At 40.5% G+C, this 275,367-nt stretch overlaps 3 protein-coding genes across 9 annotated transcripts; 1 reads left to right on the top strand and 2 right to left on the bottom strand.

Moving 5' to 3' along the window:
- Nucleotides 1-9,558: 9,558 nt before the first annotated feature.
- On the bottom strand, nt 9,559-126,351 carry NIN (ninein). 7 transcript variants are annotated; one of them, XM_064292458.1, is made up of 31 exons: nt 126,257-126,332; nt 125,678-125,731; nt 113,783-113,986; nt 91,893-91,974; nt 79,499-79,668; nt 63,586-63,625; nt 61,853-62,043; nt 56,714-56,860; nt 56,037-56,204; nt 55,387-55,523; nt 54,909-55,049; nt 54,459-54,633; nt 51,369-51,479; nt 50,964-51,053; nt 49,539-49,677; nt 47,332-47,453; nt 45,643-46,148; nt 42,520-44,658; nt 41,128-41,253; nt 40,950-41,019; nt 39,120-39,335; nt 35,165-35,278; nt 31,753-31,875; nt 30,967-31,080; nt 30,039-30,185; nt 27,932-28,111; nt 26,352-26,498; nt 23,307-23,408; nt 18,610-18,810; nt 14,890-15,003; nt 9,559-12,532 (listed from the first exon to the last, which is right to left on the bottom strand). In XM_064292458.1, the coding sequence occupies exons 3-31, from the start codon at nt 113,963-113,965 to the stop codon at nt 12,323-12,325; spliced, it is 6,405 nt and encodes a 2,134-aa protein (XP_064148528.1). In that variant the 5' UTR covers nt 113,966-113,986; nt 125,678-125,731; nt 126,257-126,332; the 3' UTR covers nt 9,559-12,322. The 7 variants fall into 7 exon arrangements, with proteins under 7 accessions (XP_064148528.1, XP_064148530.1, XP_064148529.1 ...); XM_064292460.1 differs by lacking the exon at nt 125,678-125,731 and having other exon boundaries at nt 126,257-126,351; XM_064292459.1 differs by lacking the exon at nt 126,257-126,332 and having other exon boundaries at nt 125,678-125,888.
- Nucleotides 126,352-179,206: 52,855 nt separating this feature from the next.
- On the top strand, nt 179,207-214,466 carry ABHD12B (abhydrolase domain containing 12B). The gene is made up of 13 exons (XM_064291853.1): nt 179,207-179,220; nt 179,387-179,972; nt 186,080-186,281; nt 187,345-187,447; nt 189,264-189,383; nt 194,120-194,150; nt 198,641-198,686; nt 198,786-198,915; nt 199,362-199,399; nt 202,344-202,423; nt 212,206-212,288; nt 213,465-213,543; nt 214,344-214,466. Exons 1-13 carry the CDS (start codon nt 179,207-179,209, stop codon nt 214,464-214,466), a joined length of 1,635 nt encoding a protein of 544 aa, XP_064147923.1.
- PYGL (glycogen phosphorylase L) lies at nt 203,152-265,944 on the bottom strand. Its single transcript, XM_010588631.3, has 20 exons — nt 265,590-265,944; nt 259,540-259,641; nt 255,736-255,814; nt 252,629-252,732; nt 235,536-235,667; nt 230,996-231,107; nt 230,624-230,706; nt 225,605-225,748; nt 225,287-225,379; nt 224,022-224,168; nt 223,524-223,687; nt 222,952-223,066; nt 222,253-222,354; nt 221,977-222,124; nt 221,791-221,849; nt 221,545-221,686; nt 219,570-219,777; nt 218,488-218,622; nt 217,984-218,050; nt 203,152-215,464 (listed from the first exon to the last, which is right to left on the bottom strand). Exons 1-20 carry the CDS (start codon nt 265,830-265,832, stop codon nt 215,288-215,290), a joined length of 2,556 nt encoding a protein of 851 aa, XP_010586933.3. The 5' UTR covers nt 265,833-265,944; the 3' UTR covers nt 203,152-215,287.
- Nucleotides 265,945-275,367: the final 9,423 nt, after the last annotated feature.

A 275,367-nucleotide genomic window follows, 5' to 3' on the forward strand; every position in this document is an offset into this window, starting at 1 on the left:
AGACAGTGCTGGAGCCAACCCATGGAGCGAGAGAGCTGAGTGCCTTCTGGCTGAAGTTTACCAGCAGAGTGAGGTGCCTCCAGGCACTTATTAGTGGAGTCACAGAGGTTTGAAACACTTGCCCCAGCAGGGCAGACACAGGCAGTGAGGCCCAAGGGGCTGAGAGGGAAAGGAACCAGGAAGCAGAAGCTGAAAAGACAAGAAAGACAGGGAGCAGAGCTGCCTCAGTCTCAGAGGATAGAGCCATGGCCTCTGGGGTTTCAAGGGTGAGGCCACAGTCTCCTAGGTTTCAAAAAGTCAGGTCTTCACCAGCTCGGTTCAGGAGTGTGGGGCTGCCCTTCATGAGTGCCAGTGGGATGGGGCCCGGACCCACCGGCCAAAGCTGAGAGGGTAGAGGTGCCATGCCCAAGGGGCAGAAGAACAGGGCCTGCTGGGGCAAAGGGGGTAGGGTCGCTACTCAGATAGACTAGGAGCATGAGGCTGCCCAAATGTGAGGGAGCAGAGTTGCTGTTCCAGTGGGCCTGGAAGGCAGAGCAGAAGCCCAGGGCAAGGGACCTCCACCCAGAATCCTGAGTGTGTGGTCTACCCAGAGTCTGGAGGGCAGGGCCATTGTCTGAATGGTCTCAGAGAACAGAGGATTGTTTCCAAGCCTTGAGAGCTAATGTAATTAATATGTTCTGCTGACCTGCTTGGTACCTGCTATCCCTTCTTTCCCTCCAGTTTCTCCCATTTGTAATGGAAAAGCCTATCTTGTACCTGTTCTGCCATTGTACTTTGGAAGCAGATAACTTGTATTCTGGATTTCACAGACGAAGAGGAATTTTTGAATTTTGGACTTGCAGTTGATTTAAGACTTTTGTTATGATATAATGGGGTGAGTATGTTTTATATGTGGCAAGGACATGAATTTTGGGAGGCCAAAGGGTGGAATGTATGAATTGTGTCCCCCCAAAATATGTGTCAACTTGGCTAGACCATGATTCCCAGCATTGTGTGATTGTCCACCATTTTGTCATCTGATGTGATTTTTCTATGTGTTGTAAATCCTACCTCTATGATATTAATGAGGCAGGATAGGAGGCAGTTATGTTAATGAAGCAGGACTTAACCTACAAGATTAGATTGTGTTTTTAAATCAGCCTCTTTTGAAATGTAAAAGAGAGAAATGATCAGAGAGACATAGGAACCTCATATCACCAAGAAACAAGAGCCAGAAGAATAGCGTGTCCTTTGGACTGGAGGCCTCTGCCCTGAGAAGCTGTCAACCAGGGAAGATTGATGATAAGGACCTTCTTCCAGAGCTGACAGAAAAAGCCTTACCCTGGAGCCAGCACCGTGAATTCAGACTTCTGGCCTTCCAGACTGTGAGAGAATAAAACTCTGTTTGTTAAAGCCATCCACTTGTGGTATTTCTGTTATAGCAGCAAGTAAGACATCAGTTCTGGCAATAAAGATAATTTTCTTAATTATAGTATTAGCCATTTTCCCAGTGACAACTTTGATGATAATTCTGATTTGGGATTACAATGTCTAAGAATGTGGAAAATAAAGGAATTTCTGCCTACTTTTTTTTACATTGTCTCTTTCATTTTGTAAACATACACATTATCCCTCACATAAATTTGCTGCCAACCAAATCCCAAACTTTATTGGGTTCTAATAATAATATTAATAACTAGTGTTTTTTTCTTAATAGATTTTATTAATGCCAGTTGACCTAGATGTCCCCTGAAACCATGGTCCCCAAATCCCCACCTCTGCTACGCTGGCCTTTGAAGTGTTCGGTTTATTCAGGAAACTTCTTTGCTTTTGGTTTAGTCCAGTTCTCCTGACCTCTCCTGTATTGTGTGAATAACTAGTGTTTTAACTGCTGACACTCTACTAAGTGTATTATGAGAATATATGACTAGAACAACCCAGATAAAGGATAAGCACTGTAGCTTTTCTCATGGATATTGGAGAATTTCCTTCTTCCAGGGTCAACTCAGTGATTGGTCCCTCATGTGTATATCCTGATAGTTGAATCCCTGTGTACCTTTCCTTTGGATTAAATTCTTAAAAGCAGAATCTCTGGGTCCAAAAGTGTGGTAGGCTAAGTAACTATCAAACTTTGGTATGACGCAGAAGTATTTTATGTGTACTTTTTACTTCATTGCATAGAATGAGAGTTCGGCTGCTCACCGGAAGGTTGGCAGTTCAAATCCACCACTCCCTCCTTGGAAACCCCGTGGGACAGTTCTACTCTGTCCTATAGGGTGACTCTGTGGCAATGGGTTTGGTTTATATTAACCATTTATTGTACCAGCTACTATGCTTTACATAAAGTATATCTCAATTCGACCTCATGAATCCCATTAGTATTATTATCCCTATTTTACAAATAAGATCATTAAGTAACTTTTTCAAATCTACACAGCTAATAGGTAACACAGTCAGAATTTGAACTCAGGTTTTTCACTTTTTTTGACTCTAAGCTCCAGTCCTAACCATTATGCTACAGCTAATTGTATCTGTACATCCTTTCATACTAAAAAGCTGAATTCCTGACAAATCCTTGACTTGATCCTTACCAAGGTGAAACTTCCTGGTGCTTTTATTCTCAGCACTCTGTTCCTCTTTCCACTGTACCCTTCCTCTCTCCCTTGTGCTCCTCATTTGTTCCAATGATCAAAGTTGTAGTAGACAACTATTTTTTTCGGTTAGCGTGAATTCTTCTGATGAAAAATAAATGCCAATATTCCTCTGGGGACCACCCATCTTCCACTCAGTACATTTGGTTCTGGTGAAGCTATCTTCTACCAACTGTCTGCCTCTCTCAGAGTATTGAAAACTCATTGAAACAAGGAAATTTGTCTTGTTCATCTGGGTATTTCTGGCTTCAAGATTGATGAATTGTACATAATACCCCATGATCAAACAAATAATGAGTGAATATTATATTACTTGTCAGGTCATTTAATTTCTTTCAGTATGTATTCATCTGAAAAGTATAAAAATAAACATCATTCTCTGAAAATTAAAATAATATAGTGACACTGATAATATAGTGACACTGATTTTGATCATCCATGTTGGATGATCAAAATAAATGTTCACTAAGTGTTAGTTCATTTATTGATTATCTTGTTGATACTTTTATCTCCCAAAGACAGAAGCAACAACTAGGTGAATTGGTAGTCTGGATTAATCACTGTGCTGGGAACTTGGGAAAACTGACCCATGTTAGAGTTAGAGATCTAATAGGGAAAGGAAAAATGAACAGGTTCAAATATATTGCCAAGTCTTTAAGGAATATAATTCACAAAATTCAAAGAAAAAACAGGATTATATGGCATGAGAGCTTGGAGGGAAAGATGATTCAAAAGGAATTGAAAACTCAATATCTGAAAGTACAAATATAAATGCTCTCTAAGGAAGTAAGAGGAATTACTAAAATCCTGTGTGATTGAACAGGAGCTCAGACATTAAAAGAAATTGTACAAAAGATGAAGAGAGAGGGATATAATTGAGGAAGAATATATGAATGTGGCAATAACCTATATTAGTGCCAAGAAGAAGAATGCCAAAAATGAGCTCAGACTTGTAAAAAGGTTAAGGACAGCTAAATGACTTTTAAAAGTTTATGATGTGGAAAAATTGGGTACCTGAAGGGGAGAAATAGATCCCCTGGAAACGATGATATCATATTTACAGATGAGAAAGAACTTCTCTACTCCTATTTTGCTTCTATCTTCTTGGTCTTCTGCTGAAAAAAGGGTAGAATTGAATGAAATCTTATAAGAAGATATTCTAAGAGTTAGCTGTTTCCCTCCTGTCCAACACAAAATAAATTTCAGAGCGCTAGAATTTGTGAATGAAATTTCTCAAATTCTGGTAGAGGTATTGATGGAACAATAGAGAAAGGATATCTGGTAATGTAAGAGAGAGAAGGAATAAGTGCAGGAAGAAAAATCCTTGAGAAGGCAAGTGGGGAAAGGATCCAGTTCAGAAAGGTGTTGGCTTAGGGAGCAGGGACAGTTTATTCATTATCAATTATTGGTGGAGATGCAGGAGGGTCGGTAGAGTTGGTAGTGGGTAAATAAGGCAGTTCTCTCATGATTTCTTCTGGTTGCTCAGAGAACGAAGTTACTGGCTGAGAGTAACAAAGACAAATGGGGGTACTGGAGATTTGAGTAGAGAGGAGAATGTGTGAAACTGTTATTTGGATAATGAAAAAATCAGATTTTCTGGGGAAAAGCAATACTGAAGGCCCACATGAAAATGGTGTTCATAAATTTAAAGTGATGACAGTTACCACAGCTGTTTGTTTTTCTCTAGCCATTTTAAACTACTCTGGTGCAAGCAGAATAGAGAGAGAGTTGGGTTTAATCAGGGTTCAAATTGTCCCAAGCAAGTATAATGGAGATATGCATAAGCAGACTGATCATGTTTTCAAAGGGAGTGTTTATGGTGATGGATCAAGGAATATGAGCTAGGTAAAGAGGTTTATGAGGAGATGAGGTTGGTATGGGGATTAGTGATGGACAGTGGAAAAAGTGGTAGGATCAATGGATGGAGGAAAGGAATTTTAGAAGTGGAGGATAGTAGAGCTAATTGAGCTGCAAAGATAGGAGATGTTCAAAGAGTTAGATGCTTGAAATAAAGATGGTGAAATTATTAGTGATGACAAGGTGGGGCGAAGGAAAAGATGAGGCCAGTGGCTTTGGATATATCAACTATGGAATACTGAAAGCACTAAGAATGGTGATATTAGTAGAGAGAGGAAGGCAGTGACACAGTCCTGAAGTTGTCAACAAGGGAGATGGCTAGGAAATAGGTAGATAACTGTAACAAGAAGTGACTAGCCAGTTTTAATTATAGCCTCCTGCTTGGATTGGTCTCTTGGGCAGTTAATAGTGGTGAGCCTGAGGTCTGTGGTGTCATGGCCAGGAGAGGAGTAGCCTCAGCAAACACACACAGAGCGCTGTTGGCTCATATGTAGATTTCAGTGAACAATTTCTCAGCCTATGAAGTGGCCATTCTGGGAGGTGAGGGAGGAAGATGTTGAAGTGGGGGAGGGGAGTAGAATGAAAACCCACTAGTTATTTTTGATAGACTTTGTGCTCTTAGAAAGTATGAAGAAGCTTAAGTAATCTCTTCAATGGAAATCATCAAAGATGCTCTCTAATGTAGTCTACCACTTGTTTGGGGTTCCTCTTGGTTACAGGTTCCACTGTGAATGACTGCTCTTCGGTAGGTGAGAAAAAATATAGAAAACTGCCCGATGCCTGTGTCTTGATTATACCTTTGGTAAAAATCTCGTGGCTTTTCTTCTAAAGACCCTACTTTCGAGCCCCCACCGCAATTCTTAGGAGCAATAGTGTCAGCAGGTCATGTCTCCAATACAGCATGCCTGCTTTATCCAGTTTTTTTTATTATTCTAGTGAGAGCAAGACCAGTCTTATTTCAAGGTCAAAGTGCAGCTAATATAATACTATTTAGAAGTGGAATCCTGGGGCTGTCACATCCGATGCCAGTGTAAAAACAAAACTGCGGCATTTAATTAGTTCCAACACTGCAGCTTGCCGCTGCTTTTTCTTTCCCTCTCTGGATTCCACCCCTTTTGTCTTTTCCCAGGTGGATATATTACCTTTAATTTAAAAGTTGCACCGTTCCACCAAGAACTCAAGAAGAGACCATATAATTAGAGATAGAGGGAGAGGCAGAGAGAGAAAAATAGGGATAGAGAGAAATCCTTGTTTTAATTCCTCATGAAGCCTGTCTATATTCCTGCCCTTTGGCTCCATGAAAGAAATCTGATGCCTTATAGTAAATCCCCATTTACTTAAATTAGCCAGAGAGGGTTTCTTTTTTTTTTTTTTAGCCAAATTTTCCCCAAGGGAGCAGGAGAAAAAAAGTGTCTGTGGATGTAGATGAAGTTTCTTTTACTTCAGGAAAATTTCTACTTGTGTGTTATCAAATCTAGAGATAAACAGAGGACGTAAATGTACTACTTATTAGAAATATCCTGAGCCCTCACTGGACATTTTTGTGTTGCTTCACGACTCTGTAATTTTTGTGTGTGTAATTCATTACTGGCCCCTCCTGTACCATATGGACCCTCTTGATGTTTCCTTTTGGCCTTCACCTCTTCTGCTAACTGCCTCAATCTCCCCCATGTTTTCCCATTTTCCAAATTCCCAGGGAAATATGAGAAAAATGTACTGTATTTGGAAATAATTTCAAACTTAGAGAAAGTTTACAAGAATGAAAATACAAATACTTGCAAACCTTTTATGTGGAGTCACCTGTTAATCTGTTGTTCACCACTTTTTCATTTATTCTCCCTCAGCGTGTGTAATTTTGTTTCTGAGAATAAGCTGCATACCTCATGACTCTTTACCCCTAAATACTTAAGTATATATTTCCTCAGAATGCAGTATACAGAATGCAGTATTTTATGACACTTAAAAAATTTTTTTCTTGGTGAAAATATACACAGCAAAAGATACACCATTTCAAAAATTTCTACAACTCAGTGCCATTGATTACATTCTTCAAGTTGTGCAACCATTCTCACTACCCTTTTCCAAATTATTCCACCACCATTAGCATAAACTCACAGGGCCCTAAGCTTCTCTTCTAACCTTTTGAGTTGCTGTTGCCATTTGATCTCAGATACAGAATTCTTTAAAAAAGCACACTGCTCAAGGCAGGCATACTTCACTAATTAAGCTAAATTATTGTTTGGTTCAGGAGCCCTGATGGTGCAGTGGTTAAGCACTCGGCTGCTAACTGAAAGGTCAGCAGTTGGAACCCACCAGCCGCTTCAAGGGAGAAAGATGTGGTGGTCTGCTTCTGTAAGGATTAGTCTTGGAAACCCTACGGGGCAGTTCTACAGTGTCCTATAGGGTTGCTATCAGTTGGAATAAATTTGACGGCAATTGGTTTGGTTTTTGGTTTATTGCTTAATTCAAAGACGACTTCAGGGGAGAGTGTTTGTTTGAAGTTTAAGGTTTAAAGATTATCTCAGGGCAATAGTTTTGCTGGTTCATCCAGCCTCAATGGCTCCAGAAAATCAGATTCCACTGAGAATTTGAAATTCTGTTCCACATTCCCTCCTTTTGATCAGGATTCTGCTATAGAATCTTTGATCAAAATGTTCAGTAATGGTAGCCATGCACCATCCAGTCTTCTGGTCTCATGACATAGGAGGAAGTTTTTCATGGAGGCAGTTAGGCACATGTTCAATTTCCTCCTCTGATTCCTGCTTCTCCTCCTTCCTTTACTAATCCAGGTGGATGGAGACCAATTGTTGTAGCTCAGAAGGTGACACTGACACTTTTGAAAAATAGTCCCTTTTATTGTTTGTAGCATTTTAATACTGGACACAACATTCTCCTCAGTGAAGTGCAGAATTACATTTAATGCTAGGTTAAGAGCCTTACCCATTTTATGCATTAAAATACCCTAAGACATTAATCTCTCCTCATCTCAGTACCCACAGCACTATCAACAAAACTTGATTATTGTCTGTATGGATGTATATCTGTAAAATTTTTTTGTGTATAAGGCTTACCACTCCACCCCAGACTGTAAAAACAGGAATGTTTCATATTTCTCTTTAGAGTGCAGTGTACGTGGTAGCTATTCAATCAACACTGATTAAATGTTTTGTCAGGAGGAGGAACTGATGCAAATTTGCTACAGACAAACCTGGACCTTGATTCCTGACTCCCCTACTTACCTGGCTGTGTGACCCTGAATAAGTCACAACTTTGCTAAGCTTCAGTATTCTCATCTGTACAATGGGATAATACTTCCTGTCTGATAAAGGCAGTGTGAGGTTGGTATAAAAACTTTGAAAATAGGGCTTATAAGATAGGACTAGATTGGCCCAACTTTTCCACATTTTGGTATTCAGCATATTAACCTAATGTGCTTTTGTGTGAACTTTTTGTGTCCTCTAATTGCATGTATTTCATCACTCATGAGCAACCCAATTAAGCAAGTCTGAGCCACCAATTAAGATGGTAAAGTAAAACACAGGTACCTCTGAAGCACCCAAAATCTCAAGCAAGACCTTGCCTGAGGTTAGGTCAGGATTTTAGAGCTAAAAACTGTCTGGTGTGAAAGGCATTAATTCTTTGTAAGGAATGGAGTTCCAGTGGTTTAAATCATAACAAATCACTTGGGGATCTTTTTAAAATGCAGATTCCAGTTAAATAGGTCTGGAGTGGGGGCTGAGATTCTGTATCTGTAGAATGTGTTTAATGCAATATTTTGATGCTTTCACTCTAAAGACCAACGATAAACACATTGAAATTGTTTAGAAAAGTTCAGGATATATAGAAAACAAGAGCCATGCTTACAAAATTATTTATTTATTTACATTTTAAGCTGATGTTAAAATATTTCTAAGATAGAAGAGCTGAGATGAAATATACAAAGCCAATATAAATACATAAACACTAATCTTTATCTGAACAGAATTCTATAGATAGCTTTAGATGAACTCAGGCTCTCTCCACCTCCGGTTTTCCTTCAATGTTCCTTTAAATCATGCTGTGATAATGTCTCCCTGATAAGAATAAATTTAATTTGTATCATCCAAAGAAGCTGAAAAGCAAAAAGCCAGCTTTGATAATTTGTTATGGAACAACTATCCACATGCCATAGAACCAAAATTACTTTACAGTGCTGAAATGGTCAGTTAGGTCCAAATATGATATAAAAGATAAGTTTTAAATATGGAACGACATGGTTTAATACGCATTGACTTGGTTTTTGTCATTACTTTTATATTATTCCCATAAGTCATTACAGGTAATCAAATCAAAACAGGGCTTGTTTAATACTCTTACAAAGCTCTTGGCCTTGCCTTGATTGAGAGTATCTTTAAGATGCTGGCAATACAATACCTTTCCCTTTCTCCACTCAGCAAAAAAGAGGAGTCAATCACAAGAATCACAAAAATAAAAAATTCATTTTTTACCTTTAAAAACCAAAGTCCCCCATAAAGCTATATTCATCTTTAAAAAAATAGTTCCTCAAAACAATACCTGCCCTGGGTATTGATGCATTATTGAAATACTAAACCTGTAAGATCTCCTCCCATACTTTGCAAGTCTATGACTTTGTGATCTACTTATGTAAAATATGCTGAAGAGTAAATATACAAGCAATACATTTGAAGCTTCTGGGAAGGAGTCACATTTACGAGTTTTTAAAATCTGGGTTTAGAAGAGTTTCAGAAAAATAAGTACAACAAAATACTTTGATTGGTTCTATCTTTCCTCTTCTATTTCCCTCCCTTCACAAATTTGAGCTTAAGAGTTCAGGCTTCTAAAAAGCAGAAGAAAGCAAAATAGAATAATGTATGTTTTACTACCTACATTTTCCTCTTCTTAGTGTGAAGTATTATCATGACAAAAGCAAGCTTGATTCCCTTTCCTTGAAAAGAAGATCCTGTCTTCTAACTGTTCTTAAGAAGTTAAAATAAAGTTTTAAAAAATCCAGTGCTTTTAATAAACAAGCAGCTAAATGCCTATAACACATAACTTGCAATTTTGAAGAGTGCTATTTCAAGTCTGAAAGCAAATATTAAACACTTAATTTTAACAGTTTGAACGTAATCTCTTTAAAAGGTCTTTTAAAAGCTGTAAGCTATCTTATAAATTGCAGTTAAATTCCCACTCTAGTCTACAAAAATAAACTGCTGCACAAATGCATAAATTTAACATATCTATCTTTTTTTTATATGATACTTTTCACATTGATTTTTTTCCCCAATCTTTTAGGTGGATTAAAGCAAGAAATTAAGCACCTACATTTTGGTTAAATTAACTGTCACTTGAGCAGCATTTGATTTTGGATAAAGGGATTTTAAATGTAGTCTAAAACTTTCCAGAAAGTCGTATTTACAATCATTTTACAGCATTTTATATACATATAAATACAAATTTGTAGGAAGTAAACAAATTATACTTTTCATAATAAAAAAACCGCAACAAATGTGATCACATGCTAAGCCAGCTATTTTGAGAAATATGCTTGGTGCTCAGTTGCAATGGCAATAACCTTGAGTAACTTGAAGCATATTACATAAATACACCATAGATACTTAGTTTTATTTTTGACCATAGTCTATGTCTAGCCACACTTTTAAGTGAAAAAAATTCCCTGTTAAAGTGAATGCCATACAAATAGTTGAGTTTACTAGGAATGGTTACATTGGACAAGAAAGATTTAGGGAAGATATGATAACCACCAGCCAGAAGATATGATAGCAGATGTCAAATATTTTGAAGTGTAATTATAAGAAAGGATTGAGATTATTTTTCTAAGAAGAAACCAGGACTTTTTGATAAGAGCTGTCCAAAAATTAAAAGGTCGGTTTCACCAGTGGGAATTCCCAGTCCTATAAACCACCATGCCTTATCAGGACTCTGGTGGCACAGACTCCTGGGTTGGCAGGTGGGACTAGAGGATGGTTAGGCCCCAAGGAACCCTGAGGTTCCTTGATGGAAATTATTTAGAGACTGAGTGTCTGACATTATATGACTAAGTAGGCAGTTTGCCTTATCATATGTTCCTTTTCATAAAAAAAAAAAATAAAGTGGTGTCTAATTCTGCTATTATATCTCTTGTAAGCTGATGGGAATGGCCTTCCTGGAATACACCAAAGTGAATTTTTCTCATCTAATTCCTCTCCCACAAAAACAAGCAGGTGGCTTTGATGAGTTTTTTTAGTGTCTTGACATATAGCAAGTCCTCCACCAACTTCTGGGTGAAGTAGCCTAGAAGCAGAGATAGTACAATGAAACCTGTGAGAGCCAGAAACTGACACGACTGCCTTGTTTTTTCAGGTCTTGTGAGTTTTCCACCTTTGACAAGGGTGCAGTCTTACCACTTTTCTGTCACTTGTTTAGTGGAAAATATCTGAGTTTTCCTTCTCTGACAAGTTTCCGCCTTGCACAGGTTCAGACTTTCGTGGGTTTTACTGTACTTGGAAAAAAATGTTACTCAATCTAAAATGTCTGCTGTGTGATAAAGTCCTGGTCTTGAGCCTGAATGGAAAGTCCTATTTGGCAGTCCTTTACTGTACGTGGCATGCCAATGCTTACCACAGTAAGAAATTCTTATGATCAGATTCTCGATATAGAGGAGTAAGAAGTGTGCAAATTTTGACCTATATTAACACAAACAAAAAAGCTTCTTCCACAAATTAGAATAGGTTTTTTACTCTAAAATCAAGGCCCTTCCCCAGAAGATTAAATTCATTAAAAATGTAGAAATAAAAATTTTACTATGGCTGTAAATACATAAGATAAATAAATAAGGTCATGTGGTTTATACATTTCAAATGTTTAAAGAGGCCCTACATTAGTTCAGGAAGACAGTTTAAGGTATTATTCCCTGAGTTCTTGAGGTAACCCCAAATGTAAGTTCATGGACTCTAAGACTTTAGAATAGGAAAACCCACATGGTTTGCTTCTCTCTCTTCCAAGAGTAGCTTTTAACTCCAAAGTGGTTTCTTTCAGTGCTTTCCTTGTAGTTGAGATGTTTTAAGAATGTGGCTTTATAAAACATTTCTTGGAAGACAAGCTCCCAAATGAGGGGGGGAAAAAATGAAAAGGCTATTGAAAGAAAGTAAAGTATTAACATTAGTTAACAGTGCAGTTTAGTGAATCAGTTTTGTATCTGTAATACATCAAGAATGGTAATACTGTCATAGATGTTAGACTGTAGAGTTCTACGGACTCAAGCTTTTCGGATTTCTGTGGGCAAACGTGAGTCCAGTTTTCTTATCAAACAGAAAGTCTACCAATTAATTCAAAGACCCAAAACTATTAGAAACAGAATGACTTTTCAGTATTTATATGTGTAATCCCCAAACACCTAAATATTTGGTTTTAACATAAAGTTCAAAATAATTATTCTAATCAGATTTCAAATGTAAATATCTGCAATTTACATTTAGATTTGTACACAACAGTAATTTTTAAAACTTCTTCAAAACTTGGGTTTTAAGGTTCTTGAACTGTTTTCATATATTTGCCTTCTTGGTATTCGTAGAATATTAAAAAAAATAAATAAATAGAAAGTTTAAGAATAATATAAACAGTGAAATATGTGAATATTTGTTCGAAACTCCTGTAAGGATCTATTTAGAAAAACTAATTACAATGAATGGAGATGCCAATCCTTTGCTGGCAGTTTTAAGTTAGGCTTAATTTTAAGCTATTAAAGGTTAAAAAAGGGGGGTGGGGCGGGATGTTTTGAGAACCTACTGAAATGTTCCATCCATTTCAGTAAAGTGCAAAAATATTCTTTGGCTTGGCTATGACCTCAGAGGAGGTGTAGAAGTCAATGGCGCTGGTGTCAGATTCCTGACTATATTACTGAGGCTGGCAATCTTCTCTTCTAGGAGGTAATTCTTCTTCTCTGCCGTTTTCTGTCGCTGCTCAGTCACTTCCAGAGCTTTCAATAACTGGGCATTTTCAACATACAAATCCTTCACCATCTCATCTGCTTTAGTATTCTTGCAGAGCTAGAAATAGAATCAGAAACATCTTGACTCCATTTCGGTAATTCTGCTTTTAAGTTTAAGGTCTGACATAAAGACAGTTGTCTATAAAGGCAAATTATATTCTTTTATTTACAGTACAGTTCTAACATCAGACCTGGTATCAGGGGTACAAGTGGAGCAAACTTATTTTTTCCGAGGTGTTTCTTTGCACAACGTTTGTAGAAGTTACTGATAAAAAGAACAGATTGACAATCGAGGGGTCAAAACTGAGGTTTTTTTTTTTAATGAACTTCTTTATTCCAATGTTTGTTCTTTATTCATTCTCTAAAAATTTCAAAATACTCTTATAACCTAAGTTGCTGAAGTGCACAGTGTAGATTATGTTGAATCTGCTCTTAACATCAGATGCTTGAGCTTCCCATTTATAATAAAATCTACTGATTATTTTAAAATCTGGCTCATGTATTATAACAAAGAGATAATATTTGAGTAGTTACTTTTTCTTAGCTGTCCCTCTTTTATATAAAGCCTTACTCAGAAGGTATACTCTAGTATCAAACCAAAAAACCTCATGTTAGAATATATAGTCTGGGTTGGGGTAAGAAAACTTGTCAGAAGCCTTGGGATAATTTTATTATTGCTTCTGTGGTGAATAGCTTCCAATCCTCCCTTCCCTCGTACCTCCAACTCCTCATTTTACACCCAGGGCATCTAAAAGCAGGCAGGACATCTAAAAGTATAAAGGTTTAAGGGGATAAAGAGCAACCTGAAGAGTGGCTAATTAATTTATTAGCATTTCAGAGAGCAAGGATAAGGACCTAATACTCTGAAACCCAGAACCTAGATGACTGGCAGGCGTAACATACTAACACTTCAGAACCTACTGCTTTTCATACAACTTCTTTCCTTCCCCCCTCTCGTTCTCCCTCCCTTTTTTGCTTTCATTAAAAATCTTTTGATAGCTCTTCATCACCTACAGAATAAAATTCAAACTCCTTGGCTCAGTACGCAAGGCTCTCTGCTGCTCTGCTCCTGCCTTCCTCTCCCGCCTCTTCTCCTGCCCCTTCCAGGACAGGAATGGCTAACATGAAAGGGTCTGTAGATGTCCACATCCCATATGTTGTCACAACTGCATGATGCTCCCATAGCCTCAAATGTCCCTCCCACATTTCTGCACTTGTCCAAATCATATTCAACCCTGAAGACTCGGTTTAGGAGGCCTTCGGGAGGAGTTCTTTAAATTCCTGGGCTGGATCAATTATCTCTACTCTGTGTTCCTCTCTGTAGAAAATAGAGTCAACCCTATTTTCTGGATTTTTGAACCTAACGCCGGCCAAATGCTTGGCACCTTGAAGGTGTACTAGAATTTGCACTCCATATGGGTTTTTTTTTTATGGGTAGGGACTTTGTTTTGTCCACTGCTGTATCTCCAGTACCTAGAGCAGGACCTGGCACAGAGTAACTACGTGTTGAATGAATGATTAAAGGATTGAATGGATAAGTGTTTATTGAACAGGACTTTCTATTTCTCTCTTCTCTGTGTCTTAAAACATGGGGCAAAAGATGGATCCTGTCTGCCTGTGCATTCAGACTCTCTTGAGATTATTCTCCCTAGGTTTTACGTACATAGAAAACCAGGCTGGGCGATTTCTATCTCCCTTCCCACGAGTCCATCTCAATCTCAGTTTCCACAGAATTTATAAACCCTCCTGGAAGTAGCCTTCCCTCCATGTCTCTTCAGTGGATATACAACTAATGTCTAAACTCCGAGGCCACCCCTGCTACCAGGAAGTGAAAATGATCAGATTGCTTAGCGGTCTTAGAATTTGGAGTGCGGGCTGATTCTAGGCAAATTTTTTTTTGGAGTTTGGCTACAGCGGTAAGGTACTTTATGAGGTTGTCACAAGCTGTTGGTAACAAGAAAGCTAAAGTTCCATTTATTGCTAGTCTCCTTCCCTGTAATTTTTTACCATTATCATTTTTCTGTATATTTAGATAGGAACATTTCCTGGCTTGGGCAGGGAAAAAACAAAAACAAAAAAGCTGTAAATATTCAATCTGAGGCACTGACACCTCCTTAGGAATGCTTTAGGTCTATGTGAGTCACTGTCAGCCAATATACAATTTTTAATTGTGGAAAAATATATGCCTTAAAAGAGCTTTGGAAAAAATGATACAGAATAGAATAGAACACAGAATTTGTATTTTGTAGGGGAGGGGGGGAGAGATTTCTAAGTTCTTGTAGACATTTAAATAGTAGAATTTGCCTTTATTAGACAACAACAGAAGTTAACAAGTTAATGGCAATAAAGGAATGTACAGCTGGAGTTAAAACTGGAATGTGGAGTGGGTGGGCAGAGATGACCAGGGAGGCTCACTTGTTCTTTGAGCTGATTCACTTTCTCCTGGAGAAGCCTTTTCACCAGTTTTAGTTTCTGTTCAACTTCCATCATTCGTTCCTCCATGACAGTTACTAGTTGTTCCTGGTTTACCTGCAGGGAAGAAGGAAAGTGTATTATCATTTGAAAATCATGCCACACTGAAAAGAAAACACTAGTAGAGTATTTCCCCCCACAAGATGCCTGGAGAAAGGAGAACAAATGCTTTGTCTTTGAAACAGGAAGGATGGATTTCTGGTGAAATGGGAATTCTGGTTGCACATGTTAGAAAAGTAATCCTATCAGAGAAGGAATCAAAGACAAAAAACTAAAACAAAAAGAATCTTACCTGTGTTACCATCTTCCCCTGAGATAAAACAAAATTCTTAAAACCCGAACTGTCCCATAGGGTTTCCCAGGAGTGGCTGGTGGATTCAAACTGCTGACCTTTTGGTTAGCAGCTGAGCTCTTAAGCACTGCACCACCAGGGCTCTAATACCTAGTTGTACTTCTACAAAAATGAGCATCCAAAGTAAATAGAAAAGATGGTTTTCACTCATGCATCTGTGATTTGGGTCTGTGTAATACTGTGGGCCTCTCAACAGTGAAATAAAAACTGAGTTTTCAGAATTGCCTAATATGTCCAATGAGCTGAAAATATGTGTGTCTGTTTTTCCTTTGAAATGGCTGGTTACTATAAGAGTGTTAGTGTTTTTTCTTCATTACAATCAGCCTCTTCCTGCCAGTTATTCTAGTCATCTGTTTCCCAATTTGACTTGTCAATGTGAAGCAAACATCTGGTTTGAAGGATTGGTTTATCAACAGAACAGATTTAAAATTAAGGATCTTCTCCCTGCAAACAGTTTTAGATAAAACAATAGGGCAGGAAAAGAACCCCGGCCTTTCCTTCCTCCTCTCCTCACACAACAGTGATAAATTAAGGAGTACATGGTTCTCAGAGCAGACAGACCTAGAGAGCTTGGAGTGTAACTGACTGCCCTCCTTCTCCCCCACAAATCTACCAAAATGTCTACATAAGGAACTACAGATTTCAAAAGGTTCTTCAAATGTTTAAACAAAGCTCAGAAGTTAATGGCTGATGGCATAACTTGGCTATAAAACATTCTTTAAAACATATCCTTTAAAATGCAAGCAGAATGATCAAACATGAGTTGAAAGTCAACATATTTGGATATTAAATAGTAGCAGTTACACAATCATAAATGAAGCAACTAAATCATGTGACTAATTTGAATGCAAAAATTTTAGTAGGCAAGAGTCTAATGCAGAAAGTAAATTTCAAGAAACCAGGCCTTGAGAACACCTAGCTTTTAAAAAAGCCCTGTATTTTAAAAAATATAATAGCTCTTTAAAGTTCAAACTTTAATGGAAAGTACCCAATTTCCACTTGCTTAAAAAATAAAGCAAAGTAAAACAAAAAAAACAGCAAAGGAAAACAAAAAAAACCCCACATAATAACAATGAATTCAAGGAACATGGTGTATGGCAAAAGAGTGGGAGGAAGAGGAAGAACAAAAGGAGTCATATATTTAAAATTTATTTTATTGTTTCATCAAAACTTTCCTTTTTCCTGTCAAAAAGTATTATACATCTTATACAAAACAGTATAAATATTCCTGATTTTCTTCAAATTCCATATATAAAAGTAGTACCTTTTGTGAAAAATAGTTACAACATATGGAATGAGAAAATATATAGAATACATCCTTTCGAGAATTTCAAATCCACACTCTTTAAATAGTATAAATAAAATGATTTGTAACATGCTGAAATTTGTGAATTTGATTCACAAACGCTGTCATTTCTACGTAAATAAATAAGAGACATAATACTGCAGAGGCTTAACAATAACAGTAATAATAATAATAATTTAAAAGAGCACTTGATTCCAAAACATTTCTCAGCTTATGTCTCTGTGTCTGTGTGTTGGCTGTGTGTGTGTGGATGTGTGCATTAGAGTATCTGCTGCCATGGTAAGAAATGCCATCAATAGCAGCCCAGTTTTCACAGGTGCCCAATCCTTCTGTAGGAATCTGCATGCACTGCTCGCTGCTCCGGCGTCAAGGCCTAGAGAAAGAAGGCAAGTGGTACACTTCACCCTGGTGTCAAGATTATACTTTTGGGGAGGTCTAAATTCACACACTGATAATGCAAGCAGTCTTTAGATGCACATACATTAACACCGCATAAGCAAGCAAAGCAACACAAAGGCAGAAGAAATCACATCACTCCACACACACAGACAACGTGCAGGTTCTAACCGCATCCTGTAATCTTAAATTTTGGGTCAGCTCAGTCACGAAGCAGGAGAGCCTGCAGGTGGCATTTTAGAGAGCAATATACAGTCTATCTTGTCATCTGGCTGGATTTTTTTTTTTATTGTTAAACATTGGTGGGTGGGCTGGGAAGAGAATACTTTCAAAACAGTGTGCATGGGAAAGCAACAAGCAGAATCTTAGCTCAAGCATTTGGTTTGGGATATCCATTAATAACTGACATCAAGGTTTTATATTTCAATTATAAAATGAAGAGTGGAAGCATCCATCCAATGCCCCACTATCACAATTTTAATTTGAAAATTTAATTTTAATATATGGAAATTGAAGTAGTATGGGAAAGCTTCCAAAAACATGGATTTTAAAACACAGAAGACAAATTTGTTTAAAAAGTTTCATTAGACAGGTACCTCATGACAAAGCAGAGATACACAGTAGTAGGAGAGGAAAGCAGGAAAACAGAACTGCTCCATGTCTAATGACAATGTTAATGTGACTCTGCAAAGCCACTTTGTGGGGACATCAGAAAAAAAGAGGTGGGAAATTCTTTACCAAATGTTTACCGAGAGGCAAAGTATCTAACAACAGGAGAAGTGCATTCAAACCAGAAAGAATTTAGAATTTATGCAGAAATGAATTTCTTTAGAATTTAGAAAAATTAATTTAGCATTTCAAGAGAGTACTTTTTATTTCTTTATTCCCAATTCTGAATAAATTAAATGGGCAAGACCAAGGAGTTACAAGACTTCTGAAAAAGGATAATTACAAATGAAGTACTAATGAAATAACAATCTGAAAAACTAGGTAAGAAGACTGTGTCTGGTACTGAGCAGGGATAATGCTAATTCAAAGGAAAGGGAAAGAATATATTTTCTTAAAAACAGAGTTTTCAAACAAGATCATTTTTAAAAATTAAGTTAACTGTGCCACCAGGGCTCCATGCCAACTAAAAAATTTGTGAAAAGTCCCTACTTGTGAATTCCATGGAACTGAGTAGGCTCCACCCAGTAGCTACAGGAAAACTCAGGATGCTTTGTTGGTAGCTCATATCCTAGGAATACAGTTGAATTTTTAACAGTTTTGGGGTCAGACAATAACGCTATGCCAGTTGCACACCATGTTCAAGGGCTCCTGCTACTTTATTACACCTGTGTAAGGGAGCCCCAGGACACTTAATCATCCAGCTTAGAAGGTGAGAGCGCAAAAGTAACACAGCAAAAAAAAAAAATACAACGTAGTAGAGCTGCAGTTCCGTGAATTTGTAACACAGGTAAGGTGTAACTCTCTGACAGAAGATATTTGGGACCTTTATCCCTGCTTTTGAACTGGTATAACTTTTAAACAAACAGGTAAAAATTAGACAGGCAACCCATCAGATCTGAGTTTACTACTAAAGAAAAAAAAGAAAGAACTGCATTCATACCTGTGGTGTGTTAGTTTCGGAGGTCCTGTTTTCAAGTTCTTCCCGCAGGCGCCGGTTGATCCTTTCGGCCTGTAGCAGCTGATGTTGAAGCTGCAGAAATTGCTCCCTGGGCACCATCGGACAGGCTTGCTGCTGGAGCAGCTGCAGATCCCAAGCATGAGGGGGTGGGCTAAGCATCACAGTGGACCTCAGGTGCTGCATCTGAAGGACAAGGGCAAAGCCTGGTCAGCTGCATGCCTTTAATCACAGAGCTGCCCTTGAAGGCGTCAACCAGGGAGTAATGAAGCCTATGAATTCATTATTGGCCTCTACTACCCACTGATAGCTTGGAAATTGGACAGCACATGAGCCTGAGTCAGATGTAAATGGAAGAGTCATTTTGCTTAGGAGATAGTAGAATTAATCAATAAGCAGACCTTCTTAACAGTTTTAGATTTAAAAAATAGCATTTCCTCATGAGGTAAACAACATACACGTTGTTGTTAGAAGTCATCAAGTCAATTGCAACTCATAGCAACCCTACAGGACACAGCAGAACTGCCCCGTAGTTTTTCTAGGCTGTAATATTTACAGGAGCAGATCACCAGGTCTTTTCTTCCATGGAGCCACTGGGTGGGTTCAAACCACCAACCCTGTGGTTAGCCCCAAACGTTTAACTGTTGTGCTGTCAAGGTCCCTTCATAATATGCATAATACATCTTAATTCTACTTCATTTTTTCTTACACCAGGACAAAATTTAATTTAATTAGATTATCCCTATATATATATATATATATTTTTTTCAATGGGTTGAAGTAGGAAAATTAGGAGAGAAAGTGGTTATACTTTAGGGTTCTGCCACTTTACTTACCTTTCATAAAGATTCTTAAACGCAAATGTTCAATGCCTACATATTTTCCAACCCCAAGTCTGCAATTTTTTCAAAGAATCTTGCCTTACATCTAAAAATATTTTAACCTACCTTAGTTTATCAATGTGTAGTTATAACCTTAAATAGCACAATAAGACAGGCAATTCTGGCACATGAGGCAATATTCCAGAACACCTGGGAACTGTAATACATAGGAGTATTTGTTCAAGACAATGAGAAAATGGTATATGTATCAACATGCCAATCAAAGACAGGGTAAGGAGAATGCACTGCCTCTTGGCCAGCGAAAAGCATGCCACCCCATATCTGTCTACACGTTCAGCAGTCACACGGCTCAATGGAAAAAACAAACATGCAACAAACATGACCGAGCACTAAAGAGGAAGCATCCCCAGGCCTGTGAGAAGGGGCAAAAGGCCCTTACAACTAAATGTAAATGTTATCATGAAACTTCAGAGCCACTATCCATTTCCTTAAATCTGAATCTCTGAGGTGGACCATTACCCAGTTCCAAATACTTCTAGTTGTAGATGCAGAAAACCCACACTTTATTTTCAGGAATAGTGGATATGGAGAATTATATTCCCATCATTTTATATCAGAGAGATAATTTTCACATACAATGCTTTAAATACTGAGGAAAATCCTGGCATAAAAGTAAATGGAGCCATATTCCACAGTTAAATCAAAATGAAAATGAATACTGGCTCTTACCTTAAGTACTTATTGTTATAGTCAGTAGAAACGATTACATGAACAAGGAGTTTAATGAGATGTCTCCATGCTATGAAAGTTCATTGAAAAGAATGTTCTACCTTCACACACTATCTCAGGCAGAGAACTGCACCCTTCTCTGCTAGTTCCAACCACTGAGTTCTAGATACAGGTTAGCCACAGACAAGAAAAACAAACAAAAGAAAATTACAGGAGTTATAAAAAGAGGAAGAAAAGTATGAGTTATAAAAAGAAAAAGAACAGTACCAGTCAGGTATTACATACATGAGTACGTGTGCTTTCGTCAGTAAGTTTGTGAAGGACCAACATTTACATTTCTTTGCATATAAATTTTGCAGACAAAAATGTCTTATAGCTCTAATTCTGCAACTGCTCCCTCACCTACTGCAATTTGGTTGGTTTCTGAGTTTGCCACCGTTTCTTCCACCCATCCCAATATAATTATTTAGAAGATTCCAGGTCCAGTATGGAATGGATCTGATGTTAGAGAGGTATGGAATATAAGCTATAAGGCATTTTTGTTGATCACGTGCCTGAGCTGTTGTCTGTCACGGAGGTATGCAGCAGGCTTGAAAACTGCTGATATAGTCTATAATCCTCCCCCCCGCTGCCCCGAAGGTTCAAGTGAATTATTTATAGAACATTACCTCATATAGCTGAAAAAGCCCTGAGAGTCAAATTCTAACTCTAACTCTTCAATGTTCTAGTCCAATGATTTGGGATCTTTAGCTACACTCTGAGTATGTATTACATAAGGTCAATGACTTTTAAACTGGTATACAGGGATGAGGAGAGACCCCTCTCCTCAAGGGAGCACATACCTCAGACTAGAATCACCTGGAAAGCTTTTCTCAAATACCTCGATTCCCAAGATTCTGATGTAGGAACATCTCCCTGACTGCCCACTGTCCTTCACCCCAACCAAGTGAGAATCCCTGCCAGAGTGAGAGGAACAGACCTACCCCTCATGTGAGCTTGGACACAAAAGATGGTGTGAGAACCACTATAGAGCCCCCCAAATTGGCCTAATCTATAGATATCATAACATAAAATTAAAATCTAATTTGCATAAATCTACACAGAGTTAATGGCTAGTCTTATTTCCTACTGAAAGCTTCATTAAAGTAGATAGTGTATGATGTTCTTTTCAGTGTTCAAATGAACAGCCATGCTTCTTCCTTAGTTAAGCAGCTCCAGTGCCAAGAATACTCCATTTCCCTTGTCCATTAGCAAATGTTTACTACCAGATCAGGGAGAAAAGTTATGAACGGAAATTGCTTATAACAGCTGGCAATGCAGTGTGGGGCTGGAAAGAAGAGGGATTCTGAGACCAGCTACAGCAGGTCAGAGAAGAATTGGCCTGTTGTCGGAGCATTTGAAAAGGATCTAAGAGTGATTAAGTATACCCTGTTAGGGTGGGTTACACTTCAATTTGAACTAGACATTGTTGGGCTTGGCTTCAGATATCTTACTCATTAGAGTGTATAATTACTTCATCAGAAAAGCGTACCTATATCTAAATACAGCCCACAGCTCAAGGTTTTGAACACATTTATTAGATGCTGTCAGAAAAAGAAAAAAATGTTTGGATTACACTCTTTATAGCTTTACTAATCTCCCCATTAGTGGATAAATCAGAGAACATAAAATTGATAGAAACCTCTGTGGTCATTTAAATGTCAACACAGTATGTTCGCCCATATTTCATATTTAAAACCAAGCATCTATTTAAAGTTATCTTTGCATATGTCCAGCTTCTTAAGAAAAAATATAAATCTCTCTCTTCCTTCCTATAATTCTGGCTTACAAATGTACATATACATAGTATAATTTAAGAACACAAAAAGACATTTTATACCCATGCTTCTCTACTTTATATAAATTTCACAGTTCACTAAATGTTGGATCAATAATTGACCAATATTTTCATCTACCCAAAGCAAAGTATCTCAATGAAATTTATTTATTAATGATGATTTGTACATAACTTGTTTTATATCCTATAATTGTGCCCAGTTTTCATAAAGCAATCTGGTAGGCTATAAACCACATGTCCAAGGTGACAAGTTTTACATACCGGTTTTTTTTTTTTTGTGTACTTTATGAAGGCTTACAGAACAAATCAGCTTTTCATTAAACAGTTAGTACACGTATTGTTTTATGACATTGGTTATCAACCCCATGACATGTCAACACTCTCCCTTCTTGACTTTGGGTTCCCTATTACCAGCTTTCTTGTTCCCTCTTGCCTTCTTGTCCTTGCCCCTGGGCTGGCGTGCCCCTTGAGTCTCGTTTTGTTTTATGGGCCTGTCTAACCTTTGGCTGAAGGGTAAACCTCAGGAGTGACTTCATTACTAAGCTAAAAGGGTATCCAGGGGCCATATTCTCGGGGTTTTTCCACTCTCTGTCATGCCAGTAAGTCTGGTCTCTTTTTGTGAGTTAGAATTTTGTTCTACATTTTCCTCTAGCTCTGTCCGGGACCCTCTATTGTGATCCCTGTCAGAGTAGTCAGTGGTGGTAGCCAAGCACTATCTAGTTGTACTTACATGCTCATTTTTATGTTTATCAGATATGACTCTCAAAAGACAGTGCTGAGTTACAAATGTAGCAATGAACAATGGCAGCACTTTAAAATAAAACTTTTAAATACTAATACTTTCAAAATTCCCTGTCTGGACTTCCTAATGTAAGAGGTTGTTAGAGAGCAACGATTATCTCTAAAACCTTTCAACACAGGAGGTCTCAGGACACTGTTACAACCACAGCGCTGGCCACAGAGCCCTGGGCCCCTTGGCTGGTGTCACACTGAGTTCCTGCCATCTCAGATTGCTTGAGGTGACAGGCCTTTGCATCTTAGAATAATCATCATTCTTCCTTCCTCTGTAAATCAGTGTAGATTCCTTCCTATGACTGAGTAATTAAGGAAAAACATCCATCAAACTCGGCAAGACGGACCGAAGAATTCAGCCTGGCAGTATTCTTAGATTTTCACAACAGGAGTTCAATGCCATGTCTAGTCTCTCCCAACAAATGGCTCATTCGTGGATTAAAATATTCTTTACAGCTAAGGCCATTTGCTTAAAAACTTACCTCCGTTAGCTGCTCATCCAGTTTTACTTGCTTCTTTTTCAGGCCTTCATTTTCCAAGTGAATTGTTTCTAATTCTCGTTCAAGGGAATTCATCTGACTGACCTATTAGAAAACAAAAATAAGTTTTCTTAAAAAACAAAACAAAAGCAACTGAGTTGCTCTACTTTATATCAACAAATCTATGCTATCAGAAATCTTAACTCTTGGAGGAAAATCAAGTTAATTTGGTGACAGAAAACAAACAGCGACAGAATTTAGTGCATTGTTTACATTTAATTCCACCTTCACCTGTTGCAAGTGAGTTGATTCTGACTCAGTTGATCAAACCCACGTGTCTCAGAGTAGAACTGTGCTCCACAGGGAGCAGATCACCAGGCCTTTCTTCTGAGGTGCTTCTAGGTGGATTTGAACCACCAACCTTTCAGTTAGTAGCCCAGCACTTAACCATTTGTATCGCCCAAAAAAAAAAAAAAGGCAAACCCGTTGCCGTCGAGTCAATTCCGACTCATAGAGACCCCAAAGGACAAAGTAGACCCACCCCATAGGGTTTCCAAGGAGAGCCTAGTGGATTCAAACTGCCGACCTCCTGGTTAGCAGCCCTAGCCCTTAACCACTATGCCACCAGGGTTTCCCCAGGGACTCCTTACATTCAAGTAATCTAGTTTTAATCACCACTCCTCACATGATGGATTCCTTAAGGCAGATGGATTTCAAACTTTGATGCCACCCACTATAACATATGTTTTATATTGCAACCCAGTATATACACCTGTACCCATATGCACAGACATATGTATATTCACTTATAAGTTTTTATATTACTGAAAGAAAAATATTATGAAATAATACTTTACTATTTTTTTTTGTTACTCTATGCACTCTGATATTTCCTAGGATATCTGGTTAATTTAAAAAATGCTGGTTGTGCTTGACTAAATCGATTTCATGATATACTGCTATGAATCTGATATGGGAAAAATCTGTCTTAATGCAAAGTTAGAGGTTTAAAATTGAGAATTCATAAAACTTAATTTATATAATTCCTTCTCAGCTTTAAAGATGAAATTTGAAGATTTTATGAGTACCTATTTCTGGGATTGTCTTCCCTACAAGAAGTATAGAATGAAAAGAGGACAATGGAATTCAGAATATTGCTAACTGGAGACCATGACATTATTCTAGAATGTTGATATTTGCCTCTAATAAAGCAAGAACCCTGAGGAAAGTAGTAAAGAATTGTTGAACAGAAATGTAATCTTTCCAGGAACATTTTAAGTTCATGCTATTTTAAAACCTATGCTAGGACTTTTCCCTTGGTGAGCAGCTGGATGAAATCCACTCTCTTTCTGAAAAGTTCACTTGAATGTACCAGAAATTAAATGGCATTTCAGCATTGGAGTATAACCAGCCTTCTTTCTGCCTATGGCCACAATAATTTCCAAAATTTTTATTTTTTACATAATATTTATGAATTTTTAAATTACAAAAGTAATGTTCATCATTCTTCCCAGAAAAACAAACCACAAGTTTAATTGGCCAAATCTGTCCATCCTTGAAGCCTACCCTTCTGAATTTCAGAAGATCCTTTCTAGGTAAACACAATTCTAATCTGGTTGGGTCTAAAAAAGGACAAAGTAGGGAAGAGAGGGCTTCTGGCTCTTATACTTAACCAAACCTCTAGGACTCAATGGTGTGGTGTGGCTGCCAAGAAAAAGACACAGTCTGTCTAGGCATTTCCATTCTGACATTAGTATGACTTTTTAAGGATGAATGAGGTGACTGTCTCATCTACTCTGTATTAGACTTTTCATACCTGGACAGTCTCAGTGATACGTTTGAACTTTAGCTTAAAAAAATAGAAAGAAAGTAACAACAATAACCCCCAGAGTAACACTGGTCTAGGACTCTAATTTCATGGGGCAAAGTATGGAAAGCAAACTGAGCTGCATACAGAAATCTGACCATATGGTAGCCAACTTCCAAGGTGGCCCCCAATGATCCCCACCTCCTGCTGTTCATACCCTTGTGTAGTCCCTTCCCACATTATACCAGGGTTAGTCTGGGTGACCAAAAGTATAAAGCAGAAGTGATATGTCACGTCCAAGATAAGGTGATAAAAGGCACTACAGCTTCCCTCTTGGTCTTTTGGTCTTGGCTAGTCTCTCTCTCTCTCATTGCCCCCTCTAGGAGAAGCCAGCTGCCACATCCTGAGGAGAGGCCCAGGTAGTGAGGAACTCAGGCCACCAGCAATCAGCTACCAAAGAACAGAAACCTCCCGCCAACAGCTACATGAATGAGCTTGGAAGCGGATCTTCCAGCCCCAGTGAAGCCTTCAAATAACTGCAACCCCGGCTGACATCTGGACTGCAACTTCATGAGACTCTTGACTTAGAACCACCCAGCTAAGCTGCTTCTGAGTTCCAGACTCACAGTAACTGAGGTAATAAATGTTTGTTGTTTTAAGCCATTAAATTTTAGGTAATTTGTAAGTGGTAACTGATAACTAATATAGACCAAATTAAGACACTTTTAACATTAAGGCTATATATATATTTTACTATTTTATAAAGAAAGAGACCTGGTAGTGCAGTAGTTAAAGCACTTGACTACTGATTGAAAGGTCACAGATTTGAACCCACCAGCTGATCTGTGAGAGAAAGATGCTACAGTCTGCTTCTGTAAAGATTTATAGCCTTGGAAACCCCAGGGGGCAGTTCTACTTTGCCTTATAGGGTTGCTATAGGTCAGAATCAACTCAACAGCAATGAATTTTTTTTTTAGTATCTTATAATGGCTTGTCATACTAATGATTCAAAAACTCCATATTAAAACAAAAACAAAACTATCTTCCTTGTGAACCCATTACTCAATCAAAAAGAATGCTAATACAGTTTTAGTAAGATTGCAAATGCATAAAAAGGTTTAATAAAGAACCAAAATATGCCATTGTATCCACTTCCTTAGAAGCACATGTAGGAAGAAAAATACACTTAAGGACACTTTATAGCCAGAACATAGGAGGCCAGTAAACACTAAAAAACTCACCTTCCTGTTAGGAGATCGTTCTTTCTGAAACTGTTTACACTCTCTCTTTAAGCTTAACTTCTCTTGCTCTGTGGGTTTCACAGTACCTGATGGGTTTAGATGTTTTTGGTGCTTGGGAGGGAGAAGGCTGGATTCCAGTTGACGAACCTAAGAAGAACAAATAAGAGGAAGAAATGCTAATATAATCATCCAGGCAGGACAAACAAACAACAAACCTAAGAAAGGATTTTATTCAGCATTTGGGTTCTGTTGTATTCAAACCCCTTTTATTCCAGCTAAATTTGCCAATTCTCGAAGCCTACGCTTCTGGGTTTCAAAAGATCCTTCCTAGGTAAACACATTCTAATCTGTTTGGGTCCAAAAACTCAACACTAAATATAGTTAGAGTGGATACTAGGTACAGGGATGGTAAAATTTTCTATTTGTTCAAGTTAAAAAAAATCAAATAAAGCAGTTTATAGACTTAAATAACAAAACAAACAAGCAAAAAAACCTAATGCTAGAAGGACAAGACAGGGAAGAGAGGACTTCTGGCTCTTACACTTGACCAAACCTCTAGGACTCGGTAGTGTGATGTGCCTGCCAAGAAAGAGACACAGTCTGGATAGGCACTTTTTTTCTGACATGAGCATAACTTTTCGAGAGGGAATGAGGTGCCATTCTTACCTAGTCTGACTGGGCTATTCACACCTGAAATAATGCGTTTACACCCACTATGTTCCATGGGGACAGGGACCATGGCTGTCTTGTTCACCACTGCCACTTCAGCAACAGCAGACTTTCTGGCACAGAGTGTGTAGACTAAATGAATATTCATGACTCTTCAGGGTTAGAATTTCTCTCAAAAGAGGTGTTCTAGCATAGGTTAAACATAGTTGGTGAACTACTTGGCAGAGGTAAAGAGAATTTATGTATCAGTTTGGTGGCTGGAAAAGATGACCTTTAAAGACCATTCTAACCTTTAAATGTTAGTCTTCAAAAAGGGGCTCCTTTTTCTCCTACAGGGAGTCCCTGGGTGGTGCAAGCTGTTAACACATTCAGCTGCTAACTGACAGGGTAGAGGTTTGAACTTACCTGAAAGCACCTCAGAAGACAGGCCTGGTGATTTACTTCTGAAGAATTAGCATTTGAAAACCCTATGGAGCAGAATTCTGCTCTTGGTACACAAAGGGGTTGCTGTGAGTTGATGGTAACTGGTTTTCGTTATTTTTCATATAAGGAATTAGACCAGCAAGATTTGTGTACAGTGTTTCTATTTTGTATTACTAGTCTTGGCAGCTAGCCAATTTGAATGAGAGCTATATAATTAACATAATTTCCATCAGTCTACATTTTGAATATGACGATTAAAAGCAAAAACAGATTTTAATACAGAACTGCTTATACAAAATGAAAAATATAAACACATCAGGATAAAACTGTATGTACATAAATGATAAATTATATATTCTTAAGTAAGTCTGCCACAGCAGAATACTCAAATCCGTATGCTGGAACCATTTCAATCATATCAAACTTTCATTTTCATATCAAATGAACAATTTTCAAACATATACCACCATGTACAATTTTGAAGTCACCTTCTCCCGGGAGTGTGTGAGCTCCGCTTTGGTGGTCTGCACCACGGTTTGGAGTCTCTCATTCTCCTGCCAGAGCAGCTGTTGCTCCTCATTCATCAAATGATCCAACTTGTCCCAAGACAGCTTCTTCTGCTGGTTAAGGAACCCTGATGGATGTGTGGCTATTTCTGGGGCCCAGTTCTTAAAAGAGAATTATAAAGGTAAGTCTTAAAAGCAAACCAATGGGTCATTTCTGGTTTGAGAAAGGTGTCATATTTACCTAATGACAACAATTCTTAGCATCATTCAACCTTCTCCTTTCTCTTCTAATGGGAATGCGTGGATGTACATACACCAAAAAAACCAAAGTTGCTGCCACTGAGTTGATCATGACTCATAGCGACCCTATGGGATAGAGCAGAGCTGCTCCATAGGGTTTTCAAGGCTGTACATCTTTACAGAAGCAGACTGCCACATCTTTCTCCTGAGGAGTGGTGGTGGGTTCCAACAGCCGACCTTCTGGTTAGCAGTCGAATGCTTTAACCACTGCACCACCAGGGCTCCTTGTATGTATATATAGATGTAAACAAAACAATATACTTGGAGTTTGGTTAAAAAAGGCTTAGAAATTCTCCGTTTAAAATGGACTTTAGCAAAACAGTCTGGACAAATTCATTAGCAAAGATAATTGTAGAGCAAGTTCCAGGTCCATATGGGATCCAAGTGCATACAGATTGGTGGCATTAAAAATTGCCTCATTCTCATGAGGCTACGTTTTGAACCTAGAGAACTACTCTTATGGCTTCCAGAAGGCACAAGGGAACTCTGAAATGTGCTGTCCACTCGAAAGCTGTCACGAGTTAAACTCTACTTTCAGCCTCATATATACAATCGTGTCCTTTTTTAGAATCCAGAGAACACTGTCCATGTGACTGAGGCCTGAATTCAGGGATACACTTTTAAGTATATTCCTTCCAAAATGATTTTTTTGGATCCTGAAAATGCTTAAGAAAACAAAAAAGCTAACAACTATATAAGCCTCCCATCTTTTAAGTCAAAACATGGAAAGGAAAAAAGGTATAATTTCATTTTGAGAAAAATGTCAACCCAGCAGTAATCTGGAAAATGGAAACAACTATCTCAGTAAAAATAAACCACAGTTTTAAAAAATGTATCAAATAACAGAATTACTGACAATTTTTACTGTAGGACAAAATCTTAACATCAATCCCAAGGCTGATACCCATGACACTGTTATGAATTTGAGAAGAGATTAAGCAGGATTGTGATATACTAAAACAAGACATCCTTTCTGGAACATCACCATAACGTGTCAGTCAGCTAACGCTTTCACCATCTCTTCCTGGACTTTCTGGTGTCATTGCAATGAACAATCTGGTAACAGTACTATTGTTTTATGCCAATGCTTTCCTTTTCAGTAGAAGTTTTACTTTTTTGCAGTCTCTGTGTGTGCATGTTCCCAAATTGATTTCTTGCAATGTTTTCCTTGACTTCTAATTTGTATGAATGCTTTTATATTCTACTACTTAACTAAGAAAATGTTTTATTTTTATTACTACAGAACTCAACTCAGCATGGTCTTCTCTCTCAGTATAAAAATTACCTTGCCACCATGGTTCCATTTATATGCAATTTAGAAACAGGTAACCCTAACCTCTGGTTGCAGAGGATAGAAGCAGTTAAGTGGCTATAAGTTATATATATATATATATATACACATACATAGATATATACACACATACACACACAGAGCAAACCCACTGCTATCAAGTCGATTCTGACTCATAACGACCCTACAGGACAGAGCAGACAGAGCAGAACTGCCCCCACAGGGTTTCCAAGGCTGTAAATCTTTATGGGAGCAGACTGCCATATCTTCTGCAGAGTGGCTTGTGGGTTCTAACTGCAGACCTTCCGGTTAGCAGCTGAGCACTTAACCACTGCACCACCAGGGCTCCTCATATATATAGACGTATATATGCATTCACATATGTAAAAAGTCATATATTTATGTATGTTTACATATAGAAATGATCATGTTATACACTTATAATTTGTATACTCTTATTATTACATATAAGTTATACCTCAATAAAAAAGAAATTACCTTGTCACCAGCATTCTGAAGTTGCTTATGTAAAGACATCACTTCTTGTTTTAAAGTCTCCTTTTCCTGCTGAGTCACTCGTAGGTCAGATTTAACCCGGGACATCTGCATATTCACATTCTGTAGGGTATCTTCTAAACTTTGAACCTGCATCAGGAGAACAACCTTACACTCCTGTCCAAACCCTCACTGGTCTCACCTAGGCAATGTGTAGGAATGAATGAGGACATGAAAACTCCAAGGTCCCTTTTGTTTCTACCTACTACATCTAGTTTTTTCAGTAGCTCAGTGGAAACCTATGTTTAATAACCTATAGGATATTAAATTATAGTAAGGACAATGACAAATCATGCCTGGAGCAAGGTATTGCTGATATAGTTATCTGGTAGATTACCTAGTGACATCTTACAGAACCAACAAGGACCAACTGGCATCACAGAAGATGTCTTACTGAATTTTGTAGAAATGATGTTTTAGCCTGCGCCGGTGGTCTGTAAAGGAACACTTAGTTGAAAATAAAAATATATACTTGTAGAACCCTACATCATGCTAATACCTGGTATTTCATATCAACTTCAAATATTTCTTAAATTTTAAAAAGGAATGTTGATTGAAGATCTTTTAACTATAATAGGGCAACCTGCCTTAGAAAACCATGTTTCTAAATTAGGAACAGCCATTTTTATATAACTTTTCTCAAGCTTTCATAAATATCTAATCTCATAACTACTAAACTTTGAGGGAAATATCGTTCAAGTTATTTCACTATCCTGTAAACGTATGTCAAATGTTAGTCAAACTGAAAAAGCCATTATTCTAAGCACTCTTCTCTTAGGCCACTTCCACCTGGAACATTCTTTCAACTGGGGTTTCTGTTGGAAGGTAGAAAATGCTAACTGTAAAGATGAAACAAGACTTGTCCACATACCTTTCCCTGTGAAGCCACCAGCTGTGCCTTTAAGCTTTCACTCTGGTGCTCCCAAGACTTCTGTTCCTGCTTCATAGTAGCAATTTTGTGCTCTAAAAGACTTGATTTTGCCAACTGTTCTCAGGAAGAGAAAGAGGTAAGAGAGTATTTTTGCAAATGTATCTAGCCCCAATTTGTATGCCTCCACTTGTACTGACAAGATCAAGTGGCATCTAGTAAATGGGGGAGCAGGGCAAGGTAACAGAAAGGAGAGAAATTTTCCTGACTCCCTGTTCTACCTAATTTTCAGGAGTCTCTTTTCTTTTGGGATTTGCATTTTTCTTTCTCACCCCCTCATATTTCAAGGGTGGGTGGTAGTGGGCTGGAAGGCAATCAGAAATCTCAAGGGAGTACCTTAACAGTAGTACATGGAATGCTCATTAAGGCAGGTAGGAAAAAACAGTTTTTTAAATACAATAATATTTGTATTATTTATTACATGTAAGCAACATAGTAGTATATAAAAATAGCATTATATGTATATATTAAGTAGTTGTGTGATATATTAAAATTAGACATACTTTGTTATTGTATTTAATAATATGATTGTGAAACAACTAATTAGATTCCTGTCACAATCATGACTTCAGGAGATCTAGGCTCACAGAGCGCCAGCTGAAGCACTGTTCCAGGAGACTAAGGGAACAATTAGGCTAACGGGAGGCCCACGTGGCACTGGCCATAGAGAACAGCATATTATGATGCACTTTATACAACGATGATAAAAAGGCTTATTATTTGTACTACCTTATCAATACAGCTACTTAATTCTTCACTTAGAACTTCCTTTTCTTTCAGCAGTTTTTCATTGTAGCTTAGAACACTAGAAATTTTTTGCTGGAAGTCAGAGAGATCAGGGCATCTGTGCGGCTGTAAGAGATAAACAAGCCCTCCCATCACATCTGGTGGCTGTATTTATAAAGAAGTATTTATAAACAGGACAGTTTCATGTCTGCTGCTATTTCCCTATCTGCAGAAACTTTAGATGACATATAAACTCTAGGCGACTATAATTAACTCTAACAAAATGTTCCCTGCTGGCTTTTCCCAGCTCCCCAATTGAAGGCTGAAACATCTGCCCAGACAGATTCTACCAGACAGACATTGTCAAAAAAAACAAAAAAAAACGGTCCCAGATTTTTTTTTTTTTTACCAGTCCTAGATTTTTTTTTTTAACCTTTAGGGTAAAATAAATAACACACTGCCATGCTGTCATCAACTAAACCTGTGCACATACAGCATAAAACATCTTCCTCACGCTTTTCTAACTAGCAGAAAGTCATTTTCAAAATTCCCAGTCAAGAATATAAAATTGGTTTGAATCACATACTGGGCATTGACACAAGGGCACGCTAAAAGATGCAACAGTGTTTTTACATTGCTCCACGTTCACTTCCCTTTGGAAGATGCCTAAATTGACTTGCCAGTAAAATGCTCCTGGAGTAAACACACCGGCTTCCTCCTCCTCCCTTTACGGAATCAGGCAAAGCAAAGGCTGTCTTCATTCCTTTCCAGCATCATCCCTGGCCCTGCGGACGTACTGGGCTGCACAAGCCTTTGCTAGGAGGGCTGGGCTGTGCCTTGCAGGGTGCTCAGCACCATCCCTGGCTTTGCCCACTAGCCCCGGGAGCGTGTTGCTAGTTGCTGTGGAGTCAGCTCTGACTCACGGTGATCTTAGGCAGAACCGAACGGAACAGTGACTAGTCCTGTGCCACCTTCATGGTCACTGGTATGTTTGAGTTCATTGTTCTGGCTATTGTGTCAATCTATCTCATTGAGGGTTTCCCTCGTTTTCTCTGACTCCGTACTTTACCAAACATGATATCCTTTACTAGACATTAGTCTTTCCTGAAAATGTGTCCAAAGTAAGAGCGCTGAAGTCATTGGCTAGTAGAACCCATAGCAAAATCCTGCCTCTACCCTGCCCCAGTTGAGAACCACTGCTTTAAAGAGACTGATTGTTTCTTACACTTCTTAACCCTTTAGAGGTTATAAGCTATAGTTTATAAACTATTTTATTTTCCTCCATTTCACTTGCCTTTAAAATTTTTCAGTTCTTTATTATCATTTTGACTTTATGGCCATCTTTCCACTTCCTACCTTAAGTTCTTTTACACTTAGATTTTGGAATAGTATGACAAAATAGACCTTAAGGGCTGAATCTTGTCTTCCACTGGCAACAAATCCAGCACGTCTTACAAATCGGAACAAGTCAAAAGGGTACGAGAAAATGGATTTTAAAGTACCCGGGCACTGGTCTAATACAGAGCTTCTTTTTACCCACTATCCTGCAAAGCTTGATACTGTTTTGGGTGTCTATAGCCTGGCATGTGACTTCTCCTCATGGTATTTGTGTTTCTTTTCAGTGTAATAAATACGTAAAAATGCTTTGTGAACTATAAATCATTATGCCTTACAGAGTGGTACATGCTTTCCAGCTCCAAACTGTACGGCAGCAACAATGGGCTGACACTGCCCTACCCTTGTGATCCAGGTGTCCAGGCGCCTACTGAAACAAGCTCCTACCAAAGGCAGGAAGAGCCCACTGATTTTTCCCATCTCACTATACTAATGCTTCTGTAAAGGATGTGCAATAAAAATGTGAATGATGTTCTCATCATCTTTGTCTACTCCCAGCTCTGTCCCTTTCCTTCTGTTCGCTAGCTTTGCAAAGTCATGAAGCACACATTTCCCATGCCGTGGATTTAGAACCCATCATTATCCTCTTAAAGGCTGAACAATGGACAGACTTTCAAAAGGTAAAGGAAAAAAGTATGCCCAAGTCAATCAGGATAAACTCAATAATAAGAGCTTTGGAATATTTATACACCACAAAAGGATCCTATGAGTTTTAACGTCTCATGTTTATATGGAACAGGTACCTTCTCTAATTATGGCAGAGCAGATACACTTCGTACAACAGAATTTAACTTGAAAAGTTCCTTATAAAGCACCTGTTGGGTACCAGTACTGTACTAGGCATTACGGGAGACACATATACTCTGAGAATCTTAAAATCCTTTCAGGAAAGCAAAGTTTATACAATTAGATTTCAACATAAATATACCACTAGGTTGTACAGACTCTAAGTGTTTCAGCATTCAGGAAAGGGCACCTTTATGCTTATAGACTGAACAGATACAAGAAACAGAATTTATAGTCTAAGCCCAACCCAAGTCCGTTGCCGTTGAGATGATTCCTACTCATAGAGACCCTACAGGACAGAGTAGAACTGCCCGATAGGGTTTCCAAGGATCATCTGGTGGATTTGAACTGCCCACTTTTGGTTTAAAAAAAAAAAAAAAAATTTTTTTTTTTTTTTTTTTTTAGCAGCCTATAATCTAAGAGTGCCATAATAATTAAAGGAATTGTATGGTGAAGCCAATAAATCACATGAAACAACTAAATTCTCCTCCTATAAATCAGGACTGTTCAAATAAAGATACCTGTACTATTTGAAAACTAGCTAAGAGTAAAATAGGATGATTGTCAGGACATAATTTTAAGGTGAACGATCTTTTATACTTAAAATTAAACCTTTGCTGTGAAACTAATTTGCTGTGTGAACTTTCACAGAAAACACAAAAAGAATTATTTAAAAAATAAAAACTTTTGCTTGAAACTCTGAAATAGGATCCTTAAAGCCACATTCTAAGTGAGGCAGCACCCCTGATAATGCCCTAGAATTTACCCATACACCTAGGATAGATGCCTCATACTTGCTAGAAGAAAACGACTTAGAGAGAACAGCTTTACCCGTGCCTCACAAACACGAGTGAACACAGTTGTGAAAGGAAAGAGCAAGAAAGTCACTCTCATTTTAGACAAACTTCTATTACTTTGTCACCTGGCTGGGAGAAAGTAGAACAACAAATTTCTTAAATTGAAGTGGTTGTGATTCATTTCTAGCAATAGATTTAGATTCTAAAACATGTATGTTACAAGTTACACGATTACAACATCGAGAGAATTTACAATGGTAGCTATAACAAACAGATTTGTATTTCAAGTCTTCAGCCTTACTTAGCAAAAAAAAAAAAAACTAGTCATAAAAAAAAAGTCATAGGGCTCAGTAAAAAGAACATTTGGTGGCTAGAAAAATCAGACCATTGGGTACATATGGCTCTATGAACGCCCCCTAAACAGCACACAGCCTTACTTGTTTCATTTTTTCCAGTTCATCTTTGAGAAGGCGGTTTTCCTGTTCCACAATATGGGTCTGTAATTTAACTTCAGAAAGTTCTGCCTCCAGGGAAGAGACTAAAGTGGAAGACTAAGAGAAAAATAAAAGTCAGACAATGGACATATTCATCTAGACTCGGGAAAACTTCTCAGGTTCACAAAAGGCGACATTAAGGAAACACTAACGCAAATTCTATGACACACTGTCTTACGACCATTTGTTCTTATACTCAAGTGAACTAACCAAAGCTATCTTTTAAAAGGCTCTCCACTTAACTGGCATGAACATGATTTCTAAGGTAGCTTTTGCAGCTTTCTGCACTGACAAGTTACTATCTTTCTCTTTGTAGTTAATAAACACCTTGGGGGAGATACTTTAAGACTATGCAAAGCCTATTTCTCCTCCAACTTTTGCTCATTAATTTCAGTGTAATTCAGTGGATTTTGCTTACAACAGTCATTACTGTTTGTCTAATGATGATTTTCTATTTCCTTTTTTCTTTCTACATTTATTAGTTGAATTCTATTGTAAGAAAAAAACGTCGTTTCTCCTCCATTTTATTTAATCAATTTTTATATTGGTATGGACTCACAGATATTTTATTCTATATTTTAAATTTTATATTTGTCTTATTCTATACTAAAACTATTTATTTTATTGCTCAAATTGCTCCAGCTTTGACCACTGGGAGCTCCTTCAAGCTGGGGCCTGTGTCCTTTCAACATGCCCCCATGTTTTTCTTTCGAGCACTTTCTTACTTTCGGGCACCATGAGCTGTTCCAGGTTCATCTTGTATTTTCCCTGCCCCAGCTCTGCAATCAATCACATTTCCAAGAAGTCCTGGTTCCTTTTTTTTTTTTTAAATAACTTTTATTAAGCTTCAAGTGAACGTTTACAAATCCAATCAGTCTGTCACATATAAGTTTACATACATCTCACTCCCTACTCCCACTTGCTCTCCCCTTCTTGAGTCAGCCCTTTCAGTCTCTCCTTTCTTGACAATTTTGCCGGCTTCCCTCTCTCTCTATCCTCCCATCCCCCCTCCAGACAAGAGTTGCCAACACAATCTCAAGTGTCCACCTGATATAATTAGCTCACTCTTCATCAGCGTCTCTCTCCCACCCGCTGACCAGTCCCTTTCATTTCTGATGAGTTGTCTTCGGGGATGGTTCCTGTCCTGTGTCAACAGAAGGTCTGGGGAGCATGGCCGCCGGGATTCCTCCAGTCTCAGTCAGACCATTAAGTTTGGTCTTTTTATGAGAATTTGGGGTCTGTATCCCACTGATCTCCTGCTCCCTCAGGGGTCCTCTGCTGTGCTCCCTGTCAGGGCAGTCATCGATTGTGGCCGGGCACCAACTAGTTCTTCTGGTCTCAGGATGATGTAGGTCTCTGGTTCATGTGGCCCTTTCTGTCTCTTGGGCTCTTAGTTGTCGTGTGGCCTTGGTGTTCTTCATTTTCCTTTGCTCCAGGTGGGTTGAGACCAATTGCTGCATCTTAGATGGCCGCTTGTTAGCATTTAAGACCCCAGACGCCATATTTCAAAGTGGGATGCAGAATGATTTCATAATAGAATTATTTTGCCAATTGACTTAGAAGTCCCTGCAAACCATGTTCCCCAGACCCCCGCGCTTGCTCTGCTGACCTTTGAAGCATTCATTTTATCCCGGAAACTTCTTTGCTTTTGGTCCAGTCCAATTGAGCTGACCTTCCTTGTATTGAGTGTTGTCTTTCCCTTTACCTAAAGCAGTTCTTATATAGGAACTTTTATAGGAGTTCTTTTATAGGAGAATGATATTTAGAAACCAAGAACTGGGCGCTAGGTACCTTCATCACTGCTGCAGCGTCACTGCTTCTAGGCACTCTCAGCGGACAGAGTTGGGAAATACATGTGTACTAACCTAAGAGCATCCACGCATCTCATTTCTGTATCTACCTATCTGTATATCTATTAAAACCATGAATTTATACTGACACCTTGGATTCCAGTGCAACATCACAGGGTTCATTTGGGCCTTCCCTCTTTCCTCACTTGTAACTTCCTTCTCCAACAGTGAGAAATCCGATTCTTCTTGTCTACAATGTATTTATTTATCTGTTCAATTCTAGTAGTCACATAAAGTAGTTTCAGAGTTGCTAATGTACGTCCCCATCAGAAAGACATTTACTGACTAGGTTACAGCACACATGTACAGTTCTTTTTGTCTTTTATCCCTACAGTATCCAGTCAAAGTACTATTTTCTAAATGGCTTAGTTATTATCTTCTCCATCCCCTTAGTGTGGTTATAGTATCCATTTACGAGATAGATTCATAAGCTGGCATCCTCCCAAATCTTGGCTGGTTTTGATTGTTTATTTTAGGAGTCTGTGAAACATTACTATGGTCCTAAGAGTTAGAACTAAATGAAAGGATAGACTCAGGGAAGTGCCGCTCCCTTCCCCATTCCTTCTATCCCATTCCCCTATTTTTTTATTCCTTTCTCACCCATCCTCTATAGGCAACCAATCCCTTTAGTTTAGGTTTATCATTCCTATATTCCTTTGCTCAAATGAGCAGATACATGCATATTTTCTTATGTCCCCTTCTTTCTTCCATGGAGGGAAGCATAAATCCTATATTCCTTTGCTCAAATGAGCAGATACATGCATATTTTCTTATGTCCCCTTCTTTCTTCCATGGAGAGAAGCATACTACAGGCATATTATACTTTGCCTTTTTCCCTTAATAGTTTTATCTTGGAAATCACTATATGTCAGTTCATAAAGATCTTCCTCAGTCTTTTATTTTTTACAGATACATAGCACACCACTGTGTGGCTGTACCACAGTTTATCCAACCACTCTCCTATGTATGGGCATCTGGGTTGTTCCTGATATTTTGCAATTACAAACAATACTGCAATGAATAACCTTCAGCATAGACTTTTTCACATCGTCAGAGGTGTTATCTTCAGAGTAGATTTCAGAAGTGGGATCGTTGGGCTGGGATCTAAGTACATATGTAGTTTTCTTAGGTATTGCCAAATTTCCCTCCAGAAGGATGGACTGTGCCAGTCTGCATTCCCACCAGGGATGTATGAAAGTGACTGTTTTCCCACAGCCTCATTGACAAAATGTGTTGTCATATTTAAAAAATTTTCCAGTCTAACAGGTAAGAAATAGTATCTCAGTGTTGTTTAAATTTGCTTTTATCTAATTATGAGTGATGCTGAATGTCTGTATCACAGGTTTGAGGGCCATTTTAATATCTTTTTTTTTTTCCTTGAATTGTTCATGTGTTTTTCCCACTTTTTTTTTTTTTACAGGGTTTTTGGTCCTATGTCCCTCAATTTTAACAGTTTTTTATATGCCAGGGATAGTAGCCATTTGTAGCATATGTTGCAAATATTTTCTCTCAGTTTGTTAGTTGTCTTTAGACATTGTTATTTTGTCATGCAAATTTTATTTTTTAATGTTTATGTAGTAGAATTTATCAATCTTTTCTTTTATTGCCTCTGGTTCCTGAATCACAATTAGAAAGCTTTTGTGTACACTAAGTTAAAGGGAATTCATCAATGTTTCTTCTGGCACTTGTATTATTTTTTGTATTTAGATTCCTAATTCATTTGGAATTTATTCTTACATGTGGTATAAGACACAGGTTTAATTTCCCCCCTTTTTCAATGACTATCCAGTTGTCCTAGTACCATTTATTAAAAAGTCTGTCTTTACCCCAGTGATTTGAGAAGCTAGCTACCTTTGTTTTACTAAGTTTCCATATGTATTTGGGTCTAATTCTAGACTTTCTATTCCACTGATCTATTTGTTTATTTATGTGCCAGTACCACACTGTTTTAATTATTGAGGCTTTTTGTATAAGAAATTTAATACAAGCATTTCTTCTATTTCTTGGGATTTCCTCAAGGAAAACTATAGGGTGTCTACAGACCATACCTGCACTTTACAATGTTCCAGTTCTTCTGTCAGATTACACTTTTCTTGTTCCCATTCCTCAAATGTACCATGTCCTGGCTCTTTTTCTTTCTGGGATAGCATTTCTGCCAGACGTTGATTAAGTTTTTGCAATTCTTCCTGATTTTGAGAGTTCTTTTGGCTAAGTTCTGTATTTTCCAAATCCAACTGTTGGTTTTTGGCTTTTAATTCTGAAATCTAATTAAAATAAGTTTAAAAAACTGGTTATCCCACTTCTGCTAAGACACAGATTTAGAGACTGTTTTTTCCCCTCTCTATGTAGTTTTAATAACAAATTATACATGCTCATTATTACAAATTCAATCATTCTGGAAGTGTATGAAGAAGTGTTAACACTCAGTTCAATTCTACCCCATGGAGGTATCCACTGTTCACAGCTGGGCACGTATCCCTCCAGATAATTTTCTCTGCATATATAAAAACCTATATACACATATAGATTCTTCTTCTTTTTAACAAATATTTAGATAATTTCATGTTTTGGCAGTCTACTTTAATCACTTACAATGTCTTATAGACATTTTTCTTTCCAAGTCAGTACATTCAGAAAGCACTACCTGGTTTTTTAAAAAGTGGTCATACAGTAAGTATTCTACTGTATCAAGATGTTCCATGCATTTATCCATTTTGATAGACATACAGGTTTGTTATTTTTCTTTTAATTATGAATAAACAAAATAATAGTTTGGAAAATACCTCTATACATGGTAGCACTTTGTTTTTAGGATCATTTCTTAGAAGTGGGATTGCTGGGTTAGAAGGTATGCACATATATTACAATCTTGATAGATATTAACAAAATATCTTTCTCACAAGTCGTACCAATTTACAGTCCTATCGACAGTGTGTGAACACACTCTTCCTCACACCTTGCTAACACCAGATGATACCAATCTTTATTTTTCTGCCAATTTGATAGGTGAAAAATAGAAACTCATTTAACTTGCACTTCCCCAATCACTAATGTGACTCATCATGTTTTTATGTTGTATTCTTTTTTTCTGACTGGACTGTTCATGTTGATTGCCCATTTTTCAACCAGGTTTGCCATTTATTTTTAAGTACACAAAATATATTTTGGATGTTAATATCCTGTCCATATCAAGTATTTCAAATACCCTTTTTCCCAGTATGTCGTTGTCCTCTGACTTATTTCAGACAGATTCTTAAATGGTCTTCCCTTGCACAATTATACATTGTGAGATTATACAAATTGGGTGTTGAATGGCACAAGCTGCCAGAATAAATCATAATTCTGTGAACTGATATACTGATTAACCAGCATTCTACATCTGCGAAATTCTGTCCCTAACTTCTGCTTTCAATCACAGTGAGGAAAGGGGAAGGACTTAACATTCACTGAACAGTGACTCTCAGTCAAGCAGTGAGATGTGCCCTTGAGACATCTTATTTCTAAGACTGTGATCTTTCTACTCTTCCACCAAACTGCATGACGGATAGAGCTAACATTTCACAGGTATGGTTTTAGAGATATGTCCCTGCCCCCCAGTTATAAAGCCTATATTAAGCACTCAGGGTCTAGAAATAATATATATGAAATTTAATAGAAAACCAGTTTAGAGTCGGCATGAGATGAATTTCCATTTTCAAACTCAGGAAGAAATGTGGTAAGACACAGACTTAAATTTTCTTAAGAGATTTTGGAATACTCTCACCATCACATGCTATATGTTATCCTGGGAGCATATTCTGAAAATCTGTAAATTTCAAATAAAAAAAAAGTAAATTTTAGAATCCAGAAACAATGGGAAATTTTAAATACCTTCTTACCTGTTTCTTTAAATTTTCAACCATCTTCTGAACTGCATCTTTTTCCTTTTTTACAGTTTCTATTTTTTTCCTAAAGGGATGATGAAAATATGACTTAAGAGTTAGGCTTTAAAAACTGAAGTAAAACAGTTTTAGTCCTCACAAAATGCTCTTAAGAAAGTTTAAGTATATGTCTTACCATATTTCTTCCTGAGATCCATTTAATTTCCCTAATTTCAGGTTAGAAATGCTATCTTCTTCATTTAAACTAGTAATTTCGTCTCTCAAAATAGAATTTTCCTCTTGAAGTTTCTCAGATTCATATCTGAAGTACAGAGATTTAAAAAAAAAAAAGTTACAACAAGACAGTCATCTGGCATCTTTGGAAAATACTTTCTAGTGACTTCCAATAAAACAAGTACTCCACGCCAGTTAAAAAGAAAAATCTAAATTAGTAGTCTTTTAGTACTTGGAAATCAGGCTACGGCATATTGACTCATTTCATTTGGGATGTAAGAATTTTACTAAAATATGTTAGGTGAGTATGGCTGAGAAACTTGAACATGGAGACAGGAATGCCCACTCTGGTTGTTGATTTTCTCAATGGCAAGCATACTGCTTTGCACAAATGACTCAAGCCCTACCTATGGTGAACTGATATAAGCCATATTACTATACATTACAAAGATGTATTAGGTTTACATTTAGACCAGGGTACCTAGAAAGACATTTCACTGCATAAATCAAAGGCCATGCTGAAATATGTACACTAATAATGGCTTGTAATTTTTTTCATTTCATTATATTTTGAGTTTTTGATCTAAATATGGTCTGAAGCATGAGGAGGAAAAAACTACATTTAGAATTAAATTATTTTTGTTTTATATCATTAAGATATTTCAGACATGAGGTAATATTTTACACATCTTTTAAATATGAAATCTGCTAGAAGGGTACTGCAATTGTGTTTTATAAAGTCAAGTGATTCAGATTAGTTTCATTTTTTATTTATTCTTCAAGCACATTTATTAGAATCTGGTAGCACCTCAATAAAATTATATATTCTGAGATAAATCTCTACTGTAGGATATCAACATGTACTTCAAGTGATGTAAGCGAAAAATTATAAGCCACAAAACACAAAATTTTTCACGTATAAGAGTTCTTATCTACCAATTGAGTTAATAATACACAAAAGGCATTCATTCGCATATACCATGTTACATCAAAATGAGGAAAATAATGTTTAGCTAAAGGAAAAAAGTCATCTATTCATCCAAATGAAGTAAGTGCTAGAAAGGAGTTAAAGACATAACATGCATTGATGATGCATATGGTTAAACAGCAAACACTTGGCATTATGAGCTTTCACCTCCCATAGAATAACATTTATTTCCTACAGAGGAAGGGAATGCCTCCTAAGCAAGGTTATTCTATTTGTTAATGCGACACAGAAGCAGAAGGACGTCTACAGGACTGCTTTCTTCTTGAAGACTAACAGGTTAGTTCTCTAGGCTCAGCGAACAGTGGAAGTTAGATCTGGTGAGGTGCTCTGTGGGATTCCGTGAAGCTTAGAAGGTACATACGTTACCTTAGAAGTTCAACTTTTTGCTGCATCTCACTGCAGGTGCTTTGCAAGTCATGCATCATTGACTTCAGTTCTTCCTCCTTTTCTCCTTGAGAAGATACATCTTTTTGCTTAACTAAAGCAGTGACTCTCTCCCTCAACTTTCTAGTCAGCTCCTGTAGCTTTTTTTTCTCCAGCTCTAACTCTGCTATTGTGGCCTGACGCTGAAAGTGTTTGTCTTGAAGGCCTAGAAGGGCAGTATTTTCTTCTAGTATAACTTGGTTCTGTATTTTTGGCTTTTCTTGATGTGTCTGAATCATTCTTTGTAACCAAGCTACTTCATGTGCTTTTACCTTTTCCAGGAGTTGTGTATTCTCTGGCTCAAGGTATTGGTTTTCTTGTTTATGTTCTTCTATAAAATGGTGTACATTCATAACCTTTGGCGCACACTCTTCCAGGGTCTGATTTAGTTCAAGTATCTTTTCATCAGGTTCAACTTGCAGGTTATCTAAATGGGCTTCCCATAAGGAGAAGCAGTCACATTGTAGCACTGATCTTCCCTGCAGTTTCTCAATCTTTCCTTGAAGTCTCAAAACCAGGACATGCAGCTCCTCGTTTTCTCCTTTGACTTCATCATAACTCTTTTCTAGGCTAAGGAATGTCTCAGTCACTTGCTCAACTTTCTTGAGTTCTTCCTGCAACCTGAACACTTCTGAAGTAAGTTCTTTGTTATTTTCTAGTGCTTCATCGTACCGAGTCTCCATCACTCTCAGCTCTTCCTGAAGACAGTCATTTTCTCTACTAGCATCTTCATATAACAACTTATACTTGGGGGAAGCCTCAGGGATTCTTTCAAGCATCTTTAGTTTCTTTTTGAGCACTGAAACATCAAAAAGAAGGTCTTGTTTCTTTTCAGAAGCTCGGTCGCAGTCTGCACGTAAGACTGTTAGTTGTTCCTGAAGCTGACTTATCTTAATCTTTAGGTCCCAGGTTTCAGCTCTGGTCTCTTCACTATTTTCAAGCTCGGAAAAACTCTCTATTGATGCTTCAGACTCTATTTTGGCCTCCTGCCTCCGAACAGAGCTCGTTTCTGTACTTTCCAGATCTCGAGTCTCATCATCTTGCAAGTCACTTAGGACACACTTCTTGGGTACACTTTCTACTTGCTTCATTCTGTTTTGCAGTAAAAATGGCTCTATTTGTTCCAGAGAACTTGCCAAAAATTCAGTATTTGGTTCATCTAAACATGAAGATGTTACTGACCCTGGCTCTAATTTTTGCAGCCTTTGCTGCAGCCTAGAAATTTCAGTAGCCATTTTCACATTTTCCTTCACTGCTCGTTCGTGAGCTCTCTGCAGGCTTAAGAGGACATCTCCATTTTCTTCCAACAGCTGCTCCCCTTGCTGCAGCAGGGACATGGTGCCATTTCCTTCTGCCTCCCCCACTCCCATTGCCTGGCAGCCACTCTCAAGCCTGGAGAGAGGAGATGCCTGCTGCATTTCCTTTAATTTATTCTGCAGCCTGGAGATTTCTGTGCTCATCTCGGCCCTCTCTTGATCTGCTTTCTCACAGGCCTCTTTGTGAATGTTCTCCATGGCCAGAAGCTTGGACATCACTTCCTGCCTTTCCTGGTCACGTTCCATCTCTAGCTTCTTAAGCCGCTGGCTGGCCAGCTGCTCTGAGGCCCCTGCCTGGCACAGGACCTGCTCACAGTCCTTCAGTTCTCTTTCGTGATTGCTCTTCAGCTCAAGTATGTGGCTGGACAGTAGGCTTTGCTGACTTTCAGACACAGTTTTTAGATCCTCCAGGTCTTTGAGTAGTTTCTCTTTCTCAACAACCAAACTGTTCAAATGTTCTTTGTATGTTTTCTCTAGCATCTCTCTCTCCTGGGTCAGGACCAGAGAAGTTGCTTTCTCTCTTTGAAGGGTCTCTTTAAGTTGCTCCTGGGCTTCTGCACACTCCTGGATGAGCTCTTCCTTTTCAAATTCCCACTGGGATTTCTCCTCACGTTGCTGTTCTAGGAGGTCCTTCAGCTCTTGGCAATAGCGCTGCTCCAGGCTTTGCAGAGCGTCTTCATATCTCTCAGTGACTTTCTGGCAATCAGCCAGAAATTGGGCTTCTATCTGAGAGGTTCTTCTATTATACTCAGTTTCCATTTTTTCCCTACATGTGGTCAACATACAGCATTACTGAAACTGCTGCCAACTCCGGAAGCAAACAAAAAACATTTTACCATGCATAGAAAAGGCTGCCAAGTGAACAATTTAAAACACTTTCTAAAAACTGTCTTCACATATTCTTATGTGATTCATGTATCCTGGGAATGGGTCTCATTTCTGAGAGCTAAAACTGGCAGCCATAATTAACTTAGAAGACACAGTCACCTCTTTCTGCATTTAGAGGACAAATTTAGAAACCAAATTCTTTGGCATATTCCCAAACTTACATGTACTGGACTTTTAGCCTAGGGCTTAAATTCATATTTTATATTCAATGATCACATGCATATTAACCTAACCCCTAACTTGGGAAATATATAAAATTCTTTCATTTTAAATAAGTGATTAAGGTAATAACATCCTATCTTTAAATAAGATAGGATATTAGTTATATAAACCACACATATTAACAAATTCGTTTTGCTTTTGCTTCTTACTTAATAAAGTAGCATCGAGTTAACTGAGTGTGACGCACCAGTGCCCTCCAATGTACCTGGGGTTTTGTGTGAGAAAGGTAAGCACAAAGTGCTGGTTTCATAATTCTGGAAGGAAATGTAATTTTGCCCAGAATCCAGCTTATAAATAGCCTTTCTCAGAAAACAACAAGACTGAACTAGGAAGGAACCATGTTTGGGATAATCTTATCCTTATCTGGTGCCTTATAAGATACAATACGTCTTGACACAATAAATACTTTCCTCTTTTTTTTTTTTTTAAAGCAACAACAACAGAAACACACAGTTCCAATAACCCCAAGGTAGGCTTATGGCTAAGCAACGGCAAAGCATGCTGAAAAATTACAAAGGAATCTAGTCAATCAATGGACTATTATGCCTTCTGATTTTTCAAAGTCTCCTTAACTGACTAGAACTTCTGGTGTCCTGAGAGACGATGCCCCAGGCTGCTCCACTTCCCCTCATTTTCTTACCTCCCCTCTTGGAGTTCCCTGTGGTGTTTTTCCAAGAGCTCTTTCTGCAACTCCTCTTTTTCTAGGGTATGCTTCTCCACCAGGATTTTCAGCTGCTCCTGGTGAAACTGTTCTAGTTCCTGAGTTAAGTCTCTCACCTTCTCTTCTGCCCAGGCGCCTTTATGAATGAGTCCTTCCCTCTCGCGGTTAAAGCTTTCCTCTACCTGCTCCAGTCTAGCCTTGAGGTCTACTTCATGTTCCAGCCTTAGCTTTTCCTCCAAATGAGTCTGTTCTTCATCAAACTTCATTTGCAGTTGTTTTTTCTCCTCCTGGTGTCTGCAGGTAGTCTTGTGCTGTGTCTCCTTTAGCACCATGGCTTGCTCCTGAAGTTCTGCAATTTCATTTTTAAGGCCACTAATTTGCTTTTCCAAGGTGTGTATTTCATCCTCATACTTCTGCTTCATGCTCTCCTGCTCCTTTTCACAGGTGACCTTGGTCTCATCTAGCTGCTCTTCATAATGGCGCACCTAAAATCAAAAAGTGTAACCACGACAAGATTATTTCACCAAAGGCCGTGGAAAGGAGGGTGATGTGGGCAGCAAGTACTTTTTCCCCATAAGACATCCTCAGATTTCCCATTTTGTTTTATAAATTAACTTAATTCAAAAAACACTTTAAGCAAGATATATTTAAGTCAGGCATGGCTTGCCTTCCTTTTAGTGGGGCTGAATTTTATTAGTTTCTGAACAGCTCTGTTAAAAACTGAACAGACTTTCAAATGTACACCACTTGCCTTCCAGTGCATCCTTTGAAATGCATCCTCACAAACAGCAAATCTAGAGTCTTAAAATAATTAAATTCAAACATTTACTGAATACCTATTGGGCATGGGACCTCATGGGAACACAAAGTTGGTTAAGACATAATGCCTACCATGAAGGAGAAACCAGTATAGACATGGTTATGGTCAAGTAAAAACAAGTATAACACAAAGCAGAACATAAAACAAAACATATAGAAAAAAGAGCTGTGGCGTAAAATGGGGATGCAAATGAGGGAAAAATCAGATTTGGTTGAGGAAATTCAGGAACAGTTTCATGAGAGGGGCAGCACTGGATATAAACTCTGAAGGAGGAGTAGACTTTCAAGAAGCAGAGGATTAACAGTGTGAGCAAAGACATGGTGGCAAAAGAGGGCAGAGTTTGATGGAGAACAGTAAACTCCCCTGTTTGGCCGGAGGCTAAATTAACTCAAAAGGATAGTGAAAAAGAAGACTAGAAATGTAAGTTGAGGCACACGATAAAGGATTTTGGACTCCAAGGCTCAGAACTTGTATCTGATTTAGTAGCTAATGCTGTATCAAAGAACTTTTTTGGTATGAATCTAAAACATGTACTTAGATGCAGGTTTGAGTATTAAGAGGTATTTTTAACAGGTTGAAAATAATATTATGGTTTCTAAGCTTCAAGTTTCACATGACCAGAGCCGAAGATATTACATATTGGAGAAACTCTCTCCCAGGAGGGTAAGGCCTCACTTAGAGCCTATGAAACCAGCCTGAGGGAGTGGGTTCCTGGTAGCCACTAGACAAAATAGGAAATGCATAGAAAGTACTGCTCTATGAGAAATAAAGAACTGGGGATGCCCTACAGACATAAGCCTATTTGAACTCAAAGAAATTAGAGAACTGGATTGGCAAAAAAGACTTACTTTATCTTCAAGCTCCAGTCTTAGGCAACACAAGTCCCTGTGATGTTGTTCTTTCATCTGTTCGATGACCAGCTCCGCCTCAATGCTCATATTCAAAGGATTGCACACTTCAGAACCAAGCCCTGAAAACACATGGGACCCATTGACCTGGTGACAGGCTCTTCAAATAACACAATCTGGCATCTGAGGGGGGACATCCAGTTTAACTACGGAGAATGTTCAGCCTAAACTGCCCCAGATGTGATCTACTAGGAAACAAAAGAAGGCAAGAAAAGTCCCTTCTATTCTCAAGAAAAAAAATCTGTTGCTGTTGAGTTGTTTCCAACTCATGGTGCCCCCATGTCACAGAACAGAACTGCTCCATAGGGCTTTTTATTTTTTTTACTGAAATCTTTATGGAAGCAGATCACCAGGCCTTTCTTCTATGGTGCCAGTCGGTGGGTTTGAACCACTGCCAACCTTCAGATCAGTAGTCTAACGCAAGCCATTTGTGCTATCCAGGGACCCTCTCAAGCATTAGGGCAAACAGTAAGAAATGAAGGTAAACAGATCCTTCCACGTACAGGCAGTTCATCAAATCTTAACGGAATCCCTCTTTTTGAACAGTAGGTGGGGGTAGGTGTGGAAACTGCTGCTTGAAGGTGACCTCCAAGTGAAAATGCCGCAGGGTGAGGTAGTTTGGTCAAACCAACCAGCCATTTATCCATTCAACAAATACTGAGAGACAAATTAGCAGGGGGGCAGTGGGCCAGGGGAATGAATGGACAGCAGCACACTCGCTGCTATGCCTTGAGAAGTTAACTCCATGGGTCAAGATAGCCAACGCTTCACTCAATATTATAGCCAACTGGGTACTGTAATATGAATTTCCTGGGATACGGGTAGAGCTACATTTTAAATTATCAGCTAAAATTAAAAATAGGGCATAAGTTAGAGCCCTGAGTATAGGCAGTTTAGGGTAAAAATTCTTAGTTCATCCATATGAGTTCACCTCTGTAACCACCCACAATGATTAATGAGATAGATGTTGGTGGAAATGTGCAACGTAAGTTGGGGGCTGACCTAGTACACAGACAAAATGATTATGTGTAATGCTACGAAGAAACCATTAAGGTGGGGGGACCCAAAAGAGTTTTTGATGTGGGGGACATTTTCAGATGGGGGAAAGGGGCTCTTCTTTGGCTGGGTCCAACAGCTGGGGCTGGCATTCTTGCTTTGGCCTCTCTCTTCATATATGGTGGCATATCCCCAACTGAGAAGTGATATCTGGGCTGTGAGTACCCGAAGATGGTATAGCTTCATTTATCCACGTGAAGCACCCCAACACTTGGTCATTTATGGAAAATCCCAGAAAAAAGTGGCTGAGAAATATCATCAGTTGGGTTTCATCCTTAAGACTACAATAAGTGAGCCAAGAGTCAGAGAAAAGGTATTAAGGCTTCTTCCTCTCCCCTCCCCAATCACTTTTTTATTTAAGAGTTACTAGGTGAGGAGAGGAATAAACAACCCTTGCAAAAACCTGTACTCCTGCCCCAATGATTTGTAACAGAAAAATTAGTTAGGAGCCCTAATTAGGGTTTCTGAAATTGAAAGTCAACACACCTGAGGAAAGAGGCTACCGGGAGGGAGGAAAAGGGCTCATGATGGATGTGGATGGGAATCCCAAACAACTCTGCCTTCTGACCTCATCACTCAAAATCTTCCTCAAAGGCACAGGCAACCAGCCCTTACTTGTTTTGCGGAAGCAATGCAGACACTCAGCACAGCTAGCATAAGAAAACCAGCTATGGATTCTGTGGTTTCTGGCTGGCCTCCTCTCCAAAATCATCTTCATACCAGATAGATACTCTCTTAAAAAGGAAGGATTCAGCAATAGCTCATGCCTGCACTCTAACACTCCAAAGGCCTGGGTTCTCAGATTTGTGGCCAGTTTTCATTGTTTTCTTTTAAACATAGCAAACACCCTGTGGTTTTATTTTTCCATTCCTTTGTTGATGCATACCAAAATCAGATGGAAATATTCTCATAAAGACTTCAAGGACAAACTAAAAACCAGACCACAAGTGAAACAGCTCAAGAAAATAGTATTGCCAAAATCTTTTTTTTTTTTTACTTTCCAAAATTTTGCAATCGTACATTCAACCATGATTCTAAAAACAAAGGTCAAAGGCAGAGACTCTGGCAAGGTGGTGTCTGAGTATGTTTACCCTGGTCAGGCTCAATGCCACCGCTGTTACCATCAAGCTCTTCTGACAGGGAGTTCTTCAAGGGAAGTCTGAACACTTTGCCTTGTGCACGATACTCTTCCAGCTCAGACTGGAGTTCATCCACTTGGTCTTGTAATACCTGGGATTGAAAAACCAGCAAAGGTCTTAGATACGACATTAGAAGCACAAGCAACAGAAAATATTGGATATAATAAAAATTAAAAACTTTTTGTGCTGCAAAGGACAAAATGAAATGCCTAGAACGGGCAAATCTATAGAAACAGAAGTAGATTAGCGGTTGCCTAGCACCGGGGGACATGGGGAAGACTATTTATAGTTGTGGTAGAGGGGTCTTTTTTTTTGGTCATGAAAATGTTCTAAAATTGACTGTGGTGATGGTTGCATAACTCTGTGAATATAAGATATTGAATTGTACACTCTTAATGGCTGATTGTACAGTACGCAAAGCTGTGGAAAAAAGAAGTGGATAGATTTGGGGTGCTTTTTTTAGGTAAAGCTGACAGGTTTTACTGATAAATTCATTAAATTAAAGGACATTTAGAGAAAACACTTCTCCCTGATTAGAGCCAAAACTTGATGGTAAAAGCAACAGATACATTTAATTTCTTTTCTTAAAATGCATGCATGTATTTGCTGAAAAGGCAGGATGTGAGTAACCACATAAAAAGGTCACTGTTTTCCTCACCTCTGCATAATTACAATTTTCATCTAAAGCAGTTAGAATCCAGTTCTACTTACCTTGTTAAACAAGTGTTTGTGGTTTCAAGGAAAAAAAAAAACAAAAACCCAAATGCCTAAAGTTTGGGAAATTACTTTTAAAAATTAAAAGATTCTTGTTATTTACAAGGATGTTTTTGCCCCTACTGGTAGGTATTGGGATTCATTTACCACCTAAAGACTTGATGGGAGGTTTCTTTGCATTTTGTAAATAAAGTAAGGGATGGATTTGGAGAGGGTAGGGAGCACCCCAAGACAGAATAAGTCTAACTCTGGAATAAGGCCATCAACACGACCAGGAATTCTTCCACTTGAAATAAAACCCATTTTCCTGTAAGCACTCGCAATTTCTGACCTAGACTAAAAAATTAGACTAAGAAGACTTAAATGCAGTTTGCATGATTCCCTAGTAGTTCAGGATACTGAGTAACAACATTAATGGCTAATGTCTGTGTCGGTGCTTACTATGTCCCTGGCACTGTTGTAAGCACTTTACCTATATTTACTCGTTGAATCTTCCCAAGAACCCTATTCAGTGGGTACTCTTATTTTTGCCATTTTATAGATGAAGAATAGAGGCACACACAGATTAAGTGACTTGCATAAGGTCACAAAGCTGGTAAATGGTGGCAACAGGATTTGAACCTAGGCATTGTTCCATCTACCAAGTTCTCTCCAGCCACTTACCCTGCACTGCTGCTCATATTCATTTCTCATCTGCGCCAGCCTCTCTTCTTGCAGGAAGAATTCAGCACTGCTGGGATCAAGGTCACCAAACTAGAAAAAGAAAAGACAATGTTGTCATTTTTCCCAAATGTCCTTCTTTGACCTGTAACATGCCAAAAGCCCCAGTTTCTGGCATTCACTCAGCCTCCTGAGTATGAAAGGAATGTGACCCTTATGCAGAAACACCACCAACTGGAGAACATACTACAGTGACATGCTCAACCAAGACAGGGATCAGATGCCTGGCATTTCCCTGCAGAAATGACATCTTCCTTTAGCCACTTAACAAATTCCCTACTGGAAATTTCCCTGGTGCTCCTTTGAGTAAACTACACTTTGGGCTGTGTATCAGGAAATTAGATTTACCTTTTCTGCTAACACATGCTCCAAATTTCGCTGTAGTTTGTTTGTCAGATGCTCATATTCTGCCAATTTCTCTGCATTTTCCAGAAGCTCCTTTTCTAGACGACTGTTTTCCTGAAGAAATTTGGGGAGATGAAATGTGACACGGATTAAAAAATAGCTAAATGGTTGTATCATTTTATATGAAGCATAAATTAGTGCTCTAGATTGTGAAAATTTGCCTATCTGGAAGGGTTACAATGGAAAAGAGACAAAGGTAAATATAAAATCTGGCTCTATTTTATAACCCAAAAACCTGACTCCTTTTTTTTTTGATCCTGTCAAATTGTGCTCTTGTCCACTACGATAACCACTAGCAGCCACATGTGGCTATTGAGCACTTGAAATATATTTAGGACAAATTCAGATGTGCTGTAAACACAAAATATATACTAGATTTCAAAGAGTTAATACAAAAAATGTGTAATATCTCAGTAATTTCTGTATATTGATTACATGTCAAAATGATAGTATTTTGGAGATACTGGATTAGATAAGGAAATCCTAGTGGCATAGTGGCTAAGTGCTATAGCTGCTAACCAAAGGGTTGGCAGTTCGAATCCACCAGGCACTCCTTGGAAACTCTATGGGGCAGTTCTACTCCATCCTAGGGTCACTATGAGTTGGAATTGACTCGACGGCAATGGGTTTGGTTTTTCTTTTTCCGGTTTGGATTAGATAAAATGATTTGAAATTAATTTTACCTGGTTCTATGTACCTATTAAAGTGACCACTCACAAATCTGAGACTACGTATGTGGCTCATATTATATTTGTACGGAATAGCACTACAGTAGAATATTTAATGACACGAAAAACAGGCTCAATACACGGCCAAATAAAACTGGTTACAAAATACTTTGTTCAACTGACAGCAAAAGAGAACTCAGAAAAACTATAAAAAGTAGAATAACTCTACAGTCGGTTTTCATTTAATGATATTACAAAAAAAAAAAAATTTTTTTTTTATAATGATATTATAGTTTGGTTTATATTTAGTTTACAAATTTTTTTGGTTTTAAATATGTAAAAATGACACTGTAAGTTGTTCATCATTTGTATTTGCTTAAGTTATTATAATAACATATCTACTGAAAATCCACAAGTTTTTTTTTTTTTTCATTTAAAAGGGTCTGTATATATAGTACTTTTTAGTATGATTTCTACTCATTTGTTAAAAAAAAAATAAGTAAAACCATACAGACATGCCATTGCTTCGACATTATTTTCTATTCCAGTGTTAATGGCTGACAGGAAGAACATTATTTTCAAAGTGTATTTTGCCAAAAGAATATAAAGCCAGTACATTTTTAATGTACTCTAGTTCACACCCTCACATGGCAATATGTGAAAAAGATTGTACTTGAAACATTAAAGATAGAAAAATACTATCTTCCCCCAAATACCAATTCTATAACTCTAATAATTCAAAGTGTATCTAAATGTAGATGCTGAAACAATGGAAACGATCTCTGTGTGCTGGACACTGAGCTGGTACTCTGGAAACTGACACATCAGGTATCGTTACTGACCACAGGGAACACACGATCTGGACATGGTGAGACAGATACAGATACAACTCTATAACACAATAAGAAACGCACTATTAACTTGGCCTGCAGTATTAGAGAAAGCCGTGAAGGAGTATTATCGTGACCTATCCACTGTGGAGCTGACTGCTGATGGGAAGTTCACTGGGGTTGAGGTACATGGAGCTAGGAGTTGCTGGCAGGAGCTGAGGTTAGAAAGGAGTGATGATAAGCCCCCTTTCAGAGGCCTTCAGTGCTAACATGTTTTTACAATCATGATTATATTTGATTTTTAGTAAGACAACTCTGGTAGCCATGTTGTTGTTGTTTGTTACTGTTGAGTTGATTCCAACTCATGGCGACCCCATGTGTGTAGAGCAGAACTGCTCCATAGGGTTTTCAAGGCTGTGACCTTTTGGAAGCAGGTTGCCAAGCTGTCTTGCAAGGTACCTTTGGGTGGGTTTGAACCACCAACCTTTCAGCTAATCGTCAAGTGCTTACCCCTGGAACCCCTGGTAACCATATGGAGGCTGAAGAGATGGAAGATACAGATGGAGTAAAGCAGTGGTCAGGATGCTCATTAGTCAGTTGAGAAATTATGATGAATTCTGACCCTATTTCAGAGGCTGTGAAAACGGAGAGGAAGGGGATAAAACTGAGAGGCATCTCTCAGCGTCATGGGACTTAGAGACTGATTAGTGATGAGGAGTGAGGATGACTCTGACACACAGCACATGGCAATGGCATAGATCAGGAAAAAGTCAGTAGAGGAAGCAGTTTGGTAGTTACGGAGAGGTAATTAGCTCAGTTTTTAATGTGTGGTTTCAGGGACCTTTCATAATAGCAACAAGAGTATTTCATATGTATTTATTAGTTTCCAGACACTGTATATGTATCATCTCGTTTAATCTCCACATCAACCCCATGGGGTAGTCATTATTATGGTGCCCATTTTGTACATTACAAACAGGTCCAAGGTTTTACTTAAGTGGTGGTGTTCAGATTTGAAACAGGCAGTCTGGCTCCAGAGTGCTCACCTTTAATCTCTAGATTATACCATACCATATTATCCAATAACAAGAAGGACCACTCCCTCTACTGAGGCAGTGGGAAAGGAGGGGAGGATGTAATGGGGAAAAGACTCATTTGGAGGCAGAGAGAAGAAAAGCTGAAGGCTTCTGTGTAGCTGGAGGTGAAGTCGTCTGCTGAAAATAGGGGCCTGGGGGTGCTGGAACAGCAGCTGTGGGGAAAGGTGACAGTGTCACCAAGTACCAAACAGCCCTGAGGCCCCAGTGCAACTTCAGGGGAAAGAAGAACAAGATGTTCTCATCAATGCTGTTGGCAAACCAGAAGCCTGGACACCCCTAAAATCCATATCCTAGCAGGGGCCTTGTCTGGGTCATGGCCCAGCTAGGCAAACTTAAAGGAATCCTTGGACTGAACCTGTTCAGAACTGCCCTCTTACACAGCCTTGGTTTTCCACATAGTAGTCCAGCAGAGATACAGAATACTAATAGGACTATTACCTTTAAAGAGAGGGCGAGGCGGTCCCGGATGTAGTTTTCTTCTGTTTTTGCTTTTTCAATTTCCTGTTCAAGTTCCAAACGCTGCTTGCCCACCTGTTGCTGGATCTGTTCTCTCTCCTTCCGGAGTTCATTCTTTAAGGCTGCTACGCGCTCCTTGTACTCTTCATCCAGTTTCCTGTGGGAAGGAGAGACCGACAAACTGCCATCAGCTCCGTCAGAGGTCTATATGAGGCTGCATCAAAAATGGAAACAGAGAGATGGAAAGAATCTTTAAAAATTATTGAGCGTGTCCTGCTTTTCTTTAGGCTTGGCCAAACCTAAGACACTGCGGTCAGGTGTGGCTAAAGAGGCAGGCAGCGCCCCCTCTGCTCTGCTCTGGCACTGCAGCTACAGACACACTACCCTGGGCCAGGGTGTGGGAAAGGAAGGCTCTCGCCCTACCAGTCGCACCTGAGGTTGTACTCGTTTCGCCGCTCTATGGCTGCATGGTGATCGTCCACTTCTGAGGCCATTAGAGATTTGAGCTTCTCAGCCTTGTCCAGATCTGACCGTAGCTTTTCTCTTTCTCTGACCACTTGATCAACTCGCTCCCTAGAATCAGAAATAAACCGAGTTAAAGGAAGACTGTTTCTAAGCAACAAGTAGATCCAAAAAAGCTCTCACCTGATTTGCTTCAATTCAAGAACAAAACCAAGACAACCGAACAAAAAACAAAAAGGCATTCCACAGTTCCCTTCAAAAACCTACATGTAAATCTAAGCTCTACCTCATTTTCCTACAGTTTAAGGAAGGTTTATGAAGTAATTAGAGGATAGAAAATTAGCCACATTTGCATATAGGAACGGAGAATGTTTGCCACAGGCATCAGATTGAATTGCTGGACAAGTAGGAAAGGGAATGGAGCAGGCGAACCTTCTGCTCAACTCACAGTAAATGCCGGATCTCAGCCTTAAAGCTGGCCAGAGCTGCCTGGTGAACGCTGTTCTTGGTGACCAAAAGTTCATTTTCAAGAGCTAACGTCAATTCCGTCAAGTTGACATTTCCATCAAGGCTGAAATCCAAGGCCTAGAAATCAGAACCAGGCATAAGTTCAAGACAGTCACAAAGTCTATGCTCTGAAAGCAGAAAATGTGAAGGCCATACAAACTCAGGTAACGGAATTTATGGCCTAAAAGTGGATGACTGCATTTCTTTAGTGACTGCTTAGGAACAGTCTTCATTCTAGAACATAAGTAAGTTTTCTCTAAGGAAACCATAACATGCTTATGTGTATGTTTGTTAAAAATACTGTCTGGTGCTGTAAATAAACACAACGGTACAATTCTAATTTTTACCAGCCAGAGATCAAACCAGAGCCTTTCTCTTGTCAATAATTTGGGGTTTAATAACATGGAAAGCAATTTACAACAGACTCCTGGTTAAAGGGGGTAAGAAAAGCTGTCTTATCTCTAAAGACCTTGTGAAGATCTTCTGAAATCATTAAGGAGAAATCAAATCAAATCACAGAGTTTCAAAAGACACTGGGATTTTACGACTCTTTCCTGATTTGTCACTGTACTCCCATTTTAGATGTCACACCTTCAGGATCTCCTGGCTGTTCTCAATGCCCTCTTCCTGCCAGGTGTCAAGGATTCTCTCCACAGATGCATAGCCCATCCCATCATCCAGGCAGGAAAAGACTCGAAAGCCAATGGTACTTGTCTTTGCCGACAGGGTTGTAGTACGTCGTCCACTCTCATCAAAAGACTGCAAGAAGGAAGAGACTTGAGCAAGGTCAGCTTGACCCCAGGCATTTCAGCAAGATGTTGGTCAAAATTGGAATGGGTCAGTCCCAACCACAAGGAGCAAGAGGCATGTTTCTCTAATATACACTGCTAGAAAAAGGAGTCACGTAGCCCCTTTGATCTCTCCCAAATGAGCCAAGTATACAAAGCTTATCAAAAACAACTGGCCTTGTAGAGAGTCCTGTGACATAGATGAGATATGTCTCTGCTTAACACCAGGATTCTTCTGATCCAGAGGTGACACTAAGAGGCATAATTAGTGGCTTTCCCACTGTGCAATTTATGGTCATTTCTCAAACCCAACTTTTCCCTCCCAATGGTTTAGTCTCTTTTTTTTCCCCCCCCTTTATTCTTCTTTTTCTTCTCTCTTTTTCAGTACTTTTCTTTGGATGACAGATTAATTCATTAAAAAATTATTCAAATAGGTTCTAACCTCTACCCTCAAAGAAACCACTTCCTATTATCTCTTACCTGCATCGAGAGGTGTCTTTTCAACTGTCTATATGGTGTAGATGCTGATGGTGTAAGGGATTTTCCATTTTTGAACAGGCCATAGAAAAAATCTTCTACACTCATTGTACCATCAGGATCGAGATTATGGAAGACATCTTCAAGCATCTAGAAAAGGGTAACCACAGATCTTAAATACTTCACTCAAAATAACCCAAGACCCCAAGTACACATCTGGTCAACAGAAACCAGTGCCACTGTTGATGTCACGACTCCAGAAAACAAATTAGGTCCCTTCACTCTCATTGCATTGAATTTACTTCCCTTTCCAGTAATGATGTATCCTCCTTGCTCACACGATATAAGTCAGTTTTCAACATCTTCATAATCGTACACAATTTAGCAATTTTCAATTATGCTAAATTTAGCAATAAATTTATAAATTATGCGATTAATTATGTATAAATTTATAAATTAATTATGCAGTTTAGCAATTTTTTTTTAGCAATTTAGCAATTTTCTCTTTTACTCACACTCCCAGGTCAGGCAATTATTTAATGTTGTTACATGTTATTTTTACAAATGAAAAGATTACTTTAAAAATATAAGGATACAGCTTCCCAGTGTTGTCAGAACAGAAATTTGTCTTTTTATTATGTTGACTCTAAGTGATAATTGTGCTTATACTGGATTTTTGAAATTGGTATGTCAGCATTGGGTCTGGAACCCACGCCTTGTGGTTTAGAACCTTACTTGGAACAACACTGCACGCACACCATACATATGTCAGGACTATTTCGAGATTGCTATCATCTCATAACTGTTGATTTTATTCTTTATGTAAGTGCTTCAGGCATTTCTTTTTATCTCAAAAGCTTTTTTCCAATTTGCATCCAATAGAAAACATCTGTGTCTTTTCTTGCTTTTATACCACTTCCTCTGGAGACTTTAGGATACCCTGAGACAAGAAAACCATTGTAAAGAGTGAAAATCTTTGGAAAAAGCGAAAGTTCCTAATAGACAATCTTATGAACAAACCACAGGAATGGTATTTCGGCAAGACTCTGAGATCCCAAGATTCCTTAGCTTCTCTGTCTTGTTCTTATAAACCAAAAGAACACCTTAGAGGAAGAGACTTTCAGGACCATCAAACCGGAAATTATAGTAAAATCCAGATGTACTGATTGAAGTTAAAGTAATATTTGGGCTCTAATCTTAGATGCATGCTGCTACTGCTTGGCTATGTGACCTTGGTCAAATCAACCCATAGCATCCAGATTGCCTAAACACCAATCACCTGATCTATTCACAGTGCTGGAGCAGGTAAGTCCTATCATTTATTTCAGATGGAATAGTGGGCAAGTGGTGAATAAACGGATGTGGGTTCAGAAGAGGGTGGATAGGCAGGGTTTGGATGAAAAGAATGCAGGTTACATGACAACCGGGGCACCCACTACGGTCTATGCAAGGGCAGCATCTAGAACTGTGAAACAATTTTGCTTCCCATGATACACCAGCCAGGCCTTTGGATGGCTGGCTTTCCAATATATAAGTTGGGACATACTGCACTAGAATGCGGATCCCAAATACCCTGTTTGAGCTCCTGCTGAGAATCTGCATTTCTTTCTTTCTTTTTTGGAACATTTTGTCGTTTAGGTGAAAGTTTACAGAGCAAATTAGTTTCCCGTTCAACAATTTATATACAGCTCATTTCAACATTTGCAACATTGGTTGCAAATCCCCAACTGTGTCAGCACTCTCCCCCTTCCTCCCTGGGTTCCCTGTGTCCATTTTCCCAGCTTTCCTGCCCCTACTGTCCTTCTGAACTTTGCTTTTGAGGAGAATGTGCATGTCTAATAAATTCCCAGGTGATGCTAATGGTGCTGGTTAGGGACCAATTCTGAGAACCACTAGTATAGCAGTGGTTCTCAAAATCCATTACACGTAAGAATCACCTGGGGATCTTGTTAAAATGCAGATTCTGATTCAGTATGCAAATTCTCAGCGGGGGTGTGAATCAGGACAAACCGATTTGAAGCCCTGGGAGAAACCTTCGAATATAATGTTCAGAAATAATCTTTCAGCCATGAGCCAAAATTATCCCATGAAGCCATCATTAAACTAAGCAACAGTTTAGCTCAATTAATAATATTTGTCTTGAGTGTAGCACTTTTATAAAGAATTATCTATATGAGTTTGGAATTAGCTTGATGGTAATGGGTTAATATGAGTTTAAACTGACAACAGTTAATCTAAAGCACAGGTTAGAACTTTAAGGGGGCAGAGAACGTAGATTAATGGTGATGAGACAATATAGGTAGATAGTGAGAATGGTGACACAAGAGAAATACGCAGGGCTTCAAACTGGTTTGAACCAGTTCCAATTAGTTCAGTCATGACCGATGAAGCAAAATCGGAATAGACCCAAATTTTTAAATTTGGGTGATCCAGAATGATAACCAACATGGGAAAAATTACATGTCGAAGCCCTAGAATGGGAGACTTGGACGAGGCATAGTAAGCCCTTTCAGGAGCCTGATGCTTGGCATTGGATTATTGGCGGGACTATGGAGAACAGGGAAACACTGGTGGCATAGTGGTTAAGAGATACGACTGCTAACCAAAAGGTCGGCAGTTGGAATCCACCAAGTGCTCCTTGTAAACCCTATGGGGCAGCTCTACTCTGTCCTATAGGGTCGCTATGAGTTGGAATTGACTCGATTGCAATGGAGTTTTTTTGATACGGAGAGCGACAAACATTCAGAGTGGTGTGGCCCACTGCTGTCTTTAAGTGGGGAACCTCTATTTCCAACTCTGCTCAAAACCCTAAAGGCAAGAGATTTGGTTGCTATGCAATGAGTACACTGCCCTTGTTTTCTAAGAAGGAGATCAGATTTCTAGCAGGGCTTCTACCTGTAATTTTTCCCACTCCGGTTATCATTCCAGTTCACCTTTAAAAATTTGAGTCTGTTCCGGTTTTGCTTCCTTGGCCACGGCTGAACCAGGAAGAACTGTTTCAAAGCCCTGGAAATATGTAACCAATGTTATTGAACTGTTCATGTAGAAATTGAGAATAGATGTAAGGTTTGGTTGTGTATACTGCCACCAAAAATAAAATAAAATATTAAAAGAAAGGAGTGGAGAACTGAGCACATGAGTGCATGCTCTGTTCCAAAGAGCTAGCTGCTTCTCATTGCCAGCCAAAAGAAACCAAATCTTCTAATTTTTGGAAAAATATCCCAATTTTAAGAAGTACAGCGAAAAGTTCCATTTTTAAAACACTGAGTGGGCCAAATAAAATAGCCTTTGGTCTGGATTTGGCCTCTAGGGCACTAGTTTGCCATCCCTGCCTTACGGCTGTCCTCTCTTCTGGAAAGCAGAATACCAGTGGTAACCATAGGACAGTGAATCTAATTTCCCTTCATGAAGACAGCAACGAACAGCAGTGATCTCACTTTCCTCATCTGTAAAATGAGGGTTACTAAATCTAAAATTGCCTTCAGTCGGAAAACTCTGATTCCAAGTTGTATGTTGATGAGATCATCCTGAAAGTTCAGCTGTTCTGTGGCCTAGAGCTAGGAATACAAAGTACTATAGTACTTCATGATTTTTTTTTTTAGGAAGAAAAAAGCTAAGTATAAGCTAATATTCAATAAGCGATTCTTTAGTCATCCTCAGACCAGAGGAAAATAACTAAATGTGCTACTTTTTGTCCTGAGTTTTGGAAACTCCACCACAAGAAAATAGAACTTCCCCACAAAGGACTCCAGTTTATTACAAGAATTTTTTCTAGATAAATAATCCAAGTTTGGGCAATATTTCTTGGCAAAAGCAACCCAAGGCTCTGTATACTGCACTAGTTTATAATTTAGGAGGATGAATTTAATTTTATGAGTCAACAGCCAGCACTGGGAAAACAAAATATATTGCTGAGCCATTAAAAAAGCAATCAAAGGGTACATAATGGGTCACAAATACAAGAGAGAAGGAAGAAAACATTTCTGCAAGCCAGGCCACTTGGAAGCTTATGATGATAAATCTCTTTCTTGTTTGGGAAAATAATACCACTTATTCCCTGAGCAAGCAGACAGCATGGTTTCAAATAAATATCATTATAATCAAAGATTTCCAAAGCTACAACTCTAGCCCTAACCTCCAACTCTCTCCAATTCTTGTTTTCAAAGACTTGGAATAATATTCATATGTTTCTTAACTATTCGTGCACTGAGGCCTCCCAGTTGCCCCTCTTAATTTCTCAAGAAAATGTAAAGTTCAGAGTTTTACCAAGAAAGAGTTTTCCAGGGGCTTCTGTAAGCCTTTTCTTTGTATTTTCGAAAACCATCAACTGCCTCTTTTTTATTTTCTCATAATAGGAATATTATGATGGCTCCTGGTTGGCCTACCGAACCCAAGGTATCCCCACGTAAGTATGCCCTATAAAGGAGCTCAGATCATCCTCAGCAAGTAAGCTTTTCCTATATGTTGCTCAATCTGCTTCAGAACCCAGAGATGATACTGAGATCATCTCTCCAAAAACCTCAACTCAGCCTGACCTTCAAAATATTTCCTCAACTCAAATCTACTGAACTCTTTGTCTTCACACTTCCCCTACATTTTGCCCTGTGAATGCCACCTCCAAAAATACACCTGACATCACAGCTGCACTGAGCTAGTGTCTGATAGTTTCTCACAGGGTAGCATGCTTAGCACAATGAAGGCACATAGTATGGGCTCAGTAAGTGTCAACTACTGCCATTTTTTCTTTCCCACCACACAACACAAGCTCCTGAAAAGCAGAACTCTCATGACTGACTTCCTTGGAAAAAGAGAAAATAGATTCCTTTGGTTGTGCAAATGGTTATTGTACTTGGCTGCTGACTGAAAGGTTAGAGGTTTGAGTCCATCCAGAGGCACTTTGGAAGAAAGGCCTGGCAATCTACTTCTGAAAAACCAGCCATTAAAAACCCTATGGAGCACAGGTTTACTCTAACACAAATGGGGTGGTCTCCACGAATAGGAATTGACTCGATGGCAACTTTTTTTTTTTTTTTTTTAATATGCTGTAGGAAACCACAATATGACTGTTCCTAGCCACAATATGGCCAGCTTACCTATTATCATGATTATTATTCCTGAATAAAAAGACACTGGAAGGCTTACCTCTCCATCGACATTTTGTAAACCGTACTGCTCACAGATGGAGACCAGCTTCTTTCGGTTCAGGTGGCCATCCCGGGTGATTCCCAAATCTTCACAAACCTCCTGCAGTTTCTCTTCTATCCAGTCTTGGGGCGGGGAAGAGCCACTCTGTGAGGCATTCAAATCATCTGGGTTCCAAAATCTTAACTGGCCTGAAACAAAGGCAGGTACTGTGTTTGCCTCCAAAGGAATTGCAAAGAGAGAGAGAAGCCTGTTCTCAAAGGAAAATGTGCTTTTTGAACACAAGTATCATAAGAAAAAGACTGTAAGTGTTAATTCTATTTTGATTTGATCCTGAAGTTCAAATGAAATGGAGCCATTGGTTTTTATGCTACAACTAGAGCAAACAGATTCTTTTGATCATCTCTTATGCAATCCTGCACGAGATTATAGGCTTGTTTTATTCCAGCTGAAAAATATGCACAAACTTAGGCTTAGTGTGATCGTAAGAGATCCACTGAGAGCCGTTCCAAAGAGCTGTATAAACTCAGTCTCAACTATAGCTACCAGATCGTATTATCTCTACTTTCTTTCTAGAAAAGAGCTGCTTTTTCTCAGGAAATAATTTCATTAATAAAAATCTCAAGATTAGCCTGCTCCTGAATCTTTACACATACACTCTTTTTTCATTTTTTTCACATATAAATATTCTGATCTACAGAAAGCAAACAATCCAAATTGAAAGCATGATTGCAAGTTGCAAGCTCCAAATTACCTACATATTAAGGATAAGTTCTATTTGAAGACTTAAGGCTCAAACTGCTTATTTAAAAATCAAAACTGCTTATTTCTCCTCTATTAAAAGTTTCCACTTCTACTTAAATCTTCCACTTACATCTTTAAGATTCAGCAAAGTCATCACTCAAACATGAGATAATTATTGGCATAACTGGGATGCCTAGAAGAACCTGGTAGGACTGAGAAGAGCATTTAATGCTACCCCTGCCATTTACTGACAGAAATTAAGCCCATTACTACTGTGTTTTTTCAGGCTGGAAACCTAGAGAACACATTGCAATTATGCTTAAGTACAGTTACCCCAGGCAGACTGTGAAGCAGTCTGAGACTGTCAGCTGAACCCCATTGCCATCTGGTGGCCAGAAGATCAATGTGTTCTTATTCTGCTTAAATACATCCGAAACCTGTCAAGGGACACATTCTAATTAGGTCACTATCTAGTTTAGGGGAGTCACTGGATGGTGTAAACAGTTAATGTGCTGGCTGCTTACTAAAACGCTGGCAGTTCAAGTCTACCCAGAGGTGCCTTGCAAGAAAGGCCTGGCAATCTACTACCAAAAAATCAGCCATTGCAAACCTTTATGGAGCACAGATCTACTCTGACACACATGAAGTTACCACGAGTTGGAATCAACTCGACTGTAACTATTTAGGATTGTTCAAGAACTAAATAAAGAGTCTAAATAAGACAGCAATTAGCGCATGAGTGGAGTTCTGCATCTTAGTCATCACCTGTTAAGAAAAAATGTTAAATGCTAGGGTTTTAACATGAGGAGCTACAAATGGAAATTATTTTTGTTGTTGCTGCTGTTGCTCCTACCGTTGATTCCTAGCTGGCCTCCAGTATGCATGGCTCTAAGGAGCAAGGCTAAGAGGTACAGGAAGGCAGAGTGTGGGGAGGGCTTTGTGAATGGCAGCCCTTCCTTCCCAGCCTCCCCAACACACTAAGCTCTTACCTTCTGCTTCATATTCCTCGCTGCGTTGCGTCTTCCAGTGCTAGAGAAGGCAAGAGAAAAAGATGAGTGTGCTTAAAAACTTATACAGGAAGAACTATGCTAGATTCTCCAAGACCAGGTCACTCTTGGGCTCTGAAATCCTCCTCAGCAGCAGGGGTACATGATTTCACACACTCCAGTACTTTTATCCAGGTAGGTCCTCCTCAGTCAACCAGCCCATCAAGAGGAGATTCATAAGAAACACCATATAACCAAATACCAAGGATTTGCAAGATCACTTTTCCAAGAGTAAAACCTATCACAATAAATAAAACCATGCAAAATTTCAGAATCCATCAACCAACAAGGGTTTGTATGCATGCGTTTATGAATTTGTTCTTCATAAATGTTTACTGAGTGCTTGCTTTTGTGCCAGGCTCTGGGAATATGACTGTGAACAGGACAAACATACTTCCTGCCTCAAGAAGTCTGTATGCTGATGAAGAAAACAGGAAGTACGATATTGTAGTGTATTAAGTGCTAAAGCGCCCTGATGGTGCAGTGGTTAAGCACTCAGCTGCTAAACGAAAGGTTGGTGGTTTAAACCCACCAGCCACTCCACAGAAGAAAGACGTGGCAGTTTGCCTTGGAAACCCTATGGGGGCAATTCTGTTTTGTCCTACAGCATTGCTGTGAGTTGGAATCAACTCTACTGCAGTGGGTTTGGTTTTTCGGTTATTAAGTGCTATGATGGGGAAGTTCACGCTCTGAGGATCTTCAATGAAAAACTTTAGACTTGGTAGATCAGGGTAGGCTTCCCAGAAGAACAAATGTCTAAACTGAGATCTGAAGGATGAGCTGAAGACAGCTGTTATGGGTTGAATTAAGTCCTCCCAAAAAATAAGTTGAAGTTCTAATCTCTGTACGAGTGAGTGTGACTTTGTCTGGAGAAATGAGATTTTTCTTTGCAGATGTTAAGTCATACCGGAATAGGTTGGGTCCTATTCCTAACCTCTTCTGAGTGTCATTTTACAAAAGAGGACAGACATGGAAATAGAATCATACACAAAGGGAGGACACCATATGAGAATCCATCTACATGCCAAGAAATGCCCTAGACTGCCAGAAGCTGATAGAGATAAGATGCACGCTTCCCCTAGAGTAGACAGAGAGGAGAGCCCTGCCCATGCCCTCGATCTGCACTTCTAGCTTCCAAAACTGTGAGACAATAAATTTCTATTTCTTAAAGCCACGCACCGTGTGATATTTTGTTATGGCAGCCCTAGCAAACTAAAACAACAGCCAAGTGAAAAAAAAAAAAGAGCAGTTGTTATACACTGAAGTAAAGAGGCAAGAACGAGTCTGGTGTGTCTGTGGGAAAGCAAGATTGAGATGCAACCCAAAACAGGTAGACTAGAAAGCTCAAGTTAAAGAAACTATACATTACCAGTAAATTACCTTAAAAGTAGAGAAATTTGTCTGAGCTGAACCATTTTGTCCACCTATTATGCTATAGTACTATGGGGTCTTTCCCAAGGCCACACCATATGCTTGTAGCTTGTGTATAGAACATGAGCACCTAGCCAAGGGCACAAGTCAGAATCAAAACCCAGCCTTTGCTCCACTCACACCTATGGTATAGGTCTGCTTCCAACCAGAGGGAGCAAGTAGGTCAGCAGTAGCTTTGGCCCCTGCAGCAACTAACAATCACTCCTATGGGAGGGTCTACAACCATTGCAGGAAACTCTGTTAAGAAAAAGTGAATTCCACTTTCAAAACCGGGCTCCTGTCTTACCAAAGATCCAACTTTATGAATGAGCGTACCTTTGGTAGGTAACAAATAACCATCTTATTTCCTGTGATGGCTGAACAAGAAGTTTATAAAGAGATCATGGATATTTGAGGATCCTGTACAGGACTAGTTGACTTCTTAGCATCCTGAAATAAACTCAACAGGAAAAGGAGACTAATTGACTCCTGCCTCCAGATCTTGAATTCCTCATGCCATCTAAAATTCTTAGAGAGGTTATACATTATCTTTCAGTAGCTTTATATGAGTTGATGTTCTTGGTTCAGGCAACCTAAACACATCTGCTTTGTTCTTCTCTACACTCAGGAATGCTAGTTCTCTCCTCTTAAAATGAGGGATAGCTGTATAGCATGATTTCACAGTTCTATATTTTACTGAGGAAGATATTGAAGACAGCACCTACTTAGAGTTCACCAAATTTTTATTTATTGTGCTTTAAGTTTACAAATCAAGTCAGTCTCTGATACAAAAACTTATACACAACTTGCTACGTACTCCTAGCTGCTCTACCCCTGAGAGAGCATACTCCTCCTCTCCACCCTATATTCCCCGTGACCATTCAACCAGCTCCTGTCCCCTTCAGCCTTCTCCTCTCGCCTCCAGACAGGAGCCGCCCATATAGTCTCATGTCTACTTAAGCCGAGAAGCTCACTCCTCACCAGTATCATTTTCTTTCTTATGGTCCAGTCCAATCCCTGTTTGAAAAGTTAGCTTCAGGAATGTTTCCAGTCTTGGGCTAACAGAGAGTCCAGGGACCATGACCTCCAGGGTCCCTCTAGACTCAGTCAGACCATCAAGTCTGGTCTTTTTATAAGAATTCGAGGTCTGCATCCCACTGTTCTCCTGCTCCATCAGGAATTCTCTGTTGTGTTCCCTGTCAGAGCAGTCATCAGTGGTAGCTGGGCAGAGTTCACCAAATTTTGCCACACTAAACTGAAATCCCAAAATGGCAATGCTACAATGGATTCTTTTTGCCACATGGAAAACACTATAAGGCCATAACTAAAAATATGTTAAGTTTAATGTTCAAAGATAACTCATTCAGATTACAACTAAAAGTTATTAATATACATGGTATCTATGGAAACTGGATTAGGGTTTAGTGTGATTTTTGGATGGCTTGTTTGTGATTATAATTTTATCAGCTCACTCAGCCCCTATTTCTGCATAAAGGTGTATCTCCAAACTGGTGGAAATATGGGATGTGGTGGTGGTGATGGGGGAGACAGTGGTGGAGTAAGTAGTCCTCCAGGGTGGTTCCCTCCCCCCGCCCCACATTGTTGCTTTGGGGAAGAATTCAACTGTTTATTTAAATTTTTAAAGATCATTAAATGCTCACTAATAAAAGTATCCTGCTTGCCTGTCCCTCTATACTCACAGTGCAAATGATTTAAATGCTCACACTACTTTGGCATCCAAAATTGTAAACATTATTATTCAGTATGTAAGTGGGAACCACCCTCAAATTAAATCCATTAACTCCATGTAAAACAAAATTGGTTTTTATGATCTACTTAAGATCTAAGTTGGTCAAAATAAAGACTACTAAATCACAAGCAGGGGGTGATTTTTAATGCACAAACTGAGGGGAGAAATAGCTAGAGAATATGTACCATTGGACCCAAACACAAAAGAGAGCCCAGCTGGCACACACAGATATAAAAATATAACACACACATACAAACACAACTTCAAAAAGTCCTTGGTAACAGTTCCTAAAGCAAAAGGTGTATATCTTTCAGCAAAAAAAAAAAAAAAAAAAATTTATTGACTCAGTTCTCAATTCATCTTACAATAGTGAGCAATTAGTTCAGAGAAGTAAGACACTCCAAAATACTGTTTCCAGTGTCTTTTGAGTCTTATGGGACTGGCTACGTATTCCGGATTCACCCTCCAGGACAGTTTTTCCCAGCTGTCCTCTCTCCCTGATCATTACCCCTAACTAACATATTGAATGAAGAGATTAAGGCACAGCCCGCCTGGCTCCAAATCCTCGCTTACTTAACAGGCTGAGGTTGGGCACATTTCTTAACCTCTTTTGCCTCAATTTCTCTACCTATAAATTGGAAATAAAGTAGTATGTATTTTATAGAGTTGTCATAAAGTGCTTAGAATTGTGCCTGGCACACAAAAAGCACCATAAAAATGTGTGATTTTGTTTAACATGTGTTTATATAATATATATTAATTTTATATCTGCAGAATTTTGTCTTATTATCATGCTTAAATTTAAAACATTAATTTAGATGGGCCTGGGGAGGTATCACTCATATGAATTTGTAAGAAAAATATCAAGTCTCCAAACAGATATGCAAAGAACACAAACAGATAATTCATATAATAGACAACACTGACAAGTATCAGGGGGAGGTTCATCTCAACAGCCACCAAAAAAGTATAAATTAAAACCAAAGAATTATTTTATTCCTATTAAATAAGCAAAATATCTAAAATATAACTCCTTCTATTGTCAAAGGTGTGATTTAAAACAGGCCTGTTCATATATTATAAACTGGCAGCAATATGGAGCCCTGGTGGTGCAGTGATTAAGAGCTTGGGTGCTAAGCAAAAGGTTGGCAGTTCGAATCCACCAGCTACTCCTTAGAAACCCTATGGGGCAGTTCTACTCTGTCCTATAAGGTCACTATGACTCAGAATCAACTCGACAGCAATGGGTTTTGTTTTGTTTTGTTTTTGGTAGCAATATATGATCCTTTTAATAAAGAAAATGGCTTTATGTATCAAATGCCATAAAAATGTTCATACTCTTTGATCCAATCATCTCATTTGATTTTTGAAGGCAACAAAATCAAAGAAAGAAAAAAAGCTATATGCATAAATATGTGTGCATTGTAGCACTTTTTGAAACAGTCAATTATTGAAAACAATTTCAGTGTTCAACAATGGGGCATAAAGTATTATGATACCTCACAATGAGTCATTAAAAGTATAATTATAAAACCATGTAGGAACGTGGAAAAACATCTAATGAGTTGTTAAATGAAAGGCCATAACAAAAATGCTATCTACAATATGACTACCACTGCAAAAATATTTATATAATGAAACAAAGACTGGAAGGAAATAGAGATCATAAAGATAGGGGCATTTTGGCTGAGGGACTATGGGAGACAACTTTATTTCCTTTACTGTTATAAATGTTGTTTATGCAGTATAAATACATACAACTTTCAATATTGCTTTGTCCACCTACTCTCAAATTCTCACCAAATTAATGTCCCGTGACTTGGGGGTGTGGGGAGGGTAAGAAGTTCTCTCCCTTTGGTATGTACTACTCTGCACTCTCTGCAACGTCCTCCTGCTGAGGGCTGATGGAGAAAGCTTGGTGGAAAGCCCTGGTGCTGCTGTGGAGGGTGACCCCTGCCGATGCCAATGCCTCTGAGCTTGCTAGAGTGTAGGAAGACCAGGGACACCACCTGTCTTGGGAATCGAGGCCAACCTTAAGTGGCATTCTTGAGACAGCTCAATCAAGCCCAATACCACTGAGCCGATTCTGGCTCATGGCGACCCCATGTGTTACAGAATAGAACTGCTCCATAGGGTTTTCTTGGCTGTAATCTTAATAGAAAAAGATTACCAGGCCTTTCTTCCATGGTACTGCTGGGTGGTCTCTAACTATCAACCTTCAGGATAAAAAAACCAAAAACCAAACCCATTGCTGTTGAGTCGATCCCGACTCATGGTGACCCTATAGTATAGAGGAGAACTGTCCCATAGAGTTGCCAAGCAGTGCCTGGTGGATTCAAACTGCCAACCTTTTAGTTAGCAGCCATAGAAATTAACCACTATGCCATCAGGGTTTCCACCTTCAGGACAGTGGAGCACAAACCATTCATGCCACCAGGTATGGTACAGCCTTCTAAACCCCAGGCAGCACCCACAGCTTAAACAATTTCACACAAACTCTGAAGGCTAGTGGGGGTGGTGAGGTAAGGGATAACTTAACCACGTGTTAAAATCTCTGGGGTAACAGTTTTCAAGCATTTCTCCAGTGACAGTTTGTAAGCAACAAAGACCCAGCTGGAACAAGGCCTGCCAGGAAGTGAAGCAAACTAACACTAATGGCTGTATTTTCAAGACCACCTCAACTGGACATGGAGTTTACAGCCCAGGTATGTGTGATGCTTCTCCCCAGTCTCCACCAAGAGCCTGTTCCTTTAATAACAGGGATGTAAGCACATGGCAGTGGACCATTTGTTATGAAACTGCAATTTCAGGGGGGCTGGCGGGGGGAAGATTCAATTCATTCACAGCTCATTTATTTTCCTTCTGACTGCCTGGAGCCAGTAGTTCCAATTAAAAAGCAGAGAGAGAAGGAGGGGAAGGAAGGTTAGAAGGTTGGGGGGATTAGATCATTCGGCTGCAGTACTGGGACACCACCAATAAAAGGGGGATCATTCTGGAACAGGGTCATTTAATTGCTGCTGGTTTACGAAGCCCAGTGAAAGCCTGGCAGGCAGCCTCTAGACACATTATCAGCCCAGAACACTTAAAGAGAGATAATCAAGAAAATCTTTGGGAAAGCGGGGGTGGTGGGTGAGGGGAAGGGACAATTGCTGGGACTGGTTCTCAATACCTAATTCATGAGAAAGAATTTTTAATTTCTCCCCTTGAATTTTTATATAGCCTCTCACTGGAGGAAGAATACCAACACCAAAACCAAATCTGTTGCCATCGAGACAATTCCAACTCATATTGACCAACAGGACACAGCAGAACTGCCCCATAGGGTTTCCAAGGAGCAGCTGGTGGATTCGAACTGCCGACCTTTTGGTTAGCAGCCTGAGATCTTAACCACTGCGCCACCAGGGCTCTGGAGGAAGAATAAAAAACCAAAAACCCATTGCCGTCGAGTCGATTCCAACTCATAGCGACCCTATAGGACAGAATGGAACTGCCTAGTAGAGTTTCCAAGAAGCGCCTGGCGGATTCGAACTGCCGACCTTTTGGTTAACAGCTTTAGCACTTAACCACTACGCCACCAGGGTTTCCAAGGAGGAAGAACAGATACTAATAAATTTTTAAAATCAGTTCATTCTGTGGGACTTCAGCAACTCTGGAGGCAAAAATTGTAGAGCCGTTAAGCACAAGGGTTTGGCAGAGAGACTGTCTGGGTTAAGTCTGACTCTGCCACTTTCTGTGACCTCTCTGTACCTTATTTCATCTACTACATGGGGCTGATACTCCCACCTACTTTATGGGCATGGGGCCATATGCCTGGCACTTAGGAAATGCTCACTATTATTATTTTAGTCAGAACATGGGCACGTGGTTAAGAGTATGAACTCTGGAGCTGAACTCCTCTGAGTTCAATTTCAACTCCACCACCTATACGACCTTGGGGAAGTCACCTAACATCTGTGTGCCTCAGTTTCCTCATGGGTAAGTGGATAACAACAGTTCCTATTTCCCCGGCGTGGTTAATATCTATAAAGCACTTAGAGCAGTGCCCGCCACAGATTAAAAGCAAACAGTGTTAAACAGACACTACAGCTACTATTTCCACTACTTAGGTGTTCAAAACTAGTACAGGGCAGCAGAGGAAGCTCAGCAGGGAGACCAGTGTCAGTTTTAAGAACCTGGAAGAGACTTTCTTTAAAATCTACAGCTTTGGCAGCTGGTTATGAAGATGCAACCAACTTTTGATTCAACTTAGAAACCAGCCCTTTACCACATACCACCCCCCTACTGTGGGCTCATAGGGTCCCGTGGGCAACTGCAGCTGGCAGGAGCTTCCTGAGCTTCCTCATTACCATGCCACGTGTGCTGGTCAACAGCCCCACTGACAGCAAGAAGGGAGAGGGTCAGAGGTTGTCCAGCCCAAAATGGCTGCTACAGAAGGCAGCCCCCAGCCCCCTCAGGCAGACAAAGGAAGCCCTGCACCCACTCTGTGAGCTGTGCATCTCAATGTCACACTGGCCACTGTGGCCAGTGCTCAGGTCATCCCAGAGCTGGACAAGGTTGCCCCACACGTCAACCAATGTGCAGGCGGCATAGCTTTTGCAAATGCATTCTTTGGAGGGACACCTGCTTTGCTGGACTGCAGAGCAGATGGCTCGATCCTCTCTGACCTGGGCTTCCAGCCCCAAGGCCAGGCCAGCATCTGCAGCCCGTGGGCCTGGTGCGATCCCTGCCCACAATAGTGCAGCCGCTGCCCCCACACACCGTCTGCTCCGGCCCAGACCTTTGTGCCCCCAGAATGTACGGCTACTTAAAATTATTATGGGGGCACACATAGGGCTATTCTTTCCCAGCAGAGGTTGCTGAGCTGATGTCTGTGGCCTGAGAGTATGAAGAAGATTTTTGGTTTTTTTAAAAAAGGGAATGATTTGCAAGCTGGGAGAGAACAGGAAGGAAATTTAGTAGAATAGCAAAGCACCCCCCAAACAAATGTAGCCGTAGCATCCATTTTAAAAGAGTAATATGATCCTGTCGTGCACAGGATCCCCATTAGTTGGGCCAACTAGAAAGCAGCTACCACCACCACCTAGTTAGGGACAAGCTTTCTCTGAAGAAAACAGAAATCAGTTTAAGGAGAATGCTTATGATCAAAACTTTGTTACTGCTGTTAGGTGCCATAAAGTCATTTTTCAACTCATAGCGACCCCCTGTAACAGCAGAACTGCCCCATTGAGTTTTCTTGGTTGTAATCTTTAAGAAAGGAGATTGCCAGGTCTTTCTCCCGTGGAACTGCTGGGTAGGTTTGAACTGCCAACCTTTTGGTTAGTGGTCGAGTGCTTAACCATTTGTACCACCAGGGCTCCTTGATCAAAACTTTTGGATTTAAAAAACACCATCTCCATGGTGTATCTCACTAACAGTGCTAAGTATTTGTAAATCCCACACTCCAAGCAGAGTACTGGAGCTGTGCGTGCCCAACAGGGCTGGCTGTGTTTCTGCTGTGACACACTTTCCAGGACTGCAGTTCACTTCCTGCTCTCCTGCCTTTGAAGGCAACCCAAGCAATGGAGGGCCTGACAGGGCAGCTCCTGGGCTCTGTATTCCGAATCCAGGGACAAGCTGCTCAGTAGCAGGATAGTCACGACTAGAATGCAGATTCATTCCTTTATCTTTAAAAGCAGTTAAAGGCCACAAGTAAGTGTTGAGGATAACAAGCATTAATGTACGATTTTTAAATATACACACATTTAGATGCATCCTGCTACCTTTGTAAAAAGGCTTTACTACCGACAACATGAGGAAATGCTGAATTTAAAAAGAGCTTGAACCTTTAGCCTCTTTTCCTACCAATGGTTGGGAACTGGTTTTGATTCACTGGATTTAAAGTACAAAGTACTTAAGGAAAAAGTGTTTTTTTTTGGTTGTTGTTGTTGTTGTTAGATGCCAGTGAGTTGGTTCTGATTCATAGTGACCCTATGTACGACAGAACAAAACACTTGCCCGGTCCTGCACAATCCTTAAAAGCATTGCTATGTTTGAGTCCATTGTTGTAGACACTGTGTCAATCCATCTTATAGAAGATCTTCCTTTTTTTCGCTGACCCTCTACTTTACCAAGCATGATGTCCTTCTCCAAGGACTGGCCCCTACTGATAACATGTCCAAAGTACATGAGATGAAGTCTTGCCATCCTCGTTCTAAGGAGCATTCTGGCTGTACTTCTTCCAAGACAGATTTGATTGTTCTTCTGGCAGTCCACGGTATAGTCGATATTCTTCACCAATGCCATAAATTCAAAGGCATCAATTAAGTATGCACATAACGAAGCATTTGCCATTTGATATTTTTTACATGTACAATTCAGTAACATTAATTATACTCATCATGTTGTACAAGCATCACCACTATCTGTTTCCAGATTCTTCCGTCACCTGGAAAGGGATTTTTTAATACATCTGCTAATGGTATCCTGCTCATCAGGTTCCTTAAGAGGTATCCGCTGATTTGCTTATGAATTACTGAGTTTCTATTTAGAAAATATTTACTGGTCTAATTGAAAAATGTTACTCTCATCATTAAAATAAACTTTCTAATTTTTTGTTTGTTGTATGTTTTAGTTACTTCCTGACAATATTAGACATTGTGGATAGAGGTAGGGGTGAGGGCTGGCCACCAAGGGAATCTCCCTCTGACGGAGTTGGGAAGACTTCCAGGACACCAAAGCCTGAATGTCCGAAAATGTCTGTATTAAGACAAGAGACAATTTACTAACTTTGAAGGGGCTATTTTATATCACTTTCAAGCGCTCTACTACTGTATCTGGAATGAGTGCTGCATCTCTGGAAATAGCCAGATAATCTAATAAGATTTAAGAAATACAAAGGGGAACTCTAGAATTCCATTTTAAAAAATCTGTCCTGATGTCGTCACATCTTTTGGTGGAAATAATTGACAAATGGTATCAGTAAAGAACTTACTTTCTTTTTCATAGTCAAGGACTGTAACGGGGAGTAATAAGACCACAGGTCCGCTTCAACTACAAAAGATTGTAGCAGTACTACTCTCAGTTATTTAAAGACATTTGCTCCAGAATTAAATATTGACTCTATACAATGTAAATGAATAATTCATGAAGTTTAGCTGCAAAGCTATACATATATGAAAATGAACATAAGGGAAAGATAAGTCAGTTTCACACTTCTTGAGGAATTTTGATTTTATGTAGGGCAGTAAAAACAGTTTTTCGTTTTTTAACTTGTAAACCACCACCACCATGCATCGCCCTACCCCACAGTCCCAACACAAAGACTTGATTTTCTGGCTAATGTAGCGATAGGCTTTAACTGTTCTCTCAGATTCTCACTTAAACTGCAATGTGAAAACCTGAGGTTTTGGCTTACACTACTATTGTCTACTGTTGAAGAAATAATTGTTTAAAGCCCCCTGCTCTTGATAAGAATCTCACTAGACCCAATTCATTCCCTGTAGAGGAAAACAGTTAACAAGGTATCCCCTGTTTTCAACCAGGGCAAAAAGCAAAGTGGCCCTGCCCCAGTTGTATTAATTGTATGACCTTTACTCCCAGTTCTGAGTAATAAAGGGTAGAATTGAGAATTATTTTTCTCCTTCAACCTACCCTAAAAAGGAATCTGAGCATTAAATTCAAGGTCAGTTCAGCAGCCATTGCATATAAAATCTATTTTCTATAAAAGAAAAAACGAAACAAAACAAAAAACTCTTCTGAGCCTAAAAACTCACTTCTGTTTATTAACTAAGCAAACAAGAACAATAACAACCAAAACTTTCTCATTAATCACACCTTAGGTTGGAATCAAGAATGTGCCCTTTGTAGTCTGGATTAATTCAGAACGGAATGCCCAATGGAACTGCCCTGAGTGAAACTGATCCTGCAAAAAAAGAAAAGACCGCCACTTTTCTTTCAACACCACCCTAGAAGAAGGGTCAGATTCCCAAGGGAGCCATTTGTCAGATAAACACGCTAAATTGGATGCCAATGCACATTTCAGCCTGATGGCAGAACCTACCTGTCACTTGTGAATTAGTACATTCTGCTTCAGGATTTCCAAACAAAATTCTGAAATACACATTTTAGAACTGAAAATTTAATAAGATTATAGTGCCTTTCTCTATGGAACGGCTTTATTGCCTTGTAAACTAAAGATGGTAGGGGAGACATGCTTTTATGCTTAGTAGCTAGGCTAGATATTTTCTGTTTCAACAGGAAAGAAATTAATTGCTGGATAAAAGTACTGGGGTGAGGCTGGGATGGAGACTATTCAAATGCTTACAATTTATGTTAGGGCTTTAACATACATACCCACTGCCATCGAGTCGATTCTGACTCATAGCGACCCTACAGGACAGAATAGAACTGCCCCCATAGAGTTTCCAAGGAGCGCCTGGCGGATTTGAACTGCCGACTTCTTGGTTAGCGGCTGAAGAACTTAACCACTACGCCACCAGGGTTTCCTTAACATACATAAACTGAAACAAAAGATGAACATGATTTAAAAAAAGAAACAAAAACAACCCTACCTGATAAAAAAAAAATTTTTTTTTTTTGGTAGCAAGGTTTATTTTCATACATTCTATTCCAGGGGATAAGGCCAAGGCAGCGGACATCTGTTATCCCATAGAACAAGGTGGGCTCTCATCCACCGGGGCACATCACAGTGGTGTGCCCTGAACAGTCATGAGACAGGCTCCAATCACTCGCAACTAATGAAGTCTAAACTTCTTGTGAGATTTACATTGAAAATAAATTTAGTTGCTTCAAAGTGATCTCTATAATGGCATCACTCTCACTCCCCTGCATCTCAGTGTTTTCTTGATGGGGAAGGGTTACAGGTAGAGTGAGGAGCATTACAATTGCTGAAAATTGCCTCTCTTTTTGGCTCTGCTTATGGAAAGGGGCCTCTAAAATAAGGATGTAGGAAATAATGTTGTGGACCACCTATTCCAGGAGGCTAGGGATGAATTCCTGTCTACCTGTAGCAACCTCTTCCACTACGGAATAGCCCTAGAGAGAAAGGGGAAGATTTACTTATTCTGTATCTTTGGGTGACTGTTTGCTCACATACTGATCAGATCCTAGAAGGAAGGGAGCCACCCTGGAGACAGCTTTAACAGGTTCTTGTGATACCACTCCATTCCACTGCCCACCCCAAGTCTTCAAATAAATAAAATGATTACTTGATTTATCCTAGAGCTATAACTAGTCTCTAGCTTGTATAATAACAGCCAGGTTTCCTCTTTAACTTCCAACCACAGGTTCGGATTCTTTTATTGTCTTCATCAAAAAAACTCTTAGTTACTTTAAGAAAAATCAGCCATGTTGGTGAGGAGGAGAAACCGCTGTCCAACGGAAAGATAAGAATCCAACCTTCCCCTAAACCAGAATGTGGGAGTCAAAGGAAAACCTACAATTAAAACTAAGAAGGCCTGCCTCCAGCTCCACATCTGACTATTCCTTAGAAAATATTCACATCAGGGGAGACCTGGCCTTGCTGCTTCCTTTAGTCTTGTCTGGTGGCACTGAGGTGAACTGTGAGCCACCAACAACAAACAACACAACCAAGGAATAAATTATCAACACCCAAGGGCAGGAAACAAAAGGGCCTAAGGCAACCAAAGCAGAGGAGAAAAGAACAAAAAAGAAACCAACAGCACGATAAAGAATTCCTGACAGATTCTGAATGCCTTATACCATTAAGAATAAACAAACACCACAGTCATTGCATATTTTTTCCTTCCCATACTGCCCAGTTGGGGTCCACACTGCACTCCTCTACTCTAGAATGGGGCCGATTATGTGGCACCCCAGGAGATCTAGCCACTTCTGTAGAAGGGACAGAAATTTCTAGAGTGAGCCCATCCTGCCCAGCACATGAACTGCTGTTTGCCAACTGAGCGCCTTAAATTGCTGAAGCTACTATGGAAACTGGCAAGGAAACAGGAATGCTATCTTGACACAATAGCATACATGTTGATAAACCTGTACCGCCGGGCTATATCCATCGGTAAAGGCAGCAAGTGTCACCTATGACATGGTTACTGCACAAAGGTGGGATTTGCCCTTCTTACTGCCAATAGGAACATCAAAAACATCAAATAAGAAGTTATTAATCTTATAAAAAGGTGAATCAATTAAAAAACTGACAGGCTCGACTGAGCTTACAAAACATTTTGTTTTTAGGTAAGAAGGCAGTTGGATGAGGCTTGGCAATGTAAACAGAGTAAAAAAGAGTTGTCTGGTATTCTTATAGGCTTTCTGGTGTGGGGCATAGCAGACTATCAAAGTCGAGTCAGTAGGAGTCCTCAGGAGAACACAAATGGAGAGAGATTACCCTCTCCAGGCCTCTATCTGCAGCTCTTTGATGGTGAGTCGTTGAATACTCAGTCTTCTGTACATAGCATCAAGAGGTCATATCTAGAGATTCCTGGGAAGCTGTGGTACAACAGGGGTGAAATGGTTATCCCAATGTATCCTTTTAATAAGACATATGACAGCAAGACTTTGTCTACACTCAGGTCTCAAGTGTTACCTTATTTATACATGAAGCCAAAGTCTCACCTCTTAAACAGTAAGTCTTACTGAGAAGAGGCAAGAACAAGGATAAGAACAAGGATAGGAGAAATATGTTGCCAGCAATAAAATCAGCTCTGTCCAAGAACTTTCTGGGTATTCTCAGGTAATGACTAGAAACTATAGTATCAAAAAATAAGTAATCATTTAATTTCTTATCACCAAATAATGCCTCAAGTATTGAAAATGGTTGGGGAAATGAAATATTAGATTAAAAAGTGTTTTCCAGATAACAAAAGCTTACCCACTAAAGTGCTGAAATGTATCTTAACCATTTTTCATAGACAAGTGTCTCAGATGTACCACACACCACCCAGGGTTATGAAACAGACGTTGTGTAAGAAAATGATAGCCTGCCCTACAGGGGGACAAATATTACGAACACTGCACTAGCTGAAGTATGCAAATTGCTTGCCTCCTTAAACTCTTACATGTAAAATTTCTGTGCATGTGAGCATATGTGATTTTCAGGGGGAAATGTCTCTATGTAAATTCTCCAAGGGACCCAAAAACAGTGAGGGATCACTGAAATGGACTGCACCCACGATGGAGAAGCAGCCTCTGCCCCAGACTGACAGTCTGAGGTGTGTGATGTTGTAAGCAGCATTTTCCTTCTTGCTTGTCATGGGTGTTTCTGTTTCCTGCAGTCACTTCCCACCTACCCTGATATCATACTGCCTTTGTGGTTTCCATTTCTGCTCTCCTGCAGTGGCTTTTTTTCTTCCTCTCTTCTCGCTCACATATCCGCCACTATTCCTTTCCTCTCCTCTGGTGTGAGGACAGGTATCACTTGTTTAAAAGAATAGTCCAAACTCATTCTGACTGACAGACCAGTCATGTTCTTCTAATTTTCAGTACTTACTGCCAGTGTCATTTATGCTCAATACTTGTGATATTTCCAGTTATCTCCAGGTTTGTGGCTATTATGGAAAGTTGAGGATGCTAGATGTCTGATTGCTGGGGACATTACTGGGAGTAAGTGTCCTATACCCCACTGAAACCAAACCCATTGCTGTTGAGTTGATTCCAACCCTACAGGACAGAGAAGAACTGGTCCATAGAGTTTTCAAGGAGCAGTTGGTGGATTTGAACTGCTGACCTTTTGGTTAGCAGATGAGGTCTTAACCACTGCACCACCAGGGCTCCCAACTTCCCATAGGTTTTAATAAGCTGAATATGAAAGTTTGGCAGCAACCTCTCCTCTCTCTTTCTCACTCGCTCTCTCACATACACACACTCTGATCAACCTACAATCTAAGACAACTATAAGAAAGTTGAGGTGCTCTGTCTCTTTTCGAGTTGATATTAAAAGTATCTGAAATATTTTCAGCCACAGTCTGAGATGGAATTTGCAAGAAATATTTACAGCTTGCTCAGTATGGCACTTTCAATCGTGTTCTAAAAATGGGATGCTACTAAATGAGCCATAAGGAGAGAATAAAGAAAATGTTACTGCCTCTTCTTTACTGGTAGATTATGGCAGTGTACGAAATGAAAGGAAGGAAGACGAGGGAGACAGGAGAATCTCTGAATACGGGAGAACAAGACGTGCCTGACGTGACAGAACCTGGAAGAAGCATAGCAACTGTCTCGCACTGTGAAAATGCCCTTGCTCAGTATCTTCAGGAGCTAACCAAACTTTACAGCTGCTTTGTCCCACCACAAAAGACAAGATGCAGGCTCTCAAAATGCCCTAAAAAATGTTTTCATTTCTTACCTGGCATGGACACTGTTCTGTAGTGTGTGGGGAAGAGGGTAGTTGGTTAGCATTTTACATAACTAAAAACAACAGTGTCATGGAGGACAGAGACATTCCCAAAAAGAGCCAGAAGTAGCAGACCCTGGGTATCATGAAAATACTGAATTCAAAACATATAAACATAAAGCATACACAGAAATATCAGATCTCCAAAAACTGATACAGAGGTGAAAACATTCAAATAAAAAGATTAGCCATACATGTCCAAAAGGCAAGTAACATTAACACATGATTGGTCCATCTCATTCCATAAACCCCTCAGTTGTCCTGTGTCTGTACCACAATGACATGGATATCCACACTTGTGATAAGATGAACGTGCCTGTCCAATTTCTTACCTCACTGCAGTCGCTGGCTGTGATGTGTGAAGGCCGTGCTTCTTCATTTAGTGGCTCAATCACTGTCACCTCTGCAAACTCCTCCACGGATTCCTGAAACTCAGGTAGGGACCTTCGTCCATAACGCTTCCCACCTCTAACATATTTGGGCTGAGCTTCTGGTGAGCAGTCTGGGAAAGGAGACAAGAGTCGGGGCCACATTACATGGCAATCTCAGTTCTTAGCTGATACAGCTGCAGACACAGCCTTTTATACCTGCCCCAAAATAAACTACCACCATTTGTCAGTCTGTGGAAGTGGGCGTATAGGAGCCATTAGGTCAGATACAGAGCAGAGCTGCTAATTCTGAATGATTTACTGCACCTGGAGTATGTATCTGTATGGAATGGAAAAGATGCAATGGCGGCAGCGAGGGATCTGATTTAAAAAGTGCAGATTTAAGATCAGGAGAGGCCATATTTTCTCTTATGTTTATTAGGCTGGTGTTTTGTGCAGGGCAGGGGGAGGAAGGGAAGGGGAAGAAAGGGAAAAGGAGAGAGAAATATTGAGATCATACTAACAAAGAGACATCTTGGAGGAAGTCTTGGAAAATGATGATAAAACAAACACCATATCAGCACTGTGAAGTGAGTATCCACACCAATTAGTCTGAAACCCACCCTTCTCTTACCTGAATGACTCCTTTGTAAACCATCCTGCTTTCTGATCTACCAGACAAGCGGGATGACAGAGCAAAGAAACCAACACAGTGGATTCTAATCAGTTAATGACAGCTAGTCCCTTATATGAAACCTGGCATTAAGATCTCATTATAAAATTAAAAGCTGGAGAATAAAATAGCAAATAAGAAACAACATTAAGAAAAACGGTGCACTACGGTGTTTTGTTTTTCTCTTCATGAGCTTCAATATTGTACAAAATAAAAAGGAGGGTGCAGAAGGGAAAAGTCATCTCTTGACCTTAAAGGACGTCAGCTTTTTAACATAACATGTCTCAGGGTCAACATTCACCGCCACCACCACCGCCACCACCACCACCACCAAACTACAGACTAACCCTTCTCTACAATGGATAGCTTTAAAGCAATAAAATAAATACTTCACTCTATTCAAATGTCTTCTTAGAGATGTTTTAACATCTTGAGCAGTGTTAGGAGAAAAAAAAATTCCATTAAAATACAAAAGACTGACAATGCTTTCATTTTGGTTGTCTTATTGTCCACACAGACATACTGTCTCTTTGGAGAAAGCAATGTGTGTTCTGTTTGAACATAACAATCTTAACAAGATATGTCTGAACTCAAACATGTAGATTTTTAGATGAGGTACGTACACATATCATCAAAATGAGGGTGGCTGACTAGTTAAGAACTAAAGGAACAAAGCCCTTCCTTTTTCACCACTGAAACCATGGCAGAGGTTAGCCAATACTTTACAGTTTCCCTGGGAGGACTGGTGACCCTGTTTGACTAACCATCCCTTCCCCCAAATGCCCTTCCTTCCTCTGGTACGAGCTCAGGTTTCATTATATTCACAGATGTGATCAGAAGCATTCTGAAATGCTCTGCAAAGCTCAGAGTGAAGTATTTATGCTAGCTATATAATTTCTAGTGATATTTATATGCAGCCTTTTAGAAGTCCCAGCCAAGTCATTTTATTAGGTTGAGTGATTCTCTTATGGGAAGTGCTTGAGCATTCAAAATTTATATTGAAAATTGCATGCATATTTGAAGGTACCTTTTATCAGAAGAGAGTGTGTCAGCTTGTGAGTAGTCAGGAGCGGCCCAGACACCCGAGCTCCTTGCTGGCAGCTGACACCCACAGATGCTAGTCAGATAAGAGGCAATGCAGAACCATCCTTAATTTATTACATATTCTTATGTTTTAATGGCAGACAACAAGATACACCATCAGTGACTAAGAGAGCTCAGAAAAGACCGAAAGCAAAAGTTATAAACTCCAAAAATGGCCCATGGGTTTTCATAGCATGAGAACAGAATCATGGCCTGGGGTGGCCATAGCAAAGGAACTCATAACGTAGGCTGTACTTTCTCAGAGGAGAAAAAGTAGTATATGAAAAGCGCCTCTCTTAAAAAAATTCATTGTGATTTAATCCAAAGCCCACCTGTGAACAAAATGGTCACCTAGTTTTTTACCACTAAATACACCACATAGTATATATGGAGGAGTGATGGATTTGAAACAGTGCTTTGTCTAAGCAACAAGAAGGTAACAGATTGAGAACCATTAGGGACCCTGTGGATTTTTGGTTTATTTACTTGATTTATTTTTGCATTGCTGGGAACTTTTTTTGATATGTTTGTAATAAACAATTTTGAGCAAATATCTTTCACAGAACGTACATACATCACAAAGTTAATTTCTAGAGAAATCTATTAAACTGTTAAATCTTTCTGGGATAAAGATATTAGGATACAAAGGAAGCATAGGGTATTAAGCTTTCCTCATCACTGAATTTTCCAAACTACCTACGTGACCAAAAGGGAATTAGGCTAATCACACCATTAATAAATAGTCAGCTCTTAGACTTACACACTTACACATCCTTCCCCTATTAAAAGCATTCGCCTAAATGATAAGAGGGGAAGAAACACAGCAAAGGTACAAAGGTCCAGAGAGGACATTTGTGGTCAACAACCACTGTTTCTGTTAAGCATGTGAAAATTCTATCATTCCCATTATCAAGCTCAGTCAGGGCTTTAGAAGACAATAGCAGCAGCAGCCTATCAAAAGGGAGAGACAACACTGGGGATTTAAAGATGATCTTGTACACCCAAATTAAAGAATGCCTAACATCGTTCTTACCATGTCCGCTGGAAGAGTTGCAAAAATGCAGGCCCTGAGGCAAAGCTTATTTATCTTATGAGCACACCCAAATGTACCTTGCATATTTTAGGGTTTCATCCTGGAGCAATTTTACCCACGTCAGATAATATGAGGTTACCTGGTTTATTTAGAAATAACATTGTTTACATCACACAGCTGCCTTTAATATACGCCTAAGTTAACTGCTTCAATCATGAGCTCCAAGGAGGTAGTGAAATGCCAGTGAAACAATATATAAAGAACTGCCTTGCTTTAGGTGTCTTCTTTCCTTGAAAGCATATTTATGATTCTACCTGGATTGTCAAACTTCCAAGTCATTTTCCCTTCTTTCGCATTTTCCATTTCTTGTATTTGGCACCGCTACAGAAAAAAAAAAGGGGGTGGGGGCTTTGAAGGAAAGCAGATGAGTCCAGCCTGCCTAGAGGAGTCTCAGACACCATCCCTAGAGAGCTTATTATGAAAACACCAATTACTGCAACGTGGCTGTGAGGCAGCTCTACCTGACCAAGTGTAGATGGTCTAATGCTTTATTCCACAAACCAAACACTTGGCTTGAGTAGGGGACAATAGAGAAACCTTCATTCAATCCCCCTAAGACTGCTAGAGTAATGTGGAAGCAACTAACAGACAATTACAGAGCAGGTGGACCAAAAAGAAAAAAAATCTGTGATCAGGACATTCACAAGAGGAAAGAAGCATGCTATTCCTTCCTTCCCTAGCAATTAAGCTAAGCCTGGATGCTCAGATACCACATTCTTTACCTCTCATCTGTCCCAAGAAAAGACAATCCAGAGCTGTGATAATGTACCAGAATCAGGATGAACTACCATGCATATGTATGATTTTTAACAGGAAGGTTTCACTTAAAAAGAAAACTGAAAAGCAATGTCAGGCAGAACAGTCACTCGAAAAGACCAAACTGGATGGAAAAATAGCCACCTACGCCATACCTCTCCCAGTTAGCTCTCTTCCCAAAAGCAGTGGAAACACAGCTTCCCCAACTATAGACCAAGCAGCACAGGGCATGTTTTACTCTCTCTTAAAACTAACCACCAGCCACTGTGTGATGCAGATCACAACTTGCAACTCTCAGCTCTCCTAAACCCTCCACATGGACAGCCAAAGACCAAGCAATGAGGAATCAGGAGGAGGCTGAGATAGCTACCCAGAAGCCTAAATACTGTTATTCAGTCAAATGCTTTCTTTGAAAAAATCACAAACTTAGGATCTGGAGTGAAGTGGCATCCACATCACATACACAGGAAGGTAAAGGAGATTTTCAAAGATGCCCTTTAACTCATATTTATTAAACATTATCAAACACCTGCCATAGGCAAACATTATGTTGTACCTGTTGAGGAGAAGATAGACAGTTTGTCATTTATTGATTCACACTTCCGGTCCCCAAAATGACCTGAGGACACTTCCAAAAATGAAGAATAAAATCCTGTCCTCAGGGGGAGAATACCCTTATTTTAGAATTGCTCATACAGACCCTGGTTTTCTACTCCCCTCCTGACCCACTTAACTAGGCTGGTAAACCATTCCCAGAGATACCACCACCCTCCAAAGGACTGCAGCATACAGGTGACACCTGTCTGAGGCCATTTATACATTTCTGCCAAGTTCACAGTTTCTGAAATCCATCTGAAAATAGAAAGGGGTTAAAAATGATGTATATGCAAAACCCAAGACAAGCACCCCCAGGAAACTTTCTTGAGAACGGGCAGTCACGCAGCCAATGAGCATGCCCCCAGCTCCACTGGACATCCCCACCTCCTTGCTCATTCAGAATGCACCACTACACACGGAGAAATTCCAGTTATGGTGCAAAGTCATGCCTCATTCTAAATAAGAGAAAAATGGAGAGAAAGAATCAAAAGGGAAGATACAGTTGAGACCAAGAAAGACAAACATAGACACCGACAGAGACTAGAGAATGAGACAGAGAAACCGAGTGAGACAGAGAAAGAAAGAGATGAGACGAGACAGACAAGCTGAGAAGAAATGGATTGAGACCATGAGAAAGAGATGGGCAGACACTCAGAGGCTATGGAGGGAGAGGAGAGAGGTTGACGTCATGGAGGAGGGCCAAAGAGACAGATGGGGGGCCAAGAAGTGGAGAAGAGTGGAGGGGGAGACCAGTGAGGGAACAGAGGACATTGGTGAGGGTGTATGTGGAAAGAGGCCAGGGGTAGGGTGAAAGGAGGGTACAGAAAGGGGAAAAGGAGAAGAGAGGCCAAAAGAGAATGAACAACATAAAAAAGACATCAGAGGAAAGCCTTCTGCCATTATCCTCTATTCCTCTTCCTTCCCAGTGTGCTCCCTGCCTCCACAGGAGATCATGGGCAAGCAGCCTCATCATCCCATGCTTCAGTATGCACACAGCCCTTTACAAGGCAGCTGCTTCCAGGGGCCACTAGCGCCAAGCTCTGCAATGACTCCTCTCTCCTGGAATCTCCCCACAAGATCCAGGTGTTCAATTTGGACTTCCAAGTTCTCCTCTGACATCATCCAGTGACAGAATTTTAGGCGCAATCTTCACACCAGTTCTCACCAGTCCCTGAATGATGCTCCTTGTGGAACACAGGGGCTTCTGGACACAAAGGTAATGGGGTGGCTCCTGATTAGCTTTGACTCAGAGGGAGGCCTTGAGGGGAAGGTTAACACTCCTCTCCAAGGTGCCCAAGATGGTGTGACAGCCTCCAGGGCTGATTTGTCTGACAAAATGACATTAGCCAGGCTGTCATTTCAGGAACTGGAACTGCTCTGATCTCATTTTTGCCCCAATTTTCTCTTCCTTGCTAGTCTCCTTTCCCTTCAATGAGCTCACGTGAAGGGCATACCGATTCTCCAAGACGTCCTGCAGAAAACTATCACCTTCATGTCACTTGTTTGGAAACCTTATACACCCACTGGAGTTGAAATAAACTTAAAATGTCTGCACAATTCCCAAGTGAACATTTTCATTATCAAAATTCTCATCAGCCCTATTTAATTTTAAATAACCCCAGTATTTTTTCCACATATAATTTTTTTAAAGATTGGCTTTGTGCCAGTCTTTTCTTCTGTAGCACAATTTAATAGCTCCTTAGTCTTTGCACAGATACATCACAATTTGCAAAACCAATATACCATCAAATATTTACACTTGCTGTATATAATTTTTTTTCACTATTTTAAATGACTTATACACACATCATTGTGCACACTTGTAATTATTTGTAGCATAAAATCTGAGATCGGCATTGGTTGGGCAAAGGGATTTTTACAGTTTTTCAAACCTATTTAATTCTAGAAATGTTCTGTCATTTTACATGACCACCAGCGGGGTATGAGTTTTTCCAATTCCCCATGACTTTATAAACACCTCCTCACACCCTCTTTTGTTGTTATTGGTGGTTAGTGGTTTTGTTTTGTTTTAATTTTTGCAGAAAATTTCTGGTCCTCACTGTTAGCATCTCATAGATACCAAGGGAATAGGGGACTAAGTTCTTACCTTACTCAACTGAGAGGAAAACAAAACAAGCCTCTTGGGTCATCTGTGCATTATCAGTTGCCATGGAGTCAATCTCAACTCATGGCGACCCCATGTGTGTCAGAATAGAACTGTGTTCCATAGGGTTTTCTTTTTAATTATTTTATTTATTTTGTTGTTGTTACACAGCAAAACACACACCAATGCAACTGTTTGGTGTTATATATCATTTAGTGACAATGATTATAGTCTTCGAGTTGTGCAACCATTCTCACCCTCCTTTTCTGAGTTGTTCTTTCCCTAATGACATAAATTCACTACCCTTTAAGGTTCCTATCTAATCTTTCAAGATGCTGTTGTCAATTTGATCCCACATAGACAGTTCTTAAAAGAGTATAATGCTCAAGGCAGAGCTTTTTTTTTTACTAGTTAAGCTAAACAACTGTTTGGTTTTAAGAAGATTTCATGGGATATTTTTGGTTTAAGTTTTAAAGACTACCTCAGGGCAAGAGTTTCAAGGGTTCATCCAACCTTCACTGCTCTAGGAAGTCCGGAGTCCATTAGAATTTGAAATTCTATTCTGCACTTTCCCCCTTTTGATCAAGATTCTCCTACAGAATCTTTGATCAAGATGTTTGGTAATAGTAGCCGGGCACCATCCAGTTCTTCTGGTCTCATGGCAAAAGAGGCGGTTGTTCATGGAGGCAATGAGCCACGCATTCCATTTCCTCCTCCTATTCTGGACTCTCCTTCTTCCTCTGTTGCTCCAGGCAAATAGAGACCAATTACTGTGCCTGGGATGACCACTTGCAAACGTTTAAGACCCCAGACACTACACAACACACTAGGAGGTAGAACAGAAGCACTAAACATGTTATGAGGCCAATTAACTGGGATGTCCCACAAAACCATAACCCTAAGCCTCGAAACCAAGAAGCCAAATTCCATGAGGCTTCTGGTTGTACATAAGCAGACTCAGCAGCTACTCTTTTTTTTTTTTTTGGTAAATATATCTATCACACAACTTTTGCCAGTTCAACTTTTTACAGGTGTAAAATTTATAGACAGCAATTACAATAATCAGCTGTGCAACTTTACTCATAATCAATGCGATATTTCTATCACTGTTAATGCTCCATAGGATTTTCAATGGCTGAGTTTTGGGAAGTAGATCACCAGGCCTTTCTTCCAAGGTGCCTTTGGGTAGACTCAAACTGCCAACCTTTTGGTTTGCAGCTAAACGTGTTAACCATTTGCATCACCCAGGAACTCTGTGTATAATACTTCCTAAAAACTGGGCCCTCATCCAGACTTCAGCACCTGGTTCAAGGCCTCTGAACTTAAGTTTCAAACACAAATCTTCAATCACTGCAAGTCAAGATGTAGCCCAAGGCCTGGCCATAGGACCTGCTTCAATGCACATTCGCTAAATGAGTGAAAGGATATATTATATTTATTTTTTTCCAAAATATAAGGAAAAGAAAGTTAGGGCAGTTCCTGGAAACAAGAAGGTCTGTTACCAAAAATTACCAAAAAAATCACCTGCACTGAAACTATGCCTAGTCCTAGCTCTTTAATGAAGTGGCTTTTCTTTCCAAGCCTGTGCTTTCCCTCACCGATAAACAAAGGAGAGACATTTCATGTGAACCACACCAGGGAAAGAAAGGGCCTCCTGCATTATGCTAACATCTACAGAACAGAAATCTAATGCAAGATGCATCAAACGAGGACAAAATCTCTGGAGAGCAGATCCAGATGCCATGCAGCTCAGGGCCTATGCCAGCATTTCCATTACAAATTCCTATCATCCAAAGCCACAGCGAACTGAATAAATAATAATAAAGTTGTTATCTTTCTCCTATTCCAGGAAAATCATTTAAAAATTACACTGTAGATGTAAGGGCAGGATGCCACCGACAATGCTAATCAGTTTGGAATTTATAAGGGACTCCTTCTACCCTCAATCCATTTTTCTGTCCTTTTCTAAATTTCAGCATTTTTTATATTATTGTTTTCTTTTTAGGGGGAAAACTCTCCTGAGAGTCTTAGAATCATAAATACAAGACTTAAAAAGGATGCTGCAAATAATCACGTCCATACCCCCAATCTTAAAAAAATAAAATTTTACCCCAGAGAAGTTATAAAAGGTAGAGCCCAAGACTATGGAAATAATTCATTTAATTCCATCGCCTCTCAAATTCCATTAGAGCTTTGTGTTTGTGTTATTCATACATAAGTGCCTTTTTATTAGAGAAGTATGAAAATATGAAATATAGTGAGTATTTGTCCTTTAGGAAGCAAGATTTTATAGAGTCAATTTATGAAGATAAAATCTTCCAGAAACACAAAGCTAGCTTTTTTGGTGGATTTGGATAATGTCATTAGGTATTAACTGTCACCGGACAATGACAGTTCCTCTGTCCACTTGTCATTCAGATATCAGGAGACAAATAATCAAATTTTGGAGCTTAGAGAGATTTTAAATGTCTTCCAGTACAACTACTTTTATGTATGAGGTGACCAAAGATCACAGTGGTTATGTCCTTTTCTAAATTTCAGCATTTTTTATATTATTGTTTTCTTTTTAGGGGAAAAACTCTCCTGAGAGTCTTAGAATCACAAGGTCATCCATTTAGAGAGGCAGAGCCAGGATTGGAACTCAGGTTCCCTGACTCCTGGCTCAAGGGTCTTTCCACCATATCAAGCTGGCTTTTCTATATTACAGCATCTGATGTATTTAACTTATTAAAATCTTAAGTGTTATGAAATATCAGTGCACGACCCACTCAGTTCTAATGCTGTGCACTGCTGTTCTTCTAATTTGTCAGTCTCCTTCCATAGTTTAAGGGTAAGCTTTTCTCTCAAAAAGGAGACCTGGTGGTGTAGTGGTTAAGCACTCGGCTGCTAACCAAAAGGTCAGCGATCTGAATCTACTCCACAGGAGAAAAATGTGGCAGTCTGCTTCCATAAAGATTACAGCCTTGGAAACCCTGTGGGGCACTTCTACTCTATCCTATTGAGTCACTATGAGTTGGAATCAACTCGATGGCAACAGGTTAATGGGGTTCCTCTCAAAGTCTACCAGGTCCATTTACTTCAAAAGTCAAGACAAAAATACCACAGTCCCAGCCTCTTATGGTAGAAGATGAATTAAGTACTGAGCAGCCAAATAGCATTGAGGATATGGACACAGGCTTCCCTGTCCTAACGATCAGGTGAAACCCGCTCTTGCTCCTTCTTGCTGCCTCTGGCCACTTGTCAGAATCCTTTGGTCAGCATGTACTGACTAAGGACAGGGTGTGCCCCAGCTCATCCATTTGAAGGCTCACATCCTTAAACTAATGCCTCTTTAAATCACATCCCTTGATGATATTGTGCTAGTATCCTCTTCTGCCACTATCTGTGAGACTTCAATGAAGCTACTTCCCTCTTTGTTCTTCAATTTGCTCATCAATAAAATGACAGGGTCCTTTCTAGCCCTATAGTCTTAGTTATACAACCTGGTAAATGTAATTAATGTCACAGAATTTATATGCTTAAAAACTATTAAATTTTGCTATATACATTTTACCACAATAGAACTTTTCAAAATGTTATGGTCTATGATTTAAGTAATAATTGTTTTCATTAAGGGTAAGAGAGGAGTGAACTCAAGTGGCCTCTGATATATTGTATTTGAGTCCTGCCGCTTCTGTCTCTTGCCAGCCAAGCCAGACAACTAGCAGGGGCAGGGTCACATTTTAGAGTGGGTGAGGGAATGCTTGAGTGGAAAGAATTGCATGATCCCAAGAACAACTGCAGAGGCCCCGGAGAGATGGGTGAAAGACAGAAAAAGCGGGGAATGTGGGAGGAAGGGCTGACTCCCAGCCATATGTTAGATAAGGCTCTCTTCAGGCATAGGCTCAACCCAGTCCCAGCTTTTATGCTGCCAGGGCAAACGTTAGAGAAGCCACATAAATGCTGGGTGAAATGCCATCAATAATAAGTCCTTTGCTGCTTCATTACACTGATTGGGGCACCACAGTAACGAAGATTTGCTGCAGCCCCCCCAAAGGATGGAGCACACGGCCAAGCTAGACAAGTCCCTTCTGTATGTTGTTCTGGAAGACTTGTTCATGTAGTGGTCCCTGCCTGCACAGCAGTGAGGCACACGCATAACCCTGAAACCACGATCTGGAGCTGGAGTTATAAACTTTTGCTTTCTGGCTGTTACTAAGCTTAGCCAGCCATTGTCTGTCACATCCTACTGTTTAGCTCCCAACCCTGCACAACTCTAGGGGGCACTGTTCACATCTGTAGTCATCAAGAATCTGTATATTTATGATGACAATTTTTCTGGAAGGCGACAGTAAAGGGGTTGAAGAAAGGGCAGTAGAGGGCTCATGTGGACTAATGGCAGCAGGGCTGCCTGTTTTCAAATCCACATGAAAGCACATTATCAGCACGCACAAGAACACTGAATTTATGCCTGTGTGGCCTATGCTCATATTAACTAAAATGTCTGCCAGTACTAATGCCATCACTGCTTTATTCAGGGTTCCCAGATCTTTCATTATTATTATCCAGATGAGAGACAACCTTAAAAAAGTAAAAATATCAATAAAATGTAAGAACCTATAAGAACAAAAATCCATGTCTGGCAGTGATCACCTAATAAAATTGTACTGCTAATCTAAAAAATGTTGAGAATGCAATAACCTCCTTCAAGGGCTCACTGGGGGCTTCCAGAGAGCTCTGGAGAGTCTCAGAGTGAAAATTTCCCATGCTAGGAGTAACTGCCATTATCAAAAAGGGGGAGACTCAATTGAGAATCCAAAATATTGCTAAATACACTGTTCATACATAAGACACAAATTTGGAGCAACTGATAAGCTAGTATGAAGAATTAGATCAAGAGTAAGGATAAGAAATGAGTTCCCATCTGTGCCTCATCTAAATAGGTCACATTGAATGACTCCTTATAGTGACAATATGGAAATGATTTCTTCTCAGTCTCAGAACTGGACTATATTTTTTGATGTTCTCATTTTTAAAGTCGAGCTTATTGAGCCATCATTTACACAAAGTAAATTTTACCCTTTTAGTTCACAATTTTATGTGTTGGAAAAACTCATACTACAATGTAATCACACCACAAAAAAGATATAAAACAATTTCACACGCCCAAAATTCCCCTGTGTCACTTTATATCCCTAGCCCTCAACAGCCACTGACCTGATAAACCAGACTATGTTGTAATACAGATTTCCACATGGTTCAAACTTCCCCTTAAATATTTACCATATTTCATTTATTCTAAAACACTTTTCCCTCATCAGATGTGAACACTCTGAAATTAGGCTGTGCCTACTAATCAATGGCATTTTACCATTAAAATTGGCAATTTTTATACTTTAAAAATGAAGTATAAAATGAAGTATAAAAATAACAATCTCTTATAATTGACGGTACCTTAAAAATAAATAAAATACAACATTGAAGTCTTATTTCATAACACTCATTGAATACTTACTCTGTGTTAAGCATCTGACTAGGCCTTGGGAATACAAAAATGAACAATATCGTCTTTAAGGAACCACTTGTGAGAGGGGACAGATAAGCAATTATAATATCATGTGATAATGTCTATAACAGAGGGGTATCGACTCACTAGAACTAAATAAAATTAACTCTAGATTGTTCTTCTTTCACGCACTTCCTCAAAACTTGCATCTTTCCATGATGTTCTTGAATCTAATATCATTTACAGGAAATAAGGATGAAGGCAGTACCACCCAGCTTCACTCTACTAGTTCTAAGAATGAGTTATTGCCACATCATCTGCCATATTGCCTAGGAACAATCCAGTCATTTACTCCATAATACACTGCTGTAGTAGGGAAGTCTCATTTTAGTGTTCAACAGCTGCAAGGCTTTTATGATAAAATCAAACGAAGAGTCACTGAAAAAAACTATTCAATCTATGGAAGACGGATGCTCTGCATCTTTCATAGACATGCTTCAAGGTCGCCAAATTCTTCCCTAGAAAACTTTTAAAGGGAATATAGAGAAGAAAAGTTAGTGCCCTTACCTGGTTCTTGAAAGTGCTCTTCATTTGATAGCGTTCTAGACAAGATAAGTATTAACGCTTCTTTAAATTGGTCAAAATGCACCTAAAGATAAATAAAAATAAATTTAAAATAGTTTCCACAGCTTTAAGAATGCAAATCCATCTACAAGGTACCAGAACCATTTGTTCACATCCTAACAGCTTTGAAATGAGTCATAACCTGCTTTTGTTTTTTTTTTTTTTTTTTCTCAACAGTACAGAAGGGGGAAATGGGTAGGTAATTTGTTTTTGACATTTTGGTGTTATAAACACTAATATAAATATCAATATTTATTCAACCCCTGAGGGGAAACATTATATAGCAAAACTCTCTTTACAAACTCAAAAAAATATATGTTTTGAACTCTTAGCTCCTTTTATTTTTCTGAATAAGACCTGAAGAGAAAGAGGTTAGCTATTAGGGAAAACTTCCCAAGTAAATAAACTACTGGAACAGTGCATTAAGGATGCTTTCATCTCTTAAGATATTCTAGAAGGGAGCAAGCTAGTGTTTGAGGATGAACTGAATATAGTCTTGCCTGAGGCAGGTATATAATATTTATCTCCCAAGACCCCTTTAAACCCCAGTTCCATAAACAAGCAAAAATCAATAACAAACACGATAAAAGAACCTTGGGAAGCATTTTCCTGAATTCTTAAAAATAAAATTACCTTGACTGAGTCTTATTTAAGTAAATACTTGATCAGGAATGAGATTATTACTTTTGTTTAAATGGTAAAATGGTTTTCTTAATGGCCAACTGTATTTTTTATAAACTTATGTGATCTCATCATGGGACAGGAGGGGGAGATAATATTTTTTTTCCACATTAATTCTAGTTTGATAATGTTACCTATTTATACAGAACCCTGCCTGATAAAGTATCTAAATACAAAGTTGATAAATTTGTAAAATTTGCACTGTTATGAGTCTCCTGGAAAGTCATTACAAAATACTCCTAGAAGTTTAAATATAGGTGACAGATAAAAACCACTTCTAAATTAAATTTGGAAAAGCAACAAACCTCATAAGTTATTTAACCAATGGAAGGGAAAAAACCATATGTCTTCTCCATGCAAATCAAACAAAGAAGAGATAACCATTAAGATTCATGTCATAACTGATTCCAACACAACCAGATGGTGCCCAGCTACCACCACTGACTGTTCTGACAGGGACCACAATAGAGGGTCCCGGACAGAGCTGGAGAAAAATGTAGAACAAAATTCTAACTCACAAAAAAAGACCAGATTTACTGGCCTGACAGAGACTGGAGAAAATTCCAGAGTATGGCCCTCGGTCCCTCTTTTAGCTCAGTAATGAAGTCACACCTGAGGTTTACCCTTCATCCAAAGATTAGACAGGCCCATTAAACAAAGCAAGACTAAAGGGGCACACCAGTTCAGGGACAAGGACTAGAAGGCAAGAGGGGACAGGAAAGCTGGTAATAGGGAACCCAAGGTCCAGAAGGGAAGAGTGTTGACATGTCATGGGGTTGGTAACCAATGTCACAAAACAATATGTGTACTAATTGTTTAATGAGAAACTAGTTTGTTCTGTAAACCTTCATCTAAAGTACAATAACAAAAAATCAATTAAAAAAAAAGATTCTTGTCATAAAACTATATGCTTGCAATCTACCCTAAGTATATATGATTTCTCTACATTACCCAAAACCCAGTGCCGTCAAGTCGATTTCGACTCATAGCGACCCTATAGGACAGAGTAGAACTGCTCCGTAGAGTTTCCAAGGAGCACTCGGCAGATTCGAACTGCTGACCCTTTGGTTAGCAGCTGTAGCACTTAACCACTACACCACCAGGGTTTCCTTCTCTACATTAGTCTTGATTAATTGAGGTTATTTTGCAGAATCATATCTCAACAATCAACGGAGTCAGAGCAGAATCAGTTGAGGGAGGTAGGGTATCTGCTGAAGGGCCAGGGTGGTAAATCAATGAAAGGGTTAAAAGATTGTCTAAATTTAGGCAGTGGTAATTAGGCTTCACAGCTGACAATTTGCTAAGAGGCCTGAGGGAGAGTCAGAGATGGGCTTTAGCCACTGTGGCATCCCAGCTCCAGTTCACCTGGGCAAGGCCACCTTCCCAACCAGCCAGTTCACAACATCACGTACCCAACAGCCTCCCTCTCCCCTTCCCCAGAGGTTTAACAGACATCTACTAATTCCTGCCAGAATCATCCTTTTCTTCTCAGGAAAGGCAGTAGAAGGGCTAGGAGCTTAGGCTCTGGACCAGGTGGTTCTAGGCTCTAATCCTGACTCTGCCACTTACTTTTGCTGTGCTTTGGCTAAATCACTAAACTTCTCTGAGCTTTAGTTTGTTAATCTGTAAAAAATGGGATATCTAACAACTAATGTTTATTATTCATTTAACAAATATTTATTGAACACCTGCTTTGTGCCAGGTACAATCCTAGGCCATGATGATATAGCAGTGAACAAAACTGACAAAAACTCCTCCATGCCCCTGTGGCACTCATACTCTTGGGAAATGTTACAGTGAGCCAGGTACTGTGCTAACAGCATTCCATGTATTAGGTATTATTTATGGATTTCCTGGGTGGTACAAACAGCTAATGCATTTGGCTGCTCACTGAAAGGCTGGAGGCTCAAGTCCACCTAGAGGCACCTTGAAAGAAAGGCCTAGTAATCTACTTCTTAAAAATCAGCCATCGAAAACCCTACTGTTCTTCTCTGACACATATGGGGTCACCATGAGCCAGAATCAACTCAACAGCAACTGGTCAACTAGATATTTATAATACCACCCTCCTCACAGAGGCATTAAGAGGATGGAATGAGAATTATGTAGTGTCTAGGGTTTCCTGGAACTTAATAGGGACCTAGCAATTGGTAGTTATTAATAGTAACAGGTATAGTAATGGCCACCACTCATCTGGCAGTTCATGGTACTGTGGTAATATTGCTATGATGTTGGAAGCTATGCCACCAGTATCCCAAATACCAACAGGGTCACCCATGGTCAGGTTTCAGCATAGCTTCCAGACTAAGACAGACTAGGAAAAAGGCCTGGTGAGCTAAAATCTTCTGGATAACAACAGAACATTGTCCGATATAGTACAGGAAGATGAGCTTCTCAGGTTGGAAGGTACATGGATTGACACAGTGGCTGCAACAATGAGCTTAAACACAGCAATGATTGTAAGGATGGTATGGAACCAGGCAATGTTTCATTCCATTATACATAAGGTCACTGTGAGTCAGAGCCTACTTGATGGCACCTAACAACAATAACAATAGTAATGGGGGTGACCGTTTCCACAACTTTTACAGATGGCAAACTAGAAAACAGCACGTCTTCAAGCAAAGCAACTGGCAGTAGGGGTGACCAAAAGACCCAAGAGGGAGTGGGGTGGGGGGAGAAGGGAGGTCAGGGACTGCCTTCTCCCCCAGAACCTGCATAGTTGCCCAGCACTAGGGAAACTGATTCAGTCTGCTGTTTTTAGGGACCCCAACCCTGGGCTTCTCCTCTCTCTCTTGGGATATTAATGGATGGAACCTGAATGTCTCCCCTTGCCAGTTATAAGGTTAACAGAAAGAAGCTCCTGTTTCACAAGGGAGGCACTTGTCTAAAGAATTCCACATTTTCTATACTGGACCGTGAGTCTCTGCTGGGTCCTCTGAAGGTATACATTTTGATAGAGGTAACTGGAAAAAGCCCTTCTCCTGAATCTGGTCCCGACGTAGTTCAATTTAGTGAATTTTTAGCCATGAAGGTTACCCAGGTCTGTGTAACTCAATTTTACCTACCCCTCCTTGAAAATGACAAAGACACCTATAATCTAGAAATTATTTCTAATCACTTTACAAGATTTTCTATGAGGCCCTGGTATCCCTCTATTATGGTATAACAAACACACAAAATTGTGAGACAGTATATACTTCATTTCTGTGGAGACTGCTTATCTCACAACCTCAATTATCCAGAGCAGGGCAGACAACCTGGAAACAAATAGAAGTGGTGTCAAAAGCTGAGGTAGGTGTTGTAAAGCCCATGCATCCTTCTCATAGCAAAACGCCACAGAACTCAGAATCTACTTATCCTTACTCTGCCTGATTATTATAAGCTTCATTATTCTACTTCCCAACCCACTAAAGATTAGAAGCAGCAAATAAAAGACAGGGCACTCCAAGGTTAGTATAAGAAGTAACTGTTGATACTGGGATTGAAGGAAGACATTGACCATGCTCCGCAAAACAAAAATAAATAAAATTTTTATACTTAAAAAATATTAAACTATTTAAAAACTACATAAACTATTAAAAAAAAAAAGGCATATACACTCAAAAACTTAAACAGCTGGATGCCATTTAGTGTTGGGGCAAGGAGCCAACACCACTAAGTAAATCCTGAGGTTATCACTCTGTTGTAATACAGAAGAGTAGTGAATGGATCAAGAAGATCTTAAATGACCAAGAACAGCCTAAGTGCATTTAATATACTCTTTGACAAGACAAACACTTTTTTAAAAAGTTTCAATTGCCCATGGTTTACTTTTTTTTTTTTTTACACTTTGCCACTAAATAGGGTAAGAAATCCAGTTATTAAATTATTCCAACTCGTAGGGTCATGAATAATACTAAATGAATGAAAGTATTATTATAGGCTCATCCTTTCTTATGCATTTTGTCATTTGAATCTCTCAACATCCAAGTGAGACAGGCAAGGCAAGTATCCTCCCTTAGAATTGAGGGCAGAGAGGCCCAGGGAGGTATGCGTGTTGTCAAGACCACATGTCTTGGAAGTGATGGGGTTACCTGGAGAACTCAGGCCCTCTAAGTGGACTCATCAACGCAGCAACCCTGTCTACCCTAGACCTGTTTTACTCTTAGTCTGATGTCCAGGGAAGTCCCTCTGCACTTCCAAATCAAATCATCAACTTTATACAAAGCCTCTAGGTATAAAGCTCCCAGCAACTATAAGGCATGACACTGGGGCTTCAGGGGATACAAGGGCAAAAAGATAAACAACCTCTGCCCTCAAGGAGTTTATCAGCTACACTTTATATTCTAGACAGTAGAAAGGATGAATGAGGAAGAAAAGAGGAAAGTTTATTAGTAACTACAAGGCAGAATATGGGAAGTGACGTGAGACAGATAAAAACAGACTGGTAGGACGGGGCCGAGATAGCACGATAAACAGACGCTTCCAGTGAGCCCTCTTACAACAAAGACTCGAAAAACCAAGTGAAACAATTATTTTATGAAAAGCTAGGAGCCCTGAACATTAAAGGCAAAGTTAGAAAACGAACTGAGTGGCAGGGGGAGGAAGATACAGTTCAGAAGTGGAGAGGAGTTACCGGACCTGAATTGCCGGGAGCCCTCAGGCACTATTCCCAGGAGTGGCAGCAGCAGGCTGGTACTAGCATTTGGCTACAGTTTCCTCAGGGAGAAGCAGCCAGTCACACAGCCTACTGACATCTCTGGATCCAGAGAAGAACAGCGCTCTTGGCAAAAGTTAAGCACTTGCATATACTTTACCATGCCCTCCCATCCCCAAGCCGGCCTCAGTGGCTCTTGATTTCCCTGGGCCTGAGACAGAACCTGTTGAGCACCTACAGCCATCCTTCTGGCTTTGGAAAAGGAATAAATTCACAATTGGGGGAAAAGATAATTTGCCAGCTCCACTAAGCTGGGGAGCTCAGGACAGAAGCAGCTCCTATCTAGGCATAAATGGTCCATGGACTTTGAGTACCTTTCCCTCCTGCATGGACCTGTGTGGGCCTATTTCAGGAGAATAGGCCCTTGCTGGCAGACTGCAATGCTTTCAGCTGTGCGGTGGAGAGGTGGGTATTTGATGTTTGATACCACTCTGCCTATTAAACAGGGTCCTTACCTATATACACATCAGGGGCCTAAGGACTGGTGGCTCCACTCAGGTTACCCAGCCACCTGTGACAGGGGTCCAAGGATACCTGGTACCTCCCAGTCCTTGCAACCAAAAACTTTGGGTGCGCATGGTCCATCTGCAGAACTCACCCACCTGTACGCTCTAGGGAAGAGAGACACGCTTTCCTCAGAGACACCTGGGGGATGATTCTCAGCACCCTGCCTTGTTCAGAGCATGACCCCCTGCTGCAACCAAATACCAGTATCTACATCAATCACCCTTGCTCCTCTAAGACTGCAGGAAAGAGCCTGTACCACACACTTGATGAGCAGCTACCTGGACACCTGAGCTGAATTCATACAAGAAAAATGAATGGACTCCTAGACTGATATACCTGATAACAGCTCTAGCCATCTGGTGACAGGATGTCAGAGCTTCAAAGGTGAAAATAATCAGGCTAGCTCATTCAAGCAACCCATGTGGGCATATCAAAACAAAACCAAGCAAGAAGCTACGATACAGTAAGCAAACATAAACTAATACAATAACTTACAGATGGCCTGGAGACAAGAGTCAATATCAAATCACATAAAGAAACAGACCATGATCACTTCAACAACCTCTCAAAACAAAGACTCAAAGGATCTTCTAGATGAAAGCGCCTTCCTGGAATTACCAGATGCAGAATACAAAATATTAATATACAGAACTCTTCAAGACATCAGGAAGGACATCAGGCAATATGCAGAACAAGCCAAGGAACACACACATAAAGCAGTTGAAGAAATTAAAAAGGCTGTTCAGGAACACAATGAAAAATTTAACAAGCTGGAAAAATCCACAGACAGACAGCAATCAGAAACTCAGAGATTAACAATAAAATTACAGAATTAGAAAACTCAGCAGAAAGTCAGAGGAGCAGAACTGTGGAACTGGAAGGCAGAATTGGGGACCTTGAAGATAAAGCACTTGGCACCAATATATTTGAAGAAAAATCAGATAAATGCATTTTAAAAAATGAAGAAAAGTTAAGAATTATGTGGCACTCTATCAAGAGAAATAACCTACAAGTGATTGGAGTACCAGAACAGGGAGGAATAAAAGAAAATACAGAGAGAATAGTTGAAGATTTGTTGGCAGAAAACTTCCCTGATATCGTGAAAAACGAAAAGATATCTATCCAAGATGCTTATTGAACTCCACATAAGGTAGATTTTAAAATAAAGTCACCAAGACATACTATCATCAAACTTGCCAAAACCAAAGATAGAGAGAATTTTAAGAGCAGCCAGAGATAAACAAAAAGTCACCTACAAAGGAGAGTCAATAAGAATAAGCTCAGACTACTCAGGAGAAACCACGCAGGAAAGAAGGCAGTGGGACGACTTATATAAAGCATTGAAGGAAAAAAATTGCCAGCCAAGAATCATGTATCCAGCAAAACTGTCTTGAAAAAAAAAATTTTTTTTTTTGTCTTGCAAATATGAAGGTGAAATTAGGATATTTCCAGATAAAGAGAAGTTTATGGAATTTGTAAAAACCAAACCAAAACTATGAGAAATACTAAAGAGAGTTCTTTGGTTAGAAAATCAAAATAATATCAGGTATCAACCCAAGACTAGAACACTGGACAGAGCAATCGGATGTCAACCCAGACAGGGAAATCACAAAAATAAATCAAGATAAAAAAATGCTCAAAACAGGGAAACAGTTATGTTATTATATAAAAGAAGACAACATTAAAACAATAAAGAGGGACTAAGAAATATAGTCATAGATCTTTCATATGGAGAGGAAGACAGGGCAACATAAAGAAATAAAAGTTAGGTTTAAATTTAGAAAAACAGAGGTAAATATTAAGGTAACCACAAAGGAGACAAACTATCCTACACATCGAATAAAATACAAGAAAAAAATAGAGACTCAACAGAAACAAAATCAACAATGAATAAAAGGAAAAGACACTATATAAAGATAAACTACTCAGCACAAAAAAACTAAGTGGGAAAAGAAACTGTCAACAACACGCAAAAAAAAAAAATCAAAATGACAGCACTAAACTCATACCTATCCATAATTATGCTGAATGTTAATGGACTAAATGCACCGATAAAGAGACAGAGAGTAGCAGAATGGATTTTAAAAACATGATCCATCCATACGCTGCCTACAAGAGACACACCTTAGACTTAGAGACACAAACAAATCCAAACTCAAAGGATGAGAAAAATATATATCAAGCAAAAAACAATCAAGAAAGAGCAGGAGTGGCAATATTAATTTCTGACAAAAGACTTTAAATCTACCACAAAGGATAAGGAAGGACACTAAATTATGATTAAAGGGACAATATACCAGGAGGGTATAACCATATTAAATATTTATGCACCCAATGACAGGGCTGCAAGATACATGAAACAAACTCTAACAGCATTGAAAAGTGAGCTAGACAGCTCCACAATTGTAGTAGGAGGCTTCAACACACCACTTTTGGTGAAGGATAGGACATGCAGAAAGAAGCACAATAAAGACACGGAAGATCTAAATGCCACAATCAACCAACTTGACCTTATAGATATATACAGAACACTCCACCCAACAGTAGTGTCAAGTATACTTTCTTTTCTAGTGCACATGTCACATTCTCTAGAATAGGCCACATATTAGGTCATAAAGCAAGCCTTAGAATCCAAAACATCAAAATATTACAAACCATCTTTTCTGACAATAAGGCCATAAAAGTAGAAATCAATAACAGAAAAAGCAGGGAAAAGAAATTAAGCACTTGGAAACTGAACAATTCCCTGCTCAAAAAAGACTGGGTTATAGAAGACATTAAGGATGGAATAAAGAAATTCATAGAATCCAATGAGAATAGAAACACTTCCTATTAGAACCTTTTAGATACAGTGAATGCAGTGCTCAGAGGTCAATTTATATCAATAAATGCACACATACAAAAAGAATAAAGAGCCAAAATCAAAGAATTATCCCTACAACTTGATAAATAGAAAGAGAGCAACAAAAGAAACCCTCAGGCGCCAGAAGAAAGCAAATAATAAAAATTAGAGCAGAACTAAATGAAATAGAAAGCAGAAAAACAATTGAAAGAATTAACAAGACCAAAAGCTGGTTCTTTGAAAAAATCAACAAAATTGATAAACCATTGTCCAAACTGACAAAAGAAAAACAGGAGAGGAAGCAAATAACCCGAATAAGAAATGAGATGGGCGATATTACAACAGACCCAACTGAAATTAAAAGAATTATATCAGAGTACTATGAAAAATTGTACTCTAATAAATTTGAAACCCTAGAAGAAATGGATGAATTCCTAGAATCAAACTACCTACCTAAACTAACACAAACAGAGGCAGAACAACTAAATAGACCCATAACAAGAGATTGAGAACATAATAAAAAAAACTCCCAACAAAAAAGCCCTGGCCAGGATGGCTTCACTGGAGAGTTCTACCAAACATTCAGAGAAGAGTTAACACCACTACTACTAAAGGTATTTCAGAGCATAGAAAGGACAGAATACTCCCAAACTCATTTTATGAAGTCAGCATATCCCTGATACAAAAGCCAGGTAAAGATACCATAAAAAAAGAAAATTACAGACCTATATCCCTCATGAGCTTAGATGAAAAAATCCTCAGCAAAATTCTAGCCAATAGAATTCAACAACATATCAAAAAAAAAAAAAATTCCCCATGACCAAGTGAGATTCATACCAGGGATGATTCAACATTAGCAAAAAATGTAATCCATCATATAAATAAAACAAAAGACAAGAATCACAGGATTTTATCAATTGATGCAGAAAAGGCACTGGACAAAGTTCAACATCCATTCATGATTAAAAAACTCTCAGGAATATAGGACTAGAAGGAAAATTCCTCAACATAATAAAGGGCATTTATACTAAGCCAATAGCCAACATCATCCTAAATTGAGAGAGTCTGAAAGCATTTCCCTTGAATCGGGAACCAGACAAGGATGCCCTTTATCATCACTCTTATTCAACATTGTGCAGGAGGTCCTAGCCAGAGCAATTAGACTAGATAAAGAAATAAAGGACATTCACATTGGTAAGGAAGAAGTAAAACTATCTCTATTTGCAGATGCCATGATCTTATACACAGAAAACCCTAAAGAATCAAGAAAACTGAAACTAATAGAATTCAGCAGAGTATCAGGACACAAAATAAACATACAAGAATCAGGTGGATTCCTCCAAACCAGCAAAAAGAACATCAAAGAGGAAATCACCAAATCAATACCATTTACAGTAGCCCCCAAGAAGATAAAATACTTAGGAATAAATCTTACAAGAGATATAAAAGACTTATACAAGGAAAACCAGAAGATACTACTGCAAGAAACCAAAAGAGACCTACATAAGTGGAAAAACATACCCTGTTCATGGATAGGAAGACTTAACATTGTACAACTGCCTATTCTACCAAAAGTGATCTGTAGATACAATGCAATTCTGATCCAAATTCCAATAATATTTTTTAAATAATTTTTATTGTGCTTTAAGTCAAAGTTTACAAATCAAGTCAGTCTCTCACATATAAACTTATATACACCTTACTACATACTCCCATTCACTCTCCCCCTAATAAGTCAGCCCGCTCCCTCCTTTCAGTCTCTCCTTTCATGACCATTTTGCCAGTTTCGAACCCCCTCTACCCTCCTATCTCCCCTCTAGACAGGAGATGACAACACAGTCTCAAGTGTCCACCTGATACAAGTAGCTCACTCTTCATCAGCATTTCTCTCCAACCCATTATCCAGTCCAATCCATGTCTGATGAGTTGTCTTCTGGAATGGTTCCTGTCCTGGGCCAACAGAAGGTTTGGGGACCATGACGGTCCAGATTCTTCTAGTCTCAGTCAGACCGTTAAGTCTTGCCTTTTTACAAGAATTTGGGGTCTGCATCTCACTGTTCTCCTGCTTCCTCAGGGGTTCTCTGTTGTACTCCCTGTCAGGGCAGTCATCAGTTGTGGCCGGGCACCATCTAGTTCTTCTGGTCTCAGGATGATGTAAGTCTCTAGTTCATGTGGCCCTTTCTCTCTCTAGGGCTCATAATTATCTTGTGACCCTATGTTCTTCATTCTCCTTTGATCCAGGTGGGTTGAGACCAATTGATGCATCTTAGATGGCTGCTTGTTAGCATTTAAGACTCCAGATGCCACACTTCAAAATGGGATGCAGAATGTTTTCTTAATAGAATTTATTTTGCCAATTGACTTAGATGTCCCCTGAAGCCATAGTCCCCAAACCACCCCCCTTGCTCTGCTGACCTTTGAAGCATTCGGTTTATTCAGGAAACTTCTTTGCTTTTGGTCCAGTCCAGCCAACGATATTTTTAATGCAATGGAGAATCAAATCATCAATTTCATATGGAAGGGAAAGAGGCCCCAGATACGTAAAATATTACTGAAAAAGAAGAACAAAGTAGGGGGGCCTCACTCCACCTGATTTTAGAACCTATTATACTGCCACAGTAGTGAAAACCACCTGGTTCTGGTACAACAACAGATACATAGACCAATGGAACAGAATTGAAATTCCCAACATAAATCTATCCACATATGAGCAGTTGATATTTGACAAAGGCCTAAAGTCAATTAAATGGGGAAAAGGCAGTCTTTTAACAAATGGTGCTGACATAACTAGATATCCATCCGCAAAAAAATGAAACAAGACCCATACCTCACACCATGCACACAAAAAAAAAAAAAACTCAAAGTGGATCAAAGACCTAAATATGAAATCTAAAACAATAAAGATCATAGAAGAAAAAACAGGGACAATGTTAGGAGACCTAACACACACAGAAGAGAAACTAGATAACTGAGAGCTCCTAAAAATCAAACACGTATGCTCAACCGAAGTCTTCACCAAAAGAGTAAAATGATTACCTACAGACTGGGAAAAAGTTTTTAGCTATGACATTTCCGATCAGCGCCTGATCTCTAAAATCTACGTGATACTGCAAAAAATCAACTACAAAAAGACAAATAACCCAATTTAAAAATAGGCAAAAGATATGAACTGGCACTTCACTAAAGAAGACATTCAGGTAGCTAACACATACACAAGGAAATGCTTGTGATCATTAGCCATTAGAGAAATGCAAATCAAAACTACAATGAGATTCCATCTCACTCCAACAAGGCTGGCATTAACCCAAAAAACACAAAATAATAAATGTTGGAGAGGTTGTGGAGAGACTAGAACACTTATACACTGCTGGTGGGAATGTAAAACAGTACAATCACTTTGGAAATCAATTTAGCGCTTCCTTAAAAAGCTAGAAATAGAACTACCATACCATCCAGCAATCCTACTCCTTGGAATATATCCTAGAGAAATAAGAGCCTTTACACGAACAGATATATGCACACTCAGGTTCATTGCAGCACTGTTTACAATAGCAAAAAGATGGAAGCAACCAAGATGCCCAACAACGGATGAATGGACAAATAAATTGTGGTATATTCACACAATGGAATACTACGCATCGATAAAGAACAGTGATGAATTCGTAAAACATTTTATAACATGGAGGAATCTGGAAGGCATTACATTGAGTGAAATTAGTCAGTTGCAAAAGGACAAATATTGTACAGGACCACTAGTATAAGAACTTGAGAAATAGAGAAGAAAATATTCTTTGATGGTTACAAGAGTGGGGAGGGAGGAAAGGAGGGAAAGGGGTTTTCACTAATTACATAGCAGATAAGAACTATTTTAGGTGAAGGGAAAGACAACACACAGTACAGGGAGGTCAGCACAACTCGACTAAACCAAAAGCAAAGAAGTTTCCTGAATAAACTGAACGCTTCGAAGGCCAGCATAGCAGAGGCAGGGGTTTGGGGACCATGGTTTTAGGGGGCATCTAAGTCAACTCTAATAATAAACTCTATTAAAAAAACATTCTGTATCCCATTTTGGAGTGGCCTCTGGGGTCTTAAACGCTAGCAAGCACCCATCTAAGATTAATCAACTGGTCTCAACCCACCTGGAGCAAAGGAGAATGAAAAACACCAAAGACATGAGGTAATTATGAGCCAAGAGACAGAAAGGGCCACATAAACCAGAGACTACATCATCCTGAGAGCAGAAGAACTAGATGGTGCCTGGCTACAACTGATGACTGCCCTGACAGGGAACACAACAGAGAACCCCTGAGGGAGCAGGAGAGCAGTGGGATACAGACCCCAAATTCATGTAAAAAGACCAGGCTTAATGGTCTGACTAAGACTAGAGGGACCCTGGTGGTCATGGCCCTCTGACCTTCTGTGAGCCCAAGAGAGGAACCATTCCCCAAGCCAATTCTTCAGACAGGGATTGGACTGGACAATGAGTTGGAGAGGGATGCTGGTGAGGAGTGAGCTTCTTGGATCAAGTAGACACATGAGACTATGCTGGCACCTCCTGTCCGGAGGAGAGATGAGAGGGCAGAGGGGGTCAAAAGCTGGCCAAATGGACACGAAAAGAGCAAGCGGAATGAAGGCATATGCTGTCTCATTAAGGGGAGAGCAATTAGGAGTATATAGCAAGGTGTATATAAATTTTTATATACGAGACTGACTTGATTTGCAAACTTTCACTTAAAGCACAATAAAAAATTAAAAATACATATAAAAAAAGAAAAGAGGCTGGTAGGGGCCAATGGTAGGCAAGCATATCTCAGTTTCTCTCTCAGCTGGCAGGGAGGAAATCGGGACAGTTTTATGACATTTGACTGCTCCAAGATCCTCACAGGCAGAGGTTAAAGGTTTCCAAATGGATTATTCAGCCACATGTAGAAGAAAAAGGTTCTATAAAAGACTAAACATGATAATGGTGATAGCTGCACAATGTGATGAACAAAACCAGTGCCACTGAATTGTGCATGTAAACAATGTTCGCAAATATTTTGTTATATATATTTTTTCTACAATAAAACAATAAAGACTAACCATGATTATACTTAGAAGGTATGTGATCATTCTTCATAATCCAACAACATCTGTCTACTTAACCCAAACATGCGCCCACCAATAATAAATAAATAAAAACAGAAACCCAACAAGCTGATCGAAACAATTGGAGCAGCTTTAAGTCTTAAATTGATCCTTATTTTCCTCCTTGCAAGAGCACGTAGAGTCTGGACCCTCCTGCTTTAAATAGTAGTAAATTCTACATCTTTCAAGAAGACAGTTCTCTAATGGAGGCAGGTGACTGCTATTTTCCGTTAGTGCTCATGAATACTGAGGTGGTGGAGAAGCCCCTTAGCGCACAACCCAGAACCACAACGTTAATAAATGCCCCCTATTGTTAAGACATGCTCTTTGGCCGGCTCACTGAGTTCAGTAACTAGAATTTTTAAGTGCCATTTTTCTCCTCCAAGGGAGCTTTACTATTGTACCACGTTAAAACTTAGAAATCTTCACAAATACTGCAGTGCAATTAAATTTCACAAGGTAACAAGCTTCCAAGCTATGCATGCCCTGGTTGGTGCCTCCTTGTTCGAATAATAATTGCTGTCATTCATTTTACAAGTGTTCCTATACCTCATATGCCTCAGAGGGCAGTTTGCAGCACTGGGAAAATTACACGACTGACTAAAAACACACATAACATTTAAACTAAATTAGCAAAAGACTAGTCAAGTCTGATATTTTTTGTCATGTGTCACCATCGCTTAATAGAAATCTACCTCATCTCTCTTCCTCTCCACATTTCCTATGAATGCTTTTTTTAAAAACACAATTCAAATTTCTGAAAAAAGAATTTAAGTGCCACAGAAGAAACAAATGCTATTTCAAACCACAAAAAACTGCAACAGGAAGTAGACTAAGGAACCTAACGTTGCATAAAAGCACCTAGTACAATCAAGAGATCAATCACACACAGTTTCCGCATGCGTACGGGCAGTACTTCAACAGACATCAGGTGGGAGAACTCAAGCCAATGTTCAACGAGGTGAGCTTATTAAACAAGACAAAGGGCTATGTAACCGTCATCAAACTTAGTAGGTTTAATGACAGTTACATAAAGTTTACTGATAGCAGCTTTAATGACTATAGACATAAAGTTCCATCCTAGTAATACAAAGGGAAATAGATGGAAACACATTCAAAATACTAAGTGTTAGTTGAAATGGGTTTAGAAATACAGTCAATGTACAGGAAAGTAATGTTTATAGCATTATGCAAAAAGAAATGGCATTACACTAGCAAAGAGATATAGTTTCATAGTTAAAGACAGAGTTATGAAATGTTTTATTTGAAAAAAATTTTTTTGAATTACTGTATGTGGGTAGTCATTTACTATAGATGTGGAGAGAGGCAAAGACCATTTAAAAAAGCAGGCTTTTAAAACCTAAAGCTAGGATTTCAAGATATGAAGCTGTACTGAAAGGCTGCTCCAAGAACCCCTGCCTACAGATGAAAATGGATGCAAATAACAGCTATACAAGTTAGCTTCTAGCAAGTTTCTACTCTGCTTCAATGGATTTTCTCAGAAAATCATTACTGGGAAGTCAACACTTATTCAGGACCCACTCTGGGCATGTAAGGGATACAGGAAAGGAGCACACGGCAAGACAGAACACAGTAGTTAACTGCATGCCAGACACTAGCTAAGCCTTTGATAAACCTCATGATGAGGGTACAATTTTCCTGTTATACAAATGAAGAGACTGAGGCTCTGAGAATTTAAGATAACATACCCAAGGTCATACGGCTAAAAAGTAGCAAGAGTCATACTTGAATCCAGGTCTGTCTTCAAAAACTGTGCTCTACCAGTATACTGTCTCGAATGGGGGGAGTGGGCAAGTGGGGGAGTGGATGAGCTTGATTTTCATATATTCAGAATTTGAGGATGCTGTGGAGTCATACATTAAAACACAGGGGTTGGGAAGCCGCCTCAAGTGATTGTCTGAGCTTGAACAAGTCACTGTTCCTTTCTAGGTTCTCGGTTTCTCCCTCCAACAGAAGAGCCCCGAAATCTAAAATCTGTGATGGACACTGAAGAATTTTAATTCCCTCCATCAAGATAAGAAGCCACTCATAAAAGTATCTGTGGAATATTTGAGCAATTTAATGAGTATTCCTGACCACAGGTTCTCTAGCTAAGGACATGGTCATCATTGAGTGAAAGCAGGTAGAAGAGAATGGCCATTTAGACTTGTTCCTACTTCCTGTGAAGAATGCAACACTTCTCAATAGCTCCTCCCTCTGCCCTTGCTTCCTATCACACTAAATACCTCTAAGAGGCTTAAGGATTTACAATACACCAAACCAAAGTTAATTTTTACAGTGAGTTTGACAAGAAATTGTTAATATAGAATAGAAGCAAGTCTAGCAGCCTCTTAATCAGAAGGTCTTCTTGTCTACAAATGAGGAACCATAGATGCTTAGGAGTTCAAATCAATCCCAAATGAGATTGTTTTAAGCGAGTCACAAGGCCAACGTGGAGACAGAAAAATCACCATCACCACTTTGGATTAAACTATGGTGGTTAAACAGTAGGATGAAGGAAAGTTTCAGGCACTAGAAAGATGAAATGGGAAATGTTTCCACCATTCCCTTCAATACCTTCAGAAGGCCTGGGACCATTAATATGAAACAGGAGCACAATCATGGGGTAGTTATAAATAGGTATTATTTCAAGATGAAGTATAGTGTGGCACACAGAACAGGCCCAAATAATCGTTGCTAGAAAGTACTTCTCCATTTCGGATTTACTCTTCAAATGATTAAAATGCATATAAGAGAAAGAAACCTTTGACAGCATTTAATAATTTGGAAACAAACAAAAAAAAATCTACCATATGAAATTAACCATAGCATTTATAAAAGAAACCAAACACTTTAAAATGAGAAGTGGGAAAACTGGAGCTAAATTACATATTTGTACAACTATGTATTTTAACATTCAATATTTCAAAGTGCCCTTGATGTCCAAAGCCCACACAAACTATGGGACTTTTTGGAAGCCAAAAGTGAGTTCTGCTGTCAGGGGCTTGTTCTGACCCTAAAGAGTGAGAAGGATATGGGGCATTCCAGCAACCAAATTCATATTAAAGAGTACAACATAAAGAAATGCTTTAGAATTTCAAGAGGATGCTTGTCTCAATGTTGGTATATTCCAAAGGAAATGAAAATGTATTTTCAAAACTGTATATAACTAAAGGCCTCAACACAACTATGATAAATTATCTTTTTACGTCCTGATTTCTAATAAAAGAGAGAAAACAAAACAAAACAAAACAAAAAACCCCATTGCCATCAAGTTGATTCTGATTCATAGCAACCCCATAGGACAGAGTAGGACTGCCCCACAGGGCTTCCAAGAAGCACCTCGTGGATTTGAACTGCCGAGCTTTTGGTTAGCAGCCATAGCCATAGCTCTTAACCACTATGCCACTGGGGTTTCCAGTAAAAGACAGAGGCATGGGGAAATATTTAATTTAAAAAGCATAGAAAACAGGAAGCAGCTACAATTGGTATTGATTACTTGGATAAAAACTTGGTTCAATAAAAGGGCTAACACATTTTCCTTTCTTAAATTCTTATAGTATTTGGTGCCAGTCCTATTCACCTGCCAGGTACATTACCCATTCCCAAATAGACTATAAGCTTTTCAGTGTCTTAGGGAATCCTTTGTCTTGGGGTCTCATCTTCACTGGTGACAACTAAATTGACAAACTCTTCCAATAACCTAGTAAGAAACACATCAGCAATGTTCTCTTTCCTTCAAATGACAGATCTACAATCTCCAGGCATTTCAAGCATTAATAATAACCAACATGCTCAAGGGACTATGGCTTCAGGTTATAAAGGAAGGTCAGACAGATGAATTAAACATAATTTTGGGGGAAATCGCTTATTACCAAAATGCTGAAAATGGAAACTTGGTTTGAGTTACTTTTCTTCACAACAGTCAAAAGAAACACTAGGCTTTAAAAAAAAGAACAAGTTAGAGGCTGTGGAGAGACTGGAACACTTATACACTGCCGGTGGGAATGTCAAATGGTACAACCACTTTGGAAATCAATTTGGCGCTTCCTTAAAAAGCTAGAAATAGAACTGCCATACGATCCAGCAATCCCACTCCTTGGAATATATCCTAGAGAAATAACAGCCTTTACACGAACAGATACATGCACACCCATGTTTGTTGCAGCACTGTTTATAATAGCAAAAAGATGGAAGCAACCAAGGCGCCCGTCAACGGATTAATGGATAAATAAATTATGGTATATTCATACAATGGAATACTACGCATTGATAAAGAACAGTGAGGAATCTGTGAAACACTTCATAACATGGAGGAACGTGGAAGGCATTATGCTGAGTGAAATTAGTCAGTTGCAAAAGGATAAATACTGTATAAGACCACTATTATAAGAGCTTGAGAAATAGTTTAAACTGAGAAGAAAACATTCTTTCAAGGTTACGAGAGGGTGGAGGGAGGGAGGGTGGGAGAGTGGTATTCACTAATTAGATAGTAGATAAGAACTACTTTAGGTGAAGGGAAAGACAGCACACAATACAGGGGAGGTCAGCACAATTGGACTAAACCAAAAGCAAAGAAGTTTCCTGAATAAACTGAATGCTTCGAAGGCCAGCGTAGCAGGGGCAGGAGTCTGGGGACCATGGTTTCAGGGGACATCTAAATCAATTGACATAATAAAATCTATTAAGAAAACATTCTGCAACCCACTTTGAAGAGTGGTGTCTGGCGTCTTAAACGCTAGCAAGCAGCCATCTAAGATGCATCAATTGGTCTCAACCCACCTGGAGCAAAGGAGAATGAAGAACACCAAGGACACAAGGCCATTACGAGCCCAAGAGACAGAAAGGTCCACATGAACCAGAGACTACATCATCCTGAGACCAGAAGAACTAGATGGTGCCTGGCTACAACAGATGACTGCTCTGTCAGGGAGCACAACAGAGAACCCCTGAGGGAACAGGAGAGCAGTGGGATGCAGACTCCGAATTCTCATAAGACCAGACTTAATGGTCTGACTGAGACTAGAAGGACCCCAGTGGTCATGGTCCCCAGACCTTCTGTTGGCCCAGGACAGGAACCATTCCCGAACCCAACTCTTCAGACATGGATTGGACTGGACAATGGGTTGGACAGGGGTGCTGGTGAGGAGTGAACTTCTTGGATCAGGTGGACACTTGAGACTATGTTGGCATCTCCTGCCTGGAGAGGAGATGAGAGGGTGGAGGGGGTTAGAAGCTGGTGAAATGGAGACGAAAAGACAGAGTGGAGGGAGAGAGTGGGCTGTCTCATTAGGGGGAGAGTAATTGGGAGTGTGTAGCAAGGTGTATATGGGTTTTTGTGTGAGAGACTGACTTGATTTGAAAACTTTGACTTAAAGCACAATACAACTTTTTTAAAAAAACAAGTTATTGAAGATTGATTTTAACACAGGAAATAGACACTACTCATATTCTTGGTTGAGGGGGAATGATGTTTTTTCTCTACTTTTTTCACTTTCCAGGAAAAATGGTTAATTCAGTCCGATTTCAAAAGAGGTAAAACTTTAAAGCTTTGTTTTGTTTCAAAATTATACTCTTTAAGATTAAAAAAAAAAATTAAAGTCAAACACAAGATTTAAAAGATACAATCAAAACCATAAGAAGCACCCAGGAAGCTGATGGCTATTAATGCATCTAGAAGCCAACTTAACGCAAAACTTTAGTTTACAGTGAGACATAAGGTGCACTCATATGACAAGGCTAGCAGACTCCTTTTCACATTCAATTTGCTGAATTAAGGAATGGATGAATATATTTATATCGGCCATGCTACCTTTTTTTCCTCCTCTTTTATTAAACCAAACTGTTAACCCTTAAAACTTTTTCTATAAATACCTTCTAAAGAAAAGAAAGATGACTAGCATTAAAAACAATTTATCATTTTAAAGCTTAAGATTCTCTACTAAATACATTTAGAAGGTACGGGCATTTGGGTTGTTCTAGTGAATTCTAACGAATTTTTTCCTTATTAATTTTAAATGATAGCCCATATAGAGCATCATAACAGCATATGGCCACATCTATGCGATCGTCTAAGGAGAATAATTCAGTTTCATAAAAAATGCAAATTTAACTACTTAGCGCATTAATTCATGCCAACCCTGCTCTCAAGACAACCACCAGAGACCTCCCCCATGAAATCAATATGCGCACATCTATTTAACTTTTATCACTGGTTCACCAAGCAAATATCATGTTATAGGCCACTTAGGTATTCATTATTCACACGCAAACAGCAAACGTAAGAAGCAGGCTGGCAGTGTCAGGTCACTAATAAATCTATCGATTACTGTTTCCGTTTTAGGCTGTCAAACGAAAGCAAAGTTGTGCAATACCTGGAGAGCAAACTGTTAACCTGCTGCCAAGGTGGTCTGTTTACAGCAGAGGACTCCACATTTACGCTGATTCTAAGACAACCTCCCAAGGAAACCTTAAGTTGCATTACGTCTTCTCAGGCTTTAATAAGCACTGAAATAGATCCACCCCTTGATACTAACCCCTAGGCACCAAAAGGCCCGAGATCCCCAAGCACCATGCTGGGAAATACAACTCTTTTCTCTCCTCACAGCATCTAAGACTAAGGCAGAACTCAAAAACATGTGAGTGCCTTACATTATGAGGAACAAACTGTTTGATCCTCATAACTCCTTCTACTCCTTTCAAAGCAAAATTTTTAGAATTTTATAGGGACCAGGTATATTCTCAAATAGCTAACCCACTCAAAAGTCACCAAGTGTGTCCCTGTTTTTGCAAAGAATTCACTTTTTTTTTTTTTTTAATGTTAGCCCTGTTCAGCGTCATATTCATGGCACCAAGCCCCTAAGAATATCATCCTGAGGACATGAATTTCAGGACAATAGCTAGTCCAGTCTCAGGTTAGAGAGTCAATACATCATTCTGTATCTGAGGCCACTCACTAATTGTGTCAACTAAGAGATTGAAAATGAAATGAAGCAAGTTCAGTCACTGGAATAAACTTAAGCTTTATGACTGCTTCCTCGATTTTCACCACATGATAAAACCCACTGTCTACAAAGTGTCAGCGATAGTAACAACAGATCTCAAAAAGTACCCTCCATTTTTCCTCTCATCCATTTCAAAAACCAATAGCAAGAGACTCAAACCAAGGCTGTACAAATTATGCTATTAATTATAATTATGAGAACTGAAGGCAATCGCGGGGCATGACAGATAAACGTTCCTCCCACCATCAACCAAAGACAAAAAGACCCTTTCTTTAGGTTTTGATCTCTGGGGAGATCATGACTGTGACTTGATCTATGGGGAGAGGATGTCTGTTGTCCAACGTAGAGTTAACATTAGCACACGCGCATCCCTGCTGGAAGCAAGGTTGTGCTGGGTTTTAAATGAAACTGCAATGTGCTTACTTACCCTTCTGTCTTACTTTCTGGGTGAAGGCTTAATTAATACTTCACCCCAGAAACAATCTACACAAGAAATATCAGGAGTAAACGTCGTAACAGAAATCCACTCTTCCTGTGAATGGCAGTTTTCTTACACAGTTCCCTTCTCTTCAACAGGAATCTTACCCTCTCCTTCCCTCCAATGATGAATATGGAATCCATAAAATGACCCACAAAAAAACATGAGCGATTCTGCTACAGATTTAGGGCATCTCATCCCTCTAGGAAAAAGTTGGAAAGCATCCTCTTGTTATCCTCTTGTCTCTCTTCATATGATGCTCCGTGCACATTTCCATTCCAGAGCACACATTAAAGCAGGGTCCTTGTCACCTAGCAAACTGCACTGTTATTTCACGCCCATTACGTTCTTGTTTTTATCAGGCTACCAGCTAAGAGCACACACAGCCAGGATGTCAGAAACAGGTTGCAACACATGTGGTCTGCCCCACCCCTAGCACCCTGACAGAAACCATGCCCCACTTCCCACTCATTCTATGGTCTCCCCAGACCTTACCCTGCCCAAGAGGTTGTCCTGAAGCAGTGTCTGTTGCAGTGCTGGGGCCACCTCCTCCAAGCTCAACATATGGCAAAGGTCGGTGAGTTCCTCCTGTCCCAGGGACCCGGTGCCCGTTGTGTCAAAACTGTCAAACAGCTCCTTGAGTCGGGCCTCATGCTGGTCCTGCTCCACCTCATCCATCCCATAGCCCACAGCGCTCACCTGTGCAGGGTGGGAGACAAGGACAAGTTGTGGCAGGCCAATCCTGCTACAGCCACCTCTCGGCACACTCACCCCTTACCCCGTCCCCTGCCAGACCTTTGGGAGTGCTCTGTGTGCCCCAGTGGCCCTAGAACTGGTCGATCAGGACCTTCATAAGGGCCATCACAAAAGGTAACACTGTGCATCCCATAGCAAGTCCAACGTCTGTCCCTCCTGGACCCAGCCCTGGCCAGGGGAGCTCCCAACATGCACTCACTCATGCCAGGGGCACATCCACAAGGTCGAGTCACAAGGGGGGCAGGAGAGTTACCAGAATGAGGGGAGTCAATGAGACGCTCGTTCCTTGGAGGCAAAAAGACACCCTTCTGCTGCCTTGCCCTCAGGAGGCCAGACTTTAAAGTTCAGGTTTGAGGGTGGTTCTCTCCCACAGCTTATCTGGCCCAGGACTTAAAGAAGGGAAAGAGCTGTTTCTGACATCCAGGCCATTCAAATGAACTAACTGTAAGCGCCAATAGGCTGTGCTGCCAGAGCCTCCATTCAAGTCAGCAAGCTCCGGACAGCCTGCGCAGATGTTGCAATCTGCCTGCTTGGCAGAGGTGTTCATTCCACTTCCTTCAGCCTATACTAGGTGCCCCCCATAATAGTTACATGGGAGAGTCACAGCAAGAGGCACTAGATAAGTGCCTTTGATACAAAACCGCCTCCCTGTTTACACAAGACCAAACACCTTTTACATGAGTTCCTCAAAAAAGCAACTCAATTAGCTTCGTTGGTGCAATTACACGAGGTGTGACAGGAAGAGCATTCCCTGAAGCTCACTTTAGTCCCAGGGAGTCTTAGGTAATGTTTAGTTGCCTAGAGAAAAGGGAAAACACTACTCCAACCTTCCAGGCGGTGAGGCCAAAATGAGCCATAGATTGGCTCATATGAATTGCCTAGCATCACAGGGAACCTCCCCCATGCAGACCATCTCATCCCTTTACACCTAGTTAACCTGTCTTCCATCTCTCTGACCCACCCCAGCCCCAGGCCTTTCATTTTGCCAGCTTCCCTGGGATCAGTAACAATGCGGAGCTATCAATAACTCTCAGAATCATTTTTGCTAAAAGTATACATCACGAAATTCCAAGCACTTCACGCTTTATTTAAAAAACAAAGTCTGTTTTTCTCTTTGCATGATATCTCATTTTTAATGTGCTGGATCTTCCAGTGAAAGCCTGAAACTTCACATCTGGAGGTACCTTTCACCATGATGCAAGGGGTGCCAATCAGAATACATACCTTTGAGATATGACTCTGTCATCGGACACAAGGGTCTCAGAACCAGCCCCTTAACTTAAAAAAGGCAGCAACTTTGACTAAACCAAGCCCTGGGTCAGAAATTCTCCAACTTAGGAATGATGTTCCACTGAGCAGATCATGACAACGTGGAAACATGTAAGTTACAATGCTGAATATGGCCAGAACTGAAAATAAAAGAGCTTTCATAACAAAGCTGCTCTAGGTGACATTTTTCTTCCTGTAGACAACTGCTCAAAAACGTGACAAGCCGAAACAGAGCCACGACCTTACCAAGGGCTTCAACAAAACTAAGTGGATTCAGAAGATGAATCCCAACAGTTCTATCATGTAGCTCGATTTTTGCTGGGGCATTCACGAAAGGGAAGTGGTACAGTTTTGGTGCAGGCTGCTCGTCTTGGACAGGTCACCGGTCCTCCTAATAATCAGCTTTTTTATTACTAAGGTGCTGCTGCCTCTGGCTGCCTTCCCAGGGTTGGTTTGTTGGGTTAACTAATCACCATGTAAATGTTTTCAAAATTCGTTGAGAGTGCTATGTAAACATCGACGCACCAGAAAAGAAACACCAAGGTGTTAAGCAAGCCACACAGTTAGGAATTTAGACAAGGCCAAGGTTTGGCTAATGAAATTCACTCAGAGTCACCAGCTAATCATCAACTAGATCTGCTGTGACTCTCCAACATGTGCTGATGTTCAGTGTTGCCACCGTGCTCAGACTCGCTCACTCTCCACGACTTTTACAGTCCATTGGGCTGTATAATCTGACCAGTTTCATCAAAGCCAGTCTATTCTGCTTTTGCTTGACTTTGCATATATTTTTTTAAAAACTCAAAAGTGAAAGACTTCTAACACTTCCCCTTTTCTAAATTATTTTCAAGAGGCGAGGATTTTTCCATCTAAGCCAAGGAGAGAAGGTGATAAAATTCACAATGTACTGAGAAGTTCTGACCATATTCACTGCTCTGAATGTGATAAGCTATCACACCCCCTCTTTGGAAGGTCACTGGATTTTCATTAAATCAAACCTCTTTCATTTTATAGCAGCTTTCCTTTTTGATCTCTTTATTTCCTCTCCCTCCTTCCCAAGACACTGTGCTTAGGAAAACATTCTTTTGACTGGAGGGGAAAAAAAGCCCCACCTCTGTCAAACATGCTCATACTGAAACAGCCAGGAGATGTGACACATGGTGACAAGTTGTCAGTACTCATCTGGCACAGAATACATTTCTGGTGTTGTTGATATTAGTCTCCAAATGTTTATCAGTAATTTCATGTGCGAGAATTTTTTTTCTTCTTACTTGGTGGAAATTTCCTTAAGGACAAGGTCTGCATCTTCTATTTCTTTTAAATCTCCCTCAAAGTGCATAGTACAGTCTGCTCTTCACACCAGGTGCTCAGAAAACATCATGGAGCGACTCAGTGTGAGGATAGTCATTGAGATGAAACGTGCCCTGAACGACAGCTATAGAAATGAGTATACGAAGATTTTGAAATACCTATTTCTTCCACACACATCTCCTCTTCCCCCACCCAGCCCTGTTTCAAAGAGACATTTTCAGTCTCAGACAAAATCAAGCAGAAGTAGAAAGCCAACATTGACTGCCAAACTGTACGATGCAGAGCTATCTGAAGTTTAATTCAGTGAGTCAGTAATTAAGCCATTGGTTCACAAATTCCAGCTGAATTTTTGTTGTTGTTGTTGTTGCTATGGGATGTAGCTTTGGAGGAGAATCTGTACTAAAACACTTTCCCCAAGTCCTCTTGTTTATAGAATGAGAATAACAATGCCCATCTGGAAGGGTTCTTGTGCAGGTTGAATATGGTGACCAGGTGAGGATGGCTAATCCCAGAGAAAACTGACACAGGTGACAAATTGAGAAAACCACCAATTAAATATGAGAGACTTACAAAGAAGGGTAACTGAAGAGGGGTAATTTAAAAGCATCAGTCATCCATAGACCTACCTTAGAAACAAAGCAGATGTGGAATGCCAGTAAGAATGGGCAGGAGATATACTATGTATATAAAAAATATTATATTCTTAAGTAATAGTAGCAGCAATTAATGTTCAGTGCTTCCTAGATCTTTAAAGGAAAATTATCAATAAAGTTAATGTCGAACAAAATCTGAAAGACTGAAATGTTGTTGGGAGTTCAGAAAAAACCATCTTCTTTACATCTGAGTGTTTACTGTGAGTCTGGCCTATGCTAAGTACCTTACATACATCATTTACCTCCTCCCAATTCTTTGAAGTAGATATTATCATATTACCGTTTAAGATGTAGAAATTGGGACTTAGCAAAGTTAAGCAACTTATCCAAGCACATAGTTTTAATATAGGCTGCAGAGCTGAGATGTGAATTGTGGTCTGTCTGACTCTAAGTTATACTATTCCCAATACTTTGCAGGCACACAGAACACATGAATGTGACTACTGAATTACATCATCAGCAAATTACTTCTATCCACTCTTAGCTGGTTTAACAGTACGAAGTACCAGAAACCACCATAGAACACTTGATGGCCTCAATCTCCTCCAAACTGGAATGGGGAGAGCTAAAAGAAGGATCGTTTTCCTGTGTACCTTTCTTCCTTCCTCCCTAGATCCACTTACTGAGTAATTATCACCAAAAGGACACTGCTACCACTCATCTGTCAGTCTGTCATACTGTGGAGGCTTGTGTGTTGCTATGATGCTGGAAGCTATGCCACTCTTATTTCAAATACCAGCAGGGTCGCCCACAGTGGACAGGTTTCAGCACAGCCTTCAGACTAAGACATACTAGGAATAAGGATCTGGCAGTCTACTTCTGAAAAAACTGGCCAGTGAAAACCTTATGATAGCAGTGGAACATTGCTGGAAGATGAACCCCTCAGGTTAGAAGGCACTCAAAATACAACTGAGAAAGAGCTGACTCCTCAAAGTAGAGTAGACCTTAATGATGTGAAGGAGTAAAGCTTTCAGGACCTTCATTTGCTGATGTGGTATGACTCAAAATGAGAAGAAACAGCTGCAAATATCCATTAATAATCAGAATGCAGAACACACAAAGTATGAATCAAGAAAAACTGGAAGTTGTCAAAAGTGAAATGAAACACTTAGTGATTGATACCCTAGGCATTAGTAAGCTGAAATGGACTGCTACTGACCATTCTGAATCAGACAATCCTATGGTCTACTACGCCAAAACGACATACTGAAGGGGAACAGCATTGCATTCATCATCAAAAAGAACATTTCAAGATATATCCTGAAAAACAATACTGTCAGTGATAGGATAACATCCATATGCCTACAAGGAAGACCAGTTAATAAGACTATTATTCAAATTTATATACCAACCGCTAAGGCCAAAGATGAAGAAATTGAAGATTTTTAACAACTTCTGCAGTCTGAAGTTGATCAAACATGCAATAAAGATCATGGACAATTTCTGGTGATTGGAATGCAAAAGCTGGAAACAAAGAAGGACTGTGAGTTGAAAAATATGGCCTTGGTGATGGAAATGATGCCAGAAATCACATGACAGAATTTTGCAAAAAGAAAATTACTTCATTGCAAATGCCTTTTTTCAACAACAAAAACAGTGACTATACACGTGGACCTCACCGAATGGAAGGCATAGGATTCAAATTGACCACATCTGTGGAAAGAGCCGATGAGATGCTCAATATCATCAGTCAGATCACGGCCAGGGGCCAAATATGGAAACAGACCATCAATTGCTCATAGGCAAGCTCAAGTTAAAACTGAAGAAAATTAAAACAAGTCCACAAGAGCCAAAGTGCAACCTTGAGTATACCCAAAAAACCTTGAGTATATCCCACCTGAATTTAGCGATCATCTCAAGGACAGATTTGACGCACTGAACACTAACAACCAAAGACCAGACGAGTTATTGGATGACGTCAAGGACATCTTACATGAGGAAAGCAAGAGGTCATTAAAGACAGAAAAAAAAAAAAAAGACTAAAATGGATGTCTGAAGACACTCTGAAACTTGCTCTTGAATGTAGAGTAACTAAAGCAGACGGAAGAAATGAAGAAGTAAAAAGCTGAACACAAGATTTCAAAGGGCAGTTTGAGAATACCAAGTCAAGTATTATAATGAAACGTGCAAAGACCTGGAGTTAGAAAACCAAAAGGCAAGAACACGCTCTGCATTTCTCAAGCTGAAAGAACTGAAGAAAAAATTCAAGCCTTGAGTTGCAACTCTGAAGGATTCTATGGGCAAAATATTGTGATGCAGGAAGCATCAAAAGAAGATGGAAGGAACATACAGAGACAACGTGCCAAAAACAACTGGTCAACTTTCGACCATTTCAGGAGGTAGCATATGATCAAAACCAATGGCACTGAAGGAAGAACATGAGCTGCACTAAAGGCAATAGCAGAAACAAAGCTCAAGGAATTGAGATGTTTCAATAAATGTATGCAATGTTGGAAGTGCTCGCTCATCTATGCCAAGAAATTTGGAAGACAGCTACCTGGCCAACCAACTGGAAGAGACCCATATTTGCACCCATTCCAAAGAAAGGTGATACAACAGAATATGGAAACTATCGAACAATATCATTAATATCATATGCAAGTAAAATTATGCTGAAGAGAATTAAAAACTGGTACAGCACTACATTGACAGGGAACTGCCAGAAATTCAAGCCAGATTCAGAAGACATGGAACGAGGAACATCATTGCTGATGTCAGATGGATCTTGACTAAAAGCAGAGAATAACCAAAAGATGTTTACCTGTGTTCTACAGACTATGCAAAGGCATTCAACTGTGTGGATCATAACAAATTATGGATAACATTATGAAGAATGGGAATTTCAGAAAAATGTGCTCATGCGGAACCTGTACATAGACCAAGAGGCAGTTGTTCAAATAGAACAACAGGATACTACCTGGCAAAAATCTGAAAAGGTGTGCATCAGGGTTGTATCCATTCACCATACTTATTCAATCTGTATGCTGAGCAAAATAATTTGAGAAGCTGGACTCTATGAAGAAGAATACAGCATCAGGATTGGAGGAAGACTCATTAACACCCTGCGATATGCAGATGACAACCTTGCTTGCTGAAAGTGGAGTATTTGAAGCACTTACTGATGAAGATCAAAGACTACAGCCTTCAGTATGGATTACATCTTAACATCAAGAAAACAAAAATCCTCACAACTGGACCAATAAGTAACATCATGATAAATGGAGAAAAGACTGAAGTTGTCAAGGATTTCATTTTACTTGGATCCACAATCAACACCCATGGAAGCAGTCAAGAAATTGGATGTATTGCGTTGGGCGAAATCTGCTGCAAAAGGCCTCTTTAAAGTATTAAAAACCAAAGATGTCACCTTGAGGTCTAAGGTGCACCTGACCCAAGCCATGGTATTTTCAGTTGCTTCATATGCATGTGAAAGCTGGACAATGAACGAGGAAAACCAAAGAATTGATGCATTTGGATTATGGTGTTGGAGAAGAATATTGAATATACCACAGACTGCCAGAAGAATGAACAAATCTGTCTTGGAAGAAGTACAGCCAGAATGTTCCTTAGAAGCAAGAATGGTGAGACTTTGTCTTACATATTTTGGACATAGTATCAGTAGGGACCAGTCCCTGGAGAAGAACATCATGCTTGGTAGAGGATCAGCAAAAAAGGGGAAGCGACCCTCAATGAGATGGGTTGACACAGTGTCTGCAACAATGGTCTCAAACCTAGCAATGGTTGTGAAGATGGTACAGGACTGGGCAGTGTTTTATTTTGTTGTACACAGGGTTGCTATGAGTCAGAACTGACTCAACGGCACCTAACAACAACAACAACAGGACACTAAGGATATACAGGTAAAATAAATCCCAAATCAAACCTGTTGCCGTCGAGTTGATTTGGGTTAACAACAACAGGAAACTAAGGATACACAGGTAGAACAGGCATTCTCATTTTCTTTAAGGAGCACTTGGTTCTAGGGCATGGAAGAAATACATTTTTATATAAAAATGATCATGAAGAGTCCCATATCTTCATTAATGGGTATAGGCCAAGTACTGATCATTGTTAAATTAATTCCCCCAAAATAAATACTTAAGTATGTCCACTTTGTGCAGCTCCATGCTTTCCAGACTCAAAGCCTAACTAGCACCCACCAGAGGTAGAAATTTTACTCAGAGATTAAGAAAATTGGGTTTTTAGTGATGCTGTTTTGCCTTCTAGTCGATTCCAACTCCCAGCAACCCTATATGACAGAGTAGAACTGCCCCATAGGGTCTCCTAGACTGTAATCTTCATCGGAGCAGATTGCTAGGTCTTTTCTCCCATGGTACAGTTGGTGGGTTCAAACTGCCAGCCTTTTTTGTTAGCACCCAATTGCTTAACTGTTGGGCTACCTGGGCTCCTTTTGAGTGTTAAATCCTCCAAATTGCTAAGAACAATTCTAGTTTTATAAACCCTGACACAAACCCAGGCCTGTCCTCACTATCTACCTTCCTAATCAGGCTTTCAGGAGCCTTTATGACTCTTTTGGAATAAAAGGGCAATTTTATTGTGGGCAATATTTTGGATTTCTAACTAGGGGTGGTTAAATAGGAGGCAGATGCACAGAGCCATTAATCAAAACATTTACCACCCAATAACCACCCATAATGAGAACTATTCGGAGCATTTTCCTTCCAAATAACTCAAAACCAGCCTGCCAAAATACTGCAAACCCTGATGGGATGTCCATTACAGATCTGTTATTGCACTCCACTCGGCAACCCCCGGCTGATGAAATCACAGTGCCAACTGGGACTGGAAAAGAAACTGGTATAGGTGCAGCCGGAATAATGAAGTCACCAACATGAGGCCGGCATGAAGTGGGTATCTGAACTTGTGAACTTTCCAGCATCCCAGATATAGAAAGGAGCTTGTAAGAATGGCATCCTTAGCCAAAGGGGGACGTCTGCTCTGGGCTACAAGGAGTGAAAAGAGGACAAAGTCTGGCAAGGGAAAATCAAATAATAAATGAGCACAATGCCAGCGCCCCCAGCCCAGGCCTTTTATTCCCTCTCCAGATGGTCCAGCAGCTGAACAGCTACGCAGAATGTCTGGATGCCTCTCTCAGCTCAGCAGCTTTTCTTGCAAAGGCATCATAATAGATGCTTTCGAACCTGTGTTCAGACATAGCTGTTGGGGGTCCAGACCAGGCAGTGACCACCAAGTGACTAATTTAGTTATTTATAACTGAGGGGATGAAAATGAACAAACCCTGCTTTGGCAAAGCTTTTTATTCATGCCTTTAGCTTTCACAATTTGGCAAGTCACTGCCTAATAACACCAATGATCAAATAAAAATGCTTCTTTTTCTTCTCTATTCTGCAAACGTTAATCTGTTGCAAACATTTCCAGGCTTACCATTTTTGACTAATTTCAATAAAAAGGAGATAATGACAAGAACAAATTAAATTTTAGCAAAAGCTTAACAGAAAAACAATAGTTTTCATTCACATGTTTATATATGAGAATACTTGTGCCCGAAACACCTGTTTTTCATCCCACAACTGACTACGTCAAATAGCTTTCTCTTTGCTCAGACAGCACGTCACTTTTAAGTGGATACCAAAAGTACAACCGTATCACCATAAATAAAACCTTGGTATAAAAATATAACACAAAAGCACAAATACCACTGCACAGGGAAAAAGTTATATTAAAAAACTGGAAAGAAAATAACAACTTTGCTAACTACACTGTAAAACTTAACTAAGGGTCTCCTACTAGCATTTATTCTAAAGCACAAATAACCTTTAGTATTTTAATGCCCGGAAGGATGTAGCAAAGCCATGCTTTTGTTAAGCCTAATAACTAGGTGGATAAACCAATCAAATAGTTAACTCAGGGTAGTTGAAGGAATAACACCATTAGCCTAGCACAATCTAGACTCAATAACCTGTAATCAGCTACCAAGTAAAATCACAAAACAGAAAACAGTTGCATGTTTTGTTAGTTTTTCTAAAACAAAATGCTTATAACAACTTTCACTTCTAGAACCATATTTGCTCAAATTAATTTAGGGTGCCTCCAGCTACATTTCCCTGGGGTATGAGTGAAGATCTTCTCTACATATAAACAGTATTTTCCCAACTTTGTTAAATGAACATTAATGCATAGATGCTTTGTAATTCTTTTCCATCCACAAACTTGAATGAACGGTCAACTGCCATGTAAATTACAATAAAGAAGCACCTTAATTGCAAACAAAGATGCTCACTTGCATAATCCCATAATCTTTCTTAAAATTCTACTTTATTTGTAAATAGGATAAAAATATCTTTTGGCAAGCTGCGGTCTCTCCACAAGCCCCTGCCCAAGAGATGCAAGTTCAATAGCCAGAATTCAAACCACATAATTTATTGGCTTACAAATCAATTGGCATCTATAAAAATAAACCTTCTGAAAAGGCTTTAGGCTGTTTGAATCCCTCTAAAATACTCTGGCTAAATTTACCAACCCTTTATCAATGTAAGACTGATAAAATATATTCTCGCTATTAACATAAAATGGAAACATCAAGATTGGTGAAATGTTAGTTTTGAAAGTCATTTGCAGTGACATTTAAAACAATTTATTTGAAGAACACTGACTCACGATAAGAATAAAAATACTGCCTATTAAATTGAGATTGGCTGATTTAGAATGCACTGGAACCCTATCCTTCCCCTCTGTGTGAGTTAACACCTTTTAATATTAAGGGTCAATACATATCTAAAACGAAAAAAAGAAGAAGAAAGAAACCCATTCTGATCAAGTGTCTGATCCTTGACATTTTAATGCAGAGTGTGCTGTGATGGCTTCCTCAATGTTGCCTCCTCCTCTGAAGCCTTTTCCTGTGTTGGCAGTATCTTTACTGATGTCCAGCTCATTGTGGAATATCCGTAAGTCCTACCCGTTATCTACAGTGCTGTTCAGAATGCTTCCCTCTAAAGAATCACCAAGGAACAGGAGAAAATAAACAAACCTGCAAACCAACTCCCCAGCAGTTCACTTCACCTCCCTAAGGACATTGACAACAGCTGAAGCGACCACAACAAACTCGTTTTTCAGCCAGCCTGTAATGTTAGTCTTACGTGCAGTCTGGGAATTTTCACAGCTCCCTTCAATTCCAGAGTAAAACCTACCATATTTCAGGTCAGCCACCAATATGCTCTCCCTTAGAGAAGACTCAAGATAATATTAAGCTGACACAGAAAAAATATATTTCCTTGCAGATGTCAAGCATCAGGAAATATGTAAACAGCTATAATTTTATGTTAAAGAATTGAAGGGAACCCCATTGAAAAATCATTAATGGTCCCAGGAGTTTGACCCATGTGTCATGATGGACTTTATCAGGATTCTCATCCCAGAAAGCTAGCATGTCAGTCACAAAAGACAACCATGAAATGTTTCAATTTAATAAATTCAGGAGTTCAGCCCAGGAGTTAATGAATTCAGCCCATCTCAGGAATTCCAGGAGAGGATTTTTCACCGTTTGATGAAGAAAGCAGAAGATCGCATAACAGTAGCTAAATTGTCCAGAAACATGGTACACGGTAGGGCAATCTTTCCAGTTCCCATTTTATCTAAACCTTAACCGGGTTTGTTAAGGCGGAGGCCAGGATTAAGTCCTTTTTCTAGCTCTTGCTACTCCGCTCCCACCCACCCCCCCCCGCAATCCCCCCCCTCCCCCGTCTCTCAATTTCAATTTCTCCAAAGAGCGTTTAGCAGTTACCGTTTTCATCAGCTTTGTCCTTTTGTCGGGCCAGGTTAGAAGCCCAGAAGCCTATCAGTCTCTGGGACCCTGGCAGCTTCCTCCTGCGACTCACTCCACACTTCATTCCGCTGGTTTGGCGGTCCCAGCTTTTACGCAATAACCGGAAGTGTCATTTTTGTTCTTTCCCAGTAACCGCACTGGGAAAGTCTGTCTATATGCAACGATCTCACACGCCGCCTAAATTCTCCACTTTAAGGGCTCCAAACAGCTCTCAGCTACTCAGCCCAGGCTTGGGGTTTCCCAGACAGGTTTCTTTGCAGGAGCTTCTCACTCAAGGCTGTCTGGTTGGCATAAACCAACCGAACAAACACCCTTTCTGCTCGTTTCGGGACTCAAGTCCGCTCCTGGACCACGTACAATAGCCGCTTTCAGCTCGGGACTGCGGGTTGGGGCCACAGGGGTGGCAGAGATGCCCAGCCGCGGTGGCGCTCCCCGCCGGAGGCAGAGGTGCAGCCGGAGGGCGGGCGCGGCTCGCAGGTCCCTGGCAACCTGTGATGCGTCCCCGACCCGCTAGCCCATCGCCACCGCCAGGAACCTCAGACACCGTATTATGTCACCAGGCAGCATGCTCTCTCGGCCCCTGCCACCCCTGCCTACCTTCTGTCGGCCTCTCCGGAGCGCCCGCACAGCTGGCCGCCTCCCTCCAGTGCTCTGCAAAGCGAAGGAGGACGCTTTGTTACGGCTCGAGAAGCGGGACAATACTTCGCTGCCGGCGCCGCGGTTCCGGGCGGGCGTCCTTCAAAAGGACGCGAATGGAGACCCTCGCGAGCGTCATTTCCATATGTAAGGAGCCAGCTCTTACAAAAGCGCTTCTCTCCCGGGCCGCAGGCTGCTGCGCGCATCCTCCCCACCCCCGCCAGCCCGCCCCCATTAGCGCAGCCCGAGCCTCAGGACCCGCCCCTCCTCCTCGCCTCCGAAGACGCCCCCTCCCCGCCTCGTCCCCCGGGAGCACCAGGTCCTCCGGGCCACCGCTTCCTCCCAGCCGCCCCGTGTCCGGCCCGCGGGGACAGCGCCCGCCCTGGCCCCGGGTCCGGAAGAGGAAGCCCCTGCCTGTCCCCGGTACGGGTCCACCTCGGGCGCGCAGGGCCTTTCCGACGGAGCGGGAACAGTGCGAGGCCTCCGCTTCACCCCTCAGACCACAGGTCGGGGGTAGCCGGGTACTGCAGTCTCGCTTACCGCGTCTGGGGCTCAGGCGCCCGGCGCCGCCGCGGGGACCATGACCGCGAGCACACTCAGGGCTCGGCGGCAGCGGGACAGCTGCGCCCAGCGCGCTCGGCTCCCGCTCGGCCGCGGCTACCCAGAGCTCTGGACGCCGGGGAGGAAGGGCCGGGCCGCGCGGGGAGGAGGAGCCACTGGCGACGCCGGCCCGGGCTCGGCAGCCCCACGTCCGCGCCCGCGCCGCCCCGGCTGCCGAGGGAGGAGCGCGGGGCGCTGTCGGGGACTTCGCAGGTCTCCCCGCCGGTAACCCTGAGCCCCAGGCCACGGAGATTGCACTGGTCCCCGGAGCCAGGAAGAGCCCAGTCCGTGCTTGGCTGCTGCCAAACGCTGGGGCGGCCTCCCCGGAGATTTGAACTTAGAAACGCCAGAGCTCGGAGGCGAGTGGGAGGAGGCCTGGCCACGAGGTCACCGGGGGGCGAGGACTGGCGTGTCATCCCCAGCGGCCCCCGGCCTGCTCGCTTCCCTTTCCTTCCAAACACGCTAGCACGCACACGGCTTCTAGAACACCCGCCCGCAGCCAGCAGGACTTGAAGGTGGGGATTTAGGCTCCTTGCTCCCTAGATTTCCCAGCCCTCGGGCTCTAGACTTGACACTGAACCCGCGGGAGGTAGTGCGGCAACTCCACCAGGTTTAGATTGGCTACGGTACCTGACCACTCCGTCCTCATAGACTCCTGCGCCTTAGGCAGCCTCTGCGGATACCTCCAACCCTCAGATCCTTGGAGTTGGTGGTTCTCTGGCCAACGGTTGCTGGGTATTAACAGCTTCCTGCTAGCTCTACCTCTAATGCTCTTCAAAGTTTCCGTTTTCTCTCTCCTCTCTACACGTCTGATCTCAATGCACTCAAACAAGATCCCAAGTCCGGGCCTAGAGGAGTCAGCTGCCCACAGAAAGCAACGCCCAACACTTTTTGAGCTGCAGGTTTAAATATGCCCTTGAAGGAGCTGCCTGATTTACTGTAACCCACAAGTCTGGTTATTTCAGCAAGTTACTGGAAAAAAACTCCCTAAGCTACTGGGAGAACAAGGGTATACAGGAAGGAAACTACAGTTTATTGAGAATCCACAATGAGCCAGAGACTGTATTGAAAGACCCACAGAAATTATTTTACTTTATTGTCACACTACACTTAGGAGACAGGCATTATACCCACTTTGCAAATGAGGAAACTGGGGCCCAGAATTTAAGGAACTTGCTCGGGAACCCACAGCTAGTATTTGGCAGAGCTGCGATTCCAAAGCACCGATACATGTGATAAAATAGCACAGAACTAAACACACGCACAAATGAGTGCATGTGAAAACTGATGAAATTTGAATATGGTTCGTGGATTGTATTAATGTCAATTTCCTGATTGTGATGTTGTGTGCCCTTGAGTCCATTCCAACTCATAGTGACCCTATAGAACAGAGTAGAACTGTCCCCATAGGGCTTCCTAGGCTGAAATCTTTACAGGTGCAGAGAGCATCAAGTCTCTTCTCCCCTGCAGAGCCTCTGGTGTGTTTCCACCGTGGACCTTTAGGTTGGCAGCCAAGCTCTTAACCATTGCACCACCAGGGATTCTACCTAGTTTTGATGGTGTACTCTACTTATGCAAGATGTGTAACCACAGGGGAAAATTGGGTGCAAAGTATACAGGATCTTTATTTTCTTACAATTGCAGGTGAATTTACAATGATGTCAAAATAAGATTTTCAAAATCAATCTCATTTTGAAACCCAAGATCTCCTTCCTCAACATAGTGTACCTGGAGGATAAGGAAGAGGAGGGGCTTACAGTCCTCCCTCCCTCCTTCTAATGCTCCGTGTAAGTGCACACATGCCTGCACACTCACTTGTATACTTCATGCCTGGCTGTTGTGTCCAATAAGTGTATACCACACACACTCATCTTTAAGTTATCTGTCTAACCTATTACCAGAATAGTCACATAGGGGTCAGCTTATGAATAAGAGAACAATGTTCATTCACTGGGGACTAAAATAGCAAACAGCCCTAGAAAGTAAGAATGGTCATTCTGCCCAAGCCTTTCAAATCAGGTCCTAGATCCCTCTTCCTGGGACTCAGGGCTATATTTTATCTATGAAAATATATGTGTCCCCAGCCAACCCACTCTACCCTTTTTCCACTTATGCCTCTGAGTATTTCCTCTGCTGGTCTGTTTGATGCCTTGCCTCTGTGCACTGGTCTTACTTGGTCTAGCAGTGAAAGCTTGGCAGGAAGTGGTTATTGAACGCATGCCTTTTGGATCTCGAGGACTGGGCATTTAGGTGCTTCCCAAATATTTGGCACTCACATGGAGAAGAGATGTTGCATGTATGTGTGTGTGTGTGTGTGTGTGTGTGTGTGATCTTCACTTGTGGAGCTATCCCTTTTAATGAGACTGGAATCTGGAAATGTTCTACTATTCTAAAGACTGTAAGAGCCAAAGGACTGCCACTACAGCTTCATTCAGATGAAAAGTAATGAAATTTTATTTCAAGAAACATTTTGATTTTCATTCCGCTCCCTTGCTCTTAAACACTTAGCTACTATGAAACGAAATCTTTGCTTTTTTAAAAAAGACTTCAGCATGAAAAGTGACATAACATTTTTTTCAAGCAAGGCTACTTTTAATTTTCTAGAATTTGATGGCACACAAAAGAAATAGGAATCCTGAATCATTGATTTTAAAACAGTGCCATCCAATAGCAATATAAAGTGAGTTACATGTGCAATTTAAAATTTCCTAGTAGCCATATTAAAAAAGACTTGAAAAACAGTGAAATTAATTTTTGTAATATCTCTTATTTAACCCAGTATACCCCAAAATATTATCATTTCAACATGTAATCAGTATAACAGTTATTAATGAGATATATAACTTTTTTTTTGTATTGTCTTTGAAAATGGGTATGTATTTTACATTTGCAGCACATCTCAATTCAGACTTCTCCACATGTGGCTAGTGACACCAGTATTGGACAGAACAGGACTCTGAGTTTATCTAATCCAATTCCCTTATTGTTAAAAAGAACCTGGAGTTCAGAAAGGTTTGGTACCTTGCTAAAGACCACACACTGGATGTACCGGACTCCTGGCCCCAGGCCTCTCCATTCCAGCACTCCCCTCCTGTGAGGGTTCATTGTTGACACAAACAGCTGCCTCAGAATAAGACTAAAACCAAAACCCACTGCCATCCAACATATTCGTCATAGCGACCCCATAGGGTTTCCAAGGCTGTAAATCTCTACGGAAGCAGACTGCCACATCTTTCTCCCACGGAGCGACTGGTGGTTTCAAACTGCCAACATTTCAGTTAGCAGTCCATCACTTTAACCACTGCACCACCAGGGCTCCTTCAGAATAAGGTACAGTTTTTAAAAATATTAAGACACGCACACACACAAACTCCAAACCCATTGGACCCAAAAGTATTAAAAATTTTTTTCAGAGGAATATTGCCCAATATATATACTATTTTAACACTTAGAAATGATTCATTAATGCCTGCCCCACAGCCTGCTGCCTGTCTTCTACTGGGCTGTGTCCGAGTCTGCAAGGCACCCAGCAGAGAAAAGGTTGGAGGCTGAGATGGCAGTCACTGCTGTCCAGAGACCTAGAGAAGTGTGAGAAACAGGGCTTCTAACCGGTTTGTTCCGATTGGAACCCCTGCTGAGAATTTGCATTTCTAACGAGTTCCCAGAGGATGCTAATGCTGTTGGTTAGGGACCAATTCTGAGAACCACTAGTAGAGCCCAACCCAAGCCCATTGCCTTTGAGTTATTCAGACTCATAGCAACCTTAAAGGACAGAACAGAACTGCCCCATAGAGTTTCCAAGGCTGTAATCTTACAGAAGCAGACTGCCATATCTTTCTCCTACAGAGCAGCTGGTAGGTTCTAACCTTTTGGTTAACAGCCAAGAACTTAACCACTGTGCCACCAGGGCTCCTGCTAGGAGAGCAGTAGCTTCTGATTCAGTATATCTAGCGTGGAAATGCAAATTCTCAGCAGGAGTTCGAATTGGAACAAACAAGTTGGAAGCCCTGGTGGGAAGGGAGCTTCTCCATCCTCCATCCAACCCACATCAGCTCATGCCTGAGGACCAATGTTGTTTTCCATGATTAATCTCAAAAGCTTTAAAATAACTGAGTGACACTTTTTCTCTCACATTGCACATTTTATAGTGCTTTACATTCTGAACCAAACCAAAGCTGAATGCAGGGAAAATGACCATTTCAAACACAGAAAATGAGACCAATAGGAAGAGAGCATTGCTTCCAATAATGAAGACATTTGGGAGTAAACTGAGAAATGAGGGCATTTTTGCACCTGGGCTGATGAGAAAGTAATTAGATACAGCATTGCACAAAGCAACACAAAGGCCTTTGTGTTTGCATTTTGTCTTCAATTGGGAGAGAATGGCTATGGTTCTCTAAGGATATAATTTAGACCTCTGCACCAAAATACGGAGGTCAAAATGATGTATCTGACGACAGTAAGCTCTGTGAGTCTTGTATCAATTGATATAAAATTTCATCTTAGAGGTTAAAGTTTTGGGCTAATACTGAGATGCCCAGATGCCATATTCAGAATAAAAATATGTTAATTTTAAGTTTTTAATTAATTAAATTACTTAAAATGTATCAACTCTTGATGTTTGAACATGTACCTTTCGAATCTCGTAGGTTGAGCATTCAGCTGCTTTCCACATACCTGACATTCACATGGAGAAAAGATGTGTGCATCCCCACATCATACACATCTGGGTTCCCCAAAGTACAAATAAGATAGAAGAAAACGAGATTAGTAGGGAGAAAAATTAGTGCCTATTTACGTGTATCTGGTCACAGGCCAGAGCCTTGGTGGCACAGTGGTTAAGAGCTCCGGCTGCTAACCAAAAGGTCAGCAGTTTGAATCCACAATCTGGTCCTTGGAAACCCTATAGGGCAGTTCTACTCTGTTCTATAGGGTCGCTATGAGTCTGAATCGACTGGATGGCAATGGGTTCGGTTTGGTTTGGTACACGCCAAAGGCAAGAACAGGCTGTACCATGCATAAATACAGCTGCATGCACGTAGGTATGGGGATAACTTCTGTTTGTCCCTCTCCACCTGCTCTATGCTCTAAGAAGCCAACCTAGATGTACTATATTAACAGGCTCCCTTGTGCCCTATTTGTTATGCTCAGGTGACAAGGCTGCTGACAAAAGATTGGAGGGAGGGAGAAAAGTGAGGTTGGGGTATCTACTCACCCACCTTGCTCCCTATAGGGTTGCTGAAGGCTGGCTGCATCCCTCCCATTAAGACCACATCTTCTGGAGATGGCCCTCTCCACACAGCTCTCAATGGCGAATTCCCAAAGCCATTTTCCCCTCTTGGCCCTGAGATCTAAAGTTGTTAATGGTACCCCCACGTTACCAGCACAGGCTTCCAGACAGGCACTATCCTGTGGCTTCTTTGCACCCACACTCACACCTTAGAAAACAGTCCCTTTATTAACTAGTCTCAAAATAACTCATTTGAGCTCACGATATTGAGTTTACAAATTTCCTTCTGGGAATTTGATTGATAAAGTAGGTACGCATGTATTTCTTACTCCAAAAAAGAATTTCCCTTCTCACTATTAGCAGGAAACACCTCAAATTTTTTCACTGCTAAGAATTGTAGGTCAGTTCCCGCAGAAGCAGACCCTGAGATAAGGATTTATGTGCAAGGGATTTATTAAAAAAGTGCTCCCAAGAGAAACCTGTAAGGGAGTGGGGCAGGGGCAGGACAGGAAAAGGAAGGAAGCCAAGCAAGGGTACAATTTCAGGCAAAACGCCAGCCTCAGCCTGATCTTGAGTGGAGCTCTGGAGAGTGATTTTCGTCTCCAAGTTAGTCCTCACTGGAAGTAGGAAGCAGGGCTTTCAGTCTCCCGCACCAGTGAGACAGTGACTGTTGGCACCTCAGGGCCTCAGTGAGCTCCCAAGCACTTTCATTTTCCTGTTCAAACAGGTGAAACTCAGTGGTCCAAGTCAAGTTCTCTGAAAATGGTTGCAGGAGGCAGTTAATAGAAAGCAAAGCTCACCAGAGCTGGGGTGAGGGCATGCAGAGCCAGTAAAAGGATCCAAGGGCATCAGGGCAGAGCATCACCAATCTTACACTTCATCAATATGCCCTATAAGATATTTAGGAAGGGAGACACCTTGATTACCAATAGGTTTAACAAAGGAATTACTGTGGAAAGCAAAGAGTTATCTCCAGATATCAAAAAAGCTCACAGCAGATGCTAAGGGGACACACCCTTTGAAAAAAGACTGCATATAATCAAATAGCATTGTTGTTGTTAGTTGCTGTCCAGTCAATTCCAAATCATGGCGACCCCATGTGTGTCAGAATAGAACTGTGTTCCATAGGGTTTTCAAGGCTGTGACCTTTCAGAAGCAGACCTTTCTCTGGATGCTGTTGGCCTGCATGTGACACCTGGCACTGCTACAGCCTGTCTTATGAGGTATCTCAGGGTGGGTTCGAACTGCCAACCTTTAGGCTAGTAGTTGAGTGCTTAAGCATTTGTGCCACCCAGGGCTTGCTTTCAATCGATTCAGTTAAGACATTATAATATCAGTAAAGTCAAATCTGGGTCTATGGTCTTCTTAAAAAGCAAATACATTTTTGTGGAAGTCTTAGCTGCCAGATGTAGGTAGTAGTTCTACGGTATGCGTACATGTGGTTGCGGTGGGGGAAGGGATGTATCAACACTTGCCGTTTTTCTCTGAAGCTTCTAAAGCTTGGAAATTTGTCATAGAAGATTTTCTCATCTGCAGCTCAAACACTCTTCAGCAGGAATTTAGCTGAAGTTGAAATCACCATCTGGCATCTCATATTGAACCAGACTCTTCGTGTGCCAAGAACTTCTCTTGGCAATGATGTTGACTGTGATCTTTCAAAAGTGTTTCTTGAGTTGGCAGTCTTGACTGAACAGAGCAAGCAACCTGTCTTGGAATTTAGAAAAGGATGTGCTGAGCAAGTTGTTGCTCCAGGAAGAAAAGTGCAAGGTGAAAAGTTGAAGCTTAGGTTTTGAAAGCCCAGAAGCCACCCACCATACCTTTTATTACTGAGCCAAAACCAGCTAGGGGAAAAAAAAATCTCAGCAAAATGGTTAGTAGCTGCAAAATGTTGTGTAATACCTAGGTAAGGATTATTCAATTTGAATCAATAAGAGGTGTATAACCACTTAAAAAACAAAGAAACCAGTTACCGTGGAGTTGATTCTGATTCATGGTGATCCCATGTATATGTCAGAGTAGAACTATGCTCCATAGGGTTTTCAATGACTATGATCTTTCAGAAGTGGGTTGCCAGGCCTTTCTTCCAAGGTGCCTCTGAGTGTTTAGCCATTTGCACCACTCACCATTTAAGTACTTACCAGGTACAAAGTGATATCCAATCTGTTATAGAGACATAAGGATAAATAAGAAAATGTCTCTATCCCCAGGGTTTTCACCTCCTGATGGCTGGAAAAGGAATAACTGCATGTGATTAGGTAGAACATAAGGCAGGCTCTGCAAAGGAGTATAGCTGACACTGCTGCTGCCTCCCTGATCCACTAGGATTGCTTTCACCATTTCTGTGTGCACTTTCCTCAGCTCTGATGTGCTTTTGCTTCCAATGACCCGCACCGATGTATGACTCTCCTTCAGTAGCTGGCCTGTTTGTACACAAATGCAGAGGGCAGGAAGTGCTTGGGAGTTTAGTCCCTAACCAATGATTGCTCAGTGTAGGAGTAGGAAAGCCCAGCCCCTTGCCTAAGAAAAAACCCAAAGCAAACCGGCTGCTGTCAAGTTGATTCTGATTCATAGCAACCCCATAGGACTGCCCTGTAGAGTTTCCAAGAAGTGCCTGGTGGATTCAAGCTGCTGATATTTTGGTTAGCAGCCGTAGCACTTAACCAGTACACCACCAGGGTTCGCTTTGCCTTAGAAAAAAAAAAAAGCAGGACATAAATTAATGGGTAGAGTTTCCCTGTGGAAACTGAGCTACTGTCTGTGGAACTTTGACTAAATAAATGTTCACCCTTGCTTAGTTTATTTCACTTTCCTTTCCTACTGCCTTCTTTCACCTCCCAGTCTCTTCTGGGAGCATTTCCTTAATAAAACACTTCCCTACAGATCCTCCTCTGGGGGTCTGCTTCTGGAAACCTGATCTGAGGCAAAGGGCATAATAAGAATATAAACAAAATGCTCTGAGAGCACAGAAGAGGTGTTTAGTTCTGACTGGAGATCAAGGAAGTTTCCATAAAAGGAAGGGGCGTTTGAGTTTGGTCTTGAAGGCTAATTCAGATTTTGCCAGACAGATGGAATTGAGAAACATCATGATAAATGAATATTATGTACAGGAATAACGAAGGTTTGTGGGGAGTGATAGGAGATAAGTGTGCTAAGGTGGGCTGGGGCTAACTGAAGAAGAGTCTTGAATTTTGCTAGAGGCTTCTTTTTTTTTTTTTTTTTAAGAATTGGCAATAATGAGCCACTGCAGTTTTTAGGCAGGCAAGAACTATGTTACATCTTTCTTTTGGAGAAATAATTGAAAGAAAATATAAAACATGGGTTGGAGGGGTAAGAGACAAACAATGGAAGCCAGTTAAGGGGCCATTGCAATATTCTGAGGAGGACAATGTGGGACCGACTTAGGGTTCTAGACATGAGAATGGAAAGGAAAGGATGGATCTTGAGATTGAATGACTGGGCGTGGCAACTAACTTGCTGCAGATGATGAAAATGAGAGAGGTCAAAGGTGGCTGAGGTGTTGGGTTGGTTTAGAGAGTGGATGATGGGCCATCAACCAAGAGAGAAAGCTAGACTGGGGAAAAGTCGGTGAGTTCATTTTTAGATATGCTGACATTGAAGGGATACTTGAAAAGATCCCCAATAACTCAAAAAAATTTATGTGAGATTTTGAAAATAATCTGAGAAGCAAGAACAAACAAACAAAATTCCAGGATGCTAACAGACTTCATGAAATTCTAGTTCGAGGCTATTTCAAAGAGACACTTTTTGAAATGGCTCTGTGGATAGGAATCGAAACAACAAAAACTTGGTTACCTTTCAGAAATAAGAATGCGTAAAATTCACTTATGGCAAAAGTGCAATGCTTCAGTTTCATCGTGATTTTGCTGATTTAAAACTAGAGTGGCAAGAGGATATGGTCTGAAGAGATGTTAAATTTGTGTAGGTGTTTGGAGCAATCTCTGAAAGCAGAGTCTTATGACGATAGTGCTGAAAGCAAAAAGAAAAACGGTGCTTCTTTGGTTTACATCCTATTATCTGTCTAATGTAACATCTTGCTGGTGGAGGAACTGCTGCAGTAATAGTTCCATCAACTGGCGGTGGCCACTATGTGGTCTTTCATCATCGCTATTTGTTTGCTTATGGCCTTGTATTGATTTTGTAAAAATAAGCCACTATGGCCTATGCGGGGATTGGCATTCCTGCTTTGTGTTGACATTTCAAGCAGCACACAATTAGAAGAAAAAGCACAAGTCCCAATTATTAAAAAATGTTTCAGTTGGAGGAAGAAATCTACTTTACACAAGACATTGTTTCAAAAGCCAAAGGAATATTTAGGAGGTGCAGAGTCCTTCTTTCTTACTCTGTAACCATGTTACATTTAAACTCTTTCCTCCAGAGCCTTTGATACTTAGAAACACTAACACTCTCTCCTACCCTTTGTAATATGTTGTAGATTTTGGAAGGGAAGTTAGCTGTGGAGATAGTAGAGGTCTTAAAGAAGGCAGAAAACATAGGGAAAGTGAGAACGAGGGTATTAGTTCTTTTTATTCATTCCATTTCTCTCTCTGTTTCCCTCCTTTCTAGGAATATTGAGTACATACCGTGTGCCAGGAACTGTACTAGGAGTTAGAGATACTACGCTGAGCAAGACCCACTTACATAATCTCTACCTTCATGCAAGGAGTCCTGGTAGCACAATGATTAAGCACTCAGCTGGTAACTGAAAGATTGGCAGTTTGAATCCACCTAATGGCTTTGCGGGAGAAAGACCTGGTGATCTGCTTCTGTAAAGCTACAGCCAAGAAAGGCCTATGGGGCAGTTCCAGTCTGTCATGTGGGGCTGCTATGAGTCCGAGTCGACTCGACGGCACCCAACACCACCACCCTCATGGAACTTTATAATACTTGATTTCAAATATCATACGTGTTATCACTTGCTCTTCATTCCTTTTCTATCTCACCTTCATATTCTATATTAAAGCATATTAAGTTCACCTATTTGTTGGGCAAATGTGCTAGGCATAACCCAGCAAGGCTGCCTGCATTGGAAATCCAACTCTCTCACTTAGTAACTGTTTAGATTTGGTCAAGTGACTTAACCTTTTGACCCTTCATCTCTTCATCTATAAAACACAGATAATAACAGCACATGCCTCATAAAGTTGTTGTGAATATTACATGAGGTAATTTACTTAGAGGTTTGGATGGGTTATGGCATATGGTAAATGTCCGATTGATATTAGCCATTATTTTTATCATGCACAGGAATAAAAAGACGAAGCAGCCCATATCTTTTTCAAGAAGCTTTCAGTCTTGCAGGTGGAGACAGACAGGTACACAGATAAAGGCAATAAAGTACAGTGGGTGAAATGATGAAGAATGTTTAGACTGTAGTGGGGGGCACAAAGAAGGGAGTGGTGATTTCTTTTAGTCAACTCTTTTGAGAGGGATGTAATATCAATCTGTAGTAGTTTCTTATTTCCCTGACCCTTAGGTAAACGATCCTTCCCTATTAAATGCCTATTTTGTCTGCTTTATTTGCTCATAGTTATTCCACTGTGAATAATTACATAAGCACAAATGAAGGCTTTTCATGAAGGGACCTCGTGGTGCCTCTTTATTTATACTCTGAATAAAACAGCTTACCCTAATTGGTAAAACTGGGTTACATTTTACTGCTTGCTTATGCTCAGTGGCATATTTCTTCGTATTTCTTATGGAAACCAGAGTTATTTGTGCAAAGGGAAAACAGGTCTTTTCTCATGCCAGAATATTGAGCCCATCATAGCAGTCTCATTCCTTTTGCCAGAGATTGATTAAGTCGTGGCCATATAATTTAATACAGCCAATGCAACCCAAGAGAAAGTATGCTTAGTGTTTTGGGAAAGATTTTCTGAATAAGACTTATGGGAGGAAATGCTCCTATTTTTCTCTGAATGCCGTTGGTCTTCATGTGATGCCTGGCACTTCTGTAGCCATCTTGTGACCATGAGGGGAAATATTGCTGACACCCTAAGGATGACAAAACAGAAGGATGGATAAAGTAGGTCCCTGAAGATGTCCTTGAGCTGCTGAATTTACTGACTTGAGCCCTGTTCTACCTCCAGGCTATTATTATGTTTAAGCCGCTTTTAGGTGGATTTCCTGCTAAATTTCAATTAAGTCGTTCTTGTGATAGTCTTTATAATCGTCCCCAAGTATTCAGGGCACTTCCCTGCAGGAAGATTGCACATGCTGTCCCTTTTAAACCCAGGCATTGCCGTGTAACTTGCTTTGGCTAATGAAATGTGAGCAGCAGGATGTGCCATTTTCAGGCATAAGCTTCAAGAAGCAGTATTTGGAGAAGCAGAGGGGCCTAGGCGGTAAGAGCCCAGTCGAGCTCCACCTGCAGTCAAGTTGAAAAGACTTAAATGCTAGCTGAATGTTGCTTCACTGTTGGCAAACTCCAAGATGCTTCAATGGAAAACCAGCATATTTTTCTCTTTTCCAAGACCCTGTGATCATGGAAGCATATTGAGATGGACTCTGTGTCAGCCTGGTCTCTCAGTGACTACAATGAGCAGGGCCCTCTTCTCCCTGACTACAATGAGGAGGGCCCTCTTGTCTCTCCCATGATGGACCGATGGCATGAAAAAAAATAAACCTGATTGTTTTAAGCTGCAGAAATTTGTTGTTGTTACCACAGATAAATCTAGTGTGATTAGTATACATCTTAGCAGCTTTAGTGATGAAAAACAGTGACGGCAAGAGCTTGAGATGTAGGACCTTAACTCCGAGCTGCTAGAGAGCTGGTTGGGAGAGGTATATACTAATAACTAGACAGTTACTAGGAGAGACAGGCTCCCATCTGCCCACTCCACACACTTCCTGATTAGTGAGATGAGCCTCTGACCAGTCAGTAATTTAATCCAAATAATCCCTTGAAAATAGCCTCACTTCAATGCATTATTCAGAGTAAATTAATCACAACTTATTAAGTGTCCTTTTAGTATCTCTAACACTTGCCTCATCGCTCTGCCCTACTGAGCTTTTTTTTTTTTTGTAATAACCTCACTATGCACTCCCTTAACAATCCACTCCATAGACACCTATTGTCATGGATTAAATTGTGTCCCCCCAAAATATGTGTCAACTTAGTTAGGCCATGATTTCCAGTATTGTGTGGTAGTCCTCCATTTTCTGATTGTAATTTTCCTGTGTTGTAAATCCTAATCTCTGCCTATGGTTAATGAGGCAAGGTTAGATTATGCTAAAGGTGATTAGGGTGGGATGGTGGGATTTTAACACCCTTAAAACTAAAAAAAAAAAAAAATTTTTTTTTTTAGTTTTACTAAGGTCACATCCCTGATCCAATGTAAAGTGAGTTTCCCAGCTGTGTGGCCTGTACCACCTTTTATCTTACAAGAGATAAAAGGAAAGGGAAGTGAACAGAGAGACATGGGGACCTCCTACCACCAAGAAAGCAATGCCAGAAGCAGAGTGCATCCTTTGGACCCAGGGTTCCTGTGTGGAGAAGCTCCTAGTCCAGGAAAGGTTGATGAGAATGACCTTCCTACACAGCCTACAGAGAGAGAAAGCCTTCGCCTGGAGCTGACACCTGGAATTTGGGCTTCTATCCTATTAGGCTGTGAGAAAATAAATTTCTCTTCATTAAAGCCATACACTTGTGCTATTTCTGTTATAGTAGCACTAGACGACTAAGACACTGACCTAGGAGGTGGCTCAATGATCATAGCTGAAGTTTTGTTGCTATAATGATGAAGTGTTCACTGGTCGAGGCAGGAGAAGGAGGATGATGATGGTAGCTAATACTTACATAGTATTTGTTCTGTGCCAGGAGCCATTCTAAGCAATTTATATGTAGTGACTCATTTTTTTTTTTTTATGAGGCAGGCACTATTATTATCCGTACTTTACAGAGAAGGAAATGAAGGCAGAGAGCTTAAGTATTTTGTCCAAGGTCATGTACGTAAAATGTGGTGGCACTCAGATCCAATTCCAGGCCGCCTGGCTTCAGAGTCATGCCTTAACTGTGATGCTTAAGCAAGAATGGTGGGGCAGGAAGTGTCTTGGAGTTGTAGTGGGGTCCAGGGGTTAAGAGCTCAGTCGAGCTCCACCTGCAGTCAGATGGAATCAGACTTAAATGCTAGCTGGATGTTGTTTCACTCTTCAGAAAACATTTCTCACCCCGGGCAGACTGTGTGACTGTACAGCCACCAACTATAAGATGGTGATGTTGATAGTTTTGTCCTCAGGGAGTTGTGAAGAATGAAGTAACTGAGGCACATGAAGAGCCTAGTATTGGACTGGGCCCTGATAACCACCCACTGAATGCTGGGGGGTGGAGGGGGGAGATTCAGCAGGACAGACCCCCAGAGGGAGCACATGGTCTTCCACATATGAAGAGCCCGCACCAATATGAAATGACTGTTAGGTCGTTTCTCCAGGGATCTGTAGGTGGTATGGATTGTAAGGCCATAGGGAACCAGGGAAAGGCTGACAGGAGAGCTGTGTTTGCAACCGAGGCTAAGATGCAGTGGTACATTGGAATGGGTGGCTGGGTAAGCTCTTTGAACCAACTGTGCTCTAAGAGGGTTGGGGGCATTTTTCTGAGGCATGAAAGGAGTGTGTAGATGTGCATATGAGTAGGAAGGTGAGGACAGGGGGCTTGGATCTAAAATTGTTTCAGAAAAGCTTTGGAAATATAGGTCAAGAGAGATCACTTTGCATATAATGTGAGAATATTTGGGAAAAATGCAATTATCTACCAGCAAGTCCTATAGGTTCTGCCTCTAAAATATATTTTAAATTTGAACACTTCTCATTGACCCCACTATGGCCACAGCCAACACCCTACTCAAGGCCACTGTTGTTTTTCTCCTAGATTCCTGAGGTAGTCTCCTAAGTGGTCTCCCTGCTTCCGTGCTTGTCTCTGCCCCATCCATCCACCACACAGCAGACAGAGTGATCTTGTAAAAATGCCATCAGTTCCTCTCACTGTTAGAATAAAACCCAAAATCTTTGCTACATGATCTGGCCCTACCTATCTCCTCAGTCTCATCTCTCACCTTCCCCCCCTTATTGCCTATACTCCAATCCCACTGGCCTCCTTTCTGGTACTTGAACACAGGAAGCTCATTCTTGCTTTACATTCTTTGCATTACCTGCTCCCTTTGCTTGGAATGCTCTTCCCTCAGATCTTTGTATAGCTGGCTCCTTCCCACACTCTGGTCTTGATCCAAACATAAGTCCTCCAGTTTCCTGACCACTCTGGCCCTTGGCCCCCACCCTCTCCGGGCCATCATCTATCCCATTAGCGATTTCATTTCCTTCATAGCACTTATCAGTATCTGAAATTGTCTTGTTCATTTGCATGTTTACAGGTTTATTGCCAGTCTCCCCAGTAGATTGAACTGGACCTTGTTTGTCTCCTTCATGGCTGTATCCCCAGGACCTAGGTAAGTTCCTAGTGCTTAGAGTCTCCATAAACTAAGAAATAAATAATTCACATTTCATTTCCATCAGTAACGCATTTTCAAACACTTTATATATTCTAGTGAAAAAGATGTTTACCTGTGTTTTATTGACTATGCAAAAGCATTCAACTGTGTGGATCATAACAAATTGTGAATACCACTGTGAAGAATAGGAATTCTAGAACACTTAATTGTGCTCATGTGGAACCTGTACATAGTCCAAGAGGCAGTTGTTTGAACAGAACAAGGGGATATTACATGGTTTAAAATCAGGAAAGGTGTGTGTCAGGGTTGTATCCTTTCATCATGCTTATTTAATCCGAATGCTGAGTAAATAATCTGAGAAGCTGGACTATATGAAGAAGTATGCAACATCAGGATGAGAGGAAGACATGTTAACAACAACCTTCGATATGCAGATGACACAACCTTGCTTGCTGAAAACGAAGAGGACCTGAAGTACTCACTGATGAAGATCAAAGGCCACAGCCTTCAGTATGGATTACACTTCAACATAAAGAAAACAAAAATCCTCACAACCAGACAATAAGCAACATCATGATAAATGAAGGAAATACTGACGTTGTCAAGGATTTCATTTTACCTGGATCCACAATCAATGCCCATGGAAGCAGCAGTCAAGAAATCAGATGATGTATTGCATTAGGCAAACCTGCAAAAGACCTCTTTCAAGCGTTAAAAAGCAAAGATGTCACCTTGAGGACTAAGGTGCATCTGACCAAGCCATGGTATTTTCGATCGCCTTGTATGCATACGGAAGCTAGACAATGAATAAGGAAGACAGAAGAAAATTTGATGCCTTTGAATAGTGGTGTTGGTGAAGAATATTGAATATACCATGAACTGCCGGAAAAACAAATCTGTCTTGGAAGAAGTACAGCCAGAATGCTCCTTAGAAGGGAGGGTTGTGAGACTTTGTCTCACGAATTTTGGACACGTTATCAGTGGAGACCAGTCCCTGGAGTAGGACATGATGATTGGTAAAGTAGAGGATCAGTGAAAAAGAAGACCCTCAAGGAGCTGGATTGACACAGTGAATGCAACAATGGGCTCGAACACAGCAATGATTGTGACGATGGTGCAGGACTCCGCAGTGTTTCATTCTGTTGCACATTGTTGTACATGTTGTACATGCTATGAGTCAAAACTGACTTGATGGCACCTTACAACAACAGTGAAAAGGGAGAAAAGATAAAATTATTTTGTTTTTATTTAATTCAGTATCAACGTATTCTTTAGATGATGGCAATAACCTTTGAACATAATTTTGTGAGGTTAATCTACCCCTAGAAAATCTGAAATTGAACATGGCTCAGAATAAATGAGTTTTGCATAGATAACTAAAAACCCAAGAGTCACTATTATAGATTCCTATTTTTAAATAGTATAAAAATAGAAAACATAAGCTATGATGTTTCTATAATAAAGAATTTATAATTAGTAAAGTTATAGTATAGCTAGTAAAGATAGAGAATATCTAAATCTAGCTAATTATATTTTCTTTACTGATTTCTTTGAATAACTTAATAGTACTGAATGTTTATTTGGAGTGTGTTAAAATATTAATACTACACCTGGGTATTAATTGCGTTTGCCTGTTTGTCTTATTTCTGGATTTGATTTAACATTTTTATATGTAAATATTCTTCATGGAGAGCCCTCTGGGACATAATTTCCTACTCCACACATGACTAAATTTGGTCATATTTGCTGATTCTGTAAAGGGTCCTTTCCGAGAAGTAAATATTTAATGCTGACTGGTTTTGAAGTGCCCCTTGGGGCACCTCTTCTTCTTTCCATTTTTAGACACCTCTGTTACATCCTTTAACACTTGGGTGGAAGTGTTTTTAAAGTAGCTTGTGAAGATTTGGAAAAGATTTTATTTTTAATATCCCAGATTGCATCCTCTGCATTCGGCTGGTTTTGCTGCATGGGCTCCATCTGTCTTGGAGATATGGAAAGCTCAGCAGGGGAAAAATGGAAAGGGCAAAATTGTTTCTCTGGTTTTATGAAGTGTCTAAAAACGACTTCTCACGTAAGATCTAGCACATGGATTCATTCACTTCTAACTTCCAGAACACTCCCCAGCTGGCCGGTCAGCCTTCAAAACCAGAGCATTGGCCCCAGATGTGTCTGCCTTCCAAACAGGAAAGGGGAAATGGCTTAGTTACTCCTCAGTTAGGAAGTTCACAGGACTGAAAGGCTTTTACACAGACTCTGCATTGAAAGACTTTTTTAAAACTTCTTATCTCTTCAGGTGAATTTAAGGAAATGCAAAAATTGGTTCTTTTATTATGAATTCGGTCAAAGGAGAATATCATCAGTTTACTTGCTGGCTACAGTTGGTCTGGGATTTCTGCTCTTTCTTTCTTTAATGTTACAGACTAAGCCCTGGATGAAAAATCTTTATCCCTAATTGTACCAGAGAGTGAAAGAAGTTGAAATTTTACTCTTCAGTGGACATTTCCTTCAATTTCATGCTTCTATTATTGTTTTTGTTTTGTTTTGTTTTTAAGTCACTAGAGAATACCTAGTAAAGTTCTTTGTTTCTCTAAAAATCAGTTGGTTATGTTTGTAATTGCAGAGCTTCATGGATTGGGTGTCTGGGAGATCTAAGTGTTTTTTTCCGCCCTACCATTGTTTAATGTTATATTTATGCGTTTGCTGGGTGTCTTGTAGCTTTAGAATGTGAGCTTCTGGAGACCACAGATCTTTTACGATATGTGCAGCACCGAATAAAACATGAATTCTTCATCCTTCAGTGTGATCTCACAAAGGCACTTTAATCTGAAGCTATAAAGTAACACATCTTTGGTGTGTGTCTATCGGTAAACGATTCTATGAATAGAGTCAAACCTCCAACAAGCAAAACTCACAGCCCTCAAATCTATGAGGCGACCATCCCTACTGAAGTGGGTTGATGCCAGTATCTTCATTTGTTCATTTTGGGGGATCATTAAAATTATCAAAACAAAGTACGTTCAATCAAAAGTGGGCTGTTGGAGATGGTAGAATCATGTGATATTTAAAGCTGACTTTACAGTTTATAGGTTTTTACAAATCAGCTCAAGCTGATAAACCTACACATTTGTGCTCACCCCACCTAACATCAAATTGTCTCATGACCTATGACTCATCTTACAGCTCTATTCACTTGCCATCAATATCTCCTATCCTGTTACATGACCTTGTTATCACCTAGAACTGCTTCATCTCTGAAATCTTGAATTTTGAAATTCTACTCTGACCACAACCTTATGCCCTCCACCTCCTCTGTGCCTTCATTACTACCAAAATTCAGCGTTTCCAAGGTATTCAGTCTTTAATCTGTCTGTCTAACAGCCCCCAGCCCTCTTGGCTGTTCACTGAAAGAAAACTCTCATCATCAGACACCACCCCTTGTTCCTTTGATTTCCTGGCAGAGCCAGCCATCAAATCCTCAATCTTAGATCTGCCCATCCATCAGTTTTCTTTGGCCTTTGAGTGTTACTGGAGAAAACCACATAGCCAAGCAGTCAGGTACTAACATAAACTTTGGATTTCAAAGCTCAGCTGGGCGCCCAAGACCACTCTGAAATTCGTTGATTATTCCTAGCTGATCCCTGTATAATTTACTTGATCTGAGACATGTGGAACTAGACAACATGAATCACAGACACTTCACACACACAACGGTTGCCATCTAGTTGATTCTGACTCATGGCAACTCCATGTGTGTCAGAGCTGTGATTCACAGAGTTTTCAATGGCTGCTTTTTCAGTAGACTGCCAGGCCTTTCTCCCGAGGCAACTTTGGATGTACTCAAGCCTCCAAACTTTTGGTTAGCAACCTAGACCGTTAACCATTTGCACCATCCAGGTACTCCCACAGACACCTAGAATAGAGCTTATTAAAAATATATTTAAAAATTCATTTTTCCTGGATTTCATATAGATCAGACTTTTTCCTTTTATGCATTTCCTCTTATTTTCCAGTTTTCCAAATAGACTACTTCTTACAAAAAAAAAAAAAAAAAACCCAAAACAATCCTTAACCACTACACCACCAGAGTTTCCAGATGGCATAGTGAGTGGTTAAGTGCTACGGCTGCTAACCAAAAGGTCAGCAGTTTGAATCCGCCAGGCACCCACCCCTTGGAAATCCTGTGGGACAGTTCTACTCTGTCCTACAGGGTTGCTATGAGTCAGAATCAATTTGATGGCAATGGGTTTTTAGATTACTTCTTGGGAGGGGTATTATAGAGTTTAAGATAACCACAAAATATTTTCTACACACTTACTATGATGGTGGGACTACAGTAACAAACTAAAGAAACAGCCCTGCCCTCATGGAGTTTATATTTCATAGTGAGAAGCAGAAACCAAGCATATAAGTAAAACATACACTATGTCAGAGGTGATAATGGAGTCCTGAAGAGGTGGTGGAGGCTGTTGGGTGTGCTATGGAGAGGCCACTCAGTGTGCTAGGTGCAAACATGCCTTTGGAGTCAGATTGCCTGGGTTCAAATCCCAGCTCTGAAATTTATTGCATGTGTGACCCTGGACAAGGTACCTAATCTCTCTGTGACTCATTTTCCCTATCTATAAAACAGAGATAATATAGTACCAATATCAAAATGTTCTTGTAAGAATTATATGACAATACACACACAGATATACCATGGACTGCCAAAAGAATGAACAAATCTGTCTTGGGAGTTCAAGGAGGGGGGCCAAGATGGCTGACTAGGTAGAGGCTACCTCGGATCCCTCTTGCAACAAAGACTCGGAAAAACAAGTGAATCGATCACATACATGACAATCTATGAACCCTGAACAACAAACACAGATTTAAAGAGTTGACCTGAGTGACAGAGACAGAGAACGAACAACTACGGGGAAGCAGCGACTGTTTTCGGAGCCTGGAGCCAGCGTCCCAGTCAGGTAACCTTGGCGCCGGGCTTAGGACTGGGCCCAGGGGAGCTGAACACAACATCTTGTGACGGCGCAAACACGGGGTGCAACCCTACCCCCCTGAACTGACCCCAGGAGGGGGCCCAGCCGGTCCGCATGGGTGGCGCAGGCTGCGTGGCGAAGCAGCTGGTGGGAGAAGTCCCCGGGAGGCAGTGACCAGTTTTGGAGCTATGAGTGCAGCGTCCCAGCAGGGGAACCTTGACGCTGGGCTTTGGACTGGCAGCGGAGGATCTGACCGCGGCTTCAGCGGGCCAGACCCTCGGGGGCAATCTCCACACAGCCAGCACACATAGGCGATAGGCCCCTCAGGAATCTCAGATAAAATAGTCATCCCAAGCAAGATAAGCAACTTTGGCTATATTCCGGGGTGCTACTCTCTCCTGTTTTTCTGAACCCTCCCCTCCCCTTCCCAGGCGGCTTCATTAACATTGGAATTTCCTGAGCCAGAGGGAGAACAGCTCTGGCTCCACGGCTTTGCTTTTCCCTTTTGTTTTTGTTTTTTTTTTTGGTCTTTTCCTAACCCATTCTTCCGGCCTGAGAGAAGCAACCACAAAAAACTCAGGGACCAAAAATCCTTCCCTAATTGGACTAAAAACACAGAACCAGCTCCAGCGAAGCATATATGTTCCAAATCTCGGGCTTTCATCCTTACAGGGAACAAGGTGGCTGTTATAATGCAAAGGCAGTTCTGATAGGGATCTGACTGCATTTTTTTTAGTGGACTTACTGGAAAAACAAGTTTCCCAGGTCTGATATCTCTGCTTATTCAACAGAGCCCTAACTGACCCACAACAGGGAACTGAGGGCTGAAGCTCCCCCCCAGACCACCTAGCCTCTTGCCTTAGGGGTCTAAGGAGGGTGACACCTACCAATCAGTAGAGGTACTTGCATTGGGGGCCTAAGGTACAGCTGCAGAGCCCTCCCACCAAGGTGCTATAGGAATAGAGACACACCTACCTCACTGACACTTGGGGGAAGCCTGTCAGCATCCTGCCCCCCCTGGAGTGTGAACCCCAGCTGCTAATAGAATCTGGTGCACACAACTATCACCACTACTTCTCAAGGTGGATAGGTGTTAGGGTGCAGCACACACTTGATGACCCAAAATCAGATTCTACTCAAGAATAGTGAATAGACTCAGGCATACATATCTGGCAACAGCCCAAACCAGCTGGTAATAGGTCATAAGTAAGTCAAGGGCTACAACAAACAAGACAGCACAATCTAGTAGCCCATCCACGTATATTGAAAGAAAACAAAACAAGATAAGACTCAGTGAGCAATTATAAAATAAATCACTACTATATCTTAGGATGGCTCGGAGACAGCAGTCAATATCAAACCACATACAGAAGCAGACCCATGACAGCTTCTACAACTCCCCAAACAAAAGAATCAAAATCTTTCCCAAATGAAGATACAATCCTGGAATTATCAGATACAGAATATAAAAAACTAATTTACAGAATGCTTCAAGACATCAGGGATGACCTCAGAAATGAAATAAGGCAAACTGCAGAAAAAGCCAAGGAACACACTGATAAAACAGTTGAAGAACTCAAAAAGATTATTCAAGAACATAGTAGAAAAATTAATAAGTTGCAAGAATCCATAGAGAGACAGCATGCAGAAATCCAAAAGATTAACAATAAAATTACAGAAATAGACAATGCAATAGGAAGTCAGAGGAGCAGACTCGAGCAATTAGAATGCAGACTGGGAAATCTGGAGGACCAGGGAATTAACACCAACATAGCTGAAAAAAAATCAGATAAAAGAATTTAAAAAAATGAAGAAACCCTAAGAATCATGTGGGACTCTATCAAGAAGGATAACTTGCGTGTGATTGGAGTCCCAGAACAGGGAGGAAGGACAGAAAACACATAGAAAATAGTTGAAGATCTGCTGACAGAAAACTTCCCTGATATCATGAAAGACGAAAGGATATCTATCCAAGATGCTCATCGAACCCCATTTAAGATTGATCCAAAAAGAAAAACACCAAGACATATTATCATCAAACTTGGCAAAACCAAAGATAAACAGAAAATTTTAAAAGCGGCCAGGGATAAAAGAAAGGTCTCCTTCAAGGGAGAATCAATAAGAATAAGTTCAGACTACTCAGCAGAAACCATGCAGGCAAGAAGGGAATGGGACGACATATACAGAGCACTGAAGGAGAAAAACTGCCAGCCAAGGATCATATATCCAGCAAAACTCTTTCTGAAATATGAAGGCGAAATTAAGATATTTACAGATAAACACAAGCTTAGAGAATTTGCAAAAACCAAACCAAAGCTACAAGAAATACTAAAGGAAATTGGTCAGAAAACCAATAATATCAGATACCAGCACAACACAAGGTCACAAAACAGAACATCCTGATACTAACTCAAATAGGGAAATGACAAAAACAAATTAAGATTAACTAAAAAAAAGAAAATGCTCAAAACAGGGAATCATTGAAGTCAATATGTAAAAGATCACAATAATCAAAAAGAGGGACTAAATACAGGTGGCATAGAACTGCCATATGGAGAGGGATACAAGGCGATATAGGACAATACAAGGTAGGTTTTTACTTAGAAAAATAGGGGTAAATATTAAGGTAAGCACAAAGAGGTAAAACAACTCCATAACTCAAAATAAAAGCCAAGAAAAAGGTAACAACTCAAGAAACATAAAGTCAAATGCTATGAAAATGAGGATCTCACAATTTACAAAGAAAAACATCTCAGCACAAAAAAGTAAGTGGAAAAATGAAATTGTCAACAACACACATAAAAAGGCATCAAAATGACAACACTAAACCCTTACTTATCTATAATTACGCTGAATGTAAATGGACTAAATGCACCAATAAAGAGACAGAGAGTCTCGGACTGGATAAAGAAACACGATCCATCTATATGCTGCCTACAATAGACACACCTTAGACTTAGAGACACAAACTAAAACTCAAAGGATGGAAAAAAATATATCGAGCAAGCAATAAGCAAAAAAGAAGAGGAGTAGCAATATTAATTTCTGACAAAATAGACTTTAAACTTAAATCCACCACAAAGGATAAAGAAGGACACTACATAATGATAAAAGGGACAATTGATCAGGAAGATATAACCATATTAAATATTTATGCACCCAATGACAGGGCTGCAAGATACATAAATCAAATTTTAACAGAACTGAAAAGTGAGATAGACACCTCCACAATTATAGTAGGAGACTTCAACACACCGCTTTCGGAGAAGGACAGGACATCCAGTAAGAAGCTCAATAGAGACACGGAAGACCTAATTACACCAATCAACCAACTCGATCTCATTGACTTATACAGAACTCTCTACCCAACTGCTGCAAAGTATACTTTTTTTTCTAGCGCACATGGAACATTCTCTAGAATAGACCACATATTAGGTCATAAAACAAACCTTTGCAGAATCCAAAACATCGAAATATTACAAAGCATCTTCTCAGACCACAAGGCAATAAAAGTAGAAATCAATAACAGAAAAACTAGTGAAAAGAAATCAAATACTTGGAAACTGAACAATACCCTCCTGAAAAAAGATTAAGGAGGGAATAAGGAAATTCATAGACTGCAACGAGAATGAAACTACTTCCTATCAAAACCTCTGGGACACAGCAAAAGCAGTGCTCAAAGGCCAATTTTTATATCGATAAATGCACACATACAAAAAGAAGAAAGAGCCAAAAGCAGAGAACTGTCCCTACAACTTGAACAAATAGAAAGTGAGCAACAAAAGAATCCATCAGGCACCAGAAGAAAACAAATAATAAAAATTAGAGCTGAATTAAATGAATTAGAGAACAGAAAAACAATTGAAAGAATTAACAAAGCCAAAAGCTGGTTCTTTGAAAAAATTAACAAAATTGATAAACCATTGGCTAGACTGACTAAAGAAACACAGGAAAGGAAACAAATAACCCAAATAAGAAACGAGAAGGGCCACATCACAACAGACCCAACTGAAATTAAAAGAATCATTTCAGATTATTACGAAAAATTGTACTCTAACAAATTTGCAAACCTAGAAGAAATGGATGAATTCCTGGAAAAACACTACCTACCTAAACTAACACAATCAGAAGTAGAACAACTAAATAGACCCATAACAAAAAAAGAGATTGAAACGGTAATCAAAAAAACTTCCAACAAAAAAAAGCCCTGGCCCGGACGGCTTCACTGCAGAGTTCTACCAAACTTTCAGAGAAGAGATAACACCACTGCTACTAAAGGTATTTCAAAGCATAGAAAATGACAGAATACTACCCAACTCATTCTATGAAGCCACCATCTCCCTGATACCAAAACCAGGTAAAGACATCACAAAAAAAGAAAATTACAGACCTATATCCCTCATGAACATAGATGCAAAAATCCTCAACAAAATTCTAGCCAGTAGAATTCAACAACATATCAAAAAAATAATTCACCACGACCAAGTGGGATTTATACCAGGTATACAAGGCTGGTTTAATAATAGAAAAACCATTAATGTAATCCACCATATAAATAAAACAAAAGACAAAAACCACATGATCTTATCAATTGATGCAGAAAAGGCATTTGACAAAGTCCAACACCCATTTATGATAAAAACTCTCACCAAAATAGGAATTGAAGGAAAATTCCTCAACATAATAAAGGGCATCAATGCAAAGGCAACAGCCAACATCACTCTAAATGGAGCAAGTCTGAAAGCATTTCCCTTGAGAACGGGAACCAGACAAGGATGCCCTTTGTCACCGCTCTTATTCAACATTGTCCTGCTAGAAGTCCTAGCCAGAGCAATTAGGCGAGACAAAGAAATAAAGGGCATCCGGATTGGCAAAGAGGAAGTAAAATTATCTCTATTTGCAGATGACATGATCTTATACACAGAAAACCCCAAGGAATCCTCCAGAAAACTACTGAAACTAATAGAAGAGTTTGGCAGTCTCAGAGTATAAGATAAACATACAAAAATCACTTGGATTCCTCTACATCAACAAAAAGAACATCGAAGAGGAAATCACCAAATCAATACCATTCACAGTAGCCCCCAAGAAGATAAAATGCTTAGGAATAAATCTTACCAAGGATGTAAAAGACCTATATAAAGAAAACTACAAAGCTCTACTACAAGAAATTAAAAAGGACATACTTTAGTGGAAAAACATACCTTGCTCAAGGATAGGAAGACTTAACATAGTAAAAATGTCTATTCTACCAAAAGCCATCTATACATACAATGCACTTCCGATCCAAATTCCAATGTCATTTTTTAAGGTGATAGAGAAACAAATCACCAACTTCATATGGAAGGGAAAGAAGTCTCGGATAAGCAAAGCATTACTGAAAAAGAAGAAAGTGGGAGGCCTCACTTTACCTGATTTCAGAACCTATTATACAGCCACAGTAGTCAAAACAGCCTGGTACTGGTACAACAACAGACACATAGACCAGTGGAATAGAATTGAGAACCCAGATATAAATCCTTCCACATATGAGCAGCTGATATTTGACAAAGGCCCAGTGTCAGTTAATTGGGGAAAAGATAGTCTTTTTAACAAATGGTGCTGGCATAACTGGATATCCATTTGCAAAAAAATGAAACAGGACCCATACCTCACACCATGCACAAAAACTAACTCCAAGTGGATCAAAGACCTAAACATAAAGACTAAAACGATAAAGATCATGGAAGAAAAAATAGGGACAACCCTAGGAGCCCTAATACAGGGCATAAACAGAATACAAAACATTACCAAAAATGACGAAGAGAAACCAGATAACTGGGAGCTCCTAAAAATCAAACACCTATGCTCATCTAAAGACTTCACCAAAAGACTAAATATCTTCACTAAAGAAGATATTCAGGCAGCTAACAGATACATGAGAAAATGCTCTCGATCATTAGCCATTAGAGAAATGGAAATTAAAACTACGATGAGATTCCATCTCACTCCAACAAGGCTGGCATTAATCCAAAAAACACAAAATAATAAATGTTGGAGAGGCTGCGGAGAGATTGGAACTCTTATACACTGCTGGTGGGAATGTCAAATGGTACAACCACTTTGGAAATCTATCTGGCGTTATCTTAAACCGTTAGAAATAGAACTACCATACAACGCAGAAATCCCACTCCTCGGAATATACCCTAGAGAAATAAGAGCCTTCACACAAACAGATATATGCACACCCATGTTTATTGCAGCTCTGTTTACAATAGCAAAAAGCTGGAAGCAACCAAGGTGTCTATCAACGGATGAATGGTTAAATAAATTGTGGTATATTCACACAATGGAATACTACGTATCGATAAAGAACAGTGACGAATGTGTGAAACATTTCATAACATGGAGGAATCTGGAAGGCATTATGCTGAGCGAAATTAGTTAGAGGCAAAAGGACAAATATTGTATAAGACCACTATTATAAGATCTTGAGAAATAGTATAAACTGAGAAGAACACATACTTTTGCGGTTACGAGTAGGGGAGGGAGGGAGGGTGGGGGAGGGTTTTTTACTGATTAATTAGTAGATAAGAACTGCTTTAGGTGAAGGGAAGGACAATACTCAATACATGGAAGGTCAGCTCAACTGGACTGGACCAAAAGCAAAGAAGTTTCCGGGATAAAATGAATGCTTCAAAGGTCAGTGGAGCAAGGGCGGGGGTTTGGGGACCATGTTAAGGGGACTTCTAAGTCAATTGGCAAAATAATTCTATTATGAAAACATTCTGCATCCCCCTTTGAAATGTGGCATCTGGGGTCTTAAATGCTAACAAGCGGCCATCTAAGATGCAGCAATTGGTCTCAACCCACCTGGAGCAAAGGAGAATGAAGAACACCAAGGTCACATGATAACTAAGAGCCCAAGAGACAGAAAGGGCCACATGAACCAGAGACCTACATCATCCTGAGACCAGAAGAACTAGTTGGTGCCCGGCCACAATTGATGACTGCCCTGACAGGGAGCACAATAGAGAACCCCTGAGGGAGCAGGAGATCAGTGGGATGCAGACCCCAAATTCTCATAAAAAGACCAGACTTAATGGTCTGACTGAGACTAGAGGAATCCCGGCGGTCATGGTCCCCAAACCTTCTGTTGGCCCAGGACAGGAACCATTCCCGAAGACAACTCATCAGACATGAAAGGGACTGGACAGTGGGTAGGCGAGAGATGCTGATGAAGAGTGAGCTAATTATATCAGGTGGACACTTGAGACTGTGTTGGCATCTCTTGTCTGGAGGGGGGATGGGAGGATAGAGAGAGTGGGAAGCTGGCAAAATTGTCATGAAAGGAGAGACCGGAAGGGCTGACTCATTAGGGGGAGAGCAAGTGGGAGTACCGAGTAAGGTGTATATAAACTTATATGTGACAGACTGACTTGATTTGTAAACGTTCACTTGAAGCTCAATAAGAGTTAATAAAAAAAAAACATCTGTTTTAGAAAAAGTGCAACCAGAATGTTCCTTAGAAGCAAGGATGGTGAGGCTGCTCTTACATACTTTGGACATGCCGTCAGGAGGGATCAGTCCCTGGAGAAGGACATCATGCCGGGCAAAAAAAAAAAAAAAATTTTTTTTTTTTTTAAAACGGAAAAGAGGAAGACCCTCAATGAGGTGGATTGACACAGTGGCTGCAACAATGAGCTCAAGCATAACAATGATTGTAAAGATGGCGCAGGACCGGGCTGTGTTTCGTTCTGTTGTGCATAGGTTCGCAATGAGTTGGAACCGACTCGATGGCACGTAAAAAAAACACACACAGAACATTTCCCGGGTACATGGTAAATGTTATTTATTTGTCAACTATTTCATTTGAAATAGCAGCTCAAGGAAGTTTTCACTGACATTAAACCAAAGCCCTGATGGAGATAAGGATCAAGCGGTTGTGGATTTCTGGGGCAAAATATTCCCAGCAGAGGGAAAGGCAAGTGTGAACAGCTCTCTGAGGTGGGAGTCGCCAGGGGTCTGGGGTGGCAGGGCCAGAGAGAATGGAGGGAGAGGAAGAGGAAAGGGGCCTGGACTATGTTAGGCCTTGTAGCCATTAGAAAGTTGTTGGCCTTTTCTCCGAGTGAGAAGAGGTCTCTGGAGGGTCTGAGCAGAGGAGTGGTCTGATTTAATGTCGGTTTTAAAAGCACAGCCTCAATTGCTGGGTCGTGACCTGCTGAAGGAAACCAGTCAGGAAGCTATTTCAACAACCTCTTTCTAAACGTGCAGCATTCTGGCTGCAGCCCTTGACTTCAGAACCTGTAGAGGATGGGGGGCACCCTGCCACGCACACTGCAAGCACGGCCAACACAGAGGTGGCCAGATGTCCTTGAGCGTGCGCTTCCTGCTTCACCTGGAGGGAACAGTTATGTAAGGTGTTGCAGAGGAAATCCGAGATCACTGGCACTGCGTCTTCTTTTTTTCCCCAGCTGTATTCTGACATCCTCACAGACTGGTACTGGTGACTGGTCTGCTGGCCTGGCACTGATTGCCCTTACCCAAGCAATCGTTCTACCTTCTTCTCAAACTCCCAGCAAACACTGCCCACACTCCCACGGTCAGAGCCAACAACCTAGAGGCAGAGGTGGATTAACCAAGAAGCTAAAGCCCGTCGCTTGTCCAGCCCCTTCCAGGGCCCGAGAGTGGCCCTAGCAGTGTGTTTATGTGGTGATTTTGTCAACTGTGTGAAAGTATGATATTTTAATTGTAATTGGTTCAGAGGCCATCTGATTTCCTATGTTCCGCTTGCGTCAGGTAGCATGAAGGGGGCTGCTGACATTTTGGGGATCCAGCTAAGAGGAAGACGAGTTGGAGATGCATTGAACTTGGGTTTAGTGGTTTATGTCTATGTGGTTTGATCCCTGTTATATTGATTTCAGGTTTTGCTGGTCATTCAGGTATAGAAAGGCTCCCAAGACTCCTCCCACTGCTCACTGTGCCATAGATATGGGGTGGGGGGAAGGTGAACAAGGTGAACGTCCCCTAGATCCAGCCAGTGGAAGCCTGGGGATATGGGGAAAACAGACTTTGAAAGGTGCAGAGCCAGTAGTCTTTGGAAAATCCTTCTAATCCTAATGTATAAAATTGTTTACGCAGAGAATTTGGTTCTCAGGACCTAGTCAAAACAGAAGTCTTCCCCTTTCAGAATCGTACTAGACAATGCAGCATTTATAATTATACACAACATACTTTTTTTCTTTTTTAATGGGAATCATATAAGATTGAATTATCATAAACCAAACCAAAAAGCCTGTTGCTGTCAAGTCGATTCCAACTCATAGTGGCCCTATAAGACAGAGTAGAACTGCCCCATAGTGTTTCCAAGGAGCGGCTGGTAGATTATAAATGACTTTTCAGTTAGCAGCCAAAATCTTAACGACCGAGCCACCAGGCACTACTCTAAACAGCAGGTAGGTCTGTGTGTGAAGTTGCAAACTTTATGTACCTTAACCATCAATATTAAAGAAAATAACACATTTCAACCAACCATGCTAAAAGAAACACTGAATTATCCCTCTACTCTCTGTTTACAAGGAGCTCTGGTTGCGCAATGGTTAAGCATTTGGCTGCTAATCAAAAGGCTGGTGGTTTGAACCCACCCAGCTTTTGTAAAAATCACAGCCTAGAAAACACAATCGGACAGTTCTACTCTGTCACATGGGGTTCTTATGAGTTGCAATCGACTCGATGGTACCCAACAACTGTCTCTTTAGAAAGTATTACAAGTCATTGTCATTTTAGTGGTTATCAAATCATATAGCCAAAAAAAGTAGGAAAAAAAAAAAGCATTGTAGAGTTGTTAGTTAATTAATATGAATTTTATATTATTTTCCTGAATTTTAAAAGGTTTGTGATATTTATCTGCTATTTAAAAATTTATAATTTGTTGTGATTTCTTTTTTTATTCTAAATATTCACTTTGTCCCTAATTTTGATTTGGTAAATTTTCTGTTCCTTTTATTTAATCTTCTGAATTTCTGATTGCTGTCTCTCTATGGATTCTTGCAGCCTATTCAGTCTTTAATTATGCTCTTGAGTAACCTTCTCAATTTCCTCGACTGCTTTATCTGTGTGTTCCTTGGCTTGTTCAGTGTTTTGCCTGATCTCCTTCCTGATTTCTTGAAGAGTTCTGTATATTAATCTTTTGTATTCTACCTCTGGTAATTCCAGGAATACCTCTTTGTCTGGAAGATTCCTTGACTCTTTGTTTTGAGAGCTTGTTAAAGCGATCATGGTCTGCTTCTTTATGTGATTTGATACTGAGTCTTGTCTCTAAGCCATCTATAAGTTATTGTATTATTTTATGTTTGCTTACTGTATCCTAGCTTCTTGCTTTGTTTTGTTTTGCTATGCCCAAATAGGCTACTTGAGTGAGCTAGCTTGATTATTTGCACCTTTGAAGCTCTGAAGTCCTGTCACCAGATGGCTAGAGTTGTTACAAGGTATATGAGTCTAGGAATCGGTTCACTTTTCTTGTATGGATTCAGCTCAGGTGTCCAGGTAGTTGGTCACCAAGTGTGTGGTGCAGGCTCTGTCCTACAGCCTTAGAGAAGCAGGGGTGATTGGTGTAGGCACAGGCATCTTGTTGCAGCAGGGGATCATGCTCTGAGCAAGGAAGGGGCCTGACAACTGTCCCCCGAGTGTCTGTGAGGAAAGTGCAACCCCATTCCCTACAGTGCATAGGTGGATGGGTTTTGCAGCAGGACCACTAGCACCCAATGCTTTTGGTTGTAAGGACTGGGAAGCACCACTTATCTTTGGAGTTTAGTTGTGGGTGGCTAGGTGACATGGGTGGAGCCACCAGTCTTCAGGCCCCTGATGTGGGAAGGTGAGGACCCTATTTAATAGACAAAGTGGTGTCAAACTCCAAAAACCCGCCTCTCCACTGCAGAGCTGAAACAGTTAAGTCAGATCTCAGGCACATACACGTTGCAGTCTGCCAACAAGGGCGTAAGCTCCTGAAATAGGACCACACAGGTCCATGCAAGGGTGAAAGGTATTCAAAGTCTGTGGACTGTTTGTGCCTGGACAGGAACTGCTTCTGCCCTGAGTTCCCAGCTTAGGGGAGCTGGTAGATTATCTTTCACCCAATTGTTAATTTTTTCCTTCTTCAAGGCCAGGAGAATGGCTTAGAGCATGCAGCAGGACCTGTCTCAGGCCCAGGGAAATTGACAGCCAATGAAGCCGGCTTGGGGGTTGTGGGCATGGTAAATTGGATGCAAGTACTTAGCTTTTGCCGAGAAGACTGTTTTTTTCTGATTCCAGAGGTGTGAGTAGACTATGTGGCTCGCGATCTCTCGCTGAGGAAACTGCATCCTAAACGCTACTGCCAGCCCTGCAGCAGTCACACCCAGGAGATCGTGCATGAAGGGCACCAGTTCCTACCGAGTCAGGTCCAGCAACTCCTCACTGCTTCTGAACCACGTCTCCCTCCCCCTGGCACTCAGTCCAATTTCCTAACTTTGCCTTTGATGTTCAGGGCTTCTAGCTTGTCATATATATAACTGCTTTACTTGTTTTTTCGGGTCTTTGTTATAAGAGGGATCCCTGGAAGCTTCTGACTACTTCGCCATCTTGGCCCCGCCTCCTGTTCTATTCTTTAAAAGGCCCTCCTGAAAATTGTATAAATTTCAAGCCTCACAAGAACGGGACTCACCTTTGCCTAGAGGAAAGATGAATGAGTGAATGCCTTCAGTTTTTCTTCTCATCTGAACTTAGCAATATGTTCAATTATACTTCAAATTTTCACTCATTAAAGAGGAACAGATTGGCCCTGCTGCTTCTGGGGTCCCTACTCCATCCCTCTACCTATGTTCTTGATGGCCCCTGGCCTCCTACCCTGGGCCAACCCGACTCTTCCAGGATCTCCTTCTGTCTACTAGCCCCCCCATCCTTAGATCACCACACTCTTGCTCTTCCCTATGAGATCACAAACATGCTCAAAATGGCCATCCCTTGATTCTGGCCACCCTGTTCTCTGCCTATCAGGATTCCTGATTCCCTCCATGCCCCATCCCACCACTACTGAATGTCTTGAAAGAGGAGACCAGATTCATGGTCTCTATCACTTGTGATTCACTTCACTCCTCACTTCTCAGTTCATTGAGATCTGGTTTTCTGAGGCTTTTGGGATCTGTTTCCTAGAGTCAACACTGCTTGACTCCATGGCCTCTGATCAGTCCTCATCAGATTTTGCATCTCCATCATGTCCAACAATGTTTATACCTCTTCTCTGAGTCCTTTCTACACTGGCTCCCACAATGTCAGTTGCCTGGTTCTCTTCCCTCCCTCTGACCTCTTGATTTTGGTGTCCCCAGGTTCTGGCTCAGCCTCTTTATCTTTCCGTTTAACATATTCTTCATGCAGATGCTTGTTTATTCTGTGATGAGTCTATGATGTTGACTCTGAAATGAGATCTTTAATCCTATGGCTGCTGCTGAACTTTGTAGACATATTTCCAACCTTGCATTAAACAACTCCAATGCTTGTCATGTAAGTGCCACAGACTCAAAATCTTCATGAATGAACTCATCCTTCCCCCTCTGTGTTTCCATGATGGCTGGTATCATCACTGATCACCCAGTCACTTGACCATTCCCTAGGTCACTTTGCTTTCCTCCTTTCCCCTTTTTCCTCATGTCCAACCCTTGTTGTTCTTGTTAGGTGCTGTTGAGTCGGTTCCAACTCATAGCGACCCTATGCACAACAGAACGAAACACTGCCCGGTCCTGAGCCATCCTTACAATAGTTGTTATGCTTGAGCTCATTGCTGTAGCCACTGTGTCAATCCACCTCATTGAGGGTCTTCCTCTTTTCCGCTGACCCTGTACTCTGCCAGGCATGATGTCCTTCTCCAGGGATTGATCTCTCCTGACAAAATGTCCAAAGTATGTAAGATGCAGTCTCGCCATCCTTGCTTCTAAGGAGCATTCTGGTTGTACTTCTTCTAAGACAGAGTTGTTCGTTCTTTTGGCAGTTCATGGTATATTCAATATTCTTCACCAACACCACAATTCGAAGGCGTCAACTCTTCTTCGGTCTTCCTTATTCATTGTCCAGCTTTCACATGCATATGATGTGATTGAAAATACCATGGCTTGGGTCAGGTGCACCTTAGTTTTCAAGGTGACATCTTTGCTCTTCAACACTTTAAAGAGGTCCTTTGCAGCAGATTTGCCCAATGCAATGCATCTTTTGATTTCTTGACTGCTCTTTCCATGGCTGTTGAGTGTGGATCCAAATAAAATGAAATTCTTGACAACTTCAATCTTTTCTGCATTTATCATGATGTTGCTCATTGGTCCAGTTGTTAGGATTTTTGTATTCTTTGTATTGAGGTGTAATCCATACTGAAGGCTGTGTGGTCTCTGATCTTCATTAGTAAGTGCTTCAAGTCCTCTTCACTTTCAGCAAGCAAGGTTGTGTCATCTGCATAACGCAGATTGTTAATGAGTCTTCCTCCAATCCTGATGCCCCGTTCTTCTTCATATAGTCCAGCTTCTTGGATTATTTGTTCAGCATACAGATTAAATAGGTATGGTGAAAGAATATAACCCTGACGCACACCTTTCCTGACTTTAAACCAATCAGTATCCCCTTGTTCTGTCCAAACAACTGCCTCTTGATCAATGTAAAGGTTCCTCATGAGCACAATTAAGTGTTCTGGAATTCCCATTCTTCGCAATGTTATCCATAGTTTGTCATGACCCACACAGTCGAATGCCTTTGCATAGTCAATAAAACACAGGTAGACATCCTTCTGGTATTCTCTGCTTTCAGCCAGGATCCATCTGACATCAGCAACAATACCCTTGGTTCCACGTCCTCTTCTGAAACCGGCCTGAATTTCTGGCAGTTCCCTGTCAATATACTGCTGTAGCCGTTTTTGAACGATCTTCAGCAAAATTTTGCTTGCGTGTGATAGTAATGATATTGTTCTATAATTTCCACATTCAGTTGGATCACCTTTCTTGGGAATAGGCATAAATATGGATCTCTTCCAGTCAGTGGGCCAGGAAGCTGTCTTCCATATTTCTTAGCATAGACGCGTGAGCACCTCCAGCGCTGCATCTGTTTGTTGAAACATCTCAACTGATATTCCGTCAATTCCTGGAGCCTTGTTTTCCGCCAATGACTTCAAAGCAGCTTGGACTTCTTCCTTCAGTACCATCAGTTCCTGATCATATTCCACCTCTTGAAATGTTTGAACATCGACTAATTCTTTTTGGTATAATGACTGTGCATTCCTTCCATCTTCTTTTGATGCTTCCTGCATCGTTTAATATTTTCCCCATGGAATCCTTCACTATTGCAACTCGAGGCTTGAGTTTTTTCTTCAGTTCTTTCAGCTTGAGAAACGCTGAGCGTGTTCTTCCCTTTTGGTTTTCCATCTCCAGCTCTTTGCACATGTCATTATAATACTTTACTTTGTCTTTTCGAGAGGCCCTTTGACATCTTCTGTTCAGTTCCTTTACTTGATCAATTCTTCCTTTTGCTTTAGCTGCTCGATGTTCGAGAGCAAGTTTCAGAGTCCCTTCTGACATCCATCTTGGTCTTTTCTTCCTTTCCTGTCTTTTCAGTGACCTCTTGCTTTCTTCATGATGTCCTTGATGTCATTCCACAACTTGTCTGGTCTTCAGTCACTAGTGTTCAGTGTGTCAAATCTATTCTTCAAATGGTCTCTAAATTCAGGTGGGATATACTCAAGGTCATATTTTGGCTCTCATGGACTTGCTCTGATTTTCTTCAGTTTCAGCTTGAACTTGCATATGAGCAATTGATGGTCTGTTCCACACTCGGCTCCTGGCCTTGTTCTGACTGATGATATTGAGCTTTTCCATTGTCTTTCTGCAGATGTAGTCAATTTGATTTCTGTGTGTTCCATCTGGTGAGGTCCATGTGTATAGTCGCCGTTTATGTTGGTGAAAGAAGGTATTTGCAATGAAGAAGTTGTTGGTCTTGCAAAATTCTATCATTCGATCTCTGGCACTCTTTCTATCTCCAAGGCCATATTTTCCAACGACTGATCCTTTTTCTTTGTTTCCAACTTTCGCATTCCAATTGCCAGTAATTACCAATGCATCTTGATTGCACATGTGATCAATTTCAGACTGCAGCAGCTTGTAAAAATCTTCTATTTTTTCATCTTTGGCCCTAGTGGTTGGTGCATAAATTTGAACAATAGTCATATTAACTGGTCTTCCTTGTAGGTGTATGGATATTTCAGAATAGATCTTGAAACATTCTTTTTGACGATGAATGCAGCACCATTCCTCTTTGAGTTGTCATTCCCAGCATAGTAGACTATATGATTGTCTGATTCAAAATGGCCAATACCAGTCCATTTCAGCTCACTAATGCCTAGGATATCGATGTTTATGCATTCCATTTCATTTTTGACGATTTCCAATTTTCCTAGATTCATACTTCATACATTCCAGATTCCGATTATTAATGGATGTTTGCAGCTGTTTCTTCTCATTTTGAGTCATGCCACATCAGCAAATGAAGGTCCCGAAAGCTTTATTCCATCCATGTCATAAAGGTTGACTCTACTTAAAAAAAAAAAAGTTTTTACCTTTTTCTACTTTGAGGAGGCAGCTCTTCCCCAGTCTTCTTTTGAGTGCTTTCCAACCTGGGGGGCTCATCTTCCAGCACTATATCAGGCAATGTTCCTCTGTTACTCATAAGGTTTTCACTGGCTAATGCTTTTCAGAAGGAGACTGCCGGGTCCTTCTTCCTAGTCTGTCTTAGTCTGGAAGCTCAGCTGAAACCTGTCCTCCATGGGTGACCCTGCTGGCATCTGAATACCGGTGGCATAGCTTCCAGCATCACAGCAACACACAAGCCCCCACAGTATGACAAACTGACAGACATGTGGGGGGTCCAACCATTAACAGGTATTATTTATTTTATCTTTCATCCAGGTATTCTTAACCTTTTTGTATTATTAACATTTTGGTGGAGACTTTGGGCCAGTTCTCAAAATAATGCTTTTTAATACATAAAATACAAAGGATTACAAGGGAAACTTTTTTTAAAAAAGTATAGTTTTTCAAAATTATAAAACTTTTGATATAGTAATATTCATATAATAATGCATTAGCATATCATTGAATAATCAGATCCAGTGCAAGGTCTAATTACCATTATTTGTGATTAACACAAGTGATACCTCAAGATATCTGCAACAACTGAAATGTAATGTGAAAGTGTGATGTGAAAATATCTGTGATTTCTATTGGTGACAAAGTCAAAGATATTGTTAATGCTACTATAGTACCTTGCTGTCATGGATTTAATTGTGTTCCCCCAAAATATGTGTCAACTTGAATAGGCCCTGTTTTCCAGTATTGTGTGATTGTCCACCATTTTGTCAACTGATATGACTTTCCTATGTGTTGTAAATCCTACCTCTATGATGTTCATGAGGCAGGATTAGAGGCAGTTATGTTAATAAGACAGGACTCAATCTACAAGATTAGGTTGTATCCTAAACCAACCTCTTTTGAGATATAAAAGAGAGAAGTTAGCAGATAGATAGGGGGACCTCATACCACCGAGAAAGTAGAGCAGTAGAGCCTTTGGACTTGGGGTCCCCGTGCTGAGAAGCTCCTAGAGCTGGAGAAGATTGATGACCAGGGCCTTCCTTCAGAGCTAACAGAGAGAGAAAGCCTTCCCCTAGAGCTGACACACTGAATTTGGACTCTTAGTATCCTAGACTGTGAGAGAATAAATTTCTCTTTGTTAAAGCCATCCACCTGTGGTATTCCTATTATAGCAGCACTAGATAACCAAGACACTTGCTTATATTAATAATTATACAAGGAAGGTGAACATAAAGATATAATAGTTTTTCCATCCAGGTTTATGGACCCTCTGAATTCTATTCAGGTTAAGAACACCTGATTTAAAATTAGCTCTGGCACTTGCCTCCTCTTTTCCATTCCTCCTGCCACTGACTTAATTATATCTTCACATGGATTCCCCACAGGCACCTGAATTTATTCCTTCCCGTTCTTCTAAGCTTGGTCTTCTTCCAGTGTTCCCCACTTTCACTCTGTCAACCCAAGCTAGGAGCCTGGGCATCAGGCCTCCTCTCCCCACTAACTCTCAAGGCCTCAAAGTCTTACCTCTTCAAGAGAGCTCAGATTTGTCTGCCTGCCCCACCCACCTCTGCAGCCTCCTTTCTCCTTTAGATTACTACATAAGCCACCTCACTGGTGTCCTACCCCTGCCTCACCAGTCCCACCAATCCCTCTTCCAAAGGCACAGATCTATCTAAAATGTAAATCTGATCATGACACTCCTTTGTTTTCAATACTTTCATTATCTTCAGGATAAAATCCAGCCTCCTTAGCATATAAGTTTTCTGCCTACTTAGCCGCCCAGTTCCTGCAACTCTGTGTTCCAGCCACCCCTAACTTCTTGAGTTATCCAAACAACAGGTTAATCTAGGGAATAGAAGTGTGGGCCCGAGTTCAGCCAGACGACCTGAGTTCAAATTCTGATTCTGACTCTACCACTCACTAACTTCATGACCTTGGTAAAATTATACAGCCTCTCTGTGCCTAGGCTCCTCAGCTCTAAAATGGGAATAATAATAGCTCTTGTCCTACAGGGCGGTAAAAACTAAGATTTGATACATGTGAAAGAAATCAAATGATGTATTGCATTGGGCAAATCTGCTACAAAAGATCTCTTTAAATTGTTAATACACAAAGATGTCACTTTGAGGTCTAAGGTGCGCCTGACTTGAGCCATGGTATTTTCAATCGCCTCATGTCATTTGAAAGCTGGGCAATGAATAAGGAAGACTGAAGAACTGATGCATTTGAATTATGCTGTTGGCAAAGAATATTGAACATACCAAGGACTGCCAGAAGAAGGAATAAATCTGACTTGGAAGAAGTACAGCCAGAATGCTCCTTAGAAACGAGGACTTCAAGATTTTGTCTTAGATACTTTGGACATATTATCAGTAGGGACCGGTCCCTGAAGAAGGACATGATGGTCAGCAAAAAAGAGGAAGGCCCTCAAGGAGACAGACTGACGCAGTGGCTATAACAATAGTCTCAAACCTAGCAATGATTGTGAGGATGGTGCAGGACTGGGCAGTGTTTTCTTCTGTTGTACATAGCACCTAACAACAGCAACACCAAAAACACCACTTGTGAAATGTATGGACAATGCTCAATAGCAGTCAGTTGCTACCGAGTTGGTTCCGACTCATAACAACCCCGCATACAACAAAAGGAAATATTGCCAGGTCCTGCGCCATCTTCTTGATCATTGGTATGTTTGAGTCCATTGTTATGGCTATTGTGGCAATCAATCTCATTGACAGTTTCCCTCATTTTTGCTGACCTACTCCTTTACCAACCAAGACGTCCTTTTCTAGAGACTGGTCTTTCCTGATAACATGTTCAAAGTAAGTCTCCTGTTTTCCTTTGCGTGTAACAGCTTTTCTCCTGTTCTTTGTCCTTTAAGACTCAGCCAAGGTACTTCCTCCTCCTGAGTACTTTTCCTGACCGCAGGCTGGGCTGGCTGCGAAGCTCTGGGCTCCCTCCCTGGGCTTTCTCACTCATTTCACTGCATGGTCATTGCTTACCTGCCTAGCCCTGCACAGGGACCTGTGGTCCTCTGGACAGCAACAGTGACTCCCTCATTCTCTTTGTAACCCAGCGCTACCTAGGCCCAGGCACAGGCTGGTATTCAGCAAATCTTTAGAGGCTAAATGGACTGAAGAGAGAATAAAAATCAAAGGACAAAAGTGTTAAAAAGAAAGAACAGTCTGTTCTTTTCCACTCTCCTGATAATTTGCTTTTCAAAGTATTGTATACTACGTGGACTTATCTTACTGTTTTTCTCAGCGGTCCTGTCTACTGAGTTGTTTCCTGGCCAATTCTTGGGTATGATAGCATCATGTTTCTGTAAAAGAGAGTAAAAAAAGTAGTGTGTGTTGGGGAGGAGGAGGATGTTGGGTAGAGGAAGGAAGCCCTCGGTCTGCTCCTAGGAAACAGGCATCCAGGGACACCACTTTTAGCAAAGGAGACTGCAACAGCAGAAATAAGATTTTAAATGTGTATTTAAGAACAGAAGAGAAAACTGTCACCTGCAGGTTGAGTCCTGGCTGAGGGCATGTCGTCTAACATGGCAATGGCCTGACTTTTGTTAGAGCTGTTCTTTCCTTTCTTTTGTAAATTACAAAATAATTCCTTTAAAAAAAAAAAAAAAAAAAAAGGCAATACAGAAAGAGAAAAAGTAAGAACTATGACTGTCTTAGTCCCCAAGTCCTACTCCCTACAAGTAATCTGTTTCAGTGCAGATTAAAAAAAAAAAAAAAAAAAAATATATATATATATATAGTGGCGTTTTAATCATTTTTTAAGTGTATGTTTCAATGGCATTAATTATATTCATAATGTTGTACAACAATTACCACTATCCATTTCCAACATTTTCATCACCCTTAGCAGAAATTAAGTACCCCTTAAGCAATACCTCTTCATTTCCCCCTCCTACCTGCCCCCTGGTAACCACTCATAAACTTTGGTCTCTATGTATTTGCTTACTGTAGATTTTTCATATTAAGTGGGAGCATACAATATTTGTCCTTCTGTGTCTGACTTATTTCACTCAGCACAATGTTTTCAAGGTTCATCCGTGCCATAGCATTTATTGGAACTTCATTTCTCTTTCTGGTTGAACAATATCCCACTGTATGTATACACCACATTTTGTTTATCCACTCATCTACTGATGGACAATTTTTTTTGTTTCCACCTTTTGACTACTGCGAGTAATGCTGCAGTGAATGTTGTCAGTGCAGATTTTAAAAAGCTCATAGGGAGGTTCACAGGTCCAGCATGGCTGTAACAATGTTAAAAAAAATCAGAAGTATAAATGAAAGTATACCCAGTTTTGCATGGAGAGACAAACTGAATGGAAATGCTGCTATATGTGTATTTTTTCTTTATAGCGGGGGGGGGGGAACTACTTAAAATATAATACATATAAGGAACCCTTTCAATGCCTGAGACATAAGAGTAGAACAGAGAGCAGGCTTTGGAATTTGGCCCCTGGCTTTGCTCTTTCTCACTGGTTACTCAATAGCTCAGGGCCATGTAAAATGTCCCAGACGCAGAGAGAGCAGTAACCAGGGCCCCATATATAAGGATGCTCAATAAAAGATAGCTGCCTATCCTGGAGGCCCTGGATTTTTTGGTTTAAAATGCCTGGACTGGAGGTCAATGATAGGGCAGCACGGGGTGTTGAGGAAGTTGGCCTGGGAACAGATGACTAATTCCAGTAGTCTGCTTGGTGAATCTTAGCCCCTCCCTTCCCATGCAACCTATGCCCACAGCCCTCCTCCCCCTTTTAAAGCTATTATCACCCTTCCAACTTGTCACTGTCAAACAAAAGCCAAGGGAAGCACAGCACCTGTAGGCTGGGGCTTTTGAAAGCAGAAGCAACAGCTGTGCCAAGGGGAAAGCCCAGATCAGGAGGGCAGCCCTAGCTGAGTCTAAAAATACAACCCAGTCTGACAGCCTAACAAAGGGCCTCTTGTCAGGCGCAGTGAGAGGGGCTGTCCCAGCTGCCCCTTGTGAGGCTATTCTGGGGTCACGTGGGGAGTGAGCCCAGACCCTCCCTCCTTCCCTCTGGGGTCTCATTCTCCAACACCCCTTTTGGGTGGCCTAGCCTGCCCTTGATAACACCCCTTTCACTCCCATCTCTTGTCCTTTGCTTCTTGACCTCTGTCGCTGCTTCCTCATTTTGGGGTTCAGTGATGGATTGGCTATGGTACCTTTATTTACAACACCCTTTTTCTGCCTGTAGTGAAAGCAAAAGTGAGTACCAGTCCATCCTGTTCTTCAGATGAGGTGTCTGTGGCACACTAGAAATCAGTTTTCAGATAGGCAGGGATGAAAAGAATCCCTGTTTGGGGAGGAAGAGGGAGTGCCTCTGTGTCCCCCCATTTAAAAAGAAGCCCTGGAAACAGATTCCTTCTAACAATGTTGTCAGCTCCATCCAAAGTAGGTTCTCCACAAAGGCAGTCCTTGTTACCTGGTGCACTGCACAGAGCTTGCCTTCTGTGCCTGTGGGGGTGGGATGTCTCACCTTCACTCTCCGGACTTCTATTTGGCCTGGTCAGGAAGAACTTTCTCAGTTTAAGATGATCAGTCATTCCTAAATAGATTAAAAAAGAATATAGTCAATAGAAAAAGTAAAAACATTAAGGAAGTTGGGAACTCAAGCAATAAACACCTAACCAAACCCCCTAGCCGTGGAGTCAATTCTGGCTCATAGCAAGCCCACAGGACAGAGTAGAACTGCCCCACAGGGTTTCCGAGGCTGTAAATCTTTACAGAAGCAGACTGCCACATCTTTCTTCTGTGGAGCAGCTGGTGGGTTCGAACCGCCAACCTTTCAATTTACAGCAGAGTGCTTTAACCCCTATACCACCAGGGGGGAGCAGAAAACATATACTAAAAGAGTAAATTATTTTAATATACATTTTTAAAGGTTTAAACAAAAGGGTTTTGGTTTCCATATAGTGTAAACAATTTTAAACAGAGCTAGCCAGCACTTTGGAAACCCTGGTGGTGTAATGGTTAAATGCTATGGCTGCTAACCAAGATGTCGGTAGTTCAAATCCACCCGGTGTTCCTTGGAAACTCTATGGGGCAGTTCTACTCTGTCCTATAGGGTCGCTATGCGTTGGAATCGACTGGACGGCAGTGGGTTTGGTTTGGTTTTGGTTTAGCCAGCACTTCAATTTTCTTCTTCAAACTTTCAGATTTAAATTGTCACCATTGTTAGATTCCTCATTGGCTCCCTGCTGCCCCCGTGTGTCTGATGAAAAAACCACAATGCAGAGCTTGTTTTGTCAATTTTATACTTTGCGACAAATGGCGGATTCCTCCACTAGTCTGTTAGTTCCCATGACAAGAAACCATCTAGAATTAAAACAATGTTTTAGCTTGTTAGCAAGATCTGTATAACCCAGGCGAATTTTCCACAACTCTTTCATTTTAGAAGACATCATTATATTGCCCCTCCCTTTTTTTGTAATGCATTGTACCTTTGCTGAGGGGATAGATTTAATCCTTACAGGGAGTCGTTATGATTATATTAGAGATGTAACTCCTACTCATGTAACTCCTTTCCCCTTTCTGAGAAAGCATATGACTTACTTATTGATCTGCATTAAATTTTATTTTATAGCAATCAATAAAAACCCTATATTCGGAATAATTGAAAGCTTACATAAAGAGTCTGTGACGTCAGATTATTTCGGTCATCTGGCTCAAAGAGGCATCAAAGTGCAGCCTCCTTGTGCTCAGTTGGTGCAGCTGTCTTTAGTGAGTAGGTTGAATCCCCATTTTGATGTGGAACTAGGCTGCCTCTGTCGCTTTTTATTAAGTACCAGTTCTGAGTGTTTCTTGCTCATCCTTGTAGTTTATTTGAGCTACCTTTTGCTCTATAAAAACCAAGCCACACAGACTATCATGCTGTCCAAGATGGAATTCGGAAAGTGCTTTACATCCTGAATAGGTCAAGGGGCTTACTCCCGTATGCAGAAGGAATCCAGGAGTCTCCTCTTCAACATGACCTGTGTGGAGGAAATGGCTACTTGTCCTAATACTCATCTCAGAATCTTTCTAAACTGCAGTGGCAGCCTTAGTGTCTCTTCTCAAAGTCACTTGCTAAAGCAACTTCCTGTGGTTCCTGAGTGCTCATCTATGGATCTTATTGATCCTTTACTGTTCAATCCAGAAATAGGTCTTGGGGAGTGAGCTGAGGCTTTCTGTCCTACCAAAGCAATGAAACAAGTCTTGCCAAAGTCACTGTTCACATAGGACCCATGAGGTCAGATTCTCTTAGACCCCACATCTGCTTGCAGCGGGAAGCTGTGAAGGGCAATGTCTGAGAATGGGCACTCAGGATGACAGTAAGGGGAGCACTTCGGTCGAAGTGTCGTCGTGTTTTGCAATTCCTTCCGTCACCTGTCTGAGGTCCCTGTGAATTACGTCAAGACCAGCTTTACCATCCTGGAAGGTAAGGCAGAGATACGGACACAAACCGAAAGACCAGTCTGGTATTTCTGCTTCATTTAAATTTCTCTGACCAAAGTCTTGCCTGCGTTCCTAGTGATAGTCCAGGTTCAGAGCGTCTGCACACATTTATGTCTAAGAGACAAGGTACCTGTCAACATCTGCAAAGGCAGCTGAGAACTTGGGTCATAGAGGCTTCAGATCTTCTAGGAGGAGTTTTCGGGTAACTGGAGTCCCTGGGTGGTGCAAAGGTTTAACATGCTTAGCTGCTAACCAAAAGGTTGGAGGTTCAAGTCCACCCAGAGGGAACTTGGAAGAAAGGCCTGGCAATCGAATTCTGAAAAATCAGCTATTGAAAACCGCATGGAGCACAGCTCTACTCTGACATACATAGGGTCACATGAGTTGGAATTGACTCGATAGCTGGTACTCTTTAGGGTAACTATCTGGTTAGACGTAGGGGCTGGGGGAATGTTTTGAGGTTGCATTTGCGTTCAAACATGCTGTTTTCATTTGTGTTTATTTGGGGGGAAATTCTGGGGATTGTTGATGGAGCGGCCCACTGGAATGGCCATTGAAGGGGTTTCCAATTGTCCTTCAATTTTTCAAATCATAGGCTCTTCTTTTGCTCAAAGATGTTTAGAAATCTCAGAGTGGGGGACCATTGCCACCAAGTCCATAGGCTTGGCATCTTAGCCTGAGGCGGGGGGGGGTTCCATTTTTCTAAGTAATCTTGGGAGGCAAGCAGCAGAAGGTCTGTAGCCCAAGCCCATCTTTGGCCAGTGCCTTGGCCTTGTAGGGTTGCTATGAGTTGGAATCGACTCGACGGCACTGGGTTTGGTTTGGTTTTTGGTTTGGCCTTGGCCACTGACCTGTGGTGTATTTCCCTCCTCTTCACCATATAGATGGGGCTGTGCTGCTTAGATTGTTTTACGGCATCCATGAAGGATGTGGAGGTGGGTCAGGGCTTAGTGGGGGTTATTGAAGCTACAGGATAAATATATCTTCTTGAATTGTTGATTTCATCCAAAGGTTGGGGGAAAATACATAGTTTTATTAAGAAAAATGATGTATCATAGAGTGTGAATTAGTTGGGATTAAGTTCAGCTGCAACAGAAAAATCGAAACAACAGTGGCTTAAAGAAAACGAACATTTCTTTTTTATATTTGGAAGTTTGAGTGGTAGTCAGTTTAGAGAAGATATAGCCTTCCACAGGGTCAGGAACATAGGCTCCTCTGTCTTATTGCTTAGCCTTGAATAACTTCCATTCTCAAAGATATCTCATGTCACACGATAGCTGCTGAAGCAGTAGCCTTTACATTTGTATTCCATACAGCAGGGATAATTCTAGGGAGTATTCCTTAGGGATACTTCTAGGAAATCACATATATCACTTCTTTTATATCACCTGGCCACAACTCTCTATAAGGGAGGCAGGTATATGCCACCTAAATTAGAGAGTCCTAGGACTGTAAAAGAAGGGAAATGGAGATGGGACAGGGGTGGATTAACAAACTCCCAAGTGATGATGCTGCTGCGGGTCCATGGACCACATTTTGATCTGGCTCCTGCATGACCTGGCCCTGGCCTATTTACTTCTCTGACTGTATCTCCTCTCTCTCTCTCCCTCTTTCCCTGTGCTTCAGCCATACCAAGCTTCTAGTTGGATGGTGAACACTTTAAGTTTGTGTTCCCACCTGGGAGACTTTAACCTTGCTATTCCCTCTGGCTGGAACTCTGCTCTCAAGTCTTGCCATTTAACTCTCAGACAAAAAAAGCTCTATTTTCTCATTCCGTTTTAATAGCACCTACCTGCAATTGTATTATTTATTTGCATGATTATTTTTGTCTTCCCCTCTCTAGAGTATTAACCTCATGAAAGCCGGGAAGTTGTGTTGGTCAATATCAAATCCTTAACACTTAGAACAGTACTTAGTGCAACATACGTGCTCAGAATATGTTTGTAGCATAAATGAAGAATAATGAATAGCCTCCCTAACTATAAAATTAGCACTTGAGATCAGAGGCCATGTATTATATTTCCCCTCTCTAGTAGCTAAACTGGCATGGTTTAATAGTACAGTTGGCATTTGATGAACTCTTGATGAATGGGATTGCACAAAAGAAGGAATATCTTTTGGATCTTTAGATGGGGCAAGATTGATGGGGTAAGATAGGGTGGGATCCCACCTTCACATATGGACATGATGGTGCTAAGTTTGGAGCTTGTGTCTAGGTAAGGGAGGTGAAAACAGGGCAGTGGACTCTGCAACAGGCCTCCACAGTATGCCTTCCAGCACTTTTTCTTGCCCCGGATTCTTTCCCATCACCGTGCAGTTCAGAATTTTATAGATCTGAATCAGAGGATGCCGAAGGCACCTATAGAGAATGTATGTGACGGAGGAGATTGGAGTTCTGTGGTACTGTACTGGCTGTGGTACAGATTCAAGTTTTTCAATTACTCATTCATTTTACAAAATACCTAGTACTTGCATTGTGCCAGGCGTTATGTTAGGCGTTGGGATACACGTAGACCTGTATGTAGGAAATTTTGTTCCAAACTTGACAAATGATACCAAACACAAGGATTCTTGATTTCTATAATGCAGGACTATAGGTTTGCAAGTTAAACACCATAGCCTCGCTACTTAAAAAACGTTTAACTGGTTGCCTCACAAAGCTATTCAGCACTCACCTCTGTGCTAATGAGCTGGTGTTTGCTAAGTAATTTGTGATTGCTGGGCTGGGAGGCTCCTTTGGGAGTTCCTATCCTCTTTGACACTTCCGCAGGTCTGAGAGGGAACAGCATCCCCCACCCCCACCCCCACACATTCCTTTGTCTCTACTGCTGTAAGGAAGGAAGGGAGTCTTCTCCTGATGTCAATTTTTAATTCCTTTTGGTTGGTGATAAGAGAGTGGCTGCATGAACTCCTAAGTACATTCCCATACGCATTAGTGTTTAGTAATAATTAAACTTCCATGTAGGTTTGGGTTAGTCTACAAGCCAGAAGGCCAACAATTGTCTTCTTAAATGAACTCATGAAAATATGCCTAGGAGCCTGACAGAACGAGTATCACGTACATTCATTAATGAATAATATCAATACTGTGCATCGGTAGGGTGAATTTTTTTTTTAAACTTCACAGAAGTGCTTTCATATCTATGATCTCATTTCATACTACATATTATTATTTTAAAACTCCTCTCTTGGGGCAGGTTGTTCCAAGCCTCCAAAGGCAGGCGGGGTGAGGATAAGAAGACCCGCCTCAGGCTATCCGACAGCATTTGCACAAGTCGCCCAGGCACATCCAAGTCCCCTGGGGTTCTCTTTCTGCTGGTTTTAAAACTAAAGGCAAAGATGAAAAAACATACTAATTTCAAGCTGTGCTGGAGTACACACACACTTGGGGATGAACAGGGAGCCATGGAAATGAGGCTACTCGCAGGATGTCTTCGGAGATTCTACAAACAATGAATAACAGATTAATTCAAACTGATGCCAGGCAACCAGAAGCCCAGAATTGGAAACCCTTAGTCTCGTGGGACTGAAAATCAGTCCATTTACTTTACCTACTGCTGCCATTTCTTTCTGTCCTCATCACACACGTGCTTTCATTTTTAGCAGAATATTTATGTATATTCTTGCCTAATCTTTTAGTTTTTCCTGTTTGACTTCTTCTTGAGTAAAAACCTCATGTCATTATTTACTCTAAGGTTGGACTGTGGACCAGGGAAGTACCCTCACTCTGAATTTATCAGAGAGAAACTTTTTCAATAACTCAAGTAGAAGTTAAAAGAAAAGAAAAAAAAATCTTGCCTTCCTGTTTATTTTGTCCTAAAACCAACCAGAAGATTTTAGCCTTGTGTCACCTTCCCATTGAATGGATGCTATAAAGATTGCTTCAGAATCTCTCGCCTGCATATCTGATAAGGTGCCTGGACAACATAGGTGGTGGAAAATTCTTCCACCCTGATTACTCACGAGGCAGAAATAATTAGTGCCTACCTAACACATGATTAACTATTTTAATTCTGCTCTTTTCGGGACTAGCTTCCCGGTTCATAATTACCAGATGGTCCCATCACCTACCCATCATAGCGCTGCCTCCTGGGGATGCTTTGACAGAGGTTTAGTTTCTTGCTGTGTACCAGGTGCTGTTTCATATTTAGTCTCACCTCGCTTGCTCTTTTGAATGAGTGCAGCCCATGCTGTGCCTTGCATCCAGTGGGTGCTCAATAAATACTGAATGAGTGCAGCTCATCATCCCATCTTTGAGTCTCAGTTTCCTCTACGTAAAATGAGAGTTTTGGTAAATGACTGTTGATGTTCCTTCCAGTTTTGATGGGTTTCTTTGGACAGGCAAATTATATCCTATTTTCAAGGCTGTTTGTAAGCAATGGAATAATACCTTCCTGAGATCTTTGCCTGACTTACTCAGCCCACAAAGACATCTCTGCAGCAATATATGTTATCATCAGTACTCATTTGGCACATATCATTTATTATCTGGTGATACATCTCAGGTTGTTATTTAGCTTTTCATATGTGTAGGTTTTGTCCTTGCAATTAGGGTGTAAGCTTCCAAAGCCAGAAACAATACAAAATGCACTCAGTAGATACCTGTTGAATAAATAAATATTACATCAAGACATATCTTAGTTTTATTGAAAGAGAATTCTGAGCTTAAGGGAGACAGAAGAATCAATGATGAATATCAAGTTTCTGGTTTGAGAAACTTGGTGTGTGATGATGCTGTTCTTCAAAAGAGGGAATCCTGCAAGTGAAACAGGTTTGGAAGAGGAGATTAAGAATTTAGAAGAATGCAGCATTCTATACCCGCTTCCTGCATTCGAACTGTGGTGTTAGCAAAGAACATTGAACGTACCACGGGCTGCCAGAAAAACGATAACGTATCGGTCTTGGAAGAAATACAACCAGAGTGCTCCTTAGAAGCAAGGATGGCGAGAGTTCGGCTTGCTTACTTTAGACACATCATCAGGAAAGACCAATTAGTAGAAAAGGACATAACGGTTGATAAAGTAGAAGGGCAATGAAAACGAGAAAAACCCTCAATGAGATGGATTAAGATAATAGCCAAAACAATGGAGTCAAACACAATAAAGATTATGAACATGGTACAAGACCAAGCATTGTTTTTTATACATGAAGGCACCATGACTAGGAGCCAGCTTGATGGTAAATAACAACAACAACAATATACCTTCTTCCTAAACATTCTCAAAGGACATTAACCAAGTAAAGATTTTTGAGAAATGAAATTCTGACCAAAGGAATTTTTTTTTTCTTTCTTTTTTTACTGTGTTTAGCCCAGAGCTTCCCAAACTTATTGAACAGTTTTGGAAATAGTGGTGTATTTTAAGAAGAGAAGCAGAGGTAGGAGGGTAACCCTGGAGGACAACTAACATTTAAGAGATGGCTGGAGGAATTTTAAAAGGGAGCATACAGAGAAGTCGAAGGGAGTTTTAACTCCTGAGCTTTAATCCTGGCTCTGCCTCTCCACAAGTACTGGAAAAAGAGTCACGTCTCTTACCTTGGAACAACAAGGGAACTGGTAGGGTCATGTCCTGGAATGTGAAGAGTTCTCTGGAAGAAGAAAGGCACTCAAGTACTTCCAGCCCCAACTGAAAGGGACCCATGATCATAGCATTCACTCTCTTCAAGGAAATCACTCGTTTAATTAAAAGGAAGCCCATATTAACACTCTCAATTCCAGGCACACAAGAATAATCCAATGTCCACTCTTGTAACTATAATGAGTTTTTCTAAAATTAGATTTGCTGTATGCAAAGACTTAATATAAAACCTTAACAACATGGAACAACAAATGTTCTGAGTGAGTTAATTTCCTCACTCACTCCCTTTCATTGAGATAACATGAAAATAGATTAATGAAGTCCACAATTATCCCCAAACTTCCCTTTACTATTTCATTTCAATCTCAATATCATCAGATTTTTATGATTTCTCTATTTGTGCATGGAAAGTTGAAATAGGTGAGTAAGAAAAAATTCAAATGTCGTATGTTGCTGGTAGGATTGTAAGTTGGTACAGCCTCTTTGGAAAATGGTTTGGCAGTTCCTAAAGAAGTTAATGGTAGAATTACCGTATGACCAACCAATTCCATTCCTAGGTATATACTGGGCAGAAATGAAAACATAATTGTAAAAACGGCATGGGGGATGTCCTCTAACTTCACAAGATAGAAGGAGAATCAAGATCAACAGCCCAAGGCTGATTCCCATGAGATGGAGCTCAGACAAGCCTCCTTTCTTGGCCACCTTTACTAATTCTGACAACAATGGTCCCTCCCACAGCACTCTCTACTTCTCTGCTGGATTTGATAATTCATTGCCATGGGCATACAACTCACAGACCATACTCACAATTATGGGGTTTATTAGGGAAGTAACAGTTACATTTCAGGCTCAGGAACACTCAGGATACAGTTCTTCTATCAGGACAGCCTCTTCCCAAACGTGCTCACAGAGATGCGTCTCCTGGGCCTTAGGCCTCTGCCCAAAGGCACTCATCTCTCTCTCCGTGTCCTGGGAAGGCCACCTCACTGTCTCCTGCTGCCAGGTCTCTCCTGCCAATGCTTCTCACCATCTTCAGGATTACAGCTTTCTCCTTCTCTTTTTCTCTTCCTTTCTCTCTCTCTCTTCCTCTCTGGTAGGATCCTTTTTCTGCTCTGGAACTGGCTATCTTTTAAGGCAAAACTGACCAATCCTCTTGATAAGCCACAATTACCCTATCACACAGTCCTACCCAGTCACCTGGGTGGAGATATGAGATCATAGCTAGAAAAGCCACACACAAATATAATTAATCTACCTCAATAATGTCCACACAAAACATCTACACAAGTACCTACAGCAGCCTTATTTATAAAAGCCAAAAAATGGAAACAACTCAAATATTCATGAACTAATGAGTAAACAAAATGTGAGATATCCATGCAATGGAATATTATTCAGCCATAAAAAGGAATGAAGTACTGGTACATATTGCAACATACATGAACTTTGAAAATATTACACTGAGTGAAGGAAGCCAGACACAAAAGGCTATTATATGAGTCACTTAACATGAAATGTCCAGAATAGGCAAACTCATAGAGACAGAAAGTAGATTAATATTTGCCAGGGGTTGGGGGGTGGGGATACAAAAAAAAAAGTGACTGCTAATGGGTGTCGTGTTTCTTTCTGGAATGATGAAAATGTTCTGAAATTAGCTAGTGATGAACTGTTGAACTGTATACTTTAAAAGGGTGAATTTTATGGTATGTTAATTATGTTTCGATAAAGCTGTATTTTCAACAAAGAGAGAAAATGCAAAGGGTAGAATACTTTCTTTTCTAGATAAAAGCACTCTCCAAACAATAGAAAATCAGCAATTAATTGTTTGCTAGGTCTTTTCCTCAAATGCTTTATCACCAGAAGTTCACCTCCACAGCTGGATGGCAGCTGCTAAACAGTGGGTCTTATACCCCATTTTTTTTTTCCAGAATAATTTTAGGTGGCAAAATTAACCTATCTGCAGTCAAGACTTATTTTTCTTTTATAGGAAATAACACGTTGCTATTTTTTTTTTTTTATTGGTTTCTCATATATTTTTACCAGCACCTTGCAATTAGAGTCTAAGCTTCCAAGGCCAGAAATAATATATGTTCCATAAATTTTGATGTTTCCACATCATTTAGGATGTGTTTGTTTAGATAGTTTATCTACTCATTCCTTAGGTGCCTTTTGAAAAAGTCAGTTTATTGAGGTATAGGTTAGATTCAGTACAATTTATCCTTGAAAGATTTTCAGTCCTGAGTTTTGATGAATGTTTATAGTCATGTAACAATCACCGCAGTTGAGATGTAGGACATTTTGCCATCACCCTAAAATGTTCCTTCATGCCCCTTTGTAGTCAATCCTCCCTCCCCACCTCCAGCCCCTGCCATCTACTAATCTGATTACTGCATTTAGGGTACTTTTCAATTTCTGTTCTGTGTTTTCATGATTAATCCTGAGGTACATCTCTCTAGCAGACAGGGTCCTGGTTTGTACCCCTACAGTGCTTAACATGCTACCTGGCACCTAAAAGGTACCAGTAAAACCAGTAAGCCAGTTGCCATAGAGTAGGTAGATTGCAATTCATGGCGACGCTATCTTTGTGTCAGAGTAGAACTGTGCACCATAGGGTTTTCTAGGGCTGATTTTTTCAGAAGTACATCACTAGGCCTTTCTTACAAGGTTCTCTGGGCGAATTCGAACCTCCAGCCTTTAGTTAGCAGACAAGTGGGCATGTTAATCATTTGCACCACCCAGAGACTCCCACTCAGTAAATAGGTGCTGAATGAATTAATCAATCTATTGTTTTAGATTCTGTCAAATCAGGGACTCTGCTTTCTGATTTCCAGGGGGTGCTATCCAAAAAGGGACTATTTATGGAGCTTTAATTTGTAGTCTTAAAAAAAAAGGGGGGGGGGACTTGTAGTGGTTTTTGACCTCAAAAAGTTTGCTGAATATTTCAAATGTTCTCTTAGACATCGGGTTTACAACTTCACTCAACCAGCAGGTATGCCTCTCACCTGAATAAACAGATGGAAATAGATTCTGGACCCATTTGCAGCTGCAGTTCTCTCCTGCCGCTCTCCTGTCTCTAATCTCTCCACCTCCACAGGGCATGGCCCCAGGGTCTCATCCAGACTTTCTAGGAGCAGGTTCTATGAGATTCCAGACCAACTTTGCAAAAAACTGCAGGGGCGGAATCTGACAACTGCTTGAGCTGGACCTTAACCTTCCCCATTCGGCAGGGTGTGGTCCCAGGAAAACCTACCTGTAGCTGGCTCATCAGTCAGGCTTAGATCCCCCCGTAGGCCCTTTCTGGATCTGATTCTTCTCCCTATCTTGATCCCCCCCGCCCCGTAGGCCCTTTCTGGATCCGATTCTTCTCCCTATCTTGATGTGATTAGAAAAATTGACATTCTCAGAATCATTGCAAGAGGCAATGAACAAAATTCCCCCCTCACCTGACCAGTTATACCAAATGGCCCTGGTCCTCAAAAAGCAGCATTTCCTCCAGACTGCTGACCGTCCCCAAGCTGATAGATCCCTGCACATTTTCTGAGGGCTGGCAGCCCGTTGCTGTGCCCTCTGCCCAGATAACCTAAACAGTACAAGCACCACGAAAGGCCACATTTTTATTCTGGAGAGGTTGCCTTGATGCTGGCATAAAATTTCATCCAAAAAAAACCTCATTCCCTTTCTTCCTCCCTTGCCCTTACTCTTCTGCCTGTGACTTCCCTGGAGCAGCTCTGGTAGACAGTCTTGTCTCCTAGGAAACAATGGCACCATGTAAGCCTGTACCAGGTGCCAAACAGTTCAAGGTGTGTGTGAACTCCTGGATACAACAGTGGGGTTCTGTCATGTGCTGCTAAACAAACTGCCCAAAAGATTTTAATCTGGGGTACCAGGAATAACTGTATAGTAGATAACCCTGTGGACAGATGAACCATTACTCAAAGAGATTCAGAGAAATTTCTCCTACAGAAATGATGACAGCGGGGTGTGTGTGTGTGTTTGTGTGTGTGGGGGGGGAGGGGAATTGAGGATTGTGAAGGTTCAGGAAAAGAAAAAGGAAAGGGGACATAAAAAAAGGAAGGTCAAGGCAGACCAAGGTTAATATATTCTTCATCAAGATCATCTAAAGCTGTAGATTTCAAAGTTTTGTTTTACTACCACCATGGTAAGAAATAGGTTTTATTTTATAACACTACACACACACACACACAGATGTATGATGAAAACAAAAGTTTCATATGCTTACAGCTAAATTTGTTGCCTTTTGGTTGTCACTCATGGCAACTCCATGTGTTAAAGAGTAGAACTGCTCCGGAGGGTTTTCTTGGTTGTAATTTTCACAGAAGCAATTGGCCAGGCCTTCCTTCAGCTGAGCTGCTGGGTGGGTTTGAACCCCAGTTAGCAGCTTATTGCAAACTGCTTGAGCCACCCACACAGCAAGCTATGCAAAAATTCATTTTCTATTTTATTTTAAATTGATTTCATATCCCACTTATTGGTTAGACCTCCATTTGGAAAACACTTCTAAAGGATGTCTTAAGAGAGAACGAGAGCATGAAGGGCTCAGGGTAGAAGTCAAGGGTTGAGGGATGTGCGTGACCCTTTTTAAAGCCTTCCCTTTCTCCCCAGCCCCTAAGTCACCAGCACCCCGCATAAAGAAGGCCACCTGGTTCCACAGGCTGGGCGGGAAGCCTCTCTTCCCTGAGGCCGTCGTTCGCTTCTCTCCTCCTGTAGTGAGGAAGCCGCCAACAGCCAGAACCCCGAGGCCGAAGCCCACCCTCAGGACGCGTGTCCCTCCCGCAGTGGGGTCGGGCTCACCGCGCCGCACCTGCCTTCCCAGGCAGGCCGCCCGGCGCGGAGGAGGGCGGGCGTGGGCGCCACAGGGGCCGGGCGCGGCTCTACGGGAGGCTCCAGGCGGCAGCTCAGGCGGCACCGCCAGCTACGCGGCTCGGGAGACGGCGCGGAATGGGCGCGCAGGAGTTTGAGGTGGCCGCGGCGCTCGGGCCCCCGGACCCTGACTCCGTGGCGGCCTGGTGGGACATGGCCGTGCGAAACCTGCGGTGAGTACCCGCCCCCCGGGCGTCCCCGGTCCACCCTGGCAGGGTCCCCGACGGCTCTGGCTGCCCGGGATGAGGCGGGTGGGGGCGGTGAGGGCAGGGCCAGGGTCCCTTTCTCTGGCGGGCGCAGCCGGGCCCAGTTTTCTCCGCAGGAACCAGAAGTCAACCACCGTGGCTCCAGGGGGCCCCCAGAGCCCTGCGAACTCTGGGGCTCTTTGGGCTGGGTTATCACAGTGGTTAAGAGCTCGGCTGCTAATCGAAAGGTCGGCAGTTTGAATCCACCAGCCACTCCTTGGAAACCCTACCGAGCCCTTCTACTCAGTCTTACAGGGTCGCTATGAGCTGGAATCCACTCAACGGCAGTGAGTTTGGTTTTCCTCATCCTCAATTCCTGTCCAGGCCAGGCACTAACAGGTTTGATTTTTCAGGAAGTTATATATCCTTTGGGGACTTAGGAAGTAGAGATTCCAGTTGGATGCTTCAGGTTCCTATACCCGTCTCTCCTATCTGCCTTACATAATACATAATACATATACTAACATGCAGGATGGGTTTAAATAACAATGACAATAATAAGTGTTATAATCTGGGATAGTATCCTTTTGGGTCACGGGCCTATCTGTGTAGGTGGCACAGGATGGAAAGGTCACTGCCCAGTTTCCCGAGTGTGAACTCTCTGGCATGTATTTAATGAGCACACTTCCATGATGCTGAAGATGTATAGTACACTGGAACCATCACTCAGCATTACCTGTGTCAAGTTTTTGCATCGTTTGTATCTGCATGTTTGTATATCCGTGGGCGTTTTACTTTTTTCCTCTCATGAATCCTTCATTTGAACAGTATGTACTCTTAAGTTACCTGAATTGACCAGCAATATATTGCCAGTCTTGTTTATATTGAAGCCAGATATTGGTTGGAGAGCCCGGACCCAGGAGACTCAGGTGTTTTGTTGATGTGGGACGGCATTAGCATTTTTGCTTACCTTTACCTCTTTCTATTCTTTTTTGTTTATTGTTGCTGATTCCAAAATATCCCCAAATCACATTTGGACACAAGAAATTTCACTTTGGAATGTCCAGAATGATGATGACACATCTTCACTCCTCTGCTCCTTCCCTAGCTCAGTGCAGAGAGCAGAGTGCCAGCTCTACACCCGGCCAACAGTGCAGGCCCCGCCTCCCCCATGACCACTCACAACGTCCTGACTGACCGGACTATTCAAACTTCACATTCACAGGCCTTTCCTCTCTGCTACGCTGGCATCTACCCACCTCTCTCTTTCATGCTCTCTATAGAGTTGATGACGGATTATTTAACATTTATGTGGCAGTAAAGAACGTTTGTTAGGTAGAGAATCACAGCTGTGGTTCACACTCTCGAGAACAACCCACTTTATTGCTAATGGAGTGGGAGATGGGGAATTGGGGATCTTCTATTACTTGCCTTACTAAATAGTAAAAAAAAAAAAAAGTCTCAAGAGAAACTTCCTGAAAGAATAGATAAAATACTAGTGCATTTTTTTTTTTTTTAATCCGAGCAGAAACTTCCTGATCTGAGGTGCCAGCACTGAGGCACAGACTCATTGCCAGTGTCCTGAATCTTTTTAAAATTTGGAGCCAGCTTAGTTTAGATCAATAAACATTCGCGGATGCTTGCTGTGTGCCAGGCAATGCTTGTAGCACTGGATCTACTGTGATGTGTTGTGAGACTCAAAGAGAACACTTAAACATATTTTTAGTGATTGTTTTCTGAATGTCTTGGGGATTGATGTATTTTAATAAAAATTTCATCAGATGTAGCTGCTGCTTAAGATGGGTGGGCTTAGGACAGCATCTCTTCACTTACAACTGGTTTTTTCTTTTAAATTAGGAAAGTGGGAAGAATATTAAGGAAAGGAGTTGGGGGAAGCAGAAGGGCTATTCTGATTTTTGTCTTTTTCATCCCAAGTCTTCACATTTTTAGACACTGCTTAGAAAAACCCCATAAGAAAGCTGATAAACTCATCCATTCTTTCTACAATATTGATTATTCACAACGTATCAGGAACTAATCTAAGTCCTGGGGACATAGCAGTGAATGAAACAGGCAGAAATACGTGTTCTTTTGGAGCTCACATTGATTAATTTTAAATTATAAACAAAAAAAGAGATGTCCTTCCTCTCTCCCCTAAAGCGACCAGTTAGCATCACTGCCTTCTTTCTTCTGAAAGAAATAGTTTCCTTTCAGAATTTTCAACCTGGAGGTCAACAAATATTTATTAACCTCAGCCTGTGCTAGATACCCGTACCTGTTGCCATCAAGTGGATTCTGACTCATAGCGACCCTCTAGGGCAGAGTAGAACTTCTCCATAGGGTTTCCAAGGAGACTTGAGTGGTGTGAAGGTAAGGGCAGGATTTGGTTGGGAGGGAAGAAGGGAGGAGAACACAGATGCTTGATGATCAATACATGTTGGCTGAATGAGCATATATGATGGGTGTGCAGCATGTCTTTATATTTGGAATAGTTGTGCTGCCAAATGTAGTGAGATTTGGGCTTCTCCAAAGCTGGTTTATAGACACTTGAGCATGATTCACCTTGATGCCACTCAGGGTCCACCAGGTTTCACTATTAAGAATCACCCAGTTAGGGTCTGTGGCTCCTACGAGGGGGACGGTGAGGGGTGGGGTGGGGGGAGCGGGGGCGGGGATGCTGTGCAGTTACAGCTGCTGCTGATCAAAGGGCAGGCGGGAGAACACCAAAGCCCCAAGGTGCCTGTTTGATGTGGCTGCATCCTCTGCTCAAATAAGGTCTATTAGCCATGGTGATTTTTGATCCCTTACTGATCTAGTGGATGTCAAATTGACAGCCCCCTACTTAAAAGAAGCGGCTCTGCATTATTGATGCTCTGAGGGATCTGGTCATTCTGTTCTTCTCTCCCACAGCGCTTCTCACAGAAGTGCCTCTCGCTATTTGAGAGAAAGGTCCTATATGAATTATTCTTTAAAAAACAGAAACACATTTCTATCCATCGCCTCTGCTTCCCAATCACCTGCCTATCTTCAAAGGATAACTTAGAGGGAGACTAAGAGGCAGCGTAGCGGTGAGTTCACGGGGTCAGGAGACAGCAAGCAGGAGCCAGCAAACTGGAGGAAAGGGCCCATAAGGAACAGGCTTGCTTTCAGCTCTGCCCATCTTGGCTTGATCTGTGGCTCAAAGTGGCTTCTTTGGGTTTTGATTTCTCATCTCTAAAATCAGAACAACAATGTCCTCTCCTTCCTCCTGCCTTCATGGGGGCTATTTTAAAGTATTATGAAACAATCATTTTCATTTCTTTCTTGCTGGGACTGATTTTGTGAGCAGGCAATTGCCCAGGTGTGATGTATTTGAAGAGCTATCCATCACCTTCAACCCACATATCTTTTCCACCCCTTGCTGAGCTGCTAGAAATCCATCAGGGTCATTATTTTCTCCCTTCACGCCTCTTCCAAACATATATAAGCTCTCTGATTTTTAGTTCATTAACACTTGAGGGAAAATTAGGTTTTTAAGGGGTCTTTCTTTGGTGGCTTTTTTTTTTTTTTTCCTTTGGTGCCTGTAGTATCAGAGGGCTCCTGAGAATAGTGGACATTAGTGGGGAGGAGGAGTGAGGAAGGAACACTAAGAGGGGGGCAAGGGTGTAAAGGGGATAAAGCCAAAACCCGTTGTCGTTGAGCCAATTCCAACTCGTAATGACCATATAGGACAGAGTAAACTGCCCCATAGGGTTTCTAAGGCTGTAATCTTTACAGAATCAGACTGCCACATCTTTTTTCTGTGGAGAGGCTGGTCGGTTTGAACTGTTGACCTTTTGGTTAGCAGCTGAGCGCTTAACCACTGTGCCACCAGGCCTCCTGCAAAGGTAATAAAGGGCTCCTAAAACTTCACTCTCTAAGACCAGAATTTTAAAAATTTTTTAAAATTATTTTTATTGTGCTTTAAGTGAAAGTTTACAAGTCAAGTCAGTCTCTCATACAAAAATTTATACACACCTTGCTATATACTCCTAGTTGCTCTCCCCATAATGAGACAGCACACTCCTTCTCTCCACCCTGTATTTCCATGTCCATTCAGCCAGCTTGTGTCCCCTCTGCCTTCTCATCTCCCCTGCAGACAGGAGCTGCCCACTTAGTCTCATGTGTCTTCTTGAGCCAAGAAGGTCACTCCTTACCAGTATCATTTTCTATCTTATAGTCCAGTCCAATCCTTGTCTGAAGTGTTGGCTTTGGGAATGGGTCCAGTCTTGGGCTAAAAGAAGGTCTGGGGACCATGACCCCCAGGGTCCTTCTAGTCTTAGTCAGACCATTAAGTCTGGTCTTTTTACCAGAATTTGAGGTCTGCATCCCACTGCTTTTCTGCTCCCTCAAGGATTCTCTGTTGTGTTCCCTGTCAGGGCAGTCATTGGTTGTAGGAAGGCACCATCTAGTTCTTCTGGTCTCAGGCTGGTGTAGTCTCTGGTTTATGTGGCCCTTTTTGTCTCTTGGGCTCATAGTCACCTTGTATCTTTGGTGTTCTTCATTCTCCTTTGCTCCAGGTGGGTTAAGACCAATTGATGGATCTTAACTGGCCGCTTGCTAGCGTTTAAGACTCCAGACACACTCCCAGAAGTGGGATGCAGAATGTTTTCTTAATAGATTTTATTACGCCAGTTGACCTAGGTGTCCCCTGAAATCATGGTCCCCAAACCCCCACCCCTGCTACTCTGACCTTCGAAGCGTTCAGTTTATTCAGGAAACTTCTTTGCTTTTGGTTTAGTCCACTTGTGCTGACCTCTCCTGTATTGTGTGTTGTCTTTTCCTTCATCTAATTTTTTTTTTTTACTATCTAATTAGTGAATACCACTCTCCCTCCTTCCCTCCCTCCCCATATTTGTAACCATCAAAGAATGTTTTCTTCTGTGTTTAAACTATTTCTTGAATTCTTATAGTAGCGTTCTCATACAATATTTGTCCTTTTGCATCTGACTAATTTCACTCAGCATAATGCCTTCCAGATTCCTCCATGTTATGAAATGTTTCATGTATTCATCATTGTTCTTTATCAATGTGTAGTATTCCATTGTGTGAATATACCATTATATATTTATCCATTCATCTGCTGATGGGCACTTTAGTTGTTTCCATCTTTTTGGTATTGTAAACAGTGTAGGAGCAGATTTTTTTGAGACCAGCCTCGTTCCTGGGGTTCATTTTTCCTTCTATGGGTGGCGAACTCACCAGGACTGTGACAAACAGCTCATGGAGATCACATAGGTCTGTGTGTACCATGGCTCTGCTATTCATTGGCTGTGTGACCTTGACATTTTCGGTGTCCTCATTTGCAAAGCAAAGATAAAAGTTTTCTTCTAAACTGCCTCTAGTCTAGCAGAGAACTCAGGGCAGGGGAAGCAGTTTGCCAAAAATGACTTCTAACCCCACCCCCCGCCCCTCATGATTTGATTACACTGAGCAGTTTTAACTTTGAGCACTCACAATAGGAAAAGGAATTTATTTAAGGGATGATGTGGTCAAAAACCAGAAGCAAGAGATGGTGCCCTTGAGCCCCTGTATCCCTCGTCTCCCACCTAGTCTTTCAGTTAGGATATACTCTAGCCCTCATGAGAAATGGGGCTAGGGACAGAGGTGTATTAGTGGCCTAACATGGACAAATCATCTCTTGTCTGCTGATGGCTCCCAGTTTGGTTGGTTTATGACACAGGGAACTGCAGAATAAGCAAGATGTGCATGGCCTGCCTCATCCCACCACTTCCACATTAGGCCCCAGCCCTGCTTTAGCCCCCCTGCCTGGGCCTCCAGCCTTCCCACCCTGCTGCTGCTGGGTCCCTCCCCTCTAAGAATGTTACATCAGAAGTGAGGCTCTTCTCTTATTGGCTCATTGCTTCCTAAGATCCAGCCAGAAGAGTTGGATCAAATTATTATCTGCTCACTGCTTTAGACTATTAATAATAGTGTATATAGCACTGAATTTCTGGGTATAGCACTGAATGGTAATATAAATTAATAATAATATAAATTAAAAACTGTGGCAACTATTAGGCTGAAATTCTGTTTCCTGATGACTTTGGGGTCCAGCCTCAGCCTTCTATGGGGCTACACTAAGGGAATAAGCCTGACTCCAGTGCACCTACCATCCCCTCCCCTCCTCTCCCCATCAAGCCCTGGCTTTTCAGCAGCTGACTCTGGGACCTTGCCTTCTTGCTTTCCTCACCTGCTTCCCCTTTCGTGCCCAGTCCTGATCCAGCCTATAGACAATTACATATAGTTCTGTAAAGGATTTTGTTTAAATGCCCCCCCCCCAAAAAAATGCCAAGCTACCTGTAATTCCCAATATTAGCCTCTGTAATTTGATCAGGATCTTAAGATAAAAAACAAACCAAGACAAAACTTTGATTTTGAAAACCTTGTTTGTTTCACAATATCTTGCAGGTCTGTTCCACACTCTTGTTCAACACTCAGAAGAAAAATTGCTGCTCTGTATAACAACTTTACTAGTAAACCGTTAAAAGAACACATTTTCCCTCCTTTGATGGACATGCTAATTTTTTTAAATTTTTGTAAGTATATACCTTTTATGAATTTGGCTATAGTTTTTTTCCCCAAATATAGAATTCACTGTTTTAAAGCTGTGGCATAATGAAAAATGTATGTCAGTTACAAAATTGTCACTAGAGATAAATGGTCTGAAACCTATAGTTGACTTTGGGGTCTAGCAATGGTCCCTGGGTGGCAGAAATGGTTTGTGTTAGACTACTAAATGAAAGGTTGGTGGTTTGAACCTACCCAGAGGCACCACAGAAGAAACACCTAGCAATCTGCTTCCATAAAGATTATAGTCAAGAAATCCTATGGAGCAGTTCTACTCTGTAACACATGGGGTTGCCATGAGTCAGAGTGAACTCAAGGGCAACAGGTTTTCTTTTATTTTTTTGGAGTGGCAGTCTTGCATGAATTCTTGCAGACTGTTGGGGACAGATAGAAAAATATGGCCTTGTGGATGGGGTTTAAGTTCAGGAGATCAGTTTTCACATCAGCTATTCATATGGATACCAGCTTCTTGTATTCTCTACTTTTCCCCTTCCTCTTATTAGGTGTATCCCTTGAAAAAGTCATTGAAAGAGAGGAGGTGCTGATGTGAGGAATCTATTTCTCCCCATGGTTTTTCTGTGAACCATGTGTTAGTCAATGTAACATGCAGTCTTTGTAGCACACGGGTAACAGTTTTACCTGCATGTCCCTGGGTGTATGTTAATCCTGGACACTTCTTGGCTTATGGCTAATGACTTGATTTTACTTAGTGAAAAAATTATGCTCGACTTAAGTAACAGACCTTTTTAGTGGAATGATCGCCTCACCTTTTAGTTTGAGACAGGGGTAAGGAGTGAATAAACTCTTATGGTTTACCACACTGGTGGCACTTTAAAATCTAGCTGTAGATTTCTTTTTTCCTTGTAACTCTTCTGTGGGCTAGTCTTAGTTTATAAAATAAAATAGTTCACTAAGAGTTAAGTATAGTAGCTTACAACTTAGAAACATATTAATCATAAAGGCTAATTTATTTTTGGATTGTGATGAAAAGACATGGGGCTCTGGGAGTTGATAACAGTGCCTACTTTCTAGACAAAGCACCATATCTTGTGGATTTAAAGAAACCGGAGATAAAGATTGCTCACACAGTGAACTTCTACATTAAAGTGGAACCTGGGGTGATCTTGGGAATCTGGTGAGTGCAGTTGTTGGACACTGGGTTGCTTTATGGACAAGGTTCCCATATTATGAGGTCAAGGGCAAGCAGTGCCATGTTACTTGCCAGTGGAGAGATTGGTGCTCCTTGGAGGCACCTGGAAGTTTTTCAATTCCCTTATATTGAAATTTGATCTGGTTGACTTTGCTTTCCAGAAATTTTACTTTGGAATGTGAAGCCGTTTAGAATTTGTCCTTTGCTTTGGGTCTTTCACCAGGCCTGAGTGACCTGGCCCTGCCCACCTCTCCTCATTCTATACCGTCCGTTCCCTCACTCTGCTCCAGACACAATGGCCTCCTTGGCTGTCAAGCCACATCCTCCCAGGATGAGCTCCATCTGGAACACTTCTTTCTATCGCTCTGCTCCTTCCCCTCCCTCCTGTTGCCCACCTAGCTGCCTGCTCTCATCTTTTGGGTCTTATTAAATGGTGGTTTTTGTAGAAGCCTTCCCTCATCTGCCATTTTAGGTATATGCTCTCATGGCTGTCTTTGCTTGTCCTTTACATTTATTCCCATTGTAGTTAAATAAATGTTTATGTGATTATTTGGTTAATGCTTGTCTTCTTCACTGAGCTGTAGCTTCCACAGGCCAGCCAAAGACTTTATTGGGTTTTCATGGATCAACCCAGTGCTTGACACATAGAAGCCGCTGTTTAAATATTTGTCAAAAGAAATCATGAGCATTTTATTGTCTTTTTTTTGGCTATGCTGATCTCAATACTCCGTTTGGTTCCTAGCACTTGTTCTTGGCTGCAAATTTCCCATTACCTCATTTTATATTTCACTTTCCTGAGTTTAAACATCTGATTATGAAATGAGACAGAAAAGACTCGTGTAGCTTCTTCCTAATTTGTAGGGTACAGTTTAGGTAATAATGTTGGGTTTTGAAAATCTTTTTTTTCTCCACTCTTGCCCTACTGGTACTCAGCTTGGTGAGTTAGAGATCCCCATCATGATTAGCTCTTCTGGTTGGCAGTGGTGCTGATATTCTCAGACTTTCTGCCCTGAAACAATTGAGAGAAGTGAAGGCTTATCATGTCATGGCCAGTTCCCCATGTTTCCTTGTGATGTGTCATATGGCAGTGTTTGCATTTTCAGGGTTCATTCACTGATTTTACAAGATGGAGGAGCTAGAGCTCACAGAGGGGTTTAAAATTACAAGGTCACTTAGTTTCATGAGTAAAATAACCTAGTTTCATGTTACAGTTTTTTCTCCAACACGAACTGGTTTCCCTTTTAATTCTTCCCAATCTGTCTCTTCAGCTAAACCAATGGCAGATGTCAAATATCCATTATCTTTTACTTGTCTCCACCCATTTTTTGTTATTTCAATGGACTGTATCTAAGAATTGCAGTTTTGGAAGGACAATGGGTATAAGAGTCAGAAGAGCTAAAACAGTAAGTGGTTAAAAGAGATTGTGCATGGGAGCGGTGGGGTAGGGCAGTGGTGGGTTTTGCTATAAGACAAAATGGTGTTAGATTTTTATTTTTACCATGTAAATATATTTCTCAGATAAAATTTATATATGTGTATACATATATATATCAATCACACACAATGTGTGATATATATAAAAATACAGATATATAAATATGCATATACACATACACATATACACGTCTGTATGTGTATTTATATATATATCATGTATGTTTGCATATACACACATACATACATAAGGGGAAAGTGCATTGAAAATCTTCCAGGTTCCTCCAAGGAGAACCAACCTCTCCACAAGGATAGAAAGGATTTCTCTTTGTGTACATGTTTGCTAAAGCCTTTCCTTGCTCTTCAGGCACACGGTCCCTAGATGCCGGGGTGAAGATGCTAAGGGGAAGGACCATTACTGGTATGAGGCAGCCCTTCATGATGGCAACCCAATTATAGTTTATCTCCACGGCAGTGCAGAGAACAGGTCAGTGCCTTTGCTTGGAAAACTATTATTAGTTTCTTTGAGAGAGAGAGAGAGAGAATATTTTAGTCCTGTGGGGGAGTGAAGGGCAGCTCACAGTTTTCAACTCTGTAAGCCTGCCTCCACAGATATATATATATATATATTCTTTTGATGAATTCCAAGGGTGTCCTGGCAATAGGCTTCTCTTAAAAGATCATTCTATATGTGGAATAATGTGGATCCTTAACTAGAGGGGAAAAAAGAATAACTTGAAAATTTGGATATTGATTTTAAAGAAGACAGCAGGTCCTTTACTCCCTTAGAGTGTATGAAATGATGGATTGAATTCATGGATGACTTTAAAGAGAATGGGTATGAATTATGGGGAAAAAGAACAAATTCCACACCAGAGGTCTTTCCAGAAATCCACAGTGGAAATTTTATTAGCATTAATTTTATTAATCAAAAGTATGACTCTCGAAGAGAGATCACCTGGAATTTTGACCATAGGTACTAGGAGACCATCTGCCTAATTCTAGTCTAGAATACTGATGCATCAGCCCCACTCTGTGGTCCCAACCTTGCTTTGTAACAAAGTCTCCCAGAAGCCTGGCTCTCCTTTGATGTGTTGTCAAAGCCTTTAGTGTATCTCTGAGTAATTATGTTGGGTGATGATTATCAGTCTTGACTGTACCTCTTCAGTTTGGGGGAGGAGTGGTGTGCCTCAGAAACCCACTGACCTCACTCTGTCTCTGGAGGGACACTTCAAACTAAGTGACAGGCTCTGCAATCTGCCTCTTGGCTCCCTATCCTATGTCTCTTTTTTTCACTGTCTTTTTCTGTCAGGTGATGGCTTTCTCAAGACTTGCCTTCTCCCAAGGGGCTTTCTTTCTTTCTAAATTTTATTTTGTTGTTGTTGAGAATGTACACAGCAAAACATACACCAATTCAACAGTTTCTACATGTACCACGTAGTGACACTGATCACATTCTTTGGGTTGTGCAAATATTCTCACCCTCCTTTTCTGAGTTGTTCGTTCCTCATTAACGTAAACTAACTGCCCTCTGAGGTTCCTATCTAATCTTTTGGGTTGCTGTTGTCAATTTGATCCCATATAGATAATTCTCAACAGAGCATAATGCTCAAGGCAGACCTTTTATACTAGTTAAGCTAAACTATTGTTTGGTTTGAAGAAGACTTCAGGTGACATTTTTGGTTTATGGTTTAAATATTATCTCAGGGCAATAGTTTCAGGGGTTCATCCACCCTTCGTGGCTCCAGAAAGTCAAGAGTCCACAAAAATTCGAAATACCATTCTGCATCCCCCACCCACCCTTTTGATCAGGATTCTTCTATGGAATCTTTGATAAACATGTTCAATAATGGTAGCCGGGCATCATCCAGTTCTTCCGGTCTCATGGCAAAGGAGGCAGTTACCAACACATTCCATATCCTCCTACTGTTCCTGACTCTCCTTCCTCTGTTGCTCCAGGTGAATAAAGGCCAATTGTTGTGCCTTTATGGCCTGCTTGTAAGCTTTTAAGACCCTGGGCACTACACAACAAACTAGGAGGTAGAACAGGAGCACTAAACACGTTATCAGGCCAGTGAACTGAGATGTGCCCATGAAACCATGATCCTAAACCTCCAGACCAAGGAACTAAATCCCACGAAGTGTTTGGTTGTACATAAGCAGCTACTTTTTTTTTTGTCATTTCTGTAAATATACCTATCACACAACTTTTGCCAATTCAACTCTTTATAGGTATACAACTTACTGACAGCAGTTAAAATAATCAGCTGTGCAACCCTACCCTTAATCAATGCAATTTTTCCATCACCGTTAACCCCTTTTTCCCCTCCTTCTTGCACCTGGTAACCACTAATAGACTTTGGTCTCTATATGTTTGCCTTCTGTCTTTTTATATGAGGTCGTACAATATTTGTCCTTTTGTAATTGGCTTATTTCGCTCAGCATAATATCCTCAAGCTCCACCCACACTGTAGCATGTATCAAGACTTCATTTCTCCTACTGGCTGAGTAGTATTCCATTGTATGTGTGTACAACGTTTTGTTTATCCATTCATGTGTTGATGGGCATTTTGGTTGTTTCCACCTTTTGGCTATTGTAAATAGTGCTGCAATGAACATTGGGGTACAAGTCCACTTTTGAGTCTTTGCTTTCAAGTCTTTTGAGTATATTCCTAGGAGAGGAATTGCTGGGTCATATAGTAGTAGTTTTGGAGCCCTGGTGGTGCAGTGGTTAAGAGTTTGGCTGCTAACCAAAAGGTCAGCAGTTCGAATCCACCAGCTACTCCTTGGAAACTCTATGGGGCAGTTTTACTCTGTCCTATAGGGTCGCTATGAGTTGGAATTGACTTTATGGCAACGGGTTTGGGGTTTTATAATAGTTCTATTTTTTAGTTTTTTTAGGAACCACTACAGTGTTTTCCACAACAGCTGTACCATTTTGCGTTCCCACCAGCAATGGGTAAAGATTCCAGTTTCCCCACACCCTCACCAACGTTTGTTATTGTTATTTTTTTAACCTTAGCCATCCTAGTGGGTGGTGTCTCATTGTGTTTTTGATTCGCATCCCTCTCTGATGGCTAATGATACTGAGCATCTTTTCATGTGTTTGATGGCCATTTGAATGTCCTCTTTGGTGAAATGTCTGTTCAAGTCCTTTGCTCATTTTATGATTCGGTTGTCTTTTTGTTGTTAAGTTGTTGAAGTTTTATATATATTTGGTTATTAGATTCTTGTTGGAGATAAATGCTTTCTGAAGATATTGTCCCAGTCGGTAATTTTTCACTTTTTTGATAAACAAATTTAAAAATTTTTTATGAAGTCCCATTTATTTTGTCTTTTGCTATGTGCCTTTGTTATTATATTAGATAATCCATTGTTGAAAGTCAGGCCTGATAGTGTTGTCCTTGCTTGTTCTAGGAATTTTATGGTTTTAGTGTGCACATTCAGGTCATTAATCTATTTTGAATTTGTTTTTGTGTATGGTGTGAGACATGGATTCTTTTTCATATTTATGCATGTGGAAATCCAATTTTCCCAGCACCATTTATTGATGACACTCTTCTTTCTCCATTGAATGGACTTGGCACCCTTGTCAAAAAAATAAACCCGTATGGGTTTATTTCTGGACTCTGAATTCTGTTCTATTGGCCTATGTGTTTATTGTTATCCCAGTACCAGGATGTTTTGATTACTGTAGCTGTATAGTATGCTTAAAATCAAGAGGTATGAGTCTTCCTACTTTGTTCTCTTTCAACATTGCTTTAGCTATTCGGGGCCTCTTGCCATTCCATCTAAAGTTGAGGATTGGTTTTTCGATTTCTGTAAAGAAGGCCGTTGCAATTTTGATGGGGATTGCATTAAATCTGTAGATTGCTTGGGTGGTATTGACATCTTAACAATATTAAGTCTTCTAATCCATGAATGCAGAGCATCTTTCTATTCATTTAAGTCTTCTTTAATCCCTCTCAACAGTGTTTTATAGTTTTCATTGTGTAAGTCCTTCACATCCCTGGTTAGATTTACTCCTAGGTATTTTATTCTCTTAGATGCTATTGTAAATGGACTTGTTTTCCTAATTCCCCTTTCAGATTTCTCATTGCTAATGTCAAGGAGCTTTCTTGATGTACCTATTTCAGAACCACATTTGCTGAGATTTCCTGTGAAATTTGACGTTTTTCAACATTGCATTCTTAATGTGTAAACTTAAGCATGGTGTTGTAATGTATTTATTCAAAGGATCATGTGGACCACATAATCATGTTTGTATTACGTGCATGTGTGAATCTGCAATTGCCCTTAGTTATCCCAGATCTACTGGCTCTGGGGTTTGCCACAGCTTCCTGTCATCCCTTGTCTAGAAGTCTCAGTTTGCTATCAGCAGTACTGGGTGAGGGAAGCCCAAATGGGAGGGGATAGAGAATGAGGATGTGTGTCCTGCTGATGCATCAAAAACAGTGGTACTAGACTTGGGAGCCATGGAAGCCCCAGAGGGTCCATGAGCCCCCAAAAATTGTACATAAAATTTGAAGTGTGGGTATATTTCTCTGGGAAGTGTCTGTAGCTTTAACCAAATGTTCAAAGGGCTTCACAATCCACTAAAGCTTAAGAAATTGCTCTAAGACAAAATACAAGTGGTTTTGAAAAATTCTCTGTTTTTTTTTAATCATCTCTGACTCACCTTAATGTGGCAAGATAGAGAGTAGACCGTATGGCCATTTTGGGGGGGAAAAAACATTTCTTGCATCTCTAGGGCTGTGAGTCTCTCCTTTACTTCATCCTGTACTTAATGGCAGAGCTGACAGGGCACAGGCAACTTAACTACATCATCCCTTGTTCTGAAACTCTACTTTCTGGAACTTACTTTCCTTTAACTTCTAAACATATTTTTAGAAGTAGGTTTTGCTGTGTAGGAGTGAAAGGAGGTGGATCATTAGTACTTCTTGAAATGCTTACATTGAGAAGCATTAGTGGGACCTGGGCATTCAGGACTGCTTTAGAGGAATGCTACAATAATGGGAAAGCATCCCTCACTCGCCCTGACAGAGCCAAGCTGGCTCTGACTCCAAAAGACATTTCCCTTTCTCCTAGTTATTTATTTCTCTAACCTAAAAAAAGAAGGTGTGAGATCAGATGCCAGCAGCATGGTAGTGATTTTTTGTTGAATTCGTCACTGTAATTCTAATTCTTGCTCTTTCTTTTTCCTTTTTTTAACCTTCTCTACAGGGCAGCTTCTCATCGACTTAAGCTAGTGAAGGTATGTCTGAAGAGGCGTCAAGGCACTAATTTTATAAATCTCTGTTTATTCTGGGCTACAGCCATAGATCTTCCTCAGGTCCTCAGTGTGGCAGCCTACTGAGAGGTCCTAGAGCATCACTGGTTAGTGGGGGATGTTGTGTCTGGGATTCAAAGTTCCACCAGTGGACTTCTCTTCTTCTATTGAACATGAGGCATCAAAAGAAAATGTGAACATCTCTGGGTCCCAAAACACTTTCATGCCAGTGAAGTTGAAGATACTTCTATTTGCTTTTTTTTGAGGCCTGGGGGATGGGGGAAGAGAGTATATCGAGTGGGAAATGATCACTCCTAAAAGAAGCCAACTTTTTTTGTGGTATAGGATAAAGACACAGATGGTCCACTTTTAAAAGATATTGAAGCTCTTGCTTCAACCCCAGGTAAGTTTTTGCAGAATGGGATGGTGTCCACCCCTTTGCTCTCCTTGCTAAGCTGGGCATGACTCCAGTTTGTTGGGATAGCCCCTGAATTTCCAAGTGTGTGTAGAAGATGGCAGGGTTTCCACTCAGTCATATCTGACTCAGAGCTGGTGAGGCAAGCTGTTTATCTTCTCCCACATTCCAGTTAGGTGATCCCTGCCACAAGTGACTGTGCTGTTTTTTTTCAGTTATCAACCACAGGACCTGGATCCTTCCTGCCATATGCCATCTTCCATCTCAGAGCTCTTTCCTGATATAACAGTATTAGCAGGGTTCAGAATCCTGCCAGGGCCAATATCACCAGCACCCTCTTCATTCTTCCCTCCCTCCCCTTGCCCTTGGGCAGGCAAGAAGCTCCTCTCCTGTTTCCTCCTCCCTTCTCCTCATCACTGCCTTCTCAGAGCCAGCCTCTGTGGAGTGGTGCTGGGCTGGATACAGTTTTGCCTGGGAATGATAATGTCTACAGAGGGTTAGGTTTGCTTTCCACCCTGCACCCCACTCCTTGAACTTCCCAAGTGGGATAGTGGTGAAGAAGATGTCGGTGAGAACATGCACTTTTTTAATCTCCCATTCGTGACAAAACTGAATTATATGGTCTCTGTGAACCCAGAAAGGACAAGGGTTGTAGGTATGAAAAGTAGCCATATCATCCTTGTGGTAGTTAGGATGGGTGGGGAGGGAGAGCAGCAGCTGGTATGACAGGATTTCTTCCTCCAGGCACATATCTGGGCACCAAGTACCATAGTTATCACATCCCAGCATGACCAAAGTTCCTTAGCCCTTCCATTGTTATTATTAGCTTTCTTTCTCCCTCCATTTCTCTTCCTTTCTTTTCTCATCATCCATTCATCACTTCAATCACCTAATATAGCTATTTTTCATTTATTTGCATTCTCAGCTAGTCTTTATCTCTTTCCTTGTATAAGGTTTTTACATTACTATGATTGTATCTCTGTATATTTTTATGTTGTGTTCTTTTACTTAATATTTTATAAACATTCTTTCATGTTTTTATAGTTATCATAAAACCCATTGCCGTCAAGTCGATTCCAACTTATAGTAATACTGTAGGACAGAGTAGAACTTCCCCATAGGGTTTCCAAGGAGTGGCTGGGTTTGAACTGCTGACCTTTTGGTTAGCAGCCAACCACTTAACCACTGTGCCACCAGGGCTCCGTAGTCATCATAGTTACCAATTTAAAGGCTGAATCATTTTCCCTTATTTATAGGCAATTACTTACTTAACCATCCCACTGCTGTTGGAGATAGTTTCTTTAAAAATTCATTTTAAAAAGTATGTCTACAGAAAACTTTAAGCATCTAGTTTTTTCTTCATTTGAATTTTCCCCAGAGATACGTTCTTAGGAGTAGGATTTGTTGCTCTGTCGTTCTGAGTAGTATTGCCAAGTGGTCCTTCAGTCTACTGTGCCACAGAGAACACGTGAATTTCCTAGTTCCCTGGATACTTAGCTGTACTGTGTTGTGGCTAACATTTTTGGAGGGGGTGTACTTTAAATAGATATAAAACGTTCCATTTAGTTCCTCATTATTGTTGTTGCTGTTAGGTGCCATCGAGTTGGTTCTGACTCACAGTGACCCTACGTACAACAGAACATTGCCTGGTCCTGCGCCATCCTCTCAGTTATTCTTATGCTTGAGCCCATTGTTGCAGCCACTGTGTCAGTCCATTTCCTTGAGGGTCTTCCTCTTTTTCACTGACCCTCTGCTTTCCCAAGCACGATGTCCTTCTCTAGGGACTGATCTCTCCTGATAACATGTCCAAAGTATGTGAGATGTAGTCTTACCATCCTTGCTTCTAAAGAGCATTCTGGTTGTGCTTCTTCCAAGATAGATTTGTTCGTGCTTTTGGTAGTCCATGGTATATTCAATATTCTTCATCAACACCATAACTCAGAGGTGCCAATTCTTCTTTGGTGTTCCTTATTCATCGTCCAGCTTTTGAATACATATGAGGCAACTGAAAACACCATGGCTCGGGTCAGATGCACTGTCGTAGTCATCGAGTGCTGCTATAACAGAAATACCACAAGTGGATGGCTTCAACAAAGACAAGTTTATTCTCTCACAGTCTAGTAGGCTACAAGTCCAAATTCAAGGTGTCATCTCCCACGGAGGGCTTTCTCTCTCAGTTGGCTCTGGAGGAAGGTCCTTGTCATCAGTCTTCCCCTGGTTGAGGCGCTTCTCAGGTGCAGGGACCCTGGGTCCAAAGGACATGCTCTACTTCCGGTGCTGCTTTCTTGGTGGTATGAGGTTCCCTTGTCTCTCTACTTGCTTCTCTCTCTTTTTACGTCTTTTAAGATAAAAGGTGATGCAGGCCACACACACAAAAAAATAAATAAACGGAAACTCCCTTTACATTGGATCAGAGACGTGATCTGAGAAAGGGTGTTACATTCTACCCTAATTCTCTTCAACATGACCCAATCCTGCCTTATTAACCACAGGCAGAAATTAGGATTTATAACATACAGGACAGTTTCATCAATCACAAAATGGAGGACAACCACACAATACTGGGAATCATGGCCTACCCAAGTAGATACACATATTATGGGGGACACAATTCAATCCATGACATGCACCTTAGTCTTCAAGGTGAAATCTTTGCTTTTGCTTTTAAGGAGGTCTTTTCAGCAGATTTGCCCAGTGCAATGCCTTGGTGATAGGAATGATGCCAGAGATGGCATGATCGAATTTTGCAAGACCAGCAGCTTCTTCATTGTAAATACCTTCCTCATTATTAGTTCAATTTCTATTTAGAAGTTCCTAATGAGATTCTGGAAATCCTGGTGGTGTAGTGATTAATTGCTGCAGCTGTGAACCAAAGGGTCAGCAGTTTGAATCCACCAGGCATTCCTTGGAAACTCTATGGGGCAGTTCTACTCTGTCCTATACGGTCTCTATGAGTTGGAATCGACTCGACGGCACTGGGTTTGGTTTTTTGGTTTAATGAGATTCTGCCAACTGCATCTATGATGTAATAGGGGAAACCCAGTATTTAGACAAAGAGGCAGACACAGCTGTGAATCCTGGTTCTACTTCTAACCAACTGGGTGAACTTGAACAGGTTACTTAAACTTCCCCAGGCTCAGTTTCTTTATCTGTAAAATGGGAATAATACCTACCTTATAGGATGGTTGTGGAGATTAAATGAAGTTTTAAAAATTAGTGCTTACTCAGTAGATTTTGGCCCCCTTTTATCTTTTTCTATCACTATATATATTTCAGAGCCCTGGTAGTGCAGTGGTTAAGTGTTTGGCTGCTAACCAAAAGGTCAGCAGTTCGAATCCACTAGCCACTCTATGGGGGCAGTTCTACACTGTCCTATGAAGCTGCTATGAGTTGGAATTGACTTGATGGCAACAGGTTTGGTTTTTGGTTTATATGCATATTTTGTGTATAATTGTGCCTTTATATTCTTTCTTCATTTTTCTACTAGGGGTTTGGCCGTGATTTCATATGTTTGAATTATCTCTTTATTTTTGATTGATATTAACTCTTCATATGTTCATATTTAATATAAATATTTTACTGTTCTTTGTTTATGCAACTCTCTTTAGAGTTCTTATTTTCAAGGGAATTCTTTACAAAGGCATTTGTTATCTTCTTACTATGTAGCCAGATACTTAACATATATCATCTCATGTAATCTTCCCAACAACTCTGAATGTAGCTATTATTGTTTCTAATTTCTCTGAGTAATATTTATATTTTATTAATATGTTAAATAACTTGCCCAAGAACTTGCAGCTGGTATGTGGCAGAGCCAGGGCTTGGCCCAGGCTGTTTTAAGCTCTGCCGTGCTGCTTTTTAGCTTTCCCGCCAAGTCTGATCTCAAGTTTGAAATCAAACAACAGATTTAAAAAATACACCTTTTCCCCATCTATTAATCTATCACAACTAGGGATACGGACTGTTGGTGAGGAGTGGGAAAAATCAAACTTACAAATTTACATTGTAACCTTTTCTGGTTACATCTAATTAAAGTACTAACAGATCCTTTGTCATCTAGGCGCTGAGTGACGGTGGCTTTCATGTCTTGTCTGTTGACTACAGAGGTATGTGTTACAATGATGTACAAAAATGTTTTAATAAGCAGGAGGCTTATGATGATCCCTTATAGGCAGCGATACTATGTTTGCCTTTTCTCATGCCAGGGTTTGGGGACTCCACGGGTAAGGCCACAGAGGAGGGACTGACCACAGATGCGGTTTATGTCTATGAATGGACCAAGGCAAGAAGTGGCACCACGCCTGTGTGTCTCTGGGGCCACTCTCTGGGAACAGGGTAAGTGGGGCCTGAAGATGCTCTGCCTTTGCCTGAGGTGGGTCCTTGGGCCTCTAGCATCATATCAAAGGCAGTAATGGGTACTGGAAGGAGCACTGAGCTAGGAGACAGGGACATTTCATTGGCCTCTCCCACAACCCACAGGTGGCTAGAGACCTCATGATTTCAGTGTGCCTGTTTGTAAAACAAGGGAGAGTCTGGTCAGCTCCGTGGTTATCTATGACACCAAAGCCCATTCCAAAGGTCTCCTTGAGAATTTTAAAGAAAAGAATTCTTAATTTAGGGTCTGTAGAACATCTTGAAATCCTGTGAAAAATTTTGTATCTAGTGCATTTTCTAAGTAGAGGGTCCCAAGCTTCCATCAGATGCTCATACTGGATGTTGTATTTTGTACTGTTTACTTGACTGTTATGTCATTTTTCATGTATCTACTAATATCTTTACAGAGTTGCAACAAATGCTGCAAAAGTACTAGAAGAGAAAGGTAATTAAAATACTTACATGCTAAAATTTCTTGGCTTGACATGAGGAAATAAAAAGTCAAGAGACTGTTGTACATACGTAGAACACAGATACCAAATGTCTCAGCTTTAGACAGTTTCTAAAGCTGAATAACAAATTATTTTTTCTCCTTATTTAATATAAAATAATAGCTACTTTTCAAGGTTATAAAATTTAAAAAAATACTAAAAGGACTTTTGAAAAAAAGCCTCTGATAATAAGAGTCCTTTGAAAGAGCTCTCATGAAGTGATAATAAAAATGCTAATATGGAGTAGTATAAACTACAGGAGAAGAAGATAGTACATTATGAAGTGATACGCAGAACTTGCTTTCTGCAGCCCTTCTTACATAATATACGTATCAGTGTTTCTCAAAATGTTCTGAAAACTACCTGGAAGTGTTTGTTAAAAACACAGGTTCCTGGATCCTAACTGACTTCATGAACTGGAATCTCTGGGAATAGGAGCAGATGATTTTGATGGGTGTTAACAGTTTGTAATCTCTCATATTATCTCTTGTAGCTGGTAATATAGGTCAGTCTAAGTCATGTAAACATTTTAAAGAAAATCACCTGCTACAGGGTTGCTGTGAGTCAGATTTGACTCGATGGCAGTGGGTTTGGTTTTGGTTTTTACCTGCTATACACAACTTTAATTATTTAGGCAAATTAGGCAAACATTATCTCAGTGTGTCCCTAAGTTCCCATACAGCCCCTGCCCCTTGTGCACACCTCATTCACAATGTTGATAGTGTTGCACTGTAAATAAGCAAGTAAGTCCATTGGCACTCTCTTATTATTCTGTTTATTCTCACATTCCCCACTAGCTTGTTATAGACTCTTTTTACAGTTCTTCTAGTAGTTACTCTAGAGATGAACAGGTATCCTTCATGAACTAAAGTCTAATATAAATGAATACTTTAATTCTGTTTACACTCCCAACTTATGAACTGTTACTATAATGTATTTTAAATTTTTTTGTATTACATACTCTATAAAACATTATTCTTGGATTATATAGTCAGTATTTAGGTTTATCCTTTTCTTTGTTCTTTCTTACTTCCCGTATCTCTGAGTTTCCATCTGGGGTAATTTTTGTTCTGCCTGTCTGTTGATTAATTCTCTCAGCTTTGCTCTGAAAATATTTTTATTTTACCTTTATTTTTGAAGGCTATTTTCACCGGGCATAGAATTCTAGGTTGGCAGTAAATTTTATTTCAGCACTTTATAGATGTTATCCATTGTGTTCTGGCTTCCACTATTTCTTTAGGAAGTCAGCTGTCTGTCTTACTGTTGCTCCTTCGAAGATAATGTTTACTCCTTCTTCTGGCTAATTTTGAAATTTTTCAAAAGGCTTTGGTTTTCAGAAGCTTTACCATGACTTGCCTGGTGTGGTTTCTTAGTTCTTACCCTGCTTAGTTCATAGTACCTCTTAAGTCCATGACTTGATGTTGTTCATTAGTTTTGGAAAATTATTAGCCATTATATCTTCAAATATTATGTCTGCCATTTTCTTCTTCCCCTCTGGAACTATATGTAAATGTGTCCATCCCCCATATCCCACCCATATCTTTTATGAGTTTTCCAGACTTTTGTCTTTTTCTGCTTTATTTTCTTTTGACCTATTAGGCAGTTCACTAATTTTCTTTTCAGCTAAACCTAATCTGGTGTTTAACTAGTCTGTTGATTTCTTGATTTGTTATTATATTTTTCCATTCTAGAATTCCCATTTGATTATTCTTTATAGTATTTACAGCTTTCTGCTGAAATTTTTTCTTGCCATTTATTTCTTGAATTTATCAATCACTTAATATGTATTTAAATTATATGCCTATATATGTAACACATGTATGTAAATATGTGTGGTTTAAATATAATTTCAATATTTTAATATCAATGTATTAGTTTTAATAGATATTAAAATTTTAATAATCTTACTATTTCTTGTTTACTGTAAGTTATAAATTTTTTTTTTTTTTTTTTTATGTGATAACTCCAATATATAGAGCTCTTGTTGATCTCTTTCTGTCATCTGCTTTTTTGTTTTTGGTCCATTTTTGGCTTTTTTGTATGCCTGGTTATTTTTGATAGTGTTAAGACATTGTTTATGGAGAACTGTAGAGATAATTGAGGCTCTGGGTGATGTTATCTTTCAGAAATAATTTATTTTCCCCTAAAAGGCAGTTATATTAGGGGAAGATCACCCTAATGCAATCAGAGATTGAAGTTATTTGAAGCTGGGCTTCAGTCTTTTTGAGGGCTTGTCTATTTCTAGTTCACCATTATTCCCAGGGTGTAGTCCTTTGAGATCATAGCCAAAAGCCTGAGAAATTTACTAGGGCTCTCCCCTTGGCATATACTGAACTCTACTTTTTGTTCCTTTGGACCTGTGAAAATGCCAAAAGTTCTGTTTAGCTTCTAAACCTCTTAGCAACCTCCTTAGTTTTCAGAATTTCAACTGTTTTGAGGAGAAAGGCACCTCAAACTCTCTTGAATTTTCTCTTTTTGTACTGGCTCCACAAATTCTTACTAATTTAGTAGCCCTCAGATGCCTCAAAACACATACACACACCCCACAAACACATTTTCTATTTTTTCTCAGAAGGGGACGGTGGCTAAAATAACCTAGTCAGCCTCTGGCACATTCTTAACAATGAACTGGTTGTATTCTTGGAAGATGATAGTGGTTTTCAACTATCATGTACATAGAATTTCTTGGAAGAGAAGACAGCTTGCTAAAACATGCACATTCTCAGGCCCTCTCTTCCCTGAGATTCTGACTCAGTTTGGTGTAAGGTCCAGAAATTTGCATTATTAATAAGTTTCACAGCTGATTTTGATGGAGGTAGTTTATGTACAAGTTCATACATAAAGATGGTATTTAAGTATAAGAGGGGAGTTACTGTTTTCTTTTTTATTATTTTCAAGGATGCCCAGTTGATGCTATTATCCTGGAAGCTCCATTTACCAACGTATGGGTTGCAACTCTCAATTATCCCTTGTTAAAAGTGAGTCAATAAGCCCTACCTTAGATGTAATTCTTAGCCTGAATTTTATAGTAATCATATTCATGCTTTTCATCTTCACATCATGTCAGAATATAGTCTGTTTCTACACACTTATATTTATTAATCACCTTCCTTTTCTTAACTAGTTTTACATGTTTCTAAGTTTGTCTAACTCAAGACAGATTATTAGCCAGTTGCTATCTGTTATGGATTGAATTGTATCCCCCCACCAAATGTGTGTCAACTTGGCTAGGCCATGATTCTCAGTACTGTGTGATTGTCCTTTATGTTGTGATCTGATGTGATTTTCTTAAGTGTTGTAAATCCTAACCTGTATAATATTAATGAGCCTGGATTAGAGGCAGTTATGTTAATGAGGCAGGACAAAATCTACAGGATTAGGTTGTATCTTGAGTCAATCTCTTTTGAGATACAGAATAGAGAATTGGCAAGAGAGGAAAGGGACCTCCTACCACTAAGAAGGATAAGCCAAGAGCAGAGTGCGTCCTTTGGACCTGGGTCCCTGTGCTGAGAAAATCCCAAACCAGGGGAAGATTTATGACAAGGACCTCTCCCAGAGCTGACAGAGAGACAAAGCCTTACCCTGGAGCTGACACCCTGTGGTATTTCTGTTATAGCAGCACTTGATAACTAAGACACTGTGAAAGGGGACACAAATGGCTTTTGGATTTGGTAGTCTTTTTATTTTCTTCTAACAACTGAGTGGCTTATCGAAAGCTAAGTTTTTTTTTTTTTTTCATTAACCATACTTCTTATCTTTAAAATTTTCCAATAGACTTGACTTAGGTTTATTTATTATTATTCCTTTTTGTTTTCTTTTGAAATGAAAAATTTTTATTTTTTACTGTGCTTTAAGTGAAAGTTTACAGTTCAAGTTAGGTTTTCATACAAAAATTTATACACACATTGTTACGTGATCCTAGTAGCTCTCCCTGTAATGTGACAGCACACCCCTCCTTTCCACCCCAGATTTCCCATGTCCGTTCAACTAGCTCCTGTCTCTTTTTGCCTTCTCATCTCGCCTCCAGACAGGAGCTGCCCATTTAGTCTCATGTATCTACTTCAGCTAAGAAGCACTGTCTTCATGAGTATCATTTTATATCTTACAGTCCAGTCTAATCTTTGTCTGAAGAGTTGGCTTCTGGAAGGGTTTCAGTTACAGCCTAACAGAGAGTCCTGGGACCATGTCTTCTGCGGTCCCTCCAGTCTCAGACCATTAAGTCTGGTCTTTTTGCTAGAATTTGAGTCCTGCACCCCACTTTTCTCCTGCTCTGTCAGGGACTCTTTGTTGTGTTCCCTGTCAGGGCAGTCACTGGTGGTATTATTCCTTTTTGAAAGTAAAAATAAACCTCTTTTTAGACCTATGAACTGTCAACTATATATCTTTCATGATTCTATGATAGTCTCCAGGGAGTTCAAGGCAACTGACTACTGGTTTTACATCATATCCCAGGTAGAGAAGGCAATCCTTCTAACAAAATAAAACACAAAGAATTGGATCACAAGATATACTTTAAAAAAAAATCTGCATAAATTGTCCTAATTTTATATTTTTATTCCATGCCTAATGCTCAATTGCTTGTAGTCATATCTCCATGCAGGCATACCTTGTTTTATTGCCCTTTGCTTTATTGCACTTTGCAGATACTGCATTTTTTACAAACTGAGGTTTGTGGCAACCTTGTGTTGAGCAAGTCTATTGGTGCCATTTTTCCAACAGCATGTGCTCACTTCATGTCTCAGTGTCACGTTTTGGTAATTCTTGCAATATTTCAAACTTTTTCATTATTGTTATATCTGTTATGTGATCCGTGATCAGTGATCTTTGATGTTACTATTGTAATCGTTTGGGGGTGCCATGAACCGCACCCGTGTAAGATGGCGAACTTAATTGATAAATGCTGTGTGTGTTCTGACTGCTCCACCAACTGGCCATTCCCCCATCTCTCTCCGCCTCCTTGGGCCTCCCTATTCCCTGAGGCTTGACAATATGGAAATTAGGCCAATTAATAACCCTGCAATGGCTTCTAAATGTTCAAGTGAAAGAAAGAGTTGCATGTCTCTCACTTTAAATTAAAAGCTAGAAATGATAAGCTTAGTGAGGAAGCCATGTCAAAGACCATGACAGACGAAAGCTAGGCCTCTTGCACCAAACAGTTAGCCAAGTTGTGAATGCAAAAAGGAAAAGTTCTTGAAGGAAATTAAAAGTGCCAGTCCAGTGAACACACGAATGATAAGAAAGCCAAACAGACTTATTGCTGATATGGAGAAAGTTTTAGTGATCTGGATAGAAGATCAAACGAGCCACAACATTCCCTTAAGCCAAAGCCTAATCCAGAGCAAGGCCCTGACTCTCTTCAATTCTACGAAGGTTGAGAGAGGTGAGGAAGCTGCAGAAGAAACCTTGGAAGCTAGCCGAGGTTGGTTCATGAGGTTTAAGGAAAGCTGTCTGTGTAACATAGAAGTGCAAGTTGAAGCAGCAAGTACTGACGTAGATGCTGCAGTAAGTTATGCAGAAGATCGAGCTAATATAATTGAGGAAGGTGGCTACATAAGCAACAGATGTTCAATGTAGACAGAACAGCCTTCCATTGGAAGATGCTATCTAGGAATTTCATTGCCAGAGAGCAGACATCGATGCCTGGTTTCAAAGCTTCAAAGGACAGGCTAACCCTCTTGTTAGGGGCCAGTGCAGCTGGTGACTCTAAGCTGAAGCCAACACTCATTTACCGTTCTGAGAATCCCAAGGACCTGAAGAATTAAGTTAAGTCTACTCTGCCTGTCCTCTACAGATGGAACAACAAAGCCTGAATGACAGCACATCTGTTTACAACACGGTTTGCTGAAAATTTTAAGGCCACGGTTTGGAGCCCTGGAGCCTTAGTGGTTAAGCACAACGGTTGCTAACCAAAAGGTTGGCAGTTTGAATCCACCAGCCGCTCCTTGGAAACTGTATGGGACAGTTCTACTCTGTCCTATAGGGTTGCTATGAGTTGGAACTAGACTTGATGGCAATGGATTTGGGTTTTTTTGGTTGAGAACTACTGCTCAGAAGAAAAGACTCCTTTCAAAATATTACTGCTCATTGACAATGCACCTGGTCACTCAAGAGCTTAATTAATGTTGTTTTCATGTCTGCTAACACAACATCTGGAGCCCTGGTAGTGCAGTGGTTAAGAGCTTGGCTGCTAACCAAATGTGGGCAGTTTGAATCCACCAGCTGATCCTTGGAAACCTTATGCGGCAGTCTGACTCTGTCCTGTAGGGTTGCTATGAGTCAGTACAGGCATTATTAGGTGCACACAACTAATAACGTAATTTTTTTATGTCTTCCAGGTGGATTGCTCTTTTTCATTGTCTCTCTTTTTTATGATTAATGGTTCTTGATTTAAAGTGAATTTTGTCTAATATTAGCATACCTTTGTTTTAGTCTATGTTTGCAAGTTACATCTTTTTCTATCCCTTGACTTTCAACTTTTATGGATTATTATATTTAATGTATATCTCTTGTGAGCAGAATGTAGTGGGATTTCTATTTCTTTTCCAGGATGGGGTAAACTCTATTACAGGCAGTCCCGAGGTTACAAATGAGATCCTTCCCTGAGTGTGTCTTTAAGTCACATTTGTAAGGAAGTCAGAACAGGTGCATATGGTTCTTATTTATCCTTATTTTAGTGCAAGAAAGGGGTATGAGCCTTTTGAATGATTTAAAAGTTGTATGTTCAGCAAGTGAAGGTGACTGTGGTGAAGACTTTGTTGCAGTAGGGGTTGGTTCAATCCTGTCAAAGTGAGAGCAAATGTATATAACATTAAAGGACAAGGCAGATCTTCATAACCCAGAGGCTCTCTGTAATTATAGTGTTTAGTCTATTTACATGTAATTACATATTTAGGTTTAAATCTACCCCCTTATTACGTTCTTTTCTATTTGCCTTATCCATTCTGTGTTCTTTTGCCTCTACTTTCTTGCTTTATTTTGACTTGACAGCTGTGTTTCAAGAAACTGGTGTTGAATGTTGAGTTCACCTCTCTGAGCTTCCCTTCTCTCTGGGATCTACAGCCCCCAAGTCCTCGCTGCCTTGGTAGGTCTCTGACACCTTTAAAGAAAAGTTCTTTATACTTTATCCAGATTTTCTAGTGGTTTGTGGCAAAAGCTTGGCCTGTAACAATTCCTCTCTTATTAGAAGTAGAAAAGATCCCATTTTTTTTAAAGCTTGGGATTTAATTGAACATCTCATAAAACTTCTGTTTAACAGACACTTCTACAGTCTAGAAGCATAGCAGACCTGCAGTATCATGCAGAATTTAAGAACTAAGACTGTGGTGTCAGACTTACTGGATTCAATGTTCGAGCCGGTCACTTAACAGCTGTGTTTCCTTGGGCTAATTGCTTTCTGTGCTTCAACTACCTTAACAATAAAATGGAGATAAACCCAAAACCGAACCCACTGCTGTCAAGTCGATTTCGACTCATAGTGACCTTGTAGGACAGAGTAGAACTGCCTCATAGGGTTTCCAGGCCATAAATCTTTATGGAAGCAGACTACCACATCTTTCTCCCATGGAGCAGCTGGTGGGTTCAAACCACCAACCATTTGGATAACAGCTGAGAGTTTAATCACTGTACCACAAGGGTTCCTTCAAAATGGAGATAATAATAGTTTATTCAAGATTGTTGTGATAATTAAACAAATTAATATATGAAAAGTATCTACAGTACTGCCTGGCACAAAATAAGCACTCAATGGATGTCAGCTATTTTTATTATAAGTGCGATAACTCTATGAACATTATTGTTGAGTGGTGTGAGACACATGGATGTAGCAAAAGGCATGCTTCCTTAAGAAGCTTCCTTTCTAGTTGGAGAGACAGGACATAAATGGGGGAAGAGGGCAATAAAATATCATTCACCTGTCACTTTGGAATCAACTTCATTACTCAGAAAATTGTAGGAAGTTCGTGGACTCTGGAGCCAGGTAGATTTGGGTTCAGATTTTATTTCTGCCACTAACAATTTATGACCTTGGTAAGTCTTTTCCCTTCTGAGTTTGCCCATTCTTATACAGGTGTTGATAATGCCTACTGCATAGGCTCTTGTGAAGTTTAAATTAAGTAAGATGAAGAACCCAGCTGCTAGTGGATGCTCAGTACATGTTTGTTCCCTTTTCTTACTTTTTCTGCTACAGAGAAGACTAAAGTAAGTGTTAGGGGAGGACCAAGAACAATTTCAAGGAAGGAAGAATTCAGAGACCAGTGAAGTTTCATGGGCAGTTGTGGCCCATGATGTTTTATGGAGAGATGGGATCTGAGCTCCTTTCCTGAAGGTGAGGTTAGGGAACAGAGGGAGGAGAGAAGGTGAGCCAAGGCACTGGGGTAGAAATAGGGCAATTATGTGTTATAAAATACTTGAGAGTTATGTAGGGTGTCCAGTTTTTATAAGATCTTTTACACTTGTTATCCTTTTAAACCACTACTCGTCTGTCAGTTTGTTGTACTGTGGTGGCTTGCGTATTGCTCTGATGCTTGAAGCTATGCCACCAGTATTTCAGATACCGGTAGGGTTACCCGTGGTATAAAGGTTTCAGCAGAGCTTCCAGACTAAGACAGACTAGAAGAGGGACGTGACAATCTACTTCTTAAAAAGTTGGCCAGTGCAAACCTTACAAATAGCAGTGGAACATTGTCTGAAATAGTGCCGGACGATGAGCCGTTCAGGTTGAAAGGCACTCAAATATTACTGGGGCAGAGCTGCCTCCTCAGAGTAGAGTTGACCTTAATGGCGTGAATGGAGTCAAGCTTTCAGGACCTTCATTTGATGATGTGGTACGACTCAAAATGAGAAGAAACAGTTGCAAACATCCACTAATAATCGGAACATGGAATGTATGAAGTATGAATCTAGGAAAATTGGAAGTCATCAAAAATGAAGTGAACAGCATAAACGTTGATATCCTAGGCATTAGTGAGTTGAAATGGACTGGTATTGTTCATTTCAAATTGGATAATCATATGGTTTACTATGTTGGGAATGACAAATTGAAGAGGAATGGCATCACGTTTATTGTCAAAAAGAACATTTTAAGATCTATCCTGAAATATAGCACTGTCTCAGTGATACGGTAATATCCAAATATCTACAAGGAAGACCAGTTAATATGACTATTATTCAAATTTACACACCAATTACTAATGGCAAAGATGAATAGAAGATTTTTACCAATTTCTGCAGTCTGAAATTGATCAAACATGTAATCAAGACTCATTGATAATTACTGTTGACTGGAATGTGAAAGTTGCAAACAAAGAATTGGTAGTTGGAAAATATGGCCTTGGTGATAGAAATGACGCTGGAGATTGCATGATAGAATTTTGCAAGACCAACGACTTATTCATTGCAAATACCTTTTTTCAACAACATAAATGGTGACTACACACAGATGGAATACACAGGAATCAAATCGACTACATCTGTGGAAAGAGATTATGGAGAAGTTCAATATCATCAGTTAGAAGAAGGCCAGGGGCTGACTGCAGAACAGACCATCAGTTGCTCATATGCAAGTTCAAGCTGAAGCTGAAGAAAATTAAAGCAAGTCCATGAGAGATAAAGTTCGACCTCGAGTATATCCCACCTGCATTTAGAGACCATCTCATGAATAGACTTGATGCACTGAACCCTAATGACCAATCACATCTTATGCATGTGAAAGCTGGACAATGAATAAGGAAGACTGCAGAATTGATGCCTTTGAATTGTGGTGTTGGCAAAGAATACTAAATATACCACTGACTGCCAAAAGAATGAACAAATCTGTCTTGGAAGAAGTACAACCAGAATGCTCCTTAGAACAAGGATAGCGAGACTGCATCTTACATACTTTGGACATGTTATCAGGTACAGGGTCAGCAAAAAAGAGGAAGACCCTCAAGGAGATGGACTGACACAGTGGCTGCAACAATGGGCTTAAGCATAACAACGATTGTGAGCATGGAGAAGGACCAGGCAAGGCTTCACTCTGTAGTACACAGGGTCACTATGAGTCAGATCCGACTCAACAGCACCTAAAAACAACAATGACATAGGCAAAAAACTGAATGCCACAGTAAGCATCAGAAGAAGATGGCTGGAATACAGACAGAGTCACTGTACCAAAAAGAACTGGTCAATGTTCAGCCATTTCACGAAGTAGCATATGATCAAGAACTGATGGTACTGAAGGAAGAAGTCCAAGCTGCACTGAAGGCACTGGTGAAAAACAAGGCTCCAGGAATGGAGGGAATATCAATTGAGATGTTTCACCTAATGGATGCAGTGCTGGAAGCGCTCACTCATCTTTGGCAAAAAATTTGGAAGACAGGTACTTGGCCAACCAACTGGAAGAGATCCATATCTGTGCCCATTCCGAAGAAATGTGATCCAACAGAATGCAGAAATTATCAAACAATATTATTAATATCAGATGCAAGCAAAATTTTGTTGAAGATCATTCAAAAGTGTTTGCAGCAGTACATCAATAGGGAACTGCCAGATGTTTAAGCTGGATTCAGAAGAGGACGTGGAACCAAGAATATCATTGCTGATGTCAAATGGATCTTGGATAAAAGCAGAGAATACCAGAAAGATGTTTACCTGTGTTTTGGCAAAGTCATTCCACTGTGTGGATCATAACACATTATGGATAACATTGTGAAGGATCAGAATTCCAGAACACTTAATTGTGCTCATGTGGGACCTGTAGATAGAACAAGAAGCAGTTGTCCAAACGGAACAAGGGGATACTGCATGGTTTAAACTCAGGAAAGGTGTTTGTCAGGGTTGTGTCCTTTCATCATACTTATTCAATCTGTATGCTGACCAAATAATCCGAGAAGCTGGAAGATATGAAGAACATGACATTAGGATTGGAGGAAGACTCATTAACCTGCAATATGCAGATGATATAAGCTTGCTTGCTGAAAGCAAAGAGGACTTGAAGCACTTACTGATAAAGATCAAAGACTATAGCCTTCAATATGGATTACACCTCAACATAAAGAAAACAAAAATCTTCACAACTGGACCAATAAACAACATTATGATAAATGGAGAGAAGGTTGAAATTATCACGGATTTCCTTTTACTTGGATTCGTAATCCAACCCCATGGAAGAAGCAGTCAAGGCATCGAACAATGTATCGTATTGGGCAAATCTGCTGGAAAAGACCTCTTTAACGTGTTAAAAAGATGTCACCTTGAGGACTAAGGTGTATATGAGGTATTTTCAATTGCCTCATACACATGCAAAAGCTGGACAGTGAATAAGGAAGACCAAAGAAGAATTGACGCATTTGAATTACGGTGTTGGTGAAGAATACTGAATATACCGTGGACTGCCAGAGGAATGAACAAATCTGTCTTGGAAGAAACACAGCCAAAGTGCTCCGTGGAAGTGAGGATGGCAAGACTTCGTCTCATGTACTTTGGGCAGGTTACCAGGAGGGACAAGTCCCTGGAGAAGGACATCATGCTTGGTAAAGTAGAAGGTCAGCAAAAAAGTGGAAGACCCTCAATGAGATGTATTGACAAAGTGGCTGCAACAGTGGGCTCAAACATAGCAATGACTGTGAGGATGGTGCAGGACCGGGAACATGAAGAAGTTAGGAACAAGCCTGGCACATTCGAGGTGCAGAAAGAAGGCAGTAGGGCTGGAGTGATAGATGAGCAGCCAGGTTCTGTGGGGCCTCAAAGGTCAACATGAATGTTTAGGTTTAATTCCAAGTGCCTTCAGAGGATTTTAAGCAAGAGTAACGTGATCTGATTTGCATTTTGAAATTATCACTCTCGTTTCCCTGTGGGAACTGGATTATAGAGGAAGGTGGAAGCAGGGAGTCACTTAGGAGGTTGTTGTCACAGTCCAAGCAAGAGATGAACTGTGACTTAGGCCAGATGATAGCAAAGATGTGAAGAGAGGGAGATGTGGGATATAGTTTAGAGGTAGGGATCAAACTTGTAAGGAAGGCTCTATATTGCTCAAGGTTTCTGACCTTTTCCCCTCCTTTTCAGCTGAAAAGGGTGCTTTTAGGAAGCATAAACCAATTTACCTATTGATGTTTTGAAAACACAGTAAAAGCTGATTTATCTAGCATTCTGTTTACTGGAATTTGCTATTAAACAGGAACTTTTTTTTTTTTTTGGTATGTTTAGGATGATAATTGATGTTTGGGGTCCTGTGGTCACTGTTAAAACCTAAAATGCCGTATAAATCACAGCATTGTTATATTGTGTTCAATGAAGTTTATCGTGTCTTTTAAAACCAATTATCTATGTATTATGTAATTTCACCAGAACTTTTGACTAATCAGAATACTCTTTCCCCAACAAAACCAGTTAATTATGTTCATTATTGAAGCAATTTTTAGATTGTGTACATCCCTGCTCCTTTTTGAGTATAGAGAAACAAGAGTTAATGGTATTATTCATATTTTTAAAAAAGACAGGATTAAAAATAACAAAATGTTAACAGTGATTATCTACACATGGTGTGATTATGTGTGATGTGTGTCATCTTTGTTTCTTTCTGTACTTTCCAAATTCCCTGCATTTACATGAATTATTTTCAAATTAAAAAGTTTTTTTCAAAAAAAAAATTCATTATACTTAGGAAAAAAAAACTGTATATTACTCTAGAGCACTGGGTTATTACTATAGATCATAGTGGCAGACTATAATAAATGACATTATAGCTACAAGGTTAAGTTTTAATTTTTTCTTTTTTGAACAGATTTACCGTAAACTTCCAGGATTTTTACGCCTGCTTATGGATTCCATGAAAAAAGACAAAATAGTCTTCCCTAATGATGAAAAGTAAGCTAATGATGAAAAGATGTCCATTATTACTATATTCACAGGATTTGGGGGTAATTATTGTGTGACTTATTAGATGGGGAGATGAGAAGTCTAAATATCATTCTTAGATGGGCACTAGGAAGTAGAGTAAGGTGTCCACGAGTTTCCAGCATTTGATATTTTCTTCCTAATTCAGTGACTTCACCAATTCAATCCTTTATCTGTTGTCATGAAGGAAGTTGTAGATTTAAAGTGTTTAGCATCCTCTAGTGTCTAGACTAACATACCGCAGGGGAGGCCTCACTTTTAGACCTTATTCCCCAAGTAACCAAAGCCCATTCACCATCCAGCCCACTAACCCAACAGCAAGTACAACGACCATAGTTTGGCAAGTTAGCCTCTTGCAGTTGGGAGAATTTAAGAAGGCCTCAACTAGGTAGTAGTTATCTGTATCTATCTATCTATTTTTCCCCCTTATTTCAACACAACTTGAGGGACCTAACATTCTTAGGAGTTAACAGCAGATCACTGTGATGGGTAGATGGGTACTGGAATTTGGAGAAGGGTGTATTTATATTAGAAAGTTCTTGGAGTGGGAACAAGTCATTCTTCATGCCATAGCCTTTCTGAATTACCAAACTAGGAGGCTGATCAGGAAGCTAATCGAATCTGTTAAGTGCATGTCTACCCTGTACATATATGGGGAAACCCCGTGCCATCCAGTCGATTCCGACTCATAGCAACCCTATAGGACAGAGTAGAACTGCCCCATAGAATTTCCAAGGAGGAAATAAATCACAACAAAGAGGTCTCTTTGGTCTTGTGGTAGTTCTTGCTATTTTTGAGTTTTAAGTTTTTGCTTTATAGTCATTTGGTTAAAATATAATAAGGAAGATGATGAAGTTCTTCTAATGCTGTATACATTCAGTATTTCAGTGTCTTCTTTGGTATTTTTAAAAATCACATAAAAGAAAATACTACCCTATTAGATTGTATGAGTAAATGGAAGAGAGGGAAACTTGCCTACAGAAAAAGAAGTTACTATATGAAGCTTATGGTATTATTATTCCTGGAAAGGAAGAGGTACCTTGTGTTTTGGGCAAACCTCATGCTTTGCAAAAGCTTTAACTTAGAAGAGGCGAAATCCCAACGTATAATTCTTGAACTGAACGCTTTTCTTCCACTTGTCCCTAGTGTTAAGTTCCTGTCTTCTCCCCTTCTCATCATACATGGAGAGGATGACAAGACAGTGCCTTTGGAGTATGGAAAAAAGGTAAACTAAGAGTTCAGTGCTGACTGAAACATAATATACTTATTTCACCATTTTCTTATCTGACCGAACTTTAATTAGAGCTCTAAGGAGGATCTCTGACATTATAAGGGATTCTCTACACCCCTAAATGGCCACGCTGCCCTGTAGGAGGCGGTATACACAGTGAACATCAGCATCCTATGCTACTCATCTCAAAGGAGTGTTTGGGGGGAAAGAGTCTGGTTCCTTATCCAGGGTCTGTGAGTTTGCAAATATAAAGTTCTCGCTGCTATGGCAACCTCCAGATAGTCTCTCTAGCATGTTGTTGTTAGGTGCTGTCGAGTCAGTTCTGACTCATAGCGACCCTACAGGACAGAGTAGAACTGCACCATAGGGTTTCCAAGGAGTGGCTGGTGGATTCAAACTGCTGACCTTTTAGTTAGTAGCTGAGCTCTTAACCACTGTGCCAACAGGGCTCCCACTCTAGAATAGTGACTATAAAAATGGAGATGTGGTTTTTAAAGAACAAAATAATAAACCTCTACTAGTTTATTTTTAGTTTGGGTCTGTAGGAATTCCTAGCCCTCTGGCAGTCAGGCCTGGGCAAGGGAACGACGAGGTTTTCTCAGTGTCTCCATCAGCTGTGTGGATGCAGATCATGAACTACAGAGACAGCTGTGGATGTGGAGAGATCCCATGTCTCTAACTTAATGGGACTAACTCCCCAGGCTGGCTGTTTCTGTACCCTTTTAGGAACATTAGACTAGAAAACTCATGGCTTTGATTGTCAACCTATGAGTCTGTTGTTCTGTCCTTTGCAGCTCTATGAAATCGCATACAATGCATACAGGAATAAAGAGAGGGTCAAAATGGTTATCTTTCCTCCTGGCTGCCATCACAACTACCTTTGCAAAAGCCCCATACTACTAATAACTGTAAGGTAAGAGTTGCTTTGCTTTCCCTTAAAGGCAATCAGGGCTGCTCTGGCTTACTTAGATGATGAGGTGGGGAAAGCATATGAGCTGATGATCTAGGTTATTTTTCTACAGATACTTCCTGAGCAAGCAGTGGGCATGAGACAATGGTCCTAGAGCAGCAGAAACCTTCAATGAAGACTTGGTCCAATCACCACCACCTGTGATGTGTATTTTTTGATGTAACATTTTACTGGGTTGCTTGGATGAGCTGAAGTCATTGACATTTCTACAAGTCACTTGCCATTTTAATAAGGGAAAGCATGGATGCTAGGTGGCATATCCTATCATTTGGCCTATCAAAGTCTACTTTGTGAAACACGCTGAAACCTCACTGTGGAAAATCAGAACTTGGTAAAGTTTGGATCCCACCTAAAAATGTGTACTTACTAAAACAGCCAGGGATATTTGTGAATAAGGTGGTCTCTGACTTGGACTTAGACAACAATTATAAGAAAGGTGCTCCAATGTAGTAAAATCATTTGTATTTCACTTAGTTGAATTAATTTAAATGACATTAAAGAAGTTCCAAGCAATTTTCTAGCTTTCTGACTAGCTCTGGGGAAAATACTAGCATGCTAGCCAATCTGCTCTAAAATATTAAGTTTTGGCACTCATGCAGCCCTTGGGATTGACTTTTTTTTTTTTTTAGCCCTCATACAGTCAGACCCTTTCTCTCCTCATTCCCAAAGATACTTAACTGGATTATTAGCAAACAAAACAAAATCAAGGAATGTTAAAATAAAAAATTTGAGTTCAGTAACAAGCTGTTTTTTCTGACATTTTACAACTCAGTTGCCAGTGGCTTTGTTCACCCCGTTGCTAGATTCACTAGATAGGGAAATCTTTAGATCTGAAGGCTCCATGTTCCAGATGTCCTTGGCATATTCCTTAATTGTTCGGTCGCTGGAGAACTTGCCCGAGGCAGCTATGTTTTTGAGTACCATTGTGTTCCAGGCCTTTGGATTCTGTAAATAACACATGCATTTATTGCTCAGGGCCTGACTGCCCCGTGAACATTATGAAAAACATCAGGCCAAGCACATTCCATGGGGAAAGTGACAAGGATAAATTGGAATGAATCTTAAATATACTCATTACACAGTTGAGAACTAGGTAGGGCAGACTCATATTTAGAGTTCATTTCTCTTAAGAATAAAGAAAAAATATTTTGCATTGTAAGAGAAACCAGAGATGGAAACTCCCTGCTATGGTTTTTTATAAATGACAAAACCTCCCTTCTAAACTGTAGGAGGAAAGAAGGAACTAACATTTACTGTATGCCAAATGCCAGGCTTCAGGTCAAGAGCTTGACCCTGTGGCTCACAGTCAAAGTCTGAACAACACTACTCTAAAACGTTAGCTATAATGCAGGCAAACAATCCTACTTAGCGTTTCTTGTTCTTTCTGGAGATAGATGACCCAGCGAATTTACATGGAGCCCCAAATACTCTATTGGGGTTTCAAAACAGGCTCACTCAAGGCTTTATTCCTAATTAAAAAAAAAAAAAAATCAAAATCTCATCATTTTTATATCAAAGAATATGATAAAAAGGTTATTTTTATAGCCTCATGCCTTAGTAAAGAACTTTAAAAGTTCTTTGGAAATGACAGGACATTATTCAAAGATACTAGCAATGTATTATGAGGATTTAAAAGAAAAACAAAAGTAACTGATTGCTTAAGGCTCTGCAAAGCAGAATCTGAATTAGTTTATTCATACTTTGGAAAATAAGGGAATGAAAGCTTTCTCTTTTCACTTCCATTAACTCTTTAAATGGACAATGAATACACTTCCGAGACATGCTGGACTGTTTTCTAAGCCTCCATAATACCACGACTGTTAAGAGTAAAAACTACAACTACATATTAACCCCAATTGTACCAGTGAACAAGAATGACTGACTAGAATGCTGGGTTTTATATGGGCATCCGTTGGATGTGGGCCATAGTTTTAACAGAGGAGACCCACTGTGTTAAACTGACATTTGCATTTGTCCTTGCCCTTTCTTGCTCTGTTTTATTCGTATTTTCCTTTGTGGCCTTTCTACGTGCAAAGCATCTTGTAGGCCCATAGGAAAAGGCAAGAGGTGGCCATTCTCTTTCCTGTCTTTGAGTTCTTGGGGGCTGTATGTGGTTTTCTTGCTGCAGTGGTCAGGAACCACTGCCCTGCGGTACTCATGGCCATTAACTTGAACTTACTCTGGTCTATATGCTGTTGGAGGACTAGATATGACACTACCAGAAGATGAAGGCTACAAAGCAGCACAGGTCTTAAATGATCCTATTTTAAAATCCCAATAGAGCATTTGGGATGACTGTGGGAACCACCTTGTTACCTGCCTTGAAGTGAACAAAATATGTTAGTAAAGCATGTTTCTGTTGGCTATAGTTACCTATTTGTTCAAAGGGCAGGAGGTGGAGATTTTATGGACCCTCGGCTCTTCTGCTATATAATGGCTTTTTTGGAGGGCAAAAATGGAGACTGTGTGGACAAGGGCAAAGCCATTCCCAGAAGGTGCAAAGGCTTAGAGTGCATCAACCTCAAGAAACTCACTCTGGAGTCTTGGCACAGAGCTACCTCATCCTGTACACTGAGTCCAGTGCCTGCAGTTCACTAAGAGTCTTTGCTATCAGAGATGATCAACCTTTCCACTAACAGAATACACCTAAAGGTTTATCTGATAAAGATATATAACTCTGCATGTGACATGAAGCGCTAATCACATGGTTCTAGCCTTTTTTTGGGTATAGTCTTTCTTGTTTCCCTCTTTTTTTCCAACCTTTCCTCTTTCTATACATTTACAGATTTTATTTCTATAGCCCTACTTTGTGAGTAGTCCAGGAGAAATACTGATTTTGCAGTTTTCAAAGACTAGTGGGTCAGTCCTTATCCAGTAAACTAGTACTCAGCCAAGGAATCCTCTTAGCAGGTTTCTCAGATATAGGGGGGACTCCACCAACTCAGATCAGAATCTCTCAGGGGGAACCTGACATTGCACTTTGAAAAAGGTGCCTCCATGATTCTGATATATACCTCAGAACTAAACAGACTCCTTGAGGGAAGGGAGGGAGGAGCCTGACTTTTTGTTCCTCTCATGTCTCAGTGCCCAGCACAGTGCCTGGCATGAAGAAGGCCGCCAGTGCCTCTGTGTTGAATAAATGAACAAATAAAAGGAGTATTTACAGTAAACTAAGGCTTTATACATCCTTGGCATCCAGGACATGCCTGTCATATGCCAGATATTCAATAAATATTGAATTATCTATGATATTTTTGCTTAGGCATTAAAAAACTTAAAGCTGCTACTGAAATGCCAATTCCAACCTTTACCTGAACTTGGGAAAAGTCAAATTTTGGTCTGAATAACTTCTCTTTTTTGATTTGTTTGTGAGGCCCTGCTATTTAGATTTAACAAAAAGGAACAAAAATTTTAATTAACCACAGTAAACTGGTTTCCTTTATAAATCTCGGCAATGTACTCACCATGTACAGCTGACTGACTTTTTCTTGACACTTGACATAGGCTTCGTAGTCTGCAAAGACTTTAAACCTTTTTTTTTTGAGTGTGTGTGATCGAAGGAAAAAAACAATGGAAAACTTCATTAACACATGCATGCTAAGATTTCATTTAAGATTCCCTTTTACTTAATGTCAGGCATGGCTGGTTTACCAAACTTGTTTCCATTCATAAGAATTTTGAGCAGCCCTCAACCTTTTTATGGTGATTCCGTATTAATTCTTAAGAATGTCATCATATGGATGCATTGAAAAGCTGGGAGAAAGGAGAAAAAGAATACCTGATTTATGGGTCTTACTTTTAAACCTCACTGGCATTGTTAGTAGAGAATATCTAAATTTTCTTTCCACGCCTGGGTTAGTTTACCAGATCACAGATCTAACTAATCTACATGGATGGGTTGTAGTTGGTTTAAGATGTTCTATTACCCTTTACAGCCAAAAGAACCCTGAACTCTTATAGGAACTCACCTGTCATGGTAAAAGAGCATGTTGATTATGTCTTTGAAGAGGTCAGGTTGCTTAGGAGAAAAGAAGCCATTATCAATTTGATCAATGACCAGCTTCAGCTCTGGAAGTGCCTCATAATATTCTTTTGCTTCATACCTTTGGACGGGGGTAAAAAGAAAAAGGTTCTGTTAGTGTGTGTGATTGACAGAAAACCAGGTACTACATTAGCTATGCAAATGCTGACTTCCAGAAATACTAGCACCTAGAGGAGGCAGTACAGATTTCAACATGGGTACAAATAATTTTAAGCTAGATCTTGAAGTTTTTATCCCCCCCAATTCGATTAGTTCTTTATAGCTGAAGACAGTAAGAACAGTAGATTATGAAAATTCTAGCCCCAGAGCAATGGTCTAATCTGTTAGAATACAGCAATATCCATTTCAAAGCAGACATTATGCCTCTAAACAAGCACTGTATTAAGTGAACGAGTTGCTTTCTGGACTCACAAATTCTCAAGATTTGTTTTGCTACTGAGTGAAAATTTACTTCAAGGGGTCAGGAAGTATTTTCAGCACCCGCCAAATGTTGTGATCCCAACAGGTCCTTCAAGCAGCACTCTATTTCTTGTTTGAACCCAGGTTAAGAAACCTATCTCAACATTAATGGAAACAACTATTTCCAAGTGCTTCTGTAAATTCCTATCTATTGTCTACCATATATCAGTCCATCTATTTGAGATCTTAAAGGAACACTAGATAGTGGTTTAAATTATAGGCAAAAACTTCAACTAGAACTTGGTTCATCTTTTGATCAAAGTGAAAATCACAGGTTCGGAGAGCTGAATGGCTCATTAAGGCCAGCTCTGCAATGGCTGATATCAAATAGCAACTACTCCAGTGCCCAAGCTCCTTTTTCTTTTACTTGCTGGGTTTAGTAAGACTATTCTGTCACCCAAAGGCTCCCCTGATTCCTCATGTGAGATGATCAGCTGCTCTGCCTCATGTTACATAGCCTCAGTGGAATACTTTGTGGTCAGGAAGTCCTCTGAGCTCATGTACCCTCCCGGAGCTGATCTGCCCAACAAAGAGGAGATATTCACTTACCCTTTCTTGTCCAGAGCAGCCACATCATCCACCCTCATGCCAAAGATGAACAGGTTCTCTTCCCCAGCTTCCTCTGCCATTTCCACGTTGGCCCCATCCATGGTCCCTATGGTTAGGGCTCCATTCAGCATAAACTTCATATTGCCTGTCCCTGAGGCTTCGGTACCTGCAGTGGAAATCTGCTCCGACAAATCTGTGGCTGGAATAACTACAAGCAAGGCATGTTAAAATTAGTAATTCTGTTTCTCTAGATTTGCTTGTATTATAGCCAAGCATTTAGCTAGCTAGCCTGCTTTGATCGTTAAAGTAGTATATGCACATCAAAATTAACATTCAAATGGCATAGAACGACAGATCTTACTCCTTTCCCGTGACTCAGGCAACCACTCTAGTCCATTTTTTTTATGTCATTTCTTGGTGGTTATCTCCACAATGCTAAATAACTGTACAGGCAGTCCGCGGATTATAAATGAGCTCTGTTCCTAAGTCTGTCCTGAAGTCGAATTTGTATCTAAGTCGGAACAGTTAGGTATAGTTCATATCTAACATCAGTTAGTCAAATGTTTGTCTTACTGTATAGTGTACCTTTCCTTGTATAAAAAACATTAAAGAAACACTTTCAGATACACTAAAACATCTTTAACAGAATAATACAGTGATGATAATGTTTTGATGCATGTCGTGAAGGAGCGACCGGTTGTTATTATGAACCATTGTATGTGCCTTGAATTTTTAATATAATAGGCGTTATGGGGGTTGGTTCATAACTATGGGTTGTATGTAAGTCTGATGTTTGTAACCTGGGGACTGCCTGTATGCTTACTCTTGGCATATACACTATAAAGAGCACAGACTGATTTTCTGCTGTAAAAGTTAGTGCCACGTTTCTCTTCTCTTTCTCCTAATTTTCGTTATCAGTTTTATTTCCTCCACTTTATAAAATATCTTCAAGCTTCCCTTTCTTGGAGTCTCTCCTGACTCCCACTTGGAACCTGAGGAAATTGCACGGTCTGCATTTCTTCCACTTCTCCTCACCTCGCTCCCTTCACGTGCACTGCAGGGCAATAAGCCCTGGGACTAGACGCCATGCCTCTGACCTTTCAGCCTGACTTCCACACAAATTAGTGCTGCCTGAAGCCTCATTTGTCTACAAAGGTCAGGACTAGCTCTTCGCTTTACTTTGAGAGCGTATTTGTGGATTATACATGTCTCTATTTGGACCCCCAAAAGCCTGGCTCTTCTTTCTGGGACACACAGACAGCTCTTAAACAGTAATATCGGGGACCCAAAAGTACCACAAAAAGAGAAGGTTCCTTTATCTTTTTGACATAGGAAGTGGCTGAATACATGGCTGGCATTTGCCAGTGGACGGTGCTTTGTGAGCATGTAATGCACATAAGCAAAGGTCCTTGCAGTAGACAAAGGGATGTTGGTGTCTTGCCAGTCTGGCTGTCCTCACATGGGAGCTCCATGCTTGATCCTGCAGTGCCCATATAAGGCATGTCTAAGCCTCGTGCTTTGGCAACCTGACATCTGTCTTTATTCCCTATTGCCACATGAACAAATGAGAGCCCTTCCTCCCACACAATGACCACAGGAAACTCTGGGGATGAGGAATTGAAGTTCTGTTGCAAAACTGAAACTTGGAACTGAAGACCTTTCCTTTCTTTGGTAGAGCACAGTTTGCACCATACTAAAACCTCAAAGCCACCTTCTTTAGCACCCGGCTCTTCCTAGCTAGTGTCAGAAAAATGCATGTGCAAATGCAATCCTGTGATAGTGATTCTGGTGACATCAATCTGAGTTTCAGCTGAATCACCTTAAAAGTTCTTGGCTTAGGCCCTCATTCTGTCCAAGAGTGACATTCTATCCTAAATTACTAGCTCCTTGAGGTCAGTCACTACAATTTCTATACCATATAATCCTTTTCTAGAATTTGTCCTGGCCACTGCATATTCTGCAATGAAGGCAGTACCTTTTTCAGCAAGGGATACTCTGTAGTTCTCCAAGAAGATGACTTTCAACTTGCTTCCAACCATGGGGTCATTGTTCACCACATCTGCCACTGAGGTGATCAGCTTTATGATCATTTTGGCCATGTGGTATCCTGGGGCAGCCTTGGAAAAGAATGTCAAACATATGGACCGAATGCAGCCATAAAGAAATGGAGAAATGGCAAGAGATGAGAGCCACAACCCCCCACCTAATAGAACCAACTTACTTTGCCACCAATTATAACTGTTCTGGGTACAAATAACTTCTTAGGGTCTTTCTTAATGCCTGAAAAAGAGAAGCAGATGGTACAGAGGACAGTTATGGCTGGGATGGAAGACCCACACCAAGACTGCTGCTTCTGCCTTCGAGGGGCAGCGACCTAGCCTTGTTGGTGGCTACAGGGCTGACTCACGGTTGTACATCGTGATGACATGCAAGCAGTTCAAGAGCTGCCGTTTATACTCATGTATCCTCTTCACATGCACATCAAACATGGAGGATGGGTTGATCTTTACTCTGTATTCCTTCTCCAGGAACTGAGAAAATTTCAGCTTGTTCTCCTGTTGAGAAAGTGCATGGTGCCAGAGTGCTTTAGATACAGAAGCACTGGATGGTGTATTTTGAAAAACTGGAGTACAAACCTTCAAAGCAAGTGCCCAGGAAGGGCTCCTACACCTAGAAGCCTCACCTGCTTCACATTGGATAGTTCCCGGAGGAAGACGTCGTCACCCAGGAAGCTGTGCAACTTCGTCAGCTGGCTCAAATCTTTCACGTATTCTTCCCCAATTTTCTTTAAATTTAAAGGAAGAGGTGATTTCAATTCAGGGGTGATAATCAAGCCCACATGGAGCAGTTTCTGTAGGTTGGTTGTGGTGAGTGACTACAATGGTGTAGGCCATGTAGTATACAACATATAGAATGGCTTCACCCACCCACAGAAGAGGCTAGAAAGTCTACACAGGAAGATACTTTTGCTAGTTGCATTCAAGGGTTAACACAGGGAAATCCACAGGGTGTCAAAGGGCCCAGGTTCTATTAGTTCTTTGTATGAACTTTGCTATTCTCCTTTACTAAATAGGGATATCATCTTCCATCTTTGTGTCACAGGAGTACCATTAGCCAGGACCAGCTACACAATTACTGGGGCCCAGTGCAAAATGAAAACACAGGGCCCCTTGTTCAATAATTATTAAGAATTTCAAAATGGTGACACTAGAGCATTAAACCAACGTGCGAGGAGCTGCTAAGCGTGGAGCTAGATGGGAATGCAGAAGTCACATGCTAAAGAAGCTGACTCTGCTGCACAGGAGATTTGCTAATTATAAATCTACTCCTGTGCCTCTTATATTCCCAACAGCCCGCCCTACTCCCAACACTTCCCAGTTACCTCTGCTATTAACTCTGCAAGGCCCGGGTTGCAGACTAAGAGCCAGCGCCTTGGAGTGATCCCATTGGTTTTATTCTGAAACTTGTCGGGCTCTATCTCACTGAAGTCCTTGAATCTGCAGACAGAAGAGACACATCACTGAATCTGGCTGAAACAACAGGTTCCTGTATGCAGGATGAAGTTCAGAGTTACATTCGAGAAGCCAAGAGTAGGCTGAGAAAGAGGAAATAAAAGGAGGGTGCTGACAGCAGCTATGGTTATCATTTTAAATAGAAATTCATTTGAAATTCAAAAGAATTATAAGAAAAAGTCCTCATCTAATCACCTCCATCTGACTTCCTGGCACTGATATATGTTCCAGACTTTTCAGAATGGTTTTTTGGATTCTTAGGTCTAGAGTCAGGGCTGCTCAGAGAAGAAGCTCCTCCCCTCCCGCCCCCAACCCAAGACAAAGGTTCTTTGTATAGAATAAAATACTTCTAAACATTTCTGCCAGGGCCTTTCTTTATCCCCAAATAGAACCCTAAATTTACTAGTGTCATTCCATTAATAAACAAGTGTTAGACCCTCACACTTTTGTCTTCACAATGTCTGAGTGGATTTTAGCCACGCCGTTCACAGCATGGGAGCCCACAATGCAGAGATGTGCCATGTTGATCCTTTTGCCTCCTTCCTCTTCTATCAGAGACATCCTTCTCAGACGGTCGACGTCTTTAGGAAACAAGGACGCAATTCTCTAGCCAAAAGAAAAGAAAGGCCTTGCTGGTCATTTAGGTTTAAAACAATATTGGGATAACACTGTTCATTTCCCAAGCAAAATCTCTGATGCAGTGAATATAAAAGTTCACTCCCACAGAGAGGGGTCAGTTTAGCCCTAGGGAGACCATCTCCCTCCATTCTAGCACTTGCAAAAAGATGTTTTTAGCAGAGCCCCATTCAGACTTGGATACTTTTGATTTATCAACGTAAGACGTTTGGGCCTCAAGTTTGGTGAGGGTGAAACCACCCTCTCATCTTAAGACCTCATTCCAGTGAGAGGTAAGCATAAAGAATCTCTCATGATGACTTACATCTAAATGCTTCTGATTTATCTCATAAACAATCTGCAAATGTCGAGGAAGCAACTTCTCCACCAGCTCCACCGGCCAGCGCTCCAGGGCTTCGGGAAGCACTGTGTGGTTGGTATATGCAAAGGTCTTCTGGGTGATTTCCCATGCCTGGGATAAAGGGACAGTTAGTTGCTTTCCTCTGCAAGAAAGGCTGCCCCACAGGCACCTGCCCAATCACACGGGACCAAACATGGTCTGGACCTTTTGCAACAGGACAGCTCCATACGTTTTGTATGCAGTTAGATGCACTGGATTCCTGAATGGCCCAGATAGTGGAAACATGTTTTTTGGCCAAAAAAGGAAGAAAACCTATTTGTAAACTTTCTGATAAAGCTTAACACACATCTGTAAAATCTTGTCTACTGTCCTAACATATCTTTCATTTACTAAATACACAAAGTTTGAGGAAGAAAAACTTAAGTAATGTTCTGAGAAGGTACAAAGAAATGTTTAAGATACTGACTTCCAAAGCTATGGGAACACTTTGAATTATCTGCATTCAGAGACTAGAAAACTTAATTTAGGATCCTTTTAGATACAAAAATGGTGAACATAATACAAGCCTTCTCAATATAGTTACTGATCTGTGTCCACAGGAATACATTTATTTACTTTTTAATCATGTTCTCTGTAAAGGACTGTTGTTGCATGCCATTGAGTTGATTCCAACTCAGCGACAATATAGGACAGAGTAGAACTGCCCCATCGGGTTTCCTAGACTGTAATCTTTACAGTATCAGATAGCCAGGTCTTTTCTCCCATGGAGTCGCTGGTGGGTTCAAACCACTGACCTTTTGGTTAGCAGCCAAGTGCTTAACTGTTGTGCCTCCAGGGTTCCTTCTGTAAAGCACTAAACAAAACACCAAACCCACTGTGTTGAGTCGATTTTGACTCATAGCGACCCTATAGGACAGGGCAGAACTGCCCCACAAGGCTTCCAAGGCTGTACATCTTTACAGAAACAGACTGCCACATCTTTCTCCTGCAGAGCAGCCGGTGGGCTTGAACCTCTGACCTTTCAGTTAGCAGCCAAGTGCTTTAACCACTGCATGATCAGGGCTGCTTTTTGTAAAGCACTAGTGCAGTATCAGGGCAAAATTTACCTTTAACTGTAGGACATTAGCCACAGTAAATCATTTTGAAAAACTGGAAAATGAGCTTTTGGCAAAATCTCTCAACCACAGATAGTCTGATCAATTAAGGAAAAGCAGCCAAATTGTGCAGACCTTAGACCAGGGCAGTTTTTCAATATCCACAAAAATCCTCATCAGCTCAGGGATGGCGAGTGCAGGGTGAGTGTCGTTCAGCTGGACGGCAACCTGTGTGGGGAAGACACATGAACCTAAAGGTGCTGGATGGCCCAGGATATGGCTTCCTTGCCTCAAACACACCCGGGAAAAGCACTACACAAAATGCCCATCTTCTACAAAATGCCTTAAACATCATATTCCTATTCAACTTTTTTAGCACTGAGAGAAGTAAATCTGATAGGAAATCCTGGTCCCTCAGTTGTCCCCGGTTGTGTTCACAGACTGAATACTTGCCTGATCCGGAAACGCATCAAACGCAGTTTGGGCACTGTCGGTGGAGCCAAACTTGGAGGCTTTGAAACGCCGGATGATATCTTGCAAGGTAGCAGCCACCACGAAATACTCCTGCTTCAATCTTAGCTCCTTCCCTTCAAAAAACTTTAAGCCAGAGAGACTGAATAAGAGTGGTCCACATTGTTAGGCATGGCCAGGAAATGTTAGGGCTAAAGAGCCCGCTGGACATCTGGTGAAAGATGGGTGGCTGAATGCCAAGCATTAGCGTTTGCTCCCTCCTGAAACCCCATTAAAATGATAGCAAAGGGATTTTTAAAAGGCATACAGAAATGAGAGAGGAGACAATGGCAACAGCTTCTTGGAAGCTGAGAAAGAGATGGACAAGTGGTAAATGACCCAGAAGACTCAAGAAAGCTGAATGTAGAAGGGCCAAAAGCAACTCAATTTATCAGAGCTTCAAACCGTTTCCTTTGGGTTCAAACCCCTGCTAAGAGTTTGCGTTTCCACCCCAGCTATATTGAATCAGAATCTACGTTTTAATAAGACCCCAGGTGATTCTTATGTATGACTTTCTGAGAACTTGTTAGAAATGCAAATTCTCAGAAGCTGTTCAAATCAAAATGAACAGGTTTGAAGCCCTGATTTATACACTGGAGCCCACAAATGCTCAGGAATTGGCAACACTTGTGCCTTTAGAGGAGCCAGGGTGGTGCAGAGGTTAAGAACTATGGCTGTTAACCAAAAGGTTGGCAGTTCAAATCCACTAGCTGCTTCTTGAAAAACCTATGGGGCAGTGCTATTCTGTCCTATAGGGTCGCTATGAGTCCGAATCTACTTGACAGCAATGGGATTGGTTTTTGGTTCGGAGCCTTTAGAAACAGGAGAAGAAATGCAAAAAGGTTAGTTAAAGCCTTTCTAAAAGGCAGTTGGCCTCAGACCTTATCTCCGGTTCCCTTAGCTGGGCCATTTTTTCCCTAAGCTCAGGCATAAGCTGGAGGTTTATTCTCTGGAGATGGTAAAATGGGATCCTTGGGCTGCGGTATAGCAGACACAGTTGGAGGTAATACTATCCCATACTGAAAAGCGGAGGGGTTCAGTGAAAGTTTATGTACTTAATGTTGAGACTCCCAGCCTTCTTCTCCCAACCACATTTCAGAACACAGGTGGTCATATTAATTCCACCAGGCAGAAAGCTGCAAGAATCTTCTCTAGGGAACTTGACCAGCCCAAGAGGAAAGACCTAAAGACAATGACATCAGGAATTGAAGAAGGAAATGGCCCCACCAGACCACCATGTAGTGAAGCTCAAACTGACAAACACCACCCCGTATACAGAACTCCAAAAAAGCTTTTGGATACTCCTCTCTCAAATTTTAGTGGGCAGCCAAGGATCATCAGACAGCCAAGAAAACCATAGAAAAGAAAGTCTGAGGTAAAAACAATAAACAAAAACCAAAGGAAACCAAGATTAGATAGAAGAATATGAAAAACTATCAATACCCTTAGACATATTTGAGAAGATATCATATTCAAGAAACAAGAACAAGATCTTTAAGAAAAGCATATCTAAAGAAAAAAAAATTTACTTGGAAAATAAAACATAATAGCTAAATGAAAAACCCAGTAGGACAGAAGGCAGAGTTGAGATCTTCCAGAAAGTAGAGCAGAAAGACAAAGAGGTGACAAATAGGAGAAAAAAAGGTAAGAAAATTAGTAGACCAGTTGAGGATGTTCAACATCTGAAAGAAAAAAACAGAGAAAAATGAAGATGTATGAAGAAAGTATATAATTCAAGAATATTTCTCAGAACTAAAGCCCAAAGTTCCCGGATTGAAAGGCAGACTGAGTGCCCAGGCACAATGGATGAAAACAGATCCACAACATAGCACACCACTGAAAACTTCTGGAGGGAGAGAGTGAAGGAGATCCTCAAAGCTCCCAAAGGTTAATAAAAAAAATTTAAAAAATCATGTTTTGTATAAATGGATCAAGAATCTGAATCTGACATTTTACTTCTCATTAACACTGAAAACCAGAAGACAATAAAAAACATGTGAATGTTCTGTTCCCAGGCAAACTATCATTGTGAGAGCAGAATAAAGATAGTTTCAATAAAAAAGGTCTCAGAAAAATTGACCACATATACACCCTTTTCCAGGAAACTCAGGATCATGTGTGTTACCTAAACAAGGGAGAGAACAAAGAAAGATGATGGATCTAGGAAAGAGGGGACACAGAGAAAAGCACAGGGGTCCTCAGAATGAAGAGGAAGGCAAACTGCAAGCTTACAGCTGAACAGCACACTCAGAGCGTGCAATCCTTGAGCACCCCGAAGGCTTTTTCAAGAAGATTGAGTTAACGGAATACATCATGTGTTTGAATACATTGACAGAATATTTATACAACTGAGGTAAGGTGTAGATAAATTAGGGGAAAGCACTCGGAAAACCAAGCAAATAAACAATTATCAACTCCAGGAAAAATAAAAAGTTCTTAAGGAAAGGAAAAGTAATCATTACATGATACACATACATGTATGGTTCAGCTGTCAGTGGTATTTACATAGTCATAATAATGTAATGTAATATGTCATATGTAATGTAATATGTAATAGTCATAATAATGTAATGTAATAATAACGTAATGTAATGTAATGTAAACGGAAACCTTGGTGGCACAGTGGTTAAGTGCTACGGCTGCTAACCAAAGGGTCGGCAGTTCTGCTGTGTCCTATAGGGTCACTATGAGTCGGAATCGACTCGACGGTGCTGGGTAATAATGTAAACACTACTTAAGGAGCTAGTTAAAATTATATGTGATTATGTTGAAAGAATGGGGGAAGGGAAGTATTTGTTTTTTGGTGCTGGTGGGAGTGTTTGTGAGAAAGTAAACTATATTATCATCTCCAATAGTGGGGAGCGATAAACAATTAAAAAAATGGGAAAATCAAGAAGCAGTAATAACAGCGTGCTATTTAGAAATATGAACACATATACCCAGAAAGCCAATTAAAGAGTGAGGGAATATAATTACTTCTGAGAAGAGGGAAATGGGAGACTGTGTTTTTATAATAAGCTTCATATTTTTCTCTTTAAATTATGCATATATATATAACTTTGATAAAAATAAACTGAATTAAAAATAAAAGTCATAAAAAGATGTCTGGATTGATATTATCAAAGATAATTTATAGGGGGTAGGCTTTGGAATGGTTTTTTTTTACTTTCTTCCTGGTACTTTTTTATATTGCTTACATTTTTTCTAATGTAATGCATCACCATAAAAATTATAATTAAGTCATTATTCTAAAAATAAATGAAGAACATTAGGAATCCATACATAATGAATTTAAACATTTATTGAGCTCCAGAATTTTTAAGGTCCTAGATAAAAAAAAAAAAAAATTTTTTTTTTTTTTTAGTTATACATAAAAGGATTAATTAAACACAATCACTGACCTCAAGAATCTACTGGGGAGAGAGAGATATATAAATCAGTTTAAAATACAACATGATAATTAAAAAAAAATTAAAGCAGGTACACAGTACTTTGTGAACCTGGGTAATCAGGAAAGAATCTTTTTCTGAGCCTTGAAAGATGCATAGGAATTTTTTAGGTAGACACAAAGTGCCAGAGTATTCCCTGAATGCAGAGGAAGCCTATGTGAGAGTGTAAGTGACCAAGAACAGGGCAGATAATCCTGTATAGCTGGGACCTTGTTGCCTGGGCAAGATCATGGAAAATGAGTCCTCTGACTCATGACCATATCACTGAAGTACTTAGGTAACATGCCTAAGAATCTCTACTTATAGGTGATCAGAAGCTCTTAAAGAGTTTTAAGCAGGGAAGAAACTAGTTGCAGACTGAGTACAGCAGTGAGATTCTCAGAAGGGAGATGAATGTCTGGACTAGGGCCATGGCAAGGCTGGGGAGAAGGAATGAATTTGTTCTTGTACTTACAGTCCAAAAATGATTTATGAACTCACACTACAAAAACGTGATCCAAAGAGCTACCTTTTACCCAATATGTTTAGTCAACTTTTTACCTCATGCTAACTTAATGTATATTACCAATTGCTATAAAAACAGGTAGGTTTGGTCTTCTCTGAAGCTAGGAGGATGACTTTTAAGTGGGCAATGGATTTGAACCAGAAGCAGTGTAAATACACAGTATTTAAAACTCATTGTGGTGTGGGAAAATTAGGAGTATTTAATATTAGAAAATCCTTATTAGAACTCAAATGATATTAGTGATGACTTCAATATTTTGTTCAAGACCAAAAGATAAGCTACTGGTGGATATATGACATTACGCGTTTGTCAAAACTCATAGAACCATACAACACAAAGGGTGAACCCTACCATAAACTATGGACTAATGCATTAATATTGATTCATCACTTGTAACAACTGTACCACACTAATACCAAATAGCCAAAAAATATTAATAAGAGAAGAAACTGTGCGGGGGGGGGGGAAGGGAGAGATATGGGAACTCTCTAAACTTTCTGCTCAATTTTTCTGTAGACCTAAAACTTCACTAATCTTTCTGAGTCTCAGTTTCCCCATCTTTAAAATGGAGACGCCACGCCTGCCCTCCCAGGGTTGTTATGAGGACTGAATAACATGCAGTGTAACTGACGCCATGCCTGCTACATTGCTAGTGGTCAAAAAACGTCCTTTTGACTTTACAGGTACAGTTTATGGTTGGAAAGGGAAAGGTGCTTCGCCTCATCTTTTATATCCAGTCTTGTTTTGAAATACATCTACGGAGCCTCTTAATTAGTGATGGGGTCATTTGTCAAGGGCAAGATATCAATTTGATTTGCTGAATAGTGTAAACTTGCTTTCCTTACTTGGGCAGGATGGGAAATCTAGACATTTCAGCAAGAGATATGGAGCTTATTTTACATGTGAAAAGAAAGCAATATTAAATATGTGCTTTAGAGGGTTACTGATTACTCTATTCCAAAATAAGCTGCTTCTCTTTCCACTGAGAAATGGCACTTGATCACTCACGTTATCATTGGGATAGAGGACCCGAGTGATGTTCTCGGCCAGGTTTCGATCCAGCACCGCCTGGATGTAGTCTCCAACGTTGACTGAGGGGAATATTAAAAAAACAAATGAACACAGAAGCCAGCCTGTAGCTCTCACCTGATTTTTGCATGCTGTGTGGTACTCCTAAAGTTCTTAAAATTACAGGATGATTTCAACAAACCTTTATTCTGAGCTTCACATGAACATCTAAGACGGTCATAATGGAGGACTACTTTAAAATGGCCTTTGGACCTGCTTAGTCATGGAGGACTTTAGAAACTTCAGTTCGTTTTAACTAGCAATCAAAACAACTAAACACACACACAGAAACCAAAGCCCAGCCATACTCACAGTCTCTGAGGTTAAAGTCATTTGGTGCCCGAGCAGACCAGAGGCGCATGGTGTTGACGGTGTTATTCATATATCCAGGCACCGGCGTATCATATGGCAGAGCTAGGACCACCTGTACGATTAAACCAAAGCAGCTGTTCGCTGTTCGCAAGGTATGATAATGTAGGTTGAACAATGGGTTGACTACTGCCAACTAGAGTTCTGCTCCTGGCTCTATCCCCAACTCAAATTGTGAGGCCTAGTCCCGGGGATGTAAGGGTATTAGAGGGCCCTTGATTTTCCCTCCCCTACTTGATTTCCTCCCTTTTCCCACTGGGACAACCACATCCAAACTGTTCAGACTGATGGTCTTCTATGCCACATAGACTTCCCTCATGCCCCTTGTCTTAAAACGGGTAAAATGAAATGTTGTTGTTATATGCCGTCTAGTCAGTTCTGACTCATAGTGACCATATAGGACAGAATAAAACCACCCCATCGAGTTTCCTAGGCTATAATCTTTATGGGAGCAGATGACCAGGTTGTCTCTCTTGCGGAGCTGCTAGGTGAGTTTGAACTGCTGACCTTTTGGTTAGCAGCAGAGTGCTTAACCATTGCACCACCAGGGCTCCTTCCAATGAAACATAATGCTGTGGTATTAGCCTTAGAAAAATTTTGACTTATACAATAGAACATGTTTGAGATCAAACCATTGCTCTACTAAGTTTGAATACAAAGAGCTTATACTCACTAAAAAAACAGCAGTCAGATAAGTTTTTATGTAGGTTACTTAATGATCTGATTTCAAATATGGTGATAATGAATGGCATAGGAAATTTATGAAAATAAGATGTTTAAAATGCTATGCGAGATTTTTCAAAGTTGCATAAAGAAGGGATATTTCAGTGAATCATACAATGATCTGACAACTCACTTGATAATTAGCTGAGATGGGTCTAAGGTGGAAAAAAAAACAGCTTTGAAAAATCTAGCTCAGTATTTGTGACAGACATTGAAACAGAATAGGAAGATGAGTTATGTTTCACAATGAATTTAAAATTGATGTGAAATGGGTCATTCCTGTTACCTGCCTCATCAGATTCAGGTTCTAAGGAAGGAGAATGACAAAATAATTGAATCGGAGGAATGCTAGAGATCATTTAATGAAACCCACTCATCTGGGAGATGAGGGGGCTGAGGCTAAGAGAGAAGTTACATGCCCAAGGTCACAGTCAGTGACAGGGTTGAAACCTAGCCATAAATCTCTTTAATTTGGTCTGCTGAATTATGAAATGAACGATGCATTATAGCCCATATCAATCATATATACTCAGGCTTGCTTTCATGATCACCATGACCTGGAAGTAATAAATCACCCTTCTTTGAATATCTTTCTACGAAATAAAGGTCTGTGGAGATTTTTAAAGCAAGTTGTGATCCACCAGGAAAAGTCATTTACAGAATGTGACTGAATCTGGGTTCTCATAAGATGTGTCCTTCTGACACCTGACATGTAATCCAGGCAGCCTGCTAAGTGCTCTGCACAGATCTCCCTTCAGAGAACCTCAGAGAGAACCTCCCGTGAGGAGTTTGTAGTTAGCTGACTGCTTCTAGATGCTGCCTCAGAGCCCAGGCCAAGGCTGTGCTCTCATCAAGACATTCCCAGTCATTGACCAAGCATGGAAGGAGCACTAGAGCTGGGGCTTCTAAGTCTGGCTCCATCAGTCCAGCTGAGACTTGATCAGAGCTGCAGGCTGAGGCTCTTTCTACCCAATCCTCCTCCTTCCTCCCTCTCCTTTCACAGGTATCATGCCTGCATGGTCGTCTGAAGGATCCCTACCTCCTCCTGCTCCCTTTCCCCTTTATCTTTCACAGGCATTTCCACAATATGTCACTTGCACTTTTTTAAAAATAATTTTTATTGTGCTTTAAGTGAAAGTTTACAAATCAAGTCAGTCTCTCACACAAAAACTTATATATACTGTGCTACAAACTACATACTCCCAATTACCCCCCCCCTCAATGAAACAGCTTGCTTTCTCCCTCCACTCTCTCTTTTTGTGTCCATTTTGCCAGCTTCTAACCCCCTCTACCCTCTCATCTCCCCTCCAGGCAGGAGATGCCAACAAAGTCTCAAGTGTCCACCTGATCCAAGAAGCTCACTCCTCACCAGCATCCCTCTCCAACCCATTGTCCAGTCCAATGCATGTCTGAAGAGTTGGCTTCGGGAATGGTTCCTGTCCTGGGCCAGCAGAAGGTCTGGGGGCAATGAACACCGGGGTCCTTCTAGTCTCAGTCAGACCATTAAGTCTGGTCTTTTTATGAGAATTTGGGGTCTGCATCCCACTGCTCTCCTGCTCCCTCAGGGGTTCTCTGTTGTGTTCCCTGTCAGGGCAGTCATCGGTTGTAGCTGGACACCGTCTAGTTCTTCTGGTAGCCTCTGGCTCATGCGGCCCTTTCTGTCTCTTGGGCTCATAATTGCCTTGTGCCCTTGGTGTTCTTCATTCTCCTTTGATCCAGGTGGGTTGAGACCAATTGATGCATCTTAGATGGTCGTTTGCTAGCATTTAAGACCCCAGACGCCACTCTTCAAAGTGGGATGCGGAATGTTTTCTTAATAGATTTTACCCCTGCCCCTGCTACGCTGGCCTTCGAAGCATTCAGTTTATTCAGGAAACTTCTTTGCTTTTGGTTTAGTCCAGGTGTGCTGACCTCCCCTGTATTTGCTGTCTTTCCCTTCACCTAAAGTAGTTCTTATCTACTAAGTGAATACCCCTCTCCCACCCTCCTACTCTCCCTCTCTCCCCACCCCGTAACCACAAAAGACTGTTTTCTTCTCAGTTTAAACTATTTCTCATGTCACTTGCACTTTTAATTCTCTTGGTGTCTGCTTGTCAGAGGACCTGAACTGACACAAAAATGAAAGGAATCACTCAGTTTACTGGAAGCTGACCACTGCATGCACAGAGTATGTCTGAGCTCATGCTCTCTGACCTCACTAGCTACAAATCTGGGGCTGATTTAGGCTTCAGTCTACAACATCCTGCATGGCTTGGGTCAGTTCACTTTATATTACCTCTGCCCCATAACCTTGCTTGGTAGGCACAGAAATGTACACACTATCTAATTGGATTTCTGGGTACATTATAAAAATTGCTAGAGGCACTCTGCAGTTAACAAGCTAGCTCCACCGTAGGTGCCAAAATCTGTATCAATTACTTGCTAGTTTAATACCAAATATGCATGTGAATTATTTGGGCATATTAATGATTTATTTGCAGCTCTCCTGATGATATTTGCAACCAAGTGCAATTTAGATTATGTTTTACTGTTGAGTCAACATGAAAGAGAAACTTAACTTGAAATCACAGTATTTGTTTACTCCATATACCATCATAAGATAAATTACCTATTTCAGTTTCCAGTTCATTATCTCATAAGCTGAATAAATTCACACTGAGATAGGAAAACAGTTTTAAAAAAAAATCTCATTGTTGAACTGTGAACTCTGCTACACAGACCAGCAGAACAAATCATTCTTTTTTAATTAGCTGTAACATGCATTGTGGGGTTTTTTTTTAAGATAATAAGGATTTGTTCATGGAGAATAATCTACAAACCAGCTGAGTTTAGTATTACTATACAGAATTTTGCTTCCAATTTTGAAATATAAGAGCATTATTTACTTGGCTTTTACCATTTCCTTTATGTTTGTAAGGAATAACCAATGATACATCTTTTCCAGCTTGAGGCCATATTTATTAAACAAATATCTCAAGTGGAGCCTCCAGTGATTGGGTAGTACAGTCTAGTAGTTAATACCTGTTGACACTGACTCAATTCATAGTGACCCTATAGGGTTTTCAAGGAGCAGCTAGTGGATTTGAAATGCTAACCGTTTGGTTAGCAGCTGAACTCTTAACCACTGAGCCACTAGGGCTCCCCAGTAGTTAATAGGTGTTATTTATCAAGAAATTGCACAACACAAACCACAACTGGGGGTGCTTAAAAGTGAATTGTTCGGTGAGAGGGTAATACTCAAATTGAGTGGCAGGATAACTTAGACTAACGGAATACGTTTTGCAATGTTTTGCATTATTTTTCTTGAGTTCACAATGAATAAGAGCTTTGATAATACTTTGAATAAATACTTCAGTATTAAAATATTTATCCCTGAGAAGTTATAAGTAAGTGAATATATGGTGGTAGGGTGAGGTATAAACAAGTTTATATAAAACTAGAGAGTTATGCATGCTGAGTATTATAAAATTTTTATAATAGAACTGATCAACCTCTAATGATGCTGGCTTGCAAAATGACCCTAGTAATCACTTGACTTTGAGGAAATCACTTCTCCCTTGGCCTCAGCTCCCCTTGTCTGCTAAATAAGTGGGTTTCACTAAGAGGAATATTAAACTTATGTTTAAAATATACTCTATTACTCAATATACAACCTACTATACTCAGTATCATATACACATTATATTCTGTACTACACATTCATTGTACCATACACTATGCTATACTATCAAAATGCTCATTGTGAGCTCAGTCTGAATACCTGGGTATCAATCCACCTGGTCCCATTCTTGGTGTGCTCCACTCTTCCATAGAAGTGCACAGGCAGCATGAACTCAGGGCGAGACTTCTCCCAGGGGTTTCCATACCTGAGCCAATCATCTGCCTCTTCTACCTGCAAAAAGAACATAGCTTTGAATTATTTTTCAGGAGGCGGTGTGGACCTAACCCTTGAATTATATCAAACAAAAATATCTTCAACTGAATCAACTCAAGAATACTGATTTTATCAAGAAGGAGTGTTGGTTCAGTCTATCTCAATCCATGTTTGTTACTGTCATACTGTCTAAATCAACAATAGTTGTTAATATTGCTCTACATGTTTCATATGTATTATTGCATTTAATCCTCAGAGCAACTCTATAGGATGGAACTATGATTTTTCCCCTTTTAAAGATGAAGAAATCATCAGTTGCCCAAGATTACACAGACAGTAAGTGGTAGAGCTAAAATTTGACTTTAGTTCTGTGTTCCAGAGGCTGTGTCTTAACATGTGTGAATCCAATTGTTAAGCTTGAGTTAAGTGGCCCTTCAGGGATATTTGTAGTTGTATAGTTTGACCTGATAGTGGTTAAGTGCTTACGGCTGCTAACCAAAGGGTCGGCAGTTCGAATCTGCCAGGTGCTCCTTGGAAACTCTATGGGGCAGTTCTACTCTGTCCTGTAGGGTTGCTATGAGTTGGAATCAACTCGACGGCACTGGGTTTTTTTTAGGTCCTACATGATGGTTTCAGTTAAGATTCTTGTGCCCAGAATGCATGTAATCAGTTAAGCAATACTACTTATAGAAAGCTCCTTTAATAAAGATTTTATGAGTACAGCTACAGAACACCATTACATTCCATAGTCTTTATTTTATTCAATCCTTATATAATTTTGATTTGATAATGAATTATAAATTATGATTCATTTTAAAAATAATGCCTATTGTCTTAGTCATGTAGTGCTGCTATAACAGAAATACCACAAGTGGATGGCTTTAACAAAGAGAAATTTAGTCTCTCATTGTCTAGTAGGCTCTAAGTCCAAACTCAAGGCATCAGCTCCAGGGGAAGGCTTTCTCTCTCTGTTGGTTCTGGAGGAAGGTCCTTGTCATCAATCCTCCCTTAGTCTGGGAGCATCTCAGTGTAGGAACCTCAGGTCCAAAGGACGTGCCCTGCTCCTGGTACTGCTTTCTCAGTGGTATGAGGTCCCCATGTCTCTCTGCTTGCTTCTCTTTTTTATATCTCAAAACAGATTGGCTTAAGACACTATCTAATCTTGTAGGTCTCATCAATATAATTGCCACATCTTATTACATCATAGTGCTAGGATTTACAACACGTAGGGAAATCATAGCAGATGATAAAATGGTACACAATCATACAATACTGGGAATCATGACCTAGCCAAGTTGACAAATATTTTGGGGGGACATAATTCAATCCATGACACATACTAAAAAGTAATAATTTATTTTATTGATAATTTCAACATTTTCCCATGTATCTGTCAACTTTACAAAAAAAATACTTCTTCTAAGTTTTTTTTAAAACTATAATTTCTATTTACGGTATCCTGGACATCAAATGAAGATGGTTTTCAGAAAACGCATCAAAACAACAACAAAAACATTTTGGTGGGGTGTACTTCTTTTTTTATTTTTTTGGTATATTATTGTATTTTTGGTGAAAGTTTACACAGCAAATCAGGTTCCCATTTAACAATTTCTATACATATTACTCAGTGACATTGGTTACATTTTTCACAGCATGTCAGCATTCTCATTATTTCCATTCTAGTTGTTTTATTTTCATTAATCTAGCTTCCCTGCCCCCCTCCTTACCTTCTCATCTTTGCTTTAGGGTAAATATTGACCGTTTGGTCTCATATAGACAATTATTTAAAGGAGCACAGTACTCACAGGTGATGCTGTTTACTTTATGAGCCAATCTATTATTTGGCTGAAAGGTGACCTCTGGGGGTGGCTTCAGTTCCAAGTTTAAAGGGTATCTCAGGGCAATAGTCTTGGGGGATCCTCATCTCTACCAGTCCAGTAAGTCTGGCAGCTTTTTTTTTTTTTTTTTAGGAATTTGAGGTTTGTTCTACATTTTTCTCCCATTCTATCTGGGATGATCTATTGTGTCCCTGGTCAGATCTATTGTTAGTAGTGGCCAGGCACATCTAGTTCTTCTGGTCTCAGGATAGACGAGGCTGTGGTTTGTGTAAGCTAATAGTCCTGTAGACTAACTTCTTCTTTGAGTCTTTGGTTTTCTCCTTTCTCTTTTGCTCCAGATACGTATAGACCAATACTTGTATCTTAGGTGGCCACACGCAAGCTTTTAAGACTCCAAATGCTACTGACCAAACTAGGATGCAGAACATCTTAATGAACTGTTGTTGTTAGGTGTTGTCAAGTCAGTTCCAACTCATAGCAACTCTATGTACAACAGAACAAAACACAGCCCAGTCCCGAGCCATTCTCACAGTCGTTACTATGTTTGAGTCCATTGTTGCGGCCACTGTGTCAATTCCTCTCCTTGAGGGTCTTCCTCTTTTTGCCGACCCTCTACCTTACCAAGCATGATGTCCTTCTTCAGAGACTGGTCCCTGGTGATAACATGTCCAAAGTATGTAGGAAGAAGTCTTGCCATCCTTGCTTCTAAGGAGCATTCTGGTTGTACTTCTTCCAAGACAGATTTGTTCATTCTTCTGGCAAGCCATGGTTTATTCAATACTCTTCGCCAACACCATAATTCAAAGGCATCAATTCTTCTTTGGTCTTCTTTATTCATTGTCCAGCTTTTGCATGCATATGAGGTGATTGAAAATACCATGGCTTGGGTCAGGCATACCCTGGTCCCCTAGGTGACATCTTTGGTTTTTAACACTTTAAAAAGGGCTTTTGCAGCTGATTTGCCCAATGCAATGTGTCCTTTGATTTCCTCACTGCTCCTTCCATGGGTGTTGATTGTCGATCCAAGTGAAATGAAATCCTTGACAACTTCAATCTTTTCTCTGTTTATCATGATGTTGCTTATTGGTCCAGTTGTGAATTTTTTCTTTTATGTTAAGGTGCAATCCATACTGAGGGCTGTAGTCTTTGATCTTCATCAATAAGTGGTTCAAGTCTTCTTTACTTTCCGCAAGCAAGGTTGTGTCATCTGCATATCACAGGTTGTTAATGAGTCTTCCTTTCAATCCTAATGCCATGTTCTTCTTCATGTCGTCCACCTTCTCAGATTATTTGCTGAGCATATAGATTGAAAGATATGGTGAAAGGATACAAGCCTGACACACACCTTTCCTGATTTTAAACTACGCAGTATCCCCCTTTTCTATTTGAACAACTGCCTCTTGGTCTATCTACAGGTTCCACATGAGCACACTTAAGTGTTCTGGAATTCCCATCCTTCATAATGTTATCCATGGTTTGTTATGATCCATGTTGTCAAATACCTTTGCATAGTCAATTAAATTAGGTAAACATCTTTCTGATTCTTTGCTTTCAGCCAAGACCCATCTGACATCAGCAATGATATCCTTCATTCTACATCCTCTTCTGAGTCAGGCTTGAATTTCTGACAGTTTCCTGTTGATGTACTGCTACAACCACTTTTGAACGATCTTCAGCAAAATGACATGTATAGTCACAAAAGGTATTTGCAATGAATAAGTTGGTCTTGCAAAATCCTATCATGCAATCTCCAAGGCCATATTTTCCAACTATAGATCCTTCTTCTTTGTTTCCAACTTTTGCATTCCAATCACCAGTAATTGACTGCATGCTTGATCAATTTCAAAGTGCAGAAAAACTTCAGTTTCTTCATCTTTGGCATTAGTGGTTGGTACATAAACTTGAATAATAATCATATGAACATACGACAGAGCAGAACTTCCCTCATAGGGTTTCTAAGGAGCAGCTGCAGGATTCAAACTGCCAACCTTTTGGTTAGCAGCCTGGGCTCTTAATCACTGCATCACTAGGGCACCATGGTGTATATATAAAAATATAGGCATATGTTTATATGTGTTTGTGTGTGCTGCATACATATTCATACATAAAGCACATAAGGGGCACAATTGTGGATACTTCCTAGACATGACCAAACACCTCACGGGATAGGTATACTGGGTTTGAAGCCTTAGATCATAGTCTTCCTTCTAGGTGCATGGATATTATACTATCATTGACAGTGTTGTACTTCCGGATAGATCTTGAAATGTTCTTTTTGATGATGAATGTGACACCATTCCTCTTCAATTTGTCATTTCCAGCACAGTAAACCATATGGTTGAGTGATTCAAAATGGCCAATACCAGTCCATTTCAGCTCACTACTGCCCAGGATATTGATCTTTATGCATTCCATTTCATTTTTGATGACTTCTAATTTTCCTAGATTCATACTTCGTATATTCCACATTCCTGTTATTAATGGATGTTTGCAGCTGTTTGTTCTCATTTTGAGTTGTGCCACATCAGCAAATGAAGGTCCCAAAAGCTTTATGCCATCCATGTCATTAAGGTCAGCTCTACTTTGAGGAGGCAACTCTTCCTCAGTCATATTTTGACTGCTTCCAACCTGAGGGCCTCATCTTCTGGCACTATATCAGAAGAAGTTCCGGTGCTATTCTTAAGTTTTTCACTGGCCATTTTTTTTCAGAAGTAGACCGCCAGGTCCTTCTTCCCAGTCTGTCTTAGTCTGGAAGCTTTGATGAAACCTGGCCACCACGGGTGACCGTACTGGCATTTGAAATACTGCTTGGCTTAGCTTCCAGCATCACAGTGATACTCAAGCCACCACAGTATGAGAAACTGACAGATACATCTTTATGAACTATGTTGTGCTAGTTGACTGAGTTGTCCCCCCAGACTATGGTCTAAGGCTTCAAACCCAGAATACCTATCCTGTGAGGTGTTTGGTCATGTCTAGGAAGTATCCACAATTGTGCCCCCTATGTGCTTTATATATGAATATGCAGCACACACAAACACGTATAAACATATGCCTATATATACACCATGGTGCCCTGGTGGTGCAGTGGTTAAGAGCTCAGGCTGCTAACCTCCAGCTGCTCCTTGGAAACCCTATGAGGGAAGTTATACTCTGTCCTAGTAGCTATGGCTGCCAACCAAAAGGTCTACAGTTTGAATCCACTGGGTACTTCTTGGAAACCCTATGGGGCAGTTCTACGCTGTCCTAGGGGGTCGCTGAGTCGGAATCAACTTGACAGCAACAGGTTTTGGTTTTTTAAAAATTTTTATTGTGCTTTAAGTGAAAGTTTACAAATCAAGTCAGTCTCACATACAAAAATTTACATACACCTTGCTATATACTCCTAACTGCTCTCCCCCTAATGAGACAGCACATTCCTTCCCTCCACTCTCTATTTTTGTGTCCATTCCGCCAGCTTCTGACCCCCTCTGCTCTCTCATCTTCTCTCCAGACAGGAGATGCCAACATAGTCTCATGTGTCTACTTGATCCAAGAAGCTCATTCTTCACCAGTATCATTTTCTATCCCATAGTCCAGTCCAATCCCTGTCTGGAGAGTTGGCTTTGGGAATGGTTCGTGTCTTGGGCTAACAGAAGGTCTGGGGACCATGACCTCCAGGGTCCTTTTAGTCTCAGTCAGACCATTAAGTTTGGGCTTTTTACGAGAATTTGGGGTCTGCAGCCTACTACTCTCCTGCTCCTTCAGGGGTTCTCTGTTGTGTTCCCTGTCAGGGCAGTCATCGGTTCTGGCCGGGTACCATATAGTTCTTCTGGTCTCAGGCTGATGTAGTCTCTGGTCTATGTAGTCCTTTCTGTCTCTTGGGCTCATAATTGCCTTGTGTATTTGGTGCTCTTCATTCCCCTTTACTCCAGGTGGGTTGACACCCATTGATACATCTTAGATGGCGACTTGCTAGTGTTTAAGACCCCAGAAGCCACTTTCCAAAGTGGGATGCAGAATGTTTTCTTAATAGATTTTATTATGCCAACTGACTTAGATGTCTCCTGAAACCGTGGTCCTCAAACCCCTGCCCCTGCTACACTGGCCTTTGAAACATTCAGTTTATTCAGGAAACTTCTTTGCTTTTAGTTTAGTCCAGTTGTGCTGCCCTTGCCTGTATTGTGTGTTGTCTTTCCTTTCACCTAAAATAATTCTTATCTAATTAGTGAAAGCCTCTCTCCCTCCCTCCCTCCATACCCCCCTCACAACCATCAAAGAATGTTTTCTTCTCTGTTTAAACTATTTCTGGAGTTCTTATAGTAGTGGTCTTATACAATATTTGTCCTTTTGGAACTAATTTCACTCAGCATAGTGCCTTCCAGATTCCTCCATTATGAAATGTTTCATGGATCCATCATTGTTCTTTATCGATGCGTAGTATTCCATTGTGTGAATATACCATAATTTATTTATCCATTCATCCATTGATAGGCACCTTGGTTGCTTCCATCTTTTTGCTATTGTAAACAGTGCTGGAGTGAACATGGGTGTGCATATATCTGTTCTTGTAAAGTCTCTTAATTCTCTAGGATATATTCCAAGGAGTGGGACTGCTGGATCGTATGGTAATTCTATTTCTAGTTTTAAAAAAATATATAAATTTTTTTTTTAAAGAGGCACCAAATCGATTCCCAAAGTGGTTGTACCATTTTACATTCCCACCAGCAGTGTATAAGTGTTCCAGTCTCTCCACAACCTCTCCAACATTATTTTGTGTTTTTTGGATGAATGCCAGCCTTGTTGGAGTGAGACAGAATCTCATTGTAGTTTTGGTTTGCATTTTTCTAATGGCTAATGATTGTGAGCATTTTCTCATATATCTGTTAGCTACCTGAATGTCTTCCTTAGTGAAGTGCCTGTTCATATCCTTTGCCCATTTTTTAATTGGGTTGTCTTTTTGTAGTTGAGTTTTTTCAGTATCATGTAGATTTTAGAGATCAGACACTGATTGGAAATATTACAGCTTCTTTTTACTCTTTTGGTGAAGTCTTTGAATGAGCATAAATGTTTGATTTTTAGAGGTCCCAGTTATCTAGTTTCTCTTCTGCATTGTTAGTAACATTTTGTATGCTATTTATGCCATGTATTAGGGCTCCTAGTGTTGTCCCTATTTTTTCTTCCATGATCTTTATCATTTTACATTTTATATTTAGGTCTTTGATCCATTTTGAGTTAGTTTTTGTGCACGGTGTGAGGTATGGGTCTTGTTTCATTTTTTTGCAGGTGGATATCCAGTTATGCCTGCACCATTTGTTAAACAGACTGTCTTTTCTCCATTTAACTGACTTTGGACCTTTGTTAAATGTCAGCTGCTCATATGTGGATGGATTTATGTCAGAATTCTCAATTCTGTTCCACTGGTCTATGTATCTGTTGTTGTACCAGTACTAGGCTGTTTTGACTACTGTGGTGGTATACTAGGTTCTAAAATCAGGTAGAGTGAGGCCTCCCACTTTGTTCTTCTTTTTCAGTAATGCTTTACTTATCTGGGGCCTCTTTCCCTTCTGTATGAAGTTGGTGATTTGTTTCTCCATCCCATTAAAAAATGTCACTGGAATTTGGATCAGAATTGCATTGTTATCTATATATCGCTTTTGGTAAAACAGACATTTTTACAGTGTTAAGTCTTCCTATCCATGAGCAAGGCATGTTTTCCCACTTTTATAAGTCTCTTTTGGTTTCTCGCAGGAGTGTCTTGTAGTTTTCTATGTATAGCTCTTTTATATCTCAGGTAAGATTTATTCCTAAGTATTTTATCTTCTTGGGGGCTACTATAAATGGTACTGATTTGGTGATTTCCTCCTTGTTGTCCTTTTTGTTGGTGTAGAGGAATCCAACCGATTTTTGTATGTTTATCTTGTATCCTGATACACTGCTGAACTCTTCTATTAGTTTCAGTAGTTTTCTTGAGGATTCTTTAGGGTTTTCTGTGTATGAGATCATGTCATCTGCAAATAGAGATACTTTTACTTCTTCCTTACCAATCTGGATGTCCTTTATTTCTTTATCTAGCCTAATTGCTCTGTCTAGGACCTCCAGCACAATGTTGAATACAAATGGTGATAAAGGGCATCCTTGTCTGGTTCCCGATCTCAAGGGGAATGCTTTCAGACTCTCTCCATTTAGGATGATGTTGGCTGTTGGCTTTGTATATATATAAAAAAAAAAAAACCCACTGCCATCGAGTTGATTCCAACTCATAGTGACTGTATAACCAAGATACCCTTTATTATGTTGAGCAATTTTCCTTCTATTCCTATTTTGCTGAGAGTTTTTGTCATGAATGGGTGTTGAACTTTGTCAAATGTCTTTTCTGCATCAATTGATAAAATCATGTGGTTCTTGTCTTTTGTTTTATTTATAAGATGGATTACATTGTTTTTCTAATGTTGAACCATCCCTGCATACCTGGTATGAATCTCACTTGGTCATGGTGAATTATTTTTTTGATATGTTGTTGATTTTTATTGGCTAGAATTTTGTTGAGGATTTTTGCATCTAAATTCATAAGGGATATAGGCCTGTAATTTTCTTTTTTTTGTGTTGTCTTTACCTGGTTTTGGTATCATGGATATGCTGGCTTTATAAAATGAGTTTGGGAGTATTCCGTCTTTTTCTATGCTCTGAAATACCTTTAGTAGTAGTGGTGTTAACTCTTCTCTGAAAGTTTGATAGAACTCTGCAATGAAGCCGCCCTGGGCCAGGCCTTTTTATTGTCCGGAGTTTTTTGATTACCTTTTCAATCTCTTCTTTTTTTATAGGTGTATTTAGTTGTCCTACCTCTGTTTGTTTTAGTTTAGGTAAGTAGTGTGATTCCAGGAATTCATCCATTTCTTCTAGGTTTTCAAATTTGCTAGGGTAGAATTTTTGGTAGTAATCTGATACGATTCTTTTAATTTCAGCTGGGGGTCTGTTGTAATATCACCCATTCCATTTATTTGAGTTATTTGCTTCCTGTTTTTCTTTTGTGAGTTTGGCCAGTGGTTTACCAATTTTGTTAATTTTTTCAAAGAACCAGCTTTTGGTCTTGTTAATTCTTTCAATTGTTTTTCTGTTCTCTGTTTCATTTAATTCTGCTCTAATTTTTATTATTTGCTTTCTTCTGGTGCCTGAGGGTTTCTTTTGTTGCTGTCTATTTGTTCAAGTTATAGGGATAATTCCTTGATTTTGGCCTTTTTGTCTTTTTGTATGCGTGCATTTACTAATATAAATTGACCTCTGGGCACTGCTTTCACTGTGTCCCAAAGGTTCTGATAGGAAGTATTTTCATGCTCATTGGATTCTATGAATTTCTTTATTTCATACTTGATGTCTTCTATAACCCAGTCATTTTTGAGGAGGGTACTGTTCAGTTTCCAAGTGTTTGATTTTTTTTCTCTGCTTTTTCTGTTATCGATTTCTACTTTTATGGCCTTATGGTCAGAGAAGATGCTTTGTAATATTTTGATGTTTTGGATTCTGCTAAGGCTTGCTTTATGACCTAATATGTGGTCTATTCTAGAGAATGTTGCATGTGCACTAGAAAGGAAAGTATACTTGACTGCTGTTGGGTGGAGTGTTCTGTATATGTCTATAAGGTCAAGTTGGTTGACTGTGCCATTTAGATCTTCCATGTCTTTATTGAACTTCTTTCTGGATGTCCTGTCCTTCACCGAAAGTGGTGTGTTGAAGCCTCCTACTAGGATCGTGGAGCTATCTCACTTTTCAATGTTGTTAAGAGTTTGTTTTATGTATTTTGCAGTCCTGTCACTAGGTGTGTAAATATTTAATATGGTTACATCCTCCTGGTATATTGTCCCTTTAATCATTATGTAGTGTCCTTCCGTGTCTTTTGTGGTGGATTTAACTTTAAAGTCTATTTTGTTGGAAATTATTATTGCTTGATATATTTTTTTCCATCCTTTGAGTTTTAGTTTGTTTGTGTCTCTAAGTTTAAGGTGTGTCTCTTGTAGGCAGCATATAGATGGAATGTGTTTTTTTATCTATTCTGCCATTCTGTCTCTTTATTGGTGCATTTAGTCCATTTACATTCAGGATAATTATAGATAGATATGAGTTTAGTGCTGTCATTTTGATTTTTTTTTTTTTTTTGCGTGTTGTTGACAGTTTCTTTTCCCACTTAGTTTTCTGTGCTGAGTAGTTTATATATTGTCTTTTCCTTTTTGTTTTTGTTGATGTTGTTTCTGCTCTTTTTTTTTTTTTTTCTTGTATTTTATCTTGATAAGTAAGATAGTTAGTATCCTTTGTGGTTACCTTAATTTTTAGCCCTATTTTTCTAAGTTTAATTCTAACATTTATTTCTTTATATCACCTTATCTTCCTCTCCATATGAAAGATCTATGAGTGACATTTCTTAGTCCCTCTTTATTGTTTTAATATTGTCTTCTTTTACATAACAACATCGCTGTTTCCCCGTTTTGAGGGTTTTTTTTAATCTTGATTTATTTTGTGACTTCCCTGTCTGGGTTAACATCTGATTGCTGTGTCCTCTGTTCTAGTCTTGGGTGGATACCTTATATTATTGATCTTCTAACCAAAGAACTTCCTTTAGTATTTCTTGCAGTTTTGGTTTGGTTTTTATGAATTCCCTCAACTTCTGTTTATCCGGATGTGCTAATTTCATCTTCATATTTGAGAGACAGTTTTGCTGCACATATGACTCTTGGCTGGCAATTTTTTTCCTTCAATGTTTTATATAAGTCATCCCATTGTTTTCTTGCCTGCATGGTTTCTGCCAAGTAGTCCAAGCTTATTCTTATTTACTCTCCTTTGTAGGTGACTTTTCATTTATCCCCAGCTGCTCTTAAAATTCTCTCTTTATCTTTGGTTTTGGCAAGTTTGATTACATCTTGGTGACTTTCTTTTAACATCTACCTCACATGGAGTTCGATGAGCATACTGGATAGATATCATCTAATCTTTCAGGATATCAGGTAGGTTTTCTGCCAACAAATCTTCAACAATTCTCTCTGTATTTTCTGTTGTCCCTCCCTGCTCTGGTACTCCAATCACTTGTAGGTTATTTCTCTTGATAGAGTCCCACATGATTCTTAATGTTTCTTCATGTTTAGAAGTTTTTTTTTAATCTAATTTTTCTTCAAATATATTGGTTCCAAGTGCTTTATCTTCAATCTCACCAATTCTGCCTTCTACTTGCTCAATTCTGCTCCTCTTTGTATTGAGTTGTCTAATTTTGTAATTTTATTGTTAATTTGCTGAATTTCTGATTGACAGTAACAAGTTTTTATGGGAATGTGTGCACCACAATTTGTTTATCCACTGATGGGTACTTAGGTTGTTTCCATCTTTTTGCTATTTTGAATAATGCTGCAATGAACATAGGCATACATATGTCTATTTGTGTCACTGCTATTAGATCTCAAGGGTATATATCCAGGAGTGTGATTGCTGGATCATAAGATATTTATATTTCTAGCTTTCTGAAGAAGCGCCATACTGTTTTCCATAGCAGTTGTACCATTTTACAATCCTACCAGCCTGGAGTATAAGTGTCCCAATCTCCCCACAACCTTGCCAGCATTTGTTATTTTCTGTTTTCTTGATCAGTATCATTTTTGCAGGGGTGAGATGGCATCTTATCTTTTGATTTGCATCTCTCTAATTGGTGGGGTGTACTTTTAAAGTAAATATTTTACGGTGAAATCTTTAAAATATTACATATATATTAAAAAATGGAATTGAGCTCTGCCAAAAAGAGAAGGGAGTACGGTTTTTTAGTACAAAGTACCCTTGTCAGTGAGATTATCCCAAATGTGGTCATTTTACCTATTTAATTCCTCATCCTTACCCCTTATAAATTCTGCTTTAGTTTTGGAAGATACTGCGTATAAATTATGACACAGTGCTAGATGCCTTGGTGGTATGTAAATATGAGTTCAATGTCTATCCAAGGGACAGGGTGGCACCGTGTAGAGAGGCAGAAACAAACACAGCTACTATCTTTTCGAGATATTAGACAAAACTTTGATGTCGACAGGCAGACAAGGAAATGCATATTTATTTATTCGAGGATTGATCATGACTTTGTAACAAAAGTCCAGTCAGCTGCCCATTAATATTAACTACCAGCATAATGATGAATGAAAAGGAAACTCATAGAAAGTACAACTTTAGGTAGGGAAACATAGGCCATTTCCTAAATCTTCCACACTGTTTATGAATAAGGTTTAATGGAAGAGCTGGGTGTTAGCCCCGGAAGAAGGAGAATGCAGGATGAAATCTAGAGGAAAAACTGAGCAAAGCAGCACTTCTTAAACTGAAATGTGCACATGCACCGTATTTTGTTAAAATGCAGATATTCAGTTGGTCTGGAGCGGTATCTGAAATTGTGCGTTTCTAACAAGTTCCCAGGGTCTGCTGACGCTGCTGGTCCCTCAACCACACAAACAGCAACAAGGAGCTACGTGGTGATAGAAAGTCAATAACTAATACTATCACTTGGAATTTAAAACTAGAGTTCCTCTGTCCCCAGTCATAAAGAAAATGACAAAAAATAAAATAAAATTTTAACATGGAAACTGTTGACGCTCACCAGTTGATAAGAAGCTTAAATTAGGGTCCATTAGCTTGTATTAATAACTAGAAACTGTATAGCAAATAAATGAGTATATCAATAAAGGATCAAAACAGTCAGAATTACAATATGCTGCACTTAATGAGGCAAGGGCAGTTTCTGGGTTTTAAAACATTGGTCCATGTGAACACTGCTTCCTGTAACAGGAAGGAGCAGCAGGCCCGTTGGCCTCATTTCAGCACTCAGGACTGTTGTAAGACACTTTAGAAGGTGCTGCATGAAACAGGACAGTGGTGAGGCAGTAACTGTCCTCCTCTGCATGGGAGCACTCATGACAGAGATTTTCTGCTGAGAAATGTAGCAAGATCATATATGGTTCTACCCCCAAGAAGCTCAAAATGCTCATGGAACAGAGAATAATGGGCTCTGGACTTCCCATCACCAGTCCCTTTCCTGGTAATACGCTATGCAAGTCAGAGGTTGCATTCACTCTTCTGGGGGTTCATTCTTAAGTGACATGGGCGTAGTCTAGCTGATTGCTCTCAATTCCATCTATGGTGGCCTAATTTTTCCTTACCACGTAATGGCTGGCTTTAATTTTAAAAAGTTCTGTAGGAGACCTTGTTTGCTTGCTGCTCTTTATTTTCAGTCTCTTTCTGTAGGTAAAACATTAATTTTTTCAATTTTATCAAGGCCTGGTTTTAAAGTAAATTGAAAAACAGGTCTTCCATGACCACAAGTTGGTCCTAGCAGATCTTAGGAGAAAGATAGAATTGCCTCCTGCCACTTCCCCTTTACCCCCACTAAAACCTTCTCTCTACCTTGCTTTCGTCCAATGAATTAACAAATTGTCTATGTAGATTTCCATGTAGCAGCTATCCCTGAATGCACTAATGTATAGAGACATATGGAGAATGGCAACAAGACAGGAAAAGAGCTTTCATATACATCCAAGTGTGATGTTGGCTCTGTTTCATCCCAGACGCTACACAGGGCTGGGACAAAGCCAGTGTGCCTCTGTGGGGTAAGGAGTAATGTGCCAACCTGATGCAGGGAGGGCAGCTGGACTTGGCTTCACCCTGGAGGAATTACTCAATGGAATCTGTACCCCAGCCAGCATGGAAACAGAGGTCAGCTCAGGGGGTGCTGTCAGTGACCAAATTCTAAGAAATGCTTTTCCCCTCAACCATGGGATACATAGCTCATGAAGAACCAGTGAACAAACATTAAGAAAAGTCTATAAACATTGCCTTCTGATGATACAAATAACTGAAAAATGTTTCTGGACAACACACAGAATTCAACAATGGAGTCCCTAGGTGGTGCAAAAGTTTAACGCACTCAACTGCTAACCAAAAGGTTGGAGTCCGCTCAGTCATACTTCAGAAGAAAGGCCTGGTGATCTACTTCCAAAAAAACAGCCACTGAAAACCTTGTGGAACACAGTTCTACTCTGACACACGTGGGATCGCCATGAGTTGGAGTCGACTCCACAGCAATTTTTTTTTTTTTTAACTATATGCTTGCTGGGTAATGGGAACTGTGCATGACTGGCCATAGCAAACTTGGCACAGGTTCTAAGAAAAAAGAGAAGAGTTCAGGCGGATACTGTCTGATTCAAGTCTGAGATACCCACTGCAAGTGCTTTTCTACCCAGAACTTTGGTGTAACTGCTAAACTTTTATGTGAGGCTGTTGCAATTGCCTTTTTCTCCTCTTTCCCCCCAGTGGCCAGTTATTTTCATAGACAATGATCACTGGTAAGGTTTCAATGATCTCATTAGAGTTCATGTTAAGTCGAGAATGTTAGTGATAAAATTATTTTCCCCATGGGATTTCACAATGAACACTTTGTAACTGCAAATCTTCCTTGAAGAGAGCCTCAAAAATTAAAAGTCTATCAATCTTTAAATGTCTTCCCAGCTTGTGAAATTGTCATCAGCCTTCTCCCTACCTGCCCTTGTTAGAGCAGTGAATGGGGACATGACTATATCCTGAAGAAATGTGCTGCTTTCCAGGCAGATGGGTTTTATTTTTTATGAAAATGGCTTCTTTTTGAGGGTATAATAAATTTTATATTTGCCCTTTAAAATCCCACCCCAGTAAACAATGGATGCTGTAGATAAAATTATGTGACCTTTAGATTCAATTTTAAGTCACAACGAAACACCAAGAAGTGATGATGGTTAGAAAGGCTAGCTTTAGAATATTTTGAATTAACAAAAGCCATTGGTTTCTCTTTTTCTTTAAGAACACTGAAAATGTATACCTCCTTGGTCTGATCAAACAGAAAAAGATAGTTTCATGGAATAAAGACCATTTAAATGTAATAGCAAGGGTAGATGAAATTAATCAATTTTATAAAAGTGACCTTTTGTAAAATTTTGGGAGAGTGGACTGGAGGAAAAAAAAGTTTTTGAGTTTGATTTGCTGAGTTTCTTTTAAAATTTTCATACAACAGTAGTTAAAAGATAAGAAACAAATCCTTAAACATTCTGGGGCATAATGAGTACCACATGATACACTTCCAAAGACTGAAAATGTGTTGTTTGGTCAAGTTGTGTCAAAATGATGGTCATATTCAAAATGCTAAGCTAGGCTTCTCACCATGTATCTCTATGGAAGGGAAACAATTCTTTTGTTTTTGCAACTTTTTATGATTATGAAATACACATGCCTTATGAAATAATGAGAAATGTAAAAAAAGCAAAAAGAAGATAGGAAATGTTACGTCAGATAACCTCCCAGAGATACTTACTGTTGAAGCTTTGATGTGTTTTTTTCTTGTACTTTTTTTTTTTGTCTCTCTGGCCTTCTCTTGATAGTTGAGGTCATGCCTCCATATAATTGTGTATCCCCTCTTTTAAACTAATATTATATTATGAAAAATTTCCCACTTCATTAAAATTAATCAAAAACAAAATATTAGTGGCTATATTAACATTTTATAATACCACAACTTATTAAATTATCTCTCTTTTCTTATGTGGAGCCCTGGTGGTGCAGTGGTTAAGAGCTATGGCTGCAAACCCATAGGTCGGTAGTTCGAGTCCACCAGCCATTCCTTGGAACCCCTATGGAGCAGTTCTACTCTGTCCTATACGGTTGCTGTGAGTCGGAATTGACTTGACAGCAACGGGTTTGGTTTTCGATTTTTCTTTGGTAAAATGACAACTTTATTGTGTACCTACTTGTATGCCAGATCTTTTACATATCGTCATAATAATTCTGTGAAGTTAGTATCTCCACTTCCCAGATGAGAAAACTTAGGCTCAGAGAAGTGAGGTAAGCTCAGTGAGGCAATATGCCTTAGAAGGGTCATGAGTTGACATTAGGCCTTTGATTCCAAGGTCCAAGCTTTTCTTCTACATCATGCTGAGTCCCAGTTTTTATTTATTTAGGCACAGCTGAAGATACACACCAATGGTCCTTACCAAATTTGGAAGTTTTTCTTCCAATATGTTCCCAATATTCTCCTTGTGAGTCTTTTTCCTTGGCACATTCTCTCTTCATACCAAAATCTTCTAGTTCCTTCCTTCCATGAACCAGAGAGTGTCCAAATACTGGAGGGGTCTGTGTGGTGGCAATACTAAGCTTATTCTCATCAGTTCATCCTTCCTCTTCCCTGGCATGAGCCCCAGCCTAGGCCCCCATTCAGTCCCTGAGCATGGAGTCCCAGAGTGTGATTGGGGCTCAGAGAGCTCAGATTTTCTGGAAATCAGTTCTAGTATCTCTGTGTCAGTGGACTATGTGTATGAGATATAGAGAGGGCCTAAACTGCACTTAGCATAAGGGAAAACTGTCCATACGAGGGCTCACTGCAGACTCCAACAGTTACCAAAGATAAAGGAAACAAATACCTAGGAATCTAATTTGGTTACAGAGTCATTTGTATGGATCGATTACTATTATATGACTTTATAAAGAGTACAATAGTTATAATTAAACATGTGGCAGATTTATTTAACAGTCAACAATATTGCTTGATTTCATCTTATAAAAAGATTGCAACACTCAGCTTATTTAGCTTGTAAGATAGGCATATTAAGGAGGGCAAGAATCTGAGTGCAGCAGTACTGAACGTGGACCCAGAAATCTGCGGATATAGTCCTATATTTGCCAGGAGTGTGATGAGAAATAAGTCACCTCATTGCTTAAGAGCCTGTCTTCTCGCTTACAAAAATAGCAATATGCTTTCTACCATCAAGGGTTATTGGGGGAGATCATGAGTCAAAAGATGTGTTCCTCCATTTTGCATGGTGCAGGGCAGGAAATACTGCACACTGTAGGTGGTCCACATTCAGGCAGTCAGTGATAGATGGTTCCAGAGTACTCTCATGAGCCAGGCACTGTGCTAGGTGCTATGGATCTGGTGATGAGTGACAGTGGCAGGCTCTCTGCTCTTAGGGAATTTGTATCCCAAAGGGAAAAAACTGATAGTATTCTGATGTCAACCAAATGCCAGAGAATTTGGTGAACTTTAAATGTCCACGAATTAGAGAATCATCCAGAGCACCATGAAGAGAAGTACTTTAATGATGAGATTTAAAAAGATGGCTCACATACCTGCCATCCATCTCGGATCTTCTGATTGAAGATTCCATATTCGTATCGGATTCCATATCCATAGGCTGCAAGTCCCAGGGTTGCCATGGAATCCAAGAAGCAGGCTAAGCAAAATGCACAGTCATTAAGCTTAGTCAAAATTTCAGCTCTTTTTCTATAAAACAGCGTAGCTACATAATATTTTTCTAGGAGAAACCGTATTTGCCTTTTTAAATGCAGATACTATTATACAGTAGATTTTGATTTTTTTATAATTGTAAAATTAATACTATACTGTGAATATACTAAAAACCACTGAACTATACATTTTTGAAAAGCAAATTTTATGCTATTTAAATTATATCTCAATAAAAATATTAATACCATAGAAAATACAATACTATAAAAAATCTAGAAAATGCAAAATGTTTAAAAATAAATATCTCACCATCTAGAAATAACCACTGTGAACACACTGGCATGTAGCTAATCTGTTTTTTAAAACACACACACACACAGACATATTGATACATACACACTGACATATATGTTAATTTATATGTATATATATCTTACCGGAAGCCCTGGTGGCGCAGTAGATAAGGGCTATGGCTGCTAACCAAAAGGTCGGCAGTTCAAATCCACCAGGGGTGCCTTGAGAACTCTACAGGGCAGTTCTACTTTGTCCTACAGGGTCACTATGAGTTGGAATTGACTTGACGGCAATAAGTTTGGTTTTATATATTTTACTTATTTAGTACTAATATATGGAGCCCTGGTGGCACAGTGGTTAAGAGCTACAGCTGCTAATCAAAAGGTCAGCAGCTCAAATCCAACAGCCCCTCCTTAGAAACCCTATGGGGCAGTTCTACTCTGTCCTATAAGGTCACTACGAACTGGAATCGACTTGATGGCAGCTAAAGAGTTACACTAATCAGAACCATCCTCTCAGAAATTTAAACTATGGAATATCTGGAGAATAAGAGAATTTATAGCAGGATCTGAGACTGAAAGGAACACTGGGAGTTATAGATCACATAGAGAGGTACTGAGTCATGTGCATGGCGAAGCCCTAGAACAGAGGTGCACAAATTCAAGTGTCCAAGGCCTTCATGTTATTTTAACATCTTAACGGTCTTCTTGTTCCAGTGCCCATGTGGCCTGGCTCTAACTCCAGTTCCGGCTCTCTGAAATTATGAGTGTTTGGCTTTTCCTTGGTCCTGTTCATATTATCCTTACAGCCTGGCCAGAAGGGGCTCCCAACCTGTTCATTCGGGTAAGAGATGAGGTCAGTAATGAGAGTAAGCACAGGTAACGTAGACTTTGCTGCATACCAGGACCCTTGCTTTCTTTGCTATTATTTTAAGAGGGCCACCATTTTTCAAAGTGGGCCTGATACTAAATCAGCTGAGAGAGCTTCCTTAGTTTCTTTTTTCTGGTAGAAAATTACTCAGTTTCAATCACCACGTCACTTTTTGACTTTAGCAGTCAACTGAAGGAGGGAGATTATTATTGTCAGGCACCGACTGTGGGTTAACCCAGCCAACAAATACTGAAGGTTTTACATAAAAAGGCAGGCAGGCTGGTTTCCATTCTTAGATGTCCATCCCGTTGGCTCTGTTGATCTTACAACTCCATGGACAACCTACTGAATTGCCTGGTGGCAACTATCCCAAAGGCAACATTTTTTATTACTTATGCCAACGTTAAAGCACAGTGTGTTAAATTAGTGAGGATTAAATAATATGAAACAGATGCAAATGGATTTCTAGTAACTTGAAAGTGTGTGTAAAATTAGGAAAACCTTGAACTAGTTCTAAAATGGAGGAAATAGATATTTACTTGTCATAGAGTACAGTTTGATACGTACATGTATGATAACACATTTTTATTATTAAATTTAAATTTCACAAGCAATACATTAATGCTTTCTCCTCGTAAAAAATTAAAACATTACAGATGGGGCTAGCATATCCTTTGATGGCCACCCCAATTCTGCAAGCCTCCCTAGAAGAGTGTGGTATTTTAAATTCCAGACCTTTTTTCTATGGATTGACATACATATATGCATAGAAAATAATTTCATTTTTTTAAAAACATAAGTGGTATCACATCGTGTGACTTTTACTGCACTTTTCCCCCCCTTGGATATCTGTCCAGAGAAGTATAGATAAATTAACTTTATCCTTTTAGACTACAGCACATTAACCTGTAACACGGATATTCTGGAGCCCTGGTGACACAGTGGTTCAGAGCTCTGCTGCTAAACAAAAGGCTGGCAGTTAAAATCCACCAGCTGCTTCTTGGAAACCCTATGGGGCAGTTCTACAGTGTCCCATAGGGTCGCCAGGAGTCAGGATCGACTTGATGGCAAGGGGTTTGGGTTTTTGATATGGATGTTCCACCACTTATTCGGCCATTTCTCCTATTGAGGGGCATTTAGGTTATTTCTAGTATTTTCCTTTTATAAACAGTGCTGTAACAGCTTCTTCACATGCCTCCTCCTTATGCACATGTTTGAGTGTTTCTCTAGGGGAGACATCAAGAACTGGAATTGTTTACTCATAGGGATACATATTTTTAATTTAATGGACCTGGTATTATATTTTCAACATTTTCTTAATCTGCTGAAAATTACTATCTGGATAAAGCAAAGAGCTCAAGTTGCATCCACACACAAAAAAGGGACATTAATTAACTAAATCATATCAATAAATTAATAAATGTATCATTACCGACTAGTCAGTCAAAAAGTAAATTGTGAAGTGTACAAGACAATAAGATAATGGTTAAGTAACTTGCATCACACCATACAAGTATGTGAACTGAGAAGCTGTGAACGAGTAACAGCAAAGTAAAGGGGCCACTGTGGAAACCTCTAAGTATACAGGAAGCATCTGGTTAACTCTGGGGTTTTAAGCAACGCCTTCAAGGGTTTTAAGCAATTTCCCTTTTGTTCAAGTTCCCTTCTCTATAGTTTGTCTAGAATTAATCACGCCATGGTCAGAACTGAAGAACACATACATTTACAACCAGGTTACACCTCCCGCCCCTCCTAGGAAGATTGTCTAGTTCTTCTAAGCACTGCCATGTGAGAAGGCATCAATTGCCAAGATGATGGTACTTACCAGCAAGCCTCCCAAGACCCCCATTGCCAAGCCCAGCATCTTCTTCAATTTCTTCTAACTCCTCCATATCCAATCCAAGCTAGTGATGAAAGAAAAACCACACTGAATGCTGCTTCATTTGTAGCCCATTTCATAGATAACAGTCATTTCCTAAAGCTCTGGGTCAGGCACCCAGGTTTATCTGTGCCCTCTCAACCTAGGTCCCTCACACAGTTTGTTCTGGCATGAGATGCCCATTCCAGAACCTGGTTGCTGCAGATGTAAACTGTAAAAGATGGTGCAGCAGTAGCATGGTGAAGGGCGTGGGCACTAGGTGTTGCTTTCTAGTCTATGACCCTGGTGAAGCTATGAAATCTTGCTATGTATCACTTCTATTATTTAAAAACTGAAGAGGGTAATAGTACTGTGCTCACTTAAGACTGTTGTGGATTAAATAAAATTATACAAACAAAGTATCTGGAACTATTTCTGGGCAAACAGTCCTCAATAAATGTTGGCTATTTTTTTTTAATTATTTTTTGTATGGTAGGGTTAAAAAACTCCAGAAATAGTCCAGTACCAAACTGACACTAACTGGACTAAAGGGTTTTGAAAATTATCAAAAGGTATGAGGTCGTACTTCTCTGGATAGACTAAAGTTCATCTTCTAATTATCACAACATATTTACTCAGTAGGGTCAACAGCTGTTAACTCAAAATCAATTAGTGAGTCACTGCTATGAGAGATTGAACCTGACAACAGTCAGGGAAATCTCAGTCATGCAGTCCAGCTAGACATGGATAAAAGTCTCTGCTTCTTTCTTGGGAAGGCCAGGGAGTGTCAGCAACCCGGTGATGGATGGGACTGGCTCCTAGAGATAGCTTCCGACCCTAAAGTACTTGAGGACTGCACGGCTGGAGTCCACTAGCACCAGCAAACTCTTATCAGAGTTCCGCAGCACTGGAGATCACTTTGTTTGGATTTCACATCTTCCCGTGATGAAACTGATAGCTAGATAAGTGACCTGCCCTATGTTGGCTAGATGATGTGTTCTCATCTGAAAGTCATGCAATCCATGAAATTAGATATTATTTAAAACGGAAAAACAATTAACGCATCTGCAAACATACGCACAAGCTGTAATTATGCTAGAGACTGATGGTCTGATTTCCACGGAGCCACCTATTTACATTCGTATCCTTACACCAAAAGTTGCATTCTCAAACAAATCTTGAAACTAAATTTTGTAAGAGCTCAAAACCGGTTTCACTTCTTTTTACTGCTGTGTTGTTGTTGTTAGGTGCTGTTGAGTAGGTTCCGACTCATAGACACCCCATTTATAACAGAATGAAACACTGCCCAGTCCTGTGGTATCATCACAATTGTTGTTATGCTTGAGGCCACTGTTGCAGCCACTGTGTCAATCTGTCTCACTGAGGGTCTTCCTCTTTTTTGCTGATCTTCTACTTCACCAAATATGATGTCCTTCTTCAGGGACTGATCCCTCCTGATAACATGTCCAAAGTATGTGAGACATAATCTCACCATCCTTGCTTCTAAGCAGCATTCTGGTTGTACTTCTTCTAAGACATATGTGCTCATTTTTTTTGGCAGTCCATGGTATATTTAATATTCTTTGCCAACACCACAATTCAAAGGCGTCAATTCTTCTTCCATGTTCCTTATTTATTGTCCAGCTTTCACGTGCATATGAGGTGATTGAAAACATCATGTCTTGCGTCAGGCACACCTTAGTCCTTAAAGTGACACCTTGGATTTTTAACACTGTAAAGAGGTCTTTTGCAGCAGATTTGCCACTGCTGCTACCATGGGTGTTGATTGTGAATCCAAGTAAAATGACATCCTTGACAACTTCAATCTTTTCTCCATTTATCATGATGTTGCTTATTGGTCCAGTTGTGAGGATTTTTGTTTTCTTTATTTTGAGGGGTAATCTATACTGAAGGCTGTGGACTTTGATCTTCACATCAGTAAGTGCTTCACGTCTTCTTCACTTTCAGCATGCAAGGTTGTATTATCTGCATAACGCAGGTTGTTAACAAGTTTTCTTCCAATCCTGATGCCTCCTTCTTCTTGATATAGTCCAGCTTCTCAGATTATTTGCTCAGCATACAGATTGAATAAGTGTAGTGAAAGGATACAACCCTGATGCACACCTTTCCTGACTTTAAAACACGCAGTATTCCCTTGTTCTAACGACTGCCTCTCGATTTACGTACAAGTTCCTAATGAGCACAATTAAATGTTCTGGAATTTCCATTCTTTGCAATGTTATTCATAATTTGTCATGACCTACACTGTCGAATGCCTTTGCATAGTCAATAAAACACAGGTAAACATCTTTCTAGTATTCTCTGCTTTCAGCCAGGATCCACCTGATATCAGCAATGATATCCCTGGTTCCGCATCCTCTTCTCAATCTGGCTTGAGTTTCTGGCAGTTCCCTGTCAATATACTGCTGCAGCCACTTTGGAATGATCTTCAGCAAAATTTTACTTGCGTGTGCTATTAATGATATTGTTTGATACTTTCTGCATTTGTGTGGATCACCTTTCTTGGGAATAGGCATAAATATGGATCTCTTCCTGTTGGTTGGCGAAGCAGCTATCTTCCAAATTTCTTGGTATAGACAAGTGAGCACATCTAGGGCTGCAGCCATTTGTTGAAACATCTCAGTTGGTATTCCATCAATTCCTGGAGCCTTGTTTTCGCCTATGCTTGGACTTCTTCCTTCAGTACCACTGGTTCTTGATCATATACTACCTCTTGAAATGGCTGAACATCAATAAATTCTTTTTGGTATATGGGCTCTGTGTATTCGTTCCATCTTCTTTTGATGCTTCCTGTGTTGTTTAATATTTTCCCTGTAGAATCTCTCAATATCTCAACTCGAGGCTTGAATTTTTTCTTCAGTTCTTTCAGCTTGAGAAATGCTGAGCGTGTTCTTTCCTTTTCACTGTTGTGGGGAATTTCAAATTTGTTATCTGGTGACTGTAAGCCACATGAAGGAAACCAGCCCTCAGTGACAAAGAGCTAGCCACATGAAGGAACAAAGCCATGTCAAGGAAAAGGAGCAGCCTGAACATTGTCTCATTTAGAATTTTTCTTTGCAAATACGCATTCCTCTTTCCAACAACGTCAAAAATGGTAAGGGTCGTTATGAGTCAGAATCAACTCGACGGCATTGGGTCTGGGTTTTAAGGCCCATTTGTTTTAGGTATGGAGATACCTGAAGCTCAGGGAAGAAACAGTTGAAACTGTTCATGAAACAAAACAAAAAACCACTGGCATATTAGTTTTAAGACTTCAGGATTCTCCTTTAAGGACGAAGTGTACTTTATATCTCATGAGCAATAGTTACAGAAAGTATGATAATAGGATTTTTAAAGTTTATCACTTTCACATATTGCCTTGATACATGAATAACAATCAAATTTGATCACTTCTTAAAAAGTAGATAGGAACACAAAGTTATGCTTTGAGAGGCATAAACTCAAGTACAAGGAAACTCAGGTAACTCCCAAAGACTTGTTCAGATGCTAACCTCTAAAGTATAATTTGCTGGGGAATGCTATTAAAAACTCTGCAAAATAAAATTTTCAAGATGCATAACCAGTTCTCTAACTTCTTTTTCTGGTTATTTTCCTTAATCCAAAGATCATCAATAGTTTCTATTTCTACTAGTTTGTAATTGCCATGTCTATAGATGCAATTTTTCAACATTTTTTGCTATACCCCCAAGGTTACTGAAGTGAACTTAAAATTTCAAGGGAGAGGGTAAGAGAAATATGGGAACAATGTACCTGGTAAATGGCCTCATCACAGGCATTTTGCAGGCCAAGGTTGATCATGGTGTTCTGTAATGTTCGGCCCATGTAAAACTCCAGAGAGAGGTAATAAACCCTCTGAAATAAAGAAAAAGAGAGGTCATGTGTACTCTATGAGGTCAACCTTACTTGTCACCATAAAAACACAAGGTCGTATGTTAGGTTGCCAATAAGAAACAACAGGCAAGGGCTACTTTAGCATAGGTTCAAGTGAAGGGCAACAGTCTGCTAAGCAAAAGCATTACTGATAACAGGCTTTGGGAAAACTATCTTGTACCCTATTTTTGGCAAAGTACTTCAGTATTTTTTACCCCCAGGGAGAAAAAATGCAAGGCTAGATTCAACGTGTTACACCACTTTGAACCTCATGAATAAAGCATCTATTTTGGAGAGACAAAAGTCAGACTGCCACAGCTTACTAGTCACTCATAAAATATTCACAGCACATCTCTGTGGGCAAGGGGCAGGTGGGTTAGCTATGACTATCCCCAGTTACCCCAGAAACACAAAGATTAACTCTTTTCAAGGTATACTCCATGGTTAGATAATATTCCTCCCTGACCGATTACTACAAACAGTTTTACATTTGATTATTTTAGAATTAAAATTATTTTAGAGAGTCTATGAACTGGCAACAGTTCCTTCTAAAAAAAAGGAAAAATGCAAAAAAAGATTACTGAAAGTTTTTCACTGTTTGTTCCTGATGAAACAGGAAATTCCTCTATCAACTCAGAAACGGTTTGTCTTCGACGGGGTAAAAGCCAAGTAAATGCTGTCAGAATTGAAAGCGAGAGGTGCAAAGGTCAGGCTCTACTAAAAACCTCTTGTACACAAACACAGCTTACTAGTTTTTCAAAAAAATACATCAGTGACTAACTTCTTTATCCTCCTTTACAATATCTTACTCTCTGCACCAGTTCCTCACTGTTTGTTTCTTTACCACCAGGCACAAAACAAAAAATCTGAAAATGTGCTAATATAAAGTTACCTCATATATAAGGGACTCCTCCGTTTCCTAATAAGGGCCAAAATGAAAATCATTTGGCCGACTTGAAAATATAAAAAATACGAAAATGGTTGATATATAATGCCTATTGTAATATTTATTAGTTACACATATAAGTTAAAATAAAATATTACATAAAAGTGTCAATTTAGAAATTTCACTCTTTCTCATTCTTATTTCATCAAATAGTTGAATTCCAAGTCTTCACACGGATAGTCAACATTTGTGTCTTAGTGGGTCATCTAATACTATTTTCCAGAGCACATCGCCTCCATTTTTATCTAAGTTGTTTGAGTCAAACCACATTTTGAATGTCTGTAAAGCTGTCATTTGGGATACCAGTGTATTCCATACATTTGTGCAAGTTGGGAAAAGGTGACTTTCCTGGGACAGATATAGGTTAAACAGGCATATGGCCCCACTCTCCCTGATCACTGGTGCTGTTGTTCATGAGGCCATGGGGGCTGTCACAGAAAACAGTATTTCAAGCCACAAATACTTATTTGCATGATACCAGGACAGATATTTTCATGATCTCTACAATGTAACCACTATGTATTGCTTTTTTTTTCCTTTAAAGTGATCTATAAATATTATGTTTATAAATACAGTACATATCCAACACTTGCAACTGTGATGTCACCCTCCTCCCAGGAATAATGGCTATATTTCTTTGCCTCCCACTTAGTGATTTAAAATTAGCATGGATTTAAGACATTTCGAGTTCATGGGTCTTTCTCAAAAAATGTTGCTCAAAGTAACTGAGAAAGCACCTCATTATATGACAGGACTTGAATTTAAGGCAACTCCCCATTTTTTCAGGGATAATTTTTTTTGAGAAACCATACCTTATATTTGGCAGTATTTAGGACCTTGAAAAATAGATCTCCCCTATTGTTATTTTCTTAGCTGGACACCCTGGTGGTAGAGTGGTTAAATGCTATGGCTGCTAAACAAAAGGTCAGCAGTTCAAATCCATCAGGTGCTCCTTGGAGATCCAATGGGGCAGTTCTACTTTGTTCTTTCTATAGGGTCACTACAAGTTGGAATTGACTCAACGGCGACGGTTTTTTTTTTTTTTCTTTTATTCTCTTAGCTTGTGGTCTCCAAACATCTATTACATGTCCCTCATGGTGCAGTGGTTAAGACCTCAGCTGCTCACCAAAAGGTTGGCAGTTTGAATCCACCAGCCACTTTGTGGAAGCCCTATGGGGCAGTTCTACTCTGTCCTATAGGGTCGCTATGAGTTGGAACCAGCAACAGGGTACAGGAGTAAAACATTGAAGCATCTCTAATATACCTTATAAATTATGGGCATACATTACTAAACTGTTTTAGGCACGCTATACAAAAAACGGAGATTTCCAAAAGGCTTATAAAGATAGAAAAGAAGACATAACAATAACCAATATTTAAAAAATATTTTTTATTGCATTCTAGCATCAAGCAGAGAGGGTCAGGGTACTTATGGGGAGACGTATGGAACAGACAGCAACAAACCTGAGACTTACAGAGGAGTCAGGAGTTGAGCATAGAGAGCACATAGGGAAGGAAAGAAAGGGCACCGTATGATGAGCAGAGGCCCAGAAGTGGGGAGGTACAGGGCACAGATGAGGGTAGCAAATTGGTTTAATGAGAAGGCAAGGTAGGTACAGGAGGGTGATGGGAGACAAGATGGGAAGCACTGGTTCAGCTGGACTGAGAAGGGCTTTAAATGCTGACTAAGGACTGTGGACTTAAACCCTACAGGAAATGGGAGCCAATGTTATTGGAGCAGAAGGCAAGATGCGTTGCTTTAGGAAGCTTAATCAGACTATAATGCATAGTGTGAGATGGAACTGCAAACTCAAATGCTGTCAGAACCAGGCAGAGGAAATAAACGTGAAGCAGAGGTGACACACGGACAATGAGGAATGCTAAGCGAAGAACTGGAGGGTACGTGTCCTGCCCAAAGGCTCTGAATATTGAAATACTTAATGATGTCTTGCTGGCCAAACAAAATATGGTTGCCAGTCATGCCTTGCCCCAGCCTGCCCTTTTACTGCTTCTGGGAAGCAAGGTAATGACCTAGAAGTCACTGCAATAGACCAGTGGCAAGGGCCTCCACTAGGCAGAGAAATGAGAATGGAGGAAAGTGGGTAATTTCCAGGGAACCTACAGAAATCAACAAAATTTGGCAACTTGTTGAATGTGGAATACGGGAGGAAGTCAAAGGTGAGACTAAAGTTTTGTGTCTGGCTGTCAGATGGCAAAGCTATTAGAAACATGGAAGACGGGGCAGGATTGGGAGGGATGGTGATCTGAGTTTTGAACACGCTGAGTTTGAGGAAACCAGAGGAGATCTAGGTACGTTCACCAAGCACTTAGAAATGTAGGAGTGGAGGTTGAGAAATAATTCAGACTGAAGATCCAGACTTGAGATTCATCTGCATGGTGACGTACCTACAGGCTTTGCTCTATGCTCCATGAGGGCAGGGACCATACTGCTTAAACCAGCGTATGTCATGTGTAGACATTAATGGTTGTTGAATGAGACATTTGCACTGTTGTATCCCCAGGGCATCACTAACAGAATGCCTGGCTTATACTTGCACTGAAGGCTAAGAGAAGAGCCCAGGAAAGAAGTTAGCCAGGGAACCAAGAAAACCGATAAAGTGTCAGCGAAGCCAGCCGAGGAGAAACACACAAGGTGAATGTGCTCTATGGTGCTAAATGCTACAGAAGTGGGGGGAGGGTGAGGGTAGTTCTAAAACACGGCTAATCATCTCATACTCCACCTTAAGGGAGCGGACTTAAGTGTGTGCTTAGTAGCCCACCACCCTCTCTCTGCCCCGCCCCCAGAAGATTCAGTAAATATATGTACATACAGTGTTTTCTACAGATACATAAATAACTTAGCAGTTATTACTCTGAGTAGAAGCCAAGGCCTCCAGGGGAGGAAGAGTTTCCATTTTAAAGCTTTGTTACAGCTGCAGGGAAACCCTGCTGGCACAGTGGTTAAGCGCTAAGGCCGCTTATCAAGAGGTTGGCATTTGGAATCTACCAGGTGCTCCTTAGAAACTCTATCAGGCAGTTCTGTTCTGTCCTATAGGGTCGCTATGAGTCGGAATTGACTCCAGGGCAGTGGGTTTGGTTTTTTTTTTTTAAGCTGCAGTTTCTTACTATGGGAATAATTTACTTTCCTTTCAAAATTCCTAAAGGGGTTCTTTGGATACTGGGATTATGGGCCATTCTTTTCTTCCTCATGCTTTTACACATTTTAAAAATCCGAATACATGTTTTTATGTATTTCTCTCTGACTACAGAGTAAATTCCAATCCTTCACCTTTCACAATAGGCCTCCAACCAACTTTTACAGTTTCTTCTCCCAATATGGACTCACACCCACCCACGCTCTAGCTGCCAGAGCTGCCCTCTCACCTTCAGTTTCTGCACACAGTCCCTCTCCCTGTAATGTCCTCAGCAGTCCCTCCCCCATCCCCACCTTCCCAGATTGGTCAGACAGAGATGATGTCTCTCTGTGCTGGCAAAAGTACCCAAAGGAACTCTCCATTCCTGCCCAGGGCAGTGGAGCTGGGTGATTTGTAAACTGCTTTCCTCAACAGCTCCAGGGGTGGGTCTCAGAGCCCAGAGCATTGCCTGGCCCTAGGCTTCCAACCCAGAGGAAAGAAGGAAGTCCAGGAGCACCACACCCTACTTGCAGAAACAGAGTCAAGAAGAGGAGCACAGCTTTGTGGGCTCCACCACACTCACGAGATCACTTTGAGAAGCCAGGGACTCCACTAGCGCTCTCAATCTAACCCACTAAAGTCTCTATGGGCAAGGAGGCACCCTTCAATTCTTCTTTTCTGCCTTTTTTTTTTAAACCCTTAGCTCTTATTACCATCTGCAAACTTTGTATTCATCTCTCTTCCCTAAATTTTAAGCTCTGAGAAGGCATGGCTTTTGTTTATTTTGCTCAAGGTCTAGAACGATGCCTGGCATACAGGATAGGAGGCGCCCCGTTACCCTCTCTCTCTCTCCTTTTTTTTAAATAATATTTTATTGAGTTTTTGTTGAAACTTTACACAGCAAGTTAGGTTCCCATTTGACAATTTCCACACAAATTGTTCGTGACATTAGTTACATTTATCACGTGTTGACATTCTCTGTTCTGTTTGTTCCTTTTCCAGTACTCTAGTTTCCCTGCCTCCTTATCTTCTCATCTTTGCTTCTGAGTAACTGTTGACCTGTTGGTCTCATACTGATGGTTTTTAAGAAGGGACCCATCTTATGGGTAATATTTTTTATTTTGTGTGCCACTCTCCTATTTAGATTAAAGGTGATCTCAGGGGATAGCCTGGGTTCTAGGTTTAAAGAGTATCTCAGGGTGATAGTCACAGGGAGTCCCCTGTTTTCTACTGTTCCAGTTTGTCTGGCATTTTTTTTTTAAGTAAGGATTTGAGTTCTCCACATTTTTCTCCCATTCCATCCAGGACAATCTACTGTGACCCTGGTCACAACTAAAAGCTCAGAGAAGAAACAAGTCTGCAGGAGACACAACCTCATCTACCACCACTGACTGACCTTTACCTCTTCATTAAATACTGAGAGCACATGCTCTAAGATTTTGGGGAAAAGAAATGAACAGGTGAGGAGGCCTTTGCTCATTAGAAGGTGTCCAGGTCTGCCAGGGCAGTGGGTGGGCTGGGGTGCTGGCGGGCAGCACCACGAGGATGTGAGTGGGGTGTCGGCGGGGTGGGGAATTTGTCCCCCAGGCTGCTCACCGATAATCCAAACACGTCTCATAGAGACTCAGGGTGGCTGTCCCCGGTGGTGGAGCAAGAATGCACCCCAGATACTGGGCTCTGGCCCAGCCGGACACGAAGGGGGTGGGGAGGGGACATGGTGGGATTCCTCTGGCCTGGATGCCCTGCCACCCCCGCTCCGGGTTCGAGTCATAGACACTGTCAGGGATGTCCGGCCCGGGGAAGGGGCGGCTCCACTAGGGCCAGCGAGGAGACCCCGCCCTGCCCGGTACCTTGGGGCACTTTTCGTAATAGTGCTGCTGCGTGCGGATCCAGCGCCCCACCAGGTGGTCGCGCACCGTGTGCGCCAGCGCGAAGAAGTAGTCGCGGGGGGTGGCCACGTTCCGGTCCTTGACCAGCGTGAAGTGCAGGTGCCGGTTGAAACCCTTCTTCAACTCGGCCACGTTCTCCACGCCCACGATGCCGCGGATGCTGATCTGCCGGCGCTTTTCCTGGTCGGTCAGGGGCTTCGCCATGGCGGCGGTGCGGACCAGGCCCGGGGCGGTGGGGACCAGGGCCGGGGCGGTGGGCAGCGCAGCGAGCCGGACTTAGGATCGGAGGCGTTCGGCAAGGAGGGAAAGGCGGCGCCGGGCTCGCGGCTCCTCGGCTGCTTTTGGGACGGAGGAAAGTTTGGGGCCCGCCCCTCGGCGTGGCGCCGCCCTTCCCCACGGCCTTCGCACGGTGGCCGGAAGAAGGCGCCTGGACGCTCCCCCGCCTCTGAGGGGCGTGGAGGGTGGGGGTAAGGGTGGGCAGCACAGCGAGCGCTCCTTGGACCCCTGCCCGAGAGCTCTGCGTATCCGACGCGCCGGGATGGAGTGGGGGTGAGGAGAGGCTGTTGGCTAAGCACCCTGGTCTGAGCCCTCTTGGCAGCCTGAGGTGGGATGTTCCAGAGGTCACGTAGCCACTCGGAGGCTCCCCTCCGCATCTGCAGAATCCAGGAGGGCAGCTTGTGTCCTGCCAAAGTCTTCTGCCTTCTTCAGGTTCAAGGACATGGTCTGTGTGTGAAAGCATGTTGTTGGCAAACTTTTGTTTTACAGATGTTTATTTCCTGTGCCCTTATTATTGTTGTTATTTCTCCCCCGGGATGGATTCCACCATAGCGTTGGAAAGGATCTTGGAGGGTGGGGACGCTTTTACTTCAGTTGTCTCGCCCTCGCCTCCCCCTTCTCAGTCCTTGGCTTCGCCCCATCTTGGATCCCAGGCTTCAGAAAACAAGCCCAAGGCGCCACGGTTGTTTTCCCGAAACTCAGAGATTCCGGTTTCTTGGCTCTAGACCACTGCTGTCCTGTCTACAGCGACATGTGCAGAGCGCTCTGCCACCTATCGGTTAATGAGAATCAGGGACCTTGCTAGTTGCAGCTTCGGGCTGATTACGTGTTTTTTTTAATATTAGGCTTCTTCTTTGAATTACGGGGGGCGGGAGAGAAGAGGATATGTGTGTGGAAAATGAAGGGATTGCTCATGGAGCCGGTTGCCTTGTTTACGGAAAAAAAACGGCTCTGTGTTAATCTGCAGTACGGGCTAATCTTTGCACCATTCACCTCCAGCTTTGGAGGTATTTATTTGTATATTTATTTTTATTAAACCTTGGCAAATGCAAACATACGGTGTTTTAGTATGTCAGAGACTTCTTCAATACGTACTAGTCTCTTATTTTAGAAATAGCCCGTTGCCAGAGTTAAGTTAGAAAAACCTTAAGCAATACAACCTATGTTAATGTAATTTACTTTGAAAAATAAACCAAAGCTGATTACTTTCAAATTGATGCACTGAGGGTTGAGGGCAGGGTATTTGGCTCAGGCCAAAGGTAGCCCTCACCATAAAAACCAAAGTGACAAGCTCAGGTTTGGTAAAACATCCAGACCCCATGTCATCCCAGCTTCAGGGGTTTAGATGTAGGCCTCTGGGGAGCAGGGCTAAGACTGAGTTGGGCCCTATGCAATAAAGATGACCTGCATGGGAAAGTATTGATAGGAGAAATGAGGATGGCAGATGTCAGAAATACCCTGAATTAATAATGGGAGTCGAGTCCACATCAAAATGATTTATCTTAAAAATAAAGGGGCCTGTGTGGTGAACTTTGAGGGAAGGCTGAAAGAAAAGGTTCTTTGATAAATTACATCATAAAAAATATGTTTGTATATCAACTTCCAAAACTCTAAGATGGTCACAGCATTAGGCCAGTTATAGGCTGTTCATGCTTTGGTGTGAAATCGTTCAACCAGCTTAAACAGTTGGATGAGAGAGTAGAGTGGAGGAGTGGGGTGTGGGAAAGCTGGGGCTAAGTAGTTCTTACTCCCAAAGAGATCTCTGAGGACCAAAGGCAAAATAATGCCTGGACACTTGGATGGAGAGTGAGGAACCAGGGGGTGCAGAAGAAAAGGAGATGGAAGACACCAAAAGGAAACTCACTTTTTTTCTTAGTTTTTGTGTGCTACTGAGTTGATTCTGACTCATAAAACTCAAAACACCAAACCTGTTACCGTTGAGTGGATTCCAACTCAGTTACCCTGTAAGACAGAGTAGAACTGTCCTATAGGGTTTCCAAGGCTGTAATCTTTATGGAAGCAGGCTGCCTCATCTCTCTTCCTTGAAATGGCTGGTGGGTTTGAAGCGCCAAGTGCTTAACTGCTGAGCCACCAGGGCTCCTTTTCCTACTCATAGTTACCCTGCTATCTTTACGGGAGCGGCCAAATGCCTAACCATTGTGCCAACAAAACCAAAAAACCAAACCCGTTGCCGTCAAGTCTCTATTTGCAACTGAATTAAACAAAACTAAAGGAGTCCTGTTGGCACTATATGATGAAATTAATTAATTCATATCATATTGTGCCAACAGGACTCCTTTAATTTTGTTTAAGATGGTTTCAAATAGGTGAATCCTGCCAGCCCCTCCTCTTGCCCGGTTAGGTTACTAAATTCTTGTTGGAAACCCAGGATACTGATGATCTGACAAACACAGTATTTACTTGATTCAGTATCCAGTTAGTGTGCCTGCACCCCTGAGGCTGAATATCTTTTAAAGAGAAAAACTTTGAATTACAGAATGTTTAAACTATAGAATGTGGGAGGGGATCATCCAACCCCGTGTTTTCAGAGAACATAATGGTACCAGATATTTTAGGGATACTGCATAGACCCAATCTTAAACAGTAATAAATCACATCGTGGGACAGTTATTCCCTTTTCACTTCTGGTTTAGTCTTTTTGGAAAGTCTTTAGTGTTAGCTAACATGCTTTAACGTAAATCCATACTTTTAACAGAAAGCAGGCCCAAATTCAACGCCTTATTCAGGTTTCAGCATCTAACTAGAATTTAGTAACATTGTTTCTACTTATGATAAACGATACTTTTCAAATTAACACCCTGATGTAAACTTTGTGTTTTAAATTTTACATTACAGTGAATTTGTTTAAGGAGCCCTGGTGGTGCGGTGGTTAAGCATTCATGATAACTGAAAGGTCTGTGGTTGGAACCCACCAGCCTCTCCATGGAAGAGAGATGTGGCAGTCTGCTTCCGTAAAGATTACAGCTTTGGAAACCCTATGGGCAGTTTAACTCTGTCCTATAGGGTTACTGTGAGTTGGAATTGACTTGATGGCAACAGGTTTTTGGTTGGGTGAATTTGTTTACAGAAAAGTAAATACAGTTCAGGTGGTACATGAGTAGGGCAAAAATTATGAAGTGTGGTATGGGCATAACTGAAGTTTGGGAAACACAGAGCTTGATGGTCTCCCAGGTCCTTTCCAAGTCTAACAAGCTGGTCCTGTATTAACCTAGGTCACTGAGGCTTAGAGAAGTTATTTGATTATTATCTTAACACCTTGAAAAAAAACTTTTGTTTTTTTTTGCCTAGTCAGAAACACCAAAAACTGGTTTTCTGAAAAAGCCCAGATTCAAATTGCTTCCATCCGATTATGCCAGCCTTGGCCACAGTGACTTGTGTTATTCCCATTTCTCATCTATGGCCCCACTGTGGATGTTCCTATAAAATGGCATGTGTGGATAGCTGAGCATACTCTGTCCAGACCTCACAGGACAAGTATAAGTTGTCTGCTGTCAGAAAAGAACCATGAGAAAGCATGTTATCCTGGGTCTTCAGAGGTGCAGATGTCAAGAGAGGATTAAGCAAGAATTTTGTTAGGGCAAATGTCTTTAGGAAAGGAAATGGGGGAAGAAGCAGGTTAACTTGGGAGAGCTGTCAGACTATGATTCAAGTCTGACGCTGACTGAGGGAGAAAGGGAGGGGAGGTTTCGAGGCAGCGTCCCAGACACTGCTGTGCAACCTGAGTTAAGATCTGACAAGGACCCTGAGTAGTTGTGGAGCCAATAGAGGAGTTCCCATGTCTCTAAGAAACAGGCCTGCTTCAGTATCCCTGCTTTGCTTAGTCTTGGGTGGGAGTACCCCCTGGGTGGCATGACCTCTGTACAAGTACAGCAAAGATTTGCCATGGTCAATTAGGGAGTCCCTAGGTGGTGCAAACATTTAACATGCTCAGCTGCTAACCAAAAGGTTGGAGCTTCCAGTCCACGCAGAGTTGCCTTGGAAGAAAGACCTGATCTACTTCCAAAAAGTCAGTCATTGAAAACCCTATGGAGTGCAGTTCTACTCTGACATACATGGGGTTGCCATGCATCAGAATCAACTTGATAGCAACAGGCACTGGTTTATTTCAAAGTAGGGCCTGTTGCATTGGGATACCACTTTGAGATTCATCAACACTACAACTAGAATTTTCCAAAGGCTCTGGCTAGGCTCTTGTTGTCAGGTGCCATGAAGTTGATTTTCTATGTGACCTGGTATGACAGAGTAGAACTGACCCATAGAGTTTTCTAGGCTGTAATCTTTACGGGAGCAGATCGCAATGTCTTTCTCCCATGGAGCTGCTGGTGGGTTCAAACCACAAACCACCAGCGTTTTGATTAGCAGCCATGTGTTTAACTGTTGTGATGTCAGAGCCCCTTGGCTAGGCTCTTAATGTGCATTAATTACCTTATTTAATCCTCTTACCAGCTCTGTGAGGCAAGTTATATTTTTCTTCTAATTTTACAGATGGGGAAACCAAGGCGTAAAGAAGTTAAGTAATTTGCTCAAGGTCACTTAACAAGTAAGTGGTTGAAAATCCATTGCCTTGAGTTGATTCCAACTCACAGCAACCCCGTAAGACAGAGTAGAACTGCCCCATGCCCCATAGGGTTTCCAAGGAGCGGCTTGGTGGATTTGAACTGCCGACCTTTTGGTTAGCAACTGGACTCTTAATGACTGCTCTACCAAGGCTCCAAGTGGTTGAAAAGGTTTTCAGATTTGTGCATCGATGCGTATTGTTTCCCCTCTGAAATAGGTTTTCAGATCTATTAAGTAAACTTAAGCTCTGACTGCTCCTCAGCCAGACCTGTTTACCCTGTTCACTCGGTTTGCTTGTGCTGTTCTCTGTCCTTTTGACCAACTTCTAAAATCAGTGCTAAAATCTGGGGAAATGCCAGGACCAAAGAGGCCCCACAAATATGTACACTGGAGAGGGACAGGGTAAGAGAGGAGCTGAGCTTTGTGCTCAGTGAGTGAATATAAATACATTTCACTCAGTATATTTAATGCATGTGTCAACCAAGGTTACTCCGTAAGGCTCTGCTGTTTAAAGTATTTAGAAAGATGACTGAGAGCCTGGCTTTATTATACTATTCAGTGGCTGTAGTATCTGAGACAGTGAGGATGACCACATTGCTATCTGTATAATTGGCTCCGACAGTGACCATTCCTCATTACCTGAGTATATTTGGCTTGTCTTGAAGCAAGCCGGTGTTCTTGGCACTTTCAGATCCTGTCATATTTGATTTGCTCATTGATACAGCAGTTTGACTTGTCAGGCCATGTAGGATATCCTGAGACTTGGAGAATCATTTACTACCTGAATTTCAACTTCTACGAAGTGAGGTTAACATTCTCTGTCCTATTCACCCGCAATATAGCTAAGCTCAAAAAAGATACGAGTGTAGAAATGCTGGAAAATATTTAAAGCATTATTGCGATGTAAACTTTTGGGTTGGGATTACATTTTAGAACAAACCAATCTTAATTTTCTCCTGGTAGTTCACTTTTTTCCTGTCTTCCTCAAGAGCTATTCTAGCACTTGAAGTCTGCTCACAACTACTGTGAAGGATGTGAGGCTTCTGGTTTGGACTGCAGGTCTAGACTCACCTATGGGAGACATGATATGAGTGAGGGTCAAGGGTCTGAGGAGAATGGAGCAGGAATGAGAAGATGACAGAGGGTGTGTGGGAGAGTAGAAATGTCGCTGGCCTCGGACTGAGGGGTCTCAAGCCTGTATCCCTGAGGAGGCAGCAGGAACCCCAGGTGGTCTGAGTATCTGAGCTCAGCCCAGGACTTTGCTTCCTGGGAAGAACCAAGGGAGGTGGCAGGACCTCCCGTGGTTCTGGGAGGAAGTGGCTGCTTGTGGGGTGGGGGTTGGCAGTGGGGGGTTATACGTGTTCACAAAACCCCCCAGCCCTATCGAGGCCTGAGGCAGTGGTTGGCTGAAGACCAGGTGCTAAAGGCTGATTCAGAGAATACCCAAAGGGAAAGGTATTAAGGCTAGAGGCTATCCAGCTCCTAGCCTCCTGCCGCCAGTGCCTTGGCAGTAGGTAAGTCCCTGTGAGGGATCCCGAACTGAGTAGGCCATTGACTAAGATCAAACTTTTTCCCCTTCCTTGAGGAGTGAGGGCTTACACTAGAAATTAAGCTGATACAAAAAAAAGAAAAAAGCTGTATTTTCTTGTATATCTGAGTTTATGAACTGTTTGTATTTGTTTTACCCTCCGGTATTATTACTAAGGCAACAAGACTCATGCTTTCAGAATAAGCTTTCAACTTGCCATGGGAACAAGTGAGGAGATTATGTAATTTTGGGAAAATTATGCAAAGAGATGTGAACAAATCCTGACAGAGGAAAAGAAGCGGAAAAGGTGCTAAGCACAGGGATTCAGCAGATAATCGTGATGCGACACGCACAGGTGAAGCCTCCTTGTCACCTGGCCTGTGTCAATGCAAACCCCCAGCTAACCTCGCGTTTTGACTTGCCCCTTGTACCTGATCTCATACACAGAAGCAGGGCTTCTTTGTTTGTGTTTCTTGTTGTCTAAGGTGGATTATAGTTCATTAAGCATTAGTTTTGCATAGCATAACCTCTCTTTCAAATTCAGTGTTTTTAACTTATTCATTTGGCAAGCAGACTGCAGAATAAGGAGACTGGTGCTATATAATGCATACATTGCCTGCACAGTACCTTGTACCCTGTTTTCTGGAAACTGCCTCCCTCTCCTCATCTCTCCCCTGCAGTCCATGTATTAATTGTGGGAATGGCCACAATGCAATATAGGTTTTAATAACTATGATCATAGAACTTCCCTAGGGTCATGTCTCAGGTTAAAGAAGATCTGAAAGTATTGGCCAACTTGGGAAGTCAACAAAGCAATCAGTGAACATTTATTCTCCGTCCACTGTTGTAAAAATGGCGAGGGAGATGTCTGATCTCCTCCAACCCCACAAGGGGGAAGGAGAACCAAGATCAACAGCACAAGGCTTTCTCCCATGAGGTGGGGGCCAGACAAGCCTCCTCTCTCCGCCATCTCTACCAATTCTGACACCAACCATCCCTCTCACAGCATTCTCTACTGGATTCGGGAATGACCACCCAGAACTCGCAGACCATACTCACAATTATGGGGTTTATTAGGGAAGTAACAGTTACAATTCAGGCTCAAGAACCCTCAGACTACAGTTTTTCCATCAGGATAGCATCTCGCCACCACGCTCACAGGCATGCCTCTCCCCGGCCCTTAATCTCTGCCCAAAGGCATTCAGCTTTCTCTCTCTGGTCTGGAAGCCCACCGTGCCATCTCTTGCTGCTGGGTCTCTCCTGTTGCGCTCTTCTTTGGTGGTGGGCTTCTCCTTCCTGCCCTGGAATTGGCTCTCTTTTAAGGCAAAACTGACCCATCCCCTTGGTAGGCCACAATTACCCTATCACACAGTCACCTGTGTGGGAGTTACAAGACCATGGCTAGAAAGGCCACACACAAAATTAATCCACCACAACTATGTACAAGATACTGTGTTCATGGCTAATGGTACAAAAAATACAGGTCATGGTCTGTCTTACCATGAACTTGTAAACTAGATCGAGTACCACATTCACATGAAACTATAAGGGAGAATATGCTAAACGGAAAATCTGTTAGCCCAGACCTTAAGTACTACCTGAGTTCACAGGAAGGAAAGAGCATTTGCATCTGCCTGGAAGCCAAATGGTAATAGCTGCTTCTCTTTCTTCCTGGAAGTTGTTTCCTCCTCCACCCTCTTGAATTATAGTATCTGAATCATCGATTTATGTTTCCGGTTTAAGATGAAAACATGATGTTTTATCCCACTTAGAATATCATCTTCTATATTTTTGAGGAAAAGATTCAGTGTGAGAACTGCAGAGACAAGCCAACAGTAGCAGGTGGAAGAATTTGCCATTTGAACCTGACATCACAGGCAATGGAGTGATTGAGCAAAGGGTGTAACTGCAGTTTTGATCACTGCTTTATTTTTCTTTTTTTTGTTCCAGATATTTATGCACCAAGACCCTCTGAAAAAAAATGACTGTAATCTGAAGAAGATAAATCAAAATTATTTTCATTAGTCTTGCTACAGCGTAAAATAGATGACACTTTTTTCTTTTCAAAATCTTAAATGTAAATTTATTGAATTCTAAAGAAATAATTTATGTTTTAGAATAAAATACAGAGCATTGGAAAAATCTTTTAAAAAAACATTGGATGTCAGCATCCTTATGCCGGGTCTAGAAACACTCAGAGACTGATGTATTAGTGGCTTGAGTCTTCCAGTCAACTACATGAGCTTACAGGATTGGCATAGCAGCAGAGCAGGGACCTGTGCTGGGGTCTATCACAGATTTTCAAGCCTGTCTGGGCACATCTGCGAACTGGTGAGACAGGCCTAGGACAAGTCAGTGCGCCCAGGGGAGGGGAGTCATCTGGGAAAGGAGTCAGGTCATGCCCGCTGTGTGGGTTTAGGTATACATGGGCATGTCTAGGAAACTGGGCAGCTGCTGAGGGCACAGGAGCTTGCTGGGTGAGAACTCATCCTAAGGGCAGAAGGAGTACGATGATTAACTTGACCCAGGAAGAAGCCGTAGCTGTCAGAGGGGAGCAACAAGTCTGATCATGGCATTGTAGCAGTTTCTTGAATCTTTTTGTTGGTCCGGGAACCTGGAAGTATGAGTATCAATGGGGTCATAGAGGACTGTAAGTAAAAACTGGAAGAACTTACTCACTAAACTTTGTGAAAGTACTCAAACCCCAGAAACACTGTTTTACCCCCCAGCAGAGAATAACATGAACAGGAGAGAGTCATTTTCTACACTCCACAGCTGCAGAGCTTAGAGGAGAACTGGAGGAACTTCTGTGCCTGGTGGGGCAGACATCGCCAGCAGGATTAGTAGCACATGGGAGACACCTTCTGGAGACTTCTAGAAATACAAGACACAGTATGCAGTGGTTGGAGGTCTTACTAAGGCAAGCGGGAACAAGAATCAGTGACATTTTAGTTGTCAGAGTTAATGGCGAGATGTTCTCTGATTCAAAGGTTATGAGAACTAGATAAATATACCTTAAACAAACAAACAACAACAACAGAACAGTTACCATGAAGTCACTCTGACTCATGGAGACCTCATGTGTGTTAGGGTTTTCAATGGGTGATTTTTGGAAGTGGATCACCAGGTCTTTCGTTGGAGGTGCCTCTGAGTGAACTTGAACCTCCAACCTCTTGGTTACCAGCTGAGGGATTTACACATATGTTATTAGCCAGGTTACTAAAGATATCAAACGTTTACTAAAATAACTTTAATAAGCTACACCTCCCTTTTGATGTGTACCAACCAACCAACCATTGCTGTTCAGTTGGTTCTGACTCATAGTGACCCTATAGGACAGGGTAGAACTGTCCCATA

This window comes from Loxodonta africana, chromosome 10 (genome assembly GCF_030014295.1).
Source record: "Loxodonta africana isolate mLoxAfr1 chromosome 10, mLoxAfr1.hap2, whole genome shotgun sequence".
NCBI classification, from domain to species: domain Eukaryota; kingdom Metazoa; phylum Chordata; class Mammalia; order Proboscidea; family Elephantidae; genus Loxodonta; species Loxodonta africana.

Excerpts from the sequence above, each read along its gene's own strand:
- NIN (XM_064292460.1), bottom strand. The coding sequence starts at position 113,965 with ATGGATGAGGTGGAGCAGGACCAGCATGAGGCCCGACTCAAGGAGCTG. Across the intron at positions 79,669-91,892 it reads AGAGCACTTTCAAGAACCAG|ACTGCTCACCAGAAGCTCAG; the intron begins GTAAGGGCACTA and ends CTCCTTTCCCAG. Across the intron at positions 46,149-47,331 it reads GACTGGAGCTTGAAGATAAA|GTGCGCCATTATGAAGAGCA; the intron begins GTAAGTCTTTTT and ends TTTTGATTTTAG.
- ABHD12B (XM_064291853.1), top strand. Across the intron at positions 186,282-187,344 it reads GCTAATTTTTTTAAATTTTT|ACAAAGCACCATATCTTGTG; the intron begins GTAAGTATATAC and ends CCTACTTTCTAG. Across the intron at positions 202,424-212,205 it reads TCAATTATCCCTTGTTAAAA|ATTTACCGTAAACTTCCAGG; the intron begins GTGAGTCAATAA and ends TTTTTTGAACAG.
- PYGL (XM_010588631.3), bottom strand. The coding sequence starts at position 265,832 with ATGGCGAAGCCCCTGACCGACCAGGAAAAGCGCCGGCAGATCAGCATC. Across the intron at positions 235,668-252,628 it reads AGATCCGAGATGGATGGCAG|GTAGAAGAGGCAGATGATTG; the intron begins GTATGTGAGCCA and ends TTCTTTTTGCAG. Across the intron at positions 218,623-219,569 it reads GCTGCTCTGGACAAGAAAGG|GTATGAAGCAAAAGAATATT; the intron begins GTAAGTGAATAT and ends CCCCGTCCAAAG.